General features: G+C 38.2%; 11 protein-coding genes, 1 long non-coding RNA gene and 1 pseudogene across 14 annotated transcripts; 8 read left to right on the top strand and 5 right to left on the bottom strand.

Annotated features, from left to right (window-relative positions):
* Positions 1-35,579: 35,579 nt before the first annotated feature.
* Positions 35,580-51,974, top strand: LOC127636712 (T-cell surface protein tactile-like). Its single transcript, XM_052117397.1, has 7 exons — positions 35,580-35,680; positions 46,248-46,401; positions 46,557-46,672; positions 46,802-46,955; positions 49,367-49,765; positions 50,561-50,654; positions 50,744-51,974. The coding sequence occupies exons 2-7, from the start codon at positions 46,383-46,385 to the stop codon at positions 50,838-50,840; spliced, it is 879 nt and encodes a 292-aa protein (XP_051973357.1). The 5' UTR covers positions 35,580-35,680; positions 46,248-46,382; the 3' UTR covers positions 50,841-51,974.
* LOC127636715 (uncharacterized) lies at positions 36,280-39,628 on the top strand. The gene is made up of 3 exons (XR_007969633.1): positions 36,280-36,411; positions 39,246-39,315; positions 39,408-39,628. It is a non-coding gene; the product is annotated as an uncharacterized LOC127636715 (long non-coding RNA).
* Positions 51,975-54,414: 2,440 nt separating the features above from the next.
* LOC127636714 (uncharacterized) lies at positions 54,415-59,698 on the top strand. Its single transcript, XM_052117400.1, has 6 exons — positions 54,415-54,535; positions 55,326-55,442; positions 55,588-55,651; positions 55,833-55,897; positions 56,065-56,138; positions 58,784-59,698. The coding sequence occupies exons 1-6, from the start codon at positions 54,529-54,531 to the stop codon at positions 59,180-59,182; spliced, it is 726 nt and encodes a 241-aa protein (XP_051973360.1). The 5' UTR covers positions 54,415-54,528; the 3' UTR covers positions 59,183-59,698.
* Positions 59,699-60,179: 481 nt separating this feature from the next.
* LOC127636713 (mitochondrial import inner membrane translocase subunit Tim10 B-like) lies at positions 60,180-64,893 on the top strand. Its single transcript, XM_052117399.1, has 3 exons — positions 60,180-60,362; positions 60,464-60,559; positions 63,949-64,893. Exons 1-3 carry the CDS (start codon positions 60,336-60,338, stop codon positions 64,657-64,659), a joined length of 834 nt encoding a protein of 277 aa, XP_051973359.1. The 5' UTR covers positions 60,180-60,335; the 3' UTR covers positions 64,660-64,893.
* Positions 64,894-66,140: 1,247 nt separating this feature from the next.
* On the top strand, positions 66,141-91,740 carry ilk (integrin-linked kinase). Its single transcript, XM_052117396.1, has 13 exons — positions 66,141-66,278; positions 68,913-69,171; positions 80,011-80,176; positions 80,787-80,882; positions 85,924-86,020; positions 86,176-86,259; positions 86,401-86,486; positions 86,578-86,687; positions 87,599-87,726; positions 87,971-88,092; positions 89,044-89,143; positions 89,296-89,426; positions 89,814-91,740. Exons 2-13 carry the CDS (start codon positions 69,083-69,085, stop codon positions 89,961-89,963), a joined length of 1,359 nt encoding a protein of 452 aa, XP_051973356.1. The 5' UTR covers positions 66,141-66,278; positions 68,913-69,082; the 3' UTR covers positions 89,964-91,740.
* A 2,599-nt stretch (positions 91,741-94,339) lies between these two features.
* LOC127636745 (sphingomyelin phosphodiesterase-like) lies at positions 94,340-108,407 on the top strand. Its single transcript, XM_052117443.1, has 6 exons — positions 94,340-95,185; positions 98,664-99,439; positions 101,531-101,702; positions 102,508-102,584; positions 106,089-106,234; positions 106,936-108,407. The coding sequence occupies exons 1-6, from the start codon at positions 94,961-94,963 to the stop codon at positions 107,358-107,360; spliced, it is 1,821 nt and encodes a 606-aa protein (XP_051973403.1). The 5' UTR covers positions 94,340-94,960; the 3' UTR covers positions 107,361-108,407.
* A 787-nt stretch (positions 108,408-109,194) lies between these two features.
* Positions 109,195-118,915, bottom strand: LOC127636598 (phosphatidylinositol 3,4,5-trisphosphate 3-phosphatase TPTE2-like). 2 transcript variants are annotated; one of them, XM_052117229.1, is made up of 20 exons: positions 118,653-118,915; positions 118,386-118,499; positions 118,089-118,183; positions 117,796-117,873; positions 117,651-117,698; positions 117,282-117,443; positions 115,330-115,449; positions 115,112-115,211; positions 114,938-115,001; positions 113,842-113,906; positions 113,233-113,293; positions 113,016-113,097; positions 112,822-112,910; positions 112,529-112,590; positions 111,394-111,474; positions 111,176-111,281; positions 110,942-111,039; positions 110,676-110,771; positions 110,477-110,547; positions 109,195-110,361 (listed from the first exon to the last, which is right to left on the bottom strand). In XM_052117229.1, exons 3-20 carry the CDS (start codon positions 118,136-118,138, stop codon positions 110,259-110,261), a joined length of 1,536 nt encoding a protein of 511 aa, XP_051973189.1. In that variant the 5' UTR covers positions 118,139-118,183; positions 118,386-118,499; positions 118,653-118,915; the 3' UTR covers positions 109,195-110,258. The 2 variants fall into 2 exon arrangements, with proteins under 2 accessions (XP_051973189.1, XP_051973187.1); XM_052117227.1 differs by having other exon boundaries at positions 118,386-118,915.
* Positions 118,916-119,470: 555 nt separating this feature from the next.
* Positions 119,471-127,777, bottom strand: LOC127636597 (thrombospondin type-1 domain-containing protein 1-like). The gene is made up of 5 exons (XM_052117226.1): positions 127,633-127,777; positions 125,270-125,393; positions 123,664-124,620; positions 123,049-123,207; positions 119,471-122,867 (listed from the first exon to the last, which is right to left on the bottom strand). Exons 2-5 carry the CDS (start codon positions 125,325-125,327, stop codon positions 121,438-121,440), a joined length of 2,604 nt encoding a protein of 867 aa, XP_051973186.1. The 5' UTR covers positions 125,328-125,393; positions 127,633-127,777; the 3' UTR covers positions 119,471-121,437.
* Positions 127,778-128,264: 487 nt separating this feature from the next.
* vps36 (vacuolar protein sorting 36 homolog) lies at positions 128,265-142,558 on the bottom strand. Its single transcript, XM_052117230.1, has 14 exons — positions 142,390-142,558; positions 142,020-142,088; positions 140,992-141,062; positions 140,727-140,841; positions 140,428-140,517; positions 138,037-138,123; positions 137,512-137,544; positions 137,348-137,425; positions 136,255-136,389; positions 133,130-133,195; positions 132,544-132,608; positions 131,970-132,054; positions 129,113-129,189; positions 128,265-129,013 (listed from the first exon to the last, which is right to left on the bottom strand). Exons 1-14 carry the CDS (start codon positions 142,483-142,485, stop codon positions 128,932-128,934), a joined length of 1,149 nt encoding a protein of 382 aa, XP_051973190.1. The 5' UTR covers positions 142,486-142,558; the 3' UTR covers positions 128,265-128,931.
* Positions 142,559-143,090: 532 nt separating this feature from the next.
* On the top strand, positions 143,091-153,647 carry proser1 (proline and serine rich 1). 2 transcript variants are annotated; one of them, XM_052118003.1, is made up of 12 exons: positions 143,091-143,604; positions 143,756-143,821; positions 143,910-143,978; positions 144,118-144,212; positions 144,312-144,405; positions 144,539-144,649; positions 144,969-145,052; positions 145,227-145,305; positions 146,664-146,756; positions 149,302-150,736; positions 152,247-152,394; positions 152,684-153,647. In XM_052118003.1, the coding sequence occupies exons 1-12, from the start codon at positions 143,560-143,562 to the stop codon at positions 152,807-152,809; spliced, it is 2,445 nt and encodes an 814-aa protein (XP_051973963.1). In that variant the 5' UTR covers positions 143,091-143,559; the 3' UTR covers positions 152,810-153,647. The 2 variants fall into 2 exon arrangements, with proteins under 2 accessions (XP_051973963.1, XP_051973964.1); XM_052118004.1 differs by lacking the exon at positions 146,664-146,756.
* Positions 153,648-158,350: 4,703 nt separating this feature from the next.
* LOC127636978 (stomatin-like) lies at positions 158,351-169,981 on the top strand. The gene is made up of 7 exons (XM_052117796.1): positions 158,351-158,480; positions 162,320-162,423; positions 162,720-162,792; positions 163,239-163,321; positions 163,823-164,026; positions 164,529-164,663; positions 169,618-169,981. The coding sequence occupies exons 1-7, from the start codon at positions 158,426-158,428 to the stop codon at positions 169,804-169,806; spliced, it is 843 nt and encodes a 280-aa protein (XP_051973756.1). The 5' UTR covers positions 158,351-158,425; the 3' UTR covers positions 169,807-169,981.
* A 120-nt stretch (positions 169,982-170,101) lies between these two features.
* Positions 170,102-174,327, bottom strand: LOC127636379 (solute carrier family 46 member 3-like; annotated as a pseudogene).
* A 10,354-nt stretch (positions 174,328-184,681) lies between these two features.
* Positions 184,682-223,652, bottom strand: LOC127636290 (microtubule-associated tumor suppressor candidate 2-like). Its single transcript, XM_052116740.1, has 13 exons — positions 223,560-223,652; positions 214,831-215,037; positions 200,410-200,568; positions 196,091-196,189; positions 190,447-190,721; positions 188,461-188,527; positions 188,145-188,359; positions 187,714-187,819; positions 187,561-187,634; positions 187,330-187,428; positions 187,128-187,247; positions 186,476-186,573; positions 184,682-186,225 (listed from the first exon to the last, which is right to left on the bottom strand). The coding sequence occupies exons 1-13, from the start codon at positions 223,603-223,605 to the stop codon at positions 185,877-185,879; spliced, it is 1,914 nt and encodes a 637-aa protein (XP_051972700.1). The 5' UTR covers positions 223,606-223,652; the 3' UTR covers positions 184,682-185,876.
* Between the last annotated feature and the right edge of the window lie 57,978 nt (positions 223,653-281,630).

Genomic DNA, 281,630 nt, shown 5'->3' on the forward strand with positions numbered 1-281,630 from the left:
TTAAACCACTGGAGTCATATGGATTACTTTTATGCTGATTATAATTGCGGAACAAAACACAACAGTAATTGTGTCCGGACAGAATGATCATCATCGTTGAACTACAGTAATGAAAAGTAGATTTGTGTGTGTGTGTGTGTGTGTGTGTGTGTGTGTGTGTGTGTGTGTGTGTGTGTGTGTGTGTGTGTGTGTGTGTGTGTGTGTGTGTGTTGCATTACAGTAAAGAGAATGTGCATAATTGCCATGAATACAGTGTCACAAAAAACTAATATTCCTAAAAATAGGATTAACTATTTTAAGCTATTTCGTTTTATTATTTTCATTTTTTGGGTTGAAATATAATGCGTACATTTGTTAGTGAGATTCACTCAGCTGTCTTAGCAGACAGACAAGGCACATTTATCCTAAAATGTTTGACTCCTGGAGTCCACAGATTATTTTGATTTCCTTCGGGTGCAGTGGGCGTGTTATAAAGTTTATTTCAATTTCATAGTTTAAAGATCTGCTGTAAATCTCTCGGTTTGAATTTAATACGTTTTTTATCAGATCATTCACTTGTACTTATTTGTGATCTCAAAGCTCTGAAAATCTGTAACATCACTGCTGGACCATTAACTGTAATGCATAAGGAATGAATGGAAATTGCATGCAAACAGGAGGATTATAAATTATTTCCAACCAAATTTGGTGAATATTCAGGCGAGGATGAGGTTTGAATCAACAAAGACTAGTCAAATGAATTTACCACACAGACTTGCATCTAGAAGATCATTTCTCTAATCTGTTTTCTGCGTCATCACTGAGCAGACATATGTCCAGTTATGGGATTTATGCCAGATTTTATAAGCCTAAACTGACCTCCCCTCATGCAACTTTGGTTACTCTGGATAAAGAATGGCTGTTTAAAAGCAGAAGACAGTGACTTCGTATTTCTTTAAGAGACATATTAAGCTATTTAGGTTTGGCTATTCTAGTAATTCTAGTCTTAATGGCACAGAATAATATTGTAAAGAATTCTGTGCATCCAATTTTGTGGCAACAAACTGGGGAGGAGAATTTGTGTTCCAACATGACAATGCAAGAAGACAATCATCTATAAGCAAAGCTGACATCATTTCTGAAACAATTATTCTTAATATACCATACACAAATTATACTGCAAAGCATGCCCAGCTTTTTTCTGGCTTGCATATCCATTAAGTGTAGTAGTGACTAAGAAAATTATATTTTCCACTACATAAATAAATAATAATAGCAATTTGTGGTCCATTGTAGTAATAGTCTCTTCAACTTACAAAATGGTAAAAATGGTCAGGGTAAGGGTCAGGTTTACAGTTCACTACTAAAACTTGCTATTCTATTTCTATTAATAGGTTTAATTAACTGTTCATTTAATTTACAGTAAAATGGGTAATATTTTATCCCTTAATTAATAAACTAATACATACATTATACATAAAGTGTTAAGCATTGTATAGGTAATGACTAATAGCTTTCCTATTAAGAAACATAAATTAAGATGATTTAATATCATGAGGCAAAAAAGGCACCACTGACCGCAATAAAAAAAATTCTCCCTGCTCAGTCAATCTCCACTTTAACTTTCACATTCTTCTTGTGTTTTCAAGAAAACACAAGATTCTATTTCTTTTCAAGGTGGTTCTCTTTCTTCATGCCTATCGCCACCTACTGGGCAGTGAGAAGAATTTCTAGCAAAAATTGACTTAAATATTGATCTGTTTCTCACCCACACCTGTCACATCAATTCTGAAGTCATGGATTAAACCACTGGAATTGTATGTATTAATTTTATGCTGCGTTTATGTGCTTTTTGGAGCGTTTAAATTCTGGCACCCCTTCACTTACATTGTATGGACCTACAGAGCTGAAATATTCTTCTAAAAATCTTAATTTGTGTTCTGAAGAAAGAAATTCATAGACAGATGGCATGAGGGAGAGTAAATGATGAGAGAATTTTCATTTTTGTGTGAATGAGCACATGGGGGGGCACATTGTCCTCCTTTTGAGATACAATGTTCCACATTGATTTAGTCTAGACCTAGTTGTGTTCTCATTCTCATGCATGATGCACAATGTTCTGAAGTTTGTGACTGGTGGAAAGTTCTGCTGAAATGCACCATGTCACAAAGCTTGAATCATTTCAAATTGGTTTCTTGAACATGATAATGAGTTCACTGTACTAAAATGGCCCTCACAGTCACCAGATCTCAACCCAATAGAGCATCTTTGGGATGTGGTGGAACGGGAGCTTCGTGCCCTGGATGTGCATCCCACAAATCTCCATCAACTGCAAGATGCTATCCTATCAATATGGGCCAACATTTCTAAAGAATGCTTTCAGCACCTTGTTGAATCAATGCCACGTAGAATTAAGGCAGTTCTGAAGGCGAAAGGGGGTCAAACACAGTATTAGTATGGTGTTCCTAATAATCCTTTAGGTGAGTGTATATTCACCCTTTGCTATATTGAAAGCAATACAACTAAACATTATATGTGTTTACCTTGTGAATTAATTTTTTTTTTTTTTAAAGATTACAACAACAAAAAAGTTGAGACGGGGGCAAATTAAGACTAATAACAATTTGAAGAGCTAAAACAATAAGGTGATGTGATACAGGAGATGTTAAACAGGTGAAAATAAAGTGATGGATAGGACACTAGTTAAAGTTTGATGCCTGTATTGTATTCATTTGAATTCTGTTGTACATTATCTTACGATTTCGTCATCTCGTATTAATTATATTGAGTTGTAATGAGACTTTTGTGTATTTGTTCACAAAAAGTATTTTCAATATCTGTTGGCTCAAACTTGGCTTTTGAGGCCTAGTTTATTATCCATTATTTTCAACATGCGTAATTGTCCTGGTATGATATTTGCACTCTTTTGCAAGCTGGTTTAGTAAGTCATCAAAAATATGAGTTGGAAGTCTGAGCAGCAATGCTACTGAGACACCTAACTCAACTAAATGCCTGAATGTGCTTTTGTAGCTCTGTCACACAATGACCTGAAAGTGCCAATCTAAAGGCCCTTCAGCAAGCCAACAAGCCTGCCATGCCTGCTGTACTCTGAACCCAAAGGACTTGTTTCTTCCTTCTCCTGTCCTTCAGCACTGTCTTGCCTCAACTCTGCTCACTAGAGTGGCTTTTTACAGACACAAAAATGTGAGGAGACAAGTGGGCTGGAGAGAGACGGAGGAAGAGAGGCAGGGCATGCAATGAAAGTGAAAAAGGCCATAAAGAACATGATTATAATGCATGAAAGGCAGCACTGTATTGATATTTCTCAGACATTCTGGTTACCCTGCAAAAACTAATTTTCTTAATCTGTTTTCTTATATATATATATATATCCTTAATACAAATTAGATTTATTTGAGATTTAATTGTATAAGATAAGATTTGTTTACAGAAAATATATATTAAATTAAGAATTAAGATAATATCTTACACTGTTGTTTTTCCCTGTTGTAAGCCTAAACCTCATTACAATTTTTGATTTATGCTTAATAAGAAAAAACTTAATCCAAGATATATTCTGTTAAAACAAGTCTTAATATCCTAGGCAATTAATTTTCTCAAGTAAATTCATTTTCTTTGAAGGATGTTAAGATATTGTACTACACCCCTTACCTTAAGTAGCAAACTTCTGCAGTTAATCAAGTGTGTAAAAATGTAATCAATTCTTTCATACATCTTTTAGCATTGATTTTTAGCAATAACATATAAGCCTTTAAAGACAGACCTACCACGGTGAATGGCTCAACCTAATTTGTCTCACTGCACTCTCACTGTCTCACCGTACATTTACTGAGCACTTTATTAGAAACAATTGTACATCTACATATTCATGTGATTATCTAATCAGCCAATCGTGTGGCAGCAGTGCAGTGCATAAAATCATACAGATACGGGTCAGGAGCTTCAGTTACTGTACACATTAACCATTAGAATGGGGGAAAATGTGATTTCAGTGATTTTGACTGTGGCATGATTGTTCGTGCTTGTTGATGGGTTGGTTTGAGTATTTCTGTAACTGCTGATCTCTTGGGATTTTCACGCACAACAGTCCCTAGAATTTACTCAGAATGGTGCCAAAACCAAAAAAACATCCAGTTAGTGGTACTTCTGCAAACGGAAATGCCTTGTTGATGAGAGAGGTCAGCAGAGAATGGCCAGACTGGTTCAAACTGACAAAAAACAGACTGGTTCAAACTGACAAAAAGGTTATCTGAGTACAGTTACTCAGATAACCGCTCTGTACAATTGTAGTGAGAAGAATAGAATCTCAGAATGCACATGTCGACCCTTGAGGCAGATTAAGAACAACAGCATAAGAACACATCAGGCACTTGACAAGCCTAGTGACTACATTTTTTTAGATTCCTCTGTAAACAAGACTTAATATCTTTAGTCATTTTGCCTCTCAAGTAAATGTGTCATTTTTAATGTGTCATTTAGATGTTTCGAAAATGAGAAATGCAACCTAGACAACTAGCGACTTTGTTTTGTTTTCTGAGATGGGTTGATTTCTGTAAAGGCAGATAATTTACCTCAATACAAAATTATTTCACTTGCCACTAGAGGATGTGGTAATGCTTTTGAGGAAGCAACAAACACCAAAAAAATTCCAGACTAGATTTATACCTTAGTGTGGTTTTATACAAAAAGCTGGTTACATATATCTTAAATGTAGACTGCGGATGTACGAAGGTCTTAGTTTCACCTCACTGACTTGATGATGTTGAGATAAACCACAGAACTCATGTGAATTCCCCGGTTCACATTCACCCAAGCAATTGTGCGTCAGTTGTCTCACAACATCCGTCATGCATAATAGTCTGAATTCTGAATGTAATTAAATGTCAAAACGAAGCCGCAGATAAAACACGTCCTCATAGGGATTTGTTGGAATGAAAAAAGGCTGTTATTGTACTGCTGTGAATGAAATAAGAAGAAATGGTTTTACAATATGAACCTGACCTGAATTGAGCAGGCAATTTCAACCTGGTCCATATTACACTTGCATCCATTCAGTGACTTGCAATCATTCAGAGTTTTCGTGAAACCCCTAATTCGATCAGGTTATTTCAATAGCAAATGTAACTGTGTCTGCACAAGTTTTTGATTATGCGTTATCTAAATTTTCATTTAGACAGTTAGTGATGCCATACATTTAAATCACTCTCCTTTCATTCGTACATTGATTATTCAGTTTTGCCTTCTTTTGATGTACCTCTGATCAAAGTCTTTAACTCTGAGTTTGTTGAGGGTTACTGTAGTGTTGCTGACCTTGAGCTGACCCCCACTCTTTCTCCGTATGTGGATTAATGGATCCACAATTTCTTGATTTGCGATGGGAATGAGTACCTGAGTATTCAGAACTTACAATGATCAATCACAAAAATGAGCCAGATCTCATGAAAAAATGGGGACTCTAGTATAATTTTTGCAAAATTACTGGTAATTTCATGGTTCCATGTTGAAATGTCCACAGTGTGGCGCTTAAAACAAGTTTTGTTTTTCAAAACAGATGAGAATTTCAAGGTTAATGCTCTATCAACAAAACCTTCCTCCTTACCCTAAACCTTAAACCTTAATCTAACTTATAATATCATAAAAAGCAAATGTGAGATAAAAAAGAAAACTATTTTAAGCAACCACATCATGTTGACACTTTCGGCACACGTGTAAAATCACGTGCTCTTCAGGACTCGTGCAGCTATTACTCAATTATGTATTGCAAATATACTTTTACTTAACATTGTGTGAGGAGCAGGGTAAAAATGAAGTGCACTGTAAAAAACTCTAAAGAGGAAATAAAACTCACTTTCACAATACGTACAACAAGCCACATACAAATAACTGAGCAAAAATGTAGGTATAGTAAAGTGTAGTGTTGTCATGGTACCAAAATTTCAGTTGTCGGTACCGATACCAGTAAGATTTCGTGGTTCTCTATACTAAATTCGATATAACAGCAAAATATACTAATTTAATTAAATGTAATTATCAAAATGGTGTTTAATCAAATTAATTTAAAAAACTTTTAAAAATATTTTACCAAGTAATAATATATTACTTAATAAAATAATAAAATAAAAATATTTTATTCAGTACAAGTACTCTTGCTTATGATATATTGCTTAATTCTTTTATTATTAATCATTATTTTGTAATCAATTATATTATTAATCATAATAATAATAATAATAATATTAGAGTGAATATGACATTTTACTATAAAGTTGTAATATATTTCTTTTACAATTTCTTCAGTTACAGGTATCTAACATTTTTTCTGAATCGTGCTTTTGTTATGACATGAGCTTTTATTTTGATGTGTGCTTTTGACGGAAGCTTTTCTTCTTCTGAGGGATAAACAGTTCCCCAAATGGCCCAGTGTGATTGTTAACAGTGCAAATGCAGTGATTTAATAATATAAATATACTGTATAGTCTACAATTGCTGCGCGATTCATAATAGATTGGTGCTCCTCTTTGTCATCTCTTACAATTCAAATTATTCTCAATGTCTGTGGACTTTCAAGTGTATGAGTGTTCTGCTTCACATATTAATTTAAAACACACAGCTCATACAGACTAAGATTGCAGTCTTTTGTAGTTTAATAATCACTAGGACATACGATGACTTGAATTTGATTAATTGTGCATTTCAGTGTAAAGGGAGTAACAGAGCACACACTCAAACAAAGCAGTTGTGTATCATTCATAATGTAGTATGGGTTTCACTCAGTTTTTGGTACTACCAGTACTGCAGAAAGACTTGAGTCATTACATCTTTATTATGTTTGTACCGACTTGGTTATGAAGTACCGACAATTTTGAGTACAATAGTAACTTGTTTCTATGAGACCAGGTTGACGAAAACACCATATTTTGACTTGATTTTATTCAACTATAAACAACTTCTTTTTCGTTTTGTGACTGTTAACAGTGGCATTTGGGTACAATCTTGCTAGATAACCTTAGGACAGCAACGGTTCATGGATACTGTAAGTGACTTGAGTCTGGGGAAGCAACATTAGTCAACACTGTTTTTAGAGAAGCAAAATTGCATAAGATATTAAGACTTGTTTCAGAGAAAATATCTTAAGTTAAGTGTATTTTTATTTTAAAACATTGGCCAATACTTTTTTCTTTTTTAAAGCACAAATCTATCACAATTTTGTAAGGTTTAATAAATTGCCAATGGGGTAAGAACTTTAAAATTAGAACGTACTGTTATCTCTATATTCTCCGAAAGTTTTATTGTCTTACGCAATTTTGCTTCACAACTAATGCAGGACTCTGGAGAAATGTTTGTATTCAACATATATTTAAAACTTTCTAGCTGATGTCCTTCTTTTAAATATTCGATTATGCATTGTCATGTATACTTTGACTGTCCCTTATTGCAACATAAATGGCACAAGATGCTGGAAAACAGTGAGATGTGATGCAATGACCAAAGACGTCCGAAGACAAACAGCTGAAAAAATATGCAGACAGAACTCACTCCATCGAAAAAACATCCTCTCTCTACACTTAGAGGAGAATCAATCCCATATTTGCCATATAGGCATTTTTTCATATTGTAACCTTACAAAAGTCACTTGCTGTAATTATAATCATTAATGCATGTTTGTGTGTGAGTTTGTCTATCAGGGTTTAATGTTTCTAACCATCTGTCCAAAGACCTGCTTGCATACACTAAGGGAAAGTGCAATGGTCATCATGTATTCAATTTATTCCCTAAAGAGAAAATTGCTTCTTTGATGGAGTCTGTTTGCATAGAAACTCATCCTACACAATTTGCAGATACTCCACTTCACTTCTGAAGAGCTTTCTGAAAATAGCACATGGCTAACATGAAGGATTTTTATGAGAAAAAAAATTATGAGAAAATAAATGCTATTGATGCAGCTTTAATTTAGCAGATTGCAGAGTAATGTTTTGATTTTGTATAATGAAATCTTAAAGGAGGGGTACATATTTTAATATAATACAGTTTGCAGGGACTGAAATCCGGAGCGGGACTGTGGGTATTGTGCACAATTGCATTAATTCCAGCAAGTTCCACCTACATAATGCGGAAAAATTCCCACACACTTTTAATCACTTTACAGTGCAGCAGCAAATTAGTAAACCACTAGATACAGATGAACAAATCAAATCAATAAAATTTTGCATCAAAGTGTAATTCCAGAAGCTCCCTTTCTCTCTCGTGCAGAAGTCAGCAGTACAATGAGCACTTGTTGAATTTAGTATAAGCATGCAGTAAGGCAATTCCGTAAAGATCGCCATCTTTACATTGGGTTCATAGATCTGAAGGCTGCCTTTGACACCGTTTGCCATACTTCACTGTGGAGTATCCTACACGCCCTTGGAGCACCACCCAAGATCGTTGCACTATTCAAGCTGTTTTATAGCAACGCTCAGAGCTGTGTCCGTATTAACGGCAGAGACTCAGACTGGTTTCCCATCTCCAGTGGCGTTCGCCAGGGCTGCGTGGCTGCTCCTGACCTCTTCAACTGCATCATTGACCATCTGATGTCTAGGGTTTGTGAGCGGGTCCCGGAGTGTCGCTTCGGCAGTTACCACCTGACTGACCTGGAGTGCGCTGATGACACCATCCTGCTCAGCACGTCCTACAGCCAGTTGAGAGACGCTCTGGGCATATACAGCGAAGAGGCTGAGAAGCTTGGCCTTCAGGTGAACTGGACAAAAACCAAGTTTATGTATGTCGGTGATGGACCGCATCCAACCTCCCTGCAGTTTAGAAATGATATTGTAGAGCCTGTCAACAACTTTGTGTATCTGGGATCCTTAGTGACAGACAACGGGGACCTAAAACCAGAGATTACCCGCAGAAGAGCAGTCTCTCTGGAAACCACTTTGGAGGCACCAGTCCATCTCACGCAAGACGAAGCTCCGGATTTACAACTCAGCAGTACATTCCATCCTGCTTTATGGCTCGGAGACTTGGCCCTTAAATAAGACACTGATTACAAGATTAGATGGCTTTGATAGCAGGGCCCTCAGGACCATTGAGAAGATCAGGTGGCCCCAGCGGATTTCCAATCAAGTGCTTAGAGCCTGCACGTGCCAGCCCAGAGCATCTTGCCTGGCTGCGCAACGTCGCACCCGCTGGCTTGGCCATGTCCTCCGTTTGCCTCCTGACCACCCGACAAGAGCCATTCTCCAGTTTGATCCGAGAGTCGCAGGCTTGAGACGACCACGAGGTAGACCCCGCACCCGATGGCTTGATGTCCTTGCGGGCGACCTCCAACAACATGGAGTTACTGTGGAGGATGCAGAGCAGATGGCACAAGACCGTCAGCAATGGAAACAACTGGTTCATCTGGTCGGCTCAACGCACAGGGATGGGACGCCTCCATACCCATTGCAGGAGCCAAAATAATAATAATAATAATGCAGTAAGGAGTGCTTTGTCACATAGATTCTGAACATAAGATGTTACAGATGCATAAACCTTTCTAAACCTGTTAATTCCACATGCAACTGCTGTTATATAAGTGAGCAACACAATAAAACTATATCGTTCCTGTTTAAAATCAACAAAGCTGTTAACAAGCCTTTCATATCTTGCCGCTCCTTCATTATTCATAATGCAGCACATTTGCATGAAAGTCAGAAATAGCAAAAATGTTTTGTGTAGTGTACCAGCTGCATGATGAAGAGAAACACTTAAACACCTGTTACATCTCTCATCTCTAGTTCCATCCAGGGTCAGAAATGAACGGTGGCTCTGGGCAAAAATAACCTCAGTAACCGTCCTGTTATTTGACACTTTCACTCATTTATTAAAGTCTGACTGTAAATACAAAATTTCTACAATGGCATCTGAAACTGAAAATGTCCTGTTTACTGTCGTAACCTCCATTCCCTGATGGAGGGAACGAGGTGTTGTGTCGATGTAGTGACACTAGGGGTCGCTCTTAAGAGCCCCGAACACCTCTATTCTTTTGAGAATAGGCCAATGAGTATTGGTAAGTGGAACTTTCATGCCACTCCTCTGACATACGGGTATAAAAGGAGAATGAATGCCCACTCTCCTTCAGGTTTTGTGCTGAGGAGCCAAGACAAGGTCCGGCCATTTCAGCGGCTAGTACACCGTTGTGTACTAGAAAAAAATGTCTTTCTGCGTTAGCATCTTGAACGGGAGTTTGTGTAAGGCCCGGTTCAGAACTCGCAGGTCCAAGATTGGCCGCAACCCACCGCCTTTCTTTGGTAAGATGAAGTAAGTGCTGTAGAACCCTTCCCCCATCTTGGCTGGAGGGACAGGCTCTATCGCGCCCTTGCAAAGAAGGGTTGTGATCTCCGCACGCACGGTGGCGGCATACTCATCTTGCATTGAAGCGAAGTGGACACTGCTGAACCGGGGCGGCCGCCTGGGTAACTGAAACCGTAGCCGAGTCGGATGGTCCTGGCCAGCCTCCGTGACAGGTTGGAAAGCGTTAGCCACGTGTCCAAGTTCCGGGCGTGGGGCACTAAAGGGACAATCGCGTCTGACTACCTGGATGTGGAAGGTGGCAGCCCAGTCGAGTCCTCAGCATCTGACAGCGCCAGTGCGCTCTCCGATGCAGCGATTGAAGACTCATCCTGCTCGCAGGCCCAGAAAGAGACGTCAAGTGAACGGAACAGCAGTAGTATTCAGCTCACTTATAGTACAATCGCTTGGCTCCGAAGAAAAAATCAGAATTTATACCCGTATGTCCGGGGGAGTGGCATGCAAATTCCACTCGCCAATTCTCATTGGCCTTTTCTCAAAAGAATAGAGGGGTTCAGGGGTCACTACATCGACCCAACATCGAGTGATTAACAGAAGGGGAACTATTGATTTAAAATTATGCTGCATCTAAGCCACTAGGTGTCAGTGTAAGTCCAAGATGACACAAAGACAAAAGTTACTGAGTGCTCCTTTAAGTCAGAAAATATACTTGCGTTATTCACGTGAATTACTGTGGTACCAAACCCCAGTACTCAAGGGGGCAGTAGATTTACCTTCAAATATTAGTGGCAACGATTTCACTTTAACTAACCTGCTCGGCAAGATTCTCTTCAAACGGTAATGACACCATGGCAGTAGTTGACCTGATAATGAAAACTGTCTATATAGGTGAGAACTCGATTGCATGTGAAATTGTGCTTGCGTAGCTAGAAGTATATGTTATATATGTTACTCTTTATAGTAAATTAAATAGCCTGATTAAATTAGCCTAATTGAGTTGTATGTATCAATTATGTCTCTGTATGTCTCAATTATGTTAAACTGTATCAACTCTTGTAAAAATCCATTGGAGCTATAAGCACAATATAGATACAATTATGAGTGAATAGATTAGCACAGATAGCTTAGTATTGGAAGAACTTGAAATTAAAAAATGTTTATCCCTAAATATTCTCAACAATTAGCATATTGAAGAGATCTCATTTGCGATGTTTCTTAAAAGGTTAGTGCACCCAAAAATAATAATTCTATAGTATCATCATTTACTCATAGTATGTCGTTCCAAACATTTGGCCTCAAGTCACACTTCACACTCCATTTACTCCCATTCAAACGCATCCGATTCATTCCTGGTCTCGCACACAATGTGACCTCAGTCAAATAGAATGCAGAACCAGACACTGAACTGTTACATCATCACAAATACACACACACACAAATGCTAGCACCCTTAAAAGCACATTGCAAAAACATGCAGGCAGTTCCCAGTATGTCACATCACATGTAAATAAAAAATAGGTTCACAAGTTCTATTTTATTCTGTCTTCATGTTTTCCCTCTGTGTGTTTTAGTAATCGTGCATTTGTATAAATCACATCCAGTTCTGTGGCCTTTGGCCTGCGATAGAGCCAGAAAGCTCTTAGCAACCCACCTTGATGACTCACAAATAATTTGCAACTATAAATTGACTTACTGGAGTAAGAAACTAGTTTTCATGTGCATTGTAGCTTTGTGCCAATTTCACTGCAAAGATAAAAAAGAAAATCACTTGCACATGACAAATCAAACGTCCTTATCTGCATTGATGTGTAACTGGTGAGAAAAAATAATGACTATGTAACATTTGCTGTTATATCTATCTAACTTAACTGATATTTAAAAATGTTAAATTAGAGGCATGGTTTAAAAAAGACTGGACTGTGTTGAATTGAGGCATCAAATACAAATTTGAAATTCGAACATTCATTGAATTTAAGCTAAAAAAAAAATGCATTAATATATCCTAAATCAAATTTAAGATGTATGACAAGCACTGACGATGACATAGCTGGAGATCTTTGGTGTCTTGCAACATTGGACCACCAGACGGGCTTATGCCAAAAAGAGAATACATTCCTGTTTCATGCCAAATTAACTTAAGTCTGCGAGTCTTTCTGTTAGAACAACCTAGCAACCACATAGCAAAGTTTTGCGCAGCAACCACCATTCACAGTTTCCTTTTTTGATTTTCTACCCTTTTCTCCCTAATTTGTAATGCCCAATTCCCAGTGCGCTCTAAGTACTTGTGGTGGCGTAGTGACTCACTGAGACCATCAATCTGCGCATCTTATCACGTAGCTTGTTGAGCGCGTTACTGTGGAGACATATCGCATGTGGAGGATTCATGCTATTCTGCACGGCATCCACGCATAACTCTACTGTCTACTGACAGCCCCCATCCAACCTGACTGCACTTGAAAGGATCTGCAGAGAAGAATGGCAGAAAATCCCCAAATCCAGGTGTGCAAAGCTTGTCGCATCATACCCCAAAAGACTTGAAGCTGTAATCACTGCCAAAGGTGCTTTAACTGAGTACTGAGTTAAGAGTTTAAATACTTCTGTCACTGTGATATTTCAGTTTATTTTCTTTTGTTCTTCTATTTAATACATTTGTAAAGTTATCAAAAATAAGGTTTTGCTTTGTCATTATGGGGTATGGAGTGTAGATTGATGTGCATTTTTTTTTTTTAAAGTACCGGTATTTTAGCATAAGGGTGAAACATAGCAAAACGTGAAAAAATGAAGGTGTCTGAATACATTCTGAATGTACTGTATATAATAAATATAATTCAGACAACTCAAAGATGGCAGATGAGCAAAGCATTGATTAGACAATACTAAATGTGTCTTTAGAAGTTAATATATTGTTTGGTTTATTTCCATGTAATTTAATTTATCACTGACCTATCTTCCAATGAGATCCATTTTACAAATAAGTTTGTCATTCTGTCTGGTGTAGACTTTCAAGAGAAGTTCTCACAGGACACATTTTTGTTTGCTTTTGGTGCATCTCATTAGCATATCTAGCCATAAACACCATGTTTTTTTGGAAGCTGCGTAAGGTTACATATAGTTTGAAACTGTAGACAACATCGAGACCCCTGCACTCTGCTCAATACAGCTGTCTTTGTTCACCTGTCGGTTTGTTGTCTGTACAGCAGTATATTCCCTGTACAGCTAGAGTTGCCCTTATTGCCTCCTGCTGACTGAGACTCACAAAAACTTCAAGCTTGAATTGTTCCATTGGTAGGACAATTCCTTATTACAGTGGTGTGATTAATTGTATTAAATAAAAAAAATAAAAAAATAAATAAATACATAAATAAATAAATATATATATATATTATATTATATTTATTTATTTATGGTTTCTAAGGATATATTAATGTTCTAATCTTAGTTATTATTATTATTAAATTAGATTTAACATTGAATCATCGTATTTAACTATATTTGATATTGTAATCGATATTGTAATTCGTATTCTTGTCGCTTATAGAGTCTCAGGCCAGCCGTGTACGTGGATTTTACATTCACAAATACGCCAGTATTGGTCATTAAAACAGTAGTTGACTAAATACTAATTAGATGGCTGCTCACGCTTGCCCTTTTGTCTTAAAGTATTTTGTTTAGTCCCCTTAGATAGTAAACGCTTATTTAGAGTAACATTATTTCTACCCAGAGGTCATGACCACTAAATTTACAAAGATAGACCAATAATAACTAAGTAAAAATAGCTTTATATAATCATGCCATAGTTTCCCATGTACACTTAGCTAGAAAATATTACAATAACCAGAGGTTTAGACTTCACCCTATTTATGCTTGGACAAAAACGTCATGTTGTCCTAAACGGAAATTCCCTATTGAGCCTGTACACTCTAAGTACACTAGAAATAATGCCAATTCATTAGTCTGAGCTCTAAAGTCTCAGTCGGTGTGCCCGATGCTCCATTCAGAACGAAGAAAAAAACTATTTGAAGAGAGAAAAAATAAAAAATGTTAAAGCGAGAATTTGTTTTTTTCTTCAAAAATCTCTCTTCCATGCCATGTCACAGCCCCGCCTGAGTCTGCTCCATACCATGTCACAGCATCCACTCCTACCACAGCCAAGTCAGGATCCTGCCGTACCATGTTACAATGTCATGCCATTTCACAAGCAAGCCACTGCTGCACGGTCCAGAGCAATATATTTTAATATAACAAGTCTACTGCAGAAGTGAAGAGTTCCAGATGAAGAATGTCAAATAAATATCCAAATATTTTTGGTCTGTCTAAACATGAGCTAGACAGTTATGCCAATGTAAAATCCTCATCCCAAACAAATTGGTGAGGGGTGAGGAAACACCTATAGTATCGCTACATACACCATACAAGTCTGCACATGACATATAGCAACAGAGAAAGCATTAAAAGCATAAGATTACATATTTACTGATAGTGGCACCTGGTGGCCACGGTTGGTACTGCATTCCTTTTTAGAAGAGAGAAAATAAAAATTAGTTTGAAGGGAGAAAATAAACAAATTTTGAAGAGAGAAAAAAATTTGAAGAGAGAAAAATATTTTTTGAAGGAAGAGAAATAAAAATGTATGAGAAAAATATATATTTTATGAGAAAAAAAATTTAAGAGAAAAAAATTTGAAGGAAGTGAAATAAAAAATAAAATGTACAAATATTGTTTTTTTCTCCATCTTACGGTTCAGGGCTTCCATAGGAAGGTCTCAGAAATAGCTTAGACACAAATCCAAAGTGATCCACACACGTGACAATTTACAAATGCAGATTCGACAATCAATTAATAAATGTAACAGCATTCTCAAATTTTTTATGCAAATGAATTAAAGAACTTGATAGATACATATTTGTGAAAACATTTCAAATGTATTAAATAGATTTATTTGTGGAAATATATGTGCACTCACTTGTTTATTTCTGAATTGTATTTTGAATTTATGAATCGTAATTTGTGAATGTGAACTGTGCTGTACAATTATGATTGTATTTTGTATATATATTATTTATGAGATCATTCTGGCACCATACAAATCAGACAAAACCACCCTTTGGGTCAAACTTGGGACATCTTTGGAAGTTCAATAATGATTTTTAAAATTCTAATAATGCAAAATGTTTTCTGTTAGGGTTATAGTAGGTGTAAGGTGTTGGTTAGAGTTAGTTTATAATAATTATAGTTAGCTTTATATAAAAACAATAGAAGTCTATGGGATGACCCTATTTATATAGCTGAACAATCTCTCTCTCTCTCACACACACACACACACACACACACGCACACAAAGTGTTTAAAGATAATTGCTGCAAAGGCTACAGGCACCTGTCATTCTTGATACTAACTGACATTTTTGTGATGGCAGGATGCCCTGTCTGTACCTGTCTTTGTCAGGGTACGGCTAATAGCCTGTGGCATTCTGCTACAGTAAGTGGTTGAGAGATTTGATCAGGATGAGGCAGTCTCAGAGTCTAGCTTTTCCTCTTGGGCATCACTTCAACACTGTTGCTTTCAGAGACACTGCAGAGCAGCCAAAAATTAGTCTTAATAAGCGAAGACCTCTGAGAGTATAGCATCTAGAGAAGAATCTGTAAATAAATATTTAATGTTTTGACAAATTATTAACTTATCAATACTGCAAAGTACCCTGTTAATCTTGGATAACATTTTTGTCATCATGTTGCAAAATCATAGTTACCACCACAACTACAGTCTCTCTGGCATTAAAGGAATGTAATGTGTTCAATGCAAGTTAAGCATGAGAATCTGTGGCATGCGTTCAAATACCACAGTAAATAATTTAGACTCGTTTTTCAGTTTGTAAAAACAAGTAAATTAATGTGTTTACAGTAATACACTTACAATGAAAGGCTATGGGCAGGGCTGGACTGGACTGAGCATTTTCCCGGTATCCCGCGCACTTTGGGGCCGATCAGGGGCAGACTGGCCATCGAGAGAACCGAGCGGGCCGGTGGGTCGGCCGCGATAAGCTAAAATGAGCCGCAGATCCGTTATGCAGAACAGACCACAAAAGAGTGCAGCGATGTGCAGAAAAGGACAGCGAACACCCCCCTGCTCAAGTTTTGGACCAGTTGTTATGTAAAATCCCGGGCTGATTTCTCTTCCCAGTCCAGTCGCGGCTATGAGGCAATGCATTGTATGTTCACATGTCAGGATGGCTGAGCGGTCTAAAGCACTGTGTACAGGTCGCAATCTCCCCTGGAGGTGTGGGTTTGAATCTTACTTCTGACAATTATTTCCTCTGCATTCATATTGTAACTGTCTGACCAGCATTGTAAAGGCACCGGCTGCCCATTTGCTTGAGCAATGAAAATGGAAGGAGTAATCGTTCTTTCCAAGCTTTGGTGTGTGTGTTATTTTTAATGATTACTATGTAACTAGCACTTTTCAAGCACACCACATCCCTATCACTCTGGAATCAGCAAAATGCAGGCCACTGGGCCAAATGGGCAGTGGGCCAGTGACGCAATGTTATGAAGATTATTGATTCGACTCCTGGCTGTTTTCTCTTTTTTTGCACTTATTTGGTTCAATTCCGGATTGAAGGAGTGTGCTTTTTACCACATAGAAGCACTACTTGCCTTTCCCTCAAACTCACTGCTGCTTGAACTTGTGTCAAAGATGCCAGCTTTGGGTCGTCAAAAACACATTCTCTGACTGGGAAGCGAACCAGGACCACAGTGGTGAGAGTGCCGAATCCCAGCCACCAGACCACCAGGAAAGGGCTGACATTGACCTGGCCCTGAGAGCATACGAGGATGCTGTCCAAAATATGTTGAAGAGCAAGATTGGGTTTTCTGTCTCCAGAAAAGAAAGTCTCTCATTTGTCCTAAAAACAAGCTTTGCTCTTCCCCATGTGAGGGTTGAACTCACAACTTACAGATTATGAGACTGACGTGCTGCCTAACTGTGCAAAAGAGGTCTGTATCTTTTTGAGATATGTCATGATGGCTGAGCGGTCTAAAGCGCTGCGCTCAGGTCACAGTCTCCCCTGGTGGCATGAGTTTGAATGTCACTTTTGACAAGTTTTTCCTCTGCAATCATACTGGAACTGTCTGACCAGCATTGTGTTGTCACATTTGCTACTTTATTGTAAAGGCACAGGCTACACTTTTGCCAAAGGGAACCGCTATACTTATAAATAAAAATGCATCTTTTACGGTTACAAAATTGGTATTCGGCCCTTCAGGACGATATGTAATGATACAAGGGCATATGTACTCTGAACAGTGGACAAAATGTTTTCCTTCAAATTGCTCAATCATCAGGCTCACTCTTGGTAGGAGAAGATTTTAACTTTTGTCTAGACAATGTACTTGATAGATTTATGAAAGATTAAATCGAACTGATTTTTGGAGGCAGGAACATCCACAAGATAGAGATTACTCTTTTTATTAACATCCTCATGATACATACACTCGTATAGATTATTTGTTGTTATCCACCCAAATTTTGAATCATGTGCTGGATGTTAACTATCTCCCTCGTTTATGGAGTGACCATTCTCCCCTTGTAATTTCATTGTCCATCCCAGAGAAAACAGGAGGGACTTACAGGTGGAGACTAAATCCCATTATTCTTAAACAATCTGAATTTCATAAAGAGAACAAAGTGATATTTTTACTTCTACAAATAAACCTTCTTGTTCCAATAGCTTTATATTATGGGACACTAAAAGGCTTATTTTAGCGGTCAATGTATTGCATATACTAAGGGGTTAATAAAAACAAAAACATTTCAATTTGAATAAGCTAGAATCTGAAATCTCAACACTTGAAAAATTATACCATACGTATCAGTCTAAGGATGTTTATAGGGAATTACTCAATAAAAAATGGAGTATAATAAAAGGAACACCTACCAGGCAGAGAGGGCTATGATTAGTTCTAATCAGCGTTATTATGAGCTTGGCGAGAAAATACGTAAAGTTTTGGCCTGGCAAATAAAACGAGATGAACAGAAACGAACGATAAATGCTGTAGATACAGGTAAAGTTGAAGTATACAATCCTGCAGAGATTAATGATGCATTTAAGCAATGTTTCACCGAGTTATATACCTCTCAGGCAAGTACAGATCGTTCAAAAATGGATTCTTTCCTATCCTCAGTCCACTTACCATGTCTCTCAGCAGAAGACAGGCTTTGTTTGGATCAATCTTTCTCTGCCTCTGAGCTGATCGAAGCCATTCTTCTACTGCCTAATAATACATCTCAGGGTGAAGATGGCTTCCCATCCGAATTTTATAAAGATTTGCTTGTGCCACATTTGATGGAAGTGCTGGACCAGTCTAGAATGGACAGATGTTTTTCAGACTCTTTCTCCAATGCAATACTTTCTGTATTATACAAGAAAGGTAAATATCCACTGAAATGTGCCTCCTCTAGATCAATTTGGTCTAGAGGAGGCACATTTCTTCTTAATGTGGATTATAAATTAGTTACTAAAATGATAGCCAAGCAATTAGAAACTCAACTTCCTCTGTTGATTTAACCCGGACCAAACTGGTCTTGTAATTGAGAGACTATAAGCAAACAATCTGAGGAGATATTTCAATGTAATTCATACTGCTAAAGAAAAACATATACCGTGAATAGCTGTTTCTCTAGATGCCGAAAAGGCTTTTGATTAGGTAGAGTGGTCAAATCTTTTTGAAGTGCTGAAAAAATTTGGATTTGGAGCTGCATATATTGACCTTATTTAATTCCCTAAGGCAAAAATAGTTACTAATGGAATTATTTCTGCTTCATTCTCTTTGTACAGAGGATGTAGACAAGGATGCTCCCTAAGCCCAGCTCTATTTGTCCTGGCTGAGGCTGTTACTGTAGATGCAATCCTGATATAAAAGGCTTTGAAATCGGCCCTCAAACACATAAAATATCAGCACTTTCTCTGGATATAAAGTTAATATTAACAAAAGTGTTATTTTGCCATTATCATGTTTGACTATACTGCACTGGATGGTTTTTCTTTTAAGTGCTCACCTACTGGTATTCAATATTTGGGCATACAAATAGATAGTAATTTAAAGAATCTCTATAATCTTAATTTGGCTGGTCTTTTAGAATAGGTGGGTAGAGATTTCCATGAGGATGGACCGCTCACATTACTTGGTAGAATAAATCCAGTTAAATGAATATTTTGGCCAAATTTGTATACATGTTTCAATCTCTTCCAATATCAATCCATAAATCTTTTTTCACTTCTCTAAATTGGTTGATAAGATTGTTTATTTGGCATTGTAAAACCTCTAGGGTCAGCCTTGGTAAACTTGTTTTAGATTATAATCAAGGAGGACTGTGACTTCCCAATTTTAAGATGTATTATTGGGCAGCCTAATCCAGGTATTTGACAGATGTTTGCTGGTTCTCCCTTTCCCTCTTGGCTTAATATGGAGAAATCTGACATAAAAGAAGAGTGTCCTGCCAATATATTATATACATGGGATGACAAATTGACAAGGACTAATAACCCCATGATTATTCACTCAGTTCAGACTTGGTATAAACTGCGGTTGCTGCTGGGACAGGGTAATTTTCTCTCCCCTTAAAAACCCTTAATGGGGGAACAGATTGCTCCCCATCTACACTCACCTAAAGGATTTTTAGGAACACCATACTAATACTGTGTTTGACCCCCTTTCGCCTTCAGAACTGCCTTAATTCTACGTGGCATTGATTCAACAAGGTGCTGAAAGCATTCTTTAGAAATGTTGGCCCATATTGATAGGATAGCATCTTGCAGTTGATGGAGATTTGTGGGATGCACATCCAGGGCACGAAGATCCTGTTCCACCACATCCCAAAGATGCTCTATTGGGTTGAGATCTGGTGACTGTGGGGGCCATTTTAGTACAGTGAACTCATTGTCATGTTCAAGAAACCAATTTGAAATGATTCGAGCTTTGTGACATGGTGCATTATCCTGCTGGAAGTAGCCATCAGAGGATGGGTACATGGTGGCCATAAAGGGATGGACATGGTCAGAAACAATGTTCAGGTAGGCCGTGGCATTTAAATGATGCCCAATTGGCACTAAGGGGCCTAAAGTGTGCCAAGAAAACATCCCCCACACCATTACACCACCACCAGCAGCCTGCACAGTGGTAACAAGGCATGATGGATCCATGTTCTCATTCTGTTTATGCCAAATTCTGACTCTACCATCTGAATGTCTCAACAGAAATCGAGACTCATCAGTCCAGGCAACATTTTTCCAGTCTTCAACTGTCCAATTTTGGTGAGCTCTTGCAAATTGTAGCCTCTTTTTCCTATTTGTAGTGGAGATGAGTGGTACCCGGTGGGGTCTTCTGCTGTTGTAGCCCATCCGCCTCAAGGTTGTGCGTGTTGTGGCTTCACAAATGCTTTGCTGCATACCTCGGTTGTAATGAGTGGTTATTTCAGGCAAAGTTGCTCTTCTATCGGCTTGAATCAGTCGGCCCATTCTCCTCTGACCTCTAGCATCAACAAGGCATTTTCGCCCACAGGACTGCCGCATACTGGATGTTTTTCCTTTTCACACCATTCTTTGTAAACCCTAGAAATGGTTGTGTGTGAAAATCCCAGTAACTGAGCAGATTGTGAAATACTCAGACCGCCCGTCTGGCACCAACAACCATGCCACGCTCAAAATTGCTTAAATCACCTTTCTTTCCCATTCTGACATTCAGTTTGGAGTTCAGGAGATTGTCTTGACCAGGACCACACACCTAAATGCATTGAAGCAACTGCCATGTGATTGGTTGATTAGATAATTGCATTAATGAGAAATTGAACAGGTGTTCCTAATAATCCTTTAGGTGAGTGTATAATCAAAACAAACATTTTATCATATGGGCAGATAAGGGAATTTCACATTTGGAGCATTTTTTTTTTTTTTGATGATGATGTTTTAATGTCATTTGAACAGTTGAAAAATAAATATAATTTGAGGATTAAATAATAATTTAATTATCTACTTAAACAAGATTGTTTAAGGGTCAAAGCAAAAACTTATCCTAAGATAACTGATTTGTCATGTATTGAGGAACTCTGCTAATCTGACATACCACTATATTAAACAATGTCTAGAATAAATTAAGCTCTGATCTCAAGCCAGCCTTTAGCTGGGATAAATCCAGAAGAAGATGGGAACAGGATTTGGGGGTAAGAAAAGATGGGGACCTGTGGGGTCAATTATGTAAAGATGGCATCACCTCAACCTTGAATTCTAGGTATAGATTGATTCAGTTAAATGTTTTACACCAGCTTTAATCACTCCATATTACATACATTTTACAATAATATTTCACCCCTCTGCTTCAGATGTGGTACAGAAGAAAGAACATTTTTGCATTCTACCTGGTTGTGTCCTAAAGTGAAGGTGTTTGGGGTGCAAGTATGTGATAGTATATCACAGATTCATGGAATTAATTTCCAATGGACCCAGAGGTGTGTTTATTAGGTAAATTTGACCAACTCTAACTTCCGACATAGTCAAGAAATTGAGATGTTGTTGATAATAGCTAAAAAAAGATTATTGCTTTGAAATGGAACGCAGACACTGATGTGCTGATTGGATTGTGGTTGTCGGAGGTTTGCAGCTGTGTACTTCAGAGAAGATCACATATTCAATGAGGGGAAGGGGTGAATTATTTTATAAAATCTGGAAACCCTTTTTGAATTATATAAAAATAGTGCCACATGATTTGATTTGAAAGAGTTGATTTTCTAACCGTTTTATATTGTATCTCTATTTACCCTTTTTGTTTTGTTTTGTTTTTTATTTATTTATTTATTCCATTTGTGTTTTGTCTGACGTTTGTTGTTATTACTGTCATATTTGAAAAAGCAAAATAAAATAGTGAAAATGCATAAAATAACACTTAATTTTAACATTTGTTCACCCCATTTAGTCCCATGCAAAGCATGCTGGGAAATGGAAATCCCCTGTCCAGTTTCAATAATGCTACAAAAAGCATATAGACACAACTCAAATGGATTAAGACAATTTCAGTTTTATTAATTTCATTGGATAGAATGAAATGAAATCAAGTTGTGATAAAATGTTCTGGAATTGTGTTGCTTTAGTTCATTTAATTAAACCTACAATAATCCTTAATTGTATTGCTTTTTTGTATAAACACATCAAGATGATTGTCTTTGCCAATCTCAATCAGCAATCAGCCTCCAATCTTTTGTAATAAAAATATGTATTTCTCACTATGTTAGCATATCATGCACCCAGTAGATTAAGCGTGTCCTCTTGTGGTTGTGAAAATTTTTTAAAGATACATTAATTACATGATATACACTAAATCCCAGAACAGAAAGCCACCTTTAAGTTGTCTTTTTTTAATTTATTTTTTATTGTCCACATGTCTTTACAGAGCAAATGCAAGAGGATGACATGTTTCTTGTAAGGGCATCTTTCTCTGTGCCTCCCAGCGGGGCCTGTTTATGTAACCTAGTATAGCCTCAAACATCTAGAGGCCCAGTATCAGTCATTAAATTAATGAGCACATCTCTGGAGATCCTTCATGCGAAACAAAGATGTCAGAACAGGCTGCTTTTCATGATGAGGTCTGTCCATCCCCAAGCAGTGTTGTTGACATCGCGTAAAAGGTCCTTATGTCCATTTGTAATTATTTATTATTTTCTATCACTTTGACAAACTGGAAAGTAATTTTTCTTCATATTTTTATCAGTCAGTAAAATATTCTAGCATTATATCCTGTAAAACAGACAATATACATTGCCATCTTAAAGGAATAGTTCTTAGAAATGATCATTCTTTCATCATTTACTCACTCTTATGGTGTCTCACACTCATATGAATTTCGTCTGTGGATCACAAACAAATATATTTTTGGAGCAATGGGGTGTTATTGTCCAATAAATGAAAGTCAATGGAGTCCAACACTTTCAAGCTCCAAAAAGGACATAATGGCACCATGAAGGTAATCTAAGGCACTCGTGTGGTTTAATCTTTCTTCTGAAGCAATATAATTGTTAAGTCTGCAGACGAGGGCAGACGAGGAGTGGGGATCTAACTGCGGGTTTTATTGAGAACAAAGTGAAAACAAATAAACAGGAAGAAAAGAAACATCCACGATGGGAAAACTGAAACTAAAACATGAAAACATAGACGGAACACGGACTGGGGAAACACGGCAGGATGAACACGGCTAGAGAGGTAACAGAGTAGAAACATTCATCACAGAGAAACATACAACGATCGACAAGGAGTGGAGAAACATCAGGGTTTAAATATACAGGAGACATGATGATAACAAACGACAATCAGGTGAGAACAATGACACAGGGCTGGCAGTGATGAGGGCCGGGAATTGTGGGAAGTGTAGTTTTTTACAAAGACTAGTGAAACACAGGGCAGACAACAGGGGCATCGTGACAATAATCAGTTTTGGGTGAGAAATGTAACAAAAATATAATTCCATTTTCACTCTAAATCTTGCCATCTGCAGCTACATTTTGGTCTATTTCTCACCCAAAACCAATCATATTGCTTCAGAATACAGGAATTAAACCTTTGCAGTTTTCTATGCTGCCTTATTGCTCTTTTTGGAGCTTGAATGTTTTGGACCCCACTGACTTGAACTGTATGGACAAAAACATCTCATATCTTCATCAAAATTTCTTTGTTTTTGTTTCTCAGAAGACAGAAAGCCATACAAGTTTGAGACAGCATTAGGGTGAGTAAATTATCCTTTTATTAACAATATCACATGACCCATTCCACTGGACTACACTTCCAATGCCTCCCTATTTTTAAGAGGTTTGCTTTAAAACCTTGTTTTCTTCCATTTTCATCCTTGAAGTGTGCTCACTGATGCAGGATGAATGGAGAAAACTTTTAATGAAGTTGTCAGGTCTTTTTCAAGAGTGAACAGTTTCCGTGTCCATTATCAAAACAACCAGAAAGTGCAATGTCACCTTGGCCACACAATAGTAGAGTGAGAGAAAACGTGGGTCAAAACACCACCAAAAATAACAGTTTTGGAACCAATCAATGATGTAGCCTAAGATTAAAGCTATCTCCTGTGGACACTCAATGACAAAACGCTGCATCCGCTTGCAGAGAAATAACCAGTGTCTGCAGAACTTTCCCGCCTTCCCAAACATCAAAACAGCAAAAGTCAAAGAAATGTTGATGTTTTCACACCAGTTGTTGAGGTGGCTGGAAAATAGCTTGCAGTGAACATGCTCAGACTTGTAGACATCATTGAGTTCATCATTAAATTTCAATTACAAATAGTTGAAAACAACGGCCAGAGTAGTTTCAATTTAATCTCCAAAGGAAGCGGGAAGTAGAATCAGGGGTTTAATTAAGAATTCAATTTCACTTTGAAACTTCTACTGAATTAACCAAGACAAACTCAGTATTAAAGCTTGCATATAAACAACCCAATTACACAGATAATAATAACCTATAATAATCATGTTCTCCAATCCAATTTCAATTTCATATAATTAAATGAAATATAAATTCTACAAAAGACCTAATGATCTGAGCAATCAATACTAAATAGGAGAAACATGGATTTGGAGGTACAGGACAGAGAGAAGTCTAGTGATTTAATGAAGTACTCATCAAAGCAGATTCCCTCTGCAACACAGCCAGTGCCTGAGGCTAAACAAAGAGAGCCTTAAAAATTACTTACAAGTGATGAAAGAAAGTCAGAATGAGAGGATGATATACCAAATAGAATGCATTCGAGCAGAGAGAGATGTAAAGAATGAAAAACATGTTTGGCTTGTTGCATGGTTTGTATGGAAAAGAATGCACATGCACTTGAATAAACAGGGGAGAGTGGGATAGTTGTCACATTTTTATATACTCCAATGAATATATATCAGGGTTCTTCTATCTATCTTTGAAATTGGCATGTTAGTTCCAAATGCTTGGCCACCCATATTCGGACCCAATATGCCGAATTCCAGACAAGCGCCACCATGTTGTGAAAATTGCCCGTGCTAGACGTCAAATCACAGATACTACATCAGTAAAACAAAACCAAAACTTTGAGTAGTAATTACATTAATATACTCCAAACCCTAAACCTAACCTTTAACTTACTTCTTTGAAAATGAAGCATTTAATAAGGAGTTGCCATCGTCACTTATAACAACATGCATACAAAGGTTGACTTTCATGCAGTACCTGCCACATAGTGAGCCACTTTCCCTCACATGTTATAAATGTTAATAATACTTATTCAACCTGTGAATAACCTGTGAAAATGTGGACACCTGTGAAGCGTTTATTAAGGAGTTGCCAACATTAGAAACCTGTGTACATATTTTACATTTCCTGAAAAGTTATTTGCAGTAGACTAGGTAACTGGGACTAGGTAAGATCCTTCTTTTGACATGAAAATGACAAGGGACTAGACAACACAATTGAGACAAGACATTGTAGTAATTAATAAAATCACAAAACAGACAGTGGCAAAATGAAAATTTTCCTTCTTTTAATCTCACTTTTAATTTCATTATTTTTGCTACATTTTAACATAAATCATGAATTAGGGCATTTTATGTGTGTATATATATATATATATATATATATATATATATATATATTTAAGCAATATCACACGAGCAAGAGTGTGATGTGGCCATACATCAGCACTGCCGTTGCTGGTTCAAAAACAAATGAAGCATTAATCAGTCTGTTGTGTCTCTCAGCTGTGATGAGTGGTAATGCTGAAGATGTTCATTTAAAGCCATTTAAAGCTATTTCCTAGCTTTAGCAGTGTAGTTTAGTATGCGATCACGAAGAGCTGTTGTGTGTAAACAGCTGACGCGGATTCACTTCACGTCACCTAACTGGCTCATATTACACACAAAAAAGATCTTTTGCCACCACCTGCTGGCTAACATATGTAATATAAAAACAGATCTGCACTGCTATTACACTTTAGTTTAGAACAGCATGAACACAAGCAGAGTAATACACACAGTAAAGTGTCCGAGTGCTGATGCTGTCAGACCATTAGTGCTCATGGAACGTCTCTCATCCAATCAGATTCGAGGACCGGAAATAAATGTTGTATGTATATATATATATATATATATATATATATATATATATATATATATATATATATATATATATATATATTTAATATAGTATGAAGAGGTGTATTTACTAAGCATTTATAAAAAAAATTACATTATAAAATTATTACATTTTTATGCATGTTGTTTTACTGCATAAATATAATTTAAGATGCATTTATAAATGGCTTAGTCATGAAAAAAAAGCCTTAACAAAAAGAACATTCCTGTTAATTGTTACCAAATGATTAAAAATGGTTTTGATTTGAACATACAAAACATCTGCTTTAGAAAACAAGCATTTGTGTATTTGGACTCTTGACTTAAAACACTTGTAACTTAGATGCTCCTGAAATATCTATTCTTACATGTGTCTGCTTTGTGTGCCTGTGTGTGTGAAAGAGTGCATATGTGTGCATAAACATATCCATGTGTGTATATCTTTGTTTTCCTTTGTGGTTATGGCTGTGTTTTAGTGTGTCCAAGTGTTTCTGGCTACAAACACATGTGTGTGAGTTTGTGTGTGTGCTCAGACCTTTATAGTTATGGATGTGATTAAAGAGGCTACGCAAAGGGAGCAGCGCTCTCTGATCCTCCCCTGAGCTCTGCTGTCAACTGCTAAAGAGACAGAGGCTGTAAATGAATCCTCTCTTTGCATTCCAGTTAAAAAGGACTTCAAAGCCATGCAGACACCCCAGAGACCAGCCTGTCCAGCCTGCTTCTGTCCGCTACACATAGACACTGTCAACTACATCTGGCTGTCTGTGTGTGTGTGTGTGTGTGTGTGTGTGTGTGTGTGTGTGTGTGTGTGTGTGTGTGTGTGTGTGACTACAGCATTATCCGGGACAATAATATATTTTTAAATTTCATCAGCCACTATTTCATATAAATACGAGATTTGAATAAAAGTTGTGTTTAAAATACAACAGCTTGATAGATATTGACACTATTGTCATTTATTTCAGCATAGTACATCCAAAAATACAAATTCCATCATCAGTAACTAATTGAAACCAATCCAATATGACATCAATGAAATAAGAAAATCATTGCTTATCGCATGTCGTTAAGTGGTGTGACGTGTCTTGAGGAGCCGCTTTTTTATGTATGAGTTTTGAGAGCTATGGCAGAGGGGAAGATTTTCAACAAATAACTAATTTTCGGTCTGTTCCTCACATAAAGTTAGCATATATATTTAGAAGATAGGTCAGCTGGCAGTGATGAGGGCAGGAACTAAATAGGCCTACTGGACTCTGGACTCTTCTTCCATTTAAGAATAATATTCTTATCCAGCAAACTTTCCAAGTATCAAAACAAAAAACTAAATGTTACCATTTAAAACTGTAGAAAGTCTTTGAACCCATATAAACTGAGATTCTTGTGCGACAAGATGCATGGACCTTTTTGATGGTAAGCAATTTAAAAATGTCCCTCTGATATCTACACATGCTGCTGCAAGTCTGATCGGACGAAGTGTGCAGAGAGGTATGACACCCTGGGGCCGCGCTGACAGCGGAACGATTCTCTGCCATCACAGCAGAGAGGAGCTAGTGTCCCTTATGGACTGACCTATCTCAGAGAATAGAAGAAAGAGGGTAAAAGGGCATTGAGTAAAAGTATAAAGCTGACTGATTCCAAGCGAATAATAGTTTTTTTTTTTTTTGTTTGTTTGTTTTGTTTGTTTTTCAGCTCTTATCAAACTGCACTCTTTGTGGATCTGACAGTGTTCTGGAATGTACTGCATACAACCTGATGTGTCTGGCAGTATTTGATGCAAGTCATGAGTCATAGCTTAACAGATGTGACCAGGTTATCTATCAGGGTTAATTTACTCATAACTCCAATATACCTGCTCAGTGTTCGGAGTAGGATCCAGTTATTAGACAAGGTCGGTGTCAGTTAAACTTTCTTTTTTTCCACATACTGGCAGTGTTGTTCGATTTTCAGAAAGTGTGCTGAAGAGTCCAATTTGTAAATGACTAACCAGATGTCCATGTCACAAACGATGGGACATAAAAGCGTTCACAACAATAGATGCATAAAAACACCACAAATAAGTATATATCATTAATAGGATGTGATTTCAGATAACATCAGTTCCACCAAAGCTGAAAATTCTGGCATTCATTCACCCTCATGTCATTCCTAAGGTAGAGGGGAAGATTTTCAGCAAATAACAACTTAAAATGTTCTCTGTTTCTAACACAAAACCATGTATAGCTTTAACCCTACTGTTATTTTCAGGTCATTTTTGACCCATTTAAGGGTTAAAAACAGTGAAAAGCAAATGCTAATCTTGTATTTGGTCAAAACGCCTTTGGATTCTCCACAACATTTAAAGGGATAGGTCACCCAAAAATTCTCTTATCATTTACTCACACTGATGCCATCACAGATGTGTATTACTTTATTTCTTCTGCTGAACGCAAAGATTTTTAGAAGAATATTTCAGCTCTCTAGGTTCTCAATGCAAGTGAATGGGTACCAAAAAATGTAAGCTCCAAAAAGCACATAAAGGCAGCATAAAAGTAATCCTTACGATTCCAGTTGTTAAATCCATTTCTTCAGAAGTGAAATGATAGGTGTGGTTGAGAAACCATTTTATTTACTATAAATCTCCACTTTCACATTCTTCTTATTTTGTCTTAGGTTATTTGCATTCTTTGTGCATACACGAGTTATTTGACATCTCCCTGACCTCCTCACTGTGTACCTCTAGCGTGCCCTTAAGCAAACCACTTAAACCATTTCTGCTCCAGGAGACAATGCGTATGCTACATTCTGACCTCTCTTTCGGCTGCTGTGTGTCTGTGTTCAGATAAGAGACTTGGCATGTATCACCACAATGTCCTGTGAAATGATAATAAAGATGAGGTAGTGACAGACTGCATCTTAGCCCAATATATGTGTTTTCAAGTGTCCGCTAGTCATATTATGCCTTTAATAGTATTATTCTGATAAAACTGATCAAAGGAACACATCTTTTGCTTCTATGTTTCACTCTTTACTGAGAAAAAGACACTCACCTTCTGATATCACTAATAGAAATCCCATTAGCAGACTATCATTATATATTTTTGATTATGTGCCATTTATGCATTGATTATGAGCCAAATGTCATGACTAAACAAGAGCTTTTCAAAAGAGCAATGTCCTCTTACAAAACAACAAGCAAATGCATAACACTGCAGAGAATGGAGATGTTCAATGTGGCTTACAATGTCAAGCCTGATTCACTCTTATGTTGTCATATTATTGTTTACTAGTGATGATAAAATTCAGAATCCGGGTTGCCATTATAGAAACACAAATGAAGGCCTGCAAAACTTTTGCATCCTTTAACCCATTCTGAAAATCAGAATAATTAGGTAGAATAATATGGTTTTGACAGATCTGCTAAAAGTCTCTTTGTAACGTGTTACATTACTGTGTTACGTGTGTTACACATAATAAAAAGTAAATCATTATTCTTTGTGTTACTTTGCATTGAAGAATGTGTGGGTAGAATTCACATTGAAATTCACTAAGAATGGTAAAAGTGCAGTTTCTTTGCACTCCTCTCTGTGCTGGTTAAGTGCCCAATTCACTAAAGAAATTATCTTTGCTGAACACAATTTGCACGTTACAATTCCGATCTTGCAGGTCGGTCCTGAGCGCTGTAGTAGCAGAGGATACAGCAGATTACCACGATTTGACACTCTGCCAGGACTGTACAGCATCATTCCTCAGCTTCTATACGGACACCTGAAAGTGAACTTGACTGCATATTTGTTCATACACTGATGAGCCAAAAATAACACTGATCATCTTCTAACAAGGCCACATGTCAAGGTCTGGGTAGATTAGATGGTAAGCGAACAATCAATTCTCAGAGTCAACGTGTTGAATGAGGAGAAATTGGCAGGAACAAAAACCTGAGTGACTTTGACAAGGAATGTGTCGCATCGCACCCTGCTGCGCATGGAGCTGTGTAGCTGCAGACCGGTCAGAGTGCACATGATGACCCCTGCCCTTCATCTAAAGCATCTACAATGGTCACGAGAAATTCCCTTGATCTCAATCCAATTGAGCATCTGTGGGATGTGCTGGACCAACAAGTCCGATCCACAGCGGCTCCACCTCGCAATTTTCAGGACTTGAAGGATCTATTGGTAATGTCTTGGTTTCAGATACCACAGGACACCTTCAGGGGTCTTGTAGAGTCCATGTCTCGGCAGGTCGATGCTGTTTTGGCAGAAATCGGAGGACCAACAGCATATTATGCAGGTGGACGTAATGTTTTGTCTCATCAGTGTATTACTTTATGTAGCTATAGTTGTTGTTCAGAGTGGTAAGATGTACTGAAAAAAGAAAAGTTGCAGGTTCAAACACACTAAGAAGTGGTCCAGGCACTATTTGTTCACTTCTTGGAGGAACTGAGAAGTGATCAGAAGAAGAGTGCTCATGCCTCGTTGTAAATAAATAAGTTACTCAGATATTATAATGTAAATTCCAAAAGTAAGGTGTTACCAATTACTTTAAAAAGCAGTTTTTGCTACACTTTTTACAGAATAAAATTAAATTGAATGAGGAAACCAATAAGAATAGTGGCTTAGAAGACAGATCCACAGTAAATTCGGAAACAGTATTTTAACTTTTCTTGAGCTAAACTTAGCCTGATCTCATGAAATTTACATAACAATGGCAAAATGTTTGCAAACCAAAAGTACATTAAAGCTTCATTAGACTTTGGCTGTGTCCAATGGGGGGCGCTAAATGCGAGTGAAATTATGTTGTAATCAGAAAAGGATTTTAAGGTGAATATTAGATGGATGTTTTAATGCGTATATCGTACCTCCCTAACCTAAAACTTAAGCCTAAACCTAACCAGGTGTACTAAAAGATAAAGGATAGGCAAACAAAACAGACTTACTCTAAACCACCACCTAAACCTAACCCAACGACTAAACCTAACCGATAGCATTTTAAAAGCAAATTTGACATGAAAAACACATTTATTGAAACAACCACATCATTTTGTGTCGCTTCTATGAAACTTTAGCTTCACTCACACTCCTTGGCTGTCTCCGAGTCCAAAGCTTAACTCTCCATTAAAGGGCATTTGTGTGTAAATGGGGATCATTCTGTAATACAAGCATTCAAATGTATAATTTTTCAAATTATGTGTTAGAGACAAAGTGTTTCGATATTATAACATAGCAGGGTGTGAGTAAAAATGTGAAAAAATAAGTGTTGGTAAAGTCATAAACAGCCTTGGTATTCATGATTTATGTGAAATAAAATGCATAGTTGTAGAAGCGATTCTAATGTTAATTTCACTGGGACACTGCAGCAAAACATAGAAAGCGGCACGTAAAACTCAGTTTGCAAAAATGTAGCTATAGTAACATTTATTATATGAGACTAGGTTGCCTAAACTCTGTCTGTGATCACTGGGCACATGTGAGCTCCAGTTTCAGGGAGAAACACACACAGAGGGGAACCAAAACCAAAAGCGAGTTCTAAAGCAAGTTGTTTTTAACTGTAAAGGATGTAATACAGTCAAGACGAACCTAACTCTACTACCAAATCCTAAACCTAAAATGAACCGTCAGTGGAGTAAAAATGTAATCTTAGAAGGGAAAATAAATGTTCGAATCGCTATTGTCACTAATTCTGCAAACACGATTACTTCCTGGTTTCAATTCAGGATGGAGCACGGGATTCCTATGCTGTTGATTGTAGCACACTTCAATGCGCACCATAGGATAAGGTCAACACACATGAACTGAGGCAAAAATGTCAGTTGTCAGTAACTGAGCATAATGGGGCCTATGTCATTCATTCATTCATTCAGGGTACTGGAACATTCAGAAGCAACATGTCAATTTCCTGTGTGATCATGTTGGCCATAGCTCTAAACATACATTCTGGTGTAGCCTCATTATGGCAAAGCTGAACATGATTTCTACATATTCGGAGTAAACTGATAAACCCATGCCATCAGAACTAAATTTGTCTCACCATTTTAGTATGGATGCAATTTCTGTCTGTTTACAAGATCAAGGACATTCTGATAATCACATACTAAGCAGAGGTCACTCTACTCTTCTGACGGGCACTTTGATTCTCGCCATGATCCCGCAGTCAGAAAGAATCTACTGCAAATCTCATCTGAGCTAGGCTGAAATGTCTCTTCTTTGTTATACTGAATATTCACACTCTCACCAGTAGGCTATTGTTCCCTGTTGGGTGTCATTTAAAGGTAAAACTCCAATAATGCAAAATAACAATTAAAATCAATGAGCATCATGGGACAAAAGGGATCCTAGGTAATTGTAAACAAGTTTGAATATTAGATATACTATCCACAAACAATAATACCTAGTGCAGGGGCTTTGAACTTTGATGCGATCTTGAAATAGGGGATTTCTGTCTGCTGTATGAACACAAATGTATGAGTCCATGCTGTTGTGAGAGTGCATGTGTGTTTTATCTGCACAAAATTGAATGTGGCCACAGCTTGTTTCATAGATTCAAGGAGAAGGAGGACAAGCTGACTTTAGATACTTTGATAAAATATCATTCATTGAGTGGAAACAACACCAAACTCTTGCCTATAAAATTCTCCTCTAGACATAAATACATTAAGTCTTTGTATGCTTGTTCAGGGGAAAAAGAAAACTGCATAGCTGACGTGAAAGTGTTTATGAATTACGGTGTAAATGGCAGATGATAAAGAAAAATAGAGAAGTAGGTTTTGGTAGATGATGAAAATAAATCTGTTGCTTTCCTGTGCTCTGCAGCTGCTTAGCACACTGCGTTAAGATTGTTGTCCTTACAAATATGGCAGATTCTATACTCCTTATTTTTATATGCATCATACAAGGTAAGTGTGAATCTATTTACCACGAAGAATATGTTTTTACTTTAAAATGATCTTTTGTGATTTAGGTGCTTCGTAAAAATTATTGTTGATGAAAACTAAAACTGAATGAAACTGAAAATGTCTTTTTTTCTTTATTAAACTTATTTTTTTTTTTAAATACACCATATATATAAACAAAGTAAAAAAAAGAAACATCCCTTTTTTCAGGACACTGCAGATCTTTATTAAGGTTTTCCATGCTTGTTCTATGAACCATAAACAATTACCTGTGGAACGGTCATTAAGACACTAACGGCTCATAGACGGTAGGCAATTAAGGTGACAGTTATAAAAACTTAAGACACTAAAGAGACCTTTCTACTGACTCTGAAAAACACTAAAAGAAAGATGCACAGGCTCCATGCTCATCTGTGTGAACGTGCCTTAGGCATGCTGCATGGAGGCATGAGGACTGCGGATGTGGCCAGGGCAATAAACTGTAATGTCCGTACTGTGAGACGATTAAGACAGTGTTACAGGGAGACAGGAAGGACAGCTGATAGTCCTCGCAGTGGCTGACCACATGTAACAACACCTGCACAGGATTGGTACATCCGAATATCACACCTGTGGGACAGGTACAGGATGGCAACAACAACTGCCCGAGTTACACCAGGAAGAGAGAGATCGTTAACGGACATGTCCGTCATGTGTGTGTTTGTCTTTTGATTAAGTTTTATATTAAACTATTATTTATATTGACGTAGCCGGTTCTCGCCTCCTCCTTTCCATTGATCTCTTTACAGTCGGACTCACATTTAGCGTCGAAAGAATGAACGTTACACCAAGGCCTGTCCTCTGGAGTGGGGTCAATTTGGATGTGGAGGGTCCACTGTGGTCTGGGGTGGTGTGTCACAGCATCGTTGGACTGAGCTTGTAGTCATTGTAGGCAATCTCAAGGCTGTGCGTTACAGGGAAGACATCCTCCTCCCTCAAGTGTTACCCTTCCTGCAGGCTCATTCTGACATGTCCCTCCGGCATGACAATGCCTCCAGCCATACTGCTTGTTCTGTGAGTGATTTCCTGCAAGACAGGAATGTCAGTGTTCTGCCATGGCCAGCGAAGAGCCCGGATCTCAGTCACATTGTGCACATCTGGGACCTGTTGGAACAGAGGGTGAGGGCTAGGGCCATTCCCCCCAGAAATGTACGGGAACTTGGAAGTACCTTAGTGGAAGAGTGGGGTAACATCTCACAGCAAGAACAGGCAAATCTGGTGCAGTCCATGAGGAGGAGATGCACTGCAGTACTTAATGCAGCTGGTGGCCACACCAGATACTGACTGTTACTTATGATTTTGGTTTGATTTAGATGCAGATTCTTTTAATAATAAACAAATGCAATGATGATGATGGAACAAGGAAAGCTGTAATTCAGAAGACAAAGTAACAAAATACTACAGCCTTGAAGACATGAAGACTAATGAGTAAACTAGGGACAGCTGGAAACAATCAGGGAGGAAATCAGGAAAACTTCAAACTAAATGTCCTATGTTTCTTAAATAGAAGAAACAGAAAACAGAAACATAACAAAAAGTGGTTCATACTATGACAGGTAGCAATGCTAAGACATCAGGTTATATGCATATTCTAAAAGCAGGACATCTATTGATATCTCTGATGTTTAATTAACAAATACTGTCCTGAGATCAGACACTTCCTCCTATTAAATCTGTACAATAGCTAAACCTTTTGTATTATTGCCAACTGGTCCAAATAAGCCTAAGTTTTTAATTAGTTTTTAACGTACTGATTATCACTCATTAAATTTGTTGGCAGGAATGTACAGTCTCGTTGTAGATCATCGTGAGTCTGTAACCGCTGTGGAGGGACAGAACATCAGCTTGCATTGCATTGTGGGAGAGGAGAATGATATCAACATTAACCAATTGGAATGGATTAAACAAGATCAGAAGATCGCTGTGTTCAATCCTCATTTCTCTACACTTTATTTTCTACACAGTTTTAATCTGCAGTTAATGAACAGGTCAAAAACAGGGAAGCTCCAGGGCTCTATTCTGCACATGTATAATGTAAAAGTGAAAGACAGTGGAAACTATATTTGCGAATTCACTTCTCATCCTAGTGGCTCATCTTAGAGGAACTACAAAGGTGGAAGTCACAGGTAAACTTGTTAATATATGTAAAGTCTCCCAAACACATCTTTAACTTGTTAACATGCATTCTTAAGAGCTCATCTTTGATAGCACATTTAAAATTGTATAAGTAACATCGGTCTGCTAAACTCAGAGTCTCCAGTATCAGTAAAGATGTCATCAAACCCTTATAAGTTCATAAAAGAGGGAGATGAAGTGAAGATCTCTTGTTCAGCTAGTCATTCACCGCTCCGTTATAAACTTCAACGGGCAAAGGTAAGATGAAAACATGTCCAGACCACAAAAGCACAGTCATGCTCTTATTTTACAAGTTTTAAACCACAGTTGTTTACAACTGTTATTCAAATCTCAATCTGATCTGTTTTTGCTCATCATAAGACACATTATTTTCACTGGAAAGCTTGAATGGAGAGTTTATTTTACACAATGTCACCAGAATCAACAGTGATCTGTATGTCTGTTTTCCTGAATGGGACTCATTAGCCAAAAATCAGCAAGAATTCAACACTTCTGTGCAACTAACTGTGAATTGTGAGTGTTTATTTGAAGAGTCCTGAACAATTACTTCCCAAACTTATAGAGAGTTTGTGGGATATTAAAATATAATTAATCTATAATTGCTATTTTTTCAACCAGTCCTTGACAGCATTGGATGTAACATCAGCAGCCCTTTAAAAGTTACTGCGGGTGAAGATGTGGCGATATCTTGTAAAGCAAAAGCTTCTCAGTCCTTGCAGTACAAGTGGATGAAGGTAAGACTTTTTTAAACCATAAGTAGTATATGAAATACCTCAGCTTGTTTAAAATGACAAATGCATGTGGTGATTTTTAGGGTGACACAACAGTGTCTTCATCTGACACTTTGTCTCTGACTTCTGTGACTCTGGATCAGTCAGGAACATATAAATTGACAGCTGCCTTTCAGAATAATCAACTCCAGACTAACATGGCATTTAATATCCATGTTCTTATAAAGAGAAGTGAAGGTAAGAGAGTTTTTTTTCTAATTTGTTTTATGTTTTTTATTATATATATATATATATACACACACTCACCTAAAGGATTATTAGGAACACCTGTTCAATTTCTCATTAATGCAATTATCTAATCAACCAATCACATGGCAGTTGCTTCAATGCATTTAGGGGTGTGGTCCTGGTCAAGACAATCTCCTGAACTCCAAACTGAATGTCAGAATGGGAAAGAAAGGTGATTTAAGCAATTTTGAGCGTGGCATGGTTGTTGGTGCCAGACGGGCCGGTCTGAGTATTTCACAATCTGCTCAGTTACTGGGATTTTCACGCACAACCATTTCTAGGGTTTACAAAGAATGGTGTGAAAAGGAAAAACATCCAGTATGCGGCAGTCCTGTGGGCTGAAAATGCCTTGTTGATGCTAGAGGTCAGAGGAGAATGGGCCGACTGATTCAAGCTGATAGAAGAGCAACTTTGCCTGAAATAACCACTCGTTACAACCGAGGTATGCAGCAAAGCATTTGTGAAGCCACAACACGCACAACCTTGAGGCGGATGGGCTACAACAGCAGAAGACCCCACCGGGTACCACTCATCTCCACTACAAATAGGAAAAAGAGGCTACAATTTGCAAGAGCTCACCAAAATTGGACAGTTGAAGACTGGAAAAATGTTGCCTGGTCTGATGAGTCTCGATTTCTGTTGAGACATTCAGATGGTAGAGTCAGAATTTGGCATAAACAGAATGAGAACATGGATCCATCATGCCTTGTTACCACTGTGCAGGCTGGTGGTGGTGGTGTAATGGTGTGGGGGATATTTTCTTGGCACACTTTAGTGCCAATTGGGCATCGTTTAAATGCCACGGCCTACCCGAGCATTGTTTCTGACCATGTCCATCCCTTTATGGCCACCATGTACCCATCCTCTGATGGCTACTTCCAGCAGGATAATGCACCATGTCACAAAGCTCGAATCATTTCAAATTGGTTTCTTGAACATGACAATGAGTTCACTGTACTAAAATGGCCCCCACAGTCACCAGATCTCAACCCAATAGAGCATCTTTGGGATGTGGTGGAACGGGAGCTTCGTGCCCTGGATGTGCATCCCACAAATCTCCATCAACTGCAAGATGCTATCCTATCAATATGGGCCAACATTTCTAAAGAATGCTTTCAGCACCTTGTTGAATCAATGCCACGTAAAATTAAGGCAGTTCTGAAGGCGAAAGGGGGTCAAACACAGTATTAGTATGGTGTTCCTAATAATCCTTTAGGTGAGTGTACAGTGCATCTAGAAAGTATTCACAGCACTTTGCCATAAAAAATACAAAAATCACATGTACATAAGTATTCACAGCCTTTGCCATGACACTCAAAATTGAGCTCAGGTGCATCCTGTTTCCACTGATCATCCTTGAGATGTTTCTACAACTTGATTGAGTTCACCTGTGGTAAATTCAGTTGATTGGACATGATTTGTAAAGGCACACACCTGTCTATATAAGGTCCCACAGTTAACAGTGCATGTCAGAGCACAAACCAAGCCATGAAGTCCAAGGAATTGTCTGTAGACCTCCGAGACAGGATTGTATCGAGGCACAGATCTGGGGAAGGCTACAGAAAATTTTTCTGCAGCATTTAAGGTCCCAATGAGCACAGTGGCCTCCAATCATCCATAAATGGAAGAAATTTGGAACCACCAGGACTCTTCCTAGCGCTGGCCACCCGGCCAAACTGAGCGATCGTGGGAGAAGGGCCTTAGTCAGGGAGGTGACCAAGAACCCGATGGTCACTCTGACCAAGCTACAGCGTTTCTCTGTGGAGAGAGGAGAACCTTCCAGAAGAACAACCATCTCTGCAGCACTCCACCAATCAGGCCTATATGGTAGAGTGGCCAGACGGAAGCCACCCCTCAGTAAAAGGCACATGACAGCACACCTGGAGTTTGCCAAAAGGCACCTGAAGGACTCTCAGACCATGAGAAACAAAATTCTCTGGTCTGATGAAATAAAGATTGAACTATGGCCTGAATGGAAGGTCATCTGGAGGAAACCAGGTGACCTTCCCTACAGTGAAGCATGGTGGTGGCAGCATCATGCTGTGGGGATGTTTTTCAGCAGCAGGAACTGGGAGACTTGTCAGGATCGAGGGAAATACTGTATGAATGCAGCAATGTACAGAGACATCCTTAATGAAAACCTGCTCCAGAGCACTCTGGAACTCAAACTGGGGTGAAGGTTCATCGTCCAAAAGGACAACGACCCTAAGCACACAGCCAAGATAACAAAGGAGTGGCTACGGGACAACTCTGTGAATGTCCTTGAGTGGCCCAGACAGAGCCCAGACTTGAACCCGATTAAACATCTTTTTGGAGAGATCTGAAAATGGCTGTGCACCGATGCTCCCCATACAACCTGATGGAGCTTGAGAGGTCCTGCAAAGAAGAATGGGAGAAACTGCCCAAAAATAGGTGTGCCAAGCTTGTAGCATCATACACAAAGAATTGAGGCTGTATTTGGTGCCTAAGGTGCTTCAACAAAGTATTGAGCAAAGGCTGTGAATACTTACGTACATGGGATTTTTTTTGTTTTTTATTTTTAATAAATTTGCAAAGATTTCAAACAAACTTTCATTATGGGGTATTGCTTGTAGAATTTTGAGGAAAATAATGAATTGAATCCATTTTGGAATAAGGCTGTAACAGAACAAAATGTGGAAAAAGTGAAGCGCTGTGAATACTTTCCGGATGTGTATATATAATAAAGTTCAATTTAATCACTTTTCACAGGTATTACCTCTTATTTTTATCAATCTACCCACACCCTGTTTTTGTGTGTGTAGGGCTGAGCAAGGATCATGGGGATTATTCTTCAGCAACCTGGTGCATAAGCAGTCCTTAAGGAGTGTCATGGTAAATTGTTGCTGATCTAGTGCAAGAGACTCTTTAATATACTGAAATACTGTGCAAACAATGTTCCTATTCACCTTCACTTGCTATTTCAGGATGGACTGGCCAATAGGAGAAGAGATGTGGGTAATCTACATGCTCCAGTACCAGAGCATGTGCACTGTTTGGAAAAAATATGTCCCATCAGTCATCTAATATGGGCACATGATCTATTATGCAATGTGCTTGTGGCAGTAGCACAATTATTAACCAAATTCTATCATTTTGAATTCAATCAATGCATTCACCCAGAATGGGCATTAAAAAAAAGATAAATACCATAGTTGTCTAGTATGCAGTATAGTATGTTAAAAAAAAATCTATGTATTTTTCCATAAATGTAATAAAATTTGAGTAAAATTTTGAGTACATTGGCAAGAAAACGTATGTGAACTCTTTGGAATTAGCTGGTTTTCTGCATTAATTGGTCATAAAATGTGATCTCATCTTCATCAAAGTCACAAGTATATACAAACATAATGTGTTTGAACTAACAACACACAAACAACTATAATCTTTCATTTCTTTTCTGAACACATCCCATTAAAATAAAACAGTGCTGTGGAAAATGTAAGCGAACGCTTGGATTTAATAACTGGTCGATGCTGCTTTGGCAGCAATAAACTCAACCAAGCATTTTCAGTAGTAGGATTAGACCTGCACAACGTTCAGAAGGAATATTGGATCATTCTTCCTTACAGAACTGCTTCAGTTCAGCCATATTCTTAAGATGTCTGGTGTGAACGGCTCTGGTGTCACTCCACAGCACTCTACAGCATCTCTATATGGTTTGGGCTCTGACTGGGCCACTTCAAAAGGTGGATTTTCTTTTTTTTTAAGCCATTCTGTAGTGGATTTACTTCAGTGTTTAGGGTAATTGTCCTGCGGCATCACCCAACTTCTACTGAGCTTCAGCTGGTGCACAGCCACCCTGACATTATCCTGTAAGATATCTTGATAAACTTGGAAATAAATTTTTCCTTCAATGATGGTAAGCGCGCCAGGCCCTGAAGCAGCAAAGCAGCCCCATATCATGATGCTCCCTCCACCCGTACTTCACCGTTGGGATGATGTTTTCATGTTGGCATGCAGTGCACTTTTTACACCATACATAGTGCTGCATTCTGCCCAAACAAGTCAACCTTAGTTTCATCAGTCCACAAACCATTTTTCCAATAGCACTGTGAAGTGTCAAGGTAGTCTTTGGCAAACTTGAGGCACACAGCAATGTTTGTGTTGGAAAGCAACGGCTTCCTTCGTGGTCTGTTTAATGTTTTCAGTACAGTAGACTCACAAACAGAGATGTTAATCAGTTCCAATGATTCCTTCTATTCTTTAGCTGTCACTGGGTTCAGTTTTACCTCACTGAGCATTCTGTAGTGTGCACTTTGAGTTATTTTGGCTGGATGACCACTTCTAGGAGAGTATCCACAGTACTAAATCAAATCCATTTATAGATCATTTGTCTAACTGTGGACATGAATATCTAAGCTCTTTTTCCAGCTTTATGCAAAGCAACAATTCCACTGACTGTTAAGGTTAATGTTGTGGTTTGGGTTAGAAGGTAGAGCTGGGTAGAACCCAGCCAAACTGAATATTATATTATGCAATAGTAGGCTAATGTGTGTCTGTCCTAATCTTTTCACTTTCACACATTATTTTTAGACTCTCTGATTAAAATCACCAGTCCTTATTCTTCTTGAAGGAAGACCTTTTTTTTACATTCTGTGCAAAAAATATGTTTCTTCATTCTGTCATCTCCAGTGACAGAAATAGAGTAAGCAGGAGTCTCCTCCTCTGTGTCACTGCATTCCTTTAGCATTCTGTGCACTGTATGAAAACATGAACAAAAACATTTGCCATTATGTGAACATTAAATTAAACCAGTCACTATCATAATCCTCACTTATATTTCTGTGTGAGTTTGGCACAAACATCCACAGGCGGCATACATTTTGGAGCACTTCAGATGCGGTCAATCTTCACTCACTCTTCAGGAGCTGCTCTGACTGCGATCTGCGGTGCGGCTCAATGAGACAGTTGGAGTGTCACATGATGCAACATGTCCGGTTACAGCAACACAAAAATGCAGAGCTCATGGAATTTCTAGATTCACTTTAAATTTTGTCCAATGCTTGTGCTTATGTTGAGGGAGGGGGGCCTCCAGGAAGCTGGTGCCCAGGAGCCTGACATGATCATAATTTGTCCCTGCATGAACCCGTTGTCTTATAAAATCTATAGTGGCAAATCTCATTTAAGCTACTGTTAGCTGATATTCAATGTCTCAACATTATAGCTTCCTGTCAGGTGTCATCCAAATGTAGAGGTGTAATAATGCCAATAACAAAGGAGATCAGTGCTAATTGTAAAATAGTCTGATATTTCATGCCTACAGGGGCATTAAACAATGATGTGGCCTTGAAATAGTGGAGTGTGTGTGTGTGTGTGTGTGTGCGTGTGTGTGTGTGTGTGTGTGTGTGTGTGTGTGTGTGTGTGTGTGTGTGTGTGTGTGTGTGTGTGTGTGTGTGTGTGTGTGTGTGTGAGAAAGTGGATGTGTTCCTGTGAGCATGTGTGCCATCTGCACACAGGTAAATGGTCACTGCTTGTCATGTTGATGCATTCCTGCAGGAAACAGAGGAAGGCACGCTGACTGTCAACACGTAAATTAAATTAGGTCATAATTATCTGTGTTCAAGCCATCACTTTTGCATATAAGGAGTTTAAACACCAAAAACTCAAAATAAAACACCATTTCAAAGCAAAATAAACCTATAAAGCAGGAGAAGGTTAATGTGATGTCTACACAATTTTACTCTAGACATAAGTGCATATCTCCATTAAATTGTTTGTGTGTCTGCTGTTCAGGAGGACAGAAAACACTATTGCATAGCGGAAAGGAAACCAAGCGACTGCCGACAGACAGCCAAGAGAAGTAGGTTTTGGTAGATGATGAAAACTGTCTCTCTGGTGGTGTAGCTCATTTCCTGTGCTCTGCTGATGCTGTTGTTTGGCACTTTCCGTTAAGATTGTTGTCCTCTCAGAGATGGCTGAGGCAACTTATAAACTTCTTATTCTTTTATGCATCGTACGAGGTAAGAGTGGCCTGATATTCCATTTTTTAGTTATGTAGAAATTTTATTGGATTTAAATTCAAGTCAAGTCATTTTTATTTGTATAGCGCCTTTCACAACACACATCGTTTCAAAGCAGCTTTACAGAAGATCAGACATTAACAGAAAATTAAACTGTAATATCTATACATTCTTAGTCATCATTGTGTAGCTTGTTAAAATACAATTGTGAATTGTGTTTAAAAATAGGTAATTAAATAATAATTGTATTACAACCCCAGTGAGCAAGCTGAGGGCGACTGTGGCAAGGAACAAAAAACTCCATAAGATGTTGGTTAATGGATAAAATAACCTTGGGAGAAACCAGACTCACTGTGGGGGCCAGTTCCCCTCTGACTAACATCATGAATATAATGCATATATTACTTATGTATAGTGCAAGTCATGGTTTAAAATTATTAAACTAAGTAAGTGTAAAGGGACAGTGTTTAAACAAAGATTCTGTATAAATTGTAAGATTAATGACCAATGTCTTTGAAGTCCATCCTGGATTAACTGCAGAAATTCACATAGATGCAATTGTCCTTGTTAGTTGGCTGATGCAGGCAGAGATCAGTTATGTGCATCGTAGTTAAACCTGGCCAGTAATTTCGGTGAGACCTATCTTAAATCCAAGGTTCAGGCAATGGCATATGAAGTATCCCATGTCTTATGGTTGGATTTGGAATCAGTTCACCTCTGAAGTCCATCATAATAGACTGAAGTGATGTTGGGCTGGCACTGGTTGCTATTAGTCATCATCACACAGCATCACGTAGCAGTGGAGTCTGACACGAAGATGGAATAGAGCTGGATCCAGCCAGTTCTGGTGACCTCAGGATAGGAGTCCTGAGGTTGAGACAGGGAAACACATTAAATAATATTAGCATAGATGCCATTCAATTTATTGCTGAGTTATAGATCATGATCACTGTTTCTGGTAACTAAACTAAAGACCTAACTAAAGCATGCTAATTGTGAGTTGTAGGAGAAATTATAGGTGTATGCCTGACTAAATAGATGAGTCTTTAGTCTAGACATAAACTGAGTGAGTGTGTCTGCATCTCGAACAGCGTTAGGGAGACTATTCCATAGTTTAGGAGCCAAATATGAAAAGGATCTACCTTCTTTTGTGGATTTTGATATTCTAGGAACTATTAACAGGCCAGAATTTTGTGTTCCTAATGAATGTGATGGAATATAGCATGATAGAATGTCACTGAAATACCGTGGAGCTAGACCATTCAAAGCTTTGTACATAGTTAAGAGAATTTTTAAATTAATATGAAATTTAACAGGTAGCCAATATATCGATGATAAAATGGGGCTAATATGATCATATATCTTGGTTCTTGTCATTACTCTGGCTGCTGCATTTTGAACCAACTGAAGTTTATTTATTGAACTTGCTGGACATCCCTCCAGTAATGCATTACAATAATCTTGTCTTGAGGTCATGAACGCATGGATTCGATTTTGGCATCAGCAACAGAGAGCATGTGCTGTAATTTAGCAATATTTCTTAGGTGGAAGAATGCTGTTCTACAAAAATTGGTTTCAAAGGACTGATTGGTATCAAATATAACACCTTAGTTCTTTGCTATTGAAGATGATGTAACAATACATCCATCGAGAGTCAAATTATATTTTAGCTGCTTATTTTTAGAGGTTTTTGGTCCAATAATTAGTACCTCTGTTTTGTCGGAATTGAGTAGAAGGAAATTTCTGGCCATCCAATCATTTATTTCATTGATACGCTCTGCTAATTTGGAGAATTGTGAAATCTCATCAGGTTTTGAAGAAATACAAAGTTGAGAATTCTCTGCATAACAGTGGAAACCTTTTCCACGATTCCTGACAATATCTCCCAGGGGAAGCATATACAAGGAGAAAAGCAGAGGCCCTAAAACTGATCCCTGTTGCACTCCATACTTTACTTTTGTTTGGTTTGACAGTTCCTCATTTACATAGACAAAGTAGTAGCGGCCTGCTAAATAGGACCTAAACCATTCTAATGTAACTCCACTAATGCCAACATAATTCTCTAGGCTATTCAAGAGAATGTTGTGCTATATCGCGTTGAATGCAGCAGGAAGATCTAAAAGCACTAGAAGAGAAATGCAGCCGCGATCAGATGATAAGAGCAAGTCATTTGTAACTCTAATAAGTGCAGTCTCTGTACTGTGATGAGGCCTAAATCCTGACTGACATTCTTCGTATACTATCACTCTGTAGAAAGGAAAATATTTTAGCGTATACTAACTTTTCTAGTATTTTCGACATAAACGGGAGATTTGAAATCGGTCTATAATTAGCCAGTTCTTCAGGATCAAGTTGTGGCTTCTTAATAAGCGGTTTGATAACTGCCATTTTAAAGTTTCTTGGGACATGTCCTAAGGATAGTGAGGAGTTAACAATATTAAGAAGAGGTTCTGAGATTACAGGGATATCTCTATTAAGAGCTTGGTTGTTTTTGGATGTAACAAGCATGCTGAGCCTTTTGATGTTTCAATAAGTTTTTTAGCTCTTCATGACCTATGACAGTGAAGGATTGAAGTTGCACGTATGAGACACTATTATCTGAGGTGCTATGACAGATGATTGTTTGAATCCAATTTTATTTTGGATTATTTAAAATGTATCAGTAAAGACATTTAAAATAACTCTCCCTATATGTTTATGTATAATCTTACTAAATTTGTCTACAACAGGAAAAAACAAGGAAAAGATGGTTTGCTGACATTAGATTGGTTTAAGTGGGTCTAGCTGGTCTTCAACAAGTTTAGCTAGTTGGTCAACTGGTCTTCCAGTATGACCAGCTGACAAGTGTCCAAAAGCCTTCTAATACCAGCAAACCTAACCAACCAGGGAGACCAGCTAAGACTGGTTGTTTCTTTTTTAACAGGAACAGTAGATCAAACATTTTGTACACCATGTGTAAATGGTGTGAACGTCACTGATTTAGATGAGATGTATTATTGCTAACTTGTCCAATGAAGTAATATGTGGTTTTATGAAAACTGATTATCACTCATTAAATTGATTGCTAGGAACATATGGCCTTGTTATTCATCATCGTGAGTCTGTAACCACTGTGGAGGGCCAGAACATCAGCCTACCCTGCATTGTGGGAGAGGAGAATGATATCAACATTAACCAATTGGAATGGATTAAACAAGATCAGAAGATCGCTGTGTTCAATCCTCATTTTTCCATACATTATTTTCTACACAATTTTAATCTGCAGTTAATGAACAGGTCAAAAACAGGGAAGCTCCAGGGCTCTATTCTGCACATGTATAATGTAAAAGTGAAAGACAGTGGAAGCTATATTTGCGAATTCACTTCCTATCCTAGTGGCTCATTAAGAAGAACTACACAGCTGCAAGTCACAGGTAAACTTGTTAATATATGTAAAGTCTCCCAAACACATCTTTGATATCACATTTAAAATTGTATAAGTAACATCTGTCTGCTAAACTCAGAGTCTCCAGTATCAGTAAAGATGTCATCAAACCCTTATAAGTTCATAAAAGAGGGAGATGAAGTGAAGATCTCTTGTTCAGCTAGTCATTCACCGCTCCGTTATAAACTTCAACGGGCAAAGGCAAGACAGACGAAATGCACACATTTCCAGACCACTAATTTAGAGTGCTCTTTTCTGCATACTGTATGATTTATACCATATAGTCAATCATCAGTTAATTCTGTGCAGTGTTATACAGGCTCTTCTATGCTCTGTGTAGAAGTAATTGGCTTTTTCTAATCTTGTTTTCCTTATCACAGGATAATGTATTTTTGCTGGAGAGCTTGAATGGAGAGTTCATTTTACGAAAAGTCACTAGAATCACCAGTGATCTGTACGTCTGTTTTCCTGAATGGGACTCATTAGCCAAAATTCAGCAAGGTTTTAACACTACTATGGAACTGACTGTGAATTGTAAGTATTCCTATTGATAATACAGACCAACTGTACCCAAAACTAAGAGAAAGAGTTTGGGGTAACCACATAAAGTATGAATATTGGTCACTGTATCATTCATAATCCTAAAAGTACACAAATTGATATAAAAATAAATAAATATTTTCAACCAGTCCTTGACAGCATTGAATGTAACATCAGCAGCCCTTTAAAAGTCACTGCTGGTGAAGATGTGGCGATATCTTGTAAAGCAAAAGCTTCTCAGTCCTTGCAGTACAAGTGGATGAAGGTAAGAATTTTCTAACTGGAAAATTAAGAGATTAAAATGAATCATTTAAATTTGCTTTAAATAAACTATAAGTAGTATATGAAATACCTCAGCTTGTTTAAAATGACAAATGCATGTGGTGATTTTTAGGGTGACACAACAGTGTCTTCATCTGACACTTTGTCTCTGACTTCTGTGACTCTGGATCAGTCAGGAACATATAAACTGACAGCTGCCTTTCAGAATAATCAACTCCAGACTGACATGGAGTTTGCTATCCATGTTCTCACAAAAACAAGTGAGGGTAAGAAAAATATGTTTTTTTTTTTATATAATGTAGATTACAATTCCTTTGTAAATAAAATGTCTTTTTTTTTATATTTAAAATGTGAATAATAGACTATAAAACCTCAGTTTGCCCAAAGCGATATTGACTGACAAACAAACAAACAATGGAAAACAATTTCAAAATCATTGAAGCCCTTGGTAATTAATTATACATTGCAAAGCAGAGGTTAATTGATCAATTTCAACAACCCTCTTGTGAAGCCCTCAAAGGCATCTTGTTTTATGAAGGGCCTTGAGGTGCTTGTGTGTGTGTGTGTGTATTTTAGGTCATTCTGCAAGCTGCACTATATAGTTTTTTTATGATAAACACTTCCTGCGCCATGCCACTGTGGTGAAAATGGCTTTGACAATTAATAAAATCACTGTGAAAACACACCACAACATCTGCCCAGCTTGTGGCACTCTGCATTAAAGTACTGTAAAGTACTTTTAAAGTCAACATGAAATCAAAATAGACCCTATATTAAAGGAAAGGTTTGTGTTCAATACATATTTTGCTCAAATGACTGTACATTTACATTTATGTATTTGGCAGATGCTTTTATCCAAAGCAACTTACAGTGCACTTATTACAGGGACAATCCCCCTGGAGCAACCTGGAGTTAAGTGCCTTGCTCAAGGACACAATGGTGGTGGCCGTGGGGTTAGAACCTGCAACCTTCTGATTAACAGCCCTGTGCTTTAGCCACTACGCCACCACCACTCTCTGTAATGTGATGTAACTGTAATGTTGTATAAAATAATATAAAATAACAATAAAATACACAATGTTTCAAAAGTGTAGCCACAAGATGCTAACATTATACTGTATGTGTTATATCCAATATTACAAATGAGTTGTCATGATGACGCAATGCTGGTGAAGCATGTAAGCAATTGTAGCAAAACCAAAATCATTTTAACATGTCTAATGTTTGTCTTGTTGCTATACTTTTTTAATCCAGATTAAATACAAGTTAAGTTCAATCGACAGCATTTGTGGCATAATGTTGACTACTACAAAAATTTATTTTTCCTTACCCCTTACTTTTCTGTAAAAAAAAAAAAGCAAAAATCTGGGTTGCAGTGAGGCACTTACAATGGAAGTGAATGGGGCCAATCTGTAAACATTAAAACACTCACTGTTTTAAAAGTATAGCCACAATGCATAAACAATGTGCATGCAAACATGATTGTAGTGTGATAAAATCACTTACTAACCTTTTCTGTGTAAAGTTATAGCCAATTTTACAACATCTTTGCCGTGACGATGTAAGAAAAAAGCATATAAACAACAAACTATACCCATTTACACACACCAATGTGTATAAATAAAATATCAACGGTCCCTCACGTTTGCATACCCTGTATATGCACTCCTGCATTGGGGAATCTCTAAGTTTTACATAAGAGGGAATTTTCCCACTATTCCCACTATTTCAGAGCAATTCCGCTACAGATCGAGAAGCAAAGTTAGGGAAACAAAAACAGCAACAAATCTGGAATATCTGTAAATAAAGTGAAGCAACGAGGGATAAAAATAGCAAAGTCTTCCTTGGATACCATGTTTGTTGTGGTGCCTTCACATGCTATTGGAATTATCGTAAATATGAGTTTCCACTCGAGAGTTGCACATGAATGACGCCTCAAGTCGAAATTACAACTGGGAAACTCCGAGAAGGGAGAAGTCATAAACATGGTGAAGGAGAGAACAGTTTCTTGTGAATTACAGGTTTTAATAATTTTTTTAAATATAGCTAATTGTTAACACTTTCTGTTTAGGTCATATTTATTTATGTACTGTATATCAGCAACAATTTGATGCATGTTGTACATTTTCACATAATTCCATTATCGTCAGCAAGCTAACTGTGTAATATGTATTATGGTGTCAAAATAAAAGTTCCTTTAGAAATGTGTATGAATAAATCTGCCGTTGTCCATGTTTCCTGTTCTTTGTGACAACAAAGCACTTGAATGTGACATACTCGTAATTACCACTTCAGAAGTGGGAAGTAGGATAATTCCAAAAGCACACGAAGGCAGCATTATTTACACAAGCGTCACGGGGACTACATTGCCGTGAAGAAAGCTGCTCACTGACCAAACATGTTTACGAGAGTAAAGAACACTGTGCATGTGAACCGGAACACTGCTTTCTTGAAATAAACTGCTTTCTCACACAATAAGTCTCTTTCAGGTGTCCATGTAAACGTAGTCATGACATTAAAACAACCTTAATCAATCTTTCCAAGTCCTATGTGTCTCTGTCCAATTATCTTTTGTGTTGGTCCTGAAGATTATGGGCAAACAATTTTTGTTGTTAATTTATCCCTATGTACATTATTTATTTATACTTTTATCCTTCCCTAATAATTGATATTGAAGGAACTACAGTGCAGACCACACGTTCCATAGTAAGAAGCTTCAGCACTGCATTTCCATATCTCAGTCAAACCAGCAAACATCTGAGCAACTTGACTTCAGTGGAGAGCAGCTCATGGAAAACTGTGACAACAACAGAATCTGGCTACTCACTGACAAGCACAGCAAAACCATACGCAACTGTGACAACCCTTGAACTCAATGGCAGGTCTTTTGCTCCTCCTGTTGGCAATGCATCCACATTACATGCAACCACTTCAAATTCTACCCACACCTTATATACAGTCAATCTGAGCACAATGCCATCAACAACCAGAAGCAAAGTATTAACATCTGCTTTCCTGAGGAAAAACATGACCACCAACTCTACAGTGAGTGGCACCAGAGTGACAAAACCAAAAGGTACATTAACATGAAATAAAATCTGAAAAATGAAATATTGTGCACAATTCTGTGTTTGGAAATGTTTGTCTTTTTCACCCTTTATAACATGCAGTAATGTTGCTCTGCCTCTGGAACTAATTTCTTTTTCGGCTAACGTCACCTACAGTAGGTCCCGCTTGATATTTGTTAATGTAAACCAATAGCCAAATAGCTATTTAGGCTTTGTTTTAGGCTACTGTTACTAGATATTGTAGCCTTTCTAAAATATTGCCAATAGATAATGCAGTCATATAATGGCAGTCAAAATGTATGTAATATTTTTTTTTAATAATTACAATTGGGTTACTGTACGTTCAAAATGCTTTTGGGGTAAAACTGACCTTCAGCCTCCACTATACGGTCACATTCAGGTTAATTTTGGTATAGAACACACACTTTTTACAATCTAATAAACTGAAATTCCTCCAATCCCAATGGATGAAATGAAGTCCTGCCATCCTCATTGAATAGCATGCTTTGCTCAGAAATACATCACATTATGGAAGTAAAAATGTGTTGTGAAAGCCATTTAATATAAACTTTAAACTAATTCAATTCATGTAAATTCATTAGTCATTCATGATATCTTGTGATTGATATCAATGTGTTGTACAAATATTCAAACAGACCTGCACATGACAACATAAACAGGATATGCATTGGGGCAAATAACAGAGCTTACCCCAAAACTATTACTGGTTGAATTTGGCATGACAATTTGGAAACCTCACATATGTATTTTCTCCTTTTCTTTCCCTCTCCTACTCTCTCAAGCCTCAAAAAGCGCTGCATATATCACTGTTCCTATTGTGTTGCTGTTGCTAGTGTTGATTATGCTTCTATATAGAAGACATCTCAACCAGAAAAGGTGAGAGACAAAGGTTGTTTGCGTATCTTTTGTCCTTTAAAATAGTGGCTAATAATATCTTTATTTGGATTTTCACTTTTTCTTTTCAGAATGGATATGCCACCCCCATTCAAGCCTCCTCCACCACCAGTGAAGTACACATCAGTAAGGAACCAGGAAGTCAGGATGACTGATATTCTAGTTTGACTGTCTCATGCACTTTAGTGCCACCCACAGACTGTGGGCCAAAAATGTACTGACTGTAAAAAACAAAAAACAAATTCAGACTTAGAATTTTGTTACATTTGAATGATGAGCGGGAGTGCGAGATAAAGTGGAGCCAGAGGTGCCAGTTCAAAAGAGAGAGAGATGCACGTATGTCTGTCCATTTGTTTAAGTTTGTTTTATGTTAAGTTTCTGATTAAAATTTACGTTGACTGTTCAGCCGGTTCCCGCCTCCTCCTTGCCAATCCCTTACCCTTTTACATTGGTGCCGAATTCCTGGAGGGAGGAGGGATGTGCTGTCACTGAGGTTTTGTGCACAAATTAACTTAGTAACTTTAACTTGGTGTTGCACAGATACTTATATATTTTTAATTGTCTCTCAAGCTTTTTTTACTGAAATGTGTGAAAGTTCAAAAATTAGTTACATGAAAGTGGAGGTGGGGTCAAAAGCCTGGCGAAGAGTGAAAGCCCCTACAGAACATTTTTAAGTTTAATCAGCAAATCAACTATTATTTGCAATATAACATTTTTGCATTCAAATACAATTACAGTACAGCTGCAAATACAATGTATATGTTTTTTTCTCGTAGCATTGCATGCTACAAGTAAAACCCAGTCTACATGCTAACATTGGTCTCCTGTGGTTGCCTTTTCTGTGGTTAAAGTGAAGGCTATCTGTGGCATAATGTCTGTTAACAAATCGAAGGCTACAACAATGCTTAATTTTTCAGGCCCCATAAAACCTCAGCTTTCATCTCAGATAGATGAGAAACCAGCTGCCACATCAGAGTGACCAACAGAGACGGTGCTATCCTCAACTTTGCGGGCCAAATATGGCCTCAAAGTTTTTAATCAACAAAAGCAAAAGTGTTGACAGTGGCAACTCAGTACTCTGGTCACCATTTTCAATAATCACTTTCAATAAAGGCAGAAAAGAAATATCTTTGTTTATAAGGTGGTTATAAACTTAGACAGCATTGCAGTTTTATACATGTGTTTTACACAAAATTCTGCATTTGAAAATGTGGTTTCTTTTTAAAACAAGCCTTCATTGATTGTTGAAAGAACATTGTTATTAAAAGAATATTCTGTGTTCAATATAAATTATGTTCAATCTGCAGCATTTGTGGCATAATGTTGATTACCACAAAAAATTATTTTGACTCATACCTTATTTTCTTTAAAAACAGCAAACCTCGAAGCTTCAGTGAAGCACTTACAATGGAAGTGAATGGGGCCAATTTTTGGAGAGTTTAAACGGCAGAAATGTGAAGCTTATAATTGTATAAAAGCATATATATTCATTCTTCTGTTAAAACACATGTATAAAGTTGTTTAAATCATCATTTTAGGGTTTTAGGGTTTTTTACCTTTTATAACTTTACACAGAAAAGGTTAGCAAGTGATTGTATCTCACTAAAATCATGTTAACATGCATATAGTTTGTCTTGTGGCTATACTTTTGAAACAGTGAGTATTTTAGCGCTTAAGGACTGGCCCCATTCACTTCCATTGTAAGTGCTTCACTGTAACCCATATTTAGCTTTTTTTTAAAGAACAGTAGGGACAAGTCTAAAGTAATTTTTGTGGTAATCAATATTATGGAACAAATGCTGTCCACTGAGCTTAACTTGTATTGAACAAGGAATATTCCTTTAAGATGGAAATGGAAGCCATTTCTGGCAGAGAAATATGCCTGATTAAGTGTGAATGTGTATTGTGTATTAAACAGAGAGAGAGAGAGAGAGAGAGAGAGTACAGAGATGATTTTGTACAGAGTTCTGAACATTGTGGTTCTTTGCTAAAACAGCAGCTACATGTTCAGTAAAAGGGACGTTTCCTGCACTTGCACTTGTGGTCGGAAATGGAAAATTCTGAAAAAAGGATTGATTGTTTCTATGCTGATTTCATTTGTATCCTGCATCATATAATCACATCTGCAATGTACTATTGTCCAACATCATTTTTCAGTAATTTACTGATAGCGTAAGAAAACCAATTATAGTCACTATAGTGGAACATAATGGACAAATTTGTGCAAAATTTGTTATTTTTGTTTTCATTTCTGTAATCATCTTTGCTTCATATAGGACAGTGTTGATTTTTATATTTTTCTTCTTTTGAAAAACAAATAAACAAAAAAGTCACTTGTGTACCTAATGAAATGTTCCAATATATTTTAAATATAGGAACTAGGGCTGTTGGTTTAATGCGTTAATTCAGTGCGATTAATTTTACAAAAAATAACGTGTTTAAAAAATGAACGCGATTAATCGCATGCCCCCGGACTGTAATAAGGAAGAGTCCTGAGAAATGCAAACTTGTAGTACCACCTGTTTACTCCAGAGGGCAGTAAGTGAAATTTCAGCTGTATGAGCAACGCACAGTTTATCCAGTGAAGAAAACACTTCAGTTAGCAGAACAACACAAGCATGTTACGTTCTTGCGTTCAAAACACTTGATGGAGCGCAAATGTGAACTAAGGGTGATAACTAAACTATATTTAACTTGACACAGTGACCTAAACATTTTGTTTATGACACAACACACCCGAGACGCTACACAAGCATGTCTGACACAGGTGTACATTGACTGGTCCTTAAACAAGCCCTCATAATAAATCTCGAACTGACTGACAAATTCACTTGTGTAATGGATTGCTGTGAACTGTGTGCCAATGATTGACTAATGATCAATAATATGGTAGTAAACAATACATTGTATTCTAAAGCTGCTTTTTGAATGGTCTTATCAATGATTAACACTTCTGCTACAAGAATGTAAAGCATTTTAATTATCTGAATATTTTTATTATATATATATATATAAATATTTAAAGATAACTATGTATAATTCTATATTGATATAAATATGTAGAATCATTATATACTGAATTACTGTTATATGAGGGGCTTTCTCAGCAAATATTTGTATATGCGATTAATCACGATTAATTAATCGGGACACCATGTAATTCATTCGCTAAAAAAATTGACAGCCCTAATAGGAACATTTGTGTTCATAGCAAGATTTTATTTTTAGACAAAACATCTTTCAGCTACATGTAATTCAATTAAATGTTGTGGCTTCAATGTTGCGGTTTCAATTATATTATCTAATAAATAACATGTACTACTAAAAATATAATTTTCAAAAGAATTTATTTATTTCATTTTCAAAATAACAGCATGATTTTGCTGTTGAAATGAATTATATCAGTGCAAGATTAGAAATATCACTAATAAGCGACAACATTTATAGAGGAAAAATAAGAGAAAAGCAACATAAGTAACTTTCCAAATTTTGCACACACAAAAAAGAAAAAGACAATGAGCCTTCATTAAAACAAATTAAAAGTATTTTAAAAAGCATTCGACACAGTTTCTAATTACATTTCAATAAATAATATGATAACTGCAAGGACTAAAGGCTCTCAATGTATGTTTAAAGAGAAAACAGGGAAACTATACAGGCAGAATCAGTGTTTCTCTTGTGATGTGAGTCTTTGCAACGAGTAAGTTTGTCGCCACGTTTCCTGTTTGTAACCGAAAAAGTCTAAAGACGATAAAAATAGCAGCAAGACTGGTGCACTGCTCCTTCAACATGCTCACGTACAGGTGAAGGGTTTTATCAGACAAGAAATTTATTGGACATTTGAGCCAAATGCAAGATGTCAGGTAAGATGAATGATGTTTCATTTATTCAGCTTTAACATATATATGTGAATGTGACAACGAATGATAGGAGTTATAGTTTTTAGTGAAAACTCTTTTGCCGATCAGTAGATATTGTTGTGTTATGGCACACTGAAATGTATTTGTTCTTTCATATTGCAAGTTGATTCAATTTGTGGTGTTAAGGTTTACTTTTTATAATACTGGCACATAATTAACTTCTGACATACATGAACGCTTCTTTTAGATCATATGAAATACATTATTAAGTTAATACTCTGCACAAAACTGACAAAAAAACACATCATTAAATTGATGATAGTGATTAAAGTATATTAATGACATTGGTGATAGCAACATATGCAGATTTATGAAGTTCTATATGTCATGAAAGCTACAGTATCTCATAGTCAACTTTTTTCTGCCAAATGTTTCAATGATTTGAGCTGACAAAATATGAGACATTTAAGTTAACACCTTTATCATATCTGTAGTTTTAGTCTTTATCCCTATGGCCACGGCAATATTTTTGTAAGGTTAAAAGTTAGGATTAGAAAGAGAAAGGTTTTGGCACAGCATAACAATTGCACCAAAGGTCTGTCTGTTTTTGTCTAATTTTAATGTTTTTAAAATGATGTTTTATCTATTTATATTGATAACCACCAGACAAAATATAGAGTATGCTACTGTACAATACATTTTTTATAAAAAAAATTGTAAGATAAATAATAGACAAATAAATTAATAAATAAAATAAAATTAGTCCTGAAATTTACAGTATCTCTCTCTTTAGATGGTCAATGCATCAACGCATATGTAGCTGTTTCTCTGACGTCTATAGCACTGCTGATATCTGTGTGTTTAAATGTTACACTCTATTTATTAAGAAGAAAGGAAAGACGCAATGCAGGTATGCTTCAGGCAAATCAAATTATTAGAATTATTGTTATTTTCTTTGCAGAAAATAAAAAAGACAGTTTTTTGACAAATGTATAATGCAAGCTTGTAACATTATTATTATCATTTTTTTTGTCATTACCAACATTTTCAATCAGCAAACAGAGACATATTTGAATATGGAGAGGAGCCATACCATCGAAATTCAATGCAGTCAGACGGGTGACAATTATCACATTGTTTGCATACATTTTTTGAACATTTGCATGTGATATACAGTTAAAATGTTCTTATTTTACATTGATTACAAATGTTTGATTAATTCCAATTACTGTTATTATCTTATTTCACAGCCAACACCTTTTGAAACATATACATAACATTTTGGTTCTATGTTGTGCAGGTTTGAGGATGAGATGGAAAGACAAGAAAATCCAATTTATGGGAATATATGTTTAGATGGAGAAGGTGGGTTCATCTCACAATAATCCAGTGTAGTTTGATATTTATATATGTGCCAAAAAAGCTGTCATGGGTGTGACCTCAAACTTAAACTATGAAACTTGTTGAAAAACCTTAAACCTCAGAGGGAGTTATTGGTTTGTATTTAATGATTTAATATTTGTTTTATGCAGGAACTTTCGGAATTTCTGAAAATGTGTGCTATGAACAAATGTCACATGCAAGCACAGCAAAGCGGGTTTTAAAGGTATGGCCTGCTCACATATCTCTTAGAAATTGTGCACATTTGGTGTTATTCAATGCACTTTTTTGTTAAATAATTTAAAATAATACTTGATTTCATTATTTAAATGACACATCACAATTCTAAACTATAGTTATGGTACATGAACTAGCAGACATAAAATCGTAATAAATAAAAAAAGCTATTTCGTTTATGCATTAACCTTAAAAACATGATCGTCTCCAGGCTTTATTATAGACAACTTTGTAAAAATATATTTATACATGAAATCTATTTTAGTAATCAACTCCCACACATTTTATAAAAGCAGTCACGTGAGCAGAAACGGGCCTTTAAATAAAGGCATCTGTGGTCAGAGTTCTCAGACCACTGTGCAGCAGCGAATATCAAAGGCATCATTCATATACCACAATAATAACTTGTTAGCTAAACATTCAAGGTTTAGCAGCAATTACTGTACTGCAAAAATGTACTGAGTGTTTGTCAAAAAAGTTTTGCCAGTGACCTTAAATTAGGGTTGTGAAATATGGTAATGTCAGGTTTACGGCAGAAGACTGAGAATAAGCTATTACCGGTACTGCTCAACTCATTGCAAAATTCTTTTGATGGCCTTTATTGTGTTATATTTTAATCTGAATACCAAATGGCAAGGTAATGCTTGTGATGTTTGTAAAAAGTTCAAAATCAAAAGTCAAACTATTCATTAATTCTCTGTCTCACATAATATTCAAGCAACAACAACTAGAAATGCTACTTTTACAGGACTAGCCCACAAAATTTTAATTCTCTCATCATTTACTCCATTTACTACCATCCCAGATGTGTTTGACTTTCTTTCTTCTGCTGAACACAAACAAAGATTTTTAGAAGAATATTTTTAGCTCTGTAGGTCCATACTATGCAAGTGAATGGTGACAAAAATTTTTAAAGGCAGTATAAAATATATCCATATGACTCCAGTGGTTAAATCCATATCTTCAGAAGTGATATGATGAGTGAAGGTGAGAAAGATTTATATTTAAGACCATTTTTACTATCAATCTTCACAATTCACTTTCACATTCACATTCTTCTTTTGTTTTGGTGATTCACATTCTTCATGCATATTGCCACCTACTGGGCAGGGAGGAAAATCTACAGTAAAAAAGGACTTAAATATTGATCTGTTTCTCACCCACATCTATTATATTGCTTCTGGAGATGTAGATTCACCACTAGAGTAGTTTGGATTTCTTTTATGCTGCCTTTATAGGCTTTTGGAGCTTCAACATTTTGGTACCCATTCACTTGCATTGTATAGACCTAAAGAGCTGAAACATTCTTCTAAAAATCTTTGTGTGTGTTCTGCAGAAGAAATAAATTCATACACATCTGGGATGGCATGAGGGAATGTTCATTTTTGGGTGAACTATCCCTTTAAGTCAGTGTTTCCCAACCACTGTGCCATGGCACACTAGTGTACCGTGAAAGATTGTCAGGTGTGGCATGGAAAATGATCAAATTCGGAAGAATTGATCATCAAAGGGTGGAAGAGCTCCGATTAATATGTAAATGTGAGTGATGTTTATACATGTTAAGAGGCTTTCACATGACTTGCATCAGCGCTGCAGAATACATTGAAGTCTATGAAGTGACTTTACACCAAAGTGATTTACCACACACGTTTGTGGTTTACAAAATGTTAATGCGATATGTCTCATAATTTATTATAATTAAACATTACCTTTTTTCCGAAAACGCTACAAAACGCTAAGAACTACACATAAATTAGTCCTTTTATTACTTTCTGCTATCAAAGTAACTGTATTTTCTCTCGCTCTCTTCCAAATACATGTTTTCAATGTATAAAGTGCACATCTCCCGCTTTCTTGCCAGACAAATTTGTAACATCAGCCTTCCGTCGTGCTTTCTGTTTCTTATTAGGCTATTATTGTCTTCTTTTCTGATTAAAGTCATGCACAGCAGTTTAAATAATGTAGGAAAATGATACTGTAGATCTGCTTTGTGTTTATAATTCTTATTCTGAAGTCAGTAGATTTGTAGTCATGCAAGTTTTAATGAAGGAGACGGTAAAGACGTTATTGAAACTCACTATTATTAGACTATTATTGTTGTCTTTTTGGATGAAAGCAATGCTCAAGCTGAAGGAAAACTATAGATCTGTTTTGTTCTATTAATGCTTAAACATTAAAGTCTCTTGGTAGATGATAATTTGTCATTACCAGAAGGGGTCACTGAATTAATCAGTTAATCAAATTTAACAAATTTTATTTAAATATCCCCGGAAAACATTTTCATGGACCAGTTATTCTCTCACCTTTTTCACCCTTCATGAGTTTGCATTCCTGTTATTTGTTGTGGCACTGCAAGAATTAATTTGCAAGAACAAATCTACAAATAGAAAAGAAGCAAATTTGTTTCATTACCCAATTAGCACACTTGCCACCTGTGACCTCATTACACCACATACTGTACCTATGTGACTTGATAGTGGTGTGCCATGGTAACTTCATAAAAAGTGTGCCGTGGCAGAAAAAAGGTTGTGAAACACTGCTTTAAGTGACATTATTTGTATATTATTCCACTGTATGTGTTATATAATGATTTTTAAAAAAAGGCTTACAACCCTGTGTTTCATTATCTCACAGGTCCAGCAGGGAGATGTGTCTTATGCCTCTTTGGATTTGACTGCCAATAAAAAGCGTAGGAAGAAGAGAAAATACCAAAAACATGGTCAGACTCACCAGGCCCAAACATGTTCGCAACCTTCTGCCCAACAGAACTTCCAGGACCAGGACACCGAGGCTGAAGTCACCCTCCCATCCCGGACGAGCAGTCTCATGGTATCCCGCCATAGTATCTACCTCAACAGCCATCAAGTAGCCCTGGAGGCAGAAGAGAGGGAGAGACAGAGGGAAAAAGAAAACGAAAGAGAACAGGACAGAGATGACAATGGCGAGAAAGTGAGCAGAAATTTGCATGAAGGCTTTGATCACTTACTCGGTAGATCAAGACAAAGTCTAGAACAGAATAGTTTACAGTTTTGAGTGAACAAAAAAATTATCTAAAAAAGAATCACAGCATACTGTGGGACAGAACTGGAAACAACTCAGTATTTACAAGCGAAAGAACTTACCGTTGCCGTATAGCACGGGTCACAGGCCTGCGTGTGTTGACAAGTGAAAAACTTCTCATGTCTTTGCAAAAGTATGAAGTGGAAATCAACATCTCTTCTGAGGTTGTGTCAAATAGGAAGTTTCCTTCAATTTGCTTTCTTTTTTCTTGCATTTGAAGACTATACATTTACAAAGAAAAATATGTTAACAGATATTTATCTTCTTGTTTCTTTAAGACAAAAATAAATTGTTTGTGCAAAAGAATATTTATGAATATCCAGGTCATTTGGTGTAACGATGTACTATGAAAATAAGATGTTTTATAACTTATAATATGTTATTTTATAGATTTTTAATTTGATTACATGTTAATTGTCTGAACTACCTGTCGAGCATGTGGCGAATCACAGCAGTGCTGATATAGGGCCATACAGACACTCTTGCTTATGTGACATAAATTATATATATATATATATATATATATATATATATATATATATATATATATATATATATATATATATATATATATATATATATATATATATATATATATATATATATATATATATATATATATATATATATATATATATATATATGTTTGTTTTAATTTTTCTTTTAAGTCTTTAAAGAATGCCTCCTTTTTAACATGATAAGCAAAATTACAGTTGCTACTACTATATAACTGATGTAACCTGTTATTACCTGTTCTAATAAGTCAATGTCAAATGCGAGGGCCTAATATCGTCAAAATTGTGTATCCTTTTTGTTACAATAGAGTTCGGTTCACATTATACAAAAATAAAAGATACAAATTATACAAAATAAAAAGATTGTGTTTTTCTGGGGTGTTCATTTTAAAACAGATTTGCAGCTAGACCGGAACAAGAACGTCAAAGCACCAACTTCCGCCGCACCTCGCTGTGACGTATTGTGCACACGTGATTGTAAACATGGACGCCTGCTGCTGAAAGTCATGCGACAGCTCTTGGTCATAAATTCTGTTGTTGCATTTCGATGTATTTAATTAAAACATAGCTAATAGACATTTCTCTTGATATACACTGACAGCAATATTGCCATGGACCCCGACGGACAACTTCGAAATGTAAGTATGACAGCTAGCCCGTGCAACCTTCTCGCGCATCTCTGAATTTTTACGGTAATTGAAAATGGGCATAATCATATTGTTCTGTTTTTGTGATGTAGTTGCGGGACTTTCTCCTCGTTTACAATCGCATGACGGAAATCTGCTTCCAGCGATGCACAAGCAACTTTAACTACAGAAATCTGACAATGGACGAGGTGAGGCAGATTTAATTACACAAAATGAACCTTAAAATCAGTCTAGTTTACTTTTCTTCCATAGAATGTTTACGCAGGATAAAACGATTTTGTCAATTAAATGTGTGTATTTGTAAAAAAAACAACAACTGTAAATATATGGAAAAAGCATCTGCTAAAAATGCTTGCTATGTACTTTATTATGGAAAACGTAAAAAAAAAAAACACTTAACTGGAGGTATTATTACAAAATCCCTTTTAATAAAAAAATATTTAAAACAAAATGCCAAAATAAATGATAAAACAATTAGTTCACATGACCAAAATCACCCTAATTGAGGCATATGTGTGGTATTAGATTAACCCTTTAAAAGACAACTTGATGTAAAAAATATATATAAAATAAAATACATTAAATTAATATTCCAGGTGCAGTACAAGTTAAGCTCAATTGACAGAATTTGTGGCATAATGTAGATTACAACAAAAAATAATTTTGACTTGTCCCTCCTTTCTTTAATCCTCCTATGGTATTGAAAAAATGGCACCTCCCTTTGGTATTTGCATCATTTTTGTCCAGAAGTGTCTGTGTATCCTTTTTTTATTATGTTAATGATACCATTTCTGCTTCCCTGGAGTAAGAACATTTTAATTATGCATTACTTTTTGGGATTTGATGCGATTTTGAGCTTATTTAAATGTACATTTCTACATTTTACCATTCATTTGCAAATACAAATATGCAATTTTTTAAATTTTTTTTAATGCAGATCCTACACTTCTTTAAGTTGAAACATGAAGAAAATATAAGAATGTGGCATAAAGGCAGATTGCTGCCATCTGGTGAACAGAATATAAATTACATGACTTTGAAAACCATGTAATGCTCGTAACCGTCAGTAGATGTGTGTAGTCTGATGGCTTGTTGTAACCTAATTTGATATTTTATCACAAGATATGCATTTTGGATATATATTTAGACATGTCTATTTGTAATGACCATACTTTGTCCATACCATTGTCCATTTGGTCACTTCTTGGGTCTGCTGAGTGATTTAGACTCTTCTTTTTGTTTATAAATCCATTGTCCACAAAGTTTACATTGAATTCTATGCTGTTTATTAACTTCTTAAAATGTTTATTCATAACTTCAAGTGAACACAAACAAAGGTGAAGGTCTAATGACCGTGTGCTCCCAGCAGGTCACCTCTCAACAAGCAACATTTGGGCTTTTAAGGCATCTCCTCACCTTCAGAGGGCACAAATAAAGAAATACAAGTTATAATACAAAATATTAATAAATGTCTCCTACAGTATTGTCAAATTTTATTTGAAGTACTGTTTTTAAAGTTAATGTCATTATGCTAGCAATTCAACCTGACCATGGTTTTACAAAGAGAAGACACAGAATAAGTATTTTTCTACCAATAATTGATTGAAAACATAAAAAATATATAACTCAAAGTAAATGCATAATGATGTCAAGAAAATGAACATCAAGAAACAGAAATTAACTCAATTAGAGCATAAAACAGAAGAATCAGGGTAAACATTTTGCTGTTTCAAACTTTCTATAGTACAAATGTATTTTGCAAACGTGTGTGTGTGTGTGTCAGATTGCTGTCATCAGCTGGAAAACAACATGTAATGTCAACAATAAACAAAAGATGGCTGTAGAGCTCCACTTATTAATTGTGTGTGTGTGTGTGTGTGTGTGTGTGTGTGTGTGTGTGTGTGTGTGTGTGTGTGTGTGTGTGTGTGTGTGTGTGTGTGCGCTCAGATAAAGGAAACCATTTTTATTAAATGAAAAGAAGAAAAAAAAACTGTAAAAAAAAGTTCCAATTACCATTGGAGTGTTAAAAACAAAAAAGAAGCAAAAATCAAGGTTACTGCTTTGCACATACAATGGAAGTTAACTGAGCCAATTTTTGTCATTTTGGTAATTTTGCCTACTTTAGGGGAAATTACATGTAACTGTATATATAATAACATGCCTGACAAATGTCTTTGGCTGCTGCATTGTGTCTTGTTGTTCCAGTGTATCATCTTTTCATTATTATAGGCTGTTGTAAAATAATCTGTAACAAAATGTACAAAAGATTGCATAATCAAAATATAATGCATCATATTTTGTCATCATATGAAGATTCGCTGCCCAACTCAATAAAACAATGTGCACAATATGCGTCTGTTCATGCTACCGTAGTAATCTTAGTAAGCTCGCACTAGTTTTAATCGCTTGGTTTAACAGGAGATGCCATTACATCGTGTTTTTAATATGTGTGTTAAGTTGTAGTTCAGTTTTGAAGACGCTGCATTCTGTTCCATTTTGCTGTGCTCTGTCTAGCTGTTTGAAACACTCGCCTGTCTTACAGTCTTAGTCATTTTAGAGTTTTGTTGACATTGTCATGCCAAAATTGGCTATAATTTTACTGAGACAAGGTTAGTCAGTGATTTTATTACACTAAAGTCCGGTTAACATGTGTGTTGTTTACATCCTGAGGCTATACTTTTAAAACAGTGAGTATTTATTTATTTATTTTTTCTCCCAGTTTGGAATGTCCAATTTAAAATTTGCTCTCAGTCCTCGTGGTGGTGTAGTGACTCTCAGTTGCCTCTGCATCTGAGAGAGTTAACCCTCTCACTGGGAGTGGTGGTGTAGTGGTCTAAGCACATAACTGGTAATCTGGTAATCAGAAGGATGCTGGTTCAAGCCCCACAGCCACCACCATTGTGTCCTTGAGCAAGGCACTTAACTCCAGGTTGCTCCAGGGGGATTGTCCCTGTAATAAGTGAAATTACATCAAGAAATTTGAAATTTGTAAGTCGCTTTGGATAAAAGCGTCTGCCAAATGCATAAATGTAAATGTAAAATGTAACCCACGCATCTTGTTACATGGCTCGTTAATGCATTACCACATGGTGCATATGGAGGCCCACGCCATCCATATGCACCACCGCAGCATCTATGCACAACTCGCCACTCGCCCCACCAAAAATGAACCACATTATAGCGACCTCGAAGAGGTTACCCCGTTTGACTCTACCCTCCATAGCAACCGGGCAAATTTGGTTACTTGGGAGACCTGGCTGGAGTAAATAACGTTTATGTATTGACCCCATTCACTTCCATTGTAAGTGCCTCACTGTACACCAGATGTTTTTGTTTTTTTTAAGAAAAGGAGGGATGAGTCAAAATTAGTTTTTGTGGTAACCAACATTGTCTCAAAAATGTTGAATGAGCTTAACTTGTATTAAAGCCTGAATACTGAACTGAACTGACAACAGAACTAGAAAACCTGCAATGCAGAATGTTATTGTAAATGGAGTCATCTCTGTCCTTGTATATATAATCAACATGGACATTTTATAATGCATACTTTTCCCTTTTTTGTTTGTGTTGTTTCCAGGAGAGTTGTGTGGACAATTGTGCTGGTAAGTTGATAAGGACCAATCACCGTTTGATGGGCACATACGTGCAGCTGATGCCTGCAATGGTGCAAAAGCGGATGCAGGAGATGGAGAGCAAAGCTGCAGAAGTTGCAAAAGCTGAAGCTGCAGCACAGGAAGCATCAGCATTAGAAAGCCCATCTACTGTCTTGACAGACACACCACCTGTGTCTACATCAGTCCTGGAGATCCCTGCTACATCCTCTCCAGTGATGGAGATGCCCTCTGCCAAAGCTGATCATGTTTCAACATCGGAGCTTGAGGCACCACGAGTTCCTTCAGCTCATAATGATCCATCAGAAATTAAGACAGCAGCTAAGAATGGCTCCGGATTTGGAGGAACACCTTTGATTCTAGAGCAAGCAACAGAAACAGCAAAGCTGCCTGACCCATCCCTGTCAACAAGTGAAGCATCCTTGTTAGCGGTATCTGCAGTTACAAATAACACTCAATCCTTTACGAGTGAGTCTTTAGAAGGACTGGTAACTGCGCAACCAGCTATCTCAACATCTTCAAGTTCTACTGTACCATCACTTAAAGTTGATGTAGGTTCTGTCTCAAGAGCAGTAGCAGCTATCCCAGTAGAAAAACTTGATCTAAAGCCCAGCAGTGTAACAACCACATCTGTCCCGGAAAAACCATCTACAGGACAAAACTCCAACAACTCTTGATGGTGATCACAGAGAAGCTATATCTAAGAGATGCTGTTTATGCTGCACTGATGAATTTCCCAGAGCATATGCAGTCTTAAAAGCCTAGAGTTACAAAAGTCTTCTAAGACTGTTGACCATTCGCAGTAGGGTGGGCTTCATAAATGATATTTAAATACCTCTATTACAACATTGAATAACAATGTATTGCTGGTCAAATTGTGAACTCTGTCTTTTAATAAAAATGAATCTTGTGAAAACTAGAAATGTATTTTTCCTTCATGAGTGTGTTCAAGTTTAATTTAATTGTTACTATTACAAAAATCCACATAAAAGTAAAAACAAATTCCATTTTGCTTTTTTACTTATCACATATTGTTATAATCAATCTTACAAAAAGTATAGTTGCAGTACCATGATACAGTGATGATATCAGATAGTAATTCACTATTGTGATATTACAATGTTTATGTGCCATTTTATGTCCGTGGTATTCTGAAGGTACAACGGGCCACTTAAAAAAACACAATGGCACCTGTTCATATGTAGGAATTTTAAAACTCATACTTGCATGCACTGTGTAAGAGGTTATTTGCTCATATAAATTACTTTATAATCAAGGTTTTCAATAGAAATGTAATGTAGAATTACAATGTGATTATACAGTATGTGATTATAAGCAGTTTAGAGACAACCACACAACAATGCATCATAACTTTTGGTGTTTGAAGTGTGAGTGACATAAGTTTATACATTAACTCTTATTTAGACTAATTATAAGGCACATCTACCTGTTAAAAATGACAATAGCCAAAGTTAATATCATTTGAAATTACTACAAAATACCATAATAAAAAAAAATATGTGAAAGAATCGTTCTGTTTTTATTTTATTTATTGTTCTGGGATGCAAACTCATGAGAAGTGTCATAGCAGGTGTTCCAAATGTATATTTTCAGTTGTGTAAAAGTGTAAAATCCCTTTAAAGTGATTTTAATAAGGAAAAAAATAATAAAACACATAATAACAACCAAACAATTAGGACAAATTAGCTTCAGAAAAGGTGACTTAAGCTGAAAGGTGAGTAGATTGCAGCCTGATCATTATTTTACAGTGGTGGTTAATACCAAGTTTCAACATTGTATGTAGTGACAATAACTGTAGTAACTGTTGTTGCTGTGGTATGTTGATTTAAGAGTAGCTGAGCAGGCCATGCAGATTTACTGTCTGGGCGGGCTTTTTTTTTATTATTATTATTTAGAAGCAGTACAGTACATGTACAGCAAGAGGCAGCATTATAATCAAGTGAATAACACGTGAAAAACTTTCCAATCAAAACGATTTAAATCTTGTGTCCATTAGTTTACACGTATTCTCTCAAAATGAATATATATTCTGAAATAGGAATGAAATATAAATATAACCTCGGGCACTGTCGAGAGAAAGGGAAATGTGCCCTGAGGCGTATGTTTTCTTCACTGTCCACAGAGGGCGCTGTAGTGACGTTATCTGCGGGGAATGAGTGTGTATCTCTCGGCGGGGAGGAGATCACGGTCTCTGGATCCAGTTGTAGGGTGTGGACGCTGGAAGAGTGTCGGTCACTTGTTGGTCCATTCAAGCTAAAAGGGACCATATAAACAGGTAATAGTTGTTAGTTTGCTCGATTGTGTGTGAGGGGAACATGAATTGTGTGTTGATCTTGTAGTGAATGACTGTGGGCGTATATGACTGCTAACAGTATTAGCACATTAGCCCTGTGGGCGAAAAATACAGTAGTATAGCCGTAAATACACTGTATAGTGAAAAGGTTGTCATTTGAGCATGAACAAGTCAATAAATAATCGGACTGTGTGGTTTTTTTTATTATTATTTGGTTTACTCTTAGTTATGGGGTCTTTACTCGCACTTTGACTGTAATGTCTGTTAGCTGCGTTGCTAATGTCATAGTCACTCATCCGATTGAGAAAACACATACTGTACTCCATCTGTTTGTCTGTCTTTCCAATCTGTCTGTCTCTATCCGTCTGTCTGTTTGTCTGTCTTTTCAATCTGTCTGTCTCTATCCATCTGTCTGTTTGTCTTTTCAATCTGTCTGTCTCTATCCGTCTCTCTGTCTGTCTTTTCTATCTATCTGTGTCTAGCTGTCCGCCTGTCTGACTTTTCTATCTAACTGTGTCTAGCTGTCCGCCTGTCTGTCTTTTCTATCTGTCCGTCTCTATATCCATCCGCCTATCTGTCTGTCTTTTCTTTCTGTCTGTCTATCATCTGTCTGTGTTTTTTATATATGTTTGTCTGTCTGTCTTTTCTATCTGTCTGTCTCTATCCGTCTAGTTGTTCTGTCTGTCTCTATCATCTGTCTGTCTGTGTTTTCTATAATTTTATCTATGTATCTGTCTGGCTCTCTATCCATCCATATGTCATCTGTCTGTCTGTTTTTCTATCTGTCTTTTCTGTTTGTCCATCTGTCTCTATCTGTCTTTGTATCAGTCTGCTTTTTCCATCTGTCTCTCTGGCTGTATGTATCTGTCTGTCTGTCTTTATTTATCTGTCTGTCTGTCTGTCATTTCTGTCTGTCTCTATTTCAGTCCGTCTATTTGTCGGTCTGTTTTTCTATCTGTCTGTCTGTCTGTCTTTTGTGTCAGTCTGTCTTTTCTATATGTCAGTCTGTCTGTTGCATTCTTGCCTGCCTATCTTTCTGTCTGTCTGTGTTTATCTATCTATCTATCTATCTATCTATCTATCTGTCTATCTGTCTATCTATCTATCTATCTATCTGTCTGAGTGATATTACAATATGTTTGTCTGTTTAAACATTTACAGGACATCTCTACCTACTGTTTGAATATATAACAGTTTGTTATATATATATATATATATACAATGAATTGTCTGTTTTAAGTGTTTCACGAATATGATGATTAATCACCATACAAACTCACTATGTGTGCTTCATGTACACAACAATGTCATTTATACAAAGTTAGCTTGGGTCATATAATAAAACAATTTCCTTTTCAGGCTTCAAAAACGTATGAATGACAGTCAAATATAAAAGTATAAAATTTTAATAAATTAAAATAATATTATCAAAGTATGTATAAATAACTAAAATATATCTCTCTTATTTGTCCGATTTACTTTTGATCCATTGGACTTTTCTATGTTTTGTTTTGTAACCCAGCTAACCTGTATAGCTATTATATTATATTATGCAATAGTAAAATATTTCTGCTTTAAATTCTTCACTTTCACACATTATTTGAATGCTCTCTGATGAACTCACAAGCCCTTATTTCTCGTGAAATAAGACTTTGATATTCTGTTTCTTGCATTTTATCATCTCCACAGAAATAGAGCTGGGCATCTCTTCTGTCTCACCGCGTCTTATTTTCACTGCATGAATAAACCCACAGTTAAACGGGAGCGTTTTGCTTTCACAAAATTAATATGTTTATAACTTGTTTATATTTTTGCTCCACATTGGCGCAAGCCTCTGTAGACCATGTAGATTATCCATAGCCAGTACTGGTCTCCCCTTCTTTCAATGTGTCTAAACGCTATCATGGTTAGAGTCTTTATGATTCAATACAAATTAACTGAATCAATATCAGTCTGCTTTTATCTGGACAGTTACTTGTATGTAACTGTCTATATTTAAGTGAACACTTTTGCTCTGTTTATAAAATCTCTCCAAAATTCAATGTCACACAAACTCTGTAAAGTATATACAGTGCTTAATAGTTCATATTAGAACTAGCTTTCAGGTATTTAAGATGTTTTTTTTTTATTACATTTTTTTTTTTTTAAATGTAACATTATTAAAACTATATTTGTACAGACATGCTAACTGAGAAGTTGGCTTTCATAAGTGTGACCGGTCTTTGCTTAGACCTGTTAACTATATTATGAGTTAGAGTGATGTCAGAGAGAGTTAAAGAAACATTCTGTTGGCACAGTGCTTTTTTAGACTGCGTAAGTAAGTGATATTTGTGTTATAACAGTCCTGTGTGATTAATTTGGGTACTCGACTCCTATCGGAATTTAGTAAGCAATTATTTGCATTGTTTGGAAAAGACTTGAGGGTGAGTAAATGACACATTTAACATATTTAGGTGAAACTATTCCTTTAAATATAAGTGGTGGCAGGTAAGTTAAAGACTCTTGACCCAAGGTTTTTTTGTTTAGTTTTTGCAGTTTTTGTGATCATTCTCTAGTGACTCTGTCAGTCCATTCAGGTGACCTCGTTTGAGCTTCCTTCTACTTGTTACTCTGCAGGACGGACACAAGTCACTGGCCCTGAGGCAGCAAAGAGACTTTTCCCATCGCTCCCATCCTGTGGCTGGATGTTCTGTCAGCCCTAACCTGTCTTCTTCCGGGAACAGCTGTATCAGACGCCTCTCCCAGGACACTCCTGGTAGGGGACGAAAAGCTCTGTGTGAGAGAATATGGATGACATCTTTACTCAGTGCCGTGAAGGCAATGCGGTAGCCGTCCGCCTCTGGTTGGACAACACAGAGAATGACCTTAACCAGGGGTGAGTGAATTGTAGAGTATGTATTTGAAACGTGTAGCCCAAAATATGGATATTAGCATTGAATGTGGTCAGATCTGTTGTGGTTTTCCATTACGGCATTTACTATTGTGGTTGTTCAGACTTTCTCAACTACTTATTTTTGGTGTTGTAGACTGTAGTCTTGGTTTCGTCAAGACTCCCTAATCTGTTCAGTATGTCTATTACATGGCTCTCCGGAATACTTAATTCTGATTGGTCAATTGCATCATCCTGCAGTCAGGATGTTTGTAAATGACGGTATATCTGACAGTTATCACTGGCATCTTCTACACTTTACTAGTTTCATGTGTCTCGTGCCAGTGCATCATCTCTTTCTTCTCTGTTCAAATTGTCAAAATTGCATCAACATTGTAAAGAACATTCTCCGTTTGTTGTTTCCCCCTCCACATTAGCGACTTCTGCTGTCTTGTCCCTTATTTCACCCCTCATTTGTTATCTGTCTTCAAATCCCTGGGCGCAGTAGAACACTGACTGAGAGTAAGATGATGAGGGTAGATTTTAATCACATTTTGTCTGTGTTGTGGATTTCATTCATTTATTTGGCCTGTCATGGCATAGACAGTTCATGGGTTTAGTTTTAGATCAGACTGTTTTCAGGTATGTAATGTTTATGACCTGGTAAAACCTTGTTCATTTTGAGAACTGTGAGAATTATTTTGTGGCTTTACTGGCTTAGCTAATTTTTCAGGATATTTGAGGCCGATACGATAACTGATATTTTAACACTGTGATTGTCTGAAGATCATAGTGACACTGGCAACCAGTAAACCCAATGAGAGCATCATACACAGCAGAGATATATTTAAAAATAAGAGATATATACACTATGATTTAATTTGAGGTTCTCACAAAATACTGTTAATATGAGTGACTGCTGAGAGATTAAGAGCACACAAATGTGAAACTATGTGGGCGCATTAACACTCAAACTGTCTGTCGCTCCACACATCGTCTGACTGTCACAACCTGCGTTACATGAATTATACTCCGATTTGTTGTTTAATTATTTTTACATCTGTATGCAATATCTTTGTCTTCTCCTTCTTACTGTACAGCAAATCAGAATTATTACTGTGATGACTATTACAAATAGGCACTTTACAATTTATACCCATGTAGGCTAATATTATATTTGTAAACAGCATGCCTAAAAGTGTAAATTCACAAATACTTAGAATAACTTATAATTCACCCTTCAGTGGCCGCAATGTCATGCTTTGAGGGCTGAGCAAGTGCTCATTCATTAGATTAGCAGTGTATGTGTGATTTTGTGAGTGGTGCAGCTAAAAAAAAATATCACGGAAACTAAGCATAAATATTTGATTAAAGGCAAATATTGGCCGATAGCAATCAATGGCTAATCAATCGGTGCATCCCTATTACCAAGGTGATCGGAGTGGTTTTAGGGCTACCTCTAAGTATTATCATATTCTGGTCCCTAGATATTGCTCAGGACCTTCCCTTTAAGTTAAGTCTGTGGCATTTTATGTAATGTAATTTTATTGTCTGTCGGTCAAATAAGTTTGATATCAAAGTAAATCCATGCATCTCCTTCAACAATCTGAATGATCTGAGGTATCATTCATGGCTAAAGCACAAACTGACATGTTTAACACTTAAAATGATGAAGTACTTAAAATAGTTCAAATCCCTAACCCTATATGAGCAATAGTAATATTAGTGTTTGCTTTAATGTAAGTTGAAGGTGAACTGTTCGTCTTGTAAGTCATTTGTAAATGTGTAATTGTACTATTTTGTGAAAATTGTCGTCGTTGGAATTTCAGGTTTAAAGAAATATGACCTGAGATATTCTTCTTCATCTTTTAAGCACAACTGAAAACATTTCACACATGTTGAAGACCAGAATTGCAATTCTAGCCCTATATGGTGCAAGGGATACTCAAGGGTTGATCCATGCGCCCTCTTCAAATACCCACACCTCTGCCAAGCTCCATCACAAACAGCCTTGGTCTGCCTTCCTTCACTAATGTGTCCCAGAACAGCTAAAAAGGAGAAAAGAGAGAAATACTTTAGGGCAGGGGTGCTGGAAGTTAGATCTCCACTTGCTATCAGGCCGAGAATGATTACATGGAATAAGCAAGTCAAAGAAGAATGGTCCTTTAGTGCAGATTCAGCATGGGATCAGCAAATTGCAGGCAATTGCTAGTTACGTTAACTTTTTTTTTCTTTTACTAGCGAGGCATGTTGTAACATCCAATTTAGATTACAATCTAGGCATTTCCAGAGCGCTTCACATGGCTTGAAATTATTTGGCTTAAGATATGCAGCATGCAAGGGAAATATGCCAACTCAAATAGTATATAACCCTAAAAAAAGGAAATACCTTTATTTATTTTGTGCTTGCGTTGTATTCTATATTTAATTTCCCTACTATAAACAACAGCAGATGCTTTAAAGTCCTGCAGACGTTTAGTTGAGCGTGGGTGTTTGTGTTGGAGTAACGTATCAACAAAGAGTTCTATGGTGTATGTCTCATTTGTGACTCAGTACAGGGGAGGAGGGAAGGTCTGGAGCAAAATGAAATGGTTTGAACGAATAGTTTCCGTACGATGAGCTCACCAACCAAAGCTTGCTGACTTGAGCCATACCAGTCCTCTCTGTCATTTCTCTCTCTTTCTGCTCAACCATTTCAAGTGTTTTTTCCTTCCAAAAATAGAAAACCTCCAGCTTAGGGATTTGTCGTGACGTTCACCTAATAAAATCATTTTGTGCTGTTTGGTAGAGACCTGCTTCTAGGGGATATGCCAAAATTGAATTTTTTTTCCAGTGTCAAAAACGACTCAATGATCCGTTCTTTAGCATTCATTCTAAATTCCTTTCAGATAGCCTACTCTGCTATATATATATATATATATATATATATATATATATATATATATATATATATATATATATAGATAGATATAGATATATAGATATTATACATATACACTGTGTATATATAACATAGTATAAAAAACATGTAATTTATACAGTATATGAAAAATAATTGGCTGGTTAAATTGGGCATTCACCACTTTGTTCCCTGTTAATTTTGTACCCTGCCTGCTACTGTTCACAAAAGCAGCAATGAGTAGAGGGACTGTGTAAGTAATTTCTGTTAAACGGCCATGTAGAGTTATAGCATGGCTGCAGATGTCGTAACCTTACGTGTTTGTGGGAGGAGACAGGAAATAGCAGACATACATGGGTGTTGTGTATGCTCAGCGTTTTAAATGTTATGTCAGTCTGGGGACTGAACTTGGCTGAACATATCTATAGAGATCCTTATCTAGATATACATTATGTTCTCAAAGGAAAGGTCCTGAAAATTTGGCCTTTAGGTCTTTGAAGGTTTTGAAGCCTTCACTGAAGTTTAACATTTTTGGATTTATCTTTTAAGATAAATCCAAAAATGTGTATTAAAGTAAATATTATTTACTTTAATACACATGCATGTTATCCCAGAATATAAACGTTTGTCTTTGTAATCTTTCATCAAAATGCAATAACTTACTTTGCTCATGAAATAAGTCTTCTGCTAATGCCATCTAGGCAACATGTACTTAAGAAACAACCAAATAGCTATAGATCGCAACAGCACCATCCATTTTTTTTAGTCGTCTTGCTTGTAGAAGTATTTTTCTCATAAATGTTTTCCAAAGGGATTTCCTAAAATCCTTCATGGAAGAATTCTAAGCCACCAACCAAACCGAATCGCTCCAAGGTGAATCACAAAGTTACAAACTTTGATTTTAAGCAAAAAGTATTTGGAAAAAGTCAAGATATATGCAAATATATAAATAGTTTGAAGGAGTAGGGAGTCAGACTCAGTTGTGTAATTTGCAGTGCATCATGAGTGTGGGTGTTTGGTGCAGAGCTATTTTGCTATGATTGGTGGATCTTACTTCACCAGGATTTCCGCAACCAAAAATGAATTTTGAAGTTGACATAACACAGACTGAGTACGTCAACTGAAGCAAATACCATTGATTAACAAACTGTGACCTCACATTAAAAATCGTTAAACATCTATTCCCCTATGTTTTTTATTTTTAGGATTTTTACCTACAGAACCAGACAGTTGTGCTCTATTTAGGCATTGCTGTAGCAAACTCATATTCAGTTTTTTTCCTAGAAAATCCTGTTTAATTCGGAAATACATCATATAAAGGAGGAAAAATGGATTGCCAATGTTTTTTCGTTTCTTTTTTTACTTTGTTTTTATTAGTTTTTAAACGGAATCAGACAATGACAACAGCATGAAAAAATTATAATAATTATTGACTGCAGGTTTTAGCTGGTTTCATCAAATAAGATAAAATAACTTAAAACCGGCAGCCATATCACCCTGCAGCTCTTGCCTGGTTGCCCACTAAAGCTAAGCAGGGTTGAGCCTGGCCAGTACCTGGATGGGAGACCTCCTGGGGAAAACCAAGGTTGCTGCTGGAAGTGGTATTAGGGAGGCCAGCAGGGGGTACTCACCCTACGGTCTGTGTGGGTCCTAATGCCCCAGTATAGTGACGGGGACACTATACTGTAAAAAGGCACCGTCCTTCGGATGAGATGTTAAACCGAGGTCCTGAAACTCTGTGGTCATTAAAAATCCCAGGACACTTCTCGTAAAGAGTAGGGGTGTAACCCCGGTGTACTGGCCAAATTCCCCCATTGGCTCCTATCTATCGTGGCCTTGTATTAATCTCCGTCTCTGAATTGGCTACATCACTCTACTCTCTCCTCCTCACCAATAACAGGTGTGTGGTGGGCATTCTGGCGCACTATGGCTGCCGTCGCATCATCATCCCTATGCTATGTAAAGTGCTTTGAGTGCCTAGAAAAGCGCTATATAAATGTAAGGAATTATTATTAACTCTTTCCCCGCCAGCGTTTTTAAAAAAAGTTGCCAGCCACCGCCAGGGTTTTTGACGATTATTTACAGAATATTTTCTTCCATGAATATATGAAGATGCTATATATCAAAATAAAGATCTGAGCCTCTGCTTTTAGGCAAAAAAAAAATGATTTTATTTTATCTTCATTTGTTCTTTTTTTATTGCCACTTGAACAGAGGTAGGTTTTGTCAAAAACAACATTTTGGACAAAAAGCTGAGAAAAAGGCATTTTTATCAAACAAGTGCTTTAGTATTAGTATGGTGTTACATTTCACGTTTGAGACGATCGCAGTCTGTTTCTTTGATCAAAGAGTTGCGTACTCTTTCAAAACATGCGTGCGGGTCTTCCTTACCGTATACCACCTAAAACACGGATACCCGGAAAATTCCTTGTTTGGCGGGGAAGCGTTTTTTCATAAAACCCGGAAAATTCCGTGTTTGGCGGGGAAAGAGTTAAGGAATTAATTTTAGGACAAAAATGTAATAGATGTAGTTATAAAAGAAAATATATTTTTCATTATTTTATAAATGGGAAAAACACACATTTGCACGTGAATGCCTTTTCATATTGACTTTGTTATTTCCACTGTAGCTTAGTCAAATGCTTTTTTTCCCCCACACAATTTTTTTTAAATGTTTTTGTGCTCAAATTGTGGCTCAAAGAGTTACTGACACATTTTGTGGCATTTTGTCATTGTTGATGTCCAAAAAGGGCTCAGAATTGCTAATGAAAGTTTAAGCTAATGTTAGGTTATATCATTGTTTGACAAAAAAAATGAGGAAAAGCCAATCAGAGGCAGTTTTGCTGTCGTTTTTCTTCTTCTTAAAATCTAGTGTATCACTTCTGCTTTGGTTTGAATCAGCTGTAGCTGCAGTGGACGCATTTAAATCTTTAGCGATATACAGTAGTTCTCCTGTTTTTATTTAATTTCCTCATATAACGATCACTTACTTAAACCTGTCCTGCTTCACTAGTCTGCAAACTCAACTCTAAATATATTTTTAGACCATGACGCCTCTGTACTATGCTGCGGTTTCAGTCTGGCTTTTCACTCAACCACATTTGTGCTGAAAAGGTGAAACTTAGATCTGGATTTGTAATCCTAGAATCATTTTTGGATGTCCAAAGCATAAAGAACAGAGTTTTGTGAACAGAAGGAAGCTCTTAATGAGTGCAGTTTTCAACTCTGATCAAATGATGCTGGCCCAAGTTGTGATCCTTCTGCTGTGTGACTCTAATGTCGATGTTTACGTTATCTCCCTTTGTAGGTTTGTAGTACTGCTAGTGTGAACTTTCTTCTCTCCCTCTCTCTAGCTCTGCCCTCTCTCTCTCTCGTTGTATGTGTGTTTGGATGTGTGCACTGTAGATCTGCACCTCCTTACAAGGCCAAGAGAAACTAACTTTGTACGAATTGACCACAATGCCCACAATTAAAAAGGCAAGGGCGGTGTGCTGTAATATAATTTCTTTTCCATTTTTGTTTCCATAGTCCACTCATCCAGTCCTTCATTTCTGTCAAGGCATACTGCTGAGTGATGTGATAAGAGCTAATTTTGACACTTTCAAAGTGTGCTGGACGACAGATAGCTCTCTTTTGCAATTTGGTGTTTCATAGTTTTTTTTGCTTGCTTGCGTTTCCTGCATTCTTTTTTTCTTACATAACATTTCACTATTATAAAATTTGGCTTACAATTATTTGTCTTACAAACAAGTCTTGAAATTAACTTTTTGGCTCACTGGTCACTGTGGCCCGATTGCCATTAAGCATTTTCACAAGCCAAAAAGTGTTAAAGGTGGAGACTGTAACTGCATGCATTTGTTTGGACATTTTATTTAAACAAGAATTATATGAGTTTAGCAGGACACAGGCCTAATGTTATAGTCATCTCTATGAATATATAATGGAAAACATGGCCAGTTATAACAGGGGTAGGATAGAACAGGAGTAAAACTAGGTCATTGATATGTTTATAATTCATGGTTATGACCATATTATTGCAAATGCAACTGTTAAAAAAATTGAAGAACAATGGTAAACTTTCATAAGGGCAATATGAAGTCTATAGATTTGCCCTATTATATTTCATATGAATCTATTACATTTTTTTCATAATACAGGTTACTGTTACTACAGTAAAAATCTAAAATATTTTTTCCTTTGGAAAGTTAAATGTGATTGAAATTTGAGGTGCACAATAATTGTAGTTACCTCAAATGATCACAATCTGGAGATTAAAGCAATATCACATGAGCCAGAGTGCTGTATAGCCCTACATTAGCATGGCTGTGATTTGACAGATCAGGATGTGCCGTTAGGGATGTCAGTTGGGTAAAGAAACTAAATTAGAATTTTTACCTTAAATTTTAAAATTCAAATTAAATTCCAATGTTTAAGTCAACTGATTTTTAAAGGGGTCATATAATGCCATTTTTGTACAAGTTAATATGAATCTTTAGGGTCTATATGAAAACTTTGTAATATTCTTTTATTAAAAATTCTCATTAGTATTTTAAGAAAACACTAATTTTACCTGCTCAAAAACAGCTCTGTTTTCAGCACGCCGTTTCAGAGCATATGACTTTAAATGATAATGAGCTTTGGTCACCCCGCCCCTCCGTTCTGGAGTTATTCTCCGTATAACTGTTTTTTTGACATTACTTCTTAATCAGTAACATACAAGTAAACCAGGTGTAACTTAGTGTTACCATGTTAACTGTAACACCTGCGTACACAGTTTTTAATAACACAATAACCATAACACATTGTTCATTATAAACGTGGGATTATGAATTATATTGAGAACGTCGTAACGTTATGGAAAACATGCCGTAATGTACCCTGAGTGTGAACATTAGCCACATTCATTGTGAAGCGTGCAAGTGATTTGCAAAGATTAATATTAATGTTAATAAAACGTTACACCACTTCTGGAGGTGCAGAGGGAATATAAATAGTTGGTACCGAATCTTTTTTCAGCAGCAGCTTCTTAGCAAAACCAGCTTTATACTGACCCTCGTTTATAAAGCAGTCTGGTGAAAAATGATTCGCGCAAACATGAACGCATTGACGTTGCTCGTGGGGAATATTCCCATCGTAAACAAAACTCAGCCACTGCGTCTTCAGCGGTTCAGATTTAGCAACATCAAAATGACTGCTGTGTTCGTTATTACACCGAAGAACAGAACACCACAATCGCTTAGGCGCCATTCTGCTCCATTGTATCAACAATGATGACGGACTATGATTGACAGCTCGCTCACGAGCGAGGGCGGGTCTGTGTTGAAACACTGCTGTCAATCAACAATCCTGGGAGGGGTGTCACACGGTCGAACGGCTCGATTTGAGGCAGGGGAAAATATATAAGGAGATTAAAACAAAAACACTGGATGGATTTTTATCATAATAGGATGGTTGTGTACAGGCACAGCCAACACACATTTCAGTACAATCAACTTGAAAAAGTGCATGTACCATTATATGACCCCTTTAAAGTGATGTAGTCCACAGAAGAGTGCATTTAATACATAAACTATGCAGCACCGTGTTATATTATTGCAGAGAACATACCTGGCTGTTAAAAAAATAGCATTCCGGTGCCTGTGTAGCTCAGCGAGTATTGATGCTGACTACCAACCCTGAAGTCACGAGTTTGAATCAGCCAGGTCTCCTAAGCAACCAAATTGCTAGGAAGGATAGTGTCACATTGGGTAACTTCTCGTGGTTGCTATAATGTGTAGTTCTCGTGGATGCCGCGAAGAATAGCGTGAAGCCTCCACACGAGCTAAGTCTCTGCGGTAACACGCTCAACAAGCCACGTGATAAGATACGCAAGTTGGCGGCCTCAGATGCGGAGGCAACTGGGAATTCTGGTCAAATACATCCTATTTTCTCTGCGTAAAAATAGACATTCGAGCTGGGGTCCCCCATGAGTAATTCATGTGCGCAAGAGTCATTTACTACAGAAATCATTCTCTCCTCCACCATGTTGATTAGATCTCCTTACAATGCAGAAACTCTGGCATCAGGTATGTTTTTTTATTACTCTTTCTGTTGTGTCTCTCAGCTGTGATGAGCCTTAATGCTGAAGCTGTTAGTTTAACTGTATTTCTCAGCTGTAATGTTGTAGTAGTAATCCGAGTGATAATGGAGTGAAACACAATGCCGATTAGGGATGTCATAAAATATTGATTATTTTATCAATTTATTTCTATATATTTTTTATATATATATATTTTTGAGACATTTATATATTAAATTAGCCGACATTTAAATTAGAAGCCCAATTTGCATGCTTTCCAAGTCACTCAATTTGGATTTAAATAAGCAGACACTTAAGAGCCTATGATTGGATAATTTTTGCAGTGATTAATATGTTTTAGTTGGCAACAATTCTTTTAAACCTAACTGATGCAGTGTGTAGCTTCTCAGTTCTTAAACAACTATGTTGGAAGACATATCCTGTGGTCGTCACGTAGAAAAGATGTTACTGTGTTTCTCATTTTAGAAGGCGCCATGTCATCCGCCAGACATGTCCAGTGTGCAACCCCTTTCATTTCCCCTGTCGCTCACACTTTACCAAAGTTGTGTTGTGAAATTTGTCTGAAGAGACAAAAACTATTGTGCAATGATCAGCCCTATTTATATCTGGAAAAAAACCCTTATATATATTGAGAAATATTGGGAAAATCTTCTGAATATCAATGCGTGAAAAGGGCATTGATGCTGTGCGTAATGCTGATGACTTCAAAGAAACCGCTCGCTGACTGACTCAATGCACGACCTACTTAACTGGCTCATAACACAGAAAAATGGTCTTTTGTCAGGAAATAAATTACATTCTGGAATTACTCAGTACTTTTCTGTTCAATTGTATTTATTAATTTGACTTCTTGTTAACACATTTATATTATTTTGTCTTTTCTTTTTTTTTTTGTCAAGTAGCTATACTTAAACATCTTCAGCTGTGGCCAAACCAGAGTGTGTGTGCAAATTTGAGAGTGCAGTAGGATGCGTGTGTGTGTGGTCTGGTGTGTTCTGACAGGACCTTGTGAGAAGTTTCTGTAGCTCTCCTAAGTTTAGCCATGCTACTGACCTGACTATTTACCCAGAGACTTCCTACTGTACCGCACACACCCACATCTTCAACAAACACTTCATTACTGAAGACAAAAGCTTTTAAAACTAATCGCTCTGGGGAAGACCAGGAGCACCAGCTGCAGATGTTACCATCACTTATTTATAACACACTCACGCCAGTTGCATTCTGAGGACACTGGCTGCAGTAGTGATTTAAATGGAAGAAAAAAACTCGCTTTAGGACTGCTGTGTGTCTCAATTGCAGCTCTAGTCTTGTAACTTCTCACCATCAAACTTAAACAGCTGCAAGTTTTGCTGTGGTTTTGAAAAGGAAAAGGGCCTAAGAAAGGATCCTGGACTAAAACTGTGTTGATTGAGCGAGTCGGAGTCAGAGTGAATGAGTGAGAGGGGGGTAGGGGGGAGAGAGGCTACATAATATGGAGGAAAGGGACAGTTAACGGCTGTTTATATTTAACTGGCTGGTGGGAGCAGTTGAGACAGACAGCTGAGAGAGGGATCACTAGCCTGACTGGAGACAATTTACCGCCAACCCCCCAAAAAAGATGTCCCTTAATTTAAAGAAGTAGTTCACCCAAAAATAAAAACTTATTCACATTTTGTTCCAAACTAGGACTGGGTAAAAACATTATTTATCTAGATCGATCTTTTCAATCATGTAAATAATGATAAAACGTTTATTTTTGGGTGAATTTTTCTTTTAATAAACATGATGATGTCTTTATAATGATGCTAATTTCTTCATTTTGTACCTGGAAGAGCTCTTGACACCTAACAGAAAATGTAAGAATGCTTATTTGTTTTTCTCACAGGGATGATCACGGGTTCAGTCCGCTGCACTGGGCATGCCGTGAAGGCCGCTCTGGTGTCGTGGATATGCTCATCATGAGAGGGGCACGCATCAATGTCATGAACCGTGGCGACGACACACCCCTGCACCTGGCTGCGAGCCACGGCCACCGTGATATTCTGGCCAAGGTGTGAACAGATCACAATAAATAAACACTTACTCACAAACACTCACACCAGCAACTGAACAACCACAATGACCACAACGTTCACAGAAAGGTGCAAACAAACACAGGCTGAGTAGGTGTACAACTATAAACAGTAGCAACCAAAACCTTAGCAGCATTTTTCAAAGATATAGTTAAACCAAAAAGTCTGAAATAATTTGCTCACCCTCATGTTGCTCCAAACCAGCATGACTTATACGAGGAACACAAATGGAAAGCCTAAGTCCCTGTTCACTTTCATTGCATCTTTTTTCCATACAATGAAAGTAAATGGTGACTGAGGTTAACAATTTGCTTAGCATCTCCCTTTGTGTTTCATGGGAAAAAGGAAGTAACATGGGTTTAGAACAACACGAGGGTGAGTAAATGAAAACAGAATTTTGTTTTTGAATGAACTATCCCTTTAAGCAATCTTCAAATAGAGTGTACTACAAACACATCTGTCTGACAAAGTCTGTTTTCAAAGTCTGCTCTTATACATCTCTGCATTTCCAAATATGTTGTTCTCGTTGTTGATGTTCTGAATCGACTATTTCTGAATGCTGAATCAGTTTGTGGTTTGCGTTGTCCAGCTCATCCAGTGTAAAGCAGATACCAATGCGGCAAACGAGCATGGCAACACCCCTCTCCATTACGCCTGTTTCTGGGCCCATGACCTTGTGGCTGAGGTTAGTATGCAGCACCCTCTGCTGGGAAAAATTAGGAAATGTCCATTTGTTTTACACATTTCATTTGTTTGTAGGAAAATGTCCAGTTAAGGAATTCTTTATCCAAAACAGAAAATTATATCATCGTTACTCATCCTTGTGTTGGCCCAAACCCAACTTTTTTTTCTTCCATGGAACACAAAAGGAGAATTTTAGCAGAATGTCTCTGCTGTCTTTTTCTTTACAATAAAAGATTATGTGGACTGGAACTGTATTTCCAACTTGGCACTAAGGTTGTCACGATTATGAAATTTGGCTGACGATAAATTGTCTCTTAGGGCTTTCAATATTAATTGTCATATTTCTTAAGGTGCATGTGTGCTTCATACACCATAAGATGTCATTTTTTAATATTTATGTTCAAATATAAAAATGTATAAAATAGGAATATATATATATATATAATATATATATATATATATATATATATATATATATATATATACACACTCACCTAAAGGATTATTAGGAACACCTGTTCAATTTCTCATTAATGCAATTATCTAATCAACCAATCACATGGCAGTTGCTTCAATGCATTTAGGGGTGTGGTCCTGGTCAAGACAATCTCCTGAACTCCAAACTGAATGTCAGAATGGGAAAGAAAGGTGATTTAAGCAATTCTGAGCATGGCATGGTTGTTGGTGCCAGACGGGCCGGTCTGAGTATTTCACAATCTGCTCAGTTACTGGGATTTTCACGCACAACCATTTCTAGGGTTACAAAGAATGGTGTGAAAAGGGAAAAACATCCAGTATGCGGCAGTCCTGTGGGCGAAAATGCCTTGTTGATGCTAGAGGTCAGAGGAGAATGGGCCGACTGATTCAAGCTGATAGAAGAGCAACTTTGCCTGAAATAACCACTCGTTACAACTGAGGTATGCAGCAAAGCATTTGTGAAGCCACTACACACACAACCTTGAGGCGGATGGGCTACAACAGCAGGAGACCCCACCGGGTACCACTCATCTCCACTACAAATAGGAAAAAGAGGCTACAATTTGCAAGAGCTCACCAAAATTGGACAGTTGAAGACTGGAAAAATGTTGCCTGGTCTGATGAGTCTCGATTTCTGTTGAGACATTCAGATGGTAGAGTCAGAATTTGGCGTAAACAGAATGAGAACATGGATCCATCATGCCTTGTTACCACTGTGCAGGCTGGTGGTGGTGGTGTAATGGTGTGGGGGATGTTTTCTTGGCACACTTTAGGCCCCTTAGTGCCAATCGGGCATCGTTTAAATGCCACGGCCTACCTGAGCATTGTTTCTGACCATGTCCATCCCTTTATGGCCACCATGTACCCATCCTCTGATGGCTACTTCCAGCAGGATAATGCACCATGTCACAAAGCTCGAATCATTTCAAATTGGTTTCTTGAACATGACAATGAGTTCACTGTACTAAAATGGCCCCCACAGTCACCAGATCTCAACCCAATAGAGCATCTTTGGGATGTGGTGGAACGGAGCTTCGTGCCCTGGATGTGCATCCCACAAATCTCCATCAACTGCAAGACGCTATCCTATCAATATGGGCCAACATTTCTAAAGAATGCTTTCAGCACCTTGTTGAATCAATGCCACGTAGAATTAAGGCAGTTCTGAAGGCGAAAGGGGGTCAAACACAGTATTAGTATGGTGTTCCTAATAATCCTTTAGGTGAGTGTATATATATATATATATATATAGTATGTATGTATGTATGTATGTATGTATGTATGTATATACACACACACACACACACACACACACACACACACACACACACATGCAGTTGAAGTCAGGAGTTTACATACACCTTATACATTGATTTATTCAAGCCAAATACATTTAAACATGAAACATTCCCTTTCTCAGGTTAGTTAGGAGCACTACTTTATTTTAAGAATGTGAAAAGTCAGAATAATAGTAGATAGAATGATTTATTTCAGATATTATTTCTTTCATCACATTCCCAGTGGGTCAGAAGTTTACATACACTTTGTTGGTATTTGGTAGCATTGCCTTTAAATTGTTTAACTAGGATCAAATGTTTTGGGTAGCCTTCCACAAGCTTCTCACAATAAGTTGCTGGAATTTTGGCCCATTCCTCCAGACAGAACTGGTGTAACTGAGTCAGGTTTGTAGGCCTCCTTGCTCTCACACACTTTTTCAGTTCTGCCCACAAATGTTCTATTGGATTGATGTCAAGGCTTTGTGATGGCCACTCCAATACCTTGACTTTGTTGTCCTTAAGCCATTTTTCACAACTTTGGAGGTATGTTTGGGGTCATTGTCCATTTGGAAGACCCATTTCCTACCAAGCTTCAACTTCCTGGCTGATGTCTTGAGATGTTGCTTCAATATATACTCATAATTTTCACAACTATTTTGTGAAGTGCACCAATCCCTCCTGCAGCAAAGCACCACCATGCTTCACAGTTGGGATAGTGTTCCTCAGCTTGCAAGCCTCACCCTTTTTCCTCCAAACATAACGATGGTCACTATGGCCAAACTATTAGATTTTTGTTTCATCAGACCAGAGGACATGTCTCCAAAAAAGTAAGCTCTTTGTCCTCATGTGCACTTGCAAACTGTAGTCTGACTTTTTTATGGTGGTTTTGGAGCAGTGGCTACTTCCTCTGTGCAGCCTTTCAGGTTATGTCGATATAGGACTTGTTTTATTGTGGATATAGATACTGGTCTACCTGTTTCCTCCAGCATCTTCACAAGGTCCTTTGCTGTTTTTCTGGGATTAATTTGCTGTTTTCGCATCAAACTACGTTCATCTCTAGGAGACAGAATGCGTCTCCATCCTGAGCGGTATGATGGCTACGTAGTCCCATGGTGTTAAATACTTGCGTACTATTGTTTGTACAGATGAACGTGGTACCTTCAGGCGTTTGGAAATTGCTCCCAATGAAGAACCAGACATTTTTTCTGAGGTCTTGGCTGATTTCTTTTTTTTTCCATGATGTCAAGCAAAGAGGCACTAAGTTTGAAGGCCTCCAATTGACTCCCAATTAGCTTATCAGAAACGAATCACCTATAGGCTTGACATCATTTTCTGGAACTCCTTAAAGGCACAGTTAATTTCCTACCAGTGGGGATTTCTTTAAGACTGCAAGGGAAGCTCAGCTTCCCCTATAATGTCAAAAAAATAATGGTCAAATATGTACTATTGTGTAAAAAATTTATTGACTAAAAATGCGTTAGAACACGTTCATCTCGAAGACGAGTTCGTTCAGAATCAGCTACATTACATATAGCAGGTCGGCTGACTCGATTTACTTCTCATACATTCCCGTAGCGTCAGTGCATTTCCCTGTTGAAGCCGAGCGTCCATTGACTTCAATGGGGCTGCTCTGAACAGTTTTTTCAGTGCTCCGAAAATAGACGGTCATTGGATAAATGCTGCGATTATGTCCGCCCACGGACGCTCAGCGTCTCTGGGGGTGAATGAGGAGTGGGCTGGCCCGGACTCCGGGCTTCCGCGTGATGATTGGAGGATCTGTCGAAAGACTGCATCTCCTTTTGATTGACAGCGAATCTGTACTATAAGAAGTCACTGAAGCTATTTCAGCTCAGTCCCATCGCGGATTTCTCAAGTGTAGTCGAAAGACAAACTGCTGCAACCTATTTCTTTATATTTGTTTGGCGAAATTGCTAGTCAGTTTGCATAATACATTTCACACAATTATACACCACATTCCTTGTTTCAGTTTTACCAAGTTTAATATATTATGTTTTAGAGCGTTCGTTCGTTCATTCATTCATTCATACAGTAGGCTAGGCTAGCGTAGTACGGGTGAAACTGCGCACGATGGCAGACGGTGCTAATATTGTCGACCTGATTTTGACGAAGCCATTTGAAAGTCTTCCTTACGAGGAAAAAAAATTTGAATTAAACAGCAGGGCAGATCAACACCTAAGATTGATTTAGTGCAAAAAAATAGTGTAAATAAGTTTATAATGTAGGCCGAAAATGAGCTTCCCCTCTTTGAAAGACCAGCAGCTGCCACTGTTTCCTACCCACTGGAATTGTGATATATTGCCAATTAAAAGTGAAACAATATGTCTGTAAACAATTGTTGGAAAATTACCTGCCAAAACTATAGTTTGCTAATATGAAATCTGTGAAGTGTTTAAAAAATATTTTTAATGACTTCAACCTAAGTGTATGTAAACTTCTGACTTCAACTGTATATAAACTTTTAAGGCTTTAAAAAAATAATGTTTAAATATCAAAATATTTCTAAATATTTAAAATATGGCTCTCTTTTTGGTCAACTTTAGTTTTGGTAAATTTTACATTTACACTTTTGTATTTGAGCTGGAACATTACCATTACATGATCGTTAAATGAAAGTGAAACCGGAGTGCTTTGCGTTCACTATCAAAGTTTATTTTTCTTTGTTTATATTTTCGTGGGAATTTGAGTCTCTGCTGGCGGTGCATGCTGGCGAGGGCTTGAGAAGCGCTTCATGTTCTCTTCCGGACAGGAGCTGCTCTGGTTGACATCCGCGATGCAGTTCAGTGATGCTCAGAGTTCAGCTGAATGACACACAAATGCACCATTCATTGAATTTACATGTTTGCTTAAAATTTGTTTATTTGGTAACTACAATGTGATTGGAATTTAAATGGCAAAATAAGCCACGATCGGACGATTGTTTAATCATCACGACAGGCCTACCTGGCACAAGTTTATCACCGAATAGCTGTTCCTCCTACAAAGCTATCGAATGGCTTCAAAAGCCTTAGATTATTGCGCAAAAGTCAGATGGACTAATTTTATGATGCTTTTTGTCCTTTTTGGAGCTGGACAGCACCAGTCACCATTAATTTCATTTTTGTTGGATGGAAAAGAGCAACCAGGACATTCTGCATTTTGGACTATTAAGTTAGAATGATATCATAAGTATTTTGTGGATTTTAAACATAGGCAATACAAGTTGTTTTCAAATGGTGTCTTTTTAGTTTTCAAAATACCAACATTTTTTCTTTGTTTTTTTCTTTCCAGGATCTGGTCAATAATGGTGCTCAGGTAAACATTTGCAACAAGTATGGAGAAACTCCACTGGACAAGGCCAAACCAATGCTTGCCACAAATCTGAAAGGTAAAGCACTCTCCATCACTAATTTAGCAACTATGATGTCAGCTCTAGATTTGTTGGAGGGTTGTCTGCTTTTGTCACCAAACAGTGTGGAGGTGCACAGATCAGTTATAATATTTACCAGTTGCTCAAATAATCCTGTTGTGTTTATGTATCAGAGCTGGCAGAGAAACAGGGACAGAGCCTGGCGAAAGTTCCCTTTAAGGACACTTTCTGGAAGGGTACCACTCGGACACGACCACGTAAGCACTGTCCTTAAAACGTCTGATTCTAATTTACATGTTATTACAGCAAGCTGTAATGATGTAGCTGAAATTATTTTCAGTATCCATAACTGTTCTTTGAAGATATTGTATTTCTCTATTTTTTCATGATGCTTGAAGGTAACGGCACACTAAACAAACAAGCTGGCATAGATTATAAGCAACTTTCGATGTTGGCCAAAATCAACGAGAACCATTCTGGGGAGGTGAGCTTATTTACTTAATAAAACTACAATATGTGCCCAGAACCAAGTCTCAAAGTGTTTATGGAAACAATGACTCTGCTCTCATTGGCAGCTGTGGCAGGGCCGCTGGCAGGGCACCGAGATCGTGGTCAAGATGCTTCAGGTGCGGGACTGGACTACCAGAAAGAGCCGTGACTTTAATGAGGAGTATCCGAAACTGAGGTATGGATGATCAACCTGTGGAGTCTGCCCTCCATCAGTGTTTTTTCCAAACAGATTAGGAATAATTTCGGAATGGAATACTGCTTACTGCATACTTCAAAGTGTATACTGTTTGCTTTTTTATATATATTTTTATTAGTAGATTAAACCATAGAATGCAATATTTTTGTCACCTCAGTTTGTTGGATGAGGTCCGTTAAGTTATTATAACAGACATACAGTAAATATGATTACTTTGCATTTTAATCCAGTTTTGTGTACAGGCTTTTTTAGCAAATAATGCATGAAGTTGCCCATCCGCCCCTAAGTTCGACATGTTCTGAGATGCTATTCTGCTCACTACAATTGTACAGAGCGGTTATCTGAGTTACGTTGCCTTTATGTCAGCTCGAACCAGTCCGGCCATTCTATGTTGACCTCTCTAATCAACAAGGTGTTTCTGACCGCAGAACTGCTGCTCACTAGATGTTTTTTGTTTTTGGCACTGTTCTGAGTAAACTCTAGAGACTGTTGTGTGTGAAAATCCTAGGAGATCAGCAGTTACAGAAATACTCAGACCAGCCTGTCCAGCACCAACAATCATGCCACACTCAAAATCACTGAAATAAAATACAAAAATTCACATTTCTTATTGTTGTTGTGAAAATAACCTGAAGCTCCTGACCTGTATCTGCATGATTTTATGCATTGCACTGCTGCCACACAATTGGCTGTTTAGATAATCACATGAATAAGTAGGTGTACAGGTGTTCCTAATAAAGTGCTCAATGAGTGTACATGCTGCATACTACATTCTTTCAAAAATATTAAGTATTATGCCATTCCGAAAAAACATAAGGATGTGCCAGAGACCTGTTGTCTGTTTGTGTGTTCATGTGTCCCTCTCCATCTCTGTGTTTCCCCAACTGTAGAATCTTCTCCCACCCAAATGTGTTGCCTGTGTTGGGGGCATGTCAGGCACCACCCGCCCCTCACCCAATCATAATCACACACTGGATGCCCTATGGCTCCCTTTACAATGTGCTTCACGAGGGCACCAGTGAGTAAAATGTGTTGTTTTCATGGAGCATCTGTCTGTTTCATTTACATGTTATTTGATGTTAATAGTTGAAAATATGCTTAAACCCTCTTTAAAGGCTGAACAACACCGTAGTTCTGACACTGTCAAAGCTATTAAGAGGAAGATCATATGCTGTTAGTTGTTTTAAGAGATACTTGAGTCCAAGCATAATGTTATTTTACAGTTTTTTTTCTCTCTTGGTCTGTATCTCCTGTCTGTTTAGACTTTGTTGTGGATCAGACACAGGCGGTGAAGTTTGCTCTGGATATAGCGTGTGGAATGGCTTTCCTCCACACACTGGAGCCCATGATCCCTCGGCACTATCTCAATAGCAAGAGTGTCATGGTGAGGAAGTGAAAGCTGACTTTTCCCAGTAATCTCGGTTTTAACAACTACAGGTTTTCCACAGTGCCTATTTCTTTTCTACAAGAAGTACATGAAGATTTAGGATAATATATAAATGTAAGGTTATGAACAAAATGAATCACAGGGCGCTGCTCTCAATTGAATTTCCTTAGACTGTCATTGGCCAAAGTTAACCACAGTCATTGCAAAATCCTTATACACCGTTTGTTTTATGTCATGGTGTGCAGAACTTGTGCAGTGGAACTTGCCCAACACATTTATTTGTTGGTTGTGGATTTCTCATTGTCCACAACAAAAATGTCAACTCTGTAATGTCCATTGGAATTGTGGAAAGCTGATATGTAAAGGTCACGATCAGTTTAAACCAAGGGTGCCCAATACGTCGATCGTGATCTACCAGTCGATCGCAAAGGCAATGCTGGTAGATCGCACAAAATGTAAATGTACATGGCAACTTAATAAACAAAACCTCGCCTGGTCAATATTTAATCATCGTCAGAATAAGGTAAATGCCCTGGCTATTGTAATCTAATTTTGGGGTGAATTATCCCTTTGAAGACATAATATAAAACAGGATATTTTCATTTTTGTTATTTTTGGCTGCAGAACATTGCTGTTTTCGCTGTCAATCACACTAGCAAATTATGTACAGTTAATACCAAACATGCTTGCAAATATTGGACAGTCTTGGGACAGCACAAGACTGATTCAGAACGACCATCTGTGATGAGAGCAAGCACCGATTTTGTCCTGATCTGGGTTTTTAAAAAAATATTTTTTATTGGTTTCTGACATCAAAATTAATGTGAAATCATGTAGTGCGAGTTTGACCTAGCTGGCATATAGAGGTGTAATGCTTTTAATCTCCTACACTTTCCCTTTGATCTGACACAGATGTTCCATTTGTGTTCTTAATTGATTTGATATCAGATTGATGAGGACATGACGGCCAGGATAAGCATGGCTGATGTGAAGTTCTCCTTCCAATGTCCTGGCAGGATGTACTCTCCCGCATGGGTGGCACCTGAAGGTATTCACTGCTCTCCTTCACTCTGTGGTGTTCTTTAAATCTCAAAATTCTCATTTCCAAATTTTGCATGAAGAATTCTAAAGAAATATCCACTTTATTACCTGAATGTCTCACTCCACATCCCTCTCTTTTGCCCTTGTGTATCCTCACAGCCCTGCAGAAGAAGCCAGAGGAGATCAACCGGCGCTCTGCAGACATGTGGAGCTTCGCTGTGTTGCTCTGGGAGCTGGTCACCAGAGAGGTGCCCTATGCTGACCTCTCAAACATGGAGATCGGCATGAAGGTAAGATGCTCAGGTCTCCTATTAAAGAAATAGTTCACCCAAAAATGTATTCTTTCACCATTTATGCACCCTTTAGTTGTTCCAAAGCGTATGACTTTCTTTGGTAACACTTTACAATAAGATGCCATTTGATAACATTTGTTTACAACATTAGTTAACGTGATCTAACAATGAACAAAACTTTCACAGTATTTATTAATCTTGGTTAATGTTAATTTAAACATATAGTAATACATTTTTAAATATAACAATTGTATGTTAACACTAGTTATTGCACTATGAACTAACAATTAACAATTGTATTTTTATTAACAAAGATTCATTAAGGCTGTAAACAAACAAAATCAAATCTGCACCATGTTCCAATCCCTCCTCTTTCTCCACTAGGTGGCACTAGAGGGTCTGCGACCCACCATCCCGCCAGGCATCTCTCCCCACATATGCAAGTTGATGAAGATCTGCATGAACGAGGATCCCGCAAAGAGGCCCAAATTTGACATGATCGTACCCATCCTAGAGAAGATGCAAGACAAATGAACAGCCCTGCTGGATGCCCCCCCCCCCCAACACTGAGTTCACAGTATTGCCTTAAAGATCACCACTCACCAAAGTGCTCTATGCCACTGTAGCCCTTTGCTAAAGAAAAAACGCTTTACTACTTAAAAGCACTGTTGAACTTATTAAAGCCACATTGTCAGTATCTCTTATATTCTTATATGCAATCATTGGATAATGTGTGTGTTTATGCCTATGTATGTTCATTTGTCTGTATTTTCTTTTTTGCTGAACTGTTTATGGAACAATGCTCTTTTCTCTCAGAACCTCTTTTCTATAGCCATTAAACAGGAAGTGCTGCCGGTGGTCGTTGGACACAGTGAATGTACTGTAGAATCAGTTTTCAACTAACCAATCTGCAAATTGAGCATCTTTTCCGGCACTCTCTCCATTTCTGTGTTGATTTCTTCAACATGTCACCAAGATCAGTTGTTTTAAAGAATTCATCCAAAAGTAAAAAATTCTGACATAATTTACTCACTCTTATGTTGTTCTAAATTTGTATGGGTTTCTTTTTTCTGTGGAACACAAAAGGAGATATTTGGCAGAAAGTTAACTTTTATTTGTTTTTACTTCTTACTTTACATTCTGCCTAAAATCTCTTTTTGTTTTGCACAGGAAAAAAAAATCTTTTAGGATGGGTAAATGATCACAGAATTTTTATTTTTGTGTGAACTAGCCCTATGTAGTTAGCTCCAAATCAATCAACATGAAAATATTTGATGGCTTTCATGTGTGTCCTCCCTAAAGGGCATTTACTGAGGAATAGAAAAAGGTTTTTATTACTATCTCTGTTAACTGTATGCAAAAAAGAAGTATGCAACAGCAGCTGTTACTATTTAAAAGCATCGTGCCATTGTTTTCATTGTGTGTTTCCCTCCGATTGTCAAAAGTGTAATCGTTAAAGACCATGTTTGCCAGAGATCTATTTTTAAATGGGCTGATAAAATGCAGTAGAGCAATGCAATATAAAATAAATAATAATATATAATTATGCCGCATATAACCACATTTTGAAGTGCCCATTAAATCATGATTATGCTGTCCCTTTCTGAGCAGGGAGATACATTCTGTAATATAAAAACCTGTTGTCAGATTATAGAAGGTACCTTAAGCTAAATAGAAGAGCCCTTTACAAACATCACATCAAATGTGAGAACTTTAGTGCCACAGGTCGACGACATGCATTAAGGATCATACCTCCAATTAGCCCCTTTCTTGTCCATATATAAAACAAATCTGATGCAACATCCATACGAATGCATGTTTTTAGCCTGTGCTAAAATGTCCTCTCTGTGTAACTATCAAATCTGTTCTAATTTACATTGTACATGTTAAGTGCTGAAATATCTGAGAGATTTTTATACTGTATACTTACATGTTTTTAATGGGCAGTACATTAAGAAGCCATGATTGCATTTGTTTGCTTTTTTTAAACACTACATCTATTTACTTCCTTTTTTTGCTTTCACAGTGTTCCTCTTTCAGCTAGCCAAGTATAATAGGAAACCATTACTTATGCATAATTGACTTGCATAAGAAAGTGTTTATTATTATTTCACAGTCTTTGTTTTAAAAAGGAAAAAAAAAGGTGAAACTGATTATCTAACTTATGCTCACTCTGACCGTTTGAGTTTTTTAGTAAACTTTGTGGCTTTTCTTTATCATATATTTTGAAGATTTGGGCTGTTTATATTTTATTCAAGATAACAAAAGTTTACTAAATGAAAAAGAACAAATAAAATGTTTTGGCCATGCTCGATGTTTCAGAGTTGTGTTCATTCAGTACTTTTAAAGCATTTATTCATATTTAATGTTTGTAATACATACAGTATTTCAAAAAAGTGAGTACACCCCTCGCATTTTTGTAAATATTTGATTATATCTTTTCATGTGACAACACTGAAGAAATGATACGTTGCTACAATGTAAACTAGTGAGTGTACAGCTTGTATAACAGTGTAAATTTGCTGTCTCCTCAAAATAACTCAACACAGCCATTAATGTCTAAACCGCTGGCAACAAAAGTGAGTACACCCTTAAGTGAAAATGTCCAAATTGGGCCCAAAGTGTCAATATTTTGTGTGGCCACCATTATTTTCCAGCACTGCTTTAACCCTCTTGGGCATGGAGTTCACCACAACTTCACAGGTTGCCACTGGAGTCCTCTTCCACTCCTCCATGATGACATCACGGAGCTGGTGGATGTTAGAGACCTTGTGCTCCTCCACCTTCTGTTTGAGGATGCCCCACAGATGCTCAATAGGGTTTAGGTCTGGAGACATGCTTGGCCAGTCCATCACCTTCACCCTCAGCTTCTTTAGCAAGGCAGTGGTTGTCTTGGAGGTGTGTTTGGGGTCATTATCATGCTGGAATACTGCCCTCCGGCCCAGTCTCCGAAGGGAGGGGATCATGCTCTGCTTCAGTATGTCACAGTAGATTTTGGCATTCATGGTTCCCTCAATGAACTGTAGCTACCCAGTGCCGCCATCACTCGTGCAGCCCCAGACCATGACAATCCCACCACCATGCTTGACTGTAGGCAAGACACACTTGTCTTTGTACTCCTCACCTGGTTGCTGCCACACACGCTTGACACCATCTGAACCAAATAAGTTTATCTTGGTCTCATCAGACCACAGGACATGGTTCCAGTAATCCATGTCCTTAGTCTGCTTGTCTTCGGCAAACTGTTTGCGGGCTCTCTTGTGCATCATCTTTAGAAGAGGCTTCCTTCTGGGATGACAGCCATTTGATGCAGTGTGCAGCATATGGTCTGAGCACTGACAGGCTGCTGGGGTCTTGGCAATCTTCTTAAAGCTTAGGCCATCTTTATGTAGAGCAACAATTCTTTTTTCAGATCCTCAGAGAGTTCTTTGCCATGAGGTGCCATGTTGAACTTCCAGTGACCAGTTTGAGGGAGTGTGAGAGCGATGACACCAAATTTAACAAACCTGCTCCCCATTCACACCTGAGACCTTGTAACACTAACGAGTCACATGACACCGCGGAGGGAAAATGGCTAATTGGCCACAATTTGGATATTTTCACTTAGGGGTGTACTCACTTTTGTTACCAGCGGTTTAGACATTAATGGCTGAGTTATTTTTAGGGGACAGCAGATTTACACTGTTATACAAGCTATACACTCACTACATTTCATTGTAGCAAAGTGTCATTTCTTCAGTGTTGTCACAAGAAAAGATATAATCAAATAATTACAAAAATGTGAGGGGTGTACTCACTTTTGTGAGATACTGTATGTATTACAATGTAATGTATGTAATAGTTAAGGTTATTAATACATTTGTAACATTAAAAGTTGTGAACATTATCACAGTTAATGCATTATGAACTAACAATGAACAGCTGTATAAATTAACATTAAACAAGATTAATAAATGTTGAGAAACAGTGTTCATGATACCTACACTGTATCGGACAACTAACTTTATGGATTTTTTTTCCTAAAATGTATAGAAACTCACCCTAAAAAGATAATTTTGTCTTGTTGAACAAACAAATCATTTTAAGTTAAACAAACTTAAGATAATAAATGTCATGAATCAAAAGGTTTAGTTTATAAAACTAGCACTGCATGTAATCTTAACTCAAGTTTATCAGTTTATGAAACTTAAAATTTTAAATTGCACATATTAACTTTTTCTAGTAAACTGTGTATTCATATTCTTCTACTTGAACTGTGAGCTGAAAACCTTCATTTTCATTTGCTGATTTAATTTGATGTTTTGCATAATGCATTTGTGTTAAGGAATGTAACTTTAACGTAAAATGTTACCATTTCATTTATTGGGTAGTTAACATGAAATGACGTGTTCTGGTGTGTGACATACTTAATCTAGAACTATTTTAAACAATATTTATTTTTTTATTATTATTGCAGAGCAAAGACATCCACATAACAGCAGGGGTTACAAAGACAAAAAGGGACCACAATTAAAAGACTAATTGTTCAATTAAATTCGGTTCTTCAGCTAATTAAATATAATTTTTTTTCTCACACTTTTATAATTATCCATACACGTTTTATGACGTCATATTGACTGCGCGAGCCAATACAATGTTTGTTTGTATCAAGGCAAAATTTGTACTTTTCCAATTCAATTGTCACACACACTATACAGTATATTATAAATAAATGTACAATATTTGATAATTAACATTCATATTTCATAAAACATGGGCACGTTCAAACTCGATGAACGACATGTTTCCTCGGTTTTTGAGGTATGTTTTCTCTCTCGTTTGGTGGGTTTGTCAGAGGTGTTACCCAATCAGCAGTGACGTGTATATAACCCGTATTAAAAAGGCAGTGCGCACAATGATCACACTAAATTCTTTTACAAATGTGTCCACTGCTGCTTGGTGAATGCAACAACTGAATCCTGAAATGCGAGGCAACCACAGTTTCCACATATCCCTTCCCTCGATTGGGATGTTCTCTGCTATTCTGGATGGCAAGGGCAGTGACTGTAACATTGAGTGTATTTTGTAGTATTAAACACGTCTTTAAACCGATTTTATCAGGCTCCGAAAATTCTTGGAAAAGGACGCAAAGAATGACCTTCTCGGCTGACATTGCAACGCTTGCGTAACACAACAGGGTGTTCAACGCAAGACCGTTTCCTTTTAAATAAACGTTTTGCAATGTTTTGTCGGGGCTGAACGTGCCCCAGTACATCACGTGTTTCGTTTCTGCCGGCAACAGCAGGTCATGTGATCAGTCAGCTGACGCGATATAAATCGCTCGGGACGTAATGTATTTGTCAAGACACAACCGTTGTCTTTTCGAAGTACAGTTCACTATTTGCAGCTGCTGAAAACACGGCTAGGTTTTGGTGCTATTCAGCTTCCTGATTGTTTCTACAGATACTGTCACACCTATTTCACGGGATTTAATCATAGATAACACCTAGACTTCTTCCTAAAGTGTCGCTCACTGCGTTGATGTTTTCGGCATGAGGCTTCCAGGATTCGGGCTGTCCACCGTCTGCGGTGTTTTCATAGTCTGGACATTGTTTTCAGTGCCGTTGTCTGCTTCATACCCTCTTGAAGGAGGAACAGATGGACCCGAGTTGAGGTTCGTGGATCAAATTGGTCGATTCAAGGTCGGATTCAGCTGGCACAACGTCTCCTGCACGATGTGTAAAGTCATATTTACCACTGTTGATATTGCGCTGATGGTGAGAACTGCTCTTCCTTGCAATTGCATATTCTAGTTTCCTAGTTGTAATAAATATTGACATTTTTGAAAAGTTATGAATGGGTGTATCTCATGAAACCTTTTAAGAACATGTCTCGTATATCTCATGTGTCATATTTCAACCCAAAATAAAATATAAAGAAATAATGAATCATAATTTGCTTAAAGAAGAGGAAGATTATTTAGGGACCATTAAGCTTTTTGCATTGTGACATTTACATGAAAGTACATTCATTTCACAAATCTTTCTTTAAAAGATTGATAATAGTAGTTAAAACGTTTCATATTTATACATTGTTAGTATTTGAAATAAACTGCATTAAATGTGTTGATTTTAAATAGAAATTCTATTACAGATTTTTTTTTTTTTTTTATCTTTTTTTAATAATATTAAGAAATATCTGTATTAGAGTCATGAGAATTGCTATTGAGAATAATGAGCATTTATATATACATTGGTGTCCAAAAGTTTGGAATAATGTACAGATTTTGCTGTTTCAGAAGGAAATTGGTACTTTTAATTCAACAAAGTGTCATTGAACTGATCACAAAGTATAGTCATGACATTACTGATGTAAAAAAACAGCACTATCACTATTTGAAAAAAATTATAATAATTTTTGATCGACTCTAGACCGCATTTCCAGCTGCCATCACTCCAACACTTTATCCTTGAGTAATCATGCTAAATTGATCATTTTTAACTAGAAAAAACAGGACATTATATCAAACACAGTTGAAAGATATTTGGTTCATTAAATGAAGCTTAACATTGTCTTTGTTTATTTTTGAGTTGCCACATTATGCAATAGACTGGCTTGTCTTAAGGTCAATATTAGGTCTGAAATGGCAAAAAAGAAACGGCTTTCTCTACAGACTCATCAGTTAATTTTAGTTTTGAGGAATGAGGCTATACAATGCTTGAAATTGCCCAAAACTGAAGATTTCTTACTATGGTGTACACCACTTTCTTCAAAGACAAAGGACAACTGGCAATAACAAGGACAGAAAGAGATGTGGAAGGCCCAGATGTACAGCTAAACAAGAGGATAAGTTCATCAGAGACACTAGTTTGAGAAATCGACACCTCACATGTCCTCAGCTGACAGCTTCATTGAATTCTACCTGCTCAACTTCAGTTTCATGTACAACAGTAAAGAGAAGACTCAGGGGTGCAGGCCTTATGGGAAGACACAAACATTGGACCGATAATTGGAAAAGTGTGTTATGTATCTTAACCCCATTTTTGAACCCATTTGTGGGATCAGCTAGACTGTAAGGTGCGTGAGAAGTGCCCGACAAGACAGCCACATCTATGGCAAGTGCTAAAGGAAGCGTGGGGTGAAATGTCTCCTGAGAATCTGGACAAACTGACAGCTAAACTGCCAAAGATCTGCAAAGATATAATTGCTGCACATGGAGGAATTTTTGATGAGAACTCTTTGTAGTTTAAGTGATGTTTCAAATTGTAATAGTAATTTTTCAAATTATTAATGTCTTTACTATACATTGTGATCAGATGCATTAGCAGTACTAACTGTGTGTGTGTGTGTGTGTGTGTGTGTGTGTGTGTGTGTGTGTGTGTGTGTGTGTGTGTGTGTGTGTGTGTGTGTGTGTGTGTGTGTGTGTGTGTGTGTGTGTGTGTGTGTGTGTGTGTGTGTGTGTGTGTGTGTGTGTGTGTGTGTGTGTGTGTGTGTGTGTGTGTGTGTGTGTGTGTGTGTGTGTGTGTGTGTGTGTGTGTGTGTGTGTGTGTGTCCATTTAATGTAATGAGAATTTTGGGGGAATTTAATAGTCCTAAAATGTGTGCTACAATTTCATAAAGGGACAGTTCACCCAAAAATTTTAATTCTGAAAACTGGGCTGTTTGTGATGTCATCACAACAACATTCCGCAGTCAATATAGGTAATATTTAAAATTGACGTAATCTAACTAAAGGCATTCAAATCTGTTTCCGCACCACTGGCACAGAGAGCGATCAGGCTTGTCATTGTATTCACAGTTAACAAATTCCTTTGCAGCTGTCTTCAGTTTCTGATATTACTGGAACACTCTACTGGTACAAACTGTGTGTTATTATGTATGGGTCCCTCTTATGTGTCTATTAAATTGTTTGACAATCTTCTATTGTTTGTGTCTGCATTCAACAACATAACACAAGCACAAAATGCCCTGTGTTTTATACAGATTTTAAAGCAGCATATTGCTTTCGGCATTGTGTGAATCCCCAATAATAGGATACAAAGCAATATTTGTTCATTATCCTACTTTGTCTAATGCTGCTGACTTTATGACTGATCTTCAATATCAATCTTGTCTTACTGTGAATTAAGACAAATTTCCCTCTTAAAAGAAGAATAACACAAAACCCACAGGTTTTAAAACCCGTCATTTTGCTATATAACATTGTGCAAACAGTATATGATCATTCTATGACTATCACATAAGTCATATAATAAAAGTATCATAACTACTTGCATAAACATCTGGACTTGTATAATGGAAAATCTCCTTATAGTGCAACACATGTCTACAAACAACATAGAATCAACTTTATTTCTGCCTTTTTTTTATTCAGGTTACGTGGCTTTTGTAGATCAGTGGATATGGGCTGATCAAACAAATGCATATTTTCACTTTTTTTTGTGGAAAGTGCAAAATGGCATGTTCACACATTTAAATGTATATCAGATGCTAAATCTACTTTGATTTACCAGGAATCTACTGTAACGTCTGTTGTTGTTTATGCTTGAGGACTTGCCATTGTCTGTTATCATTGCATAATTAATGAAGTACCTATGTGCAGGTTTTTGGGACTGTTTGGGGGTGTTTTAAAAAAATAATTGGTGGTTATATTCTTGTTTAATGTTAATTAAGTGGTTTTATATTATGTCATGGATTTATTGATTCACAGTGTCCAAGTTCTTGAAATTCCATACATCTATGATGCATGCTCGCATGCTCCGAAACACTGGTCCGAAACAATTGATTTTGTAAAAGTTTTAGAGCTTTAAGAAGTGATCACTAGTTTGGGTTATTCGGAGCCTGGACTATTGATTGCTCGAGCAAGACATCAGTTTTATCTTTGTTGCCTATAAAGACCAGGAAAGCAATGACTCAAAGCAGCTAGTAGTCATTTCTAATCAAGTCAATTCACATGATATTCTAGTTTTAATGCATACTGCCAGTTCCGGCGGCCCTGGATTCACACTGCCGTATATTTGGGGGTATCAAAGGCATTAATATGATGCTCAAAAATGCTGTTGACAGTAGGTAGGCAGGAGCCGCCTCCTACAATTCTTCAAACTTTGTAGAAAAGAAGTTTGTTTTCATCCATGTTTGTTTTTTATCATACAAACAATTTATTAAATGTTAGAAACGAGTAAAATTAAAGTAATTGGAGTCTGAACTGTTCAAAACTATAAAAAAATAAGTGTGTACCTTCATCTTTGTTCACAGAGTGACTCCAACACTGAGCGTGTGGCACATGCTGTTGGAGAGGCCTGTGCCCGACTGCACCTGGCCGATGCACATGTATGCAGAGATATCGCTGAGCTCTTCCGAGAAGATTTCATCCGTGCACTCCAGGTGTCCTTCCTCTGGCCCTCTGAGGCCTGCGCTCTGCTTGTGGGTCCAGCATGTGGTCATTTCGACATCTATGCCCCATGGAACGTATCCCTGCCGGGGGTACCCAAACCTCCAGTTACGCCACCCACCCCTCCCAAACAGGGCTCTCCAAAAAGCAGGATCCTCTTCCTCACAGATATCCACTGGGATGCCGAATACACAGAGGGCAGCGTTGTCGATTGCAAAGAACCGCTGTGCTGTCGTAATGAATCTGGGAGGGCCAGTTGGAAGCACCATGGAGCAGGACACTGGGGCACCTATGGCAAATGTGACCTTCCTCTACGTACAGTGGAGAATTTGCTCCAAAATGTAGCCAATTCGGGGCGTTGGGATTGGGTGTACTGGACAGGAGACATTCCAGCACACAACGTTTGGTCTCAAACCAGAACTCAACAGCTGAACGAGCTCAGTACTATCTCTAGACTTATCCTGAAAAACCTGGGGCCTAATGTAACTGTGTACCCTGCGGTGGGAAATCACGAGAGCACGCCAGTAAATAGTTTCCCACCTCCATTTGTACATGGCAATCTGTCTTCCCAATGGCTGTATGACACCATGGCAAAAGAATGGGCTCACTGGCTGCCTAAAGATGCCCTGGAGACTATACGGTAAAACATAAATGCACTTCCATGACAGTAACCATATTTATAACTGCGTTTTCACACTGAGCACTTACTTAATCAGCCAATCCTGTGGCAGCAGTGCAATGAATAAAAGCATGCAAATACTGGTCAGGAGCTTTAGTTAATGTTAACATCAACCATCAGTATGGGGAAAAATTGTGATCTCAGTGATTTCGACCGCAGCAGGATTGTTGGTGCCAGACGGGCTGGTTTGAGTATTTCTGCAGGGTTTCAGTGGGTCTTAAAAAGTCTGAATTCGCCTATCCGCAAATGAAGGCCTTAAAAAGGTTTTTTTGAGCAACAAGTCTTAAATTCATAAGGTCATGGCAATAAATGTAATGAGGGATCGTTTTTTCATTGCTGTTATGTTGGGTGACCAGATGCCCCTTAAAAAGGGGACTTGTCCCGGTGTCCCGACAATGTAATTATGTCCCGGTTTCAGCTTGTAGGCTCACATATGTTTTTCTAATTACATTTTAATATACTAATTTTCATTCTTGCTATTGTCTTTAGAATTGTTTGCAGAGAAGAGAAGCAATTTCGATGCGTCGCATGTTGATTTGATGATACTTTCATTCTAGTCTTTCTGCAAATCTGCTGAAGTGTATCTGGTTAACATGACAATTACATCATGCGCTTGGCATGCACTCTGTCATCAGTCAGCACTTGTAGAAATGCACCAATAAAAATTAGTTTTCAACAACAAGCTAAAATAAGCCGATACATTTCTTTGTGTAACACTTGAATATGTAAGCGAGTATTTTTCTGGCAATGTTCAATTCCCCACGAGCACGGAGGTAAATCGGAGAGTGTCACATTTAGACTCCCACAATGAAATTGGTACATTGTACAAGCACTTATATGTTGAGATGTGGGGGTTGTATTTTGAATTTTAGGTTACAATGTTGTGAATTGTTACAATGTGTACCTGACATAAGTCATTTTATAATTACATATGCAATATGACATCATATGGATAGAAGAGGCTACATGGAATTTGTACATTTAAAAAAAAAAGCTAAAATGTGGTTAAATCATGGAAAAATAAATCAAATATTTATTTCTTAGTTTCCACACCCCTTTAAGAATGTATACAAATGGCCTATATATTTTTATGTAGTACTGCCCTTAAAAAGCTACAGAACACAAAATGTACTCCTATTTAAACAAATCATCCTGTTCATAAGTTTGCACCCCTTGCTTCTTGTGTTGCCTTCTTTTTTTACACAAACAGTCATTGATTTTCAAGAAAGCAACACATCATATTAAAAACCAATGGAATGTAAACTTCTATACAGGATCATGTGTGTAAATTCCATCACACACACACACACACACAAGTGTCCCGTTTTGAGACTTTAAAAATCTGGTCACCCTGTTTAAGTTATTTTAGATTGAAGACTACGCTTAATTTCTGTGCCACATGGCTTACATTATATCTCTAAATATTAATTGAACTGTATGCAGTATAGGTGTTGGTATGTGCTGTTTCATCTCTCAGTACGTGACAGCTGTGTCGTAGAGGAATATAGCTGATACAAGGGGTCTGATCAGAAGGTTTAAGTTATTTCCACATTCTGGTGGTTGGGAGCAGAAGTATTCAAACTAGTATACAAATACTTTTTGTAAAATTATTTTAAAGTTAATGGAGATCAATTGAAAGTTGCATTTTTCAAATTATTCCGTACATTTTCTTTAGTTGGTCTTAAAAAGGTCTTTAAATGGTATTAAATTTAGCTTCATAAAACCTGTTCTGTAACTGCTGATCTCCTGGGAATTTACACCCACAACGGTCTCTAGCGTTTACTCCAAATGGTCCAAAAAACAAAAAACATCCGGTGAGACAGTTCTGCTGGTTTGAGCTGATAGAAAGGCTACTATAACTCTGATAACCACTCTGTACAATTGTAGTGAGCAGAAAAGCATCTCAGATTGCACAATATATCGAACCTTGAGGCAGATGGGTGTTCCTAATAAAGTGATCAGTGAGTGCAGATCTGAAATGTTATCAGTCAAAAAATGCACTTGGATGTGCCTTAGTAAACACAGATGTTTAATTTAATATGTCTTCTTCAGACATGGTGGTTTCTACACTGCAGAAGTCGAGCGAGGTTTGAGAGTGGTGTCTTTGAACATGAACTTTTGTGCAAGAGAAAACTTCTGGCTTATGGTAAACTCTACAGACCCAGCAGATCAACTCCAGTGGCTTATTCACATTCTACAACAGGCCGAGAACAAGGGAGAGAAGGTAAGAAGATCAGAGAATCTGCCCTGCTATCCATTTTTATATTTCTTTCCTCCCAAAATGAAACTCAAGGAGATGTTAAGCAGAATGTTAGGGACTGAAAGTCTCAGTAACTATTCATATTCGTAGTGAAGTAGCCTATTTATTGAATATTTTATAACATCTTGGACAAAATCAGAAAATGTATGTAGATGTTGAAGCTTTTACATGCTTGTAAGTTTAAGTTGTTTCCATCTGTCCACAGATATAATCTGCCAACATATAGGGCAAATAGACTTAACTCATTTGTTCCATTGGCTTTTTAAATAATTCAATGTGATTGTTTTGGTTTTTTTCATGTTGTATCTATTGTCCATTTTATTAATGTTTGTCTGATGGTGGTGTGTGTTTACTGCTGAATGTACAACAAATTGCACCTCGCGGACAATAAAGATGTCCTTGACCTTGTTGCAGCAGTTTAAATAGTTGCAACTTAAGTGTTATTTTAGAGTTAGTGGTTACTGTTGCCAACTGAGTATGAGTCAGACCAGCTAAAAGAGGTGTGACAGGTGGTTTTAAATGTGCTATATGCAGTGTTTCACAGTTTGGCTTTAATTGCAATTTTCTGCTGCATTACTTTTGTTTTTCTTTGTATCCTATTGCTGAAATTGTATATATTTTTTTTTTATCCCATTCATTTTATCATGAAAAGAGAATCAAGAACTATATACACAAACTTGTAAGGCCTCTACCATCTTCCCACTATCATTCCACACACTATACTGCTGTACCTTTAGCCAAAGCTTTGTCTGTATCTGTTTTTTGTTAGGTTCACATCATTGGTCACATCCCCCCTGGACTCTGCCTGAGCAGTTGGAGCTGGAATTACTATCATATAGTCAACAGGTCTGTGAATCTTTCTGTAAATACATTCTTTGCCCCATTTTACTGTACACAATGAGTAAACTTTGATCTGTTGTAATGCATAGCTAGGTCAACATGGTGGCGTGACTTCAGCCTGAGGGGTTGGAATAGTTGTTCTGTCTTTTATGATAAAAAGTGTCATAATTTTGGAACAATTGACTGTAACTGACTGTTCAGAGAATGGTCCAAGATGTCCACTTTCCTTTTATATAGCTTTACATAAGACAATGATTACTGATTGACTTAAGTTAACTCTTTACTGTACAGTTCCTTTATATAATTCATGTCTATAAAATGTATGAAGCATGTACGCACGCACGCACAAAGGTGTATAAAAATTAGGGGTGTAAAATTACATTGCATCAAATTGTATCATACGATGCTCACGATTCAATACCATTTGTATCGTACGATATATAAACAAACACAATATTGAGTTATTAAAACCAAGCATCGCAACACTGAGAGCTGCGAAACTATCTCCTCCCCGGAGAGGCGGCACTGAGCGTTCACAGGAAAAACAGAGCAACACACCGTATATAGTCGAGAAGATCGATGCCAAACAAGTAGATAGTAGCGTTACACCTTGTCGAATTTGCCAAACAACGGTGTCATGTCCTGGCACAACAGTACATCAAACATGTTGTTTTATTTACGCTAACATCACCACGAAAATCTGTGGATTTGCGAGGCAAAAACGGCAGGAGCAAAGTTTCATTTAACATCCAGCCTCTCCCAGACGACACGGAGCATGACACTGAGCAAGACGCTCATAAGTAACAAAAACAAGCTTATTCAAAAATCTGCCATGTAAGAACCAGCGATTACATGACACTTATACTCTGCTTTTGACGTGAAATGAAAACTGATATTAGCACAACATTAGCCCACATGTTATATGCCAGTAATTACGGCAGTAAAGTTTACATGGAAAGTGAAACCAGCGGAAGAGGCCAAAAATATTCTGCGTGCCGATTGGTATTTGCTAAATGATATTGGATGACCAGAGGTCAGGTTCATCTCTGTTTTTTTTGTTCCCCTCTAAATGAGTTAAGTTTTTCCTTGCTACAGTCAGTTTAGCTTGATCACTGGGGGCTTTCAGACAACAAGGCATGATTTTCTATAAAGCTGCTTTGAAACATGTATTGTGAAAAGTGCTATACAAATGCAAATGACTTGATTGTAGACAAAAAGATGCAAATTGAGTTCTTATGAGTTTTTCTCATTACATTAAAACAAAATAAATGCAGTGCAGTAGATATCTGCTTGTTGCCAATGTCAGACATTTATGATTTAAAAGACATTGTTGAATCCTTGAATGAATTTGAGCAAAACATTCGTAAGGATCTGAGCAACTTTGACAAGGGATAAATTGTGATGGCTAGACGACTGGGTCCGAGCATCTCCAAAACGGCAGGTCTTTTGGGGTGTTCCCGGTATGCAGTGGTTAGTTCCTGCCAAAAGTGGTCCAAGGAAGGACAACCGGTGAACTGGCGACATAGTCATGTGTGCCCAAGTCTCATTGATGTGCATGGGGAGTGAAGGTTAGCCCATCTGGTCTGGTCCCACAGAAGAGCTACTGTAGCACAAATTGCTGAAAAACTTGCTGGCCATGATAGAAAGGTGTCAGAACACACAGTTCATCACAGCTTGCTGAGTATGGGGCTGCGTAGCCGCAGACTGGTCAGAGTGTCCATGCTGACTTGTCCACAGCTGAAAACTCCTGCAATGGGCACATGAGCGTCAGAACTGGACCATGGAGCAATGGAAGGTGGTCTGGTCTGATGAATCACGTTTTCTTTTAGATCTTGTGGATGGCCGGGTGATGATGCGTCATTTATCTGGTAAAAAGATGGCAGCAGGATGCACCATGGGAAGAATGCAGGCTGGCGTTGGCAGTTTGATGTAATGGGCAATGTTCTGCTGGGAAACCTTGTGTCCTGGCATTCATGTGGATGTTACTTTGACACATACTACCTACCTAAAGATTGTTGCAGACCACGTATACTCCTTCATGGCAACAGTTTTCCCAGCAGTATAATGCGCACTACCACACTGCAAAAATTGTTCAGGAATGGTTTGAGGAACATGAAAAAGCGTTAAAGGTGTTGACTTAGCCTCAATTCCCAAGATCTCAATCCGATTGAGCATCTGTGGGATGTACTGGACCAACAAGTCCGATCCATGGAGGCCCCACCTTGCAACTTACAGGACTTGAAGGTTCTGCTGCTAACGTCTTGGTGCCAGATTATTTTTAAAGGAAACGCCTCACCGTTTCATCTTAAATGGAGTTATATTTAATGTGTTTGAGCTTTCTTAAAGTTCAAATATTACGGAAGCAGATCATGTAAATAACTAAACTCCGAAACTGTTTTATCTTTGTGTGGTCAGCACCTCTTCTATGAGTAGCGCAGCTGTCTGATCTAATGGGGAGAGATTGAAACTGCACCCGGCTGATGCACACTCTGTCACGTCTCTCGAGCATGCATGCTTAATTATAACGTGATGCTAACAACGTATTGAATCATAATATGTGTCACTGTGCATTTCTTATCGTGTGGAAAATGTGCAACTTGCAGCTCTATTAACTTGAGTTAAAGTTGAAGTGCACAGAAAAGTGAGAGAGGAAGTCTTCACCCCATTATATACTGCAACAAAATATGTTTTTTGATTTGGCTTGTTTTCCAATATAAATATCTTAAAACTCATTTAAAACAATGTACATTTTCTTTAGTAGCTGTACTGCAGAAGAGAAAAATATTTTCTGAGAATGTTGAAATATATTATTAAAAATGATAATATATATATATATATAAAATAATATTAAAATATCTAAAAATCCTTTAAAAAAAAGATGCATTCACCTGAGAAGAAGCATATAAGTTATTTAGACTTCTTTTTAGAGAATAAATCTTGAATAGAAGTGTATTTTGTCTTTACTGCACTCACAGAAGTATAACCAAGTGAAAAAATACACTTATATACAAAATACACTTACTGTATATTTAAGATACATTCTCTTAATGCAAGTCTAAATATCTTATATGTTGCTTCTAAATTAAATGTATCTTGTTTTGTTTTTTAGACCATTTTAAATGGAAAACCATTGAGTGAGGGCAAGTTTATGCTATACTTGTGACACAAGCATACAAATCGGCTAAATTGTTTTTATCTTTAAATCTAATGAAGTGCAAAGGTTTCTGTGAGGTTTAGGGGTAGGGGATAGAATATATCTTTAGCCTGCTATAAAATACATGAAAGTCTATGAGATGTCCTCACAAGTATAATAAAGTGTGTGTGTGTGTGTGTGTGTGTGTGTGTGTGTGTGTGTGTGTGTGTGTGTGTGTGTGTGTGTGTGTGTGTGTGTGTGTGTGTGTGTGTGTGTGTGTGTGTGTGTGTGTGTGTGTGATATCCAGTATACTGTAATTTATATAATCTATCTGACATTTCACAATTCAATTATTATATTTTTTGTTCCTTTGCCAGGTATGAGAGCACAATAACTGGTCAGTTTTTTGGACACACGCACGTTGATGAGTTTCAAATGTTCTACGATGAGGAAACATTGAGCCGTCCACTGGGTGTGGCTTTCATTGCTCCAAGTGTCACCACATATGTCAATCTGAACCCAGGTACAGTTCACTAAACTATATTAAGAGCTCACATTTAGAACATTATATTAAGAGTTCACATCTTTGATCAGGGAAATGGTGTTTTCCAGGTCTGGAATAGTCATGGGAATTTCTATAGTGAAAATGCAATTTATTTATTTTTTTCAGTGCTCTTCAATTTTTCATCAAAATGTATATTGTCTAGGGTAAAACTTGCCTACATCCATAGTATGATTTGTGAGCAAACCGGTTAACAAATCAGTCTAAATGATACATAAGAAGCATATCAGTCGAAATGAGAACAATGATTAAATATTGCTGCAAGCTGCAATTACGGGGCAGAGCATCAACATTGCAACAACCCATGACCTCACAGAGCATAATCATAATTATAATAATAATAATAAGAAGAAAGAATACTAACGAAAACAATAGGTGAAACATCACCTTTGGTGCTTGGCCCCTACAAATCCTTCTCCAGTAATAAAAGATGTCTGGAAAGGTAATAGAATTGTGATCGAAAAGTATTGGAACACTGTATATTACTTTGGAGAATAATTTTTTATTGTAATTATTATTAATGTAGTCATTTATTGAACATTGGTGTATTTTTATCATATTTCTGTTGCCACAGTTCTATAAAAGTGAATTAAATCACTTGATTGGCATGGTAATTTCACTGTGACACAAGGTTTCTCATGTTTTTCTTTTAATATGTCCAGGATATCGTGTGTATTATGTTGATGGAAACTACCCAGGCAGCAGTCGCATGGTTTTGGATCACGACACCTTTATTCTTAACCTCACACTGGCCAACAACCAACCTGAAAGCCCAGTTGAACCCACAAAACCAGATGCCAACCCATCATGGACCTTATTGTACCGCGCTTCTGAGGCCTACGGTTTGTCCACCCTCTTTCCATCAGACTTGGACAGTTTAATCAAAGTATTCGTTAATGACGACCATGTGTTCCAGCTATTCTGGCACCTCCATCATAAAGGCCACGTATCAAAGCCCTGCAAGGACACCTGTAAGACAGAACTCATCTGCTTCCTGCATAGTGGACGCTACGACCTTCTAACGCAGTGTAAAATACTACATGCGAATGGAGAGGTTGTTCGGTCTGTTAGAAAAACAATGTGTTGAGTTAAGATCAGTCAACCTGGCATGAACCAAGGTCCTGTTAGTATCATAATCACCACAGAGCACTAATTAATTTAAAGGGATATATCACCCAAAAATGAAAATTGTCAACATTTATCTACCTTCATGTTGATCCAAACCTGTATGACTTCTTTTGTGGAAGACAAAAACAGTCCAAAACTCATCTCTTTTGTGCTCCATAGAAGAAAAAGCCATATGAGTTTAGAAAACATGAGGATGAGGAAATGACTATTTCCATTTTTGGGTGAACTGTCCCGTAAAAACCAAGCCAACATTACAGGGAATCTAATTATTATTATTTTTTTACACAAAATTGTAGCATTTGAATAATTTGTTGCTATGTATGTTTGTCTTTTCAGAGATTATCCAACTGTCCAACATTTTTGCTGTTCTTGTTTTACAGATTGTCTCAATAATGTTACTGTAGCTAATGACCACTGTTGGTTTTCAATGTCATAACATGTGTTGTCAAGAACACAACCTTAGGCTTCCCCTAACAAGGTAAAAAAATATATAATATTTGTCAGTGTTTCTCGTAAAGAAATTTGTAATTTAGGGCAGTGACCCTAAATGTATTGGTTGACTCAAACGGTGTGTTGGTGCCTTAAAGATGACTTGTACTCCTAAAAACCACAACTGCTCAAACTATTGTCTTCATTCTCACTTGTCTTTGGCATATGCGTCACTGTGGAGTGAACTGTGGTCAGTTGCTCTACATGTGTTATTTCCTGAGTAAACACATGTACACTGGAGCCTGTTCAAGGCTAATTGTATTTGATTACGTTGTTGATTCAGCCCCATGTCATCATTTACACACAATTTGTTTTAATGGGTTAAGAAAATATTGGAACAGATTCAATTGAGAACAATTAATTTGTTGTCATGTAATCTTTTTCTGACTCTATGAAAATTGCTTCATGCTTTATGAAAATTTTGCAATTATGCACTTCTATATACTGTGACTTTTTGAATGTAGAAATCATAGATTATCTGATGCAGATTTTGATTGAGTAAATAAATATTTGGCAGTCATCGCGATTGTGTGTTGTCTTGCCAAGATTTAATTTTAATATTTGGCAGTCATCGCGATTGTGTGTTGTCTTGCCAAGATTTAATTTTTTTTTTTCATCCGTGTTCTGGTAGGTTAAAGGGTAACCGTTTAGATTCTGTTTATACAGAAGTTATTTCAATGTGTAAACTCTCAAATACGAGACACCTTTGGCTTCACTAACAAATGGATGCAATGCGGGGAAGTGCCACAAGAGGGCATAGCCAATAACATGTCCATTCTGTGAGCGGTTTTCGGACATACAGGTAGTCCCCTCCCCCCAGACTCACACTATTGGCTGTAAGCAAGCAGCCTCCATGTTTTCTGATTGGCTAACATGAGCGGGCCCCGGTCAGATTCTGTTTGGCAGATTAACAGTTCACAGACAAGTGGGATTTCTCAAGATCCTATCGACATTTGTCAGGTAGTAGTGACAAAAATGTAAAAAATTACTTGAATATTGATTTTTTTTTTCTCATCCACACTTATTGTATAACTTCTGAAGACATGGATTTAACCACTGGAGTCATTTGGATTACTTTAAGATAGGTGGCCTAAGTGATTTTTGGACCTACAGATCTGAGATGTTCTTCTAAAAATCTTAATTTGTGGTCAACAGAAGAAAGTCATACACATATGGAACAGCATGAGAGTGCATAAATTAGATTGTTTTAATTTTGGTGTGAACTATCCCATTCACAAGGTATTAAAGTATAGTATAGTTTCTCTATACTGAAAATTCTCAATTTTAGTGAATTTCTTAAAAAAAAAATGTTTTAATATATATATATATATATATATGACAACTGTGAAAATATGATTATCTGTTTCCTATTTAAAGCTTAAACACATGATGACAAAGATATTTCATGCACACACAAAAAATCACATCACATTTCTGTTATATCTGTAGGTTTATCTGTAGTTTCCATTGGCTTCAGTTTGTAGTTTATCATAAGTATACATCAGGGGATATGGAAGTATATTAATGAAAAATGTCTTTGAACCAAAAAATACACTGAATTGCACTAATTGAAAAATAAACGCATTGCATTAACAGTGCTTGCATTTTTGCGGTTTCATATGGTTGTATATTTAAGCTATGAATAATTCAACTGAAAACATTTCACACAAAATGTCATCATTAAAAATCTAAGAAGAAAAATTGAACTTCCAGGAGACTGAGCCGTTGGATTTGCCACACCCCTCTTTCCAAAAGATACCAAATCTTCAACATTGTGCAGAAACTGTTGTTAAAAACAACAGCAGTAAAATAGTGCCCTCTACTGACAACTGTAATGAACAACATGGCTTAAAAATGTCAGTAAGCCTTAATAATTTGCTGCAACCAAAACACTATGAAAATGTGCAAAATGACTGAAAGTGTCATTGTCTGCGGTCACATTTTTGTTTGTTGTTTACAGAGTCTAGATTTCTTATAACACTTATTTCTTTAATATCTCTTTTGCATACCTTTCCATGAAATAAATCGCTTACAGCACCTTTAATATTCTATATATATTGGAAAGTGAATATTTATTACTCAATTTGTAATGATGACATTTTGTGTGAAATGTTTTCAACTGAAATATTCACAACTTAAATCCAAAAATATGAAATTGCATCCCCAAATTAAGCACTGTTAATGCAATGCACTTATTTTTTTATTTTGTGCAATTCAGCATGCTTTTTCCATAGACATATAAGCACCACCCCTTTATATCATTTTACCATTTTTAAGTAAGAGAGTACAAAAAAGGTAAATAATTGCACATCATTACAAGTAATTCATGGCCCAGAGTGTAGCAATGAACTGTCAGGGAATTCTCTCATCAAGAGTCAGTAAAAGACAATGTCACACCAAAGTCCTCCTTATAGATGTCCCAAGTCTTAGATTTGTGAGGATTGTCCAACTCTTCCCTTGAGAGATGGAGCCTAGGATGCAAACATCAAAGCAAAAGTGTTTAGTGAGCGCTTCAAAGGAATTATAGAAAACATCCAAATCATCTCTCAATCAAGCACTCTGTCCCAACTACTGATAAAGACCTACCTGTTGTTCTCTACAAAAGAGGTGTTAAACCAGAAATAGAATGGACAGTCCTCATACCCCTTTGGCAGGCCCTGGGAAGAGAGAACAAGTTATGTTTCTTGCAACAGGGAAAAGACGTTTACTATCAGTCAAACTCATTTAAACTACATAAAAAGAAACAGTTCAATAAAAAACCTCATAAAAGATATGGGTAACTCACAGCAGAGGAATCAAACATGACCTTTACATCTCCGGTTACAACAGGCCCTTCATGTAAACTGATCACCACTGCATTGTTGCCAGTGTCTGGAAACATCTGAAAAAAATGAAATAAACATGACAGGTCAACCAGATTGGAAGATGAAATAAAGCTCTATTTATCTAAATAGAATGTTGATCCAGTTAAGCAGCTGGACTATGCAACATCCAAAAGGTTTTTGTGGCATCTTATTAACATGACAAACAACTCCCGTTAGTGACACTTACTGCACAGTTCTCCTGTTTGGCGCAAACACACTGAAAGACCAGTTCTCCTTTCACTATGATCCTCACTTTTAGGTCACTCCCATTACCCTTTCCCACACCTGTAGAACAACCACAGCACAACCATTGGGGGAAAATGCATTATATGATTAACATTGATAAATACATTTTGATATTTTTATTAAATTAAGCCATTTTTTCAGTTGTCATGATTGCAGATATCAAACTGCATCTGACCTGCAATGGCGTGAATTCGAATGCTCTTTATCTTTAAGCTCTTCTGAGGTGGCAGCTGACGGTTGTATTGGTTCTTCATGATCTCATAATACCCAACATACCTGCTCTGTAAGTGCAAAAAAGAAAATAACAATAAGACTGTAACAAATAAATTACATTATATTCCATCTCCAGACTGAATTCATAGATTCTAATGTAGTCAAATTGTAATGTCTCACCTGAGAGGGAGTTTCAACACCTTGGAACTTTGAACTCATACTTTTATCAGTCCGTCTTTCCCCAAAATAGTCCAAACTCTCCTGCAAAATTGGTTAGGAAAAATAATTCGAAAACAACAGTCTTGGAAAGGCTCTAAATCTAAACAATCTAAATAAATATTAACCCTATAAAGTCATGCAAATCATAATTCGATACATGATATTCTAAAGCCTCTACTACATCATCAATGTGATGAATACTTGTGCTGAAAAACTTGTTGCATGCAATGTACTAGATGTCTACTGCTGACTGGTTACATTTCTGTGCTCTCCTGGAAGAAGAAGACCTTGTAATATAATTTCTAAAACAGCCACCTTTGTGTTGTGATGCACATGTTTTTTTGCTGTGAAATTTTAGCTTGCTTTAATAAAGTAAAATAATAATGTTTATATTATTACTGATATTTAAAAATGAGTATTTGCTGAATTGAAGCAGCTTGTGCTTGGTTAAAATTTTGTACATTATTTTAAAGAAAGTCATACTGAAACAAGCTTTTGAGGTATATCTCTCAATCATTACATTACACAGAGCTTTGAATATACTGACATATATTTTTTAAAGATATATTTAAAGTGGGAACTGATATTTGCATGTGTATATATATATATGTGTGTGTGTATATATATATATATTTTCTGTCATTATAAACACCTCATTGTTTAACACTGCAAGCTATTATGTCATCTTAGCATAACCTCCTGAGACCCAGCAACAATTTTAAAAATGTTGCTTTTAAATGTCAATATAGTGTTCTTTGCATAAAAATAATGAGATAATTAATGATAATATGGTCATATGATAATATATGTATATACACAGTGGCAAGAAAAAGTATGTATATCCTTTACAATTAGCTTGTTTTCTGGATTCATTGGTCATAAAATGTGATCTTATCTTCATCAAAGTGTAGATTTAAGTGCTTATATAAGTCAAAGTAGCTCTAACCAACACCTTTAATCTATAGATGAATTGCTAGGTCTCTCTCTCTCTCTCTTATACATATACACATACATATATATATATATATCTTTTAGATTTTATTAGACTATTACTTCATATGTCAGGCTTTATATAGTGTTAAAACACCTAATGTACCTGTGCACTCTCAAACTGGTCACTGTCAATGAGCCAAGTGCACACCATAGTCCCGGTTCGTCCTGTTGGACAAAATCAGAACCTTTTAATAATCAGAATTGTGATCTTGAACTTCACCAATTTACTAAATTGTATTTAAGAGGGTACGATAGGAAAAACTAATCAATAAATCAGTACACATAAATTCACAAAATACCCCTTTAAGAAGTTACAATTATATGTAGAACATTTCATAGCTATACAGTGGAGTTAAATTCGAGAGCACACATAGCACATCATCCAATAAAACAAACCTTTTCCTCCTTTGCAATGAATGGCAATCACATTCCTCGAATCTGCTGCCATCCACTCCCTAACACTGGCTGTGTAACGCAGCATGTCCCTAACAGTATCAAAAACAGACCAAGATTAATGCACCTCATCAAGATCTTTAAGCATACATCAAAGAAAAAGGTTTTAGGATTAGCTGTGATGACAACACACTTACTCCAGCGATGGCACATTATGGTCATCTATCATAACACGCTCTACTCTATAGTGAAAGAATTGTGGGTCGTAACCCTTCTCACCTGAAACAAGAGGTCAAGTTGGGCATAATCTTTTTCATGTATATTTAAAACAAAGAACATGGTTTGAAATGTAAATATATTGGCTATAAACGCAAAGAAATTAGACACAGATAGACAACAGAATCTTCTACTCACTACAGAGATTATACACCTTGTAGTTATCAGGATGTTTGGTGTCCAGGAATCTAGCAACCTCCTGAAATGCATCACATTTATTTATTGATGATCACACACTTGTTTTCGTGTAATTTTAAACAAAAGATTCAAAGTTCAGTCATAACACTCTACATGGTGCAAGATGATAGGTTCTTTGAAAATGTAATCTGTTAAATCAATCGGATCGCATGGGGCAGCTGATTGATCCTTCGACTTGCAATCTGTTAGCCAATCAACTTGCATACTTTCTCTTTGTCTTGCATTTAAATTGCCCGAGTTGTTTGCAGGTAAGTCGGTTTCACTTTAGCATAATCTAAAACCCTCCTCCTCCTCAGCACCACCTCTCTAAATCTGTTTCAAATGTTGTCTACGATGCTTACATAAAATGACTTGCTTGGAGAAAAAATTTACAAAAAAAAAAAAAAAGTAGCGATTTCGTGTTTGGGTTAAAATCTTAACAGTACAGATCTGGTTCGGGCTTAAAATCTGAGTAGGGTCAGGTTCGGGCTTTATTTTAAAACATCTACTAGAATATTTATTCACATTCCTAAAATGAATGAAAATGCTCTTAAATGCTTGTCAACTTACTCTGATGGGGTTCCGATAGAGTGCCTGCTTACCAGAAGATGGAAAGGACATGGCAATGACTCTTTCTGAGGGGAGAAAGTAAAAACAGTGTGTGACGAGGAGGAGGGCATGGCTGGGCCGTGAGTGCCCGCAATCAGTCTAATGAGCCAAGGAGAGGGATAAGGCCGAACTGGATGCGGCATTTAGAGAGAGACGGAGCCACACACAGCTGCTGTGTGTGTTTATGTTTGTGTCTTGATCAGTGAGGATTTCCTTTGGAATCCCCACTCGTGATATAATTTCGAAGACTGCCTCTGCAACACTATGTGCTGAGATGTTACGTAGAGGCACTGCTTTCAGATATCGTGTTGCATAGTCCACCAGAACTAATATAAAGCGATGCCCGCGTGCAGTCCACTCTAATGACCCGACGAGGTCCATGCCAATTCTCTAGAAGGGAACCTCGATCAACGGCAGTGGGTACACAATGGCGCTTTTGGGGTGGCCGGTGGATTCACCAACTGACATTCACGGCACATTCGCGTACGTTGCTGTGAATGCCCGGCCAAAAGAAACAGGCCATTATAAGGTTCAAAGTCTTTTTGTGACCTAAGTGACCAGCCATTAAGATTATAGTGAGCTGCCTGGAAGAGTGGTTCCCACCTCCTCCTTGCCCATTTTAACCCTGTTACATTGGTGCCAATGCCCGGGAAGGAGGAGGGACGTGCTGTCGTGGAGTCCTCGCCTCTGCTGTCCAAAGGAGCAGCCGCGGCAGTCCACCAGGGGACGGAGTCGCTGCAGACTGGCTCGCTACTGGCTGCGGAGGGGCGTTCCATCCACCAGGGGTCAGAGGACTTGCTCCGGTCTGCCCCGGGAGGAGTGGCTGTCGTCCGCCAGAGGGTGAAGGAGTGGTCGAGGACCAGGCGACCGCTGTTTGGGAACCGGCAAGCTATTATTTCGCTATTATTTATTTATTTATTTCTCTCTCTCTCTCTCTCTCTCGTCTCCCTCCGAAGTCTCGGCAGGCGGGGATAGCCCCCTCTTGGAAAGAGAACTGACGAAATGGCTAAATATTAGCTGACTGCGTCAAAAAGCAAACCAAGGAAGTCAACCAAACCTGTGACATATGTGAGGTCCAGATCAAACCCATCTTTTTGGTACCGTCTTTTGTTTTCTGACACCTGTGTAAATTCCAGACACATTCATAAATCACATCACAATAAGATATCATAATCAGAGTATTATAACAATATTAGACGTTAAACGCTACTGTTCTGTTTAAGCCACTCACCATTCTCCTGGTGACTTTTTCAAGCTCTTGCTTCTGTGAGGCCAATCTGAAGATGCGTACCAAGATAATGATCCTAAGAGATCTCAGGAATGTGACAGCCCTGCAAACAGAGAGTCAAATATCAATAAAACACTTGTTACCGCAACTGTTGTAAATGACTACCTCAAAAATGTGAGCATCAGATATGATTTAACACAAAAATGTTCTCTGTGTAGTACCTAGGAATTAGGCTGGCTCCTGAGAGATCGGAAAATGTGTAGATCATGGTGACCACCAGCGTAATGGCCACAATAACAGCATCTATAATATTCAGCTTTGAGCTGAAATACACCTTGAATCTGAGAAATAAGATGGAAATAAGACTTTGTCTTTTAAACCAAGTCTTGATTATACTCATAAAACTAGTGCTTTTTCTCTCTAGGAAACTTGTCCAGAGAGATACAAATAAATGTTTAAAAAGCACTGAGGGCAGGGAAAATGTGTTTCCTGTAGATAACTTCCTATCATCTGGGACATATCATGTGAAACAAGACCATTACAGGGGCATACATTCTTGTCAATTAATGCTTTCTGTAATGGCTCTGTATCTGAGTTACAGATGAAACACATTGAAAAGAAATAGTATGTGAACCCTTTGGAATTACCTGCATTTATGTATAAATGTATCTTAAAATCTGGTTTGAACTTCTTCTAAGTTACACTAATGAACAAACACAATCCGTTTTAACTAATAACACACAAATTATTGTATTGTTTTTGTCATTCAAACATTCACAGTGTAGGTTGGTAAAAAGTATGTGAACCCCACTAATGACATCTAGATAATTAGAGTCAGGAGTTGGCTAACAAGTCATCCAATTAATTAAATGGGATTGGAGGTGTGGGTTTGAGCTACTTTGACTTATAAAAAGCAGTTAAAAACTTTGAGTTTGCCATAAGAAGCATCTGCTGACGTGGACCAAGCCTCACAAAAAAAAAAAAAGAGATCTCAGAAGACCTAAGATCATGAATTTTTGCTTTGCAAAAAGCTGGAAAGGGTTACAAAGTTATCTCGAAAAGCTTCCACTGTTGACTATTTTGTACTGTGGCTACTCTCCCTAGAAGTGGCCGTCCAGTCAAGATGACTCAAAGGGCACACCATAGAATGTTCAATAAGGTAAAAAGAACCCTAGAGTCACAGCTTAAGTCTTGAAGGAATCACTGGAACTGGTTAACATCTGTTCATGAGTCCACTATATGGAAAACATCAAATAGGCATGGTGTCCAATGCAGGACACCATGGAGGAAGTCATTGTTCTCAATCAAAAACATTGCTGCACACCTGAAGTTTGCCAAAGACTACCTTGACACTCCACAATGCTACTGGAAAATGTTTTGAGTACTGATAAAACTATGTTTGAATTGTTTGGGAAGAACACGCAGCGCTACATATGTCATAAAAAGGGCACTGTATGCCAACCTGAAAACATCATCCCAACGGTGAAGTACGGGTGGAGGGAGCATCATGATTTGGGGCTGCTTTGCTGCTTCGTGCCTGGACCACTTGTCATCATCGAGGGAAAAATGAATTCCCAAGTTTATCAAGATATCCTACAGGATAATATCATGGTGCTGTGCATCAGCTGAAGCTCAGTAGAATTTGGGTGATGTAGCAGGAACAATAACCCTTAAACATTAAAGTAAATCCACTACAGAATGGCTTCAGAAAAATTAAATCCACCTTTTGGAGTGGCCCAAACCATATAGAGATGCTGTGGAGCATTCACACCAGACATTTTAATAATATGGCTGAACTGAACAGTTCTGTAAAAAAGAATGGTCCAATATTCTATCTGAACGTTGTGCAGGTCCAATCCGCAGCTACTGGAAATGCTTGGTTGAGGTTACTGCTGCCAAAGGTGGATATTAAATCCAGGGGTTCACTTACTTTTTCCACAGCACTGTGAATGTTTAATGGGATGTGTTCAATAAATATATGAAAGATTATAATTGTTTGTGTGTTGTTAGCTTGAGCACATTGATGAGTTCACATTTTATAATTAATGCAGAATACCAGCTTATTCCAAAGGGATCACATACTTTTACTAGCCACTGTATGATGCTATGAAAGAAGATGTTAAAAGAGCAATTATTAAACAGAAAAACTACAAGTAGTTGAAACACTACTAACCCTTCCACATAAACACGGACCAGCACATCAATGAGGAAAAAAAAGGAGATGGCGAGGGAAATGGCCTCCAATGCACTTCCCACTTCACGGCTCTTGTTGGATAAGGACAAATCCACAATGACCAGAACGATGTCCACGATGATTAGTACCAGGCCAAAAACACTGCAAATTACAACAGGAGTGTATACATTTTCAAAAAACCTTTTCACCAAAAGTAAATATTACAAAGACTTTAAGATGGCAGCTAGTGCCATGTCACAAAAGTGGTACACACAAAGAACGATTGGATACAACTAGGACTTTATCTAAACAACTAGAGACCTTGAGAACCTTTTTATGCAGCATTTAGAATAAAATTTTAACACTCACCGAAATCCAAAGGACATCACAAAAGGAGCTATTGTCTTTCGGACACACCTAAAAAACCAGACAGAAGACAGGGTGAGAAATGACAATGTCCAGAGCAACACGCAAATTTTTATCGTCAACAAATAGTAGCCTACAGTTAACTTACTGGTACTTGGTGTCGGGCTCCCCACTCTCTTCCTTTCCATCATCGATCTGCACCTCTGCCTCCTCTTTCACTCCATTACTGGGCCACATATAAAACAGAAACACAAAATATGAGAAGATGACAAAATGTAAAATATTTATTGTCGCAAAAGGTTTACAACACTTCAGCTCTTACTGTCATTTCTTAAGCATAGCTTCTGGGAGTGCTGCTGAATTACTCATTTAAAGATGAGGGAGCAAAGGTCATGATGCTGTTAAAGTGTTAGTAGTTTTAATTGAATGTTATTCACTTACCCATTAACTTCCTTGGAATCTAACCCAGGGGTAAAATGCACTGATGTCATTTTTTTTAAGGGAAAGTTGCAAGGTTTTATATTTCTCTCTGAAAACTGGAAAGAAACATAAAAACAAAAAATTCAAATGAGGTTGGGGTCAATCAAGTTAAACCAGTTTCAAACAATATAGTAATTAAAATATGAAATATATAAATATATATATATTTATTATAATATTCAAATATAAGAGTATTGAGAAATAATGCATAATTAAGTCTTACGAACACAAACCTGACAGAAGTGCATGAATACTTACTTTACACCTTTAAATCCTCAGTGGGTCCAGATTCAAGGTTTCAGATGTGGATTGAGAACTTTTTTCCTGTTTAATATTCCATGAATCTCTAATCCCAAAATTGCTGGTAATAATCTGTAAACAGAAGTTTTCTAAATCAAGCGCATAGCCCTAAGTTAAACTAAATAAAGTTCTGAAAATATAAACACGCGTCGCATTCATTTATTTGTCATAATCTCCACAAGTTCATGTCAACGGAATGTGAGCATTGGGAAGAGGGATACAAACCGAACCGCGCATCCGGCAAAACTGTTTTCCTTCCCTTTGCTTGGCTTGCAACTTTTCTCTTTCCAGCTCTCTTCAAAAACACACAGATTTTCTACGTTTCATCTCTCCCTGACTTTCTTTACGAACATTGACTGTCTCGTGATTTTGGGTTTTTACAAAGGAAGGAAGTTCAAAGGTTAGTCGTAGTTTTCTTATTTCTCGCTCACGCGGCCCCCTCCTCCTCTCCTCTCCTGTTGCAGACGTAGCGGATTCTCCACTTCCTGATGCGCACTGAAGGCGCTCAAAATCAATATCAACGAGTGGTAAAGGTGCAAATAACATTAAATGTGCTTCCTTTAAATGAATCTATCTGTTACAACTCGGTAGTGTTATGATATCTCTCTCTTTCATAATTTGAACCATACTTGCGCCTTGCTGTCATTTAAATGTCACTGTGTGGCTACTACCCAGCTAACAATTTTTGGTTCCCAGAACATACTTAAGGTTTGTTTTTGGTTAGCCAATAATTTCTTTACATGAATAAAACGTTCTTTTTAGGTTTGAAGATAGTTCCCCCATAACGTTCTGTTAATGTTCAATCAACGTTCCCCAAATGTTCTGTTAATGTTCCCTTAACCTACATTTTCAACATATTGTCTTTGTTGATCCATTGTCTAATTGTTTGCATAAATAACATAGCTATGAATCACAGGACATTCAAAACATTTCATTATCATTTAATACAAAAAAAAAAAGAAAAATTTGTAGATAAAAATGTGCAGTATAATAAAACAGTATAATAAAAAAAAATTATGTAAAAACTGATAAATTATTCCTAAACAACAAAAAAAAGTTCAGTCAGTAACAGTATAATTTGTTGACACTGCAGCCTCCTTTTAAATAAATAATCTTGGTTGGTGAAAAATAATAAAAAATATAACGATTAGAGAATGTTCTATAGTTCTTATTAGGTTATCCCTCAAAAACCACCCTGCATCTGGGAAGGTTAGTTTATGGTGTTATAAATAAACCCTAAAAATAACCACTAGGGAACATTCTGTGTAGGTTCTCATTAGGTTGCCATACAAAAACCTCCCTGCAATATTCAGGGAACATTAGTTTATGGTTACAAAAATAGAACCTAAAGAAAATGTTCCTAGAACGTTAGGAATTGTTCTGAAAAAAAGAACCAAAAGGGAACCAAATGCTAACGTTAGGGGAACGTTCTTTGTTCGCTGGGTATGTACAGCTTTGTGACATCAACCAAGATTATTTATTTAAAAGGAGTCAAAAATTCATATTGTTACTGACTGAACTTTTTTAATCAGACCAGGTACTCCAAGACCCAGACCAGTACCAAAACTGATATCCTCATCCATCCTCAGGATAAGTACAGGCTGCACTGTGGGATATACAGTGGGCAAGCAGGAGATGCTCTGTCTGGAGGGGCAAATATGGTGGAGCAGTGGTCAGCCTCTCATAATGGCATGCATTTCAGCACCCGGGACAAGGATCATGACCGCTACCTACAGGGCAGCTGTGCTATACAGAGCAGGGGAGGCAAGTGGTAGCAGGTGAGTCTTTTCAGCTGAGCAGGGTTCCCTGGTCCAATTTGTTGTTACTTTATGGCCACATTTTTACACTAAGCACAGTTTAACTCATTAGCATAGAAGTTTACTTTTCATATTATTTGTGAATTCCTGTCCCATCTAGTTTGTAAACTCCCAGTCCTATATTGTTTGTAAACTACTTTATGTTTTTCAGGTTTGTAAATTCCCTGTCCTGTGTTATTGTTTCATGTTTCAAGTGTCATGCTGCCAATCTTAATGTGAGGTTTTACAGGGGTGGAGAGTATAAAGCCAAGCATGATAACAGTGTGGTCTGGAGCACCTGGAGAGGGTTGTGGTACTCTCTAAGGCACACAACCATGATGCTCCGGCCCTGAACCTACATGGGAGTAGAGCAGGACCCACAGGGTAGCCAATCAAATAATCTTATTATACACATGTATGCTCTTTTCAGTGACTATATGGATAACTGTGGTTATTAGAGCTTTCTGTAAACCACAAATGTGCCAAAAGCAAGGGAGGATCTCAGAGGGACTCTTAGCATAACTAATGAACACATTATTAGTTTTCCTTTATAAAGTGTGTAAAATAATTTCAATATTGCAACTTTTTGTTTAGTTAAGTACTAATCTAGCTTTGCATGAATGCAGTGTTTAAATATAAATATAAATAATAAAAAAAGCATCTGAACATACTGCAAGTCTTGGCTGAGGTAGCACATCAACAATGCAATATTGATTCATTTTTTACTTTTACGTTGTCAACAGTGAAAAAACAAATGAAGATTCACTCTTACTGGGTGTATATGTTCATCTCTCCTTCCAACAGCTGCGATTTCATATTGTCCAGTGTACAAACAAATCCAAACATTTGTGTTATCAAAAACATGTTTTCAATTATTACGCATTCATATTGTGTTATATTCTTGAGATAATAATATATAATTTCTGGGAGGGTGGTTTGCATAAGATTAACAAGTCTTTTCAAATTCATAGTAAAAATGCAATGCGTGAAGGGAACACTGTATAAAACTGATCATAAAGATATTTCATTTGATGTATTCATCCCATTAACAAGCAACAAAGATCTTCTCAAATCTGATATGCATGTCCACATGGAGCAACATTTTTAAAAACTGACTCCCACAATTATAAACAAGTGCTTCATTCCATAAAGACATTTATTTTGAAGTGTTTGCATCAGCAGAGTTTGGGAAACTCCCAAAAACTCTGGCTCAATCAAGTGAGTCTTTGAATATTCAGAACCTCTACTCCATCTTCCTCGCCCAAGTATACAGAAAGATCCATCATGTGCTGCTCTGACTCAGTGAGACTATAGGGGGAGCTGCTGTAATCCGCAGAGAGAGGAAGGCTGCGACAGCGCCCCCTGCGCTGTTCTGAGGTAGAGAATGTGGAACTGCGTTGCCTTTGGGAGGTAGAATTAGCCTCTCGTAGCTTCCTGGCTAGGATGTTTCTCTGGATTGGTGAGGGGCCTCTTCTGCTCAAGTTCTGTTCTGCCCTTTCTGCTCTGTCCATTGCGGAAGAAGGGCTCCGAGCCAACCTTTGATGATTCACAAGAAGATCTTTAGTGGGTGTTATTGGAGCTGAATTAGGAACTGCTAAGGTATTATCTTTTGAGTTTGACTGAGATGGGGGAGTGTCCACCCATGGCCTCCTCCTATGATCACCCGAGCTATTAGCTATACTAGGTTTGGAGCAGGACCAGACCTCAAGTTCAGGAAGTGTCTGTTCCCAGGTTCGATTTCGAGAAGTCACTTGAGTCATGCTCCTCTCTCGGAAGAGTTGAGATGCAGGCAACTGTTGCTGGTTGTTCTCATGGAAGCTTGAAGTCCTCCTGAAATTTGGATTATCGGAGTAGGTCACTCTATTGCGCTCTACCATCTCCACCCAATCTGCTGTGCGCTCAAGTCGGCGGGCGTTGACACTGAACGCAGACTTTTGGGGTCCCAGCAACATGTCCAGCTTGTGCCTATCCGACAAAGCACCCATGATTTTTGGAGGCCACGTAGGTTCAAGGAAAGGAGACTTTATGCGGAATTGGCTGCTGTTGGCTTCCTCTGGGCTGTCAACTTCCTGAGGCACTGGAGTTAGACCTGCAGGGGTTGAAGCTGAGGCTTCCAGCATGGTGTCATCAACTGGACTCTGGGACACATGATAGACTTTTGTGGCCTCTTTTAACCCCTTCTTCTTCATCTCTTTGAGCTGCTGTTGAGCTAAGCGATAGCCAAAAATAGGGGGAAGGATCTTTTGGCCAGACGGAGACATTCTCTCTGGAGCTTGAGGAAGAGGGAGAGACATGCTCTGCTGTCGAGCAAGCACACCTCTGTCTGAAGGCCCTTGCTTGGCAGGCAAGGTTAGCCCCTTTTGTAGGGGAGCTGCTTGCAAACTCTCTGAGAAACTAGGTCTCTGCGTGCTGTGACCACAAATAGAAGCTTCATCAGAGTTCTTTCGGCCACTGGGAGAGTGAATGGAGCTGCGCCGCATGGAGCTGCACTTAGGAGCACGGCAGAGTTTTCTCCACACAGTAATTAGGATGGTGGCCAGGATCACAGCCAGGCAGAGGGAGATTCCAGCCACTACTACTAGATTCCCAGCTAGGGGAGAGCTCACAGCTGGGGGATGGGTGACAGATGGAGGGGAATGCTCCTCTAAATAAATTTGGAAACATGATGTTTGTTTTAATAATCCTGCATTCTTATTAGTGTCATCAAGAACCATTAGTTCTTCTGAACATAGATTACTCTATGTGTTACAGAAATGTAAATTAAACTGAAATCTTAACACAGACATTATATCTCTTCAGGCCTTCAGATTTAGAAGAATGCTTACCAGTGCAGTCTTCCAGCGAACAGTGCGATTGCTCCCTAACCATGCCAGTGCACTTCATTCCACCACCCGAGGGTAGTAGACACTCACGTGCACGCTCTCGAACCCCTTCACCACATGTCACACTGCAACCACTCCATGGCTGCCATGGACCCCACATTCCTTAAAATACACATTGAAGAGAAAGGTATTTAAAAAATGTATTAATATATGCATACACCCTAAATTGCAATGAGCACAAGTCAAATTATTTGTCTTTTTAGGTTTCTTTATCCAAGCTCATTGTGTGAAGCCATCAAATCTATAATGGGCTTTTGGTTTGGTCCACCATAAACGTTTTGGGGTGGGGAAAGCCCTTGAGCACTTTTCCATTCTATATCAGACATCTTAATTTAAGGCAAAACATGGGACATCTAAACTAATATGGGATGTTTGGCAACCCTAGTGTTGTGAGAAAACCCCTTTGGGGTCTTATAATTGTGGAACCTAAATTCCTTGTAACTGGCAAACCATTAACAGTTGTATATCAACAAACAAATTCAAACCTACTGTATTAAACATCTTCAGAATAAATGCAAGACTCAAATGCAAAAACACTGCCCCAAAGGTCTGACTCACTTGTATTCCTTTGCACAATAACACAGGTGTGCGTTAAACTGGCCTGACTGTAGACGAGTGTGAAATGAAAGCAGTACTTATTCCTGCCAGTTTCAAAGATGGAGCAGTTAAACTCAGTCTCATTCTCCCCTTGCGTGAGGAAGTTGAAGGCCAGATGAGAAGAAGCAGTCTTCTCCTTACTCTCCTCCTTATAAAGCAGAACTTTTCCATTTGTAACTGTACAGGGTGGAGTGATTCGATGAACTGACACGGCTCCATCGCAGCCACTTTTGTAGATATTATCTACAAGAAGTTTGTAGGGGAAGATGCTGGACAGGTAGAGGGGACCAGAAGATTTGATATCTTGCTGGGTATGGGGTGATTTAATAGAAATTTGGATGAAGCCATGCTCTGTTAGAGGGGACGCACATGTCATCTCCACATGCTGTGACCTAACCACTTTGATATTGCGTCTTATCTGGTTCTGCAACTTGTCAATGGTGTTCCTCCCTATCTGCATTTGTTCCAGGTAGCTGACATCAAGGTATAAAGATGAGGCTTTTTTACTAGGACAAGGATGGAAGTAGTCACTAGTGTACACACCAATCCTGAAATCATTAGAGCTCCGGTTGTTGCTGCCACGATCCACGGCCAGGTGAAAGGTGGGCCAGTGCACATGCAGAGTCGGGCTCCACCACCAGATGGCAGAATGGTTAAACACACCAACCTTGTGTATTTGCTCGAGTCTGAATCTGAAGTTACTTGCATACAGGAAGCAGGAGCAGTTGAACTCCAGTGACCCTTCTGATTGGTTAAAGGGAAGAGGCCTGGTGAGTACTGTAACATTCATGTTGATGTCAATCAATGATACAGTCAGTTTGTGGTCAGTCAGGTTGCTGTCAGTGCTGTAATCCACAAAAACACTGGCATTGCTCAAGGCAATGTGCATTGAAGGCCAGAGATGGATACCAGCCATAGCTATAAGAAAGAGACACAAATTAAAACCAATTAGTAGAACCTAACATTCAGGAGGTGAATTGGGTGTGAATAGTTTGCTTTTGTGCTATAAACACGCCTTAATGATTTCATAAAGTGTCTAAATTTACAGCTATTTATAACTAGATTTTTACTTTTCTCAAGAAAGGTAAAAGGTGCTTGCTCTTGCAAAACCAGAGCCCTGCTATCAAGGGGAACCTACAAGGTTGCAAAGAAATGCATAACGCGACTGTCCCGTAGATATTCTTTGGGCGGTAAATTGACGATTTACCGCCCATTTAAAAACCGACAATAACTTGAGGAGCCATTGTGATTTACAAATGCTGCTCTGTGTGTGTCACTTCCTGCAGAAAAAACAAATGCATCCAGGGGAAGAGAGTGCGGGAAAAGTCAGCGACCCACCCTTCCCCCTCCTTCCATTTTCCTCTGCAGTCTATTCACAGAAAATGACAATCACTGACCTTCATTTAAACTCTTTTGCATGTGATTATATATCTGAACATTTGTACTGTTATCAGGTTCCCTTTGGAAGTAATATAATTAAATTGCATCATTACACCTGTTTAAAAACCCTGCATTGTAAGTTTCATTGTAAGCTGGCCTTTCTTTACATACAAGGAAGACATCTCACCAAATCCAGTCAGGAAGAGCAACAGAAATAGGGACGCTGTAGGGAAACCCTGTGTCATTCCGACTTGTTCAGCCTCTTATCATGTTTGTCCACATCACCCCACTCCACTTTCATACAGTCAGTCCTGAAATGAACATAAAGAATGAATCAAATTCATGAACATGTAAAGGGAGCTAGTTGGTTTGTGATAGCTGTGTGGTATGTGTAAACCTCACTTCCCTGGCCTCAAGAGGTGCACTAGCGACTGACAATATGGGCTGTAGTCTTTAGCCTCCTCGTTAATGCACCCACCTCCCATGCTGGTTCGAATCCACTTGAAGCGGATTGAGCAGGACCGGTAACAATGGTGCCGTGACCCGGATTGGAGTGAGGTTTAGGGGGTTGAGTGTAACAGGAGCTACCTGGTATGTGATAGCTGTGCAGTGTGTAAACCTCACTCCTCTGGCCTCAAGAGACACACTAGCGAAGGACACTAGAGGCTGTACCTCAGGGTTCCTCAATTGGCGGCCCGCGGGCCAGACAAATTGTCCCACGAGAGACAAATGTTTGGCCCGTGCCAAAGGCCTGTTCACACCAAATATGTGACGATTTTGCGACAAACCTCCGACAAAACAAACACAGTCCGTGAAAAATAAAAACCAAAAACAATTTCACTCTCGTACAGTAGTCGGCATTGTTGCTGTTCTACAAACATTTCCACAGTCTCCTGCCCTGCCTAGCTGTGAATGCTAGATTAACGTTTTCTATAATGAATATCATCAAGAATCAGGATAGTGCACATCTTGATCAGTGTCTCAGGATTGCAACAGTAGAGTAAAGTCCCAACATCAGAGGGTACTTCAGCCTGTCGCTGTCACTTCTCTCATTGAATGGGGAGTATATGTCCGTTAATACAGGTACAGTTTGACCCCCATTAATCAAACGAAGAACCATAACAATATTAATGCTAACATGTGGGAAAGTGCAGGGAGTTGGTCCCATTTTGAGATGAGCAGGAAAGGTTCCATGGAGAACATGGAGATACAGATTGTTCTTTAAATGTTTTTATTTTTCATTATTTCATATTTCAATTTTTTAAACAGGCAAAGCTGTTTAGTTTTATTTTTCTGTATACAAACAAAATGTTCATAATTGTTTGAATAAATATAAGGCTAATAATACTGAGAAAAATAACTTATAAAAAAAGAACTGGATATTTATGCCATGACTCTTTTAACAAAAACAATCAAAAACAATAGTAATAACAATAATATTAGCAGCAGCACAAACACTTTTTCATAACTTCGAGGGCAGTGGCCCTTGGCTTTGTATTTTTGACAGAATATGGCCCTTGGTGAAAACTAATTTAGGAACCTTGCTGTAGCCTTTAGCCTCCTTTTTAGCGTGCCCGTCTCCCATGCCGGCTTACGCCGGTTCGAATCCCGCTCTGAGTCGAGCAGGACCGGTAACACACACAGCACACTTGATGATCATTCCTTCCCATTCATTCCCCATTTTGGAAAGTATTAAGCAAAATAACTTTTAAAATATTCAAGAAAAAAAGATGTAAAAATGGCAACAATGTAATAATCACAATACACCTAAGAACCATCAACCACTTATATTGACTTTAAGCAAAATGTTGTAAATTCTGTGCCTCAGATTTTTTTTGTTATCCTAACTGTATCATTTCTCTGTAACACTTTACAATAAGTTTCTATTTTCTTTTACATTATTCAATGCATTAGGTATCACCAGTTAACTAACAATATATTTTAACAAAATGTATTAATCTTGCTTAATGTTAATTTATAAATTGACAATTGTTAATTGATAGTTCCTATTGCATTAACTAATGTTAGCATGTGTTAAAGTGTTATTCCTCTAATTCCAGATTATAACAGCATCCACCAATAAATGTAAGTGCTTAAATAGTGCTTCAATAAATATTTATATTTAGCTGATTAAAAAGAGTAGTATTTTACTTCAACACTTTACAATAATGTTCAATTAATTAATTAATCTGTATAGCATTTATTCATCTTGGTTAACGTTAATGGACAATTGTTCATTAAAGTTAGTTCTAAATGCATTAGCTAATGTTAACATATACAACTTTTAATGTTAATAAGTATTATATGCAGGCTACTATATGTTGAAATTAACATTACTAATATGTGCTGTAATAGTATTGTTCATTATTAGTTATGTTAACGAATGTTACTATCCATATTGTAAAGTTTTACCCATGTCGCTCATATAAAGAGACATTACGCTTCTCCCAAAAATGAACAGGAAAAAATATCCAATACAGTCACATGTACAGATGAATAATAAATTAATTACCTCAATACATTTAGCTGATAAAAAAGTAGTTTACTCACGTAAGCTATTGAGCCTCATATTCTCTTCTATCACAATTTCGTGGTCCGGATAAAAGGCAACAACATGTTACCGGGAGTTCTGTTTATACGAGTTTAATGAATGAGATCGTCACGGTGCGCAAAAGGCGAGTTGCTCGGACAGGCGCGCGCTCACATTGAGTGACCGTGCGCGCGCATTCCATTGCTTCCTCTGCCGGCTATTATTAGAAAAATTAAGTTACCACAAGAATCTATTTAGTTTTCACGTCTAGCCGAAGAATTACAATAAATTAAAGTTGATACGAGCAATTCTATCATTTTCAACATGGAGTGGTGAAGCTTTATCCACTCAATATATCTGCTCACTAAAGACCACCTTTTACATTATTGCATATATGAAACTGTATTTAGGAAGAATTTACTCATTGTAATGTCATTTATGATTACTGACTTTCCTTGGAATAGATCTTGTAAAAAGACCATATAAATCAGTAGTCATGCCAGTTAGTGTCATAAAAAGTCCAACAAGGTAAAAATAAAATGTGACATATGGTTAGAGAATTTAGCAAACCAGACTTAATACAAAATAAGTCGTACGGCAGCAATCCTACTTATACGGGAAAGATAAATGCCATTAAAACATGAAAGAAGACTTTGAGAGAAAATGTTTAATTTTTTTTACACAACAGTCCGGTATACTGTACATTTGGAAGACTGTATGCTCTTATGAGGTGCAAAACGAAACCGTTTTCAAATTAGCAAAGACATGCATCACTTCTCTTTTCAATGGAAGATTACTTTGGCCATACATTTATCTGCATTTAATAATCATAAAATTATCTCCTTTCCTCCAGAATCCAGTTTTCCTCATACAATGTCTTTATGTGAATTTATTTTGAAGTATCCAGTAGTTCTGGACAGCTTTATGAAGACAGTCTAACAGCATTGAAAGTGTGCTGGAATCACAACTTGATTTCAAATACATCATTATAATTTCTGTTTCCATCACATAAATAAAAAACATTCATATATTTAACCATTATTCTGTCCTCTTTGTGAAGAAATCACTAAACATGTTACACAGTGAGCTGTCTGAACATATCTCATACAGTCTGGTTTAGGCAAAACAGTAAGGAGTGCGGTAACATACGCAAGTACAGTAACCAATATTCATAAAGAACCCATTGACAGTGGAAAGTTGGAGCCTCCTGTGTCCAGAGCAAGGGCTAATCGGTTATCACTTGTCTTCTGAGCGGGATCTGGTTCCAACAGGAAGCAGCTGAAAGTCAGCCAGGGTGAATATTTTATCAGTGTCATGCGTCAGAACAAGTTTGGATAAAAACGCAGACCTTCTACAGAGTCATCTCGGCATAGATGGCCCATTTTTTCAGCTAATAACAACCTGTGAAAGAGTGTGCCACATTAAAACAGAGAAAAGATGCTGGAAGATGAATAATGAATGACATAAGAAAAGAGATTTCTCCAAATATGAAGACAGTACCTCTCTTTTGAGAGGAGGACAGAGAGTCCTAACAGCTTGGCAAACTCTTCTGCTGTGAGCGAGCCCTTCTCAGACACCTGGGAGGCAAAATGCAAAGAAAACCTATTGTTTTAAGGAACTGCATCCTCCTTTTGTCCTTTGGGACATTTTTGACCTTAACTGAAAACCATTAAAAATGCATACATTCTTAATTGCTGTACAACAACACTAAAGACACTCCCTTAACAAAAATCTGTTTTTTGTGGTCCCACAGTGTATAAAAGGTTTTCTGCAGGTTTTTAATATGGTGTGTTGCTTTCTCGATGATCAATGACTGTTTGTGTAAAAAATGTTCATGAGTCCCTCCCTGCTTTGTCCTGAGCAGTGAAGATGTCCACTTTTCTTAAGAAAAAAAAACCCAACTACAGTAAAATTATTTGGTTTCTCTGCATCTTCTGCACATTTGAGTTGTTCCCAACAGTTGCTATATATGAGGTCCAGATTTTGACAATTGAGGGACTAATACATTACAAAAGGTGCAAACAATTATTGATGCTCAAGAAGGCAACATATGAAGAACCAAGGGGTGCAAACTTTTGAACAGTATGATTTGTGTAAATAAGAGTCAATTTTGTGTTATGTAGCTTTTCAAGGGCAGTACTACATAAATATAATCTTTTATCTCTTATGGGCTATTGGTATAGATGCTGAAAGGGGTGTGGAAACTAATAAAAGTAATGAAAGAAATGTATCGGCTTCTTTTAGCTCATTGTTGAATTGATTTTTTTATTGGTGCATTTCTACATGCGCAGACTGACAGGACGACAAAGAGTGCATGCCAAGCGCATGATGTCATTGTCATGTTAACCAGATACATTTCAGCAGATTCGTAAAAAGACTAGAATGAAAGTATCGTGAAATCAACGTACAGCGCATTGAAATTGCTTCTCTTCTCTGCAAACAATACCAAAGACAATAGCGAGAAGGAAAATGAGTACATCAAATGTAAGTAGAAAAAAAAATCAGTAAGTCTACCATCTGAAACCAGGACATAATTACAATGTTTAAAGAATTGTCAGGACATACCTCTTCAAAATGGGACATCTGGTCACCCTACTTAAACGCAATGAGAAAACAAACCCGCAACGAGAAAACAATCCCTCATACAAAATTTTATGCTATGACCTTATAAATGAAAGACTTGTTGCTCCGAATTAAGACCTTTTTATAGCCTTATTTTGCGTAAGGGCTTTTTAAGACCCACGGAAACCCTGTATAATGATTGGGGGAAAGGGGCTACATTCTGAATATTAATTAATTAACATAATTTGAAAGAATTTTAAAAAGTTTAAAAACTTGGCAAACATTGGCAACAGATGTACAAATTTTTGTTTATTTCAATCACTTTGGGCACTTTATACTATTTCATCAATATTACAAAAAATTCAGATTTATTCTGCCATTGCAAAAAATCCATTCCTTCCCACTAATGTCAACAATTTGTTTAGGAAGTTCCTGTAACCGTTCTGCCATTTGGCTGTGGTTTACACACTCTATTGACTGGTTAAGTTTAGATAAGGGCATAATATTAATAAGTATATCCTTAACGCCTTGTGCGCGGAACTCGCGCTTACTTCTGCATTAGACATCCGGGGATTTGCACGTGATGAAGTCGTACGAGTTTATGCGAACAACATTGTGCGACACCATACAAAATAGCCAACTCGTATATGAATACAGTTTAATGCCAATCATAACTGCTTGTCTGTGCTTTTGGATGTCTGTGCTTGACTGAGCAATAGGATTGCAAAAGCTAAATTAACATTATATAAATATATTTATATATATACACACACAAACACAAAGATTTAATATTGTTGATTCTTACGAAACATGTCATATTTCATCCCAAAACCAAAGAAAAAAACTGAAGCCTATTTTTAAGATAAAGATTTGTTTTTGCATTATTTTCATGAAAATGTTCATGTTTTTTTGTAATTTCCTTTATGCGGATTCTAATAAGATTATATTTTTAAATGTAATACAGTACAAGTGTACTGTGTTACATTCAATAATTGCTTTAATTTTTGTTTTAAAAATTGTTTTTTTTTACATTTAAATAAGCAGAAATATGGCAATGATACATTAATAATTAAAATCATATCTAAAAAAAAGAAAAAAGGTAATATTACACAGTAGTGACTGAGAATTCTTTGCACTCCAGTAAAGAGTATTTGGGGTAAAATGTGCAGCTTTGTCAAGAAAATAATGTCACAATGCAAAAAATCTTAACGGTCCTACAAACGGACTTCATTTTCTTTCAATTTCTGGTTTCTTTTCTTTTGATTTTGGGGTGAAACATGACCTGGACACGTTTTAGGAGATTCACCCAAACTGAATCAAATGTGAGTGGAGCACTAATTGACCCTACACAGCGAATGCTTAAAAGATCTTCCAATGCACTCATGTTTTTGAAAATGTCTTTCATATACCACATCTGCCTTGGACTCTTCAGGGTTGGAAATTTCTAATCTGACATGCCTCTCACTCCAGCTCTTTGACCTAAAACACCACCAACCCATCACATCTGCTAGCTGTGTCTTGTCCAAAACACTTCGAAGGTGGTTAGTTTCATACAATGGAGACTTTGAACACCAGCGCTTCTATGAGCCTGAAATGGGAAACTTCTCTCACTCTCCTGTCCACAACCATTAAACGGATGAGAAAGAAATTGGCTGTACAAGTTTGTGGTCATAGATCCGATCCAGTTTCCACTCTACAAACCAATAATTAAAGATGACAGGATATTCAAGCATGATGTTTGAACGGCCACATAAGTGATTTCACAGATGGGGGGAAATAATGGCATGACACTCACATTATCTAATGCTGAGGCAATCATTTCCTCCTCACTGTGAGACTGGAGTTGAACAACCATCACCCCGCTGTCAAACACTCGCAACCTGACAGAGAGAGAAAATAATGTTTTAGATGCTGGGTACTTAAAGTACACAACAAGAGTCAGAATATTGTTGCTAAATTCCATGAAATCTAAAACATTTACATTCATGCATTTGACAGGCTTTTATCCATTCAGTGTATATATTTTATTAGTTTGTGTGTTTATAGTCTATGGGACTTGAACCAATGACTTTGGTGTTGATAACCCCATGCTATACTAACTCAGCTGAAGGAACACCATAGTGTGCAAAATCCTAAATGAAGTGCGCCTAATTGCAGTTAGTGACCCAAATGGTTGTTTTCTTTTGAAAGGTGGAAAATAAAGACAAGAGACAGAGGGCCAACATGGGTCCTGAAAACAGGAAGTCTGGCAGGAAGTGGCTGACCGATCCCACACTGACCTGCCTCTGCTTACAAAGCCTGGCTTGCACACACTCAAATGCATGCTGGCTCTCTTTTAGTCATGCAAACACACACGTTCACACCCTTACCGCACAGGGAGCTTAAGCGACTCAAACATCTTGCAGGCATTGACCAAGTCCTCTGGCGAGAGAAGCTAAGAAAATCAAGAATGACAGATTATACGTATTTAAGGCTCATCAGACATATCTTTTAACATATATTCTTATGCCTCATGAATAATTCACGTATGGGATATTATTAGCAATTACATTAACTAATTAACTAATTAATAAAAATGTATTACCAACACCTCAAAGACCATCAAATGTAAGATTTTGTCCATGTTATTAAAGATATTAAACACTTATTACAGCCTTACATTTTGAAAAGTGAATTTAAGACTCGCTAATACTTTCTCCAGATGACGCTCACTCCTAATAATGCTGGACAGGAGATCAGGATCAGCTTTGATTAACTCTGTGATAAGAGACACTAATGCTGGCGTCTACAAAAAGCAACACTAGTGCCACAACATTTCACATGGATACGAAGATGTTCTTCTGTTGCAGGGCTACATTGTTTCTTTAAGGAGCACCGATTATTACATGATCTCAGAATAAAAGATCTCCAGAGGCTCGGTGATTGTATCTGTGCAGATGTGCAGGTGCATCTTACCTCCATTCCTCGGGCTCTGTTCACCAGACAGTACACTTCAGTAAGGGCCATCATTCCTCCACGCTCCTAAAAAAAGGAATAGAAGAATAGAGAGCAGTACAGAGGAAGAGTTAGGCAAGAATGGTGAGGATGATATCACATGGTATATCACAGAGACATTTAAACCAAATTATTCACAGCTGTCCTAGAGTTAAAGTCAACATGAAACTGCACTCACAACCCATTTTACTACCATAATGTGACATTTTTTAATGTTCATTTCTATGTATACGAATACATTTTTTACACTTCTAGTTGTATACATTAAGATTATGCAATATACTGTATATTAAACAAACAGCAATTAACAATGAACAATAGTATATTTATAGAGTCATGTGGGCCAGGAATCAAACCACCAACCCTGCGATTAGTGGACAACCCGCTCTACCACCTGAGCCACAGCCGCCCCAACATTAGCCTAGATTAGTTAGTCCATTACACCAAATGCATTAAAGTAATGTTCCATTTGTGGCATAATGTTGACTGCCACACAAATTTATTTTGACTAGTTCCTCCTTTTCTTTAAAAAAAGCAACAACCAATGTTACAGTGTGGCACTTACAATGGAAGCGAATGGAGCCAATTTTTGGTGGGTTTAAAACACAGAAATGTGAAGCTTATAATTTTATAAAAGCAAAATTACATTATTCTTCTGTTAAAACTCATGTATTATTTGAGCTGTAAAGTTGTTTAAATTGCCATTTTTACAGTTGTTTTAGGATTTGTTGACATTACACCATCATGGTAACAAAGTTGTAAATGTTGGATGTAACTTTTTTAAATGGTGAGTATTTTAAGATTATAGACAAAAACGATAATAATCACACAAATTAACAACTAAAGCTCTCTCTCCACTGCTCTTCCCTGAGAGCCCTCCAAAAATGGCAGATATTTGCCTAATTTCCCCACAAACGAGTCCAAATTTCCCAGTCTTCTAGATGACCCTTCTTCAAAAGCCACCACCCTCTCCATCTCTGAGCTCCACTCCTGAAATGGGGGCACTCCAGTCGACTTCCATCCCCTTAAAACTATATGCCTGGTGATCGTAACACTAGTTAGGACCCAATTTGTTATGCATTTATTCTCTATATTAATGACCGCTCCATCGCCTAAAATACAGAGTCTGGGACAAAATGAAATTTGAGTGCCCAAAACTTTAGAGAGCAGGCAGCACGGCCTTCCACAGACACGCATATGCGCTCAAAGACAGATGGACCGAGCACAGCAAAATGCAGGGTTCTCAAGACTTGTTAATTTAAGTTTTAAACTATGCTGAACTTAAAACACAGCTCGTGTTACTAGAGACGCAAAACCTTGTGAGTAACAATACAACCAAAGTAAGTCGACCCAAAATATTCTGTCTAACATGAGAACATAGAAAGACAAACAATTAAAAATGCCAGAGGGAAGTAAGGCAATAATAGGGTTATGTTCAATGATATGGAAATAAAATAAACAATATTTAGATTTTAACCATTTAAGCATGGACTTGCCCACCTGGAAGAAAATGATCCTAAAAATATTAATAAGTACAGTCTACAGTCGATTCAAAATAGGTACAGGTTTAAAAGCTTAGAAGCTGTAGTTTACAGTAGGCATTATGTAGGCATTCTGACCAAAACTTATTTTAAATTTTCTGACAAATAAGAAGTGTTGTGTTTTGATAAATTAATCCAATTTTTGCACTGTACATATTATTGTAATCAGTAAAACATCCATCTGATCAATTAGCCATGTGTCATATGTCCCTGGAAAGCTCTCAAAGAGTAGAATACAACCAGCCTATTTGTACTGACAAAAGTATAGTGAGTATTAGCTAGTATTTTGACATTCATGCTGCTTTGCTTGAAAGACGCTTTTTCACTTATAACTTCATATAAAATATCACATACCATCATTTAGAGGGGATTCCCGTTAAAACCAGGCCACACACACAACATAACCAGATACATAGATCTTTAGATAATCCACACAAAGCACAATGTGCACACAGCACATAACGATCGTTCACTCTAATTACAAATGGCCACCAGAAGATGGCGCCAAGTACATGACACAGACTCAATGATGGCTCAAATGACACAGAATGGAACTGAATGAGATCTTGTTACTCATGCCTGCATGCTTTGGAGAGAGAGCATGCATTTAGTCATTGTTGTATCTGCATGTGTAATTAGTTCTTACAAAAAATAATTTGTATGTAATTAGTATGTACATTTATTATGCTTTGTTTATTTGGAGAGGCTTTTGGACACTTGGAGATGTTTTTGGACACTAGGTTATTCCATAGTTTTGATGAATTTTATATTATTCTAAAATGTGAAAAAAAAAAAAGGTTTCAACACTTTTGACCAATAGTATATATAATGTCAAATGTATATATTTATTATTAGTTTTCTTTATGATGATACCAAATAAATGATACCAAATAAATTTGTTTGGTATCTAATGATACCAAATAAATGACCCTCTTTGGTTTAATTTTGTGCATGCCACTGAAACAGAAAATCTTTAAAAACACCTTCAGAGCTTAAAGGATTAAGCCATTTTTTTATTTGATTTATTTTTTGCTTTTGCCTAAATGCTTTACTTGACTGCTGCCACAATATATGTATATGATGTAATGCATTTGAATGAATGTTTTTTTTAGCCTATATATTATATTCATAGTTATTTTAATTATTATATACTAAATTATATTTATTTGGGGGCCTTTCTCAGATTAATTAGTCGCCACATCATATTATTATTCGATTCAGAACTGTAATCAATTTACAGTACTAGTTACAGAACTGAGTAACTGAACACTCCAACATGCACATTCTGTAGGAAATCTCAACCCTGGTAATGCATGCAAATGGGAATGCAAGGTTGCTTGATAAGCATCCTTTACATGTCTCACACACACTCACACTCACACTCACACTCACACTCACACTCACACTTCACACACTCACACTCACACTCACACTCACACTCACACTCACACACACTCACACACACTCACACACACACACTCACACACACTCACACACACTCACACACACTCACTCACACACTCACACACACACACTCACACTTACCTCCAGTGGGGCCTGCAGCATGTCTCCCAGCTGTTTGGCAAGCTGAATGTGGTACTGTGTGCCAGAGCCATGTGTCTCTCTGGTCACTGGGTTGGCTATGCCCATACTCAGCAAATAAGACTTGAAACGGATTGTCTATCAAAACATAAAAAACACACACATGAGAAATTAAATTGGTTCTCTAAATTAAATAAGTAATGGCTGTTATAGGCTACTAGCAAAACGTAGAAATGTTATAATTATGTTAAAGTGTATGGCCGCTAATCTGTGCTATGTTTGGTGGATCTCAATCCTGGTTGCTTTTCAGCTCAATGCTATGCTCAGTTTGTGTCTGAGCAATTGGCCTCATTTCCTGGCCTATGATGACACCTGTGCAAAGAGTGTGATGTGAGTGACCGGGATTGATGAGCTCTATGTGGATTAAACTGGCAATGTTTACCAAGCTTTGGATTTAAAAGACATTTCATTGAGTCAGAGAACACAATGCATACATATCTAATCAAATGTATTATTTCGCTCAGGAGGAAATCATTGATATCTACCATCTTTGAAAAAATATAAGGACATAGTTAAACAAAATGGATAAAACTTTAGTAACAATACATAGTACAGCAGTTATCTAAATGTTATCTAAGATCTAATTAAGCCTATTGACTTAGCCTATTGAATCAAAGCAGTAATAAACTTTAAGGTAGATCACAGGAAACAGCCTCACAGAAGGGCACCCTTTTGTCAATATGTGTATGAGAGTAGTTGACATGAAATACTTTTGGGAAGTTGATTTGTTCTGTGGTGTGACATGCTATCCATCTAAAACCATTTTATACAGCATTTGGCAAATTCTATTATGATTATGCATGCAGTTTATAAGACCTCATATTAATAGCGAGTCTAAATACAATATACAGTAAGCATTTTAAAAATTAATTTGTCACACGATAGGACCATTTAAAATGAAGGTGATTAGAATATGTGAGCAGGCTGTTCTCTTAACAGTAAAATAGGGATAAACTTATCCTTTATAAAGGTGCTTTATTAAATCTGACCCTGTAGGCTGCAAGAATGCAAATCTTTTAGGATCCATCATGCTCACCTCATCTTCTGTGATGTCACCTTGTTTGTCTTTGATTTTATTGGCAATGGATTTAGAGAGCTCCACCATCTCTTTAGCCTGCAGGTAAAGACAACGAGTCACAGAAAGAAGACCTGAACATGGCATGATAACAGACTGATCCACCAATCTACTGAGTGACTGACCTTTTCCATCAGTTTGCTGAGATCCTCAAAGGCCTGCAAAAAGACGTGATAACCAAATACAGAAAAGTAAGAAAGCAGGATCATTCAAACTCTTTATTAAATCAGCAAGCAACACTTTAAGCACTTTTTATTACCTCTTTATCAAGGGCCGCAATCACCTGTAAATCACTCGATGTACCCACACCTAACAGGATATCCCACTGTACTCTGGGTGCCCCAATGTGCACTCTCTATTTTTCTCCCATTATAGCTGTGCCAGGAAGCCTAATCAGAGCCATGAGGTAATTTACCATTAAAAGCAAGGCCCCTCTTTCTTTCAACATCAAGGGCCCATCAGATGCTCCCCATAGTGAGATTGTGACCGCTGTGTTCCTGTACCCTGATTATCAGCATTTATCTCAAACATACAGTCATGTGGCTTTAATCCCAGTTCTCTGTAGGTTAGATACTGTATGACTACCTGCCAGTCTGTATCTCTTTATTTCTGTATAAAGGTCTTTTTGAATCTGTGTTAAACTTTCTTACTTCTGAAATGTTTTTATCCGTCTCTTTCCTTTTCTCCTCCAACTTCCGTTCTATCCCCACAATCCCCACTGCACGTGTCTTTCCTGCCTAGAGAACCACAAAAAGGAAGCATCAGTTAAACACACACACACACACACACACACATACAAACAATCACTCAAACATACATGAAAACAAATAACAAAGGCAGAGGAAGGAAAGTGCACACCCGTAGAGTAACTTTTCAAGGACAGGTTTTGAAAATCTACTGTTCTTAACATGCTACAAATCTTGAAACAATTTCACACAAGTGTCACGAAATGGATACAAGTAATCTATCATACTGAATACACTGAAACACCCAAATTAAGAGACAATCCTGTAAATAAACAGAACTGTATTTATAGTGGGGCGGCACGGTGGTGCAGCGGTTAGCACTGTCGCCTCACAGCAAGAAGGTCGTGGGTTCAAACCCTGGTTGCCCTGGCCTTTCTGTGTGGAGTTTGCATGTTCTCCCTGTGTCTGCGTGGGTTCTCTCCGGGTACTCCGGCTTCCTCCCACCATCCAAAAGACATGAAGGCTAGGTTAATTGGTGTCTCCAAAAAAATTGCCCTAGTTGTGGATGTGGAGGTGAGTGTGAGTGTATGTCTGTCTATGTGTGGCCCTGCGATGGACTGGCGACCTGTCCAGGGTGTCCCCCGCCTTTCGCCCAATGTTAGCTGGGATAGGCTCCAGCCCCCCGCGACCCTGTACACAGGATAAGCGGTTGACGATGGATGGATGGATGGATGGATGTATTTATAGCACAAATGGCAAAATACATAATCACAGTGCCACCATGAGGGTGTAAGAAACACAACACCTTTATTTCTTCAAAGCAGGATTAAAGTAATAGTTCACCCAAAAATGACAATTAATTATTTACTCACACTAATGCCATCCCAGATGTGCATGACTTTATTTCTTCTGCAGAACACACAAACATTTTTAGAAGAATATTTCAGCTCTGCGGGTTCTCACAATGCAAGTGAATGTCACCAAGACTTTGAAGCTCCAAAAAACACATAAAGGCAGCATAAAAGTAACCCATAAAGCTCCAGTGGTTTAAATGTAATCGAGCTTTAAATCGTGATCGCCATGGAGACTGCCGATGTCAAGATTGATAGTGGAAAATTAGTTATATTTTGGGTCTGTTCTTACGAAAAACCATGTGGATCACTTCAGAAGACATGGATTTAACCAGTGGAATCTTATGGATAACCTTTATGCTGACTTTGTGCTTTTTGGAGCTTTAAAATTTTGGTCACCATTCTCTTGCATTGTATGGACCTACAGAGCTGAAATATTGTTCTAAACTTGTTTGTGTGTGTTCTGCAGAAGAAAGAAATTATACACATCTGGGATGGCAATTTTCATATTTGGGTGAACTGTTCCTTCAAAGGTGCTGTAAGTGATTTTTTTTCATGGAAAGGTACACAAATAAGGTTCCAACTCCCTGAGAGATATTAGTGAAATAAGTGTCCTAAGATATCTCACCTGTCTCTGTGACAGCACTAGACTCTGTAAACAGCAAACAAAAATGTGTCCACAGACCGCAGACACTGACGCTTTTGACCGGTCATTCATTTTGCCCGTTCTCGTAGTTACAGTGAATATTTGAGATTTACTGACATTTTTAAGCTATGTTGTTCATTACAGTTGTCAGTTGAGGGCACTATTTTGGAGCTGTTGGTTTTATAAACTGTTTCTGTTCGATGTCTCAATAAAGCTCATTTGGTATCTTTGGAATGAGGGGTTTTGGAGAGAAGGGGCGTGGCTAATCCAATGGCTCAGTCTCGTGATGTAGAATGGCTAAAATCACGTACGGTACATTTAAGGGGTAATTTAGTGAGATTAATTATGTTACACATACACTTTGTTGAGATTAATTATAAAAAATAAAACACACGATTTAAGATCTTTGGGGTAGGTAACCATTTTGTAACTGATAAGAGTCTAAACAGCTGTTTCTGGTCATATTCTTATTTAATTTAGTAATAGAGACAGTGCATTTAGTAGGCAGGTCAAAATCATTTAAAGTTTATTTCTCAGTGATGTGTGCTATTTGAGCTTAAAGCAATTTCACTTACATTTATTGAATATTCAAATAATTTATTTTTAACATCATATCACAATTTTAAATTAATATTTAAATGTGTAACTTTTGCATAATCCAATTATGAACATTATTTTATAGGTATGACTAAATCTTAATTAATTTTATTTGTATAGTTTTCATCCAATTTTTTGGTTAAAAGCAACAAATTAACAGATACAAAATATAGTAACACATATAGAGTACATGCTTAAGACCTAATAAGACCCAAAATCATTGTTGTTTATACATCATTCAGGATCTCAATGTAGGCTGACCTTGGGTCCAGTTGCTGTGGGGATCGGCTGTGACACAGGTGTGTTCTCCCAACGTTTCTGAGTCATCTCCTCTGTTAGACGTCTGTGAAACTACACAAACAAATGACCACATATAGAACAACCTACTTACAACTGAGTTGCACTGTGCCTTTCTAAACATCATGCTTCATGGTGTTGCAACAATACTGTATTAAGTCAGATTTAGCAAAGCAAAGAGATCCAGACACGTGGAAGCAGAATTAATCAGTGCATCATTTCAGTTCAAACACTACTTCTACATCACTCTTTTGGTTACTGACCTCAATCTGCCCATGCTCCTTAAAGGACAGCTTTATATAGGAGTACTTGCTTTGTTGGTAAGGGCCTGGTTCCTTATTTTCAGAGGCAGGGTGCAGGTAAATTACAATCTTGGCACTGTAGGGTTTGAAAGGCAATATAGTGTCACTACTTACTACACTGACAGTGGTAGTATTGTAGTATTACATCAGTATTACTACTCCATGCACAAATATGTCACATAAACAGATGTTTTAATTGTACTTTGATGACAAAGCAGAGAATCACCTCTTTCCGATGCCTGCTGCTTGCTCCTCAAAGAATATGATTTGTGACAAGGGTATGTATATACAGCATTCCTACAGAGAAATACAACAAGAGAGGTCAGACATTTATGCACTGGAAATTAACATAAAACAGAAGAGATCATTTCAGTGTGAGAGGAAAGTTTGGCAATTCTGTACTAAAGAAACATGCAGCATATGTGGACCCATAAATGAAAATTCTCTCATAATTTACTCACTTTCATGCCATCCCAGATGTGTATGACTTTTTTCTGCTGAAAACAACTGAAGATTTAGAAGAATATCTCAGCTCTTTAAGTCCTCACAATGCAAGTAAATTTTAAGAAAGCTACAAAATGCACATAAAGGCAACATAAATGTAATCCATGTGTTGTTGACTCCAGTGGTTAAATCTACATCTTCTGAATTGATATGATAAAACCTGTCATATCACTTCTGAAGACATGGATTTAACCACTGGAGTCATATGGATTACTTTTATGTTGCCTTTATGTGCATTTTGGAGCTTTTCAGGGTGAGAAACAGATTAATATTCAAGTCATTTTTAATGATTAATCCTCCTCCATGCCCAGTAGGTGGCAATATGCACGAAGAATGTATATCACCAAAAACAAAAGAAGACAAACATGAAAGTGAAGTTCAAAGTGGGGATTGATCATAAAAAAGGACTTACATTTTGATCTGTTTCTCATCCACACCTCTCATTTCGCTTCTAAAGACATGGATTTAACCACTGGTGTTTTACGGATTACTTGTATGCGGTCTTTATGTGATTTTTTGGACCCTCAAAGGTCTGATCACCATTCACATGCATTGTAAGGACCAACAGAGAATATATTCTTCTAAAAATCTTTGTATGTGTTCAGCAGAAGACAGAAAGTAATACACATCTGGGATGGCATTAGGGTGAATAAATGATGAAAGAATTTTCATTTTTAGGTGAACTATCTCTTTAAGAAATTGCACATGGCAAAATGTAAGAGCAGTAAAAGACACAAGAGAGGACATTACATTGTTCTTTTGGTCTCTCCAGAGTAAGCGATGAGTACTAAGAAGAACGACTCCTGCATCAAATTTAGCCTGTCATTGAGGAAACAAATGAGACCTGTAAGTTATACAAATATAAACTACACATTCGTGTAATACATGTCTTCATATTGCTCAAAGTATATTAACCCGTCAGCAGTCATGTATTACTTCTAGTTCTAACTTAATAGAGTAAATGAGCAACAACATAAGAACTACATGATCTAAAATACATCTAATATTGTGTATCATTGACAGCCAGTGAGTTCAACACGATTCTGTAATTGATTTTTTCAAGTCATTTAAACTTTTTCTTCTGTTTGCAGTGTATATCAGCTTTCTACGAATAAAATACCTTGTCTTCTCCGTCATAAAGTCTCACTCCTCTTTGCTGGATTACTAACGTTTCGTTCATTTCAAGGAGTCCATTGGTCCAAACAAATCTGTCCATTTTAATGAAACGAATACAATATCAGAAGCGAGTGAATACCAGAACTAGTGCATACTAAACATGAGCTGTTTACTTCCGCTTAGGTGTCCGAGTATGCGCCTGTCCCTAAACTGTTTAAATATGCCTTTTATAAAGCTATATAACTCAAAGTCTATAAACAATTTTAAAAAAAAGATTTGATTATTACTTACTTTCTAGTTTTCTCAATGTCATAAACATATAATGTTTTATGTCGTTTTACAAACAACGATCAATATATATAGGCTATGTTAACAAAAATATACAGTTAATAGGCACGAAAACACACATCATTTATTAAATAGTATTTAGAGAAGAGTTTAAATCAGGTTAAAAAAATCTATTTATTTATCTGTTTTTCATTATTTCATTCACACGCAGTCTGCTCATGAATTTGTCCAAGCGATGTACAATATTTGCGACGAATAAATGTATACAATCGAGTTTGTTATACTTTTATTTTTCCCAGGCCTAAAATAATAAATTATTTACAACACCAGTTAGAATTTGTTTTGTTCAATATATATATTTATAGTGTAACTCTTCTGAAAGGCGTATTTAAGAACTGTCCCTTTCATGTCGGGGTCCTGACAAAGGAAGTCGCACACGACCTGCAGCTTTTAGCATCTCTACTAAACCCTAACAAACAGCGAAAAAAAAGCAAACGAAACCATATTTGCGTGAAAACTATGTTCATCTGTCACTCCGCCAACATTATCAATCGCACAGATGTGATCAAACACATGCCTGTGTGTGAAGAATGATGCATTTGTGGGGTGTGTGGATTTAGCTTTGGACTATTGTTGTTCCTCACGTCAGTGATGCCACACTGCACCCTTCTGTTTCACCTATTGAACCTCTCAGATATACTTCTGGTTTCTCTAAAATGTTAAATTAGAGTTAAGAAGTAGAACAATATAAAAATAATTCCTGTGGATCACTGTAACAAAAGTTACTAAATTAAGTTTGCCATAAGCATGCCATTGAAGGATTCTCAATGAGATGCTGTTGGAGTGATTGGTTATCAATACAGAGATCAAAGCAACGACAGAGAAGATGGACAAGAAATCCTTTGACATCGTCTTGGACGAAATCAGAAAGGTAAAAAGCCTTTTAAATGTCTTTTATTTTGCATTATAACATAATTATTATGTTCAGAAAGGGATAAAATGACCAGTTGGTGAAATGCCTATTGAATGAGCAAAAGTGGTTAATGTAAATTGTTTCATAATTCTTCCTTTGTTGTCTAAAGTGTGTTCTGACAGATCAGAGAATCAAAGCTATAGAGCAGGTTCATGGCTATTTCTCTAGTGAGCAGGTAGGTTGAAAGTACTAATTCAAAGTCTTCTGCTTATTGGTGTCTGCAGCATTTCAGATGTGCTTACCTGTCAAAATACTTTCCTCAGGTGATTGACATTCTGAAATACTTTTCCTGGGCAGAGCCACAAATAAAGGCAGTCAAAGCCTTGCAACATGTAAGAGTTTTGTTCCTATAGATAATTAATTCATCCACATTCATGTTTTTATATATATATATATATATATATATGTGTGTGTGTGTGTGTGCATGATGCATCTCTCAACTGTATAACAATTTGTTGTTTTTTTCTGCAGAAAATGGTTGCAATTCCAACAACCAAGGTTGCAAACATTCTTAACTGTTTTACGTTCTCAAAGGATAGACTCGTTATACTGGAACTCATAGCTCTGTAAGTTATGCATTACAGAAATTTAGCACATAAATAAGTATCCAAACAAATCTAATTTAAATGTAGTAATGCTATAATGGCCGGTCCATTTCCTTATAGAAATATTTCTGATGCCCAAAACTACCGTCCTGTGGAGGACACATTCCGTATTCACCTTTCTGAGAAGAAACGTGCTAGACGAATCTTAGAGCAGGTACAACTCACCCTCCTCGTTAATGTGAATTTACAAACTAGGTTCAAGGCAAGTGTAGATGATTTTGTATGAATGTGGATTGAAATTTAGTAAATGTTTGTAATTTGTTCTTGTGGTATTGTATGATGTCCAGGTATGTAAGGTGGGATGTAAAGCTCCAGTGGCAATGATTTCATCCTGCGGGATGATCCCAGGGAACCCTTACCCCAAAGGCAAACCCAGCCAGGTCACTGGAACCTTTCCTGTGAGTTCCTTTACCCTCTTTCCACAACAATACATCCTGTATATTATAGGTTCATTCATTTTGTTGGCTTGTCTGTTTAATAGTTGTCTTGGAGAGCTGGGTACATACTGTATGATTTTGGACACAATTTAACTGTTTAAGATAGACATTTCGTGGTTTGTAAAATATCTCTCTTGTCGTAGGGCAAGTTTTTGATTGGTTAGTGTGACATGTTCACTGATGGCAAATTAATTGCCTTTGCCATGAATCTTGATCTCCAACGAAGTTCTGGCTGTTTCAGAAATGTTGTGAATTAATGTGGCTTTTATTGAAACTTAAGGGGCTTCCTGCCAAAAAGGAGGGAGAGGATGCAAACCTAGAAGGAAAGGGCATTGCTGCCCGCATCCTCGGACCTAGCAAACCGGTATGTTTTACTGAACGGATGTTACTGCAATATGATATTTGTTCTTTGGATGCTTTTGATATGTGTTTAATGGCAAATCACTTCCTGAAGTGATTTTGTATAGAGGATAAGTCTATTTCATAATAGATCCTTTTTTTTGCTCCTTAATACATTGGTTCTTTTTTCCCCTAACAGTCACCTTCAACTTACAATCCACACAGACCTGTGCCATATCCCATCCCGCCTTGTCGGCCACACGCAACCATCGCCCCAAGTAAGACCCTGTTTCATTAGATTAGAATAGAGGTATTACAGAGAATAGGGTGTTTGGGAAATTTCATCCCCAGGGTACAAGATGTAGGCTCAGGAGGGCTACTTTAGGATGGAGCTGTGGAGGAGGCCATGATTCTTTTCCACTGAATAGGGTTCTGGTACCCTGGTTGAGGGCTGGAGAATCAGCTCAGAATCAGCCCCTTAAACCTGCTGGTAATGAACCAGGAACCACTAATGTATGTGTCTGTGGGGCAGGATATTACTCAAGATGGCCTCACTTTGTTTTGTTTTCAAAACGATCACTATAATCAATAAGGTGTCTACACTGAAAATGCAACCCTCATTCAGTTACTGCATAAATATTGTAATTACAAATATCATGTGTAAATTGATTGCTAAGAATTTTTTCTATTTATATATTTAATGAACATTATTTCTGGGACCATTTGATGGAAAAGGGATAAAGGTTGCCCTTTGTGAGTTGAATTGTTCCATGAGTATGCCATCAACGTGTGCCTCTGTGCAATTAAATTAGATGTGCACCGATCGATTGTCGCTTTTTTGCATATCGCGGCCCCCTTCGGTATATTGCAGCCCCGTTTCGCGGCCGACCCACCGGGAAAATTCCCAGTTCTCCCTATAGCCAGTCCGCCCCTGATTTGTGTTACAACAAGAGGCCCAAGACAGTAAACAAATCTTAGATATTAATGATTTCTCTGTGGAGCAGTTTTACAGCTTGTAATGGATATAATTTTCTTATTTTTAAAAGTATCTCTGCTGTGTGTGATACTCTCATGTTTTGTGGTTGCCAGTATGTTACAATGACCTTTTGATATTGACGACAGAACTATTAATAACTGTTTTCAATACAAATAAATGTTAGCAATTCACAATTAATGTAATTTTTGTAACACTTAAAATGTTTATTTAGTAAATGTTTACAACATTTATTAATCATAACGTTAGTTAATATAAATACATTTTTTCATTGTTAGTTCATGTTAGTTAATGGTGCATTAACTAATGCATCTTTTGATTTAAAAAATGTATTACTATGTGATGTAACTAACCTTAAGTTTATTAGTTCATTTTAACTACAGCATTGTTGTTAAATGTTAACAAATGGAACCTTTCTGTAAAGTGTTACTGTCATTTTACTGTGTGAGGCATAAATATATAACTGCAGCATTTTAGTGTTAAAAATTGGAGATCGGTTTCGGCCTCAAATGTCCTGATCGGTGCACCCCTAAATTATATGAAAGTTTGTGGGCAAAAGGAGGGGGGAAGGGGGGTGCTCGGTTATATTTATTCGTCAGCCCTTACAGAATGTTCTCACCCTTTTCTCCGGATACCACTCAGGTGCGTACAACAATGCAGGTCTGGTGTCAGTGGGTGGGGTTATCACTGCCTGTGTGCCTCCCCCACCCTACCGAGTCGCTTCCAATTTGGCAGGTACAACTTGCTAGCGCTGTGTGCTGCGTAACAGCTTTAATTGCACTTCACCAGAGCATGCTCTAAATCTGCCTGCAGCACCAATAACATGCGGTTTGATCATGCTTAAAACTCACCACAGTGATTCTTTCTAATCTAGCTGCTAATATGATCATTTCTATATGCTTTGACTGATTATATAGGGCACAAATAGAGGTTTTTTTTTTGTGGATGCTAATATCTGAATGCATCAACTTTGTTGCATTAACTTTGTCACAAGGGGCAGAGGTGGGTAGAGTAGCCAAAATGTGTACTCAATTAAAAACATTAAGTCTTTTAAAAAAATTATTACTCCAGTAGAAATAAAAGTATAAATGTTAATTATTACTTGAGTATGAGTGTAAAGTTTATTATAAAGAATTAAAAGATTACTTGAGTAGCTAGTTACTTCCGATCAGATGATTATTATTATTATTATTATAACCTTGCATGCATGAATCATGTGCCTGTTTGATCCTTTATACCCTCTGTTACAGTGATAGTTAATGAAACTTACGATATCATTTATTCACCCTCATGTTCTAAACCAGTATGACTTGGACACAGTGAACACAATTAAGGAGATGTTAGACAGAATTTTATCCTCCGTCACCTTTCACTTCCATTTCTTTGTGATTTTTGAAAGTGAATGAGGATGTTAGTCCCTAACATTCTGCCTAACGCCTCATTTTTGATTCCAGAGAAGAAAAGTTTGTAACAACGAGAGTGAGTCTAAATGATGAATGAATGAATATTATCATCTGTTATACCTAAAATAATTTCTGCAGAGCTTCGTTCCCACCAGAAACCTGCAGTCAGCTAATGAGCGGTACCTTGTTGTACCAACACAGAGGCACTTCGGTTTCACTGTACCTCATTGGTGTAATGACTTTCCCAACTCCATCCGTGAAACAGACTCGCTCTCTGTCTTTAAAAAACGGCTAAAAACGCATCTTTTCCATGAGCACTCAAAATAAAAAAATATATTTATTTGTAGAGGTGTGCAGCGAAGCCAGTAACTGTATTTTGTATCTGTTCATATGACAAAATTGTCTGTATCTGCCTCTATTTGGATAGAACTGGGTGGGGCTTAAACCTGAAGTGCATAAAAACTAAACGAAATTCCTGTTTTTAAATGTTACTCTTAATTTTATAGTTTTTATAGTTTAATATTTAAAATATTTAGTCTCTTTTTTTCTTACCAGGTGAAGCTGAAATTGTAGGCAACATTAACATTGGCATATGTTGTTAACTGTGGTTTCTCCTGGTATTTCAGATATTAATATCTGCATGAAATGTCAAGCACACATTTTGCAGTGAATAATATATACAAATTAAAATATTAAAATAAATGAAAATAAAATCAATATAGCCTTCAAACAGGTGAAAGTCACGTAAGTCTATCAGGATTTTTTACGATAAGACACCATTATGTAGTTAAACAATAATAATAATAATAATAATAATAATAATAAAGTAAAATGTATTTAGTGCCTTACTAGAGGTAGCACAGTTTAAAGAAGAAAAAAAGACAGTATGTTTTAGAGTCTTCGTTTTACATAACGAGGAATATTTCTAATAGATGAATACTCTACTCTATGAATATTTATTACATTTATGGGTGAACTCCAAGATACCAAGCAATTATTACAGAAATAAATTAAACAATGTCTCACAGGCTCAGTTATATTATTTATTATGTATTAAATGGTATGTATTTTTTTTATGAATCAAATCAAGATGGTGCATTATTAATGCTTTTACTAATTACTACTGTTGCTTTTTCACAACTTTATAAAGTCCTGCATGCATTCTTATTTCAGTATATTCTGTGGCTTACAGTACATACACTGACAAGAGAGTTTAGTTTTGTGCAATAAAAAGTGAAGATGTACCTTATCTCTGTGTTTAGAAGCATATTTTGGCTAATTTTAGTTTAGAGCTTGTTCTCTGTTTTCCTTAAGAGAAATGCATTACACGCGTGCTTTACAACGCATGTGGCTGACTGTATGCTCGAACTGCATTATCAAGTACGCAATCAGCAGAGCAAAATCACGATGTGTCTACATCAGATGTGAGTGGCGTGGCACGACAAATTGCTCTCATTATAGTCAATTATTCTGTTGTCAATGGATGCGTCTGCATGTCATTGCGACGAGACATTGTTCGCGTCCATTGTAGAAAGTTCCACCATTAAACCTTCTCTTAAAAGTACATTTTCTCCAAAAAGTTACTCAAGGAAATGTAATAGAGTAAATGTAGTGCATTACTACACACCTCTGACAAGGGGGCACTATGCTATACATTTAAAATTTGTTTTTAGAGAAGGACTGCTTGTTCTGCGGCATTATGCAAAATAAGGTGCAGCTAGAGTGTTGACATTCCCTGAATTCTCTTTCATTCTTTCTAATATGTTTTCCAACTGCAACACTAATAAACTTGGATGCATGTAGTGTCTGTGTCTTCATTTGATGACTGATTTTTATCCTTCTAATATTTCACTGTGCTGATCTTTCTATTTTTCCAGGTTACAGCCGACCTGCCAGTCAACAAAATTCAATCCATAATGTCTCTAGCACACCAGCTATGTCTCCTCATAGCTCCACCCCATCAAATCCTGTCTCCTCCCAGCCTCAGACTACCTCACCCATCACTCCAGTTTTCCCTGGCATGGTACCGTCCCAGAACCCTGTAACCCCTTCCCCTACTTCTGCCCCCTCACTCTCGGTCATCAAAGGGCCTCCTGTCCCAGCCGGCTCTCCCCATCCCAGTCAAAGTGGCCACACCACGCCTATTCCCTCCCCGTTTCCTAGCATGCCCCCTTCAGGTAGAAACACCCCTTCAGTCATCAAAACCCCATCTGGAACACCCTGTGGTACACCTGGGCCAAGTGCAAGCATCTCCCATTCTCCCTTCCATGGTTCACCCCGCTCGGAAACTCCATCCGTTGGCCCTACACCTACTCCCATGACTCCTCATGGATCTGCTATGGGTTTACCCTCAAAGAAGGGTTACCCCCCCTTTTCAGATTCCCAAACAGGCCCTTCATTTGTTGGATCTCCCTCTCAACCCTCTACCCAATCACATTCAGTTATCCGTAGTTACACACCCTCAGGGATGTCCTCTCAAACTCCTGGACGCTCTACTCCCAGTATGCAGAGTGTCGGAGGTTTACCAGCAGTGTCTGCTGCTCCAAGCCCTATGCCCTCTCCTGGCCTCTCCAACCAGGCAGCCATGAATAGCCCAGCTGGGGCATTCTTTAGTGAGCAACATGCTAGCTCCATGGTACATCATGGCGGAGGTAGTGGCAGTAACAGCCCTGTCCCTTCTGCTTTCAAAGGGCCTTCACGATCAGGCACCCCTTCCCTTAGCTCTCTGGTAATGCCTAATTCTGCTATCCTTGCCCGACCCATGAGTATGCCCTCACCCCAGCCATCTTTACCCAGCACTGCTGGTATAGCTGGACTCCACAGTCTTTCATCTGCGCTGGGCTCCCAGTCTCGGAACAGCCCTGCCCCACATTTCACAGCCATCTCCCCCTTTCAGTCTTTATCGGCAGCTTCCCCTTTTCCTGGAGCCCAGTCCTCCATTTCCACCTCATCCACCCCCACTCCTCCTACCTCATCTGTATATTCAGGCCTGGCTCACTCTAGCACTCCCACTCACTCCCCCTTTGGCCTTGGAATGACCACCTCTCCCTCAGTGTTCCCGGGCCTTCCTCCTGGTGCGAACCCTGCCTTCCAAGCTTTTGGAGGTTCTGCGCCCTCTGTAGCAGGTAGTCCAGTGCTTTCTTCCTTAATGGGGCTTGCAGGAGCCTCCTCAGTGGCCACCGTCGCACCTCTCCAGGCAGCAGCAGTAGCAGCGGCCGCCGCAGCAGGAGTCTCCTCATCCTCTCATGTGCTTCCTGGCTTTGCCTCTGCATTCAGCTCTAACTTCAACCCTGCTCTGGTTGGCCAGGCTGGGTATGTTTATTTTCACATGTAAAATTACTTAGGATAACATTGCAAAGTATTAAGAAGTTGAGAGATTTGTTGATTTTAGGTTTACTGATACAAAATATAAAATCCAAATGCTAAACTGTTAACTGATCATCTAAATTATTTATGGTATAGAATTGAGCTCTGTTCCAAAACCTACAGTACACTGTAAAATATGTATAGATACTCTAGGCACTTAGTTGGATTTTGCAGCTTCTACACCAATGGAACCCTCTGAAGATCCTTCAGAGACCCTTTAAACTCTTTGAGATACTTACTCTGTGCTCCTACCAGAACTTCAAAGAAATCTAAGGTCTGTTAACAGTTTTGACTTGACTATTAAGAGAGAGGCTTTGAGGGATTTTAAACATATTTTGAAGTTCCTTGAGGACATAATTAAAATATTTGAGGCTCCTTTAAAGAGTGTCTGGAGGATCTCCAGAGGGTTTTTATCACTGATATATAGAACTTTATTGCTCATGACGTCCTATCAGTGAATCCACTGCACCGCCATATATATAGACTTGATAGGAAATCATCTAATTTCAGCGAGTAATCGTTCGATATTATATCTGAAATCTGCATGTACATCCCTACAATGCATATGTCCTACACATGTAATTATTTATTTAAAGTTTGAAAGTTTCTTGAAATCCCAAGCAAGTTATGTATATCTACTGTATATCAAACAGTATCCACCTCTAACAAACTTAATCAGCGAACAGATCAGCTGAATGTAAACAAGTTCATTCCGTTCAGGAAGGAGACCTGAGCACTTCTGAATGCGGAGCGAGGATCACCCTGTGGCTCCAAGTGCTGTGAACATTACTTTGAAGCACATCATTCTGCATTCGAGATGCCACATAAGGACATTGAATTGCATCGTTCCGTGTCCAAAATGTGCATAAGCAGTTATGTGCCACTCTGTGTTGGAGCTTTTTATATTTCTTACTTTCACTACTTGAAGAGTTTTGTGGAATAAGTGGTTCTAGCAACTTTGCTTATTTATATGTTGATTTATCCATTAATTACCCTGTTAAAGGGCTGTTCTTAGTGCTCATATCCCTAAAAATGTGTCTGATTGGTGTCACATGGACATAATGCAGCCTAATTATACATGGATTCCTTAACACTGACTAGTCAACTAATAAGCTCAGACCACAGTCTGGTCAATTTGTAGTATTAAATTGGCTGTTTTGCACATTCCTACATTCTTTTCAGACACGACTGTTCTTTAATACACATTTCTTTGAGAAAAAGTTGTTGACACTGCTAAATATATAAAATCATCAATTTGCAATACAGAATCGCAATACTTTGGCAAGTAAATTGTCAAGTAAATACCATTGAAAATTTAATCGGGAGGTCTGAGGCAATTGATTCCCAGCCATACTCAACACTGTTAAATAGCCCTTTTGTCACGTAAGATGATTAATAGGGTGGCCTCCTAGAATGTTACTCACTGTGTGCTATTCTTTGATTCTATGTTACACAGGCTAACAGGTAGTCTACAAGCCTCTGGAGGAGCAGGTTTCCCAGGGTTGGTTGCTTTCCCCCCAGGGATGCCCAGCTTCACTACTACAGCATCTCCAGCTGCTCTGTCTGGTCTACACAACCCCGCAATGCAGTCTGCGCTTTTGCAGGTAACATACACCTCAAAATGTATACTCTTGCTGTTTAAAATAATACTAGTTCACTTCAGATTATGCATCTATAACATTGGCCAATCCAGTTTTTACTAGATGCAGTTTATAATTTGAAGTGATTTATTCTGGGCTCCAGATAAATGGATTTAAAGGGTGTGGGCGTATGTGTTTTGGTCTGGAGCTACTCTGTGTAAATTATAATGTTTGTTTGTTTAACTATTATCTGTGATCACTCTTACCAATATATATTTGACACATTTGGCCAACATCCCATGTGTGATTGCAGGCTCACTCAGCATCAGCACTGGACAGTTACCCTCCTCAGCCAAATGGGTTTACTAACTACCCTGCAGCTGCTGGCTCAAGCTTTCCTCTGCAGCCAGGCCTGCACCCGTCACTGGGCTGGCAGTAAGTCCTCATTGGGCATATGAAAAATGATATAACCTGTATGTATGATGTGAGTGTGGTGTGAGTAAACAATGATGAACATTGTGGACCGTTTTGCTGTAAATTTAGAAGGTGGGCATAGAAAAAAGGTGTGTCTAAACAGCAATTGTGGGTAAAATTTTGAAACTACTGTGGCAGCTTTACTTTCCGGTAATTTTCTAAAGAAGTGACTTAGCGTGTCAAATCAAAACCTTGTGGTTTAGCACTCTGCACTAGCAGATTGTCATTGCAAGACTGTTTTCTGACTGGACTTTGAGTTTGTCATGTATTTGAATGAATGAAATGTAGTATTATTTTGGTTTGTAGTAATTAGGGCAATTAATTAATTTGAAATATACACCAGTAGATGAACTGTGAAGAGTGTGGGTGTGTGCATTTTACTATACTGTTTTTTTCCCCTGTATCCTGAATGTTAGTGGGTTAACTGACTTTTTAAAATGTCTTTGTCAAATACTGTACATGTAAATACCCTTTGAGAATGGGTAAATTAGGTGTTTCCTTTTTGTACTGTAGCTGTTCTTGTTCCATCCATAGTTTACTTTTTGTTTTTATCATGCAAATTTCTCTAAAGGAGTTGATTTGCGATCAAGTTGCCTAGCAACTCTAAGGTAATTTTAGTGTTTCAGATTATACACAGTGCAATTTTGCTGACGATAAGTTCAGTACAATACATTTTGCATGTATACAATGTGTAGATCTCCGAGTCTGCAGTACTCCTGTTTGTTTTCACCATTATATATTATAAAATATATTAAATAAAATGGTAGTTTAGACTAGTATGTTCTAACAATATAATGAAATAAAAGATCTTTTCTTATACTTGTGTTCTTTGACTTCTGAATTTCTGGTTAACCATTGCTAACCAGCATGTTTTGGACTTTCCAGAATGATCACATTACCCACAGCAACGTTCTCAAATAAGACAGATGTAGTACCATTTGTAGAAAGACTTTTAATTACATTATACGAGTAGATTGCTACCATGGTTCCTGTTCTGGATTTATTATCTGCTTAAACAAATTTGATCAGTGTAAAATGTATCTGGTTATTTGTTGATGTCTACAGCTGAGTGGTCATAAAATGTCAAGAGCATCAAGCAAAGATTTGCTTTTTTATGGACATATTCGTGCTTAGATTTTACATGACTACAATTTTGATTTAAATAATTGTAATTATTTAATAGACAGTACTGTGCAAAGGTTTTAGGCACATAGTGAGGATGTCTTCAAAAATTATGACATGAATAGTTTTCATTTATCAATTAACATCATACAAAGTCCAGTAAACATAAAAAAAGCTAAATCAATATTCGGTGTGACCACATTTGCTTTTAAAACAGCACCAATTCTCCTAGTATACCTGAATACAGTTTTTCTTGGTTGTTGGCAGATAGGATGTTCCAAACTTCATGGAGAATTCATCACAGTTCTTCTATCTATTTAGACTGTCTCAATTGCTTCTGTCTCTATATGTAATTTCAGACTGATGTTCAGTAGCTCTGTCGGGGCCATGACATTTGTTGCAGTGCTCCCTGTTCTTCTATTATATTTGCAAAAGGAATATTTCTCAGTCTAAAATGTATATTTCCTGTTGACATTTCCTATTGACACTAACAAATGTTTTTTTGAAACATATTATGTGCCGATTGCTCAGTACTGCAGTTTGTAAAATATAATACAATTATTTTAAAGCTTATTTTGGCTTCCTACTTCGTTATATAAGCACTTAAATAGGCATAATCACCATTTTCTTTTTGGGAAAGTGATATTTATTTGGTAATTTATCACCAATAGGCTGACATATTGGAAATACTGATGGATGTTTTAATAAAGATGCTTCCCTTGATAGTGAAATTCTCTTTTTCACAGATCACAACAGAATTTAAATATTGATGCATTTGCTGATCTTGAGCAGATATATATATATATATATATATATATATAAGCAATATCACATGAGCAAGAGTGTGATATGGCCCTACATCAGCACTGCTGTGATTTGGCCACGGGTAATCACAGCAGTGCTGATTTAGGGCCATATAGCATGATTACCCGTGTGATATTGTTTATATATAACAGTTTTAAAGTACATTTATAAAAATGAGGAAAAACTGAGTATGGTCAAACACATTTGTGCATTGAACTACTTTCTTATGCGACCGATCAGAATCTACCATTGCTGGTTCAAAAAAATTGATGTGTCCAAGCCTCTGTTAGTAATTAAAAAGTGTGTGTGTGCGTGCGATCAACTGTAGAGATGCTGTCAGATTTCTGAATGGAAAAATGGCATCCAAGCAGGGGTATTTCTCCCTATTTGAGTCGATCACTATACAAACCGCAATGTCCTCTGCCATTTTAAACAGCACCCATTGTGTAATTCATCAGTCTGTTGTGTCTCTCAACTTGTGATAAGCCATAATGCTGAAGTTATATATATATCATAAACTCATAAAATGTCAGTTATAAATGGTAATCTCCAATTTACTCACAGTGATGTAAAGGTCATGTGACTCCAGCCATTACCAATGGTTTCCACTTTCATGCAGCATTTTGCAATACTAATGAGTTCTCACATGAAGGCCATGAATGAAGTTCCTTCCATTACTAGACACAGATTACACAAAATATTCATTACTTTTTAATTTATGGATGTTTCACCAAACACTATTTCATAAATGGGTCTTTAGAGACCCGGCATTTATACCTATCTACAAAATGCCCAGAAAGTGTACAATTTTCAAGAGAATTAGAAAATAATATATTCTAATACATTTTGATGTTTTATTTTTCATATGTCAAAGAGATGATACAACAAATCTAGAACCGGATTTATTACTTCCACACTGAAATATCATGAGACGCAACTGCTTGTCAAACATGTATTGAGCTACACAACACATAAGCATTATAGAAGTATTTTCTCAGTCACTTATGGAGTCTTAATTCAATACGGCTAATTCAAAATTCACTTTTGAGGTATGACTGTTGAGGTAATGGGTGTTGTGAAAGATGCTATACAAATAAAATTGAATTGACTAAAGAAAGGTTTGCATTAAAGGGGGTTAACAAATTATCTGTTATTGTTTGATCTCAAACTAATTTTTGTGAATCAAATGTTTGTATGTTGTAAATTGTGTGGGTTAAATTCAATGAAAGCTAAAGGTCAGCTAAATTAATAATCACGCTTCTCACATTCAAATTCAAATTACAATGGCTAAATTGTTATGTTAATGTAACATGTCCCTGTTCTACCTTAAAACCCCTGTTATTATAACTATATATACAGTATACGGTGAATTCAGACCCATTAATTTTTTTCACATTTTGTTATGTTGCAGCCTTATGCTAAAATGCTTTAACAAAAAAAATTCACATCTACACTCCATACCCCATAATGACTAAGCAAAAAACAGATTTTTGATAACTTTGCAAATTTATTACAAAGAAAAAAACGGAAATATCACATTGACGTAAGTATTCAGACCCTTAACTCAATACTCACTAAAAGCACCTTTGTCAGTGATTACAGCCTCAAGTCTTTTGAGTATGATGTGACAAGCTTTGCACACCGGATCTGGGTATTTTCTGCCATTCTTCTCTGTAGATCCTCTCAATCTCTGTCAGGTTGGATGGGGACCGTCGATGGACATACATTTTCAGGTCTCTCCAGAGATGTTCGATTGGGTTCAAGTCCGGACTCAAGGACATTCACAGAGCTGTCCCTAAACCACTCTGAACCTTCGGCCCAGTCTGAGGTCCTGAGCATTCTGGACCAGGTTTTCATTAAGGAGATCTCTGTATTTTGCTGTGTTCAACTTTCCTTCAACCCTGACCAGTCCCCCAGTCCCTGCTGCTGAAAAACACCCCCACAACATGATGCTACCGCCACCATGCTTCACCTTTGGGCTGATACTGCGCAAGTGATGAGCGTGTTTCCTCCAGACATGACACTTGGAATTGCCAAACAGTTCAATCTTCAGAGAATCGTCTTTCTCACAGTCTGAGAGTCCTTTAGGTCCTCTTTTATGTGTCTTGCACTGAGGAGATGTTTCCGTCTGGCCACTCTGCCATAAAGCCCAGATAGGTGGAGTGCTGCAGTGATGGTTGTCCTTCTGCAAGTTTCTCCCATCTCCACATATAATCTCAGGAGCTCAACCAGAGTGACCATCGGTTCTTGGTCACTTCTCATGAAGCTGAGCAAACTGAGCAATCTCCCCAGATCGCTCAGTTTGGCTGGGCAGCCAGCTCTTGGAAGAGTCCTGGTTATTCCAAACTTCTTCCATTTAAGAAATATGGAGGCCACTGAGCTCTTGGAAACCTTCAATGCAGCCAAATAAATGTTGTTGCCTTCCCGAGATCTGTGCCCTGACACAATTCTGTCTCTGAGCTCTGCAGGCAGTTCCTTTGACCTCATGGTTTGGTTTTTGCTCTGATATTCATTTTCAGCTGTGAGGCCTTATATAGACAGGTGTGTGTCATTCCAAATCATGTCCAATCCATATAATTTTCCACAGGTGGACTCCAATCAAAGTGTAGAAACATCTCAAAGATGATCCAGTCAAATTGGATGCACTTGAGCAAAATTTCAAGTGTCATAGCAAAGGGTATGAATACTTATGTCAATGTGATATTTCAGTTTTATCTTTTGAATAAATTTGCAGTTATAAAAAATCATTTTTTTGCTTTGCCATTATGGGGTATGGAGTGTAGATTGATGTGAAAAAATAAATAATTGAAAGTATTTTAGCAGAAGGCTGCAACAATAAAATGAAGGGGGACTGAATACTTTCTGAATGCACTGTATATACAGTACTGTGCAAAAGTCTTAGGCACAAAAGATGTTTCAGAAAAGCATTTGTTTTAAGATGGTTATTTACTGTATATGTTCAGCTTAATGTGTCAATAGGAAATATAAATGTTATGTTAGACTCCCAAACATTACTTTTGCAAATAGAAAAGAATAGAAAAGAACAGGGAGCCCTGCAACAGATGTATTGGCCCCGACAAAGCCCCCCACTAAACATTGTGTCCGTCTGAGATTAAATATAGAGACAGAAGCAATTGAGATTGAACCAAAATAGATAGAATAGTGATGTTATAAATTATAATGCGTGGAATTAAAAACATTATTTACTCGTATTAAAACCACATAACAGAAATATTGTGATTTACAGTATGATTTAAATCATGCAACACCAGTATGGAAGGTTGAAATAATAAAAATGAAATGCTTGTTGTGAGTTAATCACAAGTTTGCTGATTTATTGGTTTCAGAAACACACTAAAGAAAGGAAATGCATAAAAAAAAAAGCAGTCAAATGCTAACAGGAAGAGGAAGTCTGGCATAATATCTGTAAAAAATTAAAGAACCCAAACAATCATAACTGTTTCATGAATGACCATCTTGTACAGCTTGATATTGCACAGTGTATGGTGTCACGAGACCATTAGTGTCTGTAAATGATCATTAAATTGCATTGTAGATAAGACTACACCCTTCAGAGGAAGTACAAATAGATCTCTCCCTCACAGTGACTCACAAACCAGTGCTGTTCTGCAAGTCCTGTGTAGCACCACACCACATGGAGATGGAAGCTGACACGGAGCGAGGTGCCCAGTGCAAGCAAGACCTAATCGGTAAGATGATATGACTATTGTTCTTGCTTTCTTTCTCTTTCTGTCCCTCTCTTGGCTCTTTAAAAACAGGACTTGAATATATCATGGGTTTCTCTCAATGGAGACATAATCAGATTGATACTTAGCATTTTTGTTTGGTTTGCAAAGCAGTCACTTCTACAAATCTGTTAATCACTGTACTTGTGAAAGAGAGAGAGAGAGAGAGAGAGATCCACATACATACTGTATCAAGTCACATGGTTTCTAAGTACCAGCAGACCTTGTTTATATAGAATCATGGAGCAAGCAGATAATGGCAACACAACACACTGGAGAAGTTAATGGAGCTTTTGGGAATTTCCACTCTAAAGCGTTCAGTGTTAAATGCAGCCTGATGCAATAAAAGGAAGCAGTTAAGCGTAAAAAACAAAACAAAAACAATATGTCAGTAACTTGCAGTTCAATATTTTATGGTTTTGAGGGCTGAACTTTATACTTATTTGAGAAATGATATCTGAAGATGTAGAACAACAAGGGATTATAGTAACCCTTTACAATAAGTGTGTACATTAACACTAGTTATCGTAATAGTTAACATGAAATAACAATGAACATTTACAGCATTTATGGTAACACTTTACAGTAAGGTTCTATTTCTTAACATTAGTAAATGCTTTAGGTATCATGTACTAACAATGAACAATATATTTTAACAGCAGTTAATAATCTTGGTTAATGTTAATTAAAAATACAATTGTTCATCGTTAGTTAATGTTAGTTTATAATGCATTATATACTGTTGACTGATATAACATTTAATTTAAAAAATCCATTTGTTTATGATTAAATTAACATCAACCAATATTACTGTAATAAGTACTGAAAACTAATGTAGTTAATGTCAGAGGATACAAACTTATTGTAAAGTGTTACTGCAGGTTAATTTCAACGTAAGATAATGTATGTTTAACATTAAAAGTTAGATACTGTACATTAATACAAATATGATGGTAAGTTGTATAGCCTACATAGTTAAGGCACAATTATCTAAAACTGAATGAACAATAAAATAGTATATAGTATTTATAAATGAACATTAACCAAGAATAATAAAGGCTGTATGACAGTTTTTCATTTTAAGTTATAATATGTAATGCATTAGCTAAAGTTACTGTATAGAACACTAACACGAACATACACTTTACAGTACTGTACTGCATACAAAAGTGTACAATATGCACTTATTGTGTGAGAGAAATCTTATCATGATTATTATTACTATTGCTTAATATTTAAGCTATATGCAAAAGGGATGTTTTGACACAAACTATTTATTGCATTGTGTATATGGTACAATACAGAGTACTGTCATTGCCATGAATTTTATTGTTTAACACAACACATGAACTGATGCGTCACATGAATTGTAGAAAATGTAAACACATGAAATGGTGCATATCTCTCAGGTCATAAACAAGCGTAATACATGGCCTTGGTCTTAAACCTTTGGGTGTGTGGAGAACATTAACAAATCATAGCCTTGTCCATGACACATACATATACTCATGTGGTTAGAGCAAACATTAAAGGATTGTTGGCCAATGTTCACATACATACACAAACCCACCAGCACAGCTATTAATGAGCCAACATTAGAGCTGATTTATGATGGAGATATGGGGTTCTCCTTGGTGACACATCTGGAGTTTGTCTGAGCTACTGGATGTCCAGTGAAGACCAGGCCTGATCTGCAAGGTCTCACGGCCCATCAATTTTGAAAACAAATGTTTGAATATGCTTAAATATGCGAGCCCCGCAGCTTATACAATGGCCCCTCAACAGGGCCCTATGACAATGTATTTTGTAATGTTTCTAATTTTATATTTTTGAGCCACTCTTTAATCATAAAGAGAATATATGCCTGGTGAAAGTTTCCATGTTCTTCTGGACGTAGAAGATCCTGTAAAATAATTTCCAAAATAGCTACCTGTCATACTTTGCTGACTTTAATAAAGTAAAATAATAATAACGTTTATCTTGTTACTGATATTTCAAAATGAGTATTTATTGAATTCAAGAAACACATGCTTAAATTGTATTTTATAGACAAATAGGTTTAAACAGGTTTAAAAATATATGTATAATATTATAATATATTGTATAAAGTGGCTGTTGAACAAAAACGTTTATTTCACTATTAATTTCTTTAACGGCATGTTTGCCCTACATCAAACAGAATTTCCCAAAAAATGAGCAAATGACTACTATTTTTGAGCTCCACACCTTTCAGACTTTCAAAGCTCTCACCATGGAGGGTAATGTCTGTGAAGGAAATAGGGTTTAGGGATGATCACTTCTGAATGGAACGCGTCCCATCATTCAAATGAGTTGAAAAGATACAGAAGCAAGAGCCTGAACTACCTGAACTCTTTGCCGAATTTCACCAAACCCTTGCATATACTGTAGGAGCCTATACTGTATATGTTAAATTCATTATTATTTAAAGTGTTTGATGAAGTAAAAATATTTCATAATTTATTATGATCCCTTTAAATATATGCATTTTGTATGCATCATCTCTAGTATTTACATTGAGTTTACATTATGTATAACAAACTTTAAAATGGTACTGTCTCTTTAAGAACAGTGGTTGTTCAGCCAACCTGTTTTGGTTGAGTGGTTTCTTTTCCACATCAATGCTGTTTTAATTCATCTGACTGTAAATAACAGAACAGGTATTAAAAGGGACTTAAATCAAAGAAAATTGATTGTGTAGATCTTAGCCTTAAAAGCAAATTGGCTCTGGGGCCCTTGCTAGTCATAATCTGCCCCTGAATAAAGTTGAGTTAAAACTACCATAGCACAACGATTTGACCTAATCCAACTAAATTAGGTTAATTAAGAAATTTATTTGCTTGAAAAACTTTCTCAAATTCAATCAAGGGTAATGACTTTATTTTTTGAGAGTAATAGTGTTTTATAACATCATAGTATGTATGTGATTACCTTAACCCTCATTGTCAACTTTCTGACACATAATTGCTTAACAAATACTCAGTGATAAGGATAAAAGATAAGACATGGTACACAGAATAACTGTAAGTGTGGGTTAAGGTTAATGTTAGGAAACTAAAATAGGAAAATGTTAAAGTTGAACAGCTGCAAACTAAACCAGTTGAGTGGTCAACTTTGTCATACTTTGACTAGGGATAATCCTCATGCTTGTAACATTGCCATAAAAACAAAAGTACCATACAATATCCGTACAAGACAAACATGGTCGTTGTGAAGATATAGTGTAGTTTGCTCTCTGCTTACTGACTGAGCTGCATGTATACGGGAGTAAAGAGTGCCACATATACATTGCATACAGAGATCACTTTTTTCCCTTGAATAAGTCACTTTCTGGTGTCACATATTTTATACAAGTATTTTAAATTGCTACCATCAGGGAGAAGATTCAGGGTCTTGATGTGCAAGTCCAATCGTTATAAAAACTCTTTTGTTCCAACTGCGATCAAAATTTTAAATAGAGATTTTTTTTAATTGATGTAGTATGCTGCTGTTTTTTTTTATTTATTTATTTTTTTTATTATTTTTTTTTTAATATATAATTTATAGAAATGTGTTATTGCTTATTATTGTATGTTGTTGTATGCATTGTGTTGTGTGTGATTGATGTTGTGCACTGGCCGTGTCATGCGGTCCAAGACAAATTTCCCAGGAATGGGACAATAAAGTATAATAATAATAATAATAATAATGTAAACATAGTCAATCTGTAAGAACACACATAGTGCATCCACCACATGTTATCATGTTAGCAGTTTTGAGAATGACACTATTTTCTGTACTTTCAGGTGACAGTAAGAAGGGTCTGGGCTGCTGTGGGTGGTTCATTGTGATCATCTCAGCGTTTTTCTGTATATTGATCTTTCCGATCAGCATTTTCATATGCATCAAGGTATGAAGCACAATAGAGCCTGGCACAGAACAATGGTATAGGCTACTGAGTAAGCACATACAGTATGGCAAATGCCAACAAACAAAACAAATATGTAGTCTGGGTGATGTTTTTTAGTAATTATTATCCTTTTTTTTTTTTTTTGTCATTTTGTTGTAATAGTACAACCATATACAAGATTATAATAATTGAATTATCTTTAACTGGGAGTTACTTCCAAACCCTGAATGTTTTACTCCTGAAGGCGTTGTAATGGTGTTGTAACCCACCTTAAGTGCTTTGTTACTGTGTTATAGATTGTGAAAGAATATGAACGTGCAGTTATATTTAGACTGGGGCTGATAACAGCCAGAAAACCCAAAGGACCAGGTAAGCAGGAACAACATTTAATATCCAGCTATCAGTCTTTCAAGTCTTAGATAGGCCAGAGAGGAACAAGCACTGGTGAAACTCCAGCTTTAATCCTAAAATCAATATCTGGCATGGGCATTCCACTGATATGTACCAAGGGCGTAGATTTGGCTTGAACATTGAAAGGGTTGCAACATGAAGCATTTACATGTTTCCATTGATCATGGTATTAATATGGGGAGGGGGGCTATGCCCCTGATATGTACTAACTGTAAGTATCAATGGTTTGCTTTATGTGAAGACATCAGTAATACTTGTTGTTAAAGCATTAGTGGATGATAAATCATGTTACCACATAACTATATAGGCTGTTCCTCCCACTTCCATAAGAGGAGTCCATTCCCTCTATGTATGAAACGATCGTGAACTTACAAAGATAATTCCAAAATGTCACCTGTGTCTAGGAATCTTCTTCATCATCCCTTGCACAGACTCCTTCATCAAGGTTGATCTGAGAACCATCTCATTTGACATCCCTCCTCAAGAGGTATAGAAAAGATACTGTACTCACCTTCTGTAATGTCCCTTATGATATGATGTTTAATATGAAGTGCAAATGAAGAATATCTTGTTAATCACCAAAGACTTTTCAAACTACTCTAAACCCAATGTTAACATCATTTTGAAAATTGTATAATCATTGTATAACATTTTAAATCCATTAAAGGAATATTCAGAGATCATTACATGTTTAGCTCGATCAACAGCATTCGTGCACTTACAGTGGAAGTGAATGGGGAATATTTTCAGAGGGTGTAAAGGTGGAAATGTGAAGCTTGTAATTTTATATAAATCCCTTGCATTAATTATTCTGTTGTATTCTCATGTATTATTTGAGCTGAAAAGTTGTTTAAATCATGATTTTTATGGTTATTGTAGGGTTTTAGGGTTTATGGCGTTACATCGTCATAGCAACAAAGTTGTAAAATTGGCTATACCTTCACACAGAAAAGGTTAGTATGCCTCATTTTCTTTAATCTGTTTTTAGATCTTGACAAAAGACTCAGTGACTGTTTCTGTGGATGGCGTGGTGTACTTCCGTGTAAATGACCCCATTGCCTCTGTGGCAAATGTGACCAATGCTGATTATTCCACTCGTCTATTGGCCCAGACCACCCTGAGGAATGTGCTGGGCACCAAAAACCTGTCTGAGGTCCTGTCTGACCGAGAGAGCATCTCCCATAGCATGCAGGTGAGTGCAAAGACGAGAGGATGTTGTAAATGCTTTATAATCCTTGATGCCAAATGTTGCATATGACCGGCTCAGAAGATTAGAAACCAACAAGTTAGGTTTTCAGTAATTTATTTCATTTCAATGCATTTTGTAAAACACACCTGATAGGTGATGGGACTACAAGAGCACGCACAGTCCAAGCCCTTCACTAGCACTAGCGACTGTCCTAAACTGTGACGTCAAAGGCTTTGTACAAGTTTTAAGGGCATCTCCAAAAAAACTTGTGCACTCGTTTAACCTACTCTATAATATAATTGAAGACTTACGATGGATATGTTGCTTGCAAAAGTAGAATAAACTGTATTCTTTTTACATTGACGCAATTATGAATGGCTGTCAAGAAAAAGATTCATTTTGCCCAAAGAATGGTGTAGTTATCATCAGTTTCTTACAGGACCATGCTAACCAGCCAAACCTTGACCCCTTGGTTTGTCCCATAATGCCTCTGTTGACTCTGCAGGTGACTCTGGATGAAGCTACAGACTCATGGGGTATTAAGGTGGAGCGGGTGGAAATGAAAGATGTCAAATTGCCTCTACAGCTGCAGAGAGCAATGGCAGCCGAGGCGGAGGCAACCCGGGAGGCTAGAGCGAAGGTTGGCATCACAATCTCACACGTGTGCCTCATTTCCTAATACTCTTCATTTAGACTTTGCCTGCATAATTATGATACAGTAGCACGCCTAAGAAAAAACAACCAGATGACATGAAATTGTCTGAAAGTTTAAACTAGTCTTAAAGGGTTCGACAAATGAAAATCTAGTCATCGTTTACTCACCCCTATGTTGTTATATCTTTCTTTCTTTTTCTTAACACAAAGGGAGAAATGGTGAAAAATGTTTGTGCTCAGTGATGTCATGCAATGGCAGTTTATGGTGAACACTTCTTCAAGCTTCAAAAGAATGCAAAAGTATAATTCAGAAGTCTAATAAATGATTTCTTGAGACTCAGGATTGTTCTGAAAGCATGCGATAAGGTTTGTGAGAAACAAACCGTAATCTAATGTATTATTTAGTGAAAATGTTCACTGACCGTTGATCTCCTGTGCACGTTCATGATAAGGCAAGAGAGCAACAGTTTACACAATCCCCTCATGACATTGGTGCGTTCAAGCAAAACTTGTTTTGTTTACCTAAAAACCGGTCCTCCACAGCGATAGCATCAACAGTACACAACACAGCTGTACACGAACCAGAGAACAGATCTTACTAATCATGTCTGAAGAGTTTGAAGATGAAGTTATGCATTTCTATGCCCAGCTGCATTTTTTTAAGTACTCAGAAATCAAACAGAAACATAGAGGTGGCTACAGGCAGCCACAGTCCCACTGTGTCCAAACCTGATAAAAGGTATAGCTCTGTCCACTGTGAAACTTTGAAAAAAATTAGGCTGGGCATAGAAATGCAAAATGTACAAACAATTCAGACATGTTTAGTAATGTATGCTTATTAGATTTCGGTTTGTTTCTCACCAAACCTATGATGTGTTTTCATAATAATCATGAGTCTCATTCAGAGGTGGGTAGAGTAGCCAAAAACTGTACTCAAGTAAAAGTAAAATTACTTTAAAAAAATTATTACTCAAGTACAAGTACTAACATAAATAATTACTTCAGTAAGTGTAAGGAAGTGTCCAATTAAAAGACTACTCAAGTAGTGAGTAAATTGTTACTTTCACCAATTATGTTATGGACACTAACTCCCTATATTCCATTACATAATACACATTTAACTTGTATTACAGAATTATTTTTATTATTATTAATGGAAATTCTGTCATCATTCACAATTATGTTGTTCCAAACCCGTTTGACTTTCTTTCTTCCATGCAACACAATAAGGAGATATTAGACAGAATGTTTGCAACTATTTACTTTCAGTGAATGTTTATTTATATGTATATTTTGAAAGTGAATTGTGACCAAGACTGTCAGTCTCTAACATTCTGTCTAACATCTTTTGTGTTCCACAGAATACAGAAAGTCATACAGGTTTAGAACAACATGAGGGTAGGGAAATTATGTCAAAATATTAAATTATGGCTGAGCTATCACTTTAAAGGGATAGTTCACCCAAAAATGAAACATTTCTCATCATTTACTTACCCTCATGCCATCCCATATGTGTATGACTTCCTTTCTTCTGCAAAACACCAATTAAGATTTTTAGAAGAATATCTCAGCTCAATAGGTCCATACACTGCAAGTGAATGGGTGCCAAAATTTTGCTCCAAAAAGCACAAGGCAGAATAAATGTTATCCATAAAACTCCAATAGTTAAATCTATGTGATCTAAGTGATATGATTGGTGTGGGTGAGAAACAGATCAATATTTGTCATTTTTGCTAGACATTCTTCTCCGTGCCCATAATCACCAAAAACACAAGAAGAAGAATGTGAAAGTGATCTGCTTCTCTGTTTCTCACCCACATCTATCATATTGCTTCTGAAGATATTGATTTAACCTATGGAGTCTCATGGATTACTTTTATGCTGATTTATTCGATTTGTTTTTTAGCTTTAAAATGTTGGCACCCATTCACTTGCAGTTTATGGACTAAAAGAGCTGAGAAATTCTTCTAAAAATCTTAATTTGAGTTCAGCAGATGAAAGAAAGTCATACACATCTGTGATTGCATGAGGGTGAGTAAATTATGAGAGAATTTTCTTTTTTGGGTGAACTATTCCTAGGACTCTTGTCAGATCTGGATAAATTTGTCAATAAGAAGAGAGGTTTGGAAATGTTTCTAGTAATTATTGCGGTGAAAACGAGAAAATGTCCAACAGGGACAGTATATATAATGCTGAAATATAAACCAAAGCAAGATCACATTTTATTAATGCCTATTTTGAAAATCCTGCGTAGATTCTTATTTCAGTGAAGTTAAAGTTTTCAGTGTCGAAAGAATTAAGATCATCAGTTCTGTACAGCAGTACTGCCACACTCTAAACGCAGAGTACGCAGTTTGTGTAGGGCAACAACCACGGTCGCTGAACACTCGCTGTGGCTGAAACCACCCCCTTTCCACTATATAGTGCACTATTTTGGGTGTCTGCCATTTTGAAGGAGTGTCTGAATTCTGAGTAAGCCACTTGTTCACTACTTTTGATCACTCATTCTTACCCACAATGCACTCTAATTTCGAGTGTACATTCGATGTACACACAACAATGATTAATTGCCCATAATCCATCATGGTGAAGACATACGAGCTGGAAGTTTACTGCTTCCTTTCCTCCTGTAATGTGCAAATTATTACTTGATTAACATAACGTAATGTAACGTAACATAACATAACATACAGAGAGGCAAAACATACAGATACATTTTAAAATGTACTCTTTATATTTATACTGAATTTTGCTATTAAGCTGAAAAATTCTTTATTTACTAAATAATTCACTGCAGTGATATTATTTTAACTCAGGAGACTGCACACAGTGGAAAAGATAACTCTGTGGATGATTTAAATATTTGGTTATTACCTGTAGGTTATGATATTTTTGGTGCTGTTTTTGGTTGGATGAGTGCACTATGGGTAGAAATGCTACCCATCTTGTATTGGAGTTTAAAGATACTAAAGTATAACAAATAATTACAATAATTTGCATTTGATAAAATGTGTTTACTCTTTATATTAACATATATATTAAAAATGGCAAACAGAATTCACATTTATTGTATTAATATATTATTTAATACGAATAACAAGTAAGGCCCAAGTATTTTAAAAGTTCATTTGTGACGTTGTTTCTGCAACTGCTCCAGAGCTCCGACGCTCGGTGTATACGTCAGAGTCCAAATTCACTCACTCATTTCGTTCACTCACTGCTGAGATATAGTGCACTAACTGCCATTCACTATATAGGAAATAGTGAATGAGTGAACGATTTTGGACACAGCCACTCACAGATCACCTCACGCCCACACATCTCTCACGCGCGTGCCTGCTGCCCCTCATTGTGCACGCGCAGAAATGCTGTCTGTTCACACTCCAGTTGTCAATCACGAGAACGGCAGAGCAAAAGACATTTAGACTTAACTTGGATGATTACATGGATTTATACAGTTATATACTCTCACTCAAGACATTTTACTGAGCGTAAAAAGTACCCACTTTTAAACCTACAATAAGAGTAAATTTTTCCCCCCAAAATGTACTCAAGTAAATGTAAAAGAGTATATGTAGTGCGTTACTGCCCAGCTCTGGTCTCATCGAATAATTTATTAGACTTCTGAATTACACTTTTGCATCCTTTTGAAGCTTGAAAAGGTGGTCACAATAAACTGCCATTGTATGACATTACTGAGCTCAACATTCTTTCACAATTTCTCCCTTTGTGTCAAGAAAAAGAAAGAAAATCATATAGAGTTATAACAACATAGTAAAGAATTACTGAATTTTTTATTTTAGGTGAACTATTCTATGTAACTATGGGTGAAGTTTGAAGTTTGATGGATTCACAGACATTATAGTTAGACAAGCTAGGTAGATAGCTGGATAGATAGATGGTCCTTTTTTAGATTTGTATACTTTTACATTTTTGACTGTTTGAATTAACGAGCATACCGTTGGCCCATTTGAACATTCCATCGATATAAGTCTATGTGATTTTGCCCATTTTTGATAATTGGCTGTGTAAAAACTGTAAGTTAGATCAATTAGAAAAGACACAGTATAATATTCCAGAACAGGCTAAAGGTCTGTGCAGAATTTGGTTGATGTAGCTTAATAATGCTAGGAGGAGTTCAAGTTAGAAATGTTGGACTTGGTTTAAGGACTTTGAAAAACCCTAAACAAAGTTTGTAGAATAACTGTAATGAAGCCAATATAATTATTGTAGTTTTAAATAGTTCAACTCCTTGGAGGACGATGCATTTCTTTTTTTCTTTTTTTGTATGGGTCCCTCAGTTTCCCCAGTGTATGGAGCTGGGTTTTGACATTATATACTGTTGGGAAGAACTTCAATTGTATTCCAAAATTCCTGAGTATTAAATCCGGATCTCTACATCACGTGGCCACTGGTGGGTGGGCACAGATTTGTGCTGGGAAAGCTGGGGAAAAAAGGAATTTGCAATACTTGTATGAACAAAGGCAAGGGGCTCATGCATAGCTATCACAGAAAAAGCAGCGACTAACAACCTTTGGGGGCGGAGCACCATGTTGGGGTCCGGGGTGTGTGGAATTCTGGGCAGGATTGAGTGTGTGGGCTCAGCTGCTAATTTGTTTCCTGGGGATGCTGGTATTATTCTGTTTATGAGATTTTGTCTTTGGGGCAATACTACATAAGTGAGTATATATTTGTATGTATATATGTGAATGTAAGTGTATGTACAGTATATATGTGAAATCATACTGTATGCATATATGCACGTGTGTGAAAATGTGCATGTATATATGTATGTATATCTGTGCGTATGTGTGTGTGTCTGTTTGTCTGTGTTTGCATGTACATATAATATATTAAAAAATTATTGGAATATGAACTGGATGGCACTGGCTCTATGTGTAATGACATACACTAATAGATTCTGGTTTATGATAATGCAGGTCATCGCAGCAGAGGGAGAGATGAATGCATCCAGGGCTCTTAAGGAAGCATCTCTGGTGATCGCAGAGTCTCCATCCGGTCTTCAGCTGAGATACCTCCAAACCCTCAGCACCATTGCAGCTGAGAAGAACTCCACCATTATCTTCCCACTGCCCATGGACATGATAAGCCAGTTCATGAAGAAATGACTGCAGAAACATTTTTGTGTATTTACAAAGTATACAAATGTATGCAAGAGCAGTTTAACAATTTCTTTAGAAATTGTAAATTATTTCCTTATGTGCCATGTTTTACACATATTTTAGTTTTTAAGTGTTGAAGGAATATTGTAATTTATGTAGAACATGAAAGAGTTGAGGTTTACATATGACTTATATATATATATATATATATATATATATATATATATATATATATATATATATATATATATATATATATATATATAAATAAATAAAAACATTATGAATGTCATATATTTCAGAACATGCACTGGGGTTCAAAAGGCCCTTATTGAAAATGTTTAGTTTTTCTAATTTATTCATTTTTGTTATTGCAGATTATATGATCAGCAAATCAGGATAACAATTTAAGTGAAAAATCTACCTGAAAAATAACATGAATTTAGAATTTCTTAATATTTGGTGTGCCTCCCTTTTGGACCCCACTGTAAGCCAATGCCTAAATGCTCATTTATAATCCTTACAAATACATTTACATATACAATTTCATGTTAGGAGACAGAAAGCTTCTTATAAGCAACCCTTTTGTTGCCACGATGCAGCCTGATGTGTCCTTTTCCAAATCCCACAGTTGTGTTTCACAGTGGACTCCTACTCAATATTTTATGTGCAGCATTACATCACAAAAGTGTAGACTCCGATTAGGACCACAAGGGCTGAGAGCAGCATTTAGAACAGAGTGGCATCTTGAGGAAATAATCTGCCATCTTCCATTTTACTGTGGTAGCTCAAAGATTTCTGTTTAGTTTTCTGCAGTCTCCTCAGTCAGTATGGTAGACTCCTCATATACATCCAGACAAATGCAAAGAATAACACTGGGGACTGGTTTTCAGTATGTTATGTTTTAAAATTAATCTGTGAGAATGCCATGTCAAGATAAGACATACAGGTATATACTGGTTTAATGACCACAACAGCAGATAGAAAACAGCAAGGTGCACTTCAAACGCAGGTGATTTACAAAAAGATGATTGCCACAAACACTTACATAAAAACACAAATTTGTAATGATATAGAGGTGGGCTACTATTACAGTGAGCACTGCAGCCAACAGGAAACTAAACCCAGAGAACCAGGACAATGTAGCTGTGTAGATGCTGCTAAACATTGTAAATGAAACACCAACACTCAACATCTCCACGAAGGCTACCATGCAAACATGGCATCTGTATACAAACACATAGCCAAAAGAAAGAGCCTCACAGACATCAATAATTAAAAGTTCACAAGAATAGGGAATATTCTGTTGTTATGAACAACTCCTGAATTTGTTTGTCGAGGAATGTTGGAATGACTGCAAAATACTGTAACAACGGTAATTAATATGTCATAGATTCATCTGTTAAAAATTCTATTCTATTCTGTTCTGAGATTCTTACCTAGTTCAGATCCAGACAGTATTTCGGACATTCTATTCTGTTCTTTTTTCTCTCTCCCCAATTTGGAACGCCCAATTTCCATTGCGCTCTAGATCCTCGTGGTGGCGTAGGACGTTTCTCATTTGCCTCCGCGACTGAGACCGTAAATCCGCAGATCTTATACGTAACGCGTGTGAAGGCTTCACGCTATTCTCAGTGGCATCCACGCACAACTCACCATGTGCCCCACCGAGAGCAAGAACCACATTATGGCAACCACAAGGAGGTTAACCCATGTGACTCTACCCACCCTAGCAACCGGGCCAATTGGTTGCTTAGGAAGCCCGACTGGAGTCACTCAACCTGGATTTGATTTTGCGACTTCAGGTGTGGTAGTCAGCTGCTGAGCTATCCAGGCCCTCTATTCTATTCTAATCTGACATTCTTGCTTTGTTAAGATGCCTAGTAAAGTAAGGTGTGAGATTTGTAGAGCTCACTTTTCCATCGTCCATTTAGGCGCACCGACATCACGCAGCATAGTGTGCCACACCAAGTGTTAGAATCTGACAAGGTGCACGCAAGTGAAGGACATTTTGCTTATCATTCTGTTGTGCACGGCCATAGCTTTGCACATTCATGATCTGAGAAAAGTCTTGCAGGCCAGGCAGGAGGAATCATTCATACCCTCTGATATTAAAAAGCAGTTGGATGCCCTGGTTGAAGCTGGTGATATGTGAGTGGATGATTTCTTTTGTGCAGTGAGAAACTTTTATTCAGCATTGGTGGATTACCTCCAAAATTTGAGCCGTTCATTGAAGAACACAGAGAAATTTGAGTGGAGCCTACTAAGAGACATCCCAGAGTGGAAAGACATTCAGAGCAGCCTCGAACACTTCTTCTCTAGAATCCCCGCTCTCAGTTTGATTGAGGAAAGCTCTTTGATGAGTGGGCTTGCGCAAAAATAATTGTCACTCGATGCAGCCATTATTTTATGACCTTTCTATTCTATTCTATTCCATTCTATTATGAGATTCTTACCTAGTTCAGATCTAGCCAGTATTTTGGAAGTTCTATTCTATTCTGAAATTCTTGCCTTGGTCAGGTTCAGACACTATTTTAGACATTCTATTCTATTCTATTCAAAAATGTCTCTCTTGTTCAGATGCTGCCAATATTTAGGCCTTTCTGTTCTATTCTATTAAATTCAAAGATTCTTACCTTGGGGAGTTGGCAAAATGGACAGCAGTAAAGTTCAGCCTCACTGCAGTGAATAAAACATACATTCTATTACCTGAAAACTCTCCATCCATCTATCTCTCTAGAAACACTGAATGTCTAATTTTAGTCTTACTCAGGAACATGAGCAGGGTAGATTTGGCAAATGCCGCCATAATGAGCCCGGATGCCACAGACATCACTCCCACTAGGATGATATGTGCGTCAGGCAGACAGCGGGACAGCAGCATTACACCAGCAAAACTGACAAGGTAGATGGCAGTGGAGAGAGCCGAGCCATAACTTACCAGCACCTCACTGCAGCACAGAGGAGTGCTCAACTCATACAATATAAATATGGACATTCCATCATGCATGGCCAGCTGTGATTTTTTTTTTTTATTGTTACTTTGATCATCTTAGTGCCTAAACTGGGAATAATGAATCATGTCTGAGTTAAAAATAAAAAACTTATGATGCACTTTGTACTGGCAGATTTTGTGAATAAAATTGTGCATTATGTTTCATGAACTAACAATGAACAATGATTTCTTACAGCATTTACTCATGTTCATTTATCAAAGTCTTATAGTTTGTTCATTTTAGCTAAATATATTAGCTAATGTTAATGCATACTTTTCCATTTTAATGTAAAAATGTCACAGTATCTGTAGAAAATAGTGGAAAATAGTGGTGGTGGTGTAGTGTACTAAAGCACATAACTGGTAATCAGAAGATCGCTGGTTCGATCCCCACAGCCACCACCATTGTGTCCTTGAGCAAGACACTTAATCCAGGTTGCTCCGGGGGGATTGTCCCTGTAATAAGTGCACTGTAAGTTGCTTTGGATAAAAGCGTCTGCCAAATGAATAAATGTAAATGTAAATGTAAATATAATTAACCAAGGTTAATAAATGCTACAAAAATATTGTTCATTGTCCTTTTGTTTGGTGCATCAAGTGTAGAGTATGAGGGATAATCATTAACTCATCGATTCTGAATTCAAAGAACCCCTTGTAAGATCACTGAAATGGTGCCCGCTAGTCTGTGGAATACAATGAACTATTGACAGAGAATCCTCGTGCCTGCTAAACCCCCCCTTTCCCCATATGACTCGCCTCACACCCTCGCGATTCTGAATTCAAAGAACCCCTTGTAAGATCACTGAAATGGTGCCCGCTAGTCTGTGGAATACAATGAACTATTGACAGAGAGTCCTCGTGCCTGCTAAACCCCCCCTTTCCCCATATGACTCGCCTCACACCCTCGCGCTGTACCATGTGAGCCAGGCACGTGAAAGGTTGGCAACAGAATGTGTGTCTTTCATGTAAAACCCAGAAATGTTTATTTTTAAGTAAATATGTTCAATCCCTGTATGTTGTGTATTTCTGATGTTAGATCAAAACCAGTTGAAATTTGTTTTGTTGTGTAGTTTAAACTCTGAGGCCTTATATTTAATAGCCTAAGAGTGTATATCCACATTTAAGTGTACTAAATAGACGTTTCTTGGTATCAAATTAAACCTTACGACTTGTCCTAGCTGAATATAAATATAAGATCACCTTAGAATTGTATTCGGCTAGGTTTTTACCATCTTTTGAGTCATTCAACCCAAAATCTCTTACGGTCATAAATTTTGCAAATGAGCCTTGACGGGACAAAGGAATCATCTCGCGCCCAAAATGGAGGGATCTCATTGGGTCAGCCCTCCCAAGGGAGGTGTGACCTCCCCACCGTTAAAAGTCAGGCCCGGCATTGGAATCTCTCTCTTCTGCTGAACATTTAAACTCTTACACCTCTTACCTCTTACTCGTCCTCTTACTCTCTTGTCCTGTGTCCTCTGATCTCTCACCAAGCTCTCTTGCTTTTTCTTTATGTTACTTTCGTCAGACATGTCTTTTATTTTATTTGGCGTTTATCTCAGTCTTTTATTTGTCTTCGGACAAAGCTCAACACTTTACGTTTCTGGAGCAGTCCGATACCCTCCGGGTGAAAGGACTCTCTCTCAGCAACAACAACCGTTCCTCCTAAGATGCTTCAACTCCACACTCTGGAAACACCAAACCGAAATCCTCCATCTCACGGACGCCCCGAGGACACGACATACACGCAGTCTTGCTCAGCGACACACAAAGGCCCATAGTGCAAGTATTATTTCATTGAAATTCAACTGCGTTACAGTGTGTAACTTCCGTGCTGGCTCTTAAGGTTTAACTGTTGTAACAAGTTTGCTATCCCTGTAATCTATTTATTTTTCCTTACTGTTTTACTTTGTTTATTTTATGTTTGTTCTATGTTAAATGTTTGTTTGTTAAGTGTAGTGATATATCCTAGTTCCTTGTATTAAACCCAATTATACGCTTGATTGTCTGTGTTTGTTGGTCATAAAGCAAAGCCTCTTTAATGTGCGATCTAAAGCTACGAGCTGATATTATCAAATAAGTTAACGTGCTTTGATGAGTCAGCTTATAACTAAGAATAAACCTTCAAGAGAATTGGTCAGGAGTATTTAGCAAAGCGGTTTGCTGGACGAACTGACTGATTGCGGTAGCCTACGGGTCAATTCCATTAAGGTGTTATTAAAATTAATATAGCCTGTCTGCATATAATGTATATTCCTAATTAATTATAATTCGTTGTGTTTAATTATCTATATATGTTTGAAGCAGACTCTTGGACTATATAAGCCCTTTTGGGGCGTTTTTGTATGTATTGTTATCTGGTTCAAACCGTATGATTAATCATTGATTACGATCATTTAAAATTAATTGTACATTCCCCAAACCTGACCTGGATAGCCTACACAAGACACAACCCCAAACCTTATGTAATTCGCACCCTGGAGTTATAATGATCACCCTAATAAAGCAAAGGCTGTTGAGTCTGTGAACAGAAGGTAAATGCCTTGCAGATGGGCAGTCAGAGCTTCAGACTGGCATAGGCGAGGGACTACAGAGCTTGGGCTAGACATTGACAGAGACTCACTCAGAAGGGAATCTTTCAAGACCCCCAGCACATAGAGAATGTTAAGGAGATGCAGAATGACTGCGGTGAGGAAAGGCTGGGTAAAGCCAGCTGCCTTGATGTAGAATCCAGTACAAAAAGAAGATAAGCCAGTCAACACTCCGAGAATCATGTCCAGACGAGCCATTCAGACAGTCTTCTGCCCTTCTGGGCCCTCTCCACAAAGGTCAGCTAGATAAGTGAAACATCCCCCGATCATAGAGGTGGTTCCTCCCATCAGGCCGGCTAGAAAGGAGGCAACTAGCAGATAATTGAGGCTAAAGGAGAATCTACTGACTAAGATGTAACTCAGGACAAACAGAGTGTCACTCACCAGAGGGGGAACAATGGCCACTTTACGCCCACAGTAGTCACTGTATGAGACCAGGAGTAAAGCATATACAGTATGAGACCTGGGATGAGAAAACAAAGTTCACTTATAGATGTCTCCTTCTGTACTGCCTGAGAGTGGAGAGAAGGTAAAAAAAAGAATAAAAAATTATGCAAATTCTTAGTGGTGCTTACTAAGGCAAATATCACTATTACTATTACTTAACATCTGTCATCCTTCACCATTGTGCTACAAACATGAATGACATTTCTAATTGTGTGGCTTGTGAGAAGAGGCGAGCTATTATTTTTCTTGCTCATAAATGATAAATCAGGTAAAAAAAATCTATAAACGTACATTAAATGAGAGACCTGAGCGCTGTTTAGGGACAATATTATAGAAAATTGATGGTGGGGTCTTTTGACTTGTGCCAGTAAGCAAACACCTAGTACCCACCCAGAAGACCATAGCAACCACAATAGCAATGCCCTTGTTGTCACCAAAACAACACCATGGCAATAATGACCTATCAGCACCCTAGCAACTGTCCAGAACACACTAGAAACCACCTAGCAGTGCCTTAGCAACCACCAAAAAGACCATAGTAACCACCATACCAATCCCCTAAAACCACCCAAAACACCATAAAAATCACCTAGGATGCCCTAGCAACCATCCAGACCACCATAGCAATAACCTAGCAAAGCCCTAGTAGCCATAGCAACCAAACACCTGGCAACATCCTTACAATCACCTAGAACACCATAGCAACCACCTATCTACATCCTAGAAGCCTCCCAAAACATAATAGCATCCACCTAGCAATGACCTAGTAACAACTCTGAACACCATAGCAACGACATGGCAATGATCTGGAACCACCCAGAACATCATAGCAATAACATAAAAATGTCTTAGCAACCACTGAGAACATCATAGCATTCACCTAGCAATGCCATAGTAACCACCATGAACACCATACCAATGTTCTAGTAACCATCCGGAACAACCTTGCTAAAAAAAGAAAATGTAAAAATCACATTTGAAATTATTCAATATACACCATAGCAACCACCTAGCAACACCTTAGTAATGCACTTGTTACAACCCTGAACACCATAGCAACCACTTAGCAATGACCTAGCAACCACCCAGAACACCACAACAATAACCTATATACACACTAGCAACCACCCAAAACATAAGAGCAACCTCCTAACATCACCCTTGTTAAAACCATAAAAACCATAGCAATCTTCTAGCAATACCCAAGAATCCACCCAAAACACAATAGCAACTAACCACCGAGAACATCATAGCAACCACCTAGCGATGCCCTAGTAACCACCATGAACACATACCAAAGTCTTAGTACCATCCAGAACACCCTTGCTAACAACATAAAATTTACAAAACAACTTGAACATTATTCAATATACACCATATCAACCACCTAGAAACCACCTTGCAATGCCCTAGTAACCCATTACTAAAAACCTTAACAACATTGTAACCACCTAGCAATTACATAGCAACCACCCAGAACACCATAGTAATCACCTATCTACACCCTAACAATCACCCAGAACACCATATCAATCACCTATCTACACCCTAGCAACCACCTAGAATATAATAGCAACCACCTAGCAACACCCTAGTTACAACCATGAACACAAAAGCAATCCCCTAGCAAAACCCTATTATCCACCCAAAATTATATAGCAACCAATCATCTAGCAACACCCTTGAAACCACCTAAAACACCATAGCAACCACCTAAAAATGTCTTGCCAACCATCACGAACACCATACCAATGTCCTAGCAACCATCCAGAGCACCCTTGCTGACAACAGAAAATGCAAATATTTACTTTGAAATTATTCAATATACATCATAGCAACCACTTAGCAACCACCTAGTAATGCCCTAGTAACAACCCTGAACACAATAGCAACCACCTAGCAATGACCTAGCAACCACCCAGAACACCCAAGCAACCATCCAGAACAAAAAAAGCAATCACCCAGAACATAAAAGCAATCACCAAGCAAAACACAATATCCACCCAAAACACCATAGCAACCAACCACCTAACGACACCCTTGAAACCACCTAAAACACAATTGCCACAACCTAAAAAAGGTCTTAGCAACCACCCAGAACATCTTTGCAACCACCAAGCAATGTCCTTGTAATCACCATGAACATGATAGCCTACCAATGTCCTTGCAACCATCCAGAACACCCTTCTTAGCAACAGAAAGTTTAAAGTCATCTTTGAAATTATTATCTAGGGCCCAATTATTCACCAATGATTGGGAAGAGACTTTTTTAAACTATTCTAAAAGCTCACATGACATACGTGTGTCAAATCTGACAAACAGCTTAGTGTAAGCTAGTTAGGAAACTCCCTATGGTTCTCAACAGGGGTGGGCTAGGCTTACGATATCTGTGGCCCCAAGCAACTGGCCAACCCGGGGCCCCTTTTAGAATATTTTTGCTTAAAAATAACATTTATTTTAAATCATAATTTTAAATTTATCCTATCAGACATTGTAGCCAAAAACATTCAAAATGTTTAATGAAATAAAAATCTACTTAAACATAATCAATGCACGTTTTCCATTTTATCCCCCACAATACAGTGCTAAAAAAGCAATGTTTAACTACATTTATTTATATTCTTTCTTCTTTTTTAATGAAAAGGATGTGCAAAATCTACTACTTTACTCAATAACATATCGGAATTCAGTTGATATTTATTATTATTATAACCCATCAGTTGTTTATTAATGTCCAGTTTGCCCTGCTTATAATATGATACAGTATTATTATTATTATTATTATTTTGAGGACTTGTTTTGCTTTTTAACTTGACACAGTGTCTAAAAATTTGCCGGTCCTGCGTGAGACACTGAAGAAACAATGAGACATGGTGCAGCATGCCAAGAACATTCGCCCAGCGCATTTACATAGGAAAACAATGGAAAAACAGTGCAGACGCACGCAAAAACGTGTTCGGTGTGAACGCCCCCTCATACGGTTGTGCGTATCTGTGAGTGAGAGTGCGTGGGTGAAACAAGTTCGGAAGCCCTTTATCTTTTTTCATAATTTACAAACCCGAACCCAAGATCCTACTTAAAAAATTGACCAAACTCGGCGGACCTCTTATCTGATCAGTTCTGAGAGCGTATTTGCGCATGTACCCAGAACAACAGGTTACCCCTCCAGCAGTTAATGCGAAGCTTTCCAAACGGGGCGGGCCCCCCTGTGACCCACCCCAAATAACTTGCAGAAATCCACACATGATGTGCCTCACATGATAAACGCTTGTGAATTACTTGGAATTGTCTTACACAAATACTGAATGCAAACAGACAAAAGTGAACAAACATCACAATCTCAACTTCAACAGATATTACCGGTTCTCCAGAACTATAGGCATACTATTATCATCAACCTAGTTTCCATCCACTTTTTGCTATTTTGTTATCGACAAAGTGAAAATGCGCAAAACAATATTTGCTAAATTTGACGTCTTCTACCTGTTTCCATTCAAATGGCCGTTTATCGATAAAAACTGTGTGTGTGATGTCATGTTTTAAAAAAAACTTTGTCACATAAGTTTTGGTTTATCGCAAAAGCAATCTGCCCTCAAGCAGTTTCCATACAGGATGTGTGTTTATCGCTAATTATGTACCTTTCGCCTCCCAGATAAAATGGCAGAGCATTAAGACAATTAATTGAAATTAGTCGGCTTACTGTCATTTTAATTTAACAAATAAATGCTATCAGAATATGAGAATATGGAGCAGTTGCCCTTCTGATAGGACTGTGATATAGGTCCTGATGTTGCGCCTATCGTAGGTTCCGAATCGTCATGGCCCTGTTCAAGCTGGCAACCTGCACCAAGTATGCTAGAGGGGAAACATTCTGTCTCAGTAGGACCATCCACCGATGTGTATATGCTGTGTGCACAGATATTAAAGAAAAAAATGATACAGTGTAATATCAGGGTTTATATGATACATTCCTGATATTGAACTTTTATTTTGAACAATCATCTAATCTAAAGCATCGCCATCACAACTGCATTATTTCCCACATATTTGTTCAGCAACTTTTAACAACCAACTGAACCTGATTGTCAAATTAATTTAATGTCATAATGCAATTGACATTTTCTGAAGAAGCTCAGCAAATGTGATCTAGAGGTAAAGAGAGTTAGATTTAAAATATTTAAACATTTTAAAATGTTCAAAAGCTAGTTTTCAGAAAGTGAACTCCACATCGAAAAAATTGTTCTGATAGTTTATTGTCTTGAAGAAAGTGTAGAACATTCTGAGAATGTCATTCAGCTGACTTTTTTGTATACAGAACAGGGTAAACTAATTTAAATTTGTGTAAATAATAAAACTATATAGGTCTAACTATAGAATATTTTCATTTGGTAATTTATTTTATTTAATACAGGGAATTTTGCCAGCATTTTTTCAAAAGTATAAACAATGATTTTATAGAATTGGGCTAGGTTATGTCCAAAATAGCTCACTGAAGCTTTTCTCCTTGTATTGTGTATTTATTTTTAATTTAAAACCTCTTTGTGCAAAGAAATGAAATGCATTTTGTATTGTAGGCTAATTCCATGACTGCTGTATTAGCCTATTTTGAATGTGGAAAAGAAACTTTAATAAATAAACGGCTGGCTATCCTGATTAATTTAATAAATTCAATTAATATTAATAAGTAGCCATTCATTTGCTCTCCTTGTACTTGTCGATAACAGGTGCATGATATGAGATATTTGTGTTGGCACTCTTGGAAGTGTTATCATGACGCAGATATGTTTGCAGCATCGGATCTGTGCAGATATGCTGTTAAGAACAATCCATAACAGTGCGAGTAATGCTTTATGTACAATAAATTAGCTTTCAAGGATGTATACCTTGTGGTCATGATTAACACAGGCTAACGATTTCAGTAAATTCTGTCATGTGACACTACAATTTTGAGTTAATGCCAATTTTTTGTGGGACATTGCCTCAGTCCTACAATTACAACAGATTAGATTATTGAATCATTGTTGCACACTGTATATGTAATATGTTGTTTAATGGGCATACAATTTGTAATACATGTTGAGTAATGAAGAGCTTTAATGATTCTTACCTGAGATTTATGATGGGGGACATCTTTCCATATTTAATGCATGATTACTTTTGCCTTCTTTAAACCCTCTTAAAAAGTCAGTGCATCCACTCATTGCATGTTGCATTCTACCCCACTTGAATGACCCGTTCGAGCCATTAGTTCCTGCAAGACAGCGTCTTTCACTCCTTTCCTCTTCAGTGACTCAAATTTACCCTGTTTGTTCTGACAGCAAATACTCAAAGGAATACATATGCTAATGAAAACTTGCTGTGTATCAGTAACAGAGAGAAGGAAGTGATAAGGAGAGTTTAAATGAGCACAGGGGGTCAAATCAGTATTTGGACACTTAAGACACAATTAAAAATGAACGCATTTTGTGTTCGGACATTATCTGTGAAAAAAACGAATTAACAAAATAGAAAGAAATATGGCCATTTCCTTTTGAAACATTTTAATATTCATCCTCAACTCCCAAAAGTGAATACAAATGTGTAATATATAAATTATTTCCATTCCTTAGTATTATATTCTCTATGCTACAGTTACAGCATGGACCATCACAAGTTGAAACATATACAGCAGGGAAGAGATGATCTGCCAAGACAAACATGCATTGATTACTGTGCACTACAACACAATAAATACTAGCTTACACGTGACCGTAAACCCAGTCGAAAACGACAAAATAGAGGTCAACTGTTATAGACAGATGGACAAATTCCATTCAGTACAATAAGTGACTTCAATCACCCCCTATCAGTTTACAATGACTGTGTCAGTATTTTCAGGGATAAATCGACATTCAGTAGTTTAGATGTCCACAGGACAAAGAGTCAGTGCAGATTCAGAACCTGATTTGGTTATAATCATTCATCAACACTTATGGTCTAATCCCATATTCATGGCTGTCTTGAGGGCCAGAAAATGTACCGCTAACTAACCATAGAGCTCTTCCAGGATACTGAATTTTTTTAAAAAAGTATACACATAAAAAACAGGACAACTCCTTACTGTAGATTTGTAACACTTTTGTACTAAACTAAAACCATAGCAGATACAGAATGATTGTTAAATTGAGGTTGCAGTGGTTTTAGTTGTGAAACATAGTAAATAAAGATCAAAAATACGCAAAGGACAAAAGAATGTTGGATATCATAAAAACAAACAAACCTGAATTTCTGAAGAAAAAAAAAGTAAAAACTGAAAGGTAAAAACAACTAAGATGTTAAAACAGTTTATAATTTTTCACTTTTTATAATCCTGTTTTACCTACTGTTAAAAAACAGATGTATTATTGTTTACACAATTAATCCAGATATTAGACACATATTGTTTTTAAGATTGCTGTAATGTGATAACCTTTCCATTTTTGCTACTTTGCACGTTAAACAAAAGGCACATCCCTGAAACACTTGCTTACTTGTCATTTTTAAATGTAACTATTTATTTCAAACTTGCGACTAGTGAAAGTTAATTTGCTGTCATTTTACATTTGAATAAAAATGCTTAAAAAGTTTTAAAAATATATTCATATATTAAAATAAATTCAGTGTTATGTGCTTGGCAGGAAACATTGAGAAACTCCTTAGCATGAGTGTGAGAGTAGCAAAAATGGAAATTTAACACATATAACGCATTTGTTTCACAGTGACTGAGCAAATGAAAAGAAAGATTAATTTGAATGTAAAACTACATAATTTGAATAATAGCATCAGGATTATGAAAACATAATATATAAGTGTATATTTTCTAAAAGGTAAACAGTAGTGTCCCAAGTGAAGAAAAGCATAATTGCTGTGTGTTGACTGCAAAAAGCACTTTTTGTTTATAGCTGGTCTTGAATAGCAGATTATTGTACTTGTGTGTACAATAACCTGAACAAGCACCAAATGATAATACTATAAAAATATTATCAGTAAAGAGTTTACAAAATTTCTCCTTTAAGATATTTGTATCAAAAGTGTAGTAGGTTGAAAATGTTGACCTTTGAAAGATTTATGAATTGTAAAAACAAACAAAAAAATCTAATTTGCCAGAAATTCCAAAAATTGCCTTTGCTTTGAAATAGCAAAACCCACTTTGCATGAGGAATGTTATTTTTGCCATGTTATTGAGAAGAAAAAAAATCTTGATATTTAGTTACTGAAAAAATGAGTACTGTCTTTGAGACAGAGCAAAATTATATCCCTGAACTTTATCTTATAATTTAAATTCGTTCTAGGTTATTCTACACTCAACAGAGGTATTACAGAGTTAACCAGCATTACATTAAAGATCGCTTAAATAACTCCAAACATACATTAAATTGCTAAATTGTACCTCCTTAAAACACAACGCAACTGTAACATACCTACCCATCATTTTTCACAGGTGTAACTTGAGGTTTAATTCATTAAGAAAGTGTCTAAATGTCTCAAACATTTCAAAATATTAGGAGGTGGAAGCTATCATTCCCAAGAGTCCAAGTTTTTACGCTAACATGACAAAATCCTAGTTTCCACATTAAGAATGGAAGACTCAAATGATCACATGCACATCAAGTAGCAAAACACTGATTATGATAAATTACAAATTACTAATAAAGATAGCAACAACAATTTACAACATTTCCTGTAGTCGGTACATTTACATTTTCCTTGATCTCCCCGTTTCATGTCATTAGTCATGAACTGCGTGAGAGCACTCAATGCCTTTAAACAGGGGTCACACACCGGAAAGTTAGCTACATAGTAACTATCTCTTTAGTTAGCTAACGCTAGCTCTAGCCTGAGTTTTAACTTTATTCTCTCTCTCCAATAACAATAAATAATTTAGATGGAATAATAAATCGATATTGCGCATTAACTAAAGAATTTATCACGTTGGTCAATCTGGAAAAAATGTACAAGTCTCTGTTTTTGAAGTAGCAATGTAGCAATTGATGTAACAGCTAATCTATTTGTTAGCTAATGCTATCTAGCTAGCCTGACTGGAAAAGTTATCCAAGCAGGCGTTTCCATATGTTTGTGTCTATTTAAAATTCATTTTAGGATCAAATTTAATGGAAACTATATGACTGGTGGTGTGGAACAATTCTGAGCAGCCACTTAAGTCATTGCAGGGCGCCGTGGCAGTGGTGCGCTCCCTAACAAGAAGCTGAGAGTTCATGACAAATTTACACTCCGTATTTACACATGCAAATGAGCTTCTGATTCACCACAAATTTTTGCCAGAAGTTTGCAGATCTTCGCTGGTAGTGGTGAACCTGCAGCAAACCTTTGTCAACAATGGCCAATTTGCCATAAGTTTGCCGCAAATTTAATTTGCATGTGAAAATAATCATTGGCGAATTTGAAGCTAGTTTGGGGCAAATTTGTCATGAGCTCTCGATTTGTGTAAGGGCTCACATTGATAATTCCTGACCTTTTCAAATATGTGTATGTAACACATATAGTAAGAGATCAGGTGAAGCAGATTTAGCCATCATGCCCCAAAGATCTGGAACATTCTACCAATTGAAATTAGACAGGCTCCAAGCATCCACAAAAAAGACATACATTATAGGCCTACATATATATATATATATATATATATATATATATATATATATATATATATATATATGAATAAAAAATTTAATTAAAGTGTTTTTTTAAATTGAATATTAAAACAATAATAAAAAGTAAAACATAAACAAAAATAAAGAAATTCACACATAAATGCATATATACATATCAAACAAATGCTTATTAAAAATGATATACAAGTCAAATTGCTTCACATCAAATAAAAAATCAAAGATAGTAACTGCATACAATATATAGTATGCAGTTACTATCTTTGATTTTTTATTTTGTATGCAGTTTCTATCTTTGATTTTTTTTTAATTTGATATGTGAAGCAATTTGAGCTGCACTTGATGTATGAAAGGTGTTATACAAATAACATTTATTATTATCATTATAAAAACCAATGGTTTTGAAATTTAGGACACTGTTTGTCATATGGCTGCTGAGTCCGGTGTGCAACCCCCTTTAGACGTTAAACCTTAGAGGCTTAAGTGATAAAATAGACTGGATTCTGAAGATGTTTCATCTAGTTAATCAAGAAATAGTTATACATTTTGTGCAGTGGAAAGTCAGCCCTTGTGAAGAATCGTCAGGGCCTTCACAAAACCATGTCAGCACTTCAAACAATCAAACTATTCTGTATATGGAGCTTGCTTGGAATAGTTGGTTTAGATATCAGCTGGGCTAGTATTTTGGTGGGTCCATAGAAACTTTCCATGGAATGGTGGTGGTAGTCACTGCAGCTTTTGAAGAGACTTGTACATCTCTTGAACCGCTTAATTTGAAACATTCTGGATTACAACAGCAGGAACACTGAGAGATTTGTGAAATCAGATGACTTATTTCATAGAAAACTAAACCAAACTGGACAAAATGCTGGTGCATTTATCTGGAGGAAGAAGGAAGGACAGAAACCTAAAGTGCTTTTTGTTGTAGAAAGTTCTCAAATACCATTCAGAGGAACCTACAGACATTTATGTTGGAGTCCAACAGCATGTCCTATACAGTCAAATCCAATGGCGAGATACTGGCATATACACAAAAATGGTCTTGCCTCCATCTCGGCCAAAAATTTTCAGCAAAATATGTAAAGCTGAGCATCAAGCTCTTTCGTTCTGAAGCAATGCTACAAGTTAATAAAGTCTGATCCCCAAAGAGAAATTACACATATATTGTTTTGCGTTATGAAGTCAAAACGGAAGTGACAGAGATCAGCATAGATTTAATCTGAATAGATTAAATCTGACAGGTTATCAGTTGAACAAGAAAACGGCAATGGTCTCTCTTCTTTTCAAAGAAAATAATTGACAGCAAAATAAAACACTGTACTACTGTAAACAAAAGATTAAAAGTGACAGAAAACAAGTGGAAAGATGGATGAAGCAACAGAGACTTAATAGGGCTGCTCATCTGGGTAAAGTGTTGGCATTTGGGATTCGAGCTGGGGACGATCGTGCTGCTGGTGACCCTCTGAGATTGGGTGTCCCTGGTCCTGGAGACACCACTCTGTGAGTGGGTGTACAGGGGCCAGGAGAACTCAAGTGTGTGGGGGTACCAGGGCCTGGAGAGTAAGGGTACGGGGGGATTTCAGGGCCTGGGAAGAAGGCTTTGTGAATAGGGGAGGAGGAGGGTGACAGGTGAGGACTCGTCTGAAGAAGCCACATCAATTCATCATTATTGCGGCTTAAACGTTTCTTCTCATTGGTCTCCTTCTCCACATACTCCTGAAGGTTAGCATTGTCTTCAGATAGTTGCCTGTAAAGACAGAATAAACACTAACAGTTAAAAAAAGAAATGTGGTTAATTCATCTATGGATAAGATGAACTGGTGTTTTCTTGGCCAAAATCAATCTGTAAATAAGATGCAATGTGTATCAGATTTACGCTGATAGTCAAAAGTCTGGCTACATAAGTCCGAATATGACATCAAATCACTTTAATCCTGGAATATCCATATTCTGTAGATAACAGAGAAAATACAGATTTTTCATATTTTGGTTATTACCTGGACACTGTGAGGTGTCGGTCGATGCGGGCCATCAGGTCTTCATTCTGCTGTTGAAGCACCTGGACCCGCTCCTCCAGGTACAGGTTCTTTTGGGCCTGCTCAAATATTACGTGAACACAGAGCTCGACATTAAATTTTTATACAAACTTCCACTGGAAAACCAAGGGACTGAAGTGGCTTTTATGTGCCAACAAAACAATGAGTTTCATAAAAGCGGAAAGTAAAGGAGTAAATAAGTAGTTTTAAAATGCAAGCTGGACCTATTTCCGGATAATAAATAATAAAACATCAAAAGCAGCTGAGAGGAAATATAAGAAAAAATGGAAACTGATTCTATGGCCAAATCATAAACAATGTATGTAGCACACAATAAAACTGACAACAGATTACAATATATTAAAGTATGCACAATACATATATATATACTATATATATACTATATATATATATGACTATAATGACTAGAATTATGTCAATATATAATATTTTTAATTACCCATTTTATCTCAAAATATAGTAAAAAATCTATGTAAAAGAGGTATCGTATTGCAGCAACGATATTGGACTTTAAATGGTGAAACTGTGACTCTCTAGTGATATGGAAGAGGCAGAGTGTTATCCTGAACACCTTTTCATTTTTAGAGCTTACCACTTTCTCCAGCTGGCAGATCTTCTTCTCCTGGTCATGAATTTGCTGGTTTTTCATCTCAAGAACCTCTTTCAGACTCTTCAGATCTTCCTCGATATGCTGATATGGAGCTAGGGCATCCTGCAAATAAAAATGCAACACTTTCATTTAATGTGTGTTGATGTTTTATAAGTAAGTATATGTGAGACTTAAAGAGGCATACCACGATCTGTTCATCTGTGCTCTTCCTTAAGGCCTCTTCAAAACGCTTAGCTTTGTCTTTCAGAATTCGGTTCTGGAACGTCAGTGTGTCCACCTGGTCCTAAAAGAAACAGTACTATTAACAGAGAAAGCAAAACAAATGAAGGGCAAAACATCTCATTCACTGAGACAGTCATACTAAGAAAAATAAGCACAAAAAGTCAAGTAAATCAAAACTATTATCCTAAATCACCTGAAGGGAGAGGCGTAGTCTCTCAAAGTCCTCTTCGAAACTGGCTTTCTGCTGCTCATGAGCTTTTCTTAAGTCTGAATGAAATAAAATCGAAAGTTATGCTCTACATTTCCCCTTGGTGGTTAGTAGAGGCATTATTAACAGGACACTAACCTCTCATTGTCCTTGCATGTTCCTCCTGCAGTGTTGCCATGGTAATGTTGTGCATGGTCTTCAGGTCGTCCAAGGCAGCCTCCTGGTTGGCAGTCAGCTCCTCTATCTACCAAAACAAAGAAACGGTTGAGATATACTGTGTAATCTGATGCATGTAGTTAAACTACAAAGATGAACTAATGTAAAGCTAGTTTCCTCTATGCTTTCATTTGAGAATGAGAACCACTAATCATGACCACAAGGAGGTTACCCCATGTGACTCTATCCTCCCTAGAAACTGGGCCAATTTGGTTGCTTAGGAGACCTGGCTGGAGTCACTCAGCATGCCCTGGATTCGAACTCACGACTCCAGGTGTGGTAGTCAGCGTCAATACTCGCTGAGCTACCCAGGCCCCACTATGATTTCATGATCATCAAGTGGATGATCAAACCTGTTCCTGGTGCTGGGTTCGAAGTTCCTCCACCTCTGATTGGTGCTCAGCTCTAAGATGGTCTCTGTCTGAAGCGTGACGTAATCTCAGGTTCTCCTCAAAGGTAGCGAGCTCAGACTCCTGCTGGACCTGCAACCCTCTGAGCTCTCTCTCAAAGCACTCCTCCAGCTCCCTCTTCTCCTTCTGCAGACGCTCCCAGCGAGCTGCGTTAAAAGCTGGCCAATGTGGGCAGAAATGATGGATTTAGCCAACACAAACCTTGTTTTGTTTTAGAATCTTATGGAGACTGCGCAAAAAGAAACCTCTTTTAACTCACCTACTTCAAGCTGAATCCTGCTTAGCTCCTGGGACAACTCTCTCTCTTTCTCTTCAGCACTTTCACTCTGAAACCAAAAATAACACGTATGCTTTGATACTCATCTACTACATGGCTTTTAACACAAATATTACACATACTCCATGTTGACCGACATGTTGTGTCTTGGACGCTGGACAGCGCTAACCATCATAAACCAGCTCGGACAAGCATTCATTTTCAGCAGTGCATGCACACACACACACACACACACACACACACACACACACACACACACACACACACACACACACACACACACACACAGTACTGCATTTAGTATTGCATTTATGGCCTTTGTCTAAAGGCAAATCAGTTCACAAAAATTCTAGTCAAATTCTAGCTAACACAAAAACAAACAAACAAACAAACAAACAAACACCACATGAATTCTAGTTTGCATTTAACAACTAACAAAAAGGAGTTGGCAGGTTACTGACACACACAACCTCTATCCTTAGACACTTTATTTCTAATCAGAAGGGCATGTGGAAGAGATGAATACAATTACATTAAACATAAGCCTAATTGTGTATGCACAGGCTTTAAACTAGAACATATAGAACCGTTTTTATTTTCAGACCACTCACTGAACTGTTTGAGATTGTGTACCTGTGTCTCGAGTTAGTTACTATATGCAATGCAAAATAAAATTACAGTGTCAACTGTGAGCAAATGGAGTGAACACCTTTTAAGATATGATAATTTAACATATTTTCTCTAATAGTCACCAGAGGGCACTACACTTCTAAAAACAGCAGAAAACATAGCAGAATTATTATTTTTTTAAATGAATGAGGAATACAACAACATATGCAATTTATCCAAAGAGACAGCTGATAATATGCATGCTGTAAGTCTGTGTGCAAACCATCCAAATGGTACACTCTTGCAAACAGTTACCTCATCTCTCGTAGTCCAAATAGGTCTATTTACAGTAGAATAAGGATTATGATTGTGACTTGCTCTGTTGTTTGGGAGTTGTTAGGGAGATTGAGTGGATGTGTCAGTTCAAGGCAGTATATATATATCGGTTAACAGTAAACACTAGTGGTTGCTTAGTGAATAAGGCTTTGGCATGGCAACACAAACATCACAGGTTCAGTCTCAGGTATGGAGACATGTGAAGACAGTATCATTCTGTGCTTTTGCATGTTATTTGATCTTAGGGGTTGTGCTAAAGGGGATGTTCCTGCAGTAGATGTACTGTAAATCATGTTGGTAAGAATGCATTTGCTAAACAGCAATAACTTTGTATATACAACAACATTTTTGGGATAAATATTTTCGAGAATAAGATCGATTCTCTAAATAGAAGTTTTCAAGCAGTTATTATAGCTTTAAGTCAAGCAAACCAAAAAAGGCAAACCTCAAATAACAGGTGAAATGCAACATTTGATGTCACATCCTTTCACTGTTTGTTGTGTTTATTTGAATGCCAGAGCAACCTACAGCTACAGTACAATGATCCCTACCACTAACCATAACCCTAACCACAAACTTTAAAAACTGAATCTGTATCAGTAGGTGGCGACAGTGAGAAGAAATGTGATGAAAATGAAGAGAAGAAGAAGCTAGCAAATGCTAAGCTAATAGGCAAACCTTTCAACTTGTGAGCAAATTGGAGAAAACAGAAGAGAGAAATGTTTAATGTCACCATTTATATCTTTGGTTTAATAATATGATAATTTAAAAGTTATTCTTTGCTATATTTACATAGTTAAGACAACATGAATCATACAGCGATACCATCGAAATTGAAACGCTATTTTAGCCAATAGAATCGCTTCTTGTTCCAAGGGGACTTTCCTTGGAGTGAGCATGTCATGTATTGGGTGTTCCTTGTCATCTTGCAGGACGCAGACAGATACACTTGTCCATTTGACTCAAGCTTAGCAATTCAGTATCATAAGCGAGGGTAATGTGATATAATGTGAAATAAAGTACCTTGAGGCAGAAGTGTTGAGTGCAGATCACAAAGACCTCTAGACCCACGCTGGTTTTCTTTAGTTCTGTCTGAAGAGCCTGCAGTTGCCTGCTCTGCTCTTCACAGCGTCCCTGCAAGAGCTGCAACTCTCCATGTCTCTCAAACTCCTCTCGTTCTTTCTCTTTCTTCTGCTCCACTTCTTTTCTCTTCTCTGGGCCAGGAGAGCCAGTGCAAGGTAAAATCTGCATGCTTGAGGCTCGTACTGCCGATGTTACTCTCTGTGGCCTCTGAAGGACTAAACAGATAAACATACAAGAGAGTAATACAAAAATCGAATTAGTTAAATTCACCTCAGAATGGCCGTCTGTGGATAAAATGGTCTCTGTATTGTAAAAACTCCCCAGGGAGTCTTGTGCGCTTAAAAACCATGAAACAATTTACATAAAGCTTTACCATAATTTCTTTACGTAAGTGGATTACATTCATTTTCTATAAGTAAAGGTAAGGAACCATAATCAGAAACTAGATTGTCTCAATGTAAAGTAATTTTAAAATGAAATATATGACCCAAATCTATGAAAAGTTACAACCATACATAATGCGTTGTGGCTAAAAAGACCGTGACCAATCTTTAGTTCAAATAAAATAATGGAGGAATTGTTACGCAGTCCACCTTGATTAGTCACACCAAGACCAGTGAAGACCTAGTGAAAGTGTTCCATAAAGACATTGTCCATTATTTATGCTCTATAAGTACTTATCTTGATAAACTGCTCAAAACTAGCATTAAAATCAATGGGTTTGCCATTAATAAAAAAAAATATCAAGATGTGTATCTTAATGAGGGAAATTTCAGAGCCATAAATATGCTAATAGCAGCTAATGCTTGTGTGCATATGGCAGCTGTGTTTGAAGCATAGTGGATAGTTCCTCAATTTGTTCTTTCTATCCATGATGAATTTGATAAACACATTAAGCCAGATGGAATGACTGGATGATCTACGGCTGTCATTACTGTAGAAACCATTTTCAGAAGAAGGACTTGCCTGTGAGATTGAGGGACTCATAGCAGTTAATTACAATGATGGGACTTTTTTGCTTTAGGTCCACTGTGTAGAGAGCAGAGCCGGACTACCATTGGCCTTGACTGGGCTCCAGCCCATGGGCCCAGTACTGGGCCCATCCGCTTACTTTCGTTTGATTTGTTCAGTTATATGCCAGTCATTTTATTTTTCATTTAAAGTTTGATGATTGGTACTGTGTACGGAATGATGTCATTAAATTAACTAAATTACATGTCAGTCATTTAGTTAAGATGTGTCACGTTTAGACATCGTGATACACACCTGTCTGCATTAGACACTGTTAACATGGCGTACAAGCGGTATCGGAGTGGAGCGGTTAAAAGGAAGCACTCAGTAAAACGATCACTGGATTTTTCACACCTGTGACACCACAGCCTGATGTGCAAGCAGAGAATCTAGAGGACAACAACCTGCTGTAGGAAACCATTGGAGCCAATCTGACTTCACGAGTAGGGCCATCAATGGATCATCATCTCATCAGTCAGAAGCCGTTAGCTTGGTGGAAGAAATGGCAACTTTTTCAGCTACTGAACCAGATAGGCCGACAACTTCTATAGACTCTTTAGCCACCGATCCAGCTCAATTGGGTACAATTGCGTGCTGATTTGATCAAAGACTTTGCTGCTAAGAAATCCAGAAGATGCCACTTCCAACATGTAAGCCTCAGTCTCATCATTGTACTACATAAATATCTTTCAAATGAGATGACAGACAGTACATACTTAGTCAGAACCTGATAACCTATTTCTCTATTGCATGTTGTTTTAAATGATCAGCATCTAGATCCTGCTGTTGTACGGTGTCATGCTTGTTTAAGGTGTGTGAGTGGGATAGACAGTGTAATATTTTTTTATTAACTGTAATCCTGATCCCATCACGAAGACAAGGGCACCCCCCACTTGGAAGTGGATGCCTCGGCCAAGCCCACTGCAGCTGTCCACTAGTAGGCGCAGGCTGTCACAGCAGCAGTACTACCCCCTGCTCAGAAGAGGAGGAGGGTGCTTTCTCAGTCACTGAAAGCGCCCCCGGCCACGGCTCCCCATTCCTTGCCAGTTTTCAAGGCCATGGAGGCCGTTCTCCAGTCTCTGCCAGTGCTCACGGCCACAGAGGCCATTCCCCAAACTCTGCCAGTTCTCACAGCCACGGAGGCCATTCCCCAGTTGTAGCTGCCAGTGGTCATGGCCACGGAGGCCGTTCCCCAGTCACTGCCAGTGTTCACGGCCACGAAGGCCGTTCCCGTCACTATCAGCATACACGACCACGAAGGGTATTCCCCTGCTGTGGCCAGTGCCCATGCCTGCCACGGTCCACAAGCCTCCACCACCCAAGGCTTCCATGGCTTCGCCCACTGAGCCGCTCCATCCTGACCCCCGTCCAGTGGCTGCTGCCCAGGACTCTGTCCCCTCTGCTCTGAGGCTGCCTCCCAGTTCGCAAGACCCGCCTCTGCCTCGAGGCAACCTCCCAGACCGCCAGACCCCGCGTTTACCCTGAGGTCTCCTTCCAGGCCGCCAGACCAGGTCTGCGCCCAGACCCCAACTCCGCCCTGAGGTCACCAGACCCCACCTTCACCCTGAGGCCTTCCCTCAGGCTGCAGGACCCCGCCCCTTTCCTTAAGTTCCCCTCTTTGGTTTCCCTCCTTTTCCTCACTTTCTGTTGTGTGTTCTATGTTCTGTCCAGTCGGTTCTGTTCCCTGCTGCCTTCTGCCCAAGCCATGGATTACCTTTTTCCCCTATGGCGTAGTTTATGTTTGTTTGTTTTTCTTTTCCCTTTTGGGAGCTTTGTTTTTTTTTATTTTTTTTTTATTTATAAATAAATCCCCTTTTTAACTCTGCTTTTGGGTCCTGCCTCTGCATTCTGTGACACATTTTAGCCTCTGTACAGGCAGTAATAATTAAGTACATGAAGTGATAAATAAGTTATATAGTGCTGCCAATCTCTAATGCATATCTGGTATGCATTAAGTTCGACAGAATAGAGAGTCTGATTTAATCAAAACAATCCTTACCCTCTCTTCTGCAAGATAAATTATAAACAACCAGTTTTGCAAATCTGGTTCCTCTTATTCCCTCATTTCCAGCTTAATGTGATCCTGCATTAAACTAACAGCACTTTAATTAAAGAGCTTAAACATTATATTGCCTGAAAGACAATTCAATCCAGCAGCACACACACATTTACACACCACAATCACCAACCTCCTAAACTATCAGAGCGGCATAATCTATAGTCAGGGAGTCAGTCTCTATGACAACAAAGAGAAAATAGTCATTTTCAGGTAGTATGTTTTCGGCCAAAGTGACATTAGGCTGGTTGTCTCTGCTCTTCATGAAGACAAATAAAACAAGGGGGATGGATGAATGAATGGAGAGAAAGAAGAGGGTAGAATAGAGGAATGTCTTATGAAGTATAAATGAAAAAGTTCATTTTTATGGTGCTGGTAGAGACAAAAAAAGGAAAGGTTAGGTCACTTCTTAGGTGAACAAGAGAGGGAAGGAGAAAGACAGAAATAATGCTCAGTGGAGGGGACACACAATAGATTGATTTGTCTGTTGAGGAGGGAATGATTTAGATGTTTTTAGGTTTAAGTGTTTACGGTAGGGGGTTAGGGTTGATTTAAAACTCCATAGAGCATTAACCTTAAAACTAGAGATGCACCAATAACCAACATGTACAAAGTACCTAGTTTTAGTTATCGGCCAATAGCGAGAACCGAAACGAGTAGTTTTATGTTTGTATTTGATATTTTGATACTAGCCAACATTAGCATTTTAAGTAATTAAAAATGACAATTCTGGACAATTTTACCAGGGTATAGCTCACCTTTAAAAGTAATCCATCTAACACATATAATAAGTTATTCATGCCTTAACAGTTTTATTTTATGCATATTGTTCTGGGTATTCATGGAGCGGGCAATGCAGCCTTAGTCTTGATTCATTATTCTGGGTTTGTTGCGTCCTTTGTTGCGTCCTGGGTTTGAGGCATCCTTATTATACTGTACAATCAATGTTCATTTGATTGCTTTAACCCGTGTTGTTGTTGGGCTAAGAAAAAGTGACACATAACTCCTATTCCTTTTTCCAGCATTTTCTTTACACAAAATACATTTGATTTTTGGAGTTGTGGTTTTTAGGACATCAACGACTGTCTGACGTGAGTCTGAAGAATGCACAAACACAGGTGTGTGGAGAGAAATGGATATATCATGTGAAATGGATGAAATGAAAACTCGTGAGCTAGTTTCAAATGGTTTTATTTTTGCTCTTTTTTTTTTTATCTGTCAGAATGACAGAAAACATTTGGGGCCCTTATTTTAAGAGTGCTAGGCTGGATCATGTGTAATTTAATAAGGAGGTTCTTCTCCGGTTATTCCACCATCTGCATCCTATTATATCATCCATTCCATCAAGCACCAGTGATATAAACATAGACAGCACATTCCTAAGAAATTGGTAGTGTAAATATACTGTATGCAATGAATAAGAAGAATAGAGCTATGGGCTTAAATTATTTTGTGCATTTACTGCATCCTTGTTAAAATTGACATGCTCCTTTTATTCGCATGGTAAATGTGGTTTAGGTTATGAATATAGGCTCCATTAAATTACAAAGAATGTAAGTATTATTAATAATTTTCATCTACTGACACTGATCATGGCAAGTATTAACAGCTATTGTATCAACATGCACTTCAAAACAAAATAAAGTTATTGAAACATGAAATAATTAAACAAAAATATTTCTACATTGAAATTACATAAAAAAAAATATATAATCAAAATAATGAAGTGGTAAAAGAAAATCATACAAAATGCAAACAATTTACCTTCTTCCACCAGCTCAGACTTAAAAATCACTCTACGACAACAGGTGGAAAAACAACAATACAAATTAAATAATGAATCCAATTACAAATATAAACATAATAATAATAATAATTGAAAAATAAACAATGACCTATAGATTGTTCAAAATATCTCATTTTTGTCTCATTAAACGGCTGCAACAGTGATTGTCAGGGACATAATTTGATCTTTCACCATATTTTCAGAGTTTGGACATGAAATTTATCATCACATGCCTGTGGAATAATTAAATAAAAATGCAGGAACTGCCACACATACAGGGTCCCCCCCCCCCTCAAAAAAATCCTTTGATTGCTCATACCTTAAATATTCATAAAGGCATTTGCACGATTTTTGTCGTACTTTTTGTAAACAACAAAAAAATGACGTCACTGTGATGTCATCGTAAGCAATAACTTGCTACAAATAAATAATAAATAATTTGGCACCCCACAAATGGGGCCACATAGCAAAAGAGAAGCACCTAAGTTTGCTGCTATTTAAAACTTAGCTAATTTATTTATTTATTAGTCCATGGAAATTCTTCATAATGACAAAAACACCAACGTGTATGTGTGTGAGAGCGAAAAAGTACATTTGGAGTAATACAGAGGAGATGTGAGTGTGAGAGAGCATGACATCAACTAATAGCAGCAATGTACACTTACAGCAGCAGGGGGAGAGCTATATAATGAAAGCAATATCTTGGGTTGATCTTTGTCTTGGTTAGTTACCTGGAGACTGTGGTTTAGGAGAGACCACAGCCAGTCTCTTAGGAGAGGAGAGAGATGAACGAGTGCCATCAGAACTCTTCTGGAATTCCTTACGGGCAGCTATAGATTAAAAAAAAAGACAAAAAAAATTGTTTGTGTTAGTTAATGGCAGTGCTTTTTGTGTTCAATGAAAGTCATATGATTTTGGTACAACACAAGGGTGAGTAAATGAAGACATAATTTTTATTTTTGGGTGAACTCTCCCTTTAAGAATTAAACTGTATTAAAAGATATTTGCACACACAGATAGTGTAAATGACTGCAAATCCATGAATGCATTCACAACTGTAACCACAACCCCCATTTATATCTCTCCTCTCTTGTATGGAGTCGTGATTTGGTCTCAGCGGTCTGTGGATCAATTCCAATAAGAGGCAACCATCCACAAAATAGCACAGCTGCCAGGGTCCGTTTGCCACATGGGCCGATATGACATTCTAAGAGAAAGCAAGCAAGCGTAGACCAGCATAGGACATAAAATATATTACAAAATCTATGTTCATCTCACACATCCAAGATCTGTGGTCATTACATTCCCAGTACAGCGAAAAGAAGTCGAGTTTATTTTAAACAAATAATCCTAACATATCTACTGTAATGTAGCGAAAATGTGAAAATGTAAAAGAAAATATGATAAAGTGTGTAATTATTAGTGGTGGATGCTAATGCATGAATGATACCTCACATGTTGTGGCTTGTTAAGGAGATGCTCTATAACCTGAGCAATCAAAATTATGATTTTCACCTGGCGGACAAACAAGCGGGTGAACAAAATCCAATAGACTAACATTACACAACACCATATCTGAGAGATTCTCATGAAACATGCCATTAAATGTCCTGGTCTTATTTTACGTTGATCATCCCTTAACAAGGCCACATATCAAGGTCTGAGTAGATTAGATGGTAAGCGAACAATCAGTTTTCGTAGTCAACTTGTTGATTGGAATTTGATGATGGTTATGGGAGGAATGTGTCACAACACAAAGTGCATCTCAACCTGCTGCGTTTGGGGCTGTGTAGCCGCAGACCATTCAGAATGCCCACGATGACCCCTGTCCACCATTGAAAGAATGTACATTGGGCACACAAGCTTTGGAACTGCACCTCGAAGCAGTGGAAGAAGGTCGTCTGGTCCGAATAATTCAGTTTTCTTTTAAATCACATGGATGGCCATGTACTTGTGCGCCATTTACCTGAGGAAGTGATAGGACCAGGGTGCACTGTGGGAAGACAACAAGCCGGTGGAGGGAGTGTGATGCTCTGGACAATGTTCTTCTGGGAAACCCTGGGTCTGGCCATTTATGTGGATGTTAATTTGACACATGACACCAACTTAAACATTGTTGCAGACCAGGTACACTCCTTCATGACAATGGTATAATCTTATGACAGTGGCCTCTTTCAGCAGGATAATATGCCCTGCCACACTGCACACATTGTTCAGGAATGGTTTGAGGAACATGATGAAGTGTTCAAGGTGTAGCACTGGCCTCCAAATTCCCCAGATCTGAATCTGATTGAGCATCTGTGGGATGTGCTGGACCAACAAGTCCAATACATGGCAGCTCCACCTCACAACTTACAGGACTTGATGGATCTGCTGTTAATGTCTTGGTTCCAGATACCACAGGACACCTTCAGGGGTCTTGTGGAGTTTTGGCAGCATGTGGAGGATCAACAGCATATTAGGCAGGTGGTCATAATGTTTTGGCTCATCCATGTATATGTATTATTTATACTGTGTATATATATTTATTTTTTTCTTATTTGGATTAAAGATGACCAGGACATTTTCTTGACATCTTCTAGGGACCATAATATCATAGAAAATTGAGGGCGGACTTTTAAAACGACTTGGGCCAGTAAAAATGATTTGGGCCAGTAAGCAACCACCTAGAACATCCAAGATTTCAAATATCAATGTGCTAAAAAACCACTCGGACCACCTTAGAAAACACATAGAAATGCTCTGGCAATACTATGGCACTTAAAAAAATCTAGTTTAACTTTTTATTTAGTAGGAAGAGCCACTGTATGAAATAAGCCAAACAGATATAAATGATAACAAACAGATAACAAACTCAAAAAATCATGCAAAAAGTCTGAAGGTACTGATGGCGTACAGGGAATTTCAAATCCCCCAACACACAACATAGAGGGGCGCGTATGTTTTTGGGGTTACTGCTTTTGGCTTACTTTCACTAAAAACAAAGCACACACACCACATAAGCAGCACATTTCAACAGGGGTCCCAGGGCACCCAATTACTGCCAGCTCATCTCAACATGTAACAGACAACCATATCTTGAATCCCAAATGATGCCTCTTCCCTTGGACCCCACTCTTTCCCCATCCCCTGCTGAGACAGCACCTAAGGCCCCACACATCCGGTCTCGTAACATGTTATAATCGAGCTACAGCCGTTTTTTGCGTTGTCAAGCCATAGTCTACATCTGTCTTTCCAAGTATATTAATACAAAGCATAATAGACAATTTGTCTATAGGATGGTCGTCAGCTGAGGAACTGTTAAGTACACGCTGCGTGTCACCTCTGTTTTTTGGAGCATGTGCCCAACAACGAGGCTAATTGTGGTCTGAATAATGTGTATACATGCTGAACGAAGGAGAGCTACAATGGCATTATATAATGTAGGTCTGTTAGTCCGTCCTTGCAAAACTCAGACATTTGTAAACTTTGGGCATTCAGAAACACTGTTTGCATTTATCGAATTGTAATCCTGCATATACTGTAGTTTATGATGACTTCAATCATTGGATGTGTATTACTCAAGGCAACCACACTCCCTGTACTGTTTTATTATATCTATGAGGGCCAAACGTTGGCTGCACAGACAGTGAACATAGCAGGGTCTTTGAACGCTCATGAGTGCTGTCATCGCTCACTATCTAAACTTCATGTTAAGATTCTAACCTAATCTAAATTGGTACTCCATGATGGGCCAGTAGTCCTGTCAGCCCTTCTGGCCCTCCAGGGGACTAAGGATTTTACTTGGATGGCACAGAGGGAAGCAGCAGGAAGAGAGTTGTATGCTCTCAGATCTGAAAATGAGACAGAACTGATAACAATGCAGCAAGACAGACAGAGGAGGACAGGTTAGGAAAGAGGAAATGGATGAAGGGGGGATCAGGACATACTTCTAGCCCCATTATCCCTCCAGAAGGTGAAAAACAACTGGCTATATGGGCTCAGGTGAGCTTTAATTGGACAGGCACTAAAGCAAAACTCTTCTACTTTGGAAGCTTTGAAACTGCATGGCACCTAAAATTGTTCACAAACTAAAGACCAATCAGCTGTATGTTTGAAGGCTAGATCAAAGCAACACCAGTAAAAGAAGACTACTGGGTGGCTGTGGCTCAGTTGGTAGAGTGGGTTGGCCACTGATCGCAGGGTTGGTGGTTCAAATCCTGGCCCACATGACTCCACATGCTGAAGTGTCCTTGGGCAAGACACTGAACCCCAAGTTGCTCCCAATGGCAGCCTAGCACCTTGCATGGCAGCTCTGTTGCCATTGGTGTATGAATGTCTGTGTGAATGGGTACTATAAATAAACTGCAGGTTTGTCCACTTTAGTTGATAACTTGGCCAAGCTGATAATATCAGCTTCAGCATTAGAGCATGTAGTGATCTGTGCGAGTGTGTCAATGTGTACTGCACACAAGAGTAGACTGGTCCTTATCCTCATACTATGGTGTGATGAATGAGTCTGGGTAGCCTACTTCCTAAGCTCTAAGAAAGAAAGGGTGTTTCTTCCCAAAGCAAAGTCCACATTTCAGTCTTGACTAAACATAGTCTGCGGCAAATCCCCCCTACAGGTTTGTCTCATTATTCACCAGCAGATAGAGATTAATGACTCTGTATAGGCCATGGACAGGTAGGTGGTGCAGTTTACTTATGCCTGACAAATACGCTTTCTTTTTTTGGTGTTGGTAACATCTGTGGAGGGCTGCGTTCAAACTGAAGCTGGTCTCTCTCCTATGACATTTGACATTACAATTATGGCACTGGAGGAATCATTTGTTCACGTGACTTTCGAATTGTAAAAAGACGAAATGAACAAATGAACGAAATGTACATTTTTCAGGAAGTGTCTCAGCTGTTGGCCGCACAGCTGAGACATGGCTACGGCTTTGTAGTCCACATATTTCTTGAAGTGCAAACTATGTGAAGTGCATATTTGTAGTAGTGTGTTAAAATGCTCACTTTTGAACAAAAAGATAGGGTGACTTAAACAAACATGGTGGCTTGGTCTACTTACCTGCTGGGGAGCTTCGCGGAGGGGGCAGCAGGGAGCGACGTTTGGGTGCAGGAGTGTTGGGGGGTTGAGGGATGCTGCGGCAGGGTGCTTTGGGTCCATCCCCAGGGGGAGATGTGTTGACTTGGTGGAATGGCGGCTCGTCATTTACACTGTTGGGACCTGAAAATCACCCAAAAAGTGTTTAATGCCAGTTTGCCCTTAAACTCTCTGGATGTGGATTTTTAATGGTTTCTCATTTTGTGTTACAAATACTGTCTAGAAACTGAATATTGCGAGTCATTGCTTTCTGATTCACTGATAATGCATAATCAAAATGTGCAGTCATTGGGCAATCTTAATCTTGCTATTGCCTTCATTCTGAGTTTGCTTCTGTCTAACCACATTATTCATCATCTGTGGTCCTATAAGATTTATCTAACCGCTCATTAACTTTACAACTAAACCCAGACCAGTCCTTCATCTCAATCCGGCTCATGATCAATAACCGCAGCCCAGCTCGATCAAACAAAACGCTGCAATAAAATGTAAATTACTGGCCATGTGAATGAAAAACCCTCAAGACACAGCATCTCTTCACTGTGGTACAATGGATTTCACAAGCCACAATCACACAGGTACCTTTATATCATAGGTATTTTAAAAGACACTCCTCTCTACTTTAGCTTTAGTTTCAGGTTGTAAAGAGACACCATTATGTGGAGCCAGTACAGAACGCAGGATCTCTCTGACCTTGTGTTATCTCTGATTTATAAAGTGCTGACAGAGAGAATTCCAGGAACAGAAAAGAGTGGACAGATGCAGAAATGCTGACAGTAAACTGTCAAAAGTGCTTTTAAATACCATATTTTATAACTCCCATATTACCTGAGACCAGAAAGAGGGAGCTGAGAGGACACATTTAGAGACAACTGCCATTAATTCAAAGAGATTTTGTTGGGATGAAAAATAGATACTTTCTACGGCCATTAAACAGGACCACACTAACAGAATCACTTATCCAGTTTGAGGGGGATCTGACAAGGAAAAGATCTAGGACAAAATTTTGGCTGCAGAAATGGATCTTCGAAACAGCTGGAAGTGCTGCACAGCCCTCCCGCTCACAGCAGGGGATGTTAAGACACATTTGACTGGCTGGTGGAAACCTGTTGCTCACTGGTGGATTTTCCTCCAAATCTCTGTGAGAACCAGTTAACTGCCTGCATTGTAAAGAACTGGGTTAGTTGCAGAGAGACTCAATGCTTAAGATATTTCCCAGTTTCATCACCGCTCTGGATTTCCATAATCACCCAAATGATGGGAGCATTATACTTGTGTGGGTTGGATCACTTTCTGCACCTAAAATATCTTCTGTTGGTTAAACAACCAGACTCTGGTCTACTAAAACTTTGTTCTATATTTATCATATCATTGGTCTCAAAGATCAGACCAGCAAGTGAATATTCAGACTATTAATTTGTCTTTTAAGTCAGCTCTATCTCTATGCCATTCTTGAAGTTTTCAATTCACAGATGCTGTAATTTTCTCAATTTGCTCAACCATCATCATGTACACTACAGGTGCACTTACAGTATCAGGGCTCAACGCTAAGGATTTTTTTCTACTGGCCCGGTACTTCTGATTTTTACTGGCCCTGACAACATTTTCTCTGGCCCTAACACAAAAATGATAAATGGCTTTTTTTTACCATCATGGCTTTAAAAATGTGTCCGAAGACAATTCTTTTTAACGTATATTATGATTTTAAGACAATGTCCCCCCAAACTGAATCACATTTATAATTTGCAAGATATGATTTATGCCTTATGTCATCCCATATACAGTATGTGCTTTACAGATAAAAATTCATAAATACATCAACCTCAGCCGTCCTGCCATTTACACATGTGTTTTTAAGCAAAGAGTTCTTAGGAGGAGATGGTGGGTTTTCGGTCACAAGTTTAGTCATGCTGTCATGCAACTTTTGGCCATGTGTAGTGTATTCACACACAGGATCAAAGATTGAATCACTGAGTTAAAGATGTGATTATTGGCTTAATGTAATAAATATATGAATCCCTAAGAAGAGCACAAAATGTGCAGACATATTTAAAATGTTGCATAAGACGTAAAATCCTGCTACGAAATTCATTAAGTGGGTTTTTTCTATCTATTTTCTACACATTGGTAATAGCTGCTGCTAAGACACTTGGAAAAGAGTGAGGACAGTGCTAGAAGAGTATGCTCGGCATCTGCACGATCTTGTCCGTGCACACGACTGTGCCTTGACACGTCAAATATATTATGCAATCGCGCATCTTTGCGAGCTAAATAGAATTGCAGTCACTCGTCGGTTAGAATACTTCTTTCACTCAGTGTAATTGTTGTGCTCTCTCACTTTTTGTTTTCTTGCACTACTGTTATAAATGCAGCACTGGCCCGATCGGGCAAGTGACACTTCTAGCAACTGGCCTTGTAGTTCTGTCACACTGGCCCCGGGTTCATGTGTGGACCCTCTCCATGTAGAATAAAACAACTTTTATATGTTTACTGATATGACTGGAGGCTTAATTTTATTGAGTGCTGATGATTTCATAGATATATTGCAGAATTATAATTCATGTTTTAGGAAAAAATGACTGAGAGCACCTTTAAGTCAAATATTTAAGTCAGGAAAACTTACATCAAATCTGAAAATTCTTATCTGATTCTTTGACACAAATAACTGACAGTGAATTGTAGTGACACAGCATTACAAGATTTACATATTTATTGATGCAGCACAGGGGTTTAGGCCTCTCTCACTCTCTCTTGTTCATTTGCAGATGCTGCGATCTTTGCATACTAAACCCCATCATCATGTACAGTTGCACTAATATTCTTATAATTTCCTATTTGTTCACTAATCTTTTCTTAATTATGGGGAATCTCTTATGAATATTATTCAAATGTTTGGTTAGGTAAGTAAAAAGTAAAATAATTGGCTGGCTAACACATATCGTAAACACTGGCAGATATGGCATAAAAAGATCACAAAGAACACATCTATTAATCTCCTTAAAGAAAGAGACAAAAATAAATAATTCATTCAAACATTCCTTCATTAATATCACTCACACAAACACGCAAGCACACACACACACACACACACACACACACACACACACACACACACACACACACACACACACACACACACACACACGCGCGCACACACACGCACACACATAGAAGCCTTGGAAAAAACTTCACAACATCTGTTATGAAGCAATTCACATGCTGACTTTGAAATGCTGTATGGAGACAAATATTGAGCCTAACATTAGTAATAAACGTATACAGTTCTATTCTGGCTGAATAATTTATCATATAATGCACCGGGGGGAATCAAAAAACAATGGAAGACTAATTTAATGCTGTGCTGGTGTGGAGAAATTTCAACTCTTAAGAAAGGCAGAACCAAACAATCAGCACTTTCTCTGATCTTGTGACAAAAAGAGAGGTATGGGAGAAAGAATGTTGGTAAAGAGAGACGAAGAAAGGAATGTGCCCCATTCCAGAGGTAACGGGCACTATTTGAACAAGAAATGCCAATTAGACTGCAGATGGTATAGTGGAGGAGTTAAAAAAAGGGCTAGGTGGTTAAATCATCACTGACCAGACCACTAGAGAGCAAGAGAGATACAAAGAGACAGATGGACAGATTGAGAGAAAGGATAGCATGTTATTTCAGCACAGGTTATTTTCCTATCTGCCAGCATTTGGATGGCACAAAGAGAAAATCAAGATCAAGAAATCTGGCCCACTGAACGCAGCAGTGACCCATTAAGAGATGGAGCTTGCAATGCATTATTAAGCACAGAGCATCAGAGGTGCTCCTGAGGAAGTTCAGAAGTAAACATTATGCAAATCAACCCCTCAATGTTGCATTCACAGCCACACATCAGAACTGGTGTCTCTCCAATACTAATAGTGTATGTGACCCAGAGGAGTACTGGTTCATTCTTTAGCACTGCTTACAGAAGAAGGCCAGAATGCACTATAAAACTAGTATACTAGGTAGTGAGCATTAAAAACAGTCAACAATGTAGTGTTCACTACAACAGTAGTATACACACCAGAAGTGCACACCATATATACAGTAGATAGGTGACTAAGTAGTGTGCATTCTAAAACCAAGAATGCACTACTAAACTGTAGTACACTTGTAAGCACTTCAACAGTAGCACACACCACACACCACAAAAGTTGTAGACTAAGTAGTGTGCACTATAAAACTAAGTACACATGGTAGTCTGCACTGCAATAGCAGTACTATAAAAACAAGTATGTACACCTAAATGAGTACATAGAGTATTGTTTGCTGGCACAGTAGTACACATTAGTAGTAAATATTGCACTATAAAACTAAGGGTGCACTACTAAATACGTACAGGAGGTAGTGTTCAGTGCAACACTAGAACACACCACATAAGTAGTAGACATGGGTATAATAACTCTCCTACTTATGGGTGTACTATTTTTTGCAGTGAATACTACCTTGTGTACACATTTAGTAGAATAAGTAGTGTGCACTATTAAAATAAGTAGAAGGTAGCGTACACTACAGCACTGGAACACAATGTAGAATAATTCAAAATGTGTACAAAAGGTAGTGTGCACTAAAGCACTTGCACAATAGGTAGTGTGCATTACAAAAGTAGAACACTGTGTAGTAAGCAGTGGATAGTTTACAACAAAACTAGACCACTTAGCGTGCACTCCAAAACTATTATGCACTATAGAAGTGTGCACTAAAACACTAGTACATCAGATAGTGTGCACAAGGTAGTGTGCTCTACAGTACTAGTACCATAGGTGGATGCACTACGCAGTGTTGTACAAAACTAGTCCAAAAGGCAGTGTGCACCAAACTGGGTGTGCAACACAATTAGTACTACGTTATGGTCCAAGGTGAACTAGATAGCATGCACAAAAAATAGTATGAACTTCGAATGTACAATAGGTAGTGCACACTACAAAGACAAGTATGCACATAGTGTTTAACAGATCAATTTACACTGAGCTCAGTGCTAAAGTTTTTATTATATCTGTCTCTTGCAAGCACTGATAGACACTGAGAACACAATAAGTAAGACATAACATATTGGTGCAATTACTCCTAACACTCTTAAAGAAGTTTTTAAAAAACTGACCATGATGCACAACACATTGATGAAGATTAATGTTCCGGAACTACAAAAGTATAATGAAGGGAGGTGTTGGAATTGCAGAAAGGGCTAAACAGGCCTGGCAGAGGTCTGAGAAACACAATCTCTCTCTCACACTCTCTTTGGGACGCTTAAGAGGGATAACGGAAACGGAAGCCAGCTGAAAACCAGAGCTGGAGAATGGTCAGGATTTTGGGATGGAAAAGCCTGGCTTTTCTCCAGTCAATTAGGGGTCTGACTCCTCATCTGCAAAAAATCCAGTGAAAGCTTTCAGGGAAATAGCCTGGATGGGATTAAGGCATGTAGAGCAATCAGTACAAAACTAGCAGGCTCCTCTGAGGTTCTAAAAGAAGAGAGAGTAGGTCAGCACTCACTCAGGTGTGGGTTAATGCTGACAGGCTGTGTCTTAACCACATACAAGCAGTCTACAGATCTACAAAAAGAGATCCATTGACGGGAGTGTAATATCTGTCAATAAATGATTTCCAAAGGAATCACCTTCAAAATATTGCTCATTCAAAGTAAAACGCAACCTTTTGATGCTGCTAATGTTTACAGGTGTATGAAAGCCAGACCATTAAAAGTGCAAAATCAGGAATATTAAAGGGATAGTTCACCCTTAAAAGATGAAAGTCATACAGGTTTCGGAAGACATGAGAGTAAAATAATGATGACAAATTTGTAATTTTGGGCAAACTATTCCTTTAACACCGTGAGAACGAAGGTTGGTGTGAGCCAGAACAGCAGGCTTTATACATTGGGAGGAAAGAAGCAAACAGACAATTTGCATTGTGTATTATGTGTAAAAATAGAGCAAACGTTCATTAGAATCTCTCAGTAGGATCATATAGAGCTCAGCGGTTTGGTGAGAATGTGAGTCAGCAGTACCCAGAGCACAGACTGCCCACTGTGAAAACTGACAGAGAGTATGCGAGAGATGTAGAACAACACGTTAAGTTCACACACTCATCCAATCTAGAGCAACAATCCTGTGCATGAAATAGTGTATGTGTAATCGGGTGTGACTGCTCCTTTAAATATACGTGTACCTTTCTGTGTGTAATATTGTTCCCATGCGTGTGTATGATTGCTGTGGTGTGTTTGTGTGAGGAACCATCTGTTCTCAGCAGTGTGGATGAGTCAGAGATAGGCTGGAGTGATGACATCTGTGCTCTCAGCCCCCAATCCCCCAATGCTCCTCACTTTCTGTAACACCTTCCCTCTGCCACTTTCTTTTCCATCTCTAAGTCTCTTCTTTAACTTTTCTATTCTGTCGCCACTCATTTCCTGACCCGTTCCAACTCTTTCCTGTCTGTGGATGTGAGGGCATGGTCTCGCCCATCTGGGGAGAGAGAAAGCGGTAAGTCCACACACCTGAGATGAATTGTGACTAATTACCATCTCTTTGCTCTCATTGAGAGTCAGGGGAGATAAAAAGACAGCCAGTTCACAGAGAGAGGAGAGAGACCAGCAGACCAGAGTCTTCATGTCTGTTTCCTGAGGAAGAGTCTTGAGTTGTGTGAAGCTGAAAAGCAGACTGTTTATTTGAGTGATGCTGAAAAGCCGTCTTGTGTTTTGAGTGAAGCTCTACAACGATTGCTGGTTATTTGTGAATAAAACGGACTCACACTGGGTCTCCGGTTCCCGCTTCCTCCTTTATCTGCCCAACCTGAACCTTCGTTACACTGTCCTATTCTCCCATGTATTTTTCTTTCACACTATATTTTGCAGTGTGCACTAGGTAGTGTACACATGGCAGTACACACTAAAATAGCAGTACACACAAGTAGTGTGCACTGTAAAACTATGTACAGTATGCACACCTAAATAAGTGCACAAAGTAGTGTTCGCTGCCACATTAGTACAAATTATTAGTAGGCTAAGTAGTGTATTATAATATAAGTATCCACTGCTATGTACACAAGGTAGTGTTCACTGCAACACTAGTACACACCAAATAAGTAGTAGTCTAAGTAGTGTGCACTGCAACAGTAGTTCACACCACATTAATAGACTAAGTAGTGTGCATTATTAAACTAAGAAGAAGTTAGTGTGCACTACAGCACTAGTACACTAGGTAGTATAGTACAAAGTTAGTATAAAAGGTAGTGTGCACTAAAACACAAGTACAATAGGTTGTGTGTGTTACAAAAGAAGAACACTGTGATGTAAGCAGTAGGTAGTTTACTACAAAACTAAAAAAAGTGTGCACTATAGAAGTATGCACTTAATGAAATTCAGTCTGTTACCATTGCTTTTGGCCCTGCGATGGACTGGCGACCTGTCCAGGGTGTCCCCCGCCTTTCGCCCAATGTTAGCTGGGATAGGCTCCAGCCCCCCACGACCCTGTACACAGGATAAGCGGTTGACGATGGATGGATGGATGGACCATTGCTTTTGTTCAAGTGGTACTACTGTTGTTGTTTCACAGATCTCCATGTGACAAGGAAGTGGAGAGAAAGTCAGAGAGAGCCAAAATCAAGTTGTTCTGAACTGGCTAGTGAGATGCCAGCTTTAATATACTGTTATGAGAAGGATTTTATTGACCGGGATGACCATTTGTGGGACGTCGCAGATATAGAAACCATTCCAGTGACTGGTTAGGACAAAAACTCTAATTAACATGGAAAAGATCATTTAAAAATAATAAAAACAATTTGGCAAAAATGTTGCTTTTATTAATGTGATTCTATAAAATTAGGTTGCACTCAAAAGTACTTTCTCATCTCCAGAAATACTTTTTGTAATGAAGCCAATATGATTTAGTGTGCACTTGGAAATGTGCACTACAAAACATATCCATTAGGTAGTGCCTACAGAACTAGTATGTTCTGCAGTGTGAACTTCAAATAGTGCTCTACAAACCAAGTACACAAAGTAAAGTGCATGTGGCGGCGTGTACTACAAAACTAGTATACTAGTTAGTGTAGTAGAAAACTGGTACATTTGGTTGTACACTAGATATTTCACTAGAAAAATATTTACGCATGTGTATTATAAAAAATAGAGTCATTTGGTATCACGCTTTCTATCTTTTTTTTCCTCAACAGCTTTCGGGTATAAATGGTACAAATCTCAGAGTGCAGAACACAATGCTAATATCAGACAATATTCACACATGTTCTCATCAGAGATTCTGCTCAACATAAAACCTGTCCAGGTGGGAGCTGTTCGTTTCATAATTCACAAGTACACATGTTCACAGGGATAAAAGAAAAGTGTAGATAGATTTGGTCTGCCGTAACAAACCAACTCAACCATAAGACACGTGTCAAGCTCACAGTTCTCTCCTGGACATAAATGTAGAGGATAAAAGGGGCAATTTAGGTAATTTTTGTGTGATTTCAGTTGCTGTTAAAGCTGCACTATGCAAGATTTTTAACGTTACAATTAACAAAAGTTCATTATTGAGTGAGTACATAGAACGTTTTGTTCAAAAAACCTGTCCTTGTCGTACATTGATTCACTTTGGTAAGCCTTCAAGAATGCTTTTTAATTGAGCAGTCGGGTCGCATTTGACTTGAAATCACAGGCTTATTTAATTCATCCTTGCTTGTTTACGTCATGTTCGTAAGCTCAGAAAAGTAGGACTGGTGGCTGCTTTGTCGTGCCGTGTGATTTCCGGCTGGGAAAGCTTTGGCGGTTCAGTCAGTCGCAGTACAGGACAGCAGCGGCAGTACATCAGTCTCCCGATGGATGCTTAACTGCTTGGCAAAGTTGTTTACTTGCTATTGTCATGCATAAATGAATCCAAATTACTTGTGTGTTTACTGATCGCGATGTGTTTAATAAAGTAATATTCACAACATCTGAGTATTTTATAACATTGCTTCAGTTTCGAGATACCCTAAGTTTGAGTATCCCTAAGTGTGAGTGGCTGCGTGTCGCTGTTTTATTATTTCTTATACCTCAATCGCAGAAATTGCCCTTTTAGCAGATAGTGCTAACCATAATTAAGGATGGATGGATTCACCTTGGAGGATAAAACATTTGATAAATCCCATACACTACTATTGAAGACCAAAATATCATAGACACTTGAAGATGGGCTCTTTTGACTTATGTCAGTAAGTAATCATCTAGTGACCACCTAACACACTAACAACCACAAATGTAAGCCCTGGCAACCAATGCAAAAGCCCTTTGCAGGGGCAACCACTGGCAACCATCCCAAATACCCTTGTGAAAGGGTAAACATCATTCACATTTTACTCAGAAAAGTCAAAATCTGTTTCAAACACATTCCATAATTTTAAAATAACCTCCTAGAAAATCGAAACGCACAATCCATTGGCCTGGTTTGCTCCCCAAAGACAATTTGGGCATTTTCCATAGGAACCGATAGAAAATGTCAATAGCAGTATCTTTACCGAATGGCCCATTTGAGCCTTTAGACACAAAGGTACATTGGCACACAAAACACACATAAAAAGGACAAGCTCTTACAGCCGAAGTTCAATTAAAGCAGCATCACCTTGACTGAAGGTCATTGTCTCCTTTGTGTCTTGATGCAGGCATGAATATGTCTGTGTTGTGTGTATGACATTGCCTCCATGTGTGCTTTACTATGCTGTGGCTGGAAAGGTCAAGGTTGAAATGTTCATGCTTGGTTAGTGTGCCTTTATAAAGGCACTCCACATGTTTGGCCCATTCAAAAATGGAAACGCTCTACATCATGTATGTTCTAGAATTGTGTCCAAATGTGCATACTGTGTAGCATTCACATACTACATCACAAATAGTATGTGAGATTAGAAATAGAGAATCCTAAATCCTAGTAAATTGATAATAGTATGTAAAAGATGCCTAGATCTCATACACCTGAAAATCACTTAAAAGCAGCACCATCTTCACTGAAGGTTATTGCCTCTTTGGAGTCTTGTTGCAGGCACGTATACTGTATGCACGTGACATTGCCTCCACTCGTGCTTTACTTTGCTGTGGCAGTAAAGGTCACAACTGAAATGTTAATGCTTGTTAGTGTGCCTCAATAAAGCCCTTCACATACAAAAATTCTTTCTATTCAAAAAATGGATAAACCCTGCATGTTACTGCACACTGTAAGATGAAATGCATTTTTACTGGCATTTCTTAAGTAGAGCAACTTCAAACAGCCTTGCAACTTCATGATTTTACTTGATAAGAAGATCTGAACGATTCCAGAGACCAGAGATGAGTCATGGTCAAGGGATGGCTGTCACTGAAGTCACCCCCTATAGACAATAAACTAGACCAGAAAGAGCGCTAGAGAGTGAGATGAAGACAAAAAAGAACGAATTAAAAGAGTTTCTGTCGTAATCCCATGACATCACATCCATCAATTCTGCATGCAAGCTGGGATCTCACACCAAGGAACTGACAGTAAGCTATCTCCGAAGATGAATTACATCCAGACAGACAAAAAAAAAAAAAAAAAAAAAAGGGATGTAAAGAGAATATGTGATGATTGTCCCAGCCTGAATGGGATGAGCTGTGTAATATGTCCTACTGATGCTCAAATATTGCATCTTTTTCTATAATCCATATATGTCATATTCTGAGAGTGAGAGTGAGCCTATGTGATCTACAGAAGTAGCATTTTAAGTAATCGTAGGCACACTACTGAAACAAAAGCTGTTCCAAATGGTAAGAATCTTTATTATGCTCCTAAAATGCCTAGTTTTGGCCAAATTCTAAGACTGCTTAACATGTATAATTCACAAAGAAAGCAATTTCAGCATAATAAAACTTTAAACCTGCCTAAACATGTCTGCTTTGTGCATTGTGGTCGAGCTCAGTAAAACATCAAATCCAATATGGCGGACAATTTGCTGCCTAAGTACAGCATTCCAAACCGGTCCGTGAGGATAAGTATGCTGTCTTAGTCACCGTTCAGATGCAAAATATAAGAGAACACAAATGTCTCAACACATGATTTAAAAGTTAACTTAACAAGGCATCTAAAGCAAATAAAGCAAAGATGTCCATCTTGCGAATGTTTACCTTAAAAAAACAACAACTGAAAGCACCTTAGAAGGCAGATGCCTATGTAGATAGTAGGCAGTGTTGCAGCCCACTAGGATTTGATACAGAGCTTATTTAAAGAACCTCTGTCTGGGCCTTTAAGGTCAAATGATGCTGGGCCTTCTCAGAACCTCACAGTTAGAGGCCAACAGCTTCAAACAAATGCGGCAGCTAATAAAAGCCTGCTATTAACTATTCACTCCCCTTGAGAGAAAAGGGGGAAATGAAAGACAGAGACAAAGAGAAAGAGAGATTAATGTGTGTATTTATCAAATAATTGTTGTTTCCTGCTGATTTTGACTGCAGAGACAGTAGAAATGTTCTGGTATTTGTTAAGTCAAGGAAGCAGGGTGAATCCAAATGTTTATTGAGAAAGTATAACTTGTATCTGCTAATGAGGTCTCTAGCTTGTTCTTTCATACTATGAAAATAAAATGACCTTAAAATTCAGTCATTTGGTCTCTACTTTGGTCTCTAACAGTTCACCTAAAAACGAAAATTCTATAATTATTCAACCGCTATATACCTATAAGTCTTCTGAAGCCATCCGATAGCTTTGAGCAAGTTGTTATGTCCTTATAATCTTTTAGCAGCATTTGAGTGTTGCTATGGAGGGGAATGTTTTCAGTAAATGGCTATTTTAATTCCTCACACAAAGATATAGTATGGTTTTAAAAGCTTGGAATATAGTGCATAGGTCATATTAACTACTTTAAAGGCACTTTCATGGTGATTGTTTTATTTATTTTGTAGCTCAACGGCATCAGTCCCCATTCAATTTCTTTTTGGAAAATAACTGCTTCAATGTTCTGCCTAACATATTGTGTTCCACAGATGAAAGAAAGTTAAGGGTTAGTAATGTCTCGAATATGAGTAAATGATGAGAGAATTTTCCTTTTTGGGTGAACTATTCTAGATGATGTGAGACTAACAAAGGCCATTTGACAGATCTCATCTCAAACACAAATTGCTGTCCTGCATCATTTCACACAAGGACAAAAATGAGAGGCAAATATTGACTTGGTGTCTAACCTATCTGAAGCAGCTCCAACACTAATTACAGCTTAATAAGTCCAGTTGCATTTGTCGTCATCATTCACACTCTCGAGTTCAAACGGATTTAGCCAATTACAAGTGGACCAGCCTCAATCAGTCAGACCTGAGAAATCGATCAACTGTTGGTGACAGCCGGTCCCAGAGGGAGGGGTCTGATATCTACAGGAAGCTTGGGTCAATATTTCACTCTGATACAATACCAAGCCTAAACCAACAGTCTGTCATTTCACCAGACATAAAGTACACCACATAATGCCCTTGTTTACTTAAGGGGACAGGTGGTCATAATTTAAGGATGCACACTTGAGTATGGTCTCTTCATGGACCTTAACACTTTGAACTGCTATTTACACACTTAAAGATCATTAATATCTGAAAACAATGGTCATATGGTGTTATAGCCATATTAGTGAGAGTTAATGCCCTGTCATTTTATCTAGTGCTTGACTGCTTTTTCCTCCAGGGCCCAGGCATACAAACAGACAATATACAGTTGAAACATCATCAGAACAGCAACAAGCCCGCTAGCACAATTAACAGCATTTCAGAGTGAGAGAATCACTCATGTGCACCTCTGACTTACATATTAAATAGTGTGGAAGGATTGTGAAAATACACAGCCTATATGTAGATGTCATACATGCACACATACACAAACACAGCATATATATATTGGGGCCACTGTACACACCAATGCACGCAGAGAACATGTCTCACCACCCCCCCACCCCTGTTTTTCTCACACTTTCTGTTGTTTGTCTGTTTGATCCATATACACAAGACTGTGAATGCTGAGGGATTCCTCTTCCCAAGCGATCCTTGCGATGAAAGAACTGATGACATAACTCATCCAGTGACGCATTGAACTTCAGATGCCTAAATCTGCAGCCACGTCAACTGTTACCGGGAGAAAACTGGCCAACATCACTTATGTAGGTCGCATTAAAAAAACACATGCAGCACATGCAGTTGCCAATTCTCAAAGACGGCCCCTCTAAGAGGAGTCTGGAGTCTACTTCAGCATAACTGAGCAGTCTGGTCGTATTGAGGTTTATTCGTGTTGACTCACGCTACTCGTTATGAAAGACCACTTAGATCAAACAAAAAGTCTCTTTAGTGATGTAAAATTAAAGGCCAACTAATTAAAAGTTCTTGTATAGGATTTTGAGAGAAAAAAGTAGTAGTTCACCCAAAGATTAAATTCTATCATCATTAACTCACCCTCATGTCGTTCCAAATCTGTATGACTATCTTACATAGAACACAAAAATGTGAATTTCTGTAAAATATCTTGGCCACTTTTTACCGTATAATAAAAGTGATGGGAGACTGAAGTTATCAAGCTCCAAAATGGCAAAGAAATCTTCATATTAGTAACATTAATGTAGTCCATATGACTCCTGCACTACATTCCAAGTTTTCTGAAGCCATAAGATAGCTTTGTGTAAGGAAGACTGAAATTTAAGTCATTATTCACTGATAATCTTCTTTTCCTCCAATGATTTGAAATGGACTATAAAATACAAATGGACTTAAAAAATTGTGTTTCTGCATAATTGGACATCAATAAAAATGTTGGTTATGTGACACGCAAGAAACAATGGCGCTTGACATCAAATGACAAAGTATCAAAATAACCTTCAAAGTTTTATTTTTATGTTCAAAGAAAGAAAGGTTAGAACAACATAAGGGTGAGTAAATAATGACAGAATTTTCTTTTTGGTGACCTATTCCTTTGGCCTGTCGCACCATCTGAATTTTGTTCTGTTGTTGTTGTTGAATAATGTGCTAGATATCTCATGGTGCCATATTAGCAACTATAATAGCGAGAAGTTAGAATATGGTAATGAAGGTGGATCTGCATACTGCATGTAGGCGGAGTTAATAAAATGATACAAATAGCACTATAATTAAAAAGCTGAGCATTTTGCTTTTATGTAAACTATACCACAGGGATCTTGAAAATCCCATAAACAAGATAATAATGTACTCAGCTACAAGTATTTTAGACAGCATTTAAAATTTCAGTAACAGAAAGCAAATCTTTAAAAATGATACAGTAGCTTCGGCTCTAAAAATCAGTTTGAATGAGTCATATTTAGAGTATATGAATAGTCTATATATGTGCACCTGTGACTGAATATACTGTATGTGTGCTTGCATTTCAGTAACTTACGGTTGGCAGGTCGGCATGGGTCACTCCGTGTGCTGTCAGTGGAGTGGTTACTGGACACGGAGGAGACACTGGAGCTTCTGACAAACCCAAAGGCAGCTAGACGAGCTGGTGGAAGTCGCGAGTAACCAGGAGGGCGTAGACCAGACTGAGCTGGTTTCGGCAAGAGTGATTTAGCAGCTAACCCAGCAGCTACTGGCTTTTTCTGATCTGAAAGTGACGAAGAGCATAATTAGTACTAAAACTAACTGTGAAAATACTGAAAGCTTTCTCAGACGAGCGATCACTGTTTGAAAAAAAAAAGATTATCAATAAAATTAAACTAAATTATGCTTTTTAAAATGCTTTTTTCAGCTTAGATTTGGTGTCACAATGGGGGTCAACTATGCATAGCAAATTCTTGTTACACTGCTGTGACAAAATGAGGCACAGATACATTTTCTGCAGGGTGCAGGATCATGACTGTTACATTTGAGAAAAAGATGCAGGAAGTTAATTTAGGAAATATGAGGAACAAAGAAAGCGTCTTGCCCAGAAATGAACTGTTTCAAGCAAGCAGTCTGGCCTAAAAGATATTCACATTAGGATAGAGAAAGACCTAAAGACAGACTGTTTTACAGCTTCTCTCCTGTGAGAGGTAAAGATTGCTTTAAAAGTCTCCTGGAAGGATCATAAAGAGCATCACATGCTGTTCATCAACACATACTGTATATCACTGTAATATTCACATGGAGAAGAGCCACACTTCTCCCCTCATCGTCCACTCAGGATGCACTGCCTTAAACATAATATCTATCTATCTATCCATCCATCCATCCATCCATCCATCCACAGTGGCAAGTATAAGTAAAACCCTTTGGAATTAGCTGGTTTTCTGCATTAATTGGTTATAAAATGTGATCTCATCTTCATCAAAGTCACAAGTATATACAAACATAATGTGCTTAAGCTAACAACACATAAACAACTATAATATTTCATGTCTTTATTGAACACATCCTATTAAACATTCACAGTGCTGTGGAAAAAGTAAGTAAACCCTAGGATTTAATAACATTTCCATTTACATTTATGCATTTGGCAGACGCTTTTATCCAAAGCGACTTACAGTGCACTTATTACAGGGACAATCCCACGGAGAAACCTGGAGTTAAGTGCCTTGCTCAAGGACACAATGGTGGTGGCTGTGAGGATCGAACCAGCGACCTTCTTATTAACAGTTATGTGCTTTAGCCTACTACACCACCACTCCCTAATAACTGGCCGATCCTCCTTTGGCCTCAATAACCTCAACCAAACTTTTCCGGTAGCTGCGGATTAGACCTGCACAACATTCAGAAGGAATTTTGGACCATTCTTCATTACAGAACTGCTTCAGTTCAGCCATATTCTTAAGATGTCTGATGTGAACAGCTCTCTTGACGTCATTCCACAGCATCTCTATTGAGTTAAGGTTTGGGCTCTGACTAGGTCACTTCAAAACTGATGCTATGAAGATGCTCAGTGTGGAGTGCTTGCAGATAAAGATAAACAAACTAATCGTGAAAAGTGTGGATTTTAAAGGATTTTAAACTGGAGCCCCATCAAGTACAATGATGGCAGCACACTACACTCATTTTCATTGTTCTTGCGAGGCTGTTGTAACACCATGGTAGGCACTAATGTATTGTCAATCATGACCCATGCCAATCTGAAGTGTGTGGTACTATTGAATGCATGAAGTTGCATTGAACAGTACAGTAAACCAACAAAAGTCCAAAAAATTTCAAGAGAAGTAGCTTTGCTACCATAGGAATGAATGCTCCCAAACTACTTGAACCATGGAGAGCTATCAACAGCCAAGGAAATGGCCCATATGCTGTGAAAACTGTCAAAAAGTTCATGAGCATGATGGAAAATGCTGAAATCAAGGATGGACATTACCAACAACCGCTACCAATTAGGAATGTCAATGTTAAAATGCCAGACAATTGGCAAATAGCTCTTCAGCGCATGTCTTGTCTGGTTAGGAAGTTTGAAAGGGGCACAATGTTTAAACATGAGTATACTACCTTCCCAGACAATGTCATAGAAAAGGGACATGCTGAAGTTGTGCCCCAGGCAGAGCTTAGGAAAGACAAAGACAAAGACGAGGGCTCTCTGACGGCATGTCTTCCTGCAGTCCCGGGTTTCAGCACTAGTGTAACAGGGTTCGGGAAAGGAGGAGGTGGCAACCGGATCAACAATCAACAAGACTATATTTATGACATAAAACACTGAACTGGAACTTAACAACAGACACACACACACACACACACACACACACACACACACACACACACACACACACACACACACACACACACACACACATCTGTTTGTGTGTGTGTGTGTCTCTCTCTGGCATCCCCGGATCCTCCTCTTATCTCTTTCCTTCTGATTGAGCTACTCAGCACCAGCCATGTACCCTCACAGCCCGGCCACACCCTCCTCCTCATCACACAGATTTATAGGTGTCTTGCTCCGTTTCCGTAAGGAACCATTTGGCCTCATGGCTGACATAAAGGCATGTTCCATCAAGTCAGTCATATTTACAGAGTTTCTCCACTTTCTGTGGTGGCCAAAAGGTGATGTCAGTCAAAAGCTCATAGAGTATAGAATGAGTGCATCTGTTTTGATTGGCTCAGTGAAAATGTTTGGTGCTGAACGGACAGCGCCTGGTGCTGACAGTCTCCAGGCAGCAGCATAAAAATACAAGAGGCATCTAGAGCTAAAGAGACTCAAATTGAGCTGAGCTGTGGTCCATCTGCTCCTTCAACAGCAGTTCACCATATATTATCACAATATTAGTGATAAATAAGGGGCTAAATTGAGTGTGGTAATGGATTTTGCTAACCACTCTCTGCTGCTTTTTACAACAGTAGATGTGACAATAGATGTTTACATGCTATTAGTGAGGATTAAAATGGGTATCAGGTCTATTGTATAGTGTATCCCCACCTAATTACTCTTAGGCTGGGTGCAAAACTTAAGGCTGTTTTGCTGCCTCACAGCATGATTGATTAATTATTCAAATTACATTTCCAAGAAAGGTTTTCAATGCCATTGAAGAACCATTTTAGGTTCCCCAAAGAACGTCTGAGTAAAAGAACCATTAAGGAACCATTTTTTAAGAAAATGTTTATAGTCTAAATAATACCTTTCCATGACAAAGAAACATATTTGTACAATGGGAGTTAAAGGTTCCATGGATATTAAAAATCCATGAACCATATATGCCAAGTTAGAACCTTTATATTTAAGAATGTGTATGAGAAGGGGTCAAATGATGCCATGTGATGATCGGACGTGTGAATGCGTACTTTGCTAGTTTTATAGTTTTTATGATAAACTGGTGATATTTGAAACACCCTTGTCACAAATTAAAAGGGAAAGGTGGAGGCAAGAACCAGCTTAATGATATAAATAATATTTAATGCTTAACTTAACAAAAAGACAAATACAAACACATAAAATGTAGCTGCCCATAACTCTCTCTCTCTAACTGCCGCCTCCGGTCGCCTTATCCCTCTCGAGGGTTTGATTAGCCTGATTTGGGGCTGGGTATGCAGCATCACAATCCGGCCCCACCCTCCTACATGCCACACTCCTCCCTCCTTTCCTTCTGACCCCCCCCCACGCTCTTTTCCAGCCCCGCCTGCAGGCAGGTCATCCTCACCTCTTCGGACCTGGGAGGGTGACACGGGGAGGGAAAATAACAGCAACAACAAAAAAACGAGAGGGAAAGGCCAACAAGGAGCGACAGTGGGACAGAGAGAGGAATGAGAGAGAAAAAAACATTCTCAATGGTTCTCCAATATGCTGTAGCCTGGTCCTCGGCCACTCCTCCACTCTCTAGTGGACAACAGCCGTGCCTCCCTGGGTGGATCAGAAGCAGTCCTCCAGCCCCTGGGGGATAGAACACTCTGCCGCATTTTCAGTGGATGATAGGGGTCTCCTCAGCCCCTGACAGCGGTTATCCCGCTCCAGGCAGTCGGCCATCACCACCTTGCTCGTGGTCGGCAGTTCTCTCGACTCTGCCGCGTTTTAGTGGCCGGTAGGGGTCTACTCCACACCTGGCAGCAGCCCTGACCACTCCAGGCAGTTGGCTAGGAGCCCCTCCTCCCCTCGTGGTTGGTGGCCGTTCCTCCACTCTCAGGCGGCTGGGCTCCTCCGTCCCCCGGTGGATGGCCGTGGCTGCTCCGTTGGGGTGGTGAGGACTCTACTACGGCGCATCCCTAATCCTTCCCAGGTTTCAGCACAAGTGTAACAAATTGCAATGGAAAGGAGGAGGTGAGAACCGGCTTAACGATATAAATTATAATTTAATGGTTAACTTTAACAAAAAGACACAAACACAAACACATACAGGGCAGATGCCCGTAACTCTCTCTCTCTCGAACTGTTCACCTTTATCCCTCTTGTGGGCTTGATTAGCCTGATTAGGGGTGGGTGAGCAGCATCACGACCTGTGGTCTTACTGATATTTGGAGACTTTTTAACCCATCTGGTAGGGTCTATATACTTTTTTTTATCAGTCAATAAGATTTACTCTCAAATAGATTTCTTTTATATATCTAAGTCCCTCATTTCATATGTTGTTGATTTCTCAATTGGAAAGATTTTAGTCTAAGATCATGCCTTGGAGTGTTTAGAGGTGTTGCCATATATGGAGAAAAATAAATCATATAGTTGGCGCTTTAATGTATCCCTTTTGCAAAGTCCTGAATTCCAAATATGCTAAAGGCTGAAATCCATAGAGGTTAATACGCTCAGTGACTTATATGAGAGTGTTCAGGGCCTTTGAATATATGGTTCAACATTTTGGGACTCCTAGGCCTCAATTCTTTAGGTATTTACAGCTGCGCCTATCTATTTTTGGGAGTAGCATACAACCCCCTAAAGCGGCAGATACTTTGGGAGTGGTGATTACTGCTTTTGGAAAAGGTCATGAGGCATCAGTGTATTACTTCCTGCTAATTCAGAGTCTCGGGGACAGAGCTTCAACTTTTCTCAAGAGATTATGGGAGAAAGATTTAAACTTGGTATTGGAGAGAGTGTGGGCTAGGTTTCTAGGTGTGTGCCTTACACAATCTAAGATTTGACATTGATTTCAGGTTCAGGGGGCAGGACATATAATTTTATAAAATTTGTTTCTGTGTGTTTATGCTCTGTTTCTTCAATCTTGTTTTTGAATCAATAAAATGTTAATATATATATTAAAAAAGAGTATGTTTGAGAAAGTGTTGGAACTAAATGGTGCAGGACTGTGGCCCAGTTGAACATATGCAGATGCTGATACATAGGGACCTCAATACAGGCTCTTGCACAATAATGGCCATTCAAATATTAAGATGCACCTCAACATTTTGGGAAGCACAGGAAGAGGACAAGAGCCATGCAGCTAAGCAAAAGATGTGAGAGTTGCTTAAAATACACATAAATATGCACATGCAAAGAGCTACCACAGTCACAGCGTGAATTCAGGGACCCACTATTAGGCTTGCTTTGAACTGACAGACTCTCCCAGCTTGAGGCCATAATTTGGGGCAGGTGGAGAGAAGGATCCCCTACTGCTCTTGGAGATAAAGCACCTCTGCTCCCTCTTCCATTTACACTGTCATTGGAGCAAAGCATAGCGCATACTAAATGACAGGCTACACATTCTCATTTTCTCGCTCGCATTTTCAGACGTTTATTAGACTGCACTGTCAGCAGAATGCCAAAGAGATGCATTCATTTCAATTGAACCAAAACATACACAAGTAAATGTGGACAACAAAGCACCCCCTCATCCATTCATCACTAATCAAACATTCACCAGCTCCATTGCTCAACCCAGATTCCCTCCTCCCTCACCCCAGGCCATCAAGGTCTTTAATGAAATTGCAAGCAGCTTCTCCTCCGCGTCAGGGTCATGATAATTAAAGATAAATGTGTTATTGCTCTCCATCTCTGAATTTTTGATCTATCCCTTTTCTTATTCCGTGTTCCTCCTATTTCAACTGATAAGCAATGAGATGCCTAATAAACATTCAGTTCTGGCCCAGAACTGGATTTATCCATTTACATAAAAAATAAATAAAATAAAAAATACGATTTTATTTTATTTTTTTAAATCTTAAAGGGGATTTCTTTGGTGGAACACAAACGATGATTCTATGCAGAATGTTTAGTCTAAGTCACCATTCACTTTGATGTATCTTTTTTCAATCAATGAAAGTCAATGAGAGTGAGTCAATGACAGCAGAATGTTAATTTTAGGTGAACAATTACTTTAAAGTCAGATGGGAGTGATTTTCCCAAAGTGGGTTGGGAACAAGTAAATGAGGAAAAGAGGAATGTATTTCTCTGTGTGTGTTTGTATGCAAATTTTTAATTATGGACTGAAGCTCAATAATTTATAATGTTAAAATGCATGAATACATTACTAGAGCTGTTTTACCAAGGCCTCGCTGGTGCAATGATAAATACTTATCTGCGTAAATGAAGAAGGAAATACTATTAAATTGTTACTCTTGTTGATTAAAAATTAAAGAAGCTAAAAATACATTGAATTCTATTTTTACACAGGGTTGAATACAAAAGCAAGGTATTCTCCCACTCTCTGTGGACGTTAAACTCTGATTTTAGTGAATGCAATCTAATGATTTACAAAGCCTAATTAGCTATCAGAGATTCTGTGCTATAAGTATATTTCCATAGGCAGAGCAATAATCCAAACTGCCCCTCTTAACTCAATTCCCCCGAACCAAAGGCTAGAGACAAAATTGTTTTATCATTGTTTGAGTGTGAATAAAAACATGACTAAACTAATTTCAGATTAATATATTAATTTGAACTTGGATTATTATATTCATCCACTATGAAAGATCAGTGAAACTATATCAGTGCTGTCTATATTGAATATTGGCCAGGAACAATTCCATTCCCAGAAACCCACTCTTAACGTAACCTTTTTATTTTTGGTCTTTGATCAATGTTAGTGGTACAAAGAAGTCTGAAAGCAATGGAGAAAAGAGAGGGTGGAACAGAATTGGTAAAAAAAAACATATGCTAGATTCAAACACGCGTTGCACATGTGAACCCCACAACATGTCGGAGCATATGTGCTAACACAAGTCCAAAACTGCAACAAATCATCTATTTTTAAATGAAGCTTGTTATTCATGAATTATTCATGCAATATCAAAAACAGCACCACCAAAACATGAAACAAACTGTCTATATGATTTCCGAACTTAAAGAAATAATTCACCCAGAAATGAAAATTCTGTCATAATTTATTCAACCTAAAATACACAAGTTATTGAGTGAACATTCCAGCCACTGTGAACGAGCTCCTATCATATCACTCACGACCGTACAATGTTAAGTTATTTAAAAATGATTCCAGGACTATTCTCATCACTTTTGGGTCCTTTTTAAGCTTTAAAGTGAGTTATTGTCAAATGCCATTGTATGCAAATGGAGGTGCGGTGTGGGGTAATCAAATCTACGCCCAAGCAATCAAAACTTTTTGCATATAGAAAGTGTTGTCATACCAGATTTGTGTAATACCAACAGGGCAAAACTTTCAGGTTTAACTAATTTACACCACTGAAGGGGTCATTTTACCAAAGTAACACTCCCTACCACAAACCTACCAAGCATCACCTTCCTTTCACCAGCAAGCAAAATCTCCACATATCATCTTTGATCTTCAGATAGTAGATATGCCCAGGCATAGTGTAACAAAGTTCTTAGAATAGGGTGCAGTGAGGAAGCGGGAGACGGCGAAATTTAAACTCAAACAGGTAATTTATTTTAACAACACCTCAAACAATTAGTTTCCAGACAGGGTAGATCTCCCCACACTGGCATCCGTCTAGCTCTTAAAACCCGTCTCCAGTCTCACTGCAATGACAAACATCTGTTAAAGACAATCAATGCCAGGTGATTATCCTTACCGTTCTCATCTCCTGATCTCGCTCTCCAATCACAAGCCAGCTCAACCACACCCCCCCACCACCACACATAGTTATGCGCAGATATTGGCATGACTTATGTACTAATTGCTTTGCACTTCAAAGCGTTTTAAACAGGGACAAACAGCAAGAAATCAGCATCCATATGCATTAATCAAGAGTGCCATGGGTTTGAAATGAGATAACAGTGTTCGGAAATAGACAGTTGCCCTCTGGAAAGAACACGGAGCATGACAGCAATGCTGGTAGTGGATATAAGATGAAATAATTCATATCTTCACCTTGACAGGCAAAGTTGTTGGAAATGAAGTGCACTTGAGGAACGGTGGGGAATTTTAAGCTCAGACAGATCTCCCTCACGGCACAAGATGAATGTGAATTTTATGTATATTCAACGGAATGCCAGGAGAAAAAGTGTATTTTACACTGACTAGAGGCTGGGAAGTGTTTATCTGTAACAATTACAAATGCATAGCTGACATGGATGAGAAAACATTATGTATTTCGTTCTCTTGCTTCCCTCAATTTAAATCTATTCATCTCTAAATACTCAGGTCTCTTAGGATGAAGATTCTTTTAATATATATATTTTTCTTTGGTTCAAAACTGCATTGCAATGAACTCCATATGAGCTTACACCAGTGTGGCATGTAATCATTAAATTCATTCAATTGAAATGTATAGATATATTTTATTGGAAAACAGTACAAAAATAAGAGCATTTTTATGTGATTTTTGTGATCTTACCTTGGAGTTCCTGAGGGGTTTGAGTGATTGAGTTTACAGCCTGCATTGGTTGGCTGAGGGCCAATGGTGACTTTGGGTGACCTGTTAGGACCATCCTATTCTTGGCAGCTGCAGAAGGAGACCTGTTGACAGCACCAATGCCAAGCTGGGGTCTAAGGCCCCTTGGTGAGCGAAAAAGACTCCCTGTGTCCTGTGCTCCCACAGGGGGTCCTGAAGGGTCATCAGTTCCAGACCCTGGAGACCCAAAGGCGACTGGAGATCTGCCCGTCTGTATCAATCAAAAACATTACCACAACTTTCAGCTGCATTAAAAAGTAAATGATCTTTCACTAAGACATTTTTTTTATATATATTTTAAAAGCTTAAAAAATATCGACACCAATCCATCAACATTCAGAGACTAATCTTATTTAAAGGGATAGTTCACCCAAAAATTTTAATTCTGTCATCATTTACTTACCCTCATGTTGTTACAAATCTTTATGACGTACTTTCTTCCAAGAAACATTAAAGGAGATTTTAGACATTTAGACAATCACTCATCACTTTCTTTGTAAGTCAAAATTAACATTTTTGGGTGAATGATCCCTTTAAAATATGATACACACTAGAGTTTTCATGTAATCAGATTTATGAAAATCATGTTGTAAATGACCAAAAACATAAAAAGTTTTTGGATAAACAATATCATCTTCCTTAGTGTCTAAATCTGCATCCCAAATTGAGTACTTATGCCCAATTATACGCTATTTTGTAGTGTACACTAAGTAGTATGTTTAGACTGAAAATGCAACCGAAGAAGTGTTCAACGAGTCCCCGAATGATGTATTCTTGAAAAAAAGCAAGGAAAAAAAAATATATAAATTTGATTTTTAAACAGCTGGTCAAATTGGTGCCCTATGCGGAATTCCACAATAGACTGGCACGGGGGTTAGGGAGGAGGGGGTGCTATCGGGTCCTTGAATAATGCATACTGTGTGAGGAAGGGCAGCTTCCAACAGCTGAAAAACAATGAATGTTTCCATGTAGTGAAAAAACTTTATTGTTCTATTTAAGACTTTAGGGCTGAACGATTTAGACAAAAAAATCTCATTTTGATTATTTTGACAAATATTGCGATATCAATTTGAACTGATATGATTATTAAAATATTGATGCTCCACACATAAAGGGGGCATACAAGTAATTCATATGACCCTAGTGGTTAAATCCATATCTTCAGAAGTTGTATGATAGATTTGGGAGAGAAAAAGAACAATATATAAGTCAATTCTTGCTAGAAATTCATCTCCCTGCCCAGTAGGGGGTGTATGCATGAAGACTGTGAATTACCAAAAATGAATGTGAAAGTTAAAATGGACATTGACTGAACAGGGAGGAGAATTTATAGTAAAAATTGACTTAAATGTTTATCTGTTTCTCACCCACACCAATCATATGATTGCTTCTGAGGACATTGACTGGAGTCATATGGATTACATTTATGCTGAATTACTGTACATAATTTTTAGAGCTTCACAATGTTGACTCCCATTCTCTTGCACTGTATGGACCAAAAGTGCTGATATATTCTTCTAAAAATCATTTTTGTCCTACTGAAGAAAGAAAGTCATACACATCCAGGATTGCATAAGGGTGAGTAAATAATGCGAGAATTATTATTATTATTATTATAAAACAGTACCATATTTATGGAATATTTTCTTTCTGTGGCATATCTATGAAGGCTTTTATTTTGGCAGTACACTGAAGGAAGATATTTCTGTTTCCACTCTTCTGTCCACAAAAACCCAGTGAAATTATATTATTTTTAATATAAGCATATTATTAATTATACAACTGTGCAATAAGTTAATCTATAGCACTGTAAACTTAACATGCTCATTTGCCTTACACATGCTTTGAATATGTGTAACACTACAGAAAACAGAGCTGCATACGTACAGTAAGAGCTTATTTAATTAAATCGCAGCATTTGCGGTTTAATAATCGCACTGCGTCATATCATGATTTAGATTGTATTTTGATTAATTGTTCAGCTCTACTAAACTTTGAAAATTCATACACTACATAGCAGAGTTCATAGTGTATACTGTAGAGTAAGTGCACAGTGCATAGTGCGTCATTTGGGGCACAGCTCATGCCTGCAGTATTCCTTACCACTGCAGAAGTGGGCTTGTTGAGAGACCCATAGAAGCTGTCCGCCCTGCCTGTCATTTTGTGAGGCATGGTGCTGCTGGGTGGCTTAATCCTAGACACCATAAGTCCAGGGGAGAAGAACCGAACTTTCTGCATCTCTTGACGATATTTATCATAAAGCAAATTTGAGGCACTCAGCACAGGGGCTTCCCCTTGATCTCCTGTTGCTGGTTTGGCTTGAGTGTTGCTGTAGTCTGAGAGTCTCGAAGGTAAGGACGGCACTTCATAAGATCCATCAAGGGATTTCACTTGTGGGGTTTTCCGAATGTACGTTATGATTTTGGGGCGGACACTTTTGGGCTTTGGTGGGCACTTGGGTGGAGAGGACCTCTCTGTTGGAACCTGCTCAGGAGGAGGTTTATTGATACTTGTGTTGATAGTAGTTTTGACTGGGGCTCTTAAACCCAAGCTGTACCCTTGTGATACACCATAACCCAAGTGAGGTACTCGAGTAGATAAAGTCTTGATTGGGGATGACTGAGGCTGTCTTTGTGGTGACCTTGTGGTTTTGGGGGATGGAGGTGTCAATGGTCTGGTTGGACTGCTGTAGGTCCGCCGACTGAAGTGAGTCTTCCTCTCTAGGCTGGAAGGACTAGCAGCACGATCTGCTGAGCTTTGCCTCGTCAAATATTGGGCCTCTTGAGAGAAGGTCTGGTTGGGAAACTTGTGATTACTGTTGATTTCTGCAGTCTGAAGAACTTGTTGATGTAAGGAGTGGGGTGGTCGTTGTTCTGTCTGGGTGTCTGCGCTTGGATTTCCTGAGGTTAGCCTTTTTTCTGTTTCAGTAGAAAGAGGGCGCACTAGCTGCCTACAAGAAGGTAGCACCCTCAAAATGCCTTTTTTCAAATCGGTTGACATCCTTTTCTCCTGCTTCTGTTCTGCTTCCATGGTGAGTTTTTGCTTTTTATCTCCTTCATTTGAAGTATCCTCCAGACTTTGAGTGATTAACTTACTTCTGTCATATTGTGGTTCCTGAGGCAGTGTAGTAGAGTTGTGGTTTTGGTCCAAATCCCTGCAAGAAAGCCCCTTGTTTCTCTCTGAGTGGATGCAGGACTCAGTTGTGGCTGGTTGCTGGTTCCTTTCTTTGCCTGAGGTAGACTTGGTGGACTGGGAAGAGAGAGGCTGTCTGCGGCCTGCACTGTCCAGGGCACTGGCTAAACTTCCACTGAGGCTGGTCACTGTAGAAAGAGAAGACGAAAAGAAGACATTGCTTTCAGAACCACTCCTGGCCTCTCTCAAGGTCCTATTTCCTCCAGAGCGAGAGCTAGTGGTCCTGAGGTCAAGAGGCTGAGAGTTCTCATTTGCATCTTCATCCACACTGTGGTTCTCATTGTGGTCTTTCCAAGTGGATATGGTTGTAGATCTCAGCTTCTTTTCAGAGATGTTCTTTCTTACCTTCCTGTTCCTCTCACTCCACTCATCTCCCTGTTCTTTATCCACAATAAACGTTTGCAGTTCTTGACACTCCAGCAGTTCAAACTCTTCCAGCTCAGGGTCCTCACTCTGAGCATGTGTTCCCCAGATAATTATTCTGTCCTGGGCTTCAGAGTGAGACACAAGAGGGGGTAGGAGGCTGCTATGCTCTCGGCCATCTAGATTAATTTTCTCTTGTGAGATTTGGTTGGCATTGGCGTCTCCCTCAGCTTCTAGCAATGGCTGCTTGTCATTGTTCTGTATTTCTCCTTGTTGGTTGCCCTCACCAGTTCGGATCTTTCCTTGGACATTCATGTTAGTAAAAGCTCCACAGTAATCCTGGATCCATCAAAGAACTTGTTCCTCACTAGGCCTTCAATGTTTTCAGTTCAGATCGAGTTTGGATTCAAAAAATCATCTCACATTTTTTCCATTGCATGAGATGTTGTTTTTGCTTCTCAACAGGGAGGTGCACTTGATGACATCATATCAGCTTTCAGGATCTTCTAATGCCTTGTTTATTCACCTGCTGCCAAACCTGCACAGAAGGTAGGACATGAAATTGTTTCAGGACAAAGTAATCCCAGTTGGATTGCTTAATTTCCATCACAACATTTGCAAAATTTTGCATTTATCATTTTTGGCAAGTTTTCATGATGTTTGCACATTTAAAGCAATACTGTGTTGCATGTAAACAGAAAATTCACATTTGCATGCCCATTTTTACACATTTCTTACATGTAAATTCATAAATAGTGAACATAACATTTCCACAAAATGACATCCATGCAAAAAACAAAACAACAACAACAATGACATAGATGTCTGACAGATTTTGATAATTGGATCGATCGTTTTGCATGTGATGGCTCACACAATGAAAGAATGTTTAGAAGTTGTAAGAGTGACAATTTCACTGAGAATCAACTCATCAGTTTTGATCAGCAAGCCATGTGCTTTTAGTTATGGTGCAAATTGTAGACAATTGTACACACTCTTTTGCAAACATGTGCCAAAACACATGCAATTTGCTTACATTAATAAGAAATTCAAATCTGGTGTGAATAAAAAAACTAATTGTTCAGATTTTTTAACTTAATGTTTTGAAAAAAAATATTTTCATTTGAGAATTGAGCCAAAGCGACTGAGAAAAATTGTAATTGTGTTGATTGGCTTTTTTGGTTTTAAATTAACATAAAGCTGCTTAAGGGCATAAATCAATGTATAAAAAAAGCTTAAAAGCAATGTATAAAGGCATGCATTTACAACTAGATATTTTATTCACACAGAAATGTATATAATATGTATTTGACTGAATCATTTAATAGAACAGAAATAAATAAACTAGTAAGTGTTTCCTTTTCCTTAATAAAAATTAAGCTACAAATGTTGGTGAAAAAAAAAGATTATCAGTGGTCATAATTATTATTATTATTATTATCGTTATTCAATTATTATATATATATATTTTTTTTTAATTGTTTTCTTTCCAGATGAAACTGAATTTGTAGGCTACATTAACTGTGGGATATGATGTTAACTGTGATTTTTCCTAGTATTTCTGATATTAATATCGGCATGAAACAGAATTTTCATTTGTCTATGAATGTATAACAACATTATTCTGGAGTCAGGAGGTGTCAAGCAAAATGTGAGATGTAAAGCACACATTTTACAGTGAATAATAAATACAAATTCAAACATTAAAATAAATGAAAATAAAATCAATATAGCCTACAAACAGGTGAAAGTCTATCAAGAATTTGTTACGATAGGACAACATTATTATTTATAATAATAAAATAATAAGATAATAATAATAATAAATGTTACATTTATATAGAGCCTTTCTAGAGTTCAAGAACACTTAACATGATAAAATTTAGCACAGTTTTAAAGAAGAAGGAAAAAAGTGTATGTTTCAGTTTCTTAATTTTACATACATTTTGCAAAAAATGTATTGATAGATGAGAACAAAAATAAAGTTTTAATCTGATAATATGACATATATCATTATGCATATGTCACAGTAGTGTTGCAGAGATGAAGGACACAAATGCAGAGATGGAACAAAAAGGCTTTATTAAACAAAGAGAAAAAAATACAAACAAAAACTCTCCCAATGGACGAAAAAGTAAACTCAAAACTGAACTATTAAACTACTAGAACTGACCAAAGCTTCTATGGTCAAACCAAAAACTATGAGCAGCACCTGTGAGAAACGAGAGGGAAACACAGGTACACGCAGACATGACACACAGACAGAGGAAGGGGGAACCGTCATGGTCAGACTGTGATGGAGGACCCCACCAATGGGGTCACAGCCGACATGTGGTCACAGCCGACATCTTGAGGCACCGGCCAGGGGAGGTAGGGTGGGGTAAAGACAATGATAGAACATGAGTGTCTGGATCCAGACACCAGAACTGAAACTGAACTAGATAAAGGTGGGGAAAGCCATAACGGTGGCTCTTGGTAAAGGGCAGGGTCCGGGGGCCTGGGAGGAGGCCTAAGGAAAGGCCAGGGAACCAGGACAGATCTGGTGGGCGGCCATAGAAACCAGACTGACAAGGCAGATAGCCAGGGGGCCAGGACAGATCCGGTGGGTGGCCAAAGAACCAAGCCCGAAAGGGCAGATGGCTAGAGAGACAGATCCAGTGAGGGGCTAGGGACAGACCAGGCAGACAAGGAAGCAGGCACAAGGAACCAACAGGGACTAGGGAGACTGAATGCCAGATGCTGGGAATTGTAGGAGATCAGACAAGACGACGGCCTCTTGGGAATGGACAGACTGGACGGCAGCCACTGGGAACAGTAGGAGATCAGGCAGGGCTGTGGCCACTTGGGACTAGACAGACTGGATGGCGACTGCTGGGAACTAGACAGACTGGGAGCTGGATGTCTGATGGGTGCTGGCCACTGGGATGAGCAACAGACTGGTGGCTGGTGTATGACAGGTGCTGGTTACTGGGCTGAGCAACAGACTGGTTGGTGGTGTCAGATGGGTGCTGGATACAGAGCTGAGCAACAAACAGGTAGTTTTTGCCAACAGGTGCTGGCCACTGAACTGAGCAAAAGACTGGTTGATGGCTACTGGGGACTGGACAGACTTATCAACAGCCATGGGGAACTGGACAGACTCGTCGACAGCCTCACAGGACTGGACAAACTCGATGGACACAGGGAACAGGACAGACTCGTCAATGACTTCAGGGAACAGGAAAGGCTTGTCAATGGCAACAGGAAACTGGACAGGCTCATCAACAGCCACAGGGAACTGAACAGGCTTGTCGATGGCCACAGGAAACAGGAAAGGCTCATCAACATACACAGGGAACTGGACAGGCTCATAAATGGCCACAGGGAACTGGACAGGCTCATTAATGGCAACAGGGAACTGGATTGGCTCGTCAACGGCCACAGGGAACTGGACAGGCTCGTCAACGGCCACAGGGAACTAGACAGGCTCGTCAACAGCAACAGAGAACTGGCCAGGCTCGTCGACAGCCTCACAAAAATGGACAAACTAGATGAACACAGGGAACTGGACAGGCTTGTCAATGACCTCAGGGAACAGGAAAGGCTCGTCAATGGCAACAGGGAACTGGACAGTCTCGCCAACAGCCACAGGGAACTGAACAGGCTCGTCAATGTCCACAGGGAACAGGACAGGCTCGTCAATGGCCTCAGGGAGCAGCACAGGCTTGTCGATGGACACAGGGAACAGGAAAGGCCTGTCAACAGCCACATGGAACTGGACAGGCTCATCAACAGCCACAGGGAAATGTACAGGCTCGTCAACGGCCACAGGGAACTGGATAGGCTCATCAACACCCACAGGGAACTGGACAGGCTCGTCAACGGCCACAGGGAACTAGACAGGCTCGTCAACGGCCACAGGAAACTGGTCAGGCTCCTCAACGGCCTCAGGGATGTGGACAGGCTCATCGATAGCCTTAGGGAACTGGACAAGCTGTGCGTCGACCACCGAGGTCGAGAGTGCTGGCAGCAACTGGAAAATGGCCTCTGTGGCCAGGAGCACTGACAGTGACTGGGGAACGGCCTCCGTGACTGGGAGGAAATGGACAGGCTGGACCGCAGCCGCCATGGTCGAGAGAGCTGCAGCGGAATGGCTACCGCCTCCTGGCAGTCGGCAAAAGGCTCCTCCGCCTCCTAGCATTCACCAGTGAGCTCCTTCGCCTCCTGGGGTTCAGCTGGAGTGGGCTCAGCTAATGGGCTGGGCTTCTTCATTCTCCTCCTCTTCTGAGGTGCAGAGGCAGTGGCCTAGGTGTCCTAAGTGTTGCTACGGCAATGCTGTTTGTTGCTGAGCAGCACCTGTGAGAAACAAGAGGGAAACACACAGGCACACGCAGACATGACACACAGACAGAGGAAGGGGGGAACCGTCATGGCCAGACTGTGACAGCGTTGTCATGTGCTTGTCCTTCGGACAAGTAAATTGGTCATTCACCTGGCTGTGTTAAAAAGTTACTTGTATAGTGACAAAAACAAAAGAATAAAATAGAAACAAAAAAATACAAATAAAAGCCTCAATCATCATTATTTACACCAAATAGGGATTAAGAACACAGTGCAGAAAGACAGTGAATCATTACTCACCCTCAAGCCTGTATGAATTTCTATCTTCTGAGGAACACAAAATTAGATTTTTGGTAGAATGTCAATCACAGTCACTATTCACTGTCACTGCATATTTTTCTCTCCATAAAATAAGTGAATTGAGACTAAAATGACCATTCTCCCTAACATCTCCTTTTGAGTTCTACGGAAGATAGAAAATCAGACAGGTTTGGAACAACATAAAGGCGAGTACTGATGACAGAATTTTTGGTAACACTTTACAATATGGTTCCATTAATTAACAATAGATAATGCATTAGCTATCATGAACTAACAATAGTTAATGGTTAATTTTAGTTAATGTTAGTTAATAATTAAAAAAAAAATACAACAGTTCATTGTTCATAGTTTTTAGTGCATGAACTAATGATAACATACACAACCTTTTGTTTTAATGTATGAAAATGTATTAATATACTATAAGTTGGTATTAACATTAACCAAGATTAATACATTATATGAAAGTGTTTATTGTTAGTTCATGTTAACTGATGAGCCTTTTTATAAAGTGTTACCACATTTAAATTTTTGGGTAAATCATCTCTTTGAGAGTACAAGTAAATTCTCACCAGTTGCATTAAAATCTACTGTTTAATATTGACAAAATGCATTGAAAATTTTAAAAGATAAAATCCTGAGAGAACCTTGTTGCTATATCAGTTATTTTGTATATTCAAAACAGATGTTTTATATACATATTAAATATATATATATTATTATGTTTTCATTGTATGCAATTCATTAATGTTATAGTATTAATATTATTATAATGTATATTGTTATATACTAATTAAAATTGGCTGATTCGAATGGCAGAGAAAATACTTCAGACCTTTAGATGGAGCTCTAGACACTACAGATGGTATTATAACACAAAGCGTTTTTGCAATTTCTGCCTTTCTTGCTGTATTATGAGGGAGTGCCACAATGTGACGAGACAAATTTAGAGGCAACGGCAGTAAATTATTCATAATGTACTGATCCCACTAATTCTTCTTCTTTTTCATAGATTTTTTTTTCTTAAAATATTTCATTCTAATGGTGCTTTCACATACAGTGCGAAGAAAATTTTCACCTTGCATTGCTCGCGTGAGTTTGACCACTGGATTATGTGTGTTTAAACTTGCGTTCGCATGGATAATGCGAACCCACGAGTATTCCCCCTTCTCTTCCGGAAAAGGACAGGAGGAGGAGGGGCTTCTATGACTTGGCTCATAGTAAAGTACAACCAACAGCTGGAATCAATTAGACGCACATATTTTCAGAACTGACCAGGTAGTCCAACTTCCTCCAAGCGATGTTTTTTTCAGCTGGTCTCTGTACATGTATGACGTTGTGTACAATTTTTTCTGCTACATCTACATCAGTGATATCGGACAATCTCAATGCTGATAGGCTTTCGCGACAATGCGTCATGCGGATTTTTCGCTCTAGTTGAATGAAGCGATTTCGCGTGTTCGAGTCACACCATTTGCTTCATTCAACCCGCCGTGAATGCACCATAAATCAGCCTAATACTAATATATGTTCAGTAAATCTTTAAATCATCTTTTTGTTGGTAATACAAATTGAATATATTTTCTTCCTCTACATTTTTATGTCAAAATGGTACAAGATTATACTACACAAAGGCATGTGACATAAAATAAACAAGAGTTAAACAAAAAGTAATCTGGAAGTAATCAGATTAGATTATCTCAAAATGTAATCAAAGAGATTCCATTTCCAATTACAATCTTAATTTCAGTCACATAATTTATAATCAGTACCAGATTACAAATCAGAAGTAATCTACCCAGCACGGCCTATTTCATTGTCCAAATTGACAGCTGATTGCCAGCATTTTTTCACCTTTTTTGGCAGCAAATTTGTATTAATAATGAATATTTATCTTAAGAGGTAAAATGCAACTATGGTTGTGGGTGGTATCTAAAAGTAACTTATTGAAATAATTTCTATACCTAATACATTTCTCTTTATAGAACTACAATTTAAGCTAGTGTAATGAATAGGGAGTCTAAGGTGATTGACAAAAATAGCTTTTGTAATTCAGAGTAAGCATCTGGCTCACTCTTTTAATGGCAAACGGCATTACCTCATTCTTTCTAGTCATTATATTTTCAAATCTCCAATGGTAAGAATTCTGTATGACCAAATGAGGAAACTAATTTGAATAAATGAAGATGTGCTAGCTAGCTGAGCTGCTGAACAAAATACCATTTCCCCATGCATTGGAATCTCTCTGTAAAGGGTTTGCCTAACAAAAAATGGAAGATAATGAAAAATACAAAAAATGAGGGTGAGAAATGTCTTTTAATTAACAACATTGCTCACATGAGACAAATACCATCACAGTCATTGTGTGGCGTTAGGAGAGACAGAATTAAAATAAACCATAATCAAATGTGTTTTTTCGATCTCTATAAAACATTGACTCAATAGCTGCATGCCTATAATTATGATTTGGATAAGCAAACAGAGAACCAATGCTGTGCTTTTATGCACACGAACCAGAAAGAAAACCAAAGCAAGGCCAGTTTGACATTTTCTCAGTAGGGGTGTGTGTGTGTAGAGGGGGGAATCACTCCATGTGCTGAATGGGTAGAGTGGGTGGGTGGGTGAACAGTGACAAAGGTGGGCTGTAATCAATCTCAACATGTAAAAGATTTGCAAGAAAAGAGGGAGAAAAAGAGAGAAGTTGACTTATACAAGACTAGCTTTTTGCATTGACTCTAATGATTTTTTCTCCTACTGATTTGAGTAAATTATTCCGGATTAGTTAACAGGAAGTAGTAAACCAGACGAGAATTGATGGATTAAAATTAGTATACTGTTTATACTCATTTTAAAAATCCCATTACAAGCAGAAGATGGTTGTTTACAACAATGTTGCAACATAGTGTTACCATATAGTGTTCATAAAGTGCAATGATATCAAAGATATAAGTGCAAGTGTTTGTGCAGGAAATCAGAGGAGTATATGGAGAATAAGTGCGAGCCAGACAATCCATATCACAGCCAGTTAAATGGGCAACAATCCGAGAACAAGCATATTGACGAGGCAGGCCCAGACTGTCACATAGTTCCACCCACAATACTGCAGACTGATGAATTGGTACAATCACCCACCCACACACACACTAGCATAATAAGACTGCTATCAAGGTATACTGCACAGACTGAATCTCATGATTGCACATATAAATATAAGCATTATTGACACAACATCATCAAGGAGATAATTTGAAACCCCAGGACACACAATCAAGCTTTATGCATGAGACGTGTTAGTGCTGTGATTTGCATGCATGGCAGTTATAACTGTATTTGCTTTAATAATTTTTAGTACAGCTGTTAGTACTGTGGTACAACATGGTAGTATATACTAAAATGCATACTAACATGGGGGTTAATACCAAAGGTAAATTAATGTACAGTGGTATTTCTCAAAGTTTCATTGTATGGCCATCTGATTCCATCACTGTACCATGGTAGTACAGCCACAATACTTTTTTGTGAGAGAGTACACAACACTTCACTTATAATGCACATGAACTCTATTAAGAACTGAGGCCATCACAAAACCCATTACATTCAGCATTTGTTTCAAACAAGAACCCAGAGGCTGTTTAACCTCATGTAGCTGTAACTTCAGCAGATTGAGTGAATGCCTCAGGTTGTCTTCCACTGACATACTGACTCCAAAGCAGGGCCAGGTCAGGAGTGAGATGAAAGACAGGAAGGAGAACTCTACTCTGACACCATGTTCTAGTTAAACATACTCTGGTATAGAGCATTGAACAAACTCCTGGGTCCTTGTCTTCCTCCAGCTCTTACAAATAATTCAAAGGTTCACACTAAGCTATCCTGCAGTTGTTCTTGAAATGTGACGTTTCAGAAAATCCTGGAACAAACCACACAGAGCATGATTTCCACAAGAAGGACATGTTCCTTGATTAGGATCCTTTGTTCTGAAATCATTCCTAGCAACCAATTATAGCCCTAACACTAACCGTGACCCTAAACCTACCCTTAAACTTATTGTATTGCAACTATTGGTTGATATGTTATGTTGTTCTAGGACCCTGCTGAAAAAACAAACAACAACAAAAAAAGGATTAAACCAGCCTACTGTTTGCTTGTCTTAGCTGGTTTCATAAGGTCTAGCTGGTCTCCCATCCTGGCTAGCTGGTCTTCAGCCAGTCTTTAGATGGTCTAGGTTTTCAGCCAGCCTGACCAACTCACAAGTGCCCACAACCCCTCTAAAATATGCAAACAGACCAATCTAACCAGGGTGACAGACCAGCTAAGACCAGCATATTGGCATAGGTTGGTTTAAGATGCTTCTTTTTCTTCAGCATGGTTCCCATAAAGGATACTGATTAAGATCCAGGAATGTCCTACTTTAGGAAATCATGATTTCCTTCAAGAAAAAACTGGTCCAATACCAACTTCAATACCATTGAATTCTATAGCATGGGATATGTCAGTCTTTGCTGTAATTAAGCAAATTAACAGCAAATTACTCATCTATAGTATGCTGAGAAGGATAGACTTTCAGCTGTAAAGAAGGGATCCGTTTGATAGAAGCTGGTTAATAACATCAGTAACGTGACTCCACCTCCTGCTTTTCCCAACCCAGTTTGTCTGTATTGTCAGATCTGATTAGAGCTTTGTTGTGGCAGGCAAGCCTCTCGTTCATCGGAGGAGGAAGCAGGAACCAGATTAACAATCAAAAAGACTTTAACTCAACATAAAACACTGAACTGAAACATAACAAAAGCGTCTCTCTCTCTCTCTCTCTCTCTCTCTCTCTCTCTCTCTCTCTCTCTCTGTGGTCCCTGGCACCTCCTTTTATCTCTCTCCCGCTTATTGGGCATCTCTCTCAATTCTCTCAGCTCGGCCACGCAGGGGAAAACTCTGATCCGAATTTACCCAGGTACCCATTAGGCAAGGCAGACCAGGCGGCGACAGAATGGCCAAAGGGGCAACCCTGGTCACCTTTCCCTCTAGCACTACTGCAATCAACCTCTGAGACATGGGTTTTGGTCATCTAGGAACCAGGAAGTAATCACGTTCACATAAGCAGTGTTGAGCGTGATTCAGAGGTTGCATTTTCCATCTAAGACTAAGTATTTACACCACTGGCAGTTAGGTTTAGGATTGGTGTTTGGGTTAGGGGGTAGGGTTAATAAAATCTGCATTCCTGTTTACTGTATTAAATAATTTACAACTAGAATTCAAACTTGCTTTTGGTGCCACTCTGTAGACATTTCATAAATAAACTGGAGCTCAAACTTGCCCACAAGTTCAACAACACTTCCAGCTTCGGCCACTGGGGGCAGTGATTTGAATTTCAGTAAGCACATACCAAATTCAGCAGCAGAACTTCTAACCTACTACTGCCGAATTCACAGTGCTGTCAGGCTGTTTTTTTGTTTAGTTTTTTGGACATATTACCTTAGTGTCTGAATACAGTAACAAAGATTGACAGCATATAACAAAGAATGTTATTACCATTTGATTCCATAGTACTGCGATGACACTTTATGTGATCAAAACAACATTATAAGATGTTAAAAAGTTGTCTAAATGCACACCAAAAAATTTATCTATACACAGTCTTTAAGTCGATTAAAATAAATTGAGATATTTATGATGGAAGTAAAGCTCATCTCCCCTGCTCTTTTGAAAAGTAAATCAACACATATTCTCAAAAGTTTGATTTTGAGAAGGGAATCATCTAAGCTTTGGGAACTGAATTCACCCAAAGATGAGGTGTACACACCCCCACTCAACTGTGATGAAAGAATACTCTAACAGTGAATAACAACCCGTCTGTGCTTAACCTTTGAAGAGCTGTATGTATCAGCCAAAAAACACACCAGCTCAACCTTAATGACATCTTTACCTTCAGGTTTTTACATCTACAAAGCTTTCTTTCTTTTAATCTCAAACCATTTTTGCACCTTGGAGAGAGAAAGTCACATTGAGCAAAAGAATGGCTGTTGATATCTGTTCCATCACTTGACAATGGTGAAACCAACAATGGGGTTTGGTATTCAAGATTTTAATTAAATCTTGGCACAGAATCAAGATTTTAGAAAGGTCATAAACCACGGTGTACCAATAGTGTAAAACTACGCATTCCTATGGACCCCATTATACTGGTTGTGGAAATTGCGACAAAGGTTGGTTTAACTTTTAAAAGGATGATTGGTTAAACTAAAGGACCAAGTGAGATCTGTATTGTTTTATAACATTTACATTTTACATGTTATGCATTTGGCAGATGCTTTTATCCAAAGCGACTTACAGAGCACTTATTACAGGGACAATTCCCCCGGAGCAACCTGGAGTTAAGTGCCTTGCTCAAGGACACAATGGTGGTGGCTGTGGGGATTGAACCGGCAACCTTCTGCTTAACAGTTTAGTGCTTTAGCCCACTATGCCACCACCACTCCACACATAACATCTGAATGACCAAAATCTTTTGCTTTTGATCAGAGAAGCCAACTTTTCTGACCAGCACATTTTCGGCATTATGAAAATGTTTGTAAAATGCTTGGTGTTGGGGCAGAATTTTGGTGCCAACTTAAGGGTCATGTTGAAATTGTAATTCAATGCAAGGCTCTCTTATTAGAGAGGTGAAAGGCAACAGTAATGAACAATTTCTGATCCAATAATTAAGAAAAAAATGCATTACAACATTAACTCATGTTGTGTTCTTCTGTCTTAGTATCTGTGATTTGGCTGAAATAACAGCCATGTGATGGATGCACTTAAACAGGCAGGTTTGTTGTGTGCATCGGTCAGGTCTACAGTCTTGTTCTGGGCAAACGGGTGTTTCTCCAGCCCCCTTAGGAGTTAATTAACCATGGCCTAAAGATAACACATAAGACTTCACAACTTCAGCATGAGACTGCTTTCCACTTCAGTCCTGTCAACACGTTAATTTAGCATAATCTACAGTGGGGTTCAAAATCTGAGACCACCTACAGTAAAAGAGATCTCTCAAAACGCTACAAAATATTCATTGTATTAAATTAGAATTCTGTTTTGTCCAGTGTCTTTATTGATTTATTTTACAGAATAAGAAATCAATACACAACAAGTAAAAGCAGGCTCAGCCCTGTGCTTGATTTGATGTGCTCTGTAAGCAGAAAAATCTGCACCAAACAGCACCACAAGGGTTCCTGAGAGAAGCCAGCCAGGCAGGAGCAGATGCCTGAGTCGGGGTGAGTGTGCCAGCCAATCTTGAAAAGAGGTTTTATCAAGTGTGAAACTGGGGCATGGTAGAGTGTGACTGGATGTGGCACCAGCTCTCCCATCAAATGTTGAACTCCTAATAACAACAGAAAATGATTATTGAGCTCCCTCAAATTACTCAATTAGACACTGAGCTCAAGGAGATTGGCTTAATTAAATAAAATAAAAATGTAAAAAAATATAGCCATATCGCTGCTGTTGCTTAGCCACAGCAGGGGTGATCAAGGGATGGGCCTGAGGAGGGGAACCAGCAGTGTCTCTGCAAAACAGGCTTAATTCAGTGTGACTAATGGTACTTGAAAGCCATTCTCCTCCTGTCATGGACTTGGTGTGATGAGGGATGAGTGTGTCAATCAAGGTGCAGAGTAAAACTCAAAAGGCATGGGGACACAGAAAGAAGGATGTGACTGAAAGAGCCTCAACAATGAAGAAGAGAAAATATGGCTGTCCAAAATAATGTGAGGAGGTGAAGAAGTGTCTAAAACATCCAGAAAACAATGCTGTCTGCTTCTCAGTGAATATTGTTTTAGTCACAACACAGGCCTCATGTGGTTTCATAAGAGGCTTGAATGAATAGAACTTTTGTACTAATAATCACAAACATCTTGGGTCATCCCAGGTTTCTTCCTCATCTATTTAAACATTGTATTAAAGAGCTTTTCCTTGCCACTGTTGATGTTTCTTGCTCACTGGGGAGTTTGTAAGGCAGTATTCATTGTAAAGTTGCTTCAGAATCCACAAATACTTGAAAGAAACTCAAGCTCAAGAGGTCATACTATTGTATGTATAATTACATTTTCCATATTGTTTGCAATTTGCTACCGTGTCACCAAAATGTGGGACATTAAATTAAATAGACAAAATAGCGATGCACCGATATGACATTTCTGGGCTGATATCGATAACCGATAATTCACAGCTCATTGTGGCCGATACCAATACAGATAAATTACATTTAAAAACAAAAATGTTTAATTGTTGATCCTTTCTCTGGAACTGCTAGCTAATTCTTTAAAAAACATCTCATTTGAAAAATATATGTCATTTAGAAGCTTGGAATTTGGACTTGCACTTATTTAAGGTTTGGGGGGTGTAATATGAACCAGAAATGTGCATATCTTACAGATGACTGCTGATTTGAATTACAAATAAATTAAGTGTATCTGCCAAATGCATAAATGTAAATAAGACTGAAAGAAATTATGATCTCACCTGCACTGAGTCAAAAATGCCACAAAAATTAAAATACAGTGTTTAAAAATATTTATTTTAAGTTAATTGTGTTGTGTTGTGGTTTGTTTCCGTTGTCATCAACTTTTGTTTGCTTTGCTAATTTTGCATTACATTTCTGGCAAGGTTAATTTTATGTTTGATTGTTTATATAACATATCTAATAGGTCTTACAACTAAACACTATGGGATTTGTGACTCTACTGCTTTAAAAATAAGTCATATGACACAGTATGGGAACAGTATACAGAGAATGTGCCACAAATCTGTCACAAACTTTATGAAATTTAAAACAATACTTTTCAGGGCAGATCAGGTCCTATCGTCTATCAAAATGACCTAAATCTTCAAAAGCATTTTATCACAAAGACCACTTTGAGATGATTCATAAGAGCCATGGAGAGGTTTACATCAGCAATTCTGTTACACGTCACGTAAATCTTAGGTCTCAGCTCATGTAGTGGGAAACAAGAGTACCACATGTGACTGTGAGTTTTCAAAAATGTATCCCTGCTCATGGGTCTTTTATGACGCCTGACACACTGACCCACTTGTCTCTGGCCAGATCCCCTAGACACATTAGAACTGGTTTGATTAATTTACATTCATTGCTCGTTATACATATCCTGAAGAGACCCTGACAGGTTTACAGATCTGTAATGGTGATGGTCAATGACTTTCCACAACTTATTATGACTGGACTTAACTGTTCATGTGATCATTCTTTTAATTGGGTTTGGACTTGGGATTATACCATCATGTTTGTAACATGGTATTTAATGTCTCTTTGTGGGGACTTTCAGAATTACATGGCATGTTGTCGATTAGCACAGAAAATTATTTTTACTGTTTCAACACTTACGTGTACAATGGAGGGCAATCTGGAGGATTTAAAGTTATATTTTGGGATCAGTAATAGTTTACAGCGGTTTACAGCATTACACCATCATGGCAACAAAGTTGCAAAATTGGATTTAACTTTACACAAAATGATTTTATTTTATTAAGCACTTGTATAACAGTAGTCTTGTGGCTATACTTTCAAAACGGTGTGTATTTTAACATTTAACCCAATAAAGTGACTTGCCCCATAGTCCTCCATTATAATTTCTTTATTGTAAACATGATTTATTTTGTATTTGTTTTTTTTTTTTGGTAACATTTTGGTAACAATTTCTATAAAGCCCATATTTATAATACATTATACAGTAAAGGCATTACACTGCATTTATAATGCATTATACTCAAAGCCGTATAACTATGAATAGGTAACTATTACAATTGTGGTTATGATTATTTATGAGAATTTTTAACATATTATAAGGTGTATTATGATACATTACTAATGCATTATAATGCCTTTACAATGCATTATAAACATGGGTTTCATATAAAGCGTTATTGTTATTTTCTGTGGTAGAGCTTTAACTTGTACTGTACCCCATTCATTTAGGAAAAATGTATGCCTTTGATGTTGCAGCAACTAGAGATGGTTAATAGACTCCCAATAAATGGGATGTAAGATGCATCTTAACAGCAGTCAAGCATGCTCCAGTTTGTCTGTCTAGTCTGTCACTCCTCCGCTGGGACAAGATTTGACAGCGCCACAAAAACACAGTGACAAGTAACTGAGATCGTAGTCATGTTTTGACTACAAACAGGAGTTCATTCCGGATACAGATTAAAATATGACTGGAAATTTGCCCCACTTTATAAGGCAGTCAATAGAACCGACCTCACTATGGAAGACATCGATTTACTTGTTTTACAGTACTGATTCTATTTGAGAAACATGGACTCTCAGAGACTGGGTTATTATTTAGGTGAACCTAGTCTATGGCGGGTTGTGGAGAAACTGGACCACATCTTTTAGTTTGGCAGATGGACTAGAGCACTTTTAAGAGTAAAACACGCAGCTTTATAATCCAGTTGAGTAATTAAACGTACAAATAGTTCTGAAACGACTATTACATAAACCTTGCTCAGATTATATTTACACTTACTTTTGTTTATTTTTTTTTGCATCTTGTTTATATAATGCATTATAAAGGTATTCTTAATGCACTATAATTTTTAAATAAAAAGTCAATAGTTAATCATGATATATTTATTAATCACTAAAATAGCATATCATTTTAGTTAACAAAAATAATATATTTTATCTGATGATAATGTGTAAAATGACAAAAATCTTCATTTAAACATGTATTAAACATATAACAGACAGGCTACATACAAAACACTGTACAACTGTCCTTGTTGTGAAAACCTGAGTTCCTAAAATAATAGCATATAATGAATATACTAAGGTATTAGCTACTTTTTAGTAGTGTACTATATTCTGACTTCATGCATTAGAGACTGTTATTCATTTTCGGTGTGTAGTCAGTTTAAGATATTGCATTGTGTGTTCTGTGTTTTTTACAGAAACAGCCTATTCACAATGCTACTTACACAATGCAAGTTATGAATATTATATGAATACAGGTCCTTCTCAAAAAATTAGCATATTGTGATAAAGGTCATTATTTTCCATAATGTAATGATAAAAATTAAACTTTCATATATTTTAGATTCATTGCACACCAACTGAAATATTTCAGGTCTTTTATTGTTTTAATACTGATGATTTTGGCATACAGCTCATGAAAACCCAAAATTCCTATCTCAAAAAATTAGCATATTTCATCCGACCAATAAAAGAAGTGTTTTTAATACCCCCAAAAAAAGTCAACCTTCAAATAATTATGTTCAGTTATGCATTCAATACTTGGTCGGGAATCCTTTTGCAGAAATGACTGCTTCAATGCGGCGTGGCATGGAGGCAATCAGCCTGTGGCACTGCTGAGGTGTTATGGAGGCCCAGGATGCTTCGATAGCGGCCTTAAGCTCATCCAGAGTGTTGGGTCTTGCGTCTCTCAACTTTCTCTTCACAATATCCCACAGATTGTCTATGGGGTTCAGGTCAGGAGAGTTGGCAGGCCAATTGAGCACAGTAATACCATGGTCAGTAAACCATTTACCAGTGGTTTTGGCACTGTGAGCAGGTGCCAGGTCGTGCTGAAAAATGAAATCTTCATCTCCATAAAGCTTTTCAGCAGATGGAAGCATGAAGTGCTCCAAAATCTCCTGATAGCTAGCTGCATTGACCCTGCCCTTGATAAAACACAGTGGACCAACACCAGCAGCTGACATGGCACCCCAGACCATCACTGACTGTGGGTACTTGACACTGGACTTCAGGCATTTTGGCATTTCCTTCTCCCCAGTCTTCCTCCAGACTCTGGCACCTTGATTTCGAATGACATGCAAAATTTGCTTTCATCCGAAAAAAGTACTTTGGACCACTGAGCAACAGTCCAGTGCTGCTTCTCTGTAGCCCAGGTCAGGCGCTTCTGCCGCTGTTTCTGGTTCAAAAGTGGCTTGACCTGGGGAATGCTGGGGATGTTTCTACTCCAGACTCAGTCCACTGCTTCCGCGAGGTCCCCCAAGGTCTGGAATCGGTCCTTCTCCACAATCTTCCTCAGGGTCCGGTCACCTCTTCTCGTTGTGCAGCGTTTTTTGCCACACTTTTTCCTTCCCACAGACTTCCCACTGAGGTGCCTTGATACAGCACTCTGGGAACAGCCTATTTGTTCAGAAATTTCTTTCTGTGTCTTACCATCTTGCTTGAGGGTGTCAATGATGGCCTTCTGGACAGCAGTCAGGTCGGCAGTCTTACCCATGATTGCGGTTTTGAGTAATGAAACAGGCTGGGAGTTTTTAAAAGCCTCAGGAATCTTTTGCAGGTGTTTAGAGTTAATTAGTTGATTCAGATGATTAGGTTAATAGCTCGTTTAGAGACCCTTTTCATGATATGCTAATTTTTTGAGATAGGAATTTTGGGTTTTCATGAGCTGTATGCCAAAATCATCAGTATTAAAACAATAAAAGACCTGAAATATTTCAGTTGGTGTGCAGTGAATCTAAAATATATGAAAGTTTAATTTTTATCATTACATTATGGAAAATAATGACCTTTATCACAATATGCTAATTTTTTGAGAAGGACCTGTAGAGTGTAACTTAGTTCAAGTTCACTTGTTCATACGCTCCATTGTCTGTGCAGATGTAAATTGAAATATGACTGTGGCAGGGTGGAGGGCGGGGTCGGGTCGTGATCCTGCGCGCCCGGTCCCGTATTAGGCTAATTATGCCTCCCTGAGGTTTAAAGGCCAACTGCGGAGGGCCGTGCGAGAGAGAGAGATCGTTAGCGGACATGTCCGTCATGTGTGTGTTTATGTCTTCTTTTAAGTTTATCATTAAAACTATTATTTATATTGAAAAGCCAGTTCTCGCCTCCTCCTTTCCATTGAATACGTTACAATGACATATGTTGTGAATATGCTGTTTAATCTCATGTATAAATATGATGCATTTGAGTGAGGTAATTAACCCAGTTCATTTAAAGCAGCTAATTTTTGTGTTTAGCATGTTCAACTGCATGTGCGGCTAAATCCCCAATATACTGGATTATTGGATTAGATGAATCCATATCTAATATCTTCTTCTATAAACATTTCTTCTATATTACATTTCTCTAGGTGTTCCTTCTTCTGTTTATATCTTGCACTGTTAATATCTTGCCCTAGCAACCACCCAGTTCACCTTAGAACCAACAAGCAATGCCCTAGAAACCAACCACAACACCCTAGACAAGAAATGCCTTAGCAACCACCCAGATCACTCTAGAACCACCTAGCAATGCCTTAACAACCACCCAGATCACCCTTGAAGCACCTAGAAATTCCCTGGCAACCACCAAGCAATGCCATAGAAGCCTCCCAGATCACCCTTGAACAACCAAGCAATGCCATAGAAACCACCCAGATCACACTAGATCCATCTAGCAATGCCATATCAGCCACCCTATACACCCTTGAACCACCAAGCAATACCCTAGCAACTGCCCAAATCACCCTAGAACCACCTAGCAATGCCCTAAAAACCCAGATCACCCAAGAAGCACCTAGAAATGCCCTGGAAACCACCCAAAACACCCTTAAAACCACCAGGCAATAAACTAGCAACCACCCAGAACACCCTAGAACCACTTAGCAATGCCATAGAAACCACCCAGATCACCCTTGAACCACCAAGCCAGGCCCTTGCAACCACCCAGGACACCCTTGAGCCACCTAGCAATGCCCTAGCAACCCCCCAAGACACCCTTGAATCACCTAGCAATGCCCTAGAAACCACCCAAAACTCGCTTGAATCACGAAGCAATACCCTAGCAACCACCCAAATCACCCTAAAACCACAGAGCAATGCCATAGAAACCACCCAGATCACGCTAGAACCACCAAGCCATGACCTGTCAACCAGCCAAAACATCCTAGCAACCACAGAACAATCTGCTGAAAACACTAAACTAAGAGTGGTGAAGATGTTTTCTTCTTGGAAAATTGGAGGTCTTGTAACAAAGCAGGGTAGATAATATTTGCATGCTTCTTGCTGACTCTAAGGATGCATTTAAATCATATTGATTGCCAAGAGTGCCATCTGGTATATAGCAGCTGTGGAATGGAATGTTTAGGCTACATGTTTAGAAGGACAGGTAGACACACACACACACACACACACACACACACACACACACACACAGAGACAAAGGGCAAGGGGGAAATGTATGGTGAGAAAGAGAGAGAGATAGAGAGAGAGAGAGAGAGAGAGAGAGAGAGAGATGCAATGAGACAGAAGAGAGAGGTAATGAGGAAGAACATGAGAGCTATTTTAAATATGTATATAAGATGAAAAAGGTGTGTGTGTGTGGGGGGGGTATAGTGGGAAAATGAGATCAATATATGGATAAAGCGAGAACGAGATGGTAAATGTTAAATGGACAGAGGAAAAAAAGTAGAAAGATCCACAGAGATGTCAAATCTCCTGAACATGAAGCTCTAAAACTTTTCAGCTCCATTCAGAAAAGCCCAGAAGGGATTTAATTATACTGCAAACCTTAAACAGCACAGACTGAGAGGGAGAGTGCATTAGAAAGATGAAGAGAGAGAGACAAAAATGACAAAAATAGACATTTCTTCATTTCATTCTGAAAAAGACATCTGTTAAAGGTGACGGGTGCATATGTTGTGTATGTTTATTACACAAGTGTTAATCCCATGGGCTCCAGCCTCCTCAAGAAGAGTTTGTTGTTTATTTGAATGAAAGTTATGATGCTAACACAATGTAAAGTCACTGGAAAGACTGACTTCTATAAAACACACCATGAAATGGCACATTAGAATAAACTTGCGTTCAGAAAAACTGTTTCTTGAGCTGAGTAATATCTTTTGGAACATGGAGTATTAAGGATAATATAAAACAATGAGATTACATATACGTAGCTACAGTCATTATGAAAATAATTCTTGGGTAACTATAGGTTTAGTCTCGTTGCTATGACAACCCCATCTCGCAGACTCTCATCACTGGAAAAGTGTTTCCTCAGTGTGTGTGTAAGTGTGTTAAGGTGAGACATGGTGATGTGAGGGGATGGCAGCGATCTATCGCCCAAGTGCCATACCGACTTGTCCCAATCACTGCTCATTAATTCATTTATTTTATTTTCATTTTATTTGTATTTTTAGTCTATAATACTAAAAAGAGGAGGAAAACCGTAAACATTCGCTGAAAAAGCCCTTCAAATAACAATAAATCAATATATAATGATTAAATAATTATATTTAAATAATTATAAATATTTTATAAAAAATTATAGTACAGAAAATTTAAATGCATTACATTATTTTGGCACACAAGTTAAGCATTAAAAAATGCAATACAAAAAGTGGCTTTAGAATGCAATATATTGTTTATTTCCATATTATTGAACATAAGCCTCTCATTGAACTAAAGTTCACAGCAATCCATTTTGCAATTGAATTCGTAAATCATTCCGAGAGTTATTATAAGGGCTTGTTTAAGTGCGCCTCAATGTACACCTGTGTCAGACCTGTGCTTTTGGAGCATTGCGTTGTGTCATAAACATTTTTAGGTCACTGTGTCAAGTTAAATGAAGTTTGAAACTTAGAAAAACAGGTCTTGAGATCCCTGTGTTTGTATTTGCGCTCCATCATGTTGTGTTTCTACACTAGAGCATGTTCTCATTTTGTGTTGTCTGCTCTCGGTAAGTGTGGTTTGTTCTGTCTGCATAAGCTGCGTGTTGCCTGTACAGCTGGAGTTTCGCCTACTGCCCCCTGGAGAAAACAGGTGGTACTATAAGCTTGAACTGGTCATATATAAAGAATATTCCTTATTACGGTCTAGAGACATGATTAATTGCATTCATTTTTTAAAACATAATTTTTTATATAATTAATCGCACTAAATAAATGTGTTACATCAACAGCCCTAAATATTTGCTATTGTTTTTTTTCCCTTGTGTTATAGACGTTATTGTGACATGCAAGCTGAATTCTGGCCAATCAGCATTCAGATACAGTCTGTTCCCTGGACACGGTAACTGGGAAAGAGAAAGGTAATTCATGCCAGTTTGGGCACCTTGGGATGTACTGTGCACGCATACACATAGGTGGAGCATGCTCAGCAACATGTCCTCTAGTATACTTTTTCTACTGAAAATATCTTGCAGCGTCTGTGATTAAAATCTATTCCCACTCCATCACATCTCATTCTGGGGCTATTTATCTGTGAGGAATGGTTATTCAGTCCTGGAAGAGTCACTCGGACTGGTACAGCAGGGCTTAACCTTAATCTTCACTGCTGATGGAACTCTGTCAAGGACAGAATATAGCGAGATTATCCCATCAAGGTAAAATATGGGCATATTTGTTGCTCTGTTGAGTTTTGTAAAATTGCATTCTTAAAACCCTTTCCACTTGTTATTTCTGAAGAATTCTGTGAAACACTGTTTCAGGATTTAAGACAAATCCTGCCCATTTGGAGAAAATATTTAAGCAATATTACACGGTTAAGTGTACAGTTGAACTGAATATCATCACAACTGTGTGCAACATATTAGTACCCTTGGAGCTATATCCAATAAAATTAGGGGCTGGAACTGTTGTATAATTTAAGATTCTTATTAGAGAAAATTAAGAATAATATTTACAGTATAAATCATATCTTAAATGTGTTATGAAATGTAGTTCTATATGATAATAAATGAACATGCAACATTAAACATACTCTGTGCTCGAATTGTGTCAGACCTCTTGGGGGGTCCGAAAAAACTGATTCAGGCACACTTGGGCATGTTTAGAATTTTCCAGTGTAAAAAGTCTAATTTGGATTATTTATTATTTATGTCATGTTGTCACCGCAATCATTAAAACAAAATAAAAAGAAGAAGATAATTTTATGTTGCTAGTGTTCTAGTTTTGATGAAACCCCAGTTATATTTTTTTATTTGACTCTATGGGGGTCCCAGCCCCTCCTCTACTCGAATATTGAGTACTGTATATTCTTTTAAAGATTACATTTAAATGCAGGGTTTTATGAAACAAAATGAATGGACCCTTTTCACACTTATGCCTACAACTTATAAATAATAAATAAATAATACAAATAATAGAGAGCGATGGATTATGACAGTCAGAATAGTCACTCAATACAAAGTACAATGTTATAAATGAACACTAAATCATTTAAAAATTTCAAATATAAAAGAATGCTAGATTTACGCTGCTTAATAAGGTGTAAATGGGTCATCACAATCTGTGAAAAGAGTGCCTGATATTGTGTGACTATCGCCTGGTATTCGTGCGAGCCATCACAGAACCACTTGCACAAGATTGCAGATCTGCTGGATTATTTTCCTAATATTAAACATCATTCAAACTATTTATATTAGACAGGAGGAACACTATAACACAGAATTATAACACAGAATAATTTGTCGATAAGTCTTGGAGGTCTTATGTAGCTTTTACATTACATAAATAACAGTTAGATATGATTTATACAGACCCATATTTATCATATTTATATTTAAGTTTCATACCATGTAATTGTTCAATATAATATTATGAAACCTACAGCAAATGTGAGATACAGTATATGGCCGATCATACTGTACATCTACAACAATATATATATACACACACAACAGTTATTTCCAGTCCTCGAATCTGATTGGATGAGAAATGTTCCATGAGCACTGATGGTCTAACACCATCAGCTCTCGGACGATTCACTGTGTGTATCACTCCGCTTGTGTTCGTGCCGTTCTAAACTAAAGTGTAAGAGCAGTGCAGGTGTTAAGAGCCTTGTGTCTTTATACATTTAATTTTGTGACATTACATATTTTAGCCAGCAGGTGCAGGCAAAAGACAATTTTTGTGTCTAATATGAGCCAGTTGATGACGTGAAGTGAGTCCTCCTTGATCGCTCCTATAACTACTACGCTACTAAAGCTAGAAAATTGCTACGGCTTTAAACAAACAACTTCAGCATTAAGACTCATCACAGCTGAGAGACACAACAGACAGATAATTACACACACTCAAGGCGCTTACCTCTTACTGGAGTTTCCACATTGGAGAGGACAAAATGGTGAAGGAAATTGCAGTTTCTATAGTGATAGACTCTTGCGCACTGGCTACCGCGAAACAGAGAGGAACAGCCCCGCTTGGTCGCCTAGTTTTCCACTGAATGACATTATCTTCAGAAAGCTGACAAACAGACTACAGCATCATCAACTGGTGGTCGCATATGCTCCATTTCTCTCCATCTCTCTCTCTCTCTCTCTCTCTCTCTCTCTCACACACACACACACACATCCTTGTTTCTCCAATAACCAAAGCCAAAGCCGTGATTTTAGTTCTAAAGTGATTTTTTATTAATTACTAACGGAGGCTTGGACGCATCATTTGTTTTGCAAAAGCAACAGCAGATTCTGATCCGTCTCGTAAGAAAGTAGTTCATTGCACAAATGCGTTTTTATGACCGTACTCAGTTTTTCCTATTTTATTTTTTTTACAATTTACTTGTTAATTGAACTGTTGTATATAAGCAATATCACACTCATAATCGTGCTATATGGTCCTAAATCAGCACTGCTGTAATTACCTACGGCACTCAGCATGCGGCCGAATCACAGCAGTGCTGATGTAGGGCCATATCGCACTCTTGCTCATGTCATATTGCTCTTTGGGCAATGATATCTATCTTATAAGATTCTTGTACAAAGTTTCATATGGGTTATGTTTATCTTGACAATATTTAAAGCATATATCATAATACATTTCAAACTGTCTTGTCCCTCACAAGCTGGGTGGTATCTTACCCAGTTTTCTACATAAACTGTTGAATTATACTCAGTCACTGTGTTTGGCATTGGTAAATGACAGTCTCCAGAGCAAAATGCTGAATAAGGCAGCAGCCCAGCAGAGCAGAGAGGAATACTCAGAGACAAAGATGAAATATGTAGGACCGTGGGGACAGACAAGGAGGCATGGAGTGTTCAAGCTGTTGCAGGCAAACGTGACGACGGATGGCAAGTGACAATGGCAAATCACTCTCAACAAATAGTCATAAACAGCTCCGTCTTTTCAACAGTCTTTTATAGGGATATTTCACTCAAAAAAAAATTTATAAAAAAAAAAAAAAAAAAAAAGGGACTGGGACATTATTCATAATTTGTCATTTTGTGTTCCACAGAAGAAATAAAGGATGAGTAAATGATGACAGAAGTTTTGTTTTTAGCTGAACTACTCTTTTAAGCTTTTTTGTTATTCATTTTAGGGACAGATAGCAATGGTTGAAGAGTCATCTAACAATTGATTTCTCGATTAGTGAGGTCAACACATTTTTGACAGGTCTATCTAGCTGTTCTTGAATGCAAGAATACGTTTTATATAAATACCCTCTAAGAAATACCTTTGTTTGGGTTTCGGTGAACTGTTAATTAGCCTAATTATACAGAGCTTCCTAAATACTGATTTATAATACTGTTTATAAAAATGCGACTAAGAAAAATACAAATCCTCCATCGTGTTATCTTGAGGAAGCCCGCCTGATCATGATGGAGCAGATGAATTACTTCCTTCAGGGAAAGTTTTATTTGCAGGATTGGAGCAATTGTACCTTGTTTTATTAAGTGCTGCCAGGAAAAGCTGTAGAATAAGCATAACATCTGATATAAAGAGGGCTTAAATGGGCTGTAATGGCCACACGCCACCAGCCTGCACATACTTAGGATCGCCCATGCTCTAAACTGTTGGGATAAACATTTGTCAAGGGCTTTGTTTAAAGAATTGTGTCCCAGGGTTGGGCCTGTCATTAGGCTAGTCACATCAAGATATCGCACACTCACACGCACAAATGTTCAAAACTCATCATCGTTTTGTGAATAAACTGTTTCCATCACCTTAATGCACATTTTAACTAATATGAAACTCTATTAAAATTAAATAAAATTTTGAAATTTTATTCCATTCAGGATATCTTATGCACAATTCAGAAGGCAGGGTAACATCCTGGACAGGTGGGCAGTAAATCACAGGGCAAACACACACAGACATATGATTCACACTCTCACCTACGGGCAATTTAGGATTTCCAATTCACTTAACCTGTGTGTTTTTTGGGCTGTGGGTGAAACCGGAGCACCTGGAGGAAACCCACGTGAACATAGGGAGAACATGCAAACTCCACACAGAAAGGCCCTGGGTGAGCTGGGACTTTTGTAGTATTTTTCAGCCTATGTAAGGCACATTTAGTTAGCACAGAAGCACGTCAAATCTTAACTATCACCAAAAGGCAGAATGAAACTGCAAGCGCTTTTCATGTGGAGTTCAAAACGGTGCTTCACGCTAGCACTGAATCATGAACAAAGTGTATAGTCACAGTCTGCCAGCTGATTATTATTGTGGAGGATGAGAGTTTGAGTGATTTGATGCCCATTGTAATGAATATGCAACCAACGTGGAGACTAGTTCTTAGTTCAATTCAATTAGTCAAACTGACTTTGGGAAACATTTAATGTTACTTAAATTGGTGCTATTTTTTGCATTTTTATCTTTATACTGTGGAAGGCTTTGTTTGGGAAATTTTAATAAAGCATTATATTGTTACATATTGTTTAATTTTCTGTCCTAAAATGGAAATAAATGCATTTTGACAGGAGTAGAAGTATATTTAGAGTCAAATTTTTTGGATAATCAGGAAATATGAGCCTTACAAACATAAAGAGAAAGAGAGGAGCAAGAGAGAGACAGAGAAAATGAAGGAGAAAAGAGAAAGCAAAAACTGTTTGTTAATCACGCAGCCCTCACAGAAAAAAGATAAACACAGTTTGGGGTAGGAGATTGAATTAGGAGCAAGAGAGGAAGGAATCGAGATCTCTCAATGCCCTCCAATCAAATTATTCTGCAATAAAAATGCATTTGTTCATGGGAAGGGTGTGTGGGATGGGGAGGCTTTTTCTCGCTTGGGTGGGGAGCTGCTGGGGCAACGACGGCAGATCACTTCCAAATCCTGACATACAGTATCAAACCCTGCTGACCCCTACCCACAATGCAACATTCTCCAAATTACAACATTTTGTAACATTAGCAAACATATCATTCTTTTAATAACTAAAACTATGTTTCTTTATTAAACGGATAGTTTAATAAAAAACATATCATCATTTCCTAACTCTTGATATAATAAAGTGAATGGTGACAGAGGCTAAATATACTGCTTCTTTGACCAACTGTGTTCCATGGGGAACAGAAAGTCATACTTTGGAACAACATAAGAGTAAATAATAGTTTGAGTGAATTATCCCTTTAATGGCACACACACACATTATGTCACACTGTTTTAAAACTGTTGTTTTCCCAATGAAAACAACACAAAACTATATAAATCATTCTTAAAAAGCACCTTAAATTGCACGTTTATGAAAAAGTGGGTTACAACCGATGGTTTTACAGTGTTATATCACATGTGACACATTTTGGCATGCTGTGCTGACAGTCTGTGGTTGTACAGTGACATATGGCTGCTTGGAACTGCAGTCAGGATCTGAATGCTGGGAACTGGCTGCATGACTGAAAAATAGTCATAAGTCATATGACTGCCTATTAGGTTTGCCACCTTGGCCCTGGAAAATTCCTGGACATCTGATTGTTGTACATGTAAACATACTGTTGGCCTTTGTACAAGAGATAAACCATATTATTTATGTTTGTTTACTACTTGTTTGATATGGAAATTATTGCAGATATACTGTATAGCAAATAATTCAATCAAACAATAACATCAATACACTAAAAAAATATTTTAGCCTATTTTTAAGATTCAGAATTAAGAATTAAGATTGTGTAATTTTTTAAAACAACAAAAAAATATTACATTTTTTAAATTTGATTTAGTAAACAATTACTCAATTTAATTTGATGGAATTTTGTTATGAAATTTAAATGTGTAAAAAAAATGAATGTGTGTGTATGTGTGTGTGTGTGAGAGAGAGTGTGTACAGTTTTAACATATTATTTACTTATTCTTGAGTTTATGGTTCACAATGAACATTAAAAAAAATGTAAATGTATAAATATGCAAGTATAAAGAATGTATTGTATGAAATGTATAAATCATTTGTACATTTAAACCAAAGTAAATAAAATAAATGTACATAAACATTCACTCAAAAAATAGGTTCAAAATGTACGCATTTCAATGTCATAAACAATTTCCATCAAATTGAATTGAGAAATCGTTAACAAAATTAAGTTAAAAAAGTAGATATTTTAATATCTACTATTATTTTGTTTTACTAATTTAATTAAGTTAAATATTCAATTTGAATCTATAACAAACACAAAACAATTTTACATTTGCTATAAAATTGAAATGTGTAAATCTTTAAAAATAGACTTTTTATAAAAAGTCAAAAAGTAAACCAAAAATGTGTTGTAAGGCTGAGGAGCCTGACAGGAACAACTTTCTCACATTATGTGAAACTATTCAAATTAAGGTACATTTTGCATCCTGGAATGTTATAAAAACATTTCCAGGACAGAAGGCTAAAAACCTTGACAATCCTAGAAAATCCTGGACGGCTGGCAACCCTACTGCCTATAATAACAAACAACATCTCATACACAAAAATAAGTGTCTCTGTACATGATTGCACATATAAAACTTTCACGGAGTATGACCAAGTCCCTTTAAGGCAAGTCAATTCACTTGGTGTCCATATTCAGGCAAATATATATAGTCATACATGCAGTGGCTTTTCTGGCTTACCTGGTGCCCTAGGCGAGATCCGATGTGACGCCCCCCCTTAGTATCATCAACAACAACATGAGAAACAGATCAATAAGTCTTTTATATACTCTAAATCTCTACTTTCACATCTGAAAGTCACATTTGATGCCTGTTTAGTTTTAGTTTAAGTGGAGATTTAGAGTTAAAAGGGACTTAAATATTGATATGTTTCTCACCCATATCTATCATGTCGCTTCTGAAGACACAGATTTAACTACTGGAGTCATATGGATTACTTTTATGCTGCCTTCATGTGCTTTTTGGAGCTTCAAAGTTCAGGACAGCATTCACTTGCATTTTATGGACCTAGAGATCTGAAATATTATATATATATATATATATATATATATATATGTATATATATATATATATATATACACACGTGTGTGTGTGTGAGTCTGTATGTACTGTATATACACATATACATGTAAAATATAATATATAAATAATATATATAAATTATACTGGTGATCATGATTATCTTATGTTTGTTCAGAATGTAAGAATACATTATGAACATTCCCAATCTTAACCATATAGAGTCTTTAAAGCTGATTAGCCTGTCAGGAACAATACAGGGCACCTTTACTCATCATGATCTTGCGAGCTCTCTGTGGGGAGATATATAACACTTTTAATTATGCTTGAAGAGTGCTATCTGTTGACATTCCTATTAAATACTACTAGCTACTTTTGAATAGCCGTCAATGGAGAAAGATGTTTTTCGGCAACATAAGGGTGTATTTACAGCATCTACCAGTAGGAGCTAACTGGCCCATGCTAACGAAATAAACCGGACCTCTTGGTCTGAGCAGAAAGACTGCACTGATAATGATGAAAAATTAAGAAGAAATTAAAAAGCTCTGGAAATCTACTGCTGTCTCCATTACACTACCTGTCCCAGTGCCTGAACTAACACTGTTTACCCTGTTCCCTTCCGAGGGAACTCGCACTGCGTCGTTGAAAACGACTCTTTGGGGAACGCTCCTTAGCGTGCGCCTCTGAAGTATGAATGAAACTATTCCAATCTTGATTGGTGTTGCGTCATGACGTAACATGTGACGGCATAACCGGATGCATAAAAGTGACGCCGGCACACACACACATTAGCTTTCGCTCTTCAGCAAGCGCTCTATGTTGAAATTGTTCGTCTTATTTGGTGTTGTTTGTCTAAAATATTATGGCCACTGAACAGTTCAAGAAGTGCGTGCACCCCTGCCCTCGTTTCATTACGGGTAGGGACACGCACGTTTTGTGTGTGAACTGTTTGGGAGTGCAGCATGCACAGGCAGCTCTCGAGGGAACTGCCTGTGAAGACTGTGAAGCACTACCTTTGAGAGTGCTGCGCTCCCGGTTGGCGTGCTTCGATGAGCATGGTCAGGCTCGCGTTCCCCACGGTTCTGGTCCCGCGTCTGTTGAGGCAGCGCGGCGATTGAGATCGTGGGGTTCGCAGCGGGATCTCGCAGATGAGAATGAGACTGCTGCGACACTTTCTCATTCCTCGTTTGAGGATCCCGAGCCTACTGTGAGTGGTGCAGAAGCCCGCGTCGCAGCTTCTTCTGCCCATGATCAGGTCCCGATGCTTGAGCTCTCTGCTTCCGAGGAAGTGGATATGCTCAGCATCGATGCGGACGACCGTGAGCCAAGCACGCCAGTTTTCGGCCAAGCTTATGAGGAGCTGATTGAGGTTGTGACGCGTGCCGTGGCCAGACTTAGTATCAGCTGGCCACAAAATGAGCAGGGAACGCAAGCTGAAAGCAAGTTAGACGAGCGTTTCCTGCGGCACAGATCACAACCTCAGCGCCGGGGTTTGCCGTTTTTCCCCGATCTCCACAAAGAGATCTCGAGATCGTGGGATAAACCGCATTCGTCCCGTGTCTCCAGCCCCAGTGTGGTTGAATACAGCGATGTTTTGGGGGCACGGGATATGGGCTATGGGAAGATGCCTGGTGTGGAGGAGGCTTTAGCTGGTTACCTCTCTCCTGAGTCGGCATCTTCCCTTAAAACCCCGGCGCTGCCTAGTAAGCCCTGCAGAGATACATCTGCTTTAATAAGCAGGGATTACATGGCGGCAGGTCGGGCTGGTTCATGCCTGTATTCTATGGCGATTTTGCAGGCGTACCAGGCTGACCTCCTGAAAGATTTAGACGAGGGGGAGGGGCCAACTCCTGAAGATGTCGCAGAATTGCGTAGAGCCACAGATCTGTCTCTCCGGGCCACTAAAGAGACGGCCCGCGCTATTGGCCGCTCTATGGCAGCTATGGTGGCCACGGAGAGACATCTGTGGCTGAATTTATCAGGGATAAAAGAAAAAGATAAATCTTTTTTACTTGATGCTCCGCTCTCGCCCTCTGGCTTGTTCGGCGACGCCGTGACATCGGTCGTCGACAGGTTTCAGGAGGCGAGGAAACAATCTGTGGCATTTAAACAGTTCCTCCCCGTAAAGCAGCGTCTAAATTAAGTAGGGTGGGGCAAGCAGATCAGCCCCAGCCATCAGTCAGCTCCTCGCACCGCGCAGAGCAAAGGGAGAGCGTTTCCTCTAGAGCCCCTCCTCCGGGAGTTTGGCAACAGAGGAAACGCTCCCAGCGGAAGCCCTCCAGCCAGAGGGGCGACCTGAGGGACGTCCTTAAGGCTAGGAGGGCTTCGGGAAAGAGGTCCTAACCGGTGTGGTAGAACCTCGGAGGGCTGTCCCCCCCGCTGCAGAGCAACCGAGGTTGTTCTCGCAGCGGAGTCCTCAGGGAATCGTGTCAGTTTCCCGCCGTCTCTGACGCTTCGGGCCACATCAATTTCCAGCGAACGCACACCGTGCCGTTCGTGTCAAAAAATAAAAAACAAGCATCAATTGTGGTCACAAGCGGCGTATCGACTAAATCCTGCCGGTCTCTCGCTTCAGGAAGTCGAGAACAGTGCTCTAAAAACACCCGAGACCAGCCTCGAGAGGCTGGTTCCCTTAGTAGATTTTGTAGAGGCATGGAATCATCTTCCCAACATATCTGCATGGGTCCTGCATATAATAAAATCAGGGTACAGACTGCAGTTCGGGCACCGCCCCCCCAAATTCGCTGGGGTGGTGCAGACTACAGTGGTTCCGGAGCAGGCTCAGGTGATGGAACAAGAAGTGCAATCTCTGCTGCTAAAGGAGGCCATAGAACGTGTTCCTCATTCAGACAGGGAGTCCGGATTTTACAGCCGGTACTATATAGTTCCAAAGAAGGATGGGGGGTTGAGGCCGATTTTAGATCTCAGAGTTTTGAACCGGTCTTTGAGGAGGTTCAGGTTCAAAATGCTCACTATTCCTGTCATCGTGAGTCAGATCAGATCCGAGGACTGGTTTGTCACGCCAGATCTAAAAGACGCCTATTTCCATGTATCCATCCTTCCATGTCACAGGAGGTTCCTGAGGTTCGCTTTTGGGGGCGAAGCTTACCAATATCGGGTTCTTCCGTTCGGCCTAGCACTCTCTCCCGCACATTCACCAAATGTATGGATGCAGCTCTTGCTCCACTGAGACTTCAGGGCATCCGCATACTGAATTATATCGACGATTGGCTTATTCTGGCCCAGTCTCGAGTAATGGCGGTTCGGCATCGAGATGTCGTCCTTGGCCACATTCGAAGTCTGGGGTTGAGATTCAACACAAAAAAGAGTGTGTTACAACCATCCCAGTGCACAACGTTTCTGGGTGTTTTGTGGAACTCGGTTACGATGCAGGCACGCATGTCTCCTGCACGTATCGAGTCCGTTCTGGCGATGGTGTCCGGGTTAAAGCTAGGCCAAGCCATCACTGTAAAGCAGTTTCAAAGACTGCTGGGCCTCTTGGCAGCGGCATCCAACATTATACCTTTGGGCCTTCTACACATGAGGCCCCTCCAGTGGTGGCTGAAAGCCAAGGGGTTTTCCCCCAAGGGGAATCCATTTCGTATAATCAGAGTAACGCGCAGATGCCTTCGTTCTCTGCTAATATGGAAGAAACCTTGGTTCCTGTCCCAAGGGCCAGTGTTGGGAGCGTCATGTCGCCGGAAAACCGTTTCGACAGATGCCTCCCTCACTGGCTGGGGCGCGGTCATGGATGGCCGCTTTGCCAGGGGTCTGTGGCAGGACCATCATCATTCTTGGCACATAAACTGTCTAGAGATGTTGGCTGTGTTCAGGGCTCTGAGGAGCTTCCTTCCAGACATCAAAGGTTACCATGTCCTAGTACGTTCGGACAATACATCAGTGGTAGCTTATCTGAACCGACAAGGAGGACTCAGATCGCGCCCTCTGTGCAGACTGGCGCATCAGATAATTCTTTGGTCCCAAGGGAAAATACTGTCTATCAGAGCAATGTATATTCCGGGGGTTCAGAATCAGGGAGCAGACATCCTGTCGAGGCAGGGGCTGAGGCCCGGGGAATGGAGACTTCATCCAGAGGTGGTGAAGTTAATATGGGACAAATTTGGACCATCGGAAGTGGATCTATTCGCATCTCGAGAGACGTCCCACTGTCCACTTTGGTTCTCCCTCTCACATCCAGCCCCACTGGGGTTGGACGCCATGGTACAGGCTTGGCCGAGGCTTCGCCTGTACGCATTTCCCCCGATCGCTCTGCTCCCGGGAGTCCTGGAAAGGGTCCGCCAAGAGGGCATCATTCTTCTTCTGGTTGCCCCGATGTGGCCGGCCCGAGTATGGTTCTCAGACATAATTTCACTCCTGATAGCTCCGCCATGGCAGATTCCTCTGAGGAGGGATCTGTTGTCTCAGGCAGGGGGCACAGTCTTCCACCCTCGTCCAGAGCTGTGGAAACTGTGGGTCTGGCTCCTGAAGGGGCTCAGTACCTAAATGCTGGTCTATCAGCGGGGGTGGTTGAAACCATACTTAGCTCTAGGGCTCTGTTTACTAGGAGATTATATGGCCTCAAGTGGAATGTGTTCTCCACTTGGTGTAGAGAACATGAATTAGATCCAGTTAACTGCCCGGTGGCTTCAGTTCTGGAGTTTCTTCAAAATCGTTTCTCTGCGGGTCTCTCCCCTTCCACACTTAATGTGTACGTGGCTGCCATTTCGGCGTTCCATGCACCACTGAGTGATGGGCCTCTGGGGAGGCACCAGCTGGTCATTCGTTTTCTCCGTGGTACATGGAGGATGAGACCATCAACCAGGTCCAGGGTTCCTGCCTAGGACCTGGCGGTGGTTCTCGAAGGGTTATCCCTGGCCCCCTTCGAACCCCTTCAGTCGGCTTCGCCCAAGGACCTGACGTTCAAGATGGCTTTTCTCTTAGCTATTACCTCTCTAAAGAGGGTGGGTGATCTTCAAGCCCTGGCAGTGACACCAGCTTGCTTGGAGTTTGCCCCTGGCGGAGTTAAAGCCATTTTGCACCCGAGACCTGGCTATGTGCCTAAGGTGCCGTCTAACACGGCACGGTCTACGGTCCTGCAGGCATTTCATCCTCCACCTCATGTGTCGGCAGAAGAAGAGAGGCTCCATTTGCTCTGCCCTGTCAGAGCTTTGAGCGTTTACCTCGAGAGGTCCTCTTCTTGGAGGAGGTCGGACCAACTGTTAGTGTGTTTTGGGTCACCTAAGAAGGGGCTCCCTGCCTCGAAACAAACCATTAGTAATTGGATTGTTCAGGCTATTATTTCGGCCTACAAGGTGCGCAATCTGCCTTCAACTTTGGCCGTAAGGGCTCATTCAACTAGAGGCATGGCGTCCTCTAGGGCTCTCTTATCGGGAGTACCCCTCCAGGAGATCTGTGAGGCAGCCGGTTGGGCTACCCCGCACACTTTCATCAGGTTTTATAGTCTGCACCTCCCTAGTACGCCTGGCGCACGTGTGCTCTCGTCCTAGCTGAGTGCCTGAGTTCAGTTTCACCCTAGGGCAGGCCTTTTTTCGGTGCGTGGCCTAGTGGGCATTCGTTCCCCAAAGAGTCATTTTCAACGACGCAGTGCGAGTTCCCTCGGAAGGGAACGTCTCGGGTTATGACTATAACCCTTGTTCCCTGAGAAGGGAATGAGACACTGCGTCGTCCTGCCACGCCCCTCAAGGCCTGAGAGCGGCTTGCTTCATCGCTAGGCTAATGTGTGTGTGTGCCGGTGTCACTTTTATGCATCCGGTTATGCCGTCACATGTTACGTCATGACGCAACACCAATCAAGATTGGAATAGTTTCATTCATACTTCAGAGGCGCACACTAAGGAGCGTTCCCCAAAGAGTCGTTTTCAACGACGCATTGTCTCGTTCCCTTCTCAGGGAACAAGGGTTATAGTCATAACCCGAGACGTTTTCCAGCCCAAGTAGTGTGAGAGACTCTTCGGTGTGACACAAAACTACAGATACCTGGAATTCCCAATGTATGACCCACATTTACTCAGATGTGTTGCGGTAGGTATGTGAATCTCAGTATATCGGTGTTGCTTGTGCTAACCTAATGTGATGTGGATATGCAGAGAGGGGTCAGGGAGACAGAGTCATGGGAATAAAGCTAAATGCAGTTTCAGCACCTGCAGTGCGGCTGGGCGGACGGACTCATCAATCTGAGAAAAAAGCTACGAGCTATTCTCTTCTTGAATACAAATGGTCTCACCCTGATTCTCCCAGGGGAACAGGTGACCATGTCACTATTGTTTCCTGCAAGCAACGGAATGAGAACAAGGTGCTATTTCATAAAGACAGTATGTGTGCTTTGAGCATGGGCTAAATACCCTTTAAATCTGTTGTATAGGAGAGTCAAGTCTACATAGGAGACTGGATTACTAACTGCACAAATACATTTTAGAGTGGAAATGCAAACTCCAAATCATGCTCACCATTGTTTATTGATATCATCACTTTTGGCATTATTGCCCATATGACATAAGTAAAATTCCCAACATAATGTTTGTGGACAAAGAAGGAAAGTGGTTATTAAAGGCATGTTGGAGCTATGGCATTATGGTTTGCGCATATGTTCCAGACACGTTAAGCTGTGGTGCTTATGTTGGAGATGCTGGTTCAAATCTGACATGCATCATGTCCCACTCCCAATTTCCTTCTCTCTCTCCAAAACTTTCCTGTCCCTTTCCTATCTAGTTCATGTGTCTGGGTTTACAAAAATGCACAGGTGTGATATGAGTGCTTGAAAAAGCCTTCAGCACACAAAGGTCTGATTCAAATGTTTCCCATTCAAATCTCTACAGGTATGTACACAGAAATACATCCCCACACTCCTCATTAGTCTCTTGTGCTGCTCAGATTTGGGGAACAGTCATATTACAGCGGCAGGCACACACACAAATAAAAACAAAAAACAATCCCTGCCGGTGACTCGTACAAGATTTCCATCTTCGGCTTCTAAATGAAAGCCTCCTGCTGAGAGCGATCTGCCTACTGCACCCCTGCCACCAAATCCATCCTAATTATGTCACACGTAAATCCATTTGTCAGATGTATAATCTCCAAAGCATTTATCAGAAGGTCAGGTTGGTGCAAGAGATTCGTTGGAAAATAGACAGAGTTATTACTCTGTGCCTCTCAAATAAGATTTTGGTGGGATAAACAGATCCCACGGACTGAGGAATGGTGGTGAATTATGAGCAGATATGCAGAAGACAGGAGAATGATTACTCTGCTCTGTACACCCCCGTGGTCTCCGTATCAACACAGGTGTGGAGAGATCCGTTTGACTCCCACCTTTGTAATGTCACTCAAAACCAAAGGCTAAATTGTTCAACACAATCTTTAAATGTAAAATGTTAAAATATGGGCAAAGGATGACATTGCATTCATTATATTTTGACAGTAATAGTGCGTATGAGGTATAAAAGAGACACTAATAGAGTTCAGGAGGAGAATATTCATATAAACCAGTCATTCACAATTCTAAAGAATATATAGAACTACTATTTCTTCAGAAGGGATTTGATAGGTGTGGGTGAGAAACAGATCAATATTTAAGGCTGCGTCTCATTTCTCCCTCTTACCCATTACCCCTCCCCCTCGGTTTTGCGCGTTCATGTGAGGTGAAGTGGCGTCTCAATTCTCATTTTGATTAAGGGCTAGGGCCAAGGCGTAGGGCTACATAGCCCTTGAAACGAAGTTTGTGGAGGACTACACTTCAAAGAGAGGGGTTACAACGTATGAATTTCTCAATAGTGCCGGCATCAAACTTTTTTCATGGCTGAACGGCGAACTGAGTCGCACAAATGTAAGTATTTTCAGCAGTTTAATTGATATTATAATTATGACACTCATGTTTTATGATACTTTTAATAAAATGTTCAAGCGGTTTTAATTGTAATGTTTTTGTTTTGAATCGCTATTTAACTGCCAGCTAGCAGTTATGCGCTATTTGTCGAGCTGAGCTATCTGACAATCCTTGACATGACACTTCATATTATGTTTTTTAGTTGAAATCAGTGTGAAGTGAATTTGCTTGACATTACATTTACTTGATTGATTTTACCGGTGGACTGGTTTGATATTGGTAGAGCTAGCTTACCTATGCTATGTGATTCACCTACCAAGTTACGGAACATAACGTGAATGTATATTTTCCTTTTCCCTCAGGGACACAAGCGTGCAAAGATAAAGAGAGCCCAGGCAATCGATATCACAACCTGAGATGACGGCATCTTCGTTTGTTTATGTCAGCGCTTGTCGCCTCTGTTGACGTAGCAGCCTGCTAGCGGCAAGGGAAGATGACGCAAATGGTAATCAAGTGGCGTCTCATTTCTTAGAGTATGTTCTTACCCCTACCCCCCTTCACTCGATATTGAGGGCCAAGGGGAAGATGCAGACAAAGGGGGAGGGGTAAGGGGGAGAAATGAGATTGGCCCTAAGTCTGTTTTTACCATAAATTCTCCTCCCTGCCCAGTAGGCGGCGATATGCAAGAAGAATGTGAATAACCAAAAACAAAAGAAGAAGAATGTGAAAGTGGAGATTTATAGTTAAAGGACTTAAATATTGATCTCTTTCTCACCCAGACCAATTATACCACTTCTGAAGATATGGATTAAACCACTATTGTCTTATGGATTGCTTTTATGCTGCATATATTTACATTTACATTTATGCATTTGGCAGACACTTTTATACAAAGTGACTAACAGAGCCTTTATTACAGGGACAATCCCCCCGGAGCAACCTGGAGTTAAGTGCCTTGCTCATGGACACAATGGTGGTGACTGTGGGGATCAAACAGTGACCTTCTGAATACCAGTTTACCAGTTATGTGGTTAGACCACTACACCGCCACCACACCACATCCATTGTAAGGACATACAGAGCTGAGAAATTATTTTTCAAATATTCGTTAGTGCTCAGCAGAAGAAAGTAAGTCATACACATGTGGGATGGCATGAGGGTGAGTAAATGATGAGATAATTGTAATTTTTTGGGTGAACTATCCCTTTAAGACTGCAGTTCTCTCAACTCAGTTTAACACATTTTACCATGTTTAAATCTATTCTGCAAACTTTTGTATATTTTCCAAAAAGATCAGCACAGAAAATCCAAGAAGTTAGATTCTTTATGGGCCTAGACTATTCTAAACACTGATTCATCATTGCATTCATGCACAAAACAGCTATGTCTCTGATTGGAAATATTAATGTTGCACACAAACACACACACAGTAAAAAAACATTTAGACAGGAATGGAGTACACCAATAGGGAACTCTGTAACTGACACTTTTCATGATTAGTTAATTGCAGTGGCCTTGATTGTAATATGTGTATTTTTTATTTTTATTTATTTTCACCCTTATTATAACCTTTTTGGACCAGCCTTTGTGTCTAAAAATGCTGTCTAAGTTGGCAGCTCACCATGTTTTAGAACAGCTAGTGTCTATATATCCTGGTGGCAGTATACATTTTGGGCTGTGTTGTTCCTCTTGGGGTTTGAAATGTACCCCAGTATCTCTCTTCCTCCTCCTCCCTCCTAAGAAACATGCAATAGTAATTACTCTTGCAATCTCCTCACAGGACAGGGCTCCCTGCACACTGCAGGGTTTTCGTGAAAAATGGAACAAAGAAAAAGTGGAACCCTTCCCCCCAACACAGATTTTTCTTTCTCTTCCTCCTCTCTCTTCTCTGCTATCACCTCAGCTGAGGCAGACAGATTTTATTACTCTGAATGCAGCAAGACACTCAGTCACTCACTCATGGGGTGAAGAGGGGCCAGCTCTTTGTCTAGACGCTACCTATAGTGAAAGTTCAGCATCTAAATATGGAAGCCCAGGAGTGCCATTTACAAAAGAACGAAGGAATAAATTATGAAGTAAAAATGTGAATAAATAAACCAATTTCAAAATGGACAAATAAAAAGACAAATTTAAATGTGCTTATTTATTTCATGTTTAAAATGTCATTATATTTAACAATTAAATTGTGCATTAATAAATCATATTTATTTCATGTTTAAAATCATATTTTAATAAAATACAGGAAATAAAATTTCATTTTTATTTAGATTAATTGATTATCAAAATAATCGGCAGCACTACCAGCATGAGAACGGCACCTAACATGTTTTCTAACATTGCACTGAAATTTCAAACAAATATTTTTAATGCCATTTTTTCTCCCTGAAAATGTCTGGCCTAAATCTTGGACATTTTACCTCATCTTTGACATGTTAATTGCCATTAGTTGTGTCAATTAAATTGCCTATTATGTAATCGATTCAGGTACAATTAAAATGTAATTTCATAAAAAATTCAAACTGTTAAATCCATAAGACCCAGACTACACTTGTAAAAGAGGAATGTGATAAAAGAATGTGTACATTGTGTGTTTACTGTGCATATAGCTACTGTCAGTCAATAAACATCTTTATGAAGATGAGCACAAGCTTTATTTGCGATATTATATATACAGATATACACAGCAGGTTGATGTGGAATATATATATATATACACACACAAAGATCAAAGATAAAGATCCCCCATTTAGCCTTAACAGACTGTAGGGGCAAGTGCTGTTAGCGAGCACCTATGAAGGCCGGAGCGGTACACGAGGGGGTGGGTGGCCAGCACCACGCCCAACCGCCTTTGTCTCCCCAGTGGCAATGTTTTTACACACCGCACCAGGTACTCATTTTAGGCTGAGTCGACCTAGGGGAGGCCCGTGACCAGTTCAGATAATCTATCAGATAGTCACTGTGTTGGCCATGAGCGGGAATCGAACAGGTTCATAGCGCAGCGCGCTAACTGCTACACTACCGCTCCACCCAGATAGTGCGCAAGTATAAACACCATGGTACCACGCAGCCATCATACCGCTCAGGAAGGAGACGCATTATGTCTGCTAGAAATGAACGTAGTTTCGTGAAAAAAACAACAGCAAATGTCAGGGCCGCTGCCAGGGGTGTAGGAGTCGCCTACCCACCGCTGAAACGCGTCAGCTGACTGTCATTCTGAGAGTCTGCCTTTTCTGGATAATACACAGGCAATTATTTTTATAAAAATAAAATATTTAAAGATGATCATACTGTAAAATGAAAGTAATACAACTGAAGAAGATGTGCGTTTTCTTCAGTATAAGTTCTGGAAAGTCCTTCAGCTTTCTCCAGTGACTCGAGCCATTGCCCTTGCTCACCTCTGTCGCGTTTCAGTTTGGGGTGCGGGTCAGGAGGCTGGTTCTGTTGACAGCATCACGATTACCAGCTCCCATCCTGGACTGTCACTTTGCACGCTCAGGTAAGGCTGCATTCAGCATTTCACAGCAACAGTGAACGACCCACCATTAACTTCTAATATGCTTCGCATCCATTTCTAATGTGCGGGATTCGTCCAATGACAAGCTGTCTTACATCCTCTTCGAGTGGCATGTGGGAGAGGGGGTGTGTCTTATAACTGAATCGAAATGTTCATTGGTTGCTCCCACGAGTCAACAGTCCAATGGAATTGTTTTTACTTGATTCTCAATTGGAGAAAGAAAAGGAAAAGGAAAGGAAAAGCAAAACGAAAAAGAAAATCCATTGGCAAATGGATGAGGAAAAGCAATCGGCAAATAAATAAACAGCCAAATACCTTTTTAAAATGCAATTTAAAAGACTCATTAATGTACTCATTTATTGCTATATTTAATTGAATTTTAAAGATATAAATAAAATAATAGAATATATGACTAATGCACAATTGTATTTCCTAAATATAATTACATTTTTAAACATGAATTAAATAAACACATTTAAATCTTAAGTCTTTTTATTTTGTCCATTTATAAATTGGCTTGTTTATTTTCAAATTAATAGATTGATAATTTATTCCTTCATTCTTTTTTAGTTGGCACTCCTGGGCTTCAGCTGGTATGGATTAACAAAGAGTCAAAGAAAAGGAAAAGTCAAACAATAAAGAAAAACAATTGCCAAATGCCTTTAAAAATGCAATTTAAAAGGTGCATTTAAAATGACTTATTAATGTTATGTTTTATTGCTAAATATCAGTACATTTTAAAACATTAAGTAAATAAGCACATTTAAACATGTCTATTTATTTGTCCATTTATAAATTGGTTTATTTATTCACAATTGCTTTCACAATTTTTTCCTTCATACTTTAATAAATGGCACTCCAGGGCTTCCATATAAAAACACACACCGAAGCATGCGTTGTCTCATCCATCCATTCCTCCTCCGCATGGCGACTCCATCTGCACACTCCCACCACGTGTGCAATGTATCTTTGTTCTGATGCTGAGTCCTCTCTTCTTGCACACACACATACACACACATCTGCCAGTCAGGGTTCCCTGATCACATACTGCATTGCAACACAGCATATCAGACCTCCAGACTCCTCAACAATAGAATAGATCTTCACAGACATGATAACACTGTCCCATCAGGGATGGCTTAAAACAGATTCAATCAAATTTGAATATTCTTCTAATTCTGCTTAACCAGTAAGGTTAGAATATGCAGGGTTCCTTTTGGCCAACTATTATTTTTTCTATTTTTTTTTATAATTGAATAGTTGAACAGAAATTGCTGGGGAGGATTTCCATTAGTATGTCAGGTATAAACCTTAGAATTAAACAAATGTAAACAATTATTAACTTACAAATGTCTTCAAAAAGACAAAACATGTCAAACCATGAATATGGCTTATTACTGTAGCTAGAATATCAATTTATGACAAACGTTTCTTGCAAAACATCTTTTCCATTTAAAAATTTCACACATTATTGATACAGGAGAGTCACAATGCTTGTGATAATGAAGTAGTAGGTTATATACTGTATATTTTTTCAAAGCTATTTGAAACAGTAATTACAAAACAAAGGTTTGTGACTCTGCCTGGGAGGATGGGGAATGGCTTATCCCTCCCTTGGTACAGGTGGAATGTAAAACAGATTGCCTGAAATGGTTAAAATATTCTGCAGAGCGTCTGGGGAGTCAAGGGGGAGGAACGCGGGGACGGCAGGCCTGAGCCAATAACTGCACAGATTTATTGAGATTCTTCCATTGTCATTATGCTGCCTTTCTTTCATTCCCTCTTAACATCCATTTACATTCAGCCAGTTTATTTCATTAGCATTCCTTATTTTATTGGGACAATACTAATTAACAAAATTATAATTTTTTATTTTTTTTGTCAAAAAAAGATTCCAATCTCACATTTCCTTTGTTTCTTTTTCTTTCTCTTTCAAAGATGCAAATGAGCTTTCTTTTTCTATGTCTTTGTCTCATTGACACATCAGTCGTGTAAACAGAAAGACATGCTTGAGTACACACAACACCTTGTGCCATGCAGCGTGGTGGGGAGGAGTTAGACCTCCGTCCCACATGCTCATACACACACATGCTCATGCACACACATGCACCTGCACATACACACACGGAAAAACTAAAAGGATGTGTCCTTCCTCAGCTTCTCGATTAAATTATACTTTACAGTAACAAAAAAAACGTAAAGGATTCATTAAAACCAGTGATTTCCAACAAGGTGTATCCCTATTTAGATTTTACTTTACCTATAAAACTATCAAAAGGAAATGAAGACCCATTTAGGGCTAAATTTTAGGATTTTTACTGTTTCTTTTTAAGAAAAAACTGGAAAAAATTAAATGTAAATGTATGTGGATGACACTACGCACAATACTGTATGTGCTATTGTTTTTCAAGTATTGATGTTTTTTGTTTGTTTGTTTGTTTGTTTAACCCTCCTATTGCTTTCGGATCATTTTTGACCCGGGAGAGGTAGATAATATTTTTTAACTACCACATAGTTTTTAGTATGGGAACCAAACTTAGTAACTTTGTTAAGACTATCTAAATAAACAATATTTTTTTTTAAGATTTAACCATTTTTACAAAAATTCTTACATCTTTTGCATATGTGGGTCAGTTTTGACTGGGCATCCATTGTGGCTGTACACATGACATTTTACTCTGCAGCATCTAATGCCGAACCAGCTTGCAGCATACATAACCATCAACATTTGGCAGTTCATGTAAATGTAAAGTAAATAGAATAGATTTGGCTTAAAAACAAAGTAAATAAGTATTAATGTTATATACTTGAGATATACCATTGTTTTGATGATGATTAGTAGAAAAAGAATCGTCTAGGTTACGGATGGAGTCGAGGGAACGAGACGTTGTGTCGAAGAAGCGACACTAGGGGTCTCTCTTGAGACCCTTTCGCATCTCTAATCTATGAGAAAAGGCCAATGAGAAATTGGCAGACAGAATTTGCATGTCCCGCCCCCGGATATATGTTCCTGTTTCATTCAGGATTTTTCTGAGGAGCCGACAATGAGGTTCGGTCGCAACAGTGGCTCAGTTCAGCGACGTGGCCGGGAGGATACAACGTCTCGTTCCCTCCATCAGGGAACGGAGGTTACATCTGTAACCTAGATGTTCCCCGTCTGTTGCTCACTTCGACGTTGTGTCGAAGTAGCGACACTAGGGGTCCAATTTAAATCACGCCATGTGTTGAGCCGTGTACGTGTACTGCTGACACAGGAGCAGGCAGGAATTTTACATGCCATAGCGACCGGCTGTGCCAGGCTGCACATACCCTTCCCCAACGCCCTATAAAGTCGTCAAAGCCTTCTGGTTCTTTACCCCCGACAGGGGGGAACAAGGCGACGTGCCAAGCACGGGAGCAGGCCGTGCCAGCCGCACCATTTCTCTCTCTATGTTTCTCGCATAGAGTTAAAGCGGCTGGGGCCATCTTAATGCTATCATATGCATCAGGGAAGGCGATCTTTCCCAGTTTTCCTATTCTTTCAGGGGGGAAAGACCCTGCGGAGACCACACCTGCGCAGACTGGGGGAGGTAAAGAGTGGTGAAATACATCACATGGGCTTTTAGGTCACATGTGGAGAATGGTGCGGTGGTAGATCCTACCTCATTGGGAGGGAGGAGATTCTACAAACACGGCGACCGGGGGGTCCGTGAGGACTGCCCAAGGGAGACACGGGTGCCCTCGCAAGGGGACCGTACCGTGGAAAATACACAGAGGGGAAAAGTCCACATGGGAGCCCGTCCTCTGGAGCACCTATTCCAGCACAAGGTAAATTGAGTACCTGCATTGTTCTTGGTCGGTGAATTCCTCCGCTGAATTCGCAGACCAGAGGGCTAGGGAGGAGTCATCCAGGGAGCCGAGTTTGTGGGATCTCCTGGGGTAAAAGTGCATGGTATTACCTCAGCGGAGGGAAAGGGCGCTAGGTGCAAGTGGTCCACCCGGTCAGTTTGTCAGCATGTACCAAGTTCTACCAGCACGGACCTGAGAAAACACAGGATGAAACCGACTCAACCCTGAGATTGTAAAATCTCGCAAAGGTATTGGGTGTTGCCCAACCCGCTGCTCTGCATATGTCTGCTAGGGAGGTGCCCCTGGCCAGTGCCCATGAGGACGCAACACTTCTTGTTGAGTGTGCTCGGACCTGCATCAACTACCCAGTGGGAAAGCCTCTGTTTGGAGACAGCGTTCCCTTTCCGCTGTCCACCAAAGCAGACAAAGAGCTGCTCAGAACGTCTAAAGCTCTGAGTGCAGTCCAAGTAGATATACAAAGCACGTACCGGACACAAAAACGAAGGGGCTGGGCCTGCCTCCGCCTGGGGCAGTGCTTGCAGGTTAACTACCTGGTCCCTAAAAGGAGTGGTAGGAACCTTGGGCACGTAGCCCGGTCACGGTCTTAGGATCACGTGAGTGCCTGCCGACTCCAGGCAGGTGTCGCTGACAGAGAACGCTTGCAGGTCCCCGACCCTTTTGATGGAGGTGAGCGTGATCAGGAGGGCCGTCTTCAAGGAGAGGGCCCTGAGTCCGACTGATTCTAGCGGTCTCTGAAGGCCCGAGAGGACCACTGAGAGATCCCAGGAGGGAAACCAGTGGTAACCTCCGGGCGCCTCTTAGGAACCTGATAATTAAGTCGTGCTTACCCAAAGACTTGCAGTTTACTATGTTATGGTGGGCCGCGATAGCAGCTACATTCACCTTAAAGGTGGAGGGGGACAGCCTCCCCTCCAACCTCTCCTGTAGGAATGAAATCACTGACCAAACTGCGCACCTCTGTGGGTCTTCAGCCTGGGAAGAACACCAATTTGCGAACAAGCGCCACTTCAGGGTGTAAAGTTGCCTGGTAGAAGGTGCTCTGGCTTGGTTGATCGTGTCTACAACAGCAGGTGGTAGATCAGCTAGATCTTCCGCATCCTGTCCCAGACGTGGAGGTTCCAGAGGTCTGTGTGCGGATGCCAGAGCGTGCCCCATCCCTGAGAAAGAAGGTCCTTCCTCAGGGGGATTTGCCAGGGAGGGGCTGTCGCGAGGAGCACAAGATCCGAGAACCAAGTCCGAGTGGGCCAATAGGGAGCCACTAGAATGACTTGTTCCCCATCCTCCCTAGACCCCTAGTGTCGCTTCTTCGACACAACATCAAAGTGAGCAACAGATGGGGAAAAATTTTGTTTTTTTTGAACATCAAGTTGTATTGAGCAGTTTTGAGTAATAGGAAAATTATTAAAATTACTAGTAATTCTCACATTAGATGTTAATATAAATTGTACATTTTATTATTTCTAATTAATATTTAACTTTTATATTTGTCAGTTGTCTTTTTACATGTAAGAACAGCTAAGAACCTATTAATGACTTACAATATAGTTTTAGATGAAAACCATTGGGTTATAAATGATTTATAAGCTTGAATTCTAATGGGTCAAAACTGACCTGCGAATGCAAATGTTTATGCAGTTTCTGAACGCAATAGGAGGGTTAAAAGAGAATTTAATTAAATTACTAATGCTAAATGATATCCAGCATAATAAAAGTAAAAAGGAACACATTTCTTGGTATCAAGGATAACTTAGTCTTATTGATTTGAGGAAACCTAAGACCACACATTTTGTGAAACACTGATTTAGATTATAAATCAATGTGACAATCTGTGATGGACATGTCGTCCACATTGGAATCCAGTGTCTGGTCCTTATATACCCTCATGTCAGAGCCCAACACTAAATATAAATTCATCTCAGTTGATGTCAAGCCTCTCATCTCATACCTTTAACCTCTGATTCACCACCATCAAAATCCATTAAAGCCCAGCACTCTATAGCAATCGGCCAATCACAATGAAGGCAATCACAATCTCCAATAAATCATCACTCTAGTATCCAATATCCAGGCAACCAGGTCTTCCAGACCTATAAGGGCTTCCCTGTTATAAAGACTGTCTTTAATATGTGCAGAGAGAGGAGGAGAGCTTCAGATGAATGCAGTGACTGTGGTCAGTAATCTTTTCATTACAGAACTCTCATCTCTATGACCTCAACGGCTGTCTGGACGATAAAGACGGGCCGTAACCGTTACATTGACGTGATTAATTAGATGTAGATATGCTGCTTCCTGTCCAGACACAAAGGCAGAGAGGCTATATTAATGAGGAGAAAGGAAATAGCAATCTATGACAATGTAAGAGAGAGAAGAATGAAGGTTGGTTGAGAAAGAGGCAGAGAGAGACAGAGAAACAGTAGAATAGGTGTAATGTGGAAGGAACTGGCATGCCCATTTTTTTCAAAAATTTTGAATGCATCTTCTCCAATATATATATATTGGTTGGTTGAGAAATATATATATATATATATATATATATATATATATATATATATATATATATATATATATATATATATATATATATATGGCACTATATTAGGAACACTATGGTCATAATAAAATGGTGACTTAGTGTTGTGCATTCTGAGATGCTATTCCGCTCACTACAATTTTACAGAGTGGTTATCTGAGTTACCCTAGGGCTAGAAAAAATAAATATTTTTTTTTTTCCTGGTGGTCACATTACAACTGAACTTTTTACATATTTACTGTGTGAAAATGATTTCTATACATTTAAAACAAAATATATATATATATATATATATGGCTGTACCACAGTTATGGGATTCATTTCCACCACACCAAAACAACTTTACTCTTACAAAAACTTTTTTCAAAAGTTAGTGTACTTGTTAACCAAGTCGACAAAACTGCCAATGAAGGACATGCTTGAGAGGAAATATGAGATAACTGATGTTTGAAGAAAATAATCATCTGTCGATGTTCAGCGGAGAGCGGTCACTCTGTGCTCTCCTAAAGTCAACAACCATCTCTTTTGTTTTGTCCACATTCAGAGACAGGTTGTTGGCTCTGCACCAGTCCGTTAGCCGCTGCACCTCCTCTCTGTATGCTGACTCCTCGTTCTTGCTGTTGAGACCCACTTGCTGATGGTGTTCTCACAGATGTACCAGATATCCATGCCAAGGGCACCCCTGGTCCATACAGACACTGGCTTTTGGACCTGACACTGATAACAGCTAGAATGGTCCTTTTCCTCTTTGGCCCGGAAATGTGGACTCTTCAGACCAAAAACACAGTTCCGCTGTTCTACTCTCCTTCTAAGACGAGACAGCACCCAGAGAAGTCGGCAGCGCTTCTGGACAGTGTTGATGTACGGCTTCTGCTTTGTATAGTAAAGTCATAACTTGCATCTGTGTTTGCAGCGGCGAGTGGTGTTGACTAACAAAGGTTTACTAAAGTAATCCCAAGACAATGTTCATGATATCCATTACAGATGAATGCTGTTTTTTAAGACAGTGACGTCTGAGGAATCAGAGATCACGCACATTCAGAAATGTTTTTTGTCTTGCCCTTCACACACCGAGATTTGACCAGATTCCTTGAATCTTTTAAATATATATTGTGCACTGTAGAGGGTGAAATGCCCAAAGGGCATTTTTTGAGGCTCCTTATACAGTATAAAGTACTATGACATGATCGCCTCACCAGTTTAACATCTCCTGTTTCACATCGTCTTGTTATTTCAACTTGTAAAATTGATATTAGTCTTAAATTGCTCCTGTCTCAACTTCAAAAATAGTGTGTTGCAGTCATATAATTTTAAATTACTGTATATTTAAAAAAAATAATAATTAGGTAAAAGGTGAATATAATTTACAAATCACTCATTTTTTATTAGAATGGTTCATACTGTCCCAACATTTTTAAAATTAGGGTTGTAAAATATATATATATATATATATATATATATATATATATATATATATATATATAGCGAAAATTCACAGTATTCTCTGACTGTAAAGTTCAGATGGAATTTCACTTGGTTTACATAAATAAATAACATAAATAAAGATTGGGATTTTAACCCGGGTCTCATTGCATGCCAAATAGTAATTCTACTAATATACTAACATATCTTACATTTACAGTACAATATTAAAACAAATAAGTTGTTCAAAGTGTTTTTTCCCCTTTTCATGTCTTGTCTTTGTGCATGACAGTGTATGACAGTTTGAATTAAGGGCATCTGTGATGGTGTGAATGTGTGAAAGAGAGAGGAAGAGTGAGATGCTTATAAATACTTCAGAGCCTTGGAAAGTAAGAAACCAAGGGGCGACACCCCTGTGAGGTGAACGAGAGGTAACTTGCTCCTCAGGGGGTAAAAAGCTCTCCTTAACCTGGAACTGACCTTGTTTATATAATGAACTGAGTTTCTATCTCCAAGTTAATTCTCAACACTACACTTTTACAAGGACAGAAGATTTAGCATCAGCAAGCTAAATTGGGTGGAAGTTTTACGAGTTGGGGAAATAAAATCAGTGGTTGGCACAAACAAAAAAATGGACTCCAAACTAAGTTGCGACTGTGCGACCGCAGCATGTAACTGAGCCATCAAGGTCACTGTGTAGGACGGAAGAGAGGTGAAGCGTGGGTTGCCATTACCGAAGCGCTCCTGGGAAAATAGCGGAAGCTTTCAGTCTCTACTTATCAGCTTGCCTCAATTTTCCCTCAAAGAAAAAACAGCTAATAACAATAGTGAGAAATGAAAGGCTTTACCAAGCCTAGACTGCAAAGCAACATTAATCCAACTCTATGAAAAGGCTCAGACAAGCAGAGCACTCTTGACTTATAGATTATACACAAAGCACCTGTGTAAAAACTCAAATGCATCATTCACAGCCATTATACTCTTCTAAGCAGTTCATTCTGCTATAGCACCGAGTGCCGTATAAGCACATTACCAAAACAACAAGACTCCGAAATAAATGGCCCGAATACCTGTTTTATACTGTAAAATATATTATCTTTTAAGGCACTTAAATGGAAAAATTATACATCAGTGTAAAATGTATATTAAATAGATGAGACCTGCGTCTTAAGTGATTCAAAAGCTGGACTCAAGAGTATTTCAAGAGAAATTGCACCATTCCTGCCCACTCGTCGGGACAGTTTTAGCTTACATGAGGTTTCTGAGCAGATCTCTGCATCAGTTTTGCCTGTTTTATAGATGAAAGTGGATGATCGGATTCAAAGAAAAGAGAGAGAGAGAGAAAGAGAGAAGCAAGAGCTCTTCAACTCTTTCAGTTTTTACAGTTGTTTTATTTCATCTGCAGTCCTTAATGACGCATCAAATGCAAATGAGTGCATGGTGTCTGCGAGCATGTTCCGTTGGAGTCGTTTTTCTGTGTTTCCCAAAAAGCAGAGCATTAAAAAGTAAAGCGAGCCAGTTTTGCTGAAGGCTATGCAATGTATCAAATGCACAATGGAAGTTTAATTGCAACATTTTGGTTTAGAGTTACATGAAACACAAAAAACAACACCATTTTACAATCTGCATAAAAGTTAAATAACAAAACCTCTAGAAAGTTTAAGGCAGGATGTTGAGAACAGGAGAGATGCATGATCGGTAAGTGGTAAACAGTTGCTTGATGAGTTTATCAACTAAAGTAAGCTGAAATATTAACAATTTAATCACAAGTTACAAATGCCTGATTCTTAAAAGCCTTTATCACACATAAACAGCAAAGACAGAAAGAGATTGCAAGAGGCCTTGTAATTTAACCATTTGCCATAAAAGAAGTAAAAGTTATGTATTTTCATAAAAGCACAGTCCTATGATGTCTTACAATTGGAGCCTGATCTGAAGAAGAAAACATGACTGTGGTGACATTTTTGCAAAATCAAAACACTTGGCTCCTTATACGAATTGCGGCAGTTCCAAGGTGAAATGTACACTGAGTGGCGCTAAATGCGAGTAAAGTTTTCTCCCAAACAAATACGATTTTTAAGGTTAATGATCTATCTCCCTACCCTAACCTTTTTGAATAGCCAAAGGCAGATGCCGATATTCAAAACAAGTGAGGGGGTGACTGATGGCCAATTTAAAGTAGAGCTGTCAGAATTAACGGATTAACATATGCAATAAATTAAATAAGTTTAACATATACATTTTTTGTAATTGTGATTAACGCATTTTACCGTTAATACAGCATAAACCAGCATAAACACTGGTTTGAAGGGCAGGGCCTTTGTAATTTGTAACACTGCAGTTGACGTTGCCCCCTCAATGTCTATGGTGGTTACGGCCCTGTGTTATTGGTCGACACAGATAATCTTTTAAATAGCCCAATCTCCGCCATCATTAATGGTTTATCACTAAGCTCTACGCCTGAACATACAGATAAATAATAGAATTGCTAATTAGTAAACTGTGTGAATATGAGTAATGGGCAGCAGGAACCAAGGCAGGAGAAGCAAAGAAACTGTCCTTCAATACACACATACACACATATTGCCACCTCTTCAGATTGCACTTTCTGTCATTCACAAGGACATGTATCATCTCATGCAGTGACATTAAGAAATCAATCACAGGCAAAACAGCAAAGCACCGGAATCACACACTTCAGAGATATTTGATTCCAGCCTTCCTGGCTCACTATGCAAGACAGAGGCAGAGCTCAATGCATAGTGGGCCATACTAAATAAATTAAAAGCACGGAAGGAGCAGAATTGGAAGCATAGGGCAAATGGAAGATTGATCCAGTTGAAAGATCAGAAGACTCATGGGTGTCTCTGGGAAAAGGGGGTTGATATGTCACAGGGTGATAGCTGCCAGAAGGAGACAGGGCACGTTACAAGACCTCTCTGCAGGGATGGAGGGATTTACAGGTAAAATGTGAAAAGTGCAATGTTCTCAGCAGGCAAGAATGACTCTAGTTCCGTGATCCACATCCTGAGGGTGGGGAATAAAAGCATTCCTGTGTTAAGTACGATTTGTACTGTTACAGAGATGGGTTGGTGTTGGCGACAGGAAAAAAGTCCAGAGGTAACGGAGTCAAGTTTTCAAACTGGTGTCATGCAAGGTGCAGTCCCCCTTGAAATCCAGCCCCCCTTGGACCCCAAAGCAATTTCACTGGCTGAAAGAACATGCTTTTTGGGGTATTCTATTCAATGCCTGATTGGAAATCCTTTAATATCAGCTGATGATTTATTCAGTCTTAATCATGAAAATGCATCAATTAATACCATTTAAATTATATAAGGCATATCCGAGACTGAACCCATAAAATGTCAATGTAAACATTTCTCTGTTTTTAGCTGTGTGCCAAATGAAACACTAACGGAAGCAGAAGCACACGGAAGCACTCGCTGTTTTACAGCTGACGGAATTGACATTTCAAATGCACGCGACGTTTCACTGCTAGTTTTAGCAGCTTTAGCGTTAGCCATACTCAGTTCAAGCCTTACTACATCTCAAATAATGCACATATTCACACAGCGTAGAGTGATGGTAAAGCTTTCACTTCACAATTGTAAGGTGACGTCTTCACAGAAGTTTCCTTAGTTGCTACATTAATAAAAAACTACAACTGATTTGTCAGGCCAGCATTGCTACGTAGCACAAGCCAAGTCCGTTGAGTGCATGAAGTGTCCAACATTCCACACAACGTTATTTCCGTTGAAGAAGTACATCATCCTGGTACTCGTAGTACACTTCTTTTGTTGCATTATCAGTATAAACATACTACTTGCACTACTTCTACTACAAAATGGTGTAGAATAGTGTAAAGTATGTGATATTGGAAGCACCTTTTGTGTTTTTATTTAGCATTCTAACTGATTAGCCTGCAAAGCTAAAATCCAATCAAGCATTCTCTTCGGTTAGCATGCTAATCAATTAGTTGTCTACGGTAAAATATTTAGAGCTAGTTACTTGGCGTAAACATTTCAAATGGCATCACAAACAGCTACCCCATGGGGTCCAATGGGGACCAGATTCTGAAGGGGGAATTGAAAGTTGCATTTTGGTAGACCGTTTATCCAAAAGGGCTTTTTAACTAAAAAGTTGTTAACAGCAAACGCGTGTTTGTGTCCTTTTGTACAATTTTTTTAAAAAAAATTTAATAGTTTTTCTATGTAAACATGCACTAAACAGACATCTTTGACTGTTCACCCATGTCTCACTTTTTTGTGTGTGTGTGTGTGTGTGTGTGTGCGTGCGTGCGTGTGACTTGCGCAAAAGCGGCAAATTTTTTAGACATCGTGTCAGGATAAATGAAATAATGCATTCGGTAGGGCTGGTATTGCCTGGCACCTCAAAATATGATATGTATATACACGTCATGATTCAATATATTGCGATACATCACGATATCATAATTTGATTTGGATACGAATCAATTCCAATTAATTTGGCAATTTTTCATTTATACTGTATACTGATGAAGAGCGTGTAGTTTGAAACGTAAAATTTTTGTCTCTTGGTTATCTCATTAAATTGATATGGAAGTAACAGTGTGCCAACTTTGTTGTTTGTTTACATGATATGAATACACAAATATTTGAATTTAAATTGATTCATGGATCTAAAGTATTGATACAATATCATGGGTAAAACTATAGCGATATATCGATATCTGCTTGTATCGACAATACAATCTAGCCTTCGTTCTGAACGGCCTGTTGCAGTACATTCAAGGTATGCATTTCATCAGTGTATGTGTACCCTGGGAACTGAACCCATGATCATGGCACACTCTAGCAGTTGAGCTACCGGAACACACAAGTGTCAGTCAAGCTCTAAAGCATCAATAATCACTGAAATGTAATTGCCTAACCTCCCCTTTAAACGGACATCCAGAAATCTCAGAGGGAGACTTGAATTCTCATCCATCAGAGTGAAAATACATTATGTCCTATTGACTGACAACTGGATCACAACCCGGTTGGAGGGCAAAGCCTTCATAATCCTTATTTTCAATTAGCATAACTCTTAAAACACAACCGTGTCTTTCTCTACCCCTTTCTTTATCTCCCCTTCTTCACCACTTTACCACCTCTTATCAGTTAGGAACCTTTTGAGAGAGACAGTAGCTGTGTGTTTTGCATCAGATCCTATATGTCCCAGATAGCATCCGTACATCTCCTAGGTGCCGGTTTTAGACCTTTTTAAATGGAAAGCATCACAATCTAATTAACATCTGCTAATCATCTTTAAAAGCTCAGATTTAGTAACATTCTAAATCAAAAACATCTCAAAGACATCTGCTGAATATCTTATTGACATCCCAGACATTCTTATTGACATGCGTCTTATAGACGTACTGCAGATGAGCAAACAACGTAAAAACAACATCTTCCAGATGTAAACACACACATCAAACAGACGTCTGGGTGATGTACGTGTGCTATCAGGGTATGTGAAGGTGAAACCTTGACACGGGTATTGACACATTTACTCTAATCACTTTTCTTTTAAAAAATGTTTCCTTGCCTTGGTCTGTTCAGCATAAGCAAAGAAATGGGTTCAAGGTGTTTTGATACTGCAAGTAAAAGACAACTGAAAAAAATTTAAAAAAAAATTAAATAAAAACTCAATATGCAAAAATATTCATTCCTAAGGCCATTGCTAAGTTCATTTCCAGGCTGAGTAAGTCAGTTCGAAACTGAGCCTGAGGCTCTGCCTTTATTCTGATGTGGCCCATGGAGGCAGCAGCTCATGAAGTGTGGATATAAACAGTTTTAGAGGGATGTTTAGATCTTTATCTGAAAGCAGAAGTGTGAATGACCGACTATACTGTAAGAATTGGGTTTACAGTTCATTTGACATAACGAGTCTGTGCATGTGTAATTTCTGGATTTAGATTTTTTTCCCCCTAGATTTACAGATAACAGCATCAACGTGTTCAAACCTTAAAATTCCTTAAATATATAAACATCATGGCCGAGTCTCAGGGTAGCCAATAGACAACCACTCGCCCACCCTGAAGACCAAAATTCACTCCCCAAAGATCCCATCTTAGTAACACCACACAACATTTAATTCAACGGGTTATTTCAGAAACAATACATCACTAAACTTATGGTGCATCTACAATCACACTAAGATGTATTTTATTAGTTAACGTGCTTGAACAGTAAAACAGCAATACATATTAAAATGCAATGCATATGTTTTCTCATAACATTTCACAAAAGCCCATAATACAGCCCACAATTCATAATTCTGCTTGACTAATTCAGATTATGAACACTCACCTCACAGAAGCCCAGATTCTCTGTTCAGTCTGCCCTCACTCAGCCCGTTCATCGCCCACCCACTCCCACACCGTCCGTCTGACTGAATGATCAGCGCTCCGGCGCGATGCTTTGAGTGCATCATCTCTCTCTCTCTCTCATCCGGGATGCTGCTGTGTGGTACTCTCTCCGTCAACCTGTTAACGCTGCACTCTGCTGGCACTAAGACCAATTGCAAGCAGACCGGAGTCGCAGCAGGATATAGCGGCAGGCAGTGCTCCAAAAAAAAAGGCGGAGCTCCAAACCGCCCACCTAACATTTTCCCTATACTTAAAGGCACAGTTCACCCAAAATTGAAAATGCAGTCATTGTTTACTTACACCCCTGTGTTGTTATAACCATTTATGTCTTTCTTTCTTTTTCTTAAGACAAAGAGCGAAATTGTGAAAAATAATTGTGCTCAGTGATGTCATGCAATGGCAGTTTATGGTGAGTTCCTCTTCAAGCTTCAAAAGAATATAAAAGTATCATTCAGAAGTATTATAAATGATTCCACAAGACTCATTATTGTTCTAAAAGCAGACGATAAGGTTTGGTGAGAAACAAACTTGAATCGAATGTATGATTTAGTGAAAATTTTCATTGACCGTTGATCTCCTGTCATGAGAGGGCACGCGAGCAAAAGTTCACGTAGCCCCCTTCGCAACATTGGGGCGTTCAAGCAAAAACTCATATTGTTTATCTAAATACAGGTCCTCCACAGTGATAGCGACAACAGAACACAACACAACTGCACAGAAAACAGAACTTACTAAACATGTCTGAAGAGTTAATAGTCAAAGAATTGATGCATTTCTATGCCCAATCGTATTTTTTTGGAACGTTTTTGAACCAGTGCTAGATCCGTGCGAAGCCGAAAATAGAAAACAAGCGATCGATAGAATGTACCTTTGCTTGTCACTGCTGGTTAGGACAAAAACTCTGATCACCATAGAAAAGATACCTTTTTTTCACATGCCATCAAGTTTGGACACATGGGACCGTGGCTGCCTGTAGCCTCGTCTATAATTCTGTTTGATTGCTGAGAACTCTGCAAAATAATAAGACTTGGTATAGAACTGCATTCATTCTTCAACTACAAACTCTTTAAACATGTTTAGCAAGTTCTGTTCTCTGTTTTCTGTGCAGCTGTGTTGTGTTCTGAGCACAATTTTTTCACAATGTCTCCCTTTGTGTAAAGAAAGAAAGTCATATAGGGATAAAACAACACAGG

Source organism: Xyrauchen texanus, chromosome 44 (assembly GCF_025860055.1).
Source record: "Xyrauchen texanus isolate HMW12.3.18 chromosome 44, RBS_HiC_50CHRs, whole genome shotgun sequence".
Classification (NCBI taxonomy): domain Eukaryota; kingdom Metazoa; phylum Chordata; class Actinopteri; order Cypriniformes; family Catostomidae; genus Xyrauchen; species Xyrauchen texanus.

What these genes read in the sequence shown, in the direction of transcription:
- LOC127636712 (XM_052117397.1), top strand. An exon ending in TGCAGTACAAGTGGATGAAG is followed by an intron (nt 46,673 to 46,801) that starts GTAAGAATTTTC and finishes GGTGATTTTTAG; the next exon opens with GGTGACACAACAGTGTCTTC. An exon ending in AGACATCTCAACCAGAAAAG is followed by an intron (nt 50,655 to 50,743) that starts GTGAGAGACAAA and finishes TTTTCTTTTCAG; the next exon opens with AATGGATATGCCACCCCCAT.
- LOC127636714 (XM_052117400.1), top strand. An exon ending in AAAGGAAAGACGCAATGCAG is followed by an intron (nt 55,443 to 55,587) that starts GTATGCTTCAGG and finishes ATTTTCAATCAG; the next exon opens with CAAACAGAGACATATTTGAA. An exon ending in TATATGTTTAGATGGAGAAG is followed by an intron (nt 55,898 to 56,064) that starts GTGGGTTCATCT and finishes TGTTTTATGCAG; the next exon opens with GAACTTTCGGAATTTCTGAA.
- LOC127636713 (XM_052117399.1), top strand. Translation starts at nt 60,336, where the DNA reads ATGGACCCCGACGGACAACTTCGAAAT. An exon ending in CCGACGGACAACTTCGAAAT is followed by an intron (nt 60,363 to 60,463) that starts GTAAGTATGACA and finishes TTTGTGATGTAG; the next exon opens with TTGCGGGACTTTCTCCTCGT. An exon ending in GAAATCTGACAATGGACGAG is followed by an intron (nt 60,560 to 63,948) that starts GTGAGGCAGATT and finishes TGTTGTTTCCAG; the next exon opens with GAGAGTTGTGTGGACAATTG.
- ilk (XM_052117396.1), top strand. Translation starts at nt 69,083, where the DNA reads ATGGATGACATCTTTACTCAGTGCCGTGAAGGCAATGCGGTAGCCGTC. An exon ending in GAGGAGTATCCGAAACTGAG is followed by an intron (nt 86,688 to 87,598) that starts GTATGGATGATC and finishes CCCCAACTGTAG; the next exon opens with AATCTTCTCCCACCCAAATG. An exon ending in ACATGGAGATCGGCATGAAG is followed by an intron (nt 89,427 to 89,813) that starts GTAAGATGCTCA and finishes TTTCTCCACTAG; the next exon opens with GTGGCACTAGAGGGTCTGCG.
- LOC127636745 (XM_052117443.1), top strand. Translation starts at nt 94,961, where the DNA reads ATGAGGCTTCCAGGATTCGGGCTGTCCACCGTCTGCGGTGTTTTCATA. An exon ending in TACTATCATATAGTCAACAG is followed by an intron (nt 102,585 to 106,088) that starts GTCTGTGAATCT and finishes TTCCTTTGCCAG; the next exon opens with GTATGAGAGCACAATAACTG. An exon ending in ATATGTCAATCTGAACCCAG is followed by an intron (nt 106,235 to 106,935) that starts GTACAGTTCACT and finishes TAATATGTCCAG; the next exon opens with GATATCGTGTGTATTATGTT.
- LOC127636598 (XM_052117229.1), bottom strand. Translation starts at nt 118,138, where the DNA reads ATGACATCAGTGCATTTTACCCCTGGGTTAGATTCCAAGGAAGTTAAT. An exon ending in GGACCTCACATATGTCACAG is followed by an intron (nt 113,907 to 114,937) that starts GTTTGGTTGACT and finishes TTCTCCCCTCAG; the next exon opens with AAAGAGTCATTGCCATGTCC. An exon ending in GTGTTGAAACTCCCTCTCAG is followed by an intron (nt 111,282 to 111,393) that starts GTGAGACATTAC and finishes TTGCACTTACAG; the next exon opens with AGCAGGTATGTTGGGTATTA.
- LOC127636597 (XM_052117226.1), bottom strand. Translation starts at nt 125,327, where the DNA reads ATGACACAGGGTTTCCCTACAGCGTCCCTATTTCTGTTGCTCTTCCTG. An exon ending in GCTCTTCCTGACTGGATTTG is followed by an intron (nt 124,621 to 125,269) that starts GTGAGATGTCTT and finishes TCTTTCTTATAG; the next exon opens with CTATGGCTGGTATCCATCTC. An exon ending in TATTGTGCAAAGGAATACAA is followed by an intron (nt 123,208 to 123,663) that starts GTGAGTCAGACC and finishes GTGTATTTTAAG; the next exon opens with GAATGTGGGGTCCATGGCAG.
- vps36 (XM_052117230.1), bottom strand. Translation starts at nt 142,485, where the DNA reads ATGGACAGATTTGTTTGGACCAATGGACTCCTTGAAATGAACGAAACG. An exon ending in GGAGAGACCAAAAGAACAAT is followed by an intron (nt 141,063 to 142,019) that starts GTAATGTCCTCT and finishes ATTTCTCTGTAG; the next exon opens with GAATGCTGTATATACATACC. An exon ending in TCGCTTAAGCTCCCTGTGCG is followed by an intron (nt 132,055 to 132,543) that starts GTAAGGGTGTGA and finishes TCTCTCTGTCAG; the next exon opens with GTTGCGAGTGTTTGACAGCG.
- proser1 (XM_052118003.1), top strand. Translation starts at nt 143,560, where the DNA reads ATGGACAAGAAATCCTTTGACATCGTCTTGGACGAAATCAGAAAG. An exon ending in TCTTGGACGAAATCAGAAAG is followed by an intron (nt 143,605 to 143,755) that starts GTAAAAAGCCTT and finishes TGTTGTCTAAAG; the next exon opens with TGTGTTCTGACAGATCAGAG. An exon ending in CAGTCAAAGCCTTGCAACAT is followed by an intron (nt 143,979 to 144,117) that starts GTAAGAGTTTTG and finishes TTTTTTCTGCAG; the next exon opens with AAAATGGTTGCAATTCCAAC.
- LOC127636978 (XM_052117796.1), top strand. Translation starts at nt 158,426, where the DNA reads ATGGAGATGGAAGCTGACACGGAGCGAGGTGCCCAGTGCAAGCAAGAC. An exon ending in CAGAAAACCCAAAGGACCAG is followed by an intron (nt 162,793 to 163,238) that starts GTAAGCAGGAAC and finishes ACCTGTGTCTAG; the next exon opens with GAATCTTCTTCATCATCCCT. An exon ending in GCATCTCCCATAGCATGCAG is followed by an intron (nt 164,027 to 164,528) that starts GTGAGTGCAAAG and finishes TTGACTCTGCAG; the next exon opens with GTGACTCTGGATGAAGCTAC.
- LOC127636290 (XM_052116740.1), bottom strand. Translation starts at nt 223,605, where the DNA reads ATGCAGGCTGTAAACTCAATCACTCAAACCCCTCAGGAACTCCAAG. An exon ending in TCCTAAACCACAGTCTCCAG is followed by an intron (nt 190,722 to 196,090) that starts GTAACTAACCAA and finishes TTATCTGTTTAG; the next exon opens with TCCTTCAGAGGCCACAGAGA. An exon ending in GCACAGATGAACAGATCGTG is followed by an intron (nt 187,248 to 187,329) that starts GTATGCCTCTTT and finishes TTTTATTTGCAG; the next exon opens with GATGCCCTAGCTCCATATCA.